At 48.8% G+C, this 279,427-nt stretch overlaps 8 protein-coding genes and 2 non-coding genes across 12 annotated transcripts; 7 read left to right on the plus strand and 3 right to left on the minus strand.

Annotated features, from left to right (window-relative positions):
* Nucleotides 1-421: 421 nt before the first annotated feature.
* Nucleotides 422-176,165, plus strand: MYO9A (myosin IXA). Its single transcript, XM_067305346.1, has 42 exons — nt 422-1,317; nt 37,501-37,595; nt 42,346-42,408; nt 45,635-45,734; nt 48,226-48,282; nt 52,865-52,962; nt 56,186-56,312; nt 64,486-64,575; nt 87,745-87,861; nt 96,940-97,074; nt 112,914-113,035; nt 114,242-114,383; nt 115,243-115,438; nt 119,927-120,046; nt 124,774-124,849; nt 128,738-128,881; nt 129,754-129,793; nt 131,765-131,887; nt 136,275-136,355; nt 137,622-137,732; nt 139,162-139,284; nt 139,815-139,964; nt 140,230-140,540; nt 141,626-143,320; nt 144,567-144,648; nt 145,226-145,438; nt 151,709-151,821; nt 152,265-152,422; nt 153,642-153,871; nt 154,360-154,476; nt 155,165-155,353; nt 157,070-157,117; nt 157,759-157,870; nt 158,743-158,804; nt 161,850-162,042; nt 162,469-162,597; nt 163,228-163,333; nt 163,542-163,673; nt 165,098-165,221; nt 169,881-170,083; nt 170,907-171,049; nt 171,663-176,165. Exons 1-42 carry the CDS (start codon nt 475-477, stop codon nt 172,142-172,144), a joined length of 7,995 nt encoding a protein of 2,664 aa, XP_067161447.1. The 5' UTR covers nt 422-474; the 3' UTR covers nt 172,145-176,165.
* A 2,164-nt stretch (nt 176,166-178,329) lies between these two features.
* On the minus strand, nt 178,330-181,999 carry NR2E3 (nuclear receptor subfamily 2 group E member 3). Its single transcript, XM_067305462.1, has 8 exons — nt 181,942-181,999; nt 180,965-181,115; nt 179,954-180,057; nt 179,608-179,853; nt 179,348-179,529; nt 178,761-179,001; nt 178,578-178,683; nt 178,330-178,462 (listed from the first exon to the last, which is right to left on the minus strand). Exons 1-8 carry the CDS (start codon nt 181,997-181,999, stop codon nt 178,330-178,332), a joined length of 1,221 nt encoding a protein of 406 aa, XP_067161563.1.
* A 7,819-nt stretch (nt 182,000-189,818) lies between these two features.
* On the plus strand, nt 189,819-190,804 carry LOC136993436 (uncharacterized). Its single transcript, XM_067305806.1, has 3 exons — nt 189,819-190,218; nt 190,343-190,551; nt 190,669-190,804. The coding sequence occupies exons 1-3, from the start codon at nt 189,819-189,821 to the stop codon at nt 190,687-190,689; spliced, it is 630 nt and encodes a 209-aa protein (XP_067161907.1). The 3' UTR covers nt 190,690-190,804.
* Nucleotides 190,805-195,589: 4,785 nt separating this feature from the next.
* On the plus strand, nt 195,590-210,583 carry AP3B2 (adaptor related protein complex 3 subunit beta 2). Of its 3 annotated transcripts, none has more exons than XM_067305576.1 (28): nt 195,590-195,745; nt 200,355-200,430; nt 200,529-200,603; nt 200,924-201,019; nt 201,197-201,357; nt 201,635-201,701; nt 201,803-201,985; nt 202,294-202,470; nt 202,810-202,907; nt 203,086-203,140; nt 203,321-203,392; nt 203,581-203,643; nt 203,873-204,005; nt 204,103-204,212; nt 204,337-204,513; nt 204,635-204,821; nt 204,941-205,059; nt 205,412-205,523; nt 205,791-205,971; nt 206,071-206,260; nt 206,346-206,421; nt 206,881-206,987; nt 207,134-207,365; nt 207,560-207,644; nt 208,073-208,170; nt 208,290-208,313; nt 209,515-209,653; nt 210,066-210,583. In XM_067305576.1, exons 1-28 carry the CDS (start codon nt 195,633-195,635, stop codon nt 210,214-210,216), a joined length of 3,357 nt encoding a protein of 1,118 aa, XP_067161677.1. In that variant the 5' UTR covers nt 195,590-195,632; the 3' UTR covers nt 210,217-210,583. The 3 variants fall into 3 exon arrangements, with proteins under 3 accessions (XP_067161677.1, XP_067161678.1, XP_067161679.1); XM_067305577.1 differs by having other exon boundaries at nt 204,941-205,044; XM_067305578.1 differs by lacking the exon at nt 208,290-208,313.
* A 602-nt stretch (nt 210,584-211,185) lies between these two features.
* Nucleotides 211,186-259,546, plus strand: CPEB1 (cytoplasmic polyadenylation element binding protein 1). The gene is made up of 12 exons (XM_067305325.1): nt 211,186-211,259; nt 219,803-219,980; nt 230,273-230,461; nt 247,646-247,872; nt 249,546-249,795; nt 250,095-250,208; nt 250,544-250,633; nt 251,704-251,840; nt 253,500-253,698; nt 256,656-256,750; nt 257,032-257,112; nt 258,161-259,546. The coding sequence occupies exons 1-12, from the start codon at nt 211,200-211,202 to the stop codon at nt 258,269-258,271; spliced, it is 1,731 nt and encodes a 576-aa protein (XP_067161426.1). The 5' UTR covers nt 211,186-211,199; the 3' UTR covers nt 258,272-259,546.
* A 1,091-nt stretch (nt 259,547-260,637) lies between these two features.
* On the plus strand, nt 260,638-266,859 carry RPS17 (ribosomal protein S17). Its single transcript, XM_067305487.1, has 5 exons — nt 260,638-260,727; nt 261,305-261,456; nt 262,573-262,678; nt 265,755-265,820; nt 266,735-266,859. The coding sequence occupies exons 1-5, from the start codon at nt 260,725-260,727 to the stop codon at nt 266,813-266,815; spliced, it is 408 nt and encodes a 135-aa protein (XP_067161588.1). The 5' UTR covers nt 260,638-260,724; the 3' UTR covers nt 266,816-266,859.
* Nucleotides 262,191-262,323, plus strand: LOC136993450 (small nucleolar RNA SNORA71). Its single transcript, XR_010885775.1, has one exon. It is a non-coding gene; the product is annotated as a small nucleolar RNA SNORA71 (small nucleolar RNA).
* Nucleotides 263,315-263,447, plus strand: LOC136993445 (small nucleolar RNA SNORA71). Its single transcript, XR_010885770.1, has one exon. It is a non-coding gene; the product is annotated as a small nucleolar RNA SNORA71 (small nucleolar RNA).
* Nucleotides 266,860-267,787: 928 nt separating the features above from the next.
* On the minus strand, nt 267,788-273,276 carry TERB2 (telomere repeat binding bouquet formation protein 2). The gene is made up of 7 exons (XM_067305807.1): nt 273,213-273,276; nt 272,550-272,790; nt 270,601-270,746; nt 270,170-270,231; nt 269,329-269,414; nt 268,904-268,995; nt 267,788-268,295 (listed from the first exon to the last, which is right to left on the minus strand). The coding sequence occupies exons 1-7, from the start codon at nt 273,274-273,276 to the stop codon at nt 268,153-268,155; spliced, it is 834 nt and encodes a 277-aa protein (XP_067161908.1). The 3' UTR covers nt 267,788-268,152.
* Nucleotides 273,277-274,093: 817 nt separating this feature from the next.
* On the minus strand, nt 274,094-278,860 carry TRIM69 (tripartite motif containing 69). The gene is given in 9 exon segments (XM_067305808.1): nt 274,094-274,505; nt 274,508-274,696; nt 275,360-275,558; nt 275,739-275,751; nt 275,852-275,874; nt 276,634-276,837; nt 276,839-276,871; nt 277,556-277,651; nt 278,384-278,860. Coding segments are annotated over 9 exon segments (1,587 nt in total). The 3' UTR covers nt 274,094-274,152.
* Between the last annotated feature and the right edge of the window lie 567 nt (nt 278,861-279,427).

Raw genomic sequence — 279,427 nt, forward strand, 5'->3', positions numbered from 1 at the left:
GTCCGCAAAATACTGTTTTTTCCTACTGATTTTATTCCCAGTAGGATACATCGATTCAAAACCAGAGGGTCTCTTTGAATTTGCGGTGCCTCACAATCAGGGGAAAAATTAGTAAAAGCTTGAGGTGTCCTAGGTAATTATGTCTGAGAAGAGTTGGGCCTGAAGTGATTAGCGTTTGTGCGTTAAGTATCTTCTGAGTGCGTTTTTCTTTACAGCTTTGGTGTATTAAAACTCTGCTCTCCTGTCAAATGTCGGCTCGGCGTGATGAGTTACTTTCTGCAGGTGATTGGTAGCATTATTTAGGCTGCTCCTCTGTATTGCTCTTCACTGTGCGTGTCAGTCTTCCCGGAGATTCCCGACAAGATAAAATGCCTAACCTATTTTTGTTTTGGCTTTTATTTTTTTAGTGTTGATAGCATGATGACATGACTGTCCTGACTAAGCAGCGCGGGAACTGATGGGAAAGGATCCAATATGAGTGTGAATGATGTTGGAGGCAGACGACGCTTTGAGGATAGCGAGTACACGTTGCACATATACCCCGGGAGCATTGCCGAAGGGACTATCTATTGCCCCATTACTGCCAGGAAGACCTCAACGGCGGCCGAGGTGATCGATTCGCTCATTAATAAACTTCAGCTAGAGAAAACAAAATGTTACGTCCTTGCGGAAGTGAAGGAGTTTGGGGGGGAGGAATGGATCCTCAACCCCACAGACTGTCCGGTCCAGCGCATGATGATGTGGCCTCGCATGGCCCTCGAGAACCGGATAAGTGGAGAGGATTATCGCTTCCTTCTGAGGGAGAAGAATCTCGACGGGTCTATTCACTACGGCAGCCTGCAGTCTTGGCTGCGGGTGACGGAGGAGCGCCGCAGGATGGTGGAGCGTGGCTTCCTTCCCCAGCCGCAGCAGAAGGACTATGACGATTTGTGCAGCCTACCAGACTTAAACGAGAAAACGCTCTTGGAAAACCTCAGAAACCGCTTTAAGCAAGAAAAAATTTACACCTATGTAGGCAGCATCCTAATAGTTATTAACCCGTTCAAGTTTCTACCTATTTATAATCCTAAATATGTTAAAATGTATGATAACCATCAGCTGGGAAAGCTGGAGCCCCATATTTATGCTGTGGCGGACGTGGCCTACCATGCAATGCTTCAGCGGAGGAAGAACCAGTGCATCGTGATTTCAGGAGAAAGTGGGTCAGGAAAAACACAGAGCACAAACTTTCTGATTCATCACCTTACTGCCCTCAGCCAGAAAGGATTTGCTAGCGGAGTAGAACAGATTATTCTTGGAGCTGGACCAGTGCTTGAGGTAAGATGAAAATGATAGTACTGTGGAAACTTCTTATAATGGTGTTTAAAAAAAAAAAAAAAAAATCCCAGTAGTTGTGGTTTTATTATGAGACTAATCTGAGGTTACTTGGTAAATGCTGGTAATAAACAAAGTAACAACAGTGTTAGCGATAAGAGGAAGCTGCTTCTCTGCCTGGGAATACTAACTTTTACAGCAAAAATAAGGTGCAGCAAATGGCTTTTTGGCAGAGTCATTAATGCATTTATTTTCAGTCAAGTGTTCTTTACTACTGGTACATTTCAGTGATTTTCAATTTGAAAAATTCATAAAGGTATGAAAAAAAGCTTTCTTGAATTAACAGAAGCCTGTTGTATAATACATTGAAAGTTGAGTTTATTACATGTAGTACATAGGTGGTGTTATATTTGAAGAGTTTCTTTACACTCAACTTTGCTGAGATGGAGAATAGATCAAAGCTAACTTTAAGTCAAGAGTTTATTTTTCAGCCCTCGGTTTTTATATGCTTGAGGTTTAGCCTGTGTGATTTGTTGCTTTATGAGAACTTTTGCTGGAGAGGAGAGGAGATTAGATGAACTGGACCATTAACTTCCCAGGTATGAAACTCTAAAGAGGGATATAAGTATTTATTATTTATTTTGCTCTCAAGCTGATTGCATAATTTCTTGAAATTGTTTTTCTTAAATTTGTCAGGGTTTTTTTGTTTTGCTCATTAAAACCTTCTGGCACACGGCTTTGCGTGTGTCTTTCTTGGGTGATGGGAGCATCGGATTTGGAAAAATCACTTCAGCTGTGACACATTTCCCCTTTGAAACTGGGATACAAAGGGGTGGCTTTCTAAGAAAGGCCAGCTGCTGCTGGCTGTGGAAACACTCCTCCCTCTTGTCCGAAAAGCTTGCTGTCAGTTCCCTGATTATTTCTAAATGAACTTTCATCTGCGTATGTGAACTGCATTTTGGCTGTGGCTGCGTGACTGGTGTCTCAGTCAAACGGGCAACAAAGCAAAACTCTCGCAATTGGAAACTGTTCATTTCTTATTTCTAGCTGTTGTTTTGGGCTTTGGCCTTATCTTGCAAAACGGTGCAACTGTTTTGACAGCTGTAGACAAACATATCTGTTCTGTGTTTGCGTTTATTCCATTAATGAGTCTGAGGGTTTGGGTCAACTTAAACTACCAGCAGAAGCTTGGGAGCCGAGGAAGGACTAGCGTGTTCAGGCTTTGTGCTCATGGATGTCTCAGCTCGGGATAAGTGAACAGCTTCATCTTGCAAAGCCTACAAGTTTTTTCTGTTTTCACATTAGCAAATTAGCAAATGACTAAGTCATTCTGGATGAATTTTGTCCTGAAAAGAAGCAAAGATCCATAACAAACCAAAGATGGAGAAATGACAAATGCCGCCTTTTGACATTCTTCATGAAGCTCCCTTGTGTTCATTTTTTCAAAGCATGCAGTGAAGTGGGTTCCCAGTTCTTATTTTGTCCAGTGTTTCTTCTGTTGGTGTGGAAAGGATTGTGAAGCTGTTTCTGGCTGGAGTCGATTAGAAAGTATTAGATCAGGCCCTAGTAGTCTCTGGTTAACTCATAGCTGCAGTCAAACAGATCTTGATTCATTTTCAGTTCTTTTCTTTTCAGGAGCAAAGGGGGAGTAACCAGGCTTTGGATTTCTGCAACTGAATGCTACATTTAAAACCATGTTATCATAGAGCAATAAAATCATAGACCGTGAGTCTACAGAAAAAGGCAGATCTCTGTATAAGGCTGAATGAACCGAAGTTCATTATGTCTAGGTAGGCCCAGCATTTTTTGCAAAGCGTTTGGTGCTGTTCGGCCTGTTGCAGAAGGTATTGATGTCTGATGCACTCCATCTCTGAAAAGGTATTTAAACTGCTAATAGGCCTTTAAAAGTATGTATTTTCAGTGTCATAAAAAAGGGATGTCGCTTTGGTCAATGACAGTATGCTACTGCCCTGTAATAGCTGAGAGATGTGTGTTTTGGGGACTAGCTTATCTAAAACTATTGTGTTTCTTGCCTCTTGTCCCTACAGCCCCTTTTCTCACCTTCTTAGCTTTTAAAAATTGATCAGTATATTAGAACTGCTTATGATAAGACTCTAAGAACAGCTACCTGGGTTCAGAGTGAGGATCACCATAGTCCAATATTGTCTTCAGCACTGGCTGTTTGCAGAGGCCTGGAGAAGAGTGGGAATGCAGCATCCATAAAGCAACCTTCCCCTTAATGCTCTCCCAGCTTCCAACTGTTTTCACTGAGGGTTTTTTCCAAGACTGTTGTGGTTGACTTATTCTGTAACCCCTAATAGATCTCTCTTGCAAGGACATGCCTTATTTATCCTTTGAAACCATGGAAATGTCTTGCCTCCAGAACATCGGTTGTGAGGAGGGGCCTACCCATGGCGGGTGGGAGACCTGAAACACCACCTTTTGTTCGTTTTGAGCCTGGTTCCCTGTAGCTTCATTTGATGGCCTTTAACAGATGGGACCTCATTGACCAAGTTAGTTTTCATACCTGTTTTCTTCAATTATTGCATACCAGCTCCAATTCTGTTGTTTTTTGAAAAGTTTGGATGCCTGTTTCTGAAGCTGTTGGTCTAGAATGGCTTATGCTTGCAGTTTACAGTGGAAATAAATCTCATCCAACGTCTGGCGAATAGTGTAAAGTTTGACTTTGGCATGTTTTTTATTGTTCATTGTATCTTGCTGGACAAACGTGTGCTTTATAGTTCTCTTAAGTAGCGCAGGAGAGAGAGTCCCCATCTAGCTTAGATTTCCAGGGGTGATGAAGAGATCCCCAGAAGGCCAGAGGGTAGAAAGAGGTTTGGGAAATTGTTTTTTCTTAAATTCTCTTTCCTTCAGGAATAGGTCCTATAGTCCAGTTGCAAAATGCCTGAGCGTGACAGACTGAAAGTCCATTGGTGCAGCCCCTTAAGCGGACAACTATTCCACCTACGGGAAAGATCTTTAAATGCTTTTTTCAAAAACAAACTGTACTTTTTCTTAACATGTTGGGTTTCAAATTATTTTAAGTCTCAATCGCTTCTTTCAGTGTGTTCAAACACTATACAAAACTCCACGTTCAACGGTCTATGTCCGTACACGTGTGTGCATATACTCAGTGAGGTCTAATTGGAATACGCATAGCCAGCTGCCCCCAATGTGCTCTGTATGTTTGAACACCAAGAACCTTCTCAAGCTCATGCAAAATCTCACTACAGTTTCCAGCTTTCTGCATTGCTTGTAGTCAAACAAGCTTGTGTCCAGAGACCAGAAATAGAGGCTCCCCGTGAGCTGCTGTGTTGCCTGCTCTTGGTTGTCTTCTGCCTGTTATTTCATACTATTGAACAGGGAGATAAAATGCAAGCAATTTTAGCACAGTGCAATTAGAAAGTTACTGCTTATCAGGACTGCAGTTGCTACCCTCATGTTTCAGGATGGGACTCTTTAGATCTACCTGCTTTGCTCTTGGATGGAGGAGAGCTATGCAAATAGCTGCTGGTAAAGCTCTCGTGATGATTGTCATTTCTATTCACGCTGCTTCTTCCTCCAGTCTGTTCTGCGTGTTGGAATTGGGCACAGGGGAAGGATGTAATATGCTTTTCTGCTCTCCTTTCACTAGATCTGCAGCTGTCTTTATTTAAAAAAAAAAAAAAATTACCATCTGACACATCATGAATTCAGGGAATCATGTCTGCTGGTTCTTCGGCTTCTGGAACAGTAGTTTGCATTCTTTTGCTTTGGCAGCTGCACTTCTGTTGTTGCACTTCTGTAGCTGCCTCCAGGTCTCTCCGCAAAAGTTAGGTTACTCCAGAATTTCTTCTGGTCTTCCATTTTGGTTCAAAATATTCACAAACCAGTCAGTCTTAAAGATAAGCTGTGCATACTTCTGCTTTTCCTTTGCTCCCTAAAATTTGTTTTAAGGGATCTTTGGAGAAGATTGACTATAATGAGTGATGTTACCCCAAGACCAGTCTGCCCCTTTGATTTTGCTGTGATTCCTTGCATTTGTACCTGGAACAGACTTTCTCACTCGCTTCTTTAAGTGTGGATGCTCTTCTTAAGTATCTTTTTTTCTCTCTTTCTTCTCCCTTCTTCCAGAAGCTTTCTTGGATCCCCTTGTTCACCCTTCCACATGCTTAAAATTAAATTCAGCTCCAGCTTGTCTTTTAGGAGGCAGTGCACAGGGACGTACCTCTTCATGCTTCCGCTTCTAATTTTGGGAATAGTCTTTCAGCCTGGGTATACTTGAGCCTGTTTACACCTTCCCTTTTCTACTTGCTTGCAAAGCATTTCTAGAGGAATGACTGAGTGAAGCGAACCGTCCATTCCTGGCACTGCGTTTGCAGTTGCGCTAGCGTGGGAGGAGCGCAAGTGTAGCAAGCTAAGAATTTGTGCTGCTTCGCTGCGCTCCGGTTTTACCGTTTTGACTAGCCGAAGGCAGCTGCTCTTTGGGAAACCTCTCTTGCAGATGTCATTACGTGGTTCCTGTGAGCCTCGTCCAAAGGACGCTTTTGGGGAGTGCCGTCAAGGCACACTGTTACGGTCATCTAAATGCAGTGGTATCGTCAAATAGTTGTACATAGCAGTGACTTGAGTTGCAGGTGTGTGCTGAGCCTGAGCGCTTTTGTCTTCTTCCGAAAATGGGATTTAATAGACAGTCAGTGGTGCTTTGGGAATGGTTATTCTCATGCCACAACATACCTTTTTCAGTAATATTCAACAGTGCCGGTTGACTTCAAACAAATCTTTTTTTTAATTATGTGTAATTATGGCATTATAGTAGCAACGTGATTCACTGTTCGTTTTGTGATAAATGGTGTTACTTAAATGCCATACTTTTTAAACAAAGATGGGGTCCAAATGGGTTTTACAAAGGTGATTTTCTTTATATTTTTCTGTATTTTTTTTCCTCCCAATTTCTTATGTAGGATTTTTCCCTATACAAGATTGCCTTTTTTTCATATAGCATAAGCAGAGCTGCGTTTGCCAGTTTTGCTCTTAGGTTTCAAGACTGAGCTTCTCAAATCGAATTATTTTATTTGGATATCGGAGGAAAAATTGCATTGCTTGCATGTGCTAACATGCTATGCTTGCTGTGTAATTCAGTTCTGTTTCTGAGATACTTCATGCAATACTTTGGATGAAAATTTCATTATGATCAACCTGATGCTCCACCTGGGACCTGGAGTGAATGACTTTGCTGCTTAACTACTAATATATAGTTTGCTTTTCATTTAGATTTTCATTTTTTATTTTCCCCTCCCCTTCCACCCTGACAAGTTCACTTTTATTTTTTAAAGGGGAAATAGGAGGAGCTCATTGCAGGCAACCTATGCAGAACAACAAGTGTTTCTACTTTAATTGTGGCTTTTGACGTTATAATTTCATATTTGCTGCCAAAAGTATATTGTTATCACGGGATTTCCAATTATTAGTTGTTGTACCCGGAAAACCGTAGTTTAGACATGAGGCTGTTTTACCATAGATAAACTAGATGGAATAAATGTTGTATACAAAGTGATTGCTTTCCTGTAGTTAACTTGCAGTGAAAAGTAAAGATGCTTTATGTGTATTATATGAACTTTTAAGGACTATTACCAGTTTTATAACCGGTATCTTTAAATTTTAAATCTGTTCAAATCTCAAGAACTGCAGTGCTTAGAATTACATTGCAGTATTTCGTTTGGGGCCAGAAGCAAAGGTCGGTTTCTTGAGGTTTTTCTGTGTGGTATTCCCGGTCCTCGTTCATTGAGTCTTCAGGAAAACATGCTTCAGCAAAGCAGTTCTTCAGCCTGCCTTGGCGGCATAGATGGGATTCACAGGATTAATTCACTTAACTGAAGATTCCCAGGTCACAATCCAATTTAATAGGTCCGAGCTAATGGGCCAGAACAATTCAAGCCTCTTATAATCAAAAAAAAAAAAAAGGGGGGGGGGGTGAAAGTTTGAAGTTGTATAGACCTCCCTCTCCCCACCCCGCCATGATCTAATGCGGTACCAAAACTTGCTGTTCTCGTTGCTGTAATTACTAGACAGCTTTATAGCTTAGAATGGGATTTGAAGCTTATCAGCTTCAACATTCAATGTCAGAATATTTCTGAGGGATGTATATGCTGTGAAACCCGATTTCGGTGGATCCCCTCCTACATGCAGACAGCATCGCCTTAGAATTCCCTAATTGTGAGAAAGCAACGGGGATTAGGATGTGGGATGCCAAACCAGTGCTGGGAAACGAGTCGGTCGGGATTTTCAGCTCTGAATCACCACACCTTAACTCCAGAAGTTGCGAAGAAAACTAGGCCTGTCCAAAGGGATATATTTTTATTTTTATGTTAAGTGTGTTATCTACAGTCCCCCCAGCCAGCAAAGTGGTGGTGTAAGCTGTTGGACCCACAGTTCCTCTTTAAAGCCCCGATAGCTGAGCTGGGATAATTAGCTAGGACTCAAGCATCTGAATGCATGAGGTTGTCCCTACTTAAGACATCCCTTATCTAAATAAAGGAGATGGGAATTGTGTTAGTTTGAGATAAATACTAAACTAAGCGGGCAGAGGCACGCAGGGTGAGAAGGGGAAGTAAAGATTTTGAGTGTGTGCTGGTGGTTCAGGGCTCACTGCTTCTCAAGAACATTAGACACCAAGGCTTTCAAATGGCTATTGCTATGTGGAAACCTCGGTCTCCTGTCCTCCTTCCTCTGCTGATGACTTCTGAGTCGGGACATTGACTGAGGTGTTGTGTGCCCTGTGACCATGGTATGCTTTCGTTTTTCAAGGTCTACTAGAGACAAATCCTGCTCGTGTGAACCCTTGGGAGACTTCTAAAAGGGACGTCTAGTCCAGTGGATTTTAGGGGCCAACCAGCTGGAAGATAACTCTTCTGGCTTGCTCGTTTCTGCTTGTTTTACTGTTGACTCATGTTTTCTGGCAAAAAAAAAAATTTTTGAATTCTACAGGCTTCCTTAATTTTTCGGAAAGGGACGCCTGATGCTGGTGGCTGCCGTCAGCTCTTTTGCAAAGAAAGGCAAGAGGTATTTCTGTCTTTTCTTGCACTGGTCTTTGGCAGAAGATAAGGAATGCCTAACAATTCTCAAATATTTATTTTTGAAGTCTTCCCTGGACTTTGGGAAACCTGTTACCCACTCCTGCAGACCTGGAGGAGGAGGAGGAGGAAGCCTGTTCTGAAGTATCCCCAGCTTTGCCCTTAGCTTCTGGGGGTGCAGCTCTGCAAACTGTTCCACGGTGGCTTTTCAAGCAATAGCTGTGTTTGTAGATGCATTTAGTGGAGAAATTCAAGCTTATAGCTTGCACTGCTTTTTCTCTCAAACTTTGTGACATAGCAATAGCTTCATGTCTCAAGTTTTTTCTCTTTCTAGTTTTTTTCTTCAAACGGTGTCTTTTTTTAAAGTCTTCTACATGGAGTTGTAATGCAGGAACATTTTTCATTAATTGTAATTTTACCTACACTTTTAATCAATGTGAACCTTCACAACTCAATTATTGACATCCTTGCCCTATGTTTTAAGACACCGGTTTCCAAAAATGTCAAAATGAGCTTTATACTTGGCATCCCGACCTGTTTTCATAGGCTTAAACCTTTAGACAGATGAAAAGTCGACATCATGCTCCCCAGCCCTCCCCAGCACCCGAAACGCTCAGACTTCCTCCCCTGTTGCGGAGGAGGCAAGAGGAAGACCATGCTGGGGGGATCTGCATGCAAATTGAGGCATCAGATCTTGTTCGTTGTTAATTCTCGGTGTGAAAGAAAAAGCAGCAAATCTCTGCCTGCCCCAGGTACGCCCAAATGTCCCCCGACAAGTAGTGGATGTGCCTCGACTTAAAGGAGTCGTCAGATCGTTTTCTCATCCATAACTTTCCCAGTCCTGCAATGGCAGCTACAAAAACTAGACACATTTCCTAAGCAGCTGTTTACACGCATCCTAACACGTCCCCGTGGGGATTTCTCAATTGCTTTAAAAATTACCGAGGCGAAGTCTTTCTGGGACAGGCAAACTCATGTTGCTGTTTGCTGGTGGGAGCTGTTGCTGTCATTCACAGCTGACGTGCGTTTGCATCATCTGTGCCAAAAAAATGGGGTGCTTGGCTTGCTTTTGAAAAATAATAGCTTTTTGTAGTAGTTGCAAAGCTATATGTGTTCCCAGTAAGTGATGATTTAATTAGAAATCTTAGGAACAGCATTGGAGCAATTGCTGCTTAATTTCTGAAACAATATTTCAACACCAGCCTGTATTTTAGTTGTAGGTGGAAGTTACAGTTTCAGTCTTAATGTCTAGAAATCCAGTAGCTCTTTTTTTTTTTTTTTTTCCTTGTTTAATCCTGCTTGTTCTGGTTGTTGGATTGTTAAAGAAACACATAAAAAGTTAAAAGGCCTTTAATTTTATCTTGCAGAGCTTTGCACTGGCAGTGAGCAGACCCTTTGCCTCCTTCTTGCTGAACCGAAGCAGGCTGGATTGCTGCTCGCAGCAGCCGAAGCAGCCCCAGACTCTTTTGGGGTTCAGGTGGAATAAAGCGATGCTGTTGTCCTGGAGCAAATTTTAGAGGTTTTTCAAAAATGTCCTTTGCAGAAAGGCTGTTGCAAATCTGGCATGTTCACGCGATCGTATTTTTTCCTACGTCCACATGGAGCGTTATTAATGGGAGTTAAGCTTTGAGGTTGTTGACCCCAATTTCATTAAAATATGCATTTTTTAATTTTATTTTTTTTAATTAGCTTATCTAATGCAGTTCACAAAGCTCAATTTTCAATACACTGATTTTAAGTCATTAGCCTGTGCCCTGTGGTTATAGAGATTTTACACCTGAGGAATGGATTTATATGAAGGGGCGAGAAAAACGATCTCTATTCTGCTCGTTGCCCATTCTTGGTCATTTCTGCCCCAGAATAGGCTCTGTCGGCCTCATCCCCACCCATTTCTCAGACGCGTGGTCCAAGTTAGGGCTAGCTCTTTAGTGGAGCAGGCAAGATTTTAGCGTTACAGTCTTTCCCTCCCGATGCACCGAAGGGTTAGCGAGGGAGCAGCACACAGCGATTAGACGGATTATGTCTAATGGGGGAGGAATTTGTGCAGGCCTCCGACTGCGGAAGCAGCACAAAGGAGCCATACATTAACGCTCGTGCATTAAATGCTTTTTGCCGCTGCCTTCCAAATGCTGCTGCTCTTTAGCTTGTGATATTTTACCTCGTATTGCTGCAGACTGTATCAAATAGCGTGCTGCTCATCTGGTTTTCTGGTGCAAAAACGATTCAATCTTTTTGCTTTAGTGTTGTCTTCCACTGTTCAGGCTCATCCTAGCAGTTGCTGTGTTGACATTTTTTTCGTTATTGGACATCCGCAGCAAGCATGTTATTGCGCTTAATTTTAAAATCCAGTTTATTGTATTTGAATGACAGCGATTGTTGTTTGTGAGCTGAGATGACTGCAGGAAAACTAGTAAGTTATTAAAGTAGCACTGCTTTCCTCCGCTGATGCATATCATCCCAAGTCTGTCCCTAGCAGAGACCATGCGTTCGTGCTTATATGCAACCGTAATGAATCCAGATTATGCTTTCTGAACAGAAGTCTGATTCACTGTCATCCTCAAAGTATTTTGCAGGTTTTTTTAAAACCATGTCAGCTTTTTATGATATTAGAGCACAGCTGATTTCTTTAACCCGCATATAAGGTGCATGTTTTATGAAGCTTGAAGGAGGGACCTCTTTTGGGGAAAGCTTTTGTTTCATCCCCTCTAGATCCGTTCATCAAACAGTATGATGATGATGTAGTATTCCGGCAAGCAATGGCTTCGGCCAAAGGCTGCACTGCTGCCGTCTAGTAAGGCTTCCACGAGGCCTTAATTCCTATAGCCCAAGTGCGACTTTTTAATCCTACTGTGTACAGGTAATACAGATTGGAAAGAGCTGTGCGAATGCAAAATATCCTCCATCAGGCATATATATATATTTTTTTTCCTTTTTTCTCTCCCCCCCCACCCTTCTCACAGTCGAAGTACAGATTTGTTTTTAAGACCGTTTCCTGAGACCTCTTTGGCTTTTCACCATCGGGGACCTCTGCCCAATTTTTGCAGCAGGCTTTGCAGGCGAGGTTATTGAGATGTGTGCCTCATAGCAGCTCTGCCGTAGCCGGTGCCGTTGGCGCGAGACAGAAGAAGCAGGAACTGAGGTGTCTTTGCTGAGTAACAGCGGTGACAGCCGACAAATTTGGGCTTTTTAGCAGCTTCTGCTGCGCGGAGCTGTCACGTTAGCGCCTCGAGTGCCCGGCATCGCTGTGCCTCGTGGTGCGGTGGCCGTCACGGATGCTGGGTATGGGTGTAGGCTTCTCTGGGTACCGCAGGGTTTTGAGTGCAATATTACAGTTGGCTGAGTTTTATCGTAGGCTTGACCTTCCAAACCCTGCATTTTGCCTTTCATTTCGGTGCCCAGGAGCTGATCTCCTCTCTCATCTGCATGGTGGTTTCGAAGGCTTTGAGGTGACAAGCTCCGATCCGATCCTGGGACCGAATGCCCCCGTATTTATGTTGTGTTTATGCCTTGCTCCCTCTTTCCACTTCTTGCGGGAAGCAGGTGGACTCATTGACGACTGCAAGCATCTGTGTGGATGCTGAGCATCGTTTAGGGTTTTAGCAAAGAAAATGCCTGAAACTGAGAGGGCATCTCCTGTACAGCCCTGAAACCGTAGGTCCACTACTGCTCTCATCTCTGTTAGGCTTTGGAGAAGACTGCTGCTTTCCCCATGATATCCATGCCTGCCTAATATAAAGCAGTGTTTAACCAAGTGCCTCGTGCTTTTGCCCAAATAGTTTTGTTGTCAACAGATTTGACAGCAATCAATGGAGTGAAGCAGCAGAGCAAAGCGTAGGCAGTTAGCCGTTTAGCCGCTACAGAGTAGCGATCGATTTATTCCACCTTTAAAGCTAAATATTGTGAAGAGGTTAACCCAAGGTAAAGCCCTGTTGAGTAGGTGACAGAGTGCGATGCAACCGTTGTATCGAGCAACTATGTTGCCCAAGTCGTTTTCAAAATTTGTTGCTGCAGTCTCATGTAGGCAAATAAAAACATTGTTTCCTATGCTTGCAGAAAGGACCTGCCTTAACCGTAGCAGCTTGCTTTTATCCGCTTAATTGCGATTGAGGGATGGACGTAGTGCCAGGCAACTGAGCCTTTGGGTTTGTCACTGTGACTGGAGATTTGGACCCATATGAGGATAGAGAAGGTGAATGAGATGGAAGGACAAGAATTCTGTGAAAGCTGAATTTTAAGACTGTTCTTTTTCTCTGTTGAGCTCAAAGCAGTTGGAGCCATTTTGCAGGTCACTTATTTTAAAGGCTTATGGAGCTTTAAATAAAAAAATAAAAATAGAGAGAAGAATCTTCTCCTAAAAGCGGTATTGCAATTTGTTTGTTTGACGTTAACATCTGGATGACGTCCCTTCTCTGTCAGCGTGAGCAGTAAGCAAGTTAGAGCAGCTCCTCATCGCTGTTGGGGTTGGTGCCCCGTATATGTTGCCGCTTGTTCTCATGAAGCTTCGTGACGCAGAGCCGGCCACAACCATCCCGCCCTGGTCACCCTCCGCCTTGCAGTCCTCCGTGGCTTGGCGAATTCCTGAATCGGAGGTGATGTCTCTGATAGACCCAGATGGGCTCCACCTCTGTTGGTTTGGCTGCGTGAAGCTTGCAACGCCTGCCGTAAACTGCATTTGCTCCAGCCTGCACCTGGAGAGCAGGAGCACGCTTGCAGCGGAATGGCTCCGTATCCTGTTGCTAAGCCAGTAAGGGTTTTCTATTTTAAAACTTGCAGCAATTTAATAAAAATGCATCTCGCAGCTAGATGAAAGCTCAAGTTTTTGGTCTGACTGAACCACGCAGCTGATAAAATGAGCAGTGCCTGCGTTACGTAACGGCAGTCCTCCTCCGCCGCTGCGCTCGTCAACCTCGGAGAAGCCGTCCGGGTGCGAGATGAGTAACTTCATCCGCCTTGGCACGGGGGCTGAGCATTTTCACGAGGAGGTGCTTCGGTTCTCAGCAGTCCTGACCTCGTCACTGACTGTGGGATTGAAGCCAGAAATCAGGGAGAGTTACGATATTGGTTAATCTAAAGCATATTCAGAGTTTAGCACAGTACAAACCAAACCAGGATGGTTAGCAGTTATGGAAAAGGATTTTTGACAGGCATGAAAGCAAACTGGGCTGGTCGCTTCTGATAGCGAAGGTACTGGGAAACCAGATAATCCATTAGGACTACCAGGAGAAATAGAAATCTGAGTTATTGAGATTATTCCCAATTTTAAGCATTATTGGGTATATTTAATATTTTGACAGTTAGGAAAATAGTTAACTTAATGTTGACCAGTATGTTCGGTTATGGGCAAATTGGTTTGCAGAGTATAATGTAAATGTTACCAAACACTTCTGTTTTCAAATACTTAAATTCTAGTGCCACGTGTTTCAGAAGTCTGAGTTTCCAGAAATAATAAAGTAACTTTAAAAATGACTTTTTCTATGCAAGAAAGTATTCATTTTATTTGCTTTCCAAGGAATAAAGAATTATCACATTCAGTTTACACATGCAAAATCTCTAACTTTGTTTAAAAGGCTGTAACTGTGTTTAAAGTGCCATAATAGTTGCATGGAAACCTCAGCTTTGAGGGAAGTGAGATTTTGAAGAAAGAGCACATGTCTCAGAAAAGGGGTATTTGTGCTAATGACTACTGGGGATGAGGCTGGAGATTATATATATATATATATTTTTTTCTTTTTTTCTTTTTTTCTTTTTCTTTGAGTGATAGAAAGCAAGTTCAGCAACTTCCAGCCATAAGGTGATAACAAAACCACATATATATATGTGTGTATAAATAAATAAATATATATATATATATATAAGCACACATATGTATTACCAAGAATTATAGTCTCCTGGTGTTCAGTAGAAGGGAAAAAGAACAAAGAAATGGGATTTCTAAGTGGTGACTTTGTGGTAGGGATCAAAGGCTTAAAGATTCTCCCAAAATAGGCTGATTTACTCGTGCCTTTTAATCAGGAGAATGGTTTTGAACAAGGAGATGTATGAGAAATGTCTAATGAGAACACAAGTATGTTAATAAAAGTGATCGCATCTGGGATAAAGGCGAAACGTGCAAGTTTTAATCCTGCAGAGCATTGGTGACAACTTCTTGACACAGGTGGTGGAGGAGCCAACAAGGAGAGGTGTGCTGCTGGACCTCGTACTAACAAACAAAGAAGGACTGGTGGAAGATGTGAAGGTTGGGGGCTGCCTTGGCTGCAGTGACCATGAGATGGTGGAGTTCAGGATCCTGCGAGGAGGCAGCAGGGCACCAAGTAGGATCGCAACCCTGGACTTCAGGAGAGCAAACTTTGTCCTCTTCAGGGACCTACTTGGAGGAATCCCATGGGTGAGGGCCCTGGAAGGAAGGAGTGTTCAAGAGAGTTGGTTAATATTCAAACATCACTTCCTCCAGGCTCAAGAGCGGTGCATCCCTATGAGTAAGAAGTCAAGCAAAGGAGGCAGGAGACCTGCATGGATGAGCAAGGAGCTCCTGGCAAAACTCAACCAGAAGAAGGAAGTCTACAGAAAGTGGAAAGGGGGACAGGCCACTTGGGAGGAATATAGGAATGTTGTGAGAGTATGCAGGGATGCGACGAGGAAGGCTAAGGCCCGTTTGGAATTAAATCTGGCTAGAGATGTCAAGGACAACAAGAAGGGCTTCTTCAAATACATCAGCAGCAAGAGGAAGACTAGGGAAAACGTGGGCCCTTTGCTGAATGGGGTGGGTGCCCTGGTGACGAAGGATGCAGAGAAGGCAGAGTTACTGAATGCCTTCTTTGCTTCAGTCTTTACTGCTCAGGCCAGCCCTCAGGAGCCCCAGACCCTGGAGGCAAGAGAGAAAGTCTGGAGAGAGGAAGACTTTCCCTTGGTGGAGGAGGAGTGGGTTAGAGATCATTTAAGCAAACTTGACACCCACAAATCCATGGGCCCTGATGGGATGCACCCACGAGTGCTGAGGGAGCTGGCGGATGTTATTGCTAAGCCACTCTCCATCATCTTTGAAAGGTCATGGAGAACAGGAGAGGTGCCTGAGGACTGGAAGAAAGCCAATGTCACCCCAGTCTTCCAAAAGGGCAAGAAGGAGGACCCAGGGAACTACAGGCCAGTCAGCCTCACCTGCATCCCTGGAAAGGTGATGGAGCAGCTCATCCTGGAAGCCATCTCCACGCTTGTGGAGGAAAAGAAGGTGATCAGGAGTAGTCAGCATGGCTTCACCAAGGGGAAATCATGCCTAACCAATCTGATAGCCTTCTATGATGGAATGACTGGCTGGGTAGATGAGGGGAGAGCAGTGGATGTTGTCTACCTAGACTTCAGCAAGGCTTTTGACACTGTCTCCCATAGCATCCTCATAGACAAGCTCAGGAAGTGTGGGTTAGATGAGTGGACAGTGAGGTGGATTGAGAACTGGCTGAATGGCAGAGCTCAGAGAGTTGTGATCAGTGGTACAGAGTCTAGTTGGAGGCCTGTAGCTAGCGGTGTCCCCCAGGGGTCAGTACTGGGTCCAGTCTTGTTCAACTTCTTCATCAATGACCTGGATGAAGGCACAGAGTGCACACTCAGCAAGTTTGCTGATGATACAAAACTGGGAGGAGTGGCCGATACGCCAGAGGGCTGTGCTGCCATTCAAAGAGACTTGGACAGGCTGGAGAGGTGGGCAGAGAGGAACCTCATGAAATTCAACAAAGGGAAGTGCAGGGTCCTGCACCTGGGGAGGAATAACCCCATGCAGCAGTACAGGTTGGGGGCTGACCTGCTGGAAAGCAGCTCTGCCGAGAAGGACCTGGGAGTGCTGGTGGACACCAAGTTAAGTATGAGGCAGCAATGTGCCCTTGTGGCCAAGAAGGCCAATGGTATCCTGGGCTGCATCAGAAAGAGTGTTGCCAGCAGGTCGAGGGAAGTGATTCTCCCCCTCTACTCAGCCCTGGTGAGGCCACATCTGGAGTACTGCGTCCAGTTCTGGGCTCCCCAGTACAAGAGGGATGTGGCACTACTGGAGCAAGTCCAGCGAAGGGCCACAAAGATGATTAGGGGACTGGAGCATCTCTCTTATGAGGAAAGGCTGAGAGAGCTTGGCCTGTTTAGCTTGGAGAAGAGAAGGCTGAGAGGAGATCTTATCAATGTGTACAAGTATCTGAAGGGAGGGTGTCGAGAGGATGGGGCCAGACTCTTTTCAGTGGTGCCGAGCGACAGGACGCGAGGCAATGGGCACAAACTGAAACACAGACGCTTCCATCTTAACATGAGGAAAAACTTTTTCACTGTGAGGGTGACAGAGCACTGGAACAGGTTGCCCAGAGAGGTGGTGGAGTCTCCTTCTCTGGAGATATTCAAAAGCCGCCTGGATGCAATCCTGTGCAATGTGCTCTAGGTGACCCTGGTGGAGCAGGGGGGTTGGACTAGATGATCTCCAGAGGTCCCTTCCAACCTCAGTGATTCTGTGATTCTGTGATTCTGTGATTTAAAAAGCTTTAATCGAGAACTGTCCCAGAAATGCAAAAATTGTTTCAGGAAACTGCAGGTCTGGGAGCAAGGATTTAGACCAGGGTTGGTGCCGTATGGGTGCAGAAGAGCAGCTGCATTGCACGGTGGATCCAGGGCTGGAAAGGGAGAAGCTGTCACATATAGACCAGTTAGTCTGACCTCAGTAGTGTTCAAGGCTAGAGCACTTTTCAAGCAATAACTGAAAATGTGGCAGAAATGGGGAAGGAGGTAAATTGTAGCCTGCATTTACCAAACGTAGGCTGTGCAAGACTAGCTTCACCTCTCTCTTTGTGCAGAGCCGAATTTTTGACGAAGGAAATGCGGCAGATCTAACCTCTCTGGCCTCCAGCGAGGCATCCGATGTGCTCTTGCCTGGAAAATTTGAGTGAGCTGGAAAAAGAGTTCAGGCTGAAAGTTACGGGAAGGCTTTTAAGCATCAGCGCAGTGGCCTCCTGGAGCAGTCTTCCAGGAGGAGTGAAGAAGTCCAGCTACTTCAGAGCAGTTTGTGCAAGAATCCGGTAGTGCCATTACTGGTGATAGCTAGGATGGGATTTGATGATGCACGAGACCTAAGATGATGCACAAGATGCTTTCTTTTTATTCAGAAGAGATTAAGTGCAGGCCGTGAGCGGTGGATATAACGGATGGCTCCGAGTCTCTCCTCCTTGTGTGTGGGGTCCGTTTGGGGGTTTTGTTTTTAGAGCTTACAGATTTCATGATGAAACTCTGAATTGATATGCTGCACTGATATCTCCTTAGTAAGGAGATCTTGCAGCTCCAGAAGGTTGTCTTGGCACGTAGAAAATTCCCTTTTTCTTTTCTTTTTTTTTTTTTTTTTGGCTTCCAAAACATAGACGAAAACATCAGTGGAAATGACCAACATCTGTTGCTGTCACTGCCAGCTATTTAGTGAAAAGCAACAGATAACTTCAGCACTTCTTCCATGGCTGGATTGACTGGGGCAAATGGTGGTGGTTTATTTTTATTTATTTTTTTAATCCTTTTTATATTTTTTTTCCTCTTTAAATCCGAAGAGATGTTCTGGTGTGCGTTCAGCAAGCAGGCGTCGCGTCGGCTTGCTTTTGCCAAGTGTTGGAGCCTGATCGACAGCCTCCCGCCCGGGGCATACGCTGCAAGATTGGCCTTCAACGTTCCCTAGACGGTGCAAACACTTGACTCGAATATAAACGCTTTTTACCCTATGGATAAGAAGTAAAGCTCAAAAACAAGTTCTTATACTCTAAAGTCCTATACAATGACACTTCTTGTAAGCCAGTATTCAAAGGATAGATATAAATCGGTCGCGTAGTGGGTGGAGTAGGTTGCATTTGATGGAGCTTGAGAAGATTTGGGTCGCCTCCTTAAAACAGAGAATTAAACCACCTTCTATACAACTCTTATGCCTATTTTTTTTTTTAACCAAAAATTAAACTTCCTTGGGTAAGCTTTCGAAATGCACTTTCCAGATTAAGGCGCTCAAAAAGCGTATATGTGTTCTAGTAAGTCGCGCTGCTCGTACTTAAAACAACCTGATCATTTACAGAACCAGAAAAAAATATATATTGTAAATGCCTCATCGCAGCTGCGTTTTAACAGTATCCCGGAGCCAGCCCTGTTTTCATTGCAGGTGGTAAATGATGCCTCTTGTTGCCGTTTGGATGGATCGAACTTGTTTCTCCTAGAGTATCTTTTTGCTCCTATTGAATCTGAAGTCTTGTCCGGACTATAACCGCAGTTACGGTGATGCTTAAAGAAGAACGTATTTCAATTATTGGGCTGAACTCTGCTTTTGGGGGCCAGAGTTTTCTCGGTATTTGGAGGCCTCTGGGATAGAGGTAAACTTGCCAGCAGTTCATAAATTTTAGCCGGGCTTTTTACCTTAGTCAGGAAATTCATGTTTGAACTTTATTAAGGGGCTTAAGCTGGGATTCACAGTGATCTAATACCAGGCTGCTGCCAAATGCAACGTGCCATTTTTGTGTTTCGTTGCTCTTTTTCTTTGAGCGGTCTTGCTCGCCTCCCTTTCCCTCGTGCCGTTCCTGGCGTCGTTCATCGGCAGTGGAGAAATAAATGCAAAACGCCTCTTGGCTGTAATGCACTAATTGCAGCAGCAATGTGCAACGGAAAATAGGCTGGCTTTATCCCAGTGCCACGGGCATTGCTGTTCTGCCTGTGCATCGCCTGACTGCTGCGGCGTGCAGAAGAATTCGCTTTCCAGGAGGAACGGGAACGAGCAAATATTTTCAACTTCTCCAAAAAATTGGCAGGCGATAGCGTTTTGCAAGTACTGGGAGACTGTGCAGCTGAGCAAGAAGAGCCGATGCTGCAGGTGTCATGTGGAAGGCCAAAACGATTAATCAAATCGAATCACACTGAGCTGAGTCCTCTGTGTTGCGGTTTGGCATCCAACTAGCAGCCTGCGCATAGAAAGCATTATTTTTAAGTTAATTCTCAAGCTTCAGAAGAATGCATAAGATAGCATGAGCGAACCGGTTTCACTAAGGAAAAGCGTACGCATCTGTGGCAGAAACTTGAACTATTTTGGATAGTTCAGCTTCGTGGGAAGCTGAAAAAGTTGTCGAAACTAGCTTGCCTTTGGGTTAATTTTAAGTCGGTTTTAAAGAAAGCAAGCGAATTGCCTGAACTAACCGCTGGTCACTATTGGGATGATGACTTATGCTTCCCAGTATGTTCCTTTGCCTGGTGGATGCTCTTGCTGTATAAGTTGCCTATATAGGGTCGTGTATCGGGCAGGGATGTTGGCGTCAGAAGTATGGTGTCACAATACTCTTTTCCCCGTTTCTTCTCTTTTTCTGCAAATTCAAGCAAAGAATCACCTGTTTCTGCGCTCTGAATTGCAGCCTCTCTTAATCGCTGCCCTGTTTGATTTAAATCAAACGCTCTCTTGCCAGAAGTTTTAGATGCGTATGAAATGGAGGAAAAGGACATCGTTGTTTCAGAGACAGCAAAGATCTTGCGAGTGTTAGCAGGCGGCTCAGCAAACCATGCTTTTCTGGTTTGTGAACTGTGCTTAAAAATCCGGTGAGGTCAGGTGGGCTGTGAATGACCGTTGCCAGTTCAGCAGCCCCTGCGTATGGCCAGTCAATTCTTAAATAACCCGTGATTTACTCTCAGTCCCTATTTTTGCATCATGTAGCTGCCCACCTCCCATACCGCTTTTCCATTTGTGATGCAAATTGTGTAAATGAAGATATATTTTTAATATTTCCAGTAATATACATGCAGTGATATCTCCTACATTGCTGGTGTGCATGTACACAAGCTCTTACCCTTTTTTAATGTTCTAAGTATAGCAAGTGGGCATCCAAGAGCCAGTAAGCCTGGATTAATACTGGGCTTGGGCTACTTCAAAAGGGATTACAAACCATAATATTGGCATTAATGCTGCAAGATCTAAGGGAAGCTTTCTAAAGTGCTTATGCAGCACAAAGAAACTTTGCTGAAACCTTTTAACTCGCACTGCTGCTTTCTACTTTCCTCGTCCGTGGAGGAGAAAACGGTGGTTTCTAGAATTACATCACAATTATAATATTTGTAATAATAGAGATGCAATATAAATAGCCTTATGGCATAAGTGAAATATATGGGTAATGAGTGGGTGTGACCCAGTTGTTGCTGTCTTGGTTTCTCATTCTGGCTCACATAACTGTTGCCTCCATATGACATCTGGTTTTCATCTGTTACAGGAAAGCCAAATAATTTCAATAAAACTGAGAGAAAAAATAGTCATTTAAAAAAAATTGATGTTTGGTCTGGTTTTCAAGTGGGGTTATTAATTAAATTTATCACCTGGCATTATTGACAGAATGGAGGCTTATTGGGAAGAGTAGAAGTGTCTTCTGCTGTACTGCACAATTCCAGCTTAATGGGGTCCTAACTCCACGCTTTCCCGTACATTGGTGCCCACAAGTGTCTGAGACGATAAATAACTCGAGTTGGGATCCCATTGCGTTTTGGTGAACCACCTATTTGTGGTTTCGGCAAAGCGCTGAAGCACATTCGCAGTGTGACTCCTCGGAACAATCTTATTTCAGTCTTATTTGCAGTCTATTCAAATTTGCGTGGGGGTTGCCTGGAGTAACGAAAATTGCAGTACATGAGCCTGCAATGACAACAAGACAGTGCAAAAGCGATGGAATTGCTTTTTCTTTGCATCTGGTTCGTAAGGGTTTACATCTGCTTTTGCAGGGGATATGTATGTTTGGGGAAGGGGCTCTGCTCAGCAAGGCGAGACGTTGGTGGGAATTGCCATCAAACACAGAGAGTCTCTGTTGCATTGGCAGCCCCCCTCTACTGAGCTTTAAAATTGCATTTTATTGATTGCTGGGGTTGTAGCGAACTCCGTAAGCTATTAGCCGCAAGTGCACTGTGTGCAAACTGAGCGCTTGTCTTGCTACGAGCAATATTGACCTGTTCAGTTGGGCGCTCTAGGAACATCTAGTAATTCCCCCCCCCCCCCCCCATTTAGGCTGCAACACTCTTGCTCATCATTAGATTGGTTGTTTCCACCCTCTCCCTTTTCCTGTGGCTGCGAAAGCTTCATTAGGATATAATTATAAGTAAAAAATTTCTAGTTTTCCTTATTAATTGCATCCATTCAACAGGAAAATTATGTGTAGCTAGTTGAGAGAAGAGGTTGTTGAGAGAAGGAGCCTTTTTTAAATACCAAGGTTGTCTTGGCTACTAGCTTCTTGTTATGGCATAAAGGATCTATGTGAACAAATTGTGAAGTCTCTAGGAATCATAACTTTGCGTTTCGACTTCAACGGTTGTAATTTTTAGCTTGCTTTATGGTTCTAATGTTGAAAGATCTTAAGCACTCATTTTCCCAAGAGTTTAATTAAGTTTCTAGTTTCCAGTTGGAAATCTAAAAAGCAAAATAAGCTTGAACTTGCTATTATGTTTCCTCCTTTGGAAGGAAGTGTGGCGTTTCTACTTATAAATTTGATTTAACATCACCAAAGATAGTCAGATCTGCTGAAAGAGGAGCGTTTGTTTGGAAAAGGAGATGTGGTTTGGGAAAGGCACTTGCAATTGATGAAAGTTTTCTTCAAAAGAAATTAAGGAGCTTTCCATTGACAGAAGTGCTTGATGTTGGGGGTCCGGGTCTGTATCTCAGGGTCAAATTGAACCTCAGCTCCATTTTGTTTGTCTTGTGGTGGACTGGTCCCATTGACTTGATTAAGAGGGTGTTAAAGGTTAATAGTTCAGTGACTCAGTACTTTAATCTGTCAGATAATTCTATGTAGAGATTTTAATACCTGTTTCCACCTAATATATGAGTTATCTTCGATGCATTTTTCTAATACAGCATTTGCAGAATGTCAAATGTAGTAATACTTAGAACTATTTCTAGAGACAGGACCAGTTATAATAGCTTTTTTCTCCCTCTAAATTGACTTTGGGCAGACCTTGCCTGCTGAGAGAAGTTTGTATTTCTCATAATTGTGATTTTATCTGTGTGAACTCACTTGGACATCATCAAGCAGAAGGCCTCCTGACCAACGATGGTGTCTGTGTTTGAATGCAGCAGCATCCGAGACTCACAGGAAGGCATGGAGAAAGGAGGAAAAGACGAAACAAAAACCAAAATGGGCTTGGGGCAGATTAGTTGAGTTTTTTTTCTTCTTTTTTTTTGTTTTGTTTAGCATGTTTGTGCCTGCTTTGTTTTTAAGCTCACTCGGGATCTTGATCCAGTTGTGAGTATAGTCCCATGCGTGTGTGCACCACGCACCCTGGGGAGCAAGGTGCTGCAGCGCATAGCTGGCCATTCCTTAAGCTGATGCTCTTCCTCAGCACTACTTATCTTCAAATCATGGCTTTAGGTATGTGGAAGCTCTTTGGCACTAATTAATATATATTTTTTTCTTCTTCTTTTTGCACATACCTGATAGTATGGGCTTTTTTCCCACTCCTTGCTTCAAGTTCCACCGCAATTTTAATTATTATAGAGACTTTAGACCGGACAGTCGATGAATTTTCTGCTGATTCTTCACGGCTGGGTATCATCCAAAGGGAGAAAAGACGGGGAAGAAACTGCGGCAGGAGAGATCACCAGGGTGATGGCTTTGGCTAGCTGCTGCCCGGGGCAGCCTGGCGGTAGCAATCCCGCTGGAGGCAGCGGGCTGCGCGGTAGGACAATCGCGCTGCTGTTCTCTCGCCTGCTCGCAGCCGAGAGGAGGAAGGCTCAGCAATGCCCACTTCATGCGAAGAAAGGTTTCTTTCTGTAGTTTTCCTTTTTGTCCGTTTTTTAGCTTCCTTTTCCATTCCTCCTCCTCCTCTTGAACTGCAGGCAGAGTTATTTAAGAAGGGCTGTTTTCCCATGAATTTCGTTTTTTCTTTAATGCGGTGTTTTACTTACCAATAAACAAATGCATTTAATTCCCTGTCTTTAAAGTCAAAGATGCAAGCAAAACCCCTTAACCAACCACTTTTTTGTTTTGTTTTGGTTTGGTTTTATAAAGCTGCTGTGAGCGAGCGAGCAGAAAAAGTGCCCCCCATGCTTCCCAGCTGGAATAACTAGACGCTCTCCAGCAATTTCTGCTGCGTGTTGTATGCATCCTCTCTGTGCAAAAGGGAAATAGAACTATGAGAGGTTTCAAAAGAAAAAAATTCTCCATCATATAAATAAACTGTTTGCATTCCTAAATTTCATTTCACTTTCAGCATGGAGTATTCTTTATTTTTTGAGGGGTTTCTTTCAGCTCTACCCCCACCAAATCATCCCAAATCCCTCCAAGCGATGCGTTCTGAGGCACTGTGATTAGATTATGCAGCATGCACTTTTCCTCCCACTTCTTGCTGTAGGTGTTATTTTTAACGTGGCGTTCCTAGAGATTAGTGCGAAGTGCAGATGATAGCTAGCACACTGGCAGGCACTGCAGCAGGTTTGAGCAGTAATCTCTGTGATTTTTCTCGGCATCTTCAGCAGATTTGCATGGTATATAATGCGAGTGAACAGATTGCTGTCGTCGCTAACGTTATAGCTCTACGTTATGGGGTAGAGGTTTTGGAAGTGGATAATTTTTGATGAAGAAATTAAGATCTGGATGTAAGATAGCTTTACCCCTCGTCCCCCCCAAGATTGATACCTCCGCATACACGCGTGCTACGGAGTTTGATTAAAATTATATAAATCACGAACTCTCTATTTCTATCCAAGCTGAAGAGATCCCAGGCAGAATCCTGCTTTCCCGCGGAAGTGATGTTCACCTTCGGGAAACCCTGTAGCACCTAAGCGTGTCAAAAGCTCCTTTTGCATTTTTACAAAGCTGTAATGCATCACGCGTTCTCCTAACTGAGCGCGTTACTGGTTATCTGCAGCTGCAATAACATCTTCCAGGGGCTGCCATGTTACTCTGGGATACTGGGACTCATTCTGTCTGGAAATCGGGCACGTCCGAGGCAGTAATATGAAATGTCTGTGCTAAATATAACTTTCGTTCCCTCCTGTAGAGCCTGGCTTTTCAAACGCACAGCTCAAATGGGTTAAATCTATCAGATTTTAATTTATCAGCATCAGGCCACGCAGCCTGCTTGCCTCCCGGCGGTCTGCTGCTTCCCCGTGTCCCCTGCCTTCTGCGCTGCCTTCTGCGCTGCCTGATTTTTTTCTCTCTCCTGCTTTGGTGCTTTCTATCTCCCTACGCTTTCTTGCTATAGCCCCGCTAGGCAGCGGCCGGTGTAAGGCAAGGCTCAGCGATGATGCTGAGCGCCTTACGATGATGCTGAGCACTTTACGGAGGCAGCTCTTTGCTGCCGCTGCTGCCTCCCCCAGGGCAGCATGGCCGCAGTGGTGGTGCAGGCAGTGCCCCGGGGCTGTCCCGCTGCCTGACGGCACCGAGAAATTACTTTCGACCTCGGGTCGTATTCCTGAAAGCTTGTTTAGTTTTCCAGCTATCCTAGTTTGATAAAAAGAGTTACATCTGTCTATCAGATTTGCCCTGCCTCTGCCTTTATCCCCTTGCAGCTACTGCAATGCAACTGTCAAGCGATATTTTTCATTGCATTGCAAAAGATTTAGTTACTGAAGAATTACAAAAATGCCTAAACACACCGTAGTGGTTCCTCCAAGTTTGAGAGAAGAAATGTTGGTCTAGGTACCAGGGTGGTAGAGCTTGCCGTTTTCTACAAGGTGAGTGAGCTGTGCACCATTCGTCTGTTTAATTAAACAGAGCTGGAGAGGGAGCAGGTCTGTGAAATATCTTCAGAAGGGCGAGCGATCAGAGAGGGTTCATCAAACAGCATGATGGCAATTAAACAGAAAAGGCGTTAAAAAAATCGTACATACAGTACCTGCCTGTTGGAAACCACTTCAGGAAGACAGAGCAAATGAGTCTTTCTATTCCATATCATACAAGCTACACAAGGATATGTAGAAAAGATATATAGAAAAGATGTGACTGGTGTCTCCTTTTGCAAATAATTTGAGACACTTAGCTAACTGAATGCTGCCGTATGTCGTACCGAGTCGAACATGATGCTGCAGATCGCTGTAACTGTTATTACTTCCTAGATGCTTCATTATTTATGCTCTGCAGATAAAATTGGTGCTTCTCTTTTTCCAGGAGAAAGAGCTTATTTCAAGAATGGGTATTCTGATGAAGCTGTCTTTAGAAAGGGTGTTGCATATTTGTATGAAACTATACAGCAAAACAAATGCTGTTACTCTTAGCTCATTGAACCAAGGGGGGGGAAAAAAAGTCCCCGTGTGTTTTCCGAATGTAGCTTCTGTATTTCTCACGCTATTATGCAGCATTGCAGCAAAGCACGGAAACTTCGCTCGTCTGTTCTGAGCGGTGTGTGCGAGCGCCACACACCCGATCTTTTCCTAAAGCTCTTGCAATTTAATTGCAGCGCTGCCCATACACCCTGTTGTACACAGCATCCTAGTACTTCCTGCGTGAAAATTAATACCGGCTGTGTTTTTTAAAAATCCTATCCGTTAATGGAAGGTGCATCCCTGGGCTGCGTTTCTTGATGCATGCATGAAAAAATGAATAGGGTGAAAGTGGAAGATGTAAAAATACCTGTATTGATTTCTTGCCGAGCTGATAGGGTAATTCTTGCAGGATGTGCTTTGAGGTGAAAACTCATTCTCGGTTTAGAGGCCCTTCTGCATCGCCAGCTGAGCCACGGCGCCGGGTCTGCCTCATGCTGCGGGACATCAGCTGCCCTGAACTTCGCGGTGCAGTTCCTTTCCCTTTCAATAGCGATATTTAAGAACGATCGGCATCAGCCATTGGTTTTTCTGGCGCTTATCGAATATTGCGGTCGCAAATGAGGATATTTTTTAACCTCTATGTAAAGAAAAGACTCCAGTCTTCCTCCTGCAGTTTTGGGGGTCCATTGCAAACATTTAGTAACGAACATCTGAAAATTCCCTTTTCTTCCATTTTGCTGTTTGGCTTGTGCCGAAAAGGCCAAGGTAATTTTTGTGTATTGAGCAGCGTAAAGAAGCTGCCTGCAACTCCCAGCGCTTGCAAAATTGCAGCAGGCACCAGCCATGCTGAGCTTGTGTCATGTCAGCAAGTAGTTTTAGCAGTGTACGGCGCGCTGCAATTCGATACTGTTTGTACACAGGGAGCAGCTAGTAGTGCTGGAAATTTTGGAGTCTGACCAAGAGGAGTTGCGGATTATTTACATAATCTGGCCGAAAGAGCAGGGAAAAGCTGGGGACTTGGATGCTCGTGTTTAACCTTGTCTTTTCTTGTGCCATATTATTTTACGTGGCAGAATGCAAATGTGGGTGGTTTTATCGTATTGACTTGATGGCAGTGCTCTGACAGTTGGGTTTTTTTTTAAGGGGGGGGGAGGATGTAATATTTTTGTCTGTAACTAGAAAAAAGTAGCTGCGGTCTAAAAGGAAGGATAACACATGCAGCAGCCAAGCTGGGTTTCGTATTACAGCAGTATGTTTTTGTTGCTGCTAACGTGTTTTTGTTTTTTACCCCCTTACACATATTTCTCTTGGGAAAAATCGCAGAAATATGCGTGCGGAATAGCCCTCGCGACTCCGCGCCCCCCGCGCTCCGCCGCAGCGGTCCCGCGGCACGGCCGGGCGCCGGGAACGCTTCTCCTCCGGCCTCCCAGCTCGGGGCGCTAAGCGCCGTGGCCAACTGCGGGAAACGGGGTGGGCGAGAGGCAAACGCTTGGTAGCTCCGAAACCTCGGATCCTCTTTTGCCCCCAATTTTGGGAAACTCTCGGGGCCGACTGGCGCCTTTCCGCTTTCTTTTCCAACAGGCATTTAAATGAAACCAATTTTGACCAATTTTAGTTTTGTGCATGTGCATGGGGTGTCGTGGTACGACCTGACGTTGAAATATATACTATAACCCGTGAGGTAGTCGCTTTAAATATATATTAAACGTGCTTTTTTGTGTCAGTATCCCATTACGTGCCGTTTTATTTCTTCTGCAGGGCTCATTTAGACCACTGCTCTTGCATACCAGGAGCGTGTCAAGGCTCCCACCTTCAGCTACGACTTGTTTTCACCTGGCTCCCATCATTTTATCCTTCTGTGGTTATTTTATACCTCTGTTAGTATGAAAAAGTCATTTGAAGCTGTGGTTAAGGAGAGTTTTCTCAGTTGCTGGAGTCAATCGGGGACCCATCAGACACTTGCTGTCTGTATCAGCCACCGATTCAGTAAAATTTTACTGCAGCATAAAAACACTAAGGTGGGGGAGCCTGAGCATCCGCTGGGTTGGAGAGACCATTACAGTAACACCGAGCAACCAGATTTCACTTGGAGATAGTTCTCTCTATAGGAAGCTAAACCTGCATCGAAAGTTTTGCACCGAAGCTCGCGCTGGCCAACGCTGTGAGCTTGCTGATGTACGTGTGCTCCATCGGAGGTCGCGTTAGCAGAGGACCGGGGACTCGGGCCGGACGTTGCAAATTCTGCTGGCGCTCTGCATCCGCACCAGTGTTTGCCCGCGACCGTCGGCCAGCTGAACGCTTGGTTGGGTGTCTTTCCCGTTACAGCACTTGTGCGGGAAAACTATCCATGTTTGGGAACAAGGCTTACGTAGGAGGGCTTTAGTTTGGTTTTGGGGTTTTTTTGCTGCATTGTGGTTACATGGTGATTCCTTTTCCTGAGGGTTCCTTAAAAAGAAGCAACTCAAACGGGTCCGTCTTTTGCTTAAGTCCAAAACTGGAAAGAAAAAAAAAAAGAACATTCTGCCAGCGTTAAAACCTTTGCCAGTAACACTGACATAAAATCCTAATTTTTATGTAGCTGACAGAACACCTGCATCAGCAGAGTGGTAAATCTCCAGAGCAGTTGTGTGTTGTAATGACTTTTATAATAATTTATCTGGAATATCTTACTAAGTGTCTTTGATGGTACTCTTGATAGTCCCATGACATCATTATCTCACGCACACCGGAACATCTTTTATTCAATTAATCAGCTTAAAGTTGACACCCAAATCTTCTCCAATTCGGTGCTCGAACATTAAAAGAAATTTTCTCCCATGTTAGAATTAGTGAGTCTGAATTATAAGTGTATAAAGACAAGCAGTCATAACCGACACTGTATTTTAAACCAAACTGCTATAAAAGATGTGTTTGTTAATTGTTCGGTTCCCGGATGGTTACTCGGTTCAGGAAGGGGGAGGAATTGCTGCCCTTGAATAGTCTCTCTTTTGCCGTGGCCAGGTAGATATTTAGTGCAAACGTTTTGCACTTGTTAGGTGTCTTTAGTGGGCATAAACTGCTTGTATCAGTAACAAGAAATGAATGAAAAAGTAATGTTTTATACATAGTTTAAGTTGCAAAAAGTGTGTGTATTAATAGGGTAGAACTCCCTTGGCTGTCGTTCAGTAGCTGTCCTCTGCTGACTCTTACTCTGAAATACTCTCGAAGTATTTGATGTGCTTTAAATTAAGACAATACCGCTGGGGCGGATTCTGAACGGCGCACGCACGCGACAGGCGCGCTGTCAGCAGCGGGCGGATGGAGAGCGTTTCAGCCTTCATAACGCAACAAATGGTACGTTTGCTAGGAGCAAAAGCGGGAGGGGAGAGACCCCCTAAATATTGCTTTGAAGCTTTGAGGAGTTTCTGCAAGATGTGGTTGCCCATCCGTATGGGCCTGTTTTCCCTAAAGCCTGCTGCATTGGAGTACGGGAATTGGGGGAGGAGGGAGAGGAAGGGACTCGAGCAAAATTTCCCAGATATTTTTATTCTGTGAACTCTTTCCATCCGAAGGATTTGCATAGCACCTATTTGTAGGTGCCCTGATGGTAGGGAACGAATAGCCAGGGGTGGAGAGAAAGAGGGAGAGGAGGACACCATCTTTCGGTCACCGTGCCAGCTTCCTCGCTCTTGGCGTTCGTGATGCCGCAGGCTCAGTCTTTAATGAGCTAAACAAAGTTAGCCGCTCCTGGAAAAGAGGAGCTTCTCTTCTCAAGTAATGTTTCGGGCCCTGTTTGCTTTTCAGACTTGGAACGGAAGAGAGATCATACTGGAATGTTTTATCTCTGTAAAGTATTTGAAACAGATTGGTTTGGGGGCTGTGGTTTTCTGTCGAAGCCAGCATGAAGACTAGCATAGATGGGTTTTGTTCTAGGCAGTGTGTTGACATGTGACTCTTATAGCCTTGCTCTCCATATATAAGTAATGGAGTAATATGGCTGGATTCTTGGAACTGTAGAATAATTTAGGTTGGCAGGGACCTCCCAAGGTCATCTAGTCCATCAGTGCTCCAAGCAGGTCCAGTGGGCTCAGGGCCTTGTCCGGCTGAGTTTTGAGCATCTCCAAGGATGGAGACCCCACAGTCTCTTCGGGCCTCGCTCTAGTATCCGACCGCCCTCATGATAAAGATGTTTTTCCCTGTATGTAATCAGGCTCTTCCCGTTGTAACCTGTGCCTGCTGCTGTGCATCTCTGAGAAGAGTCGGGTCCTTTTCGACAGCAACGTGGCCTCCCCTTGGCCGTCTCTTTTTGAGCCTGAACAAAGCCAGCTCTGCCAGCCCCGTGTGCTGATGTCCCATCTCCCCATACGCCATGTGCTCCAACCCCCTTATCCTCGCGGTGGCCCAGCTGGACTTGCTGGGCAGTTTTGTTGCATTGCAAAGAAAGAAACCAGAGATCCAGGCTGATGTTATGCTGTAGTACAGCAGCATCGGGAGCTTTGCAGATATTTCTGTTGAAAACACTTAGTTATTTTATTTCACGCAGCCTTGTGCATGCTGTAGCTTTTGCCAAACAAAAGCTGCCATGAAGCATATTGACCAAATGGAGGGAGAATCCCTTAAATTCGTCTTATTAAATTGTACCTAATTTCTTATAGGTGTATGAGACTTGGATATATATACATATACAAGTATATATTTATATGCAAATATATAAAAAAGTCAGAGAAATTACACACAGCTTCCACAGATATGTAGACGTAGAAGTGCAGGATGCAGTGATACATGCAAGTGAGAGGCTGCCCGGAGGTGGTGATTCCAACCACATTTTGGGCTTTTCAGACTCATGTTTCTCATTCACATTTTTCTGGTCACGTCAACAGCTAGGGGAAATTTTTTTTCTAAAATATTTGAGGAAAAAATATTACCGGTTCACAATATAAAAAATAAAAATACACTTCCTTTTGTCATTATAGACTTCTGGTTTTAAAGTGCTTTGACACCTCTGAGGTTTCAGACAGAAAATTTTGGGGTTTGGTATGTAATACGTTCCAGTGGCCTGTTTAAAAAAATAAATAAATAAATAAATAAATCTAGGGTTGTCTTGAGGGAGGGGAAATATATATATATATATATATATATATTTAAAAGTTACCCTGAAGATGAAACAGATGTGTGATGTTAGGTTAATTCATTAACGTTTGAGCATCGGGACTTACAGCTGCAGTTGCATTCTCCGTGAGAACTCTTTGCTGAAGTATCGCCGCACGGACGCTATAAATACTTAGTGGTTTCTGCTTGTTACCATAAAATCATAAAAGGTTTCGTTAGGCCATGTGAAGTATCTAACCACAACGAAGAGAAGTAGAGAGCGAGGCGTCAGCACTTGAACTTGCATTTAATTGCTCTGAAGTGTTATTCAGTGTTATTCCTTGGCCAGGGAGAAGAGGTTTTTGGCAAGATTAAAATAAATGCCTTTTTACCTTGCACGAATGCAAGCAGTGGCTTGTACTTTCTGGCTCGGGTAGGTATTTAGGTGTAGTGGCGTCTGCTGCATGGATGTGGCTTTTCGGGGTCCTTACTGAACGTTGGCTGTGGTTGCTCAAAGCCGTAATAGTTTAGCAGTGCAGTTCCCCAAATCTGGCGGATACAGTGACGTCCTAGCACTGACTCGGGACTGTAAGTCTGGTTTTAAGGTATGAGCCTGAAGGGGTTTAAGCTCTTTAGCTTAAAAATCAGCGACTAGATGAGGCCCTGCTAAATCCTGCATTTCCTCAGGCCACCCAGCGACTTCTCTGTGCTTAGTTTGATGGACAGGTCTGTTTGTTTATTTTAAATGAAAACTAAATTTAGGCTTGCAAGAAACAAATGTGTATGTTCTCTTAAATGTCCACATGTGGGCTGAGATCATACGATAGGTTTTATCGCTCGGTGAGCTGCTGCTGCTATTGCTTCAAAAGTAGCATTTCCTGAGGCAGCAGCAATAATCCGAGGGTATTTAGGAAGGCTCTGACTTAAATAGTCTAAATGCATTTCACGTTATAAAGTGATCAATGTTTTGGTCATAGTTCAATGTAATTCTGTTAAAAAGATAAGTTCCTAGCAGGACAAGGAGGGTGCTGTAAGAGCAAATTCATTGCAGGTACAACAAAAACCAGCAAGAAAAGTTGTCCTTACCATCCAACTAGTTGTGTTTCAAGATGCGGACAGGAATTCTTAAGCGCACAGAAGAATTTAAAAAGCTGGTGAATGGTCTGAATGACAGGTCACGTTTGAACTGCACGTTCAATACGTAGTCTGCACGGCTGGAAATTTTGTGGGATGTGTTTTCCTAAGCAGAAAACAAGTATTATGTTTGGTTATTGGTTTTGTAAAGGTGTCTGTCTTCTATTGCTTCATTATTTTATATGAAGATGTCCTTGTTTCATTGTGCTTGACAGCTATTGTTACAGATCAGCAAGCTCAGTATTAAAGAATTTTTAATAATAGACTAAGAATGAGTCTAATTAGGTTTTATGGATGTAAATTCAGTATCTCTTTGAAATAAATGTCACCAGCATTACACTGTTTGGGTCCTTGCCATCTAATTCTGGCCCTGGCCTTTTTCTGAGGTTACGTGATGGCAATGGACTTTTCTTATTTTGTCTTCCTCCCTCTTCCCTGCGTTTCCCAGCGTGCTGGGGCTTGGGCTGTTTTGGCATCTGGCTGGATCTATTCCAGGACTTTTTTGTCCTTTAACAGCATCTACACATACGAAGCTTTAAATCCACACCCATAACGGGAAACGTTATGCGCAGTTGTCATGAATTCAGACTAGTGTTTGATTGCACTGGTTGCAGTGCTGCTAGCTGACATTTGGCTTGCCGCATTGCTTGTGCAGTTAAAAGTAAGCCATGCTCCATGAATACCTTTTATTCATGAATTCCCGTGCTAACTTCATAGTCTTCTCTACACTATATGTGTCAAAAAGTCTCAGTAATCCAGAGAAAATAAATCTTCCAGCGTTCTCCTGTCTGAAACTAAGCTATTTCTTGTCTGTAGCATATGTAAGCATGACTAAATCTTTTGTCTTGCTCCCAGGCCCTTCAGTGCCCAATGAAATATCTTGGTGGAATAGTCTATATCGAGGTTTAAACAAAGTCGACTCGCTTTTTTTCCTGACATATTCATCATAAGGCTTTCCAAAACTTTAAATTCACATTTCAAATAGATTACAAACAATTTTGAAACGCTTGTCTATGAATGTTTGTCTTTCTGTGTAATGAGACTAAATCAGTGCAGTGGTTCCCTAGGGCGGTACGTTCACGTGTGCTCCCAGAGCTCAGAGTCAGGACCCAGGACATCTCTCTCAGCTCTGAGTTGCATTTAAAGCCTCTTCAAAGAGGAAAGGGTCAAAAAGTGCCCAGGAACTGAGTGTGGAGGGAGGGAAATCAGGACGTGTTTAGAGTGCGTGAAGGAGGTGCTAACAAGCATCAATAAGCACAAAGATATTAGGGTGAGATAAACTTCAGTATGATGAAGCAAGAGGAGAAAGAAAAACATGAGTGTTGAACTTATCCACTTTCTTGGTGGGTTTGACTATTTGACACCCAGAAAGTACATGATGATAGTCCTGATTGCAGGGCAGAAGCTCGAGAATACGAACTTGGAGGGCTCAAGGTCAGCCCAGAAGTCAATCCGATTTAACCCGATTTTAATTTAATCCAAGAGAGTCTTATGATTTTGGAAATGACCAATTTTTGAGTGTTCATTGCTGATAATATTGACCTCCTTGTGAATTAGCTTGCGGTAAAAACGTTTAGCTCGCGGCCCTATCCACGAGAACCATCTTTGTGTGCAGCAGTGCCGTAGGAGGTAACGGGAATGGGGCTGTTAATATCTCTGCATTTGCTGTGCTCTGAGCTGTTGAATCATCAGCGGTCAACTCAGAAGGCCGCATTGCTCATACAGAGGAGGGTATTGAATTTGTTTCCTTCAAAATGTTGAGCCCCGGCCAGTAAAAGCTTTGGTCTCCCTAAGAATTTTAGGAATGCTGTTATGGAGTTTTTCCGTTGAGCGCTTACAGCTTTGAATCAATGAGCTAGTAAAATGAACTAATATGAACAGAATGTAATTTGTTTTAGTGAAATAGTTATGATTCATTTTGTGTTTTCCTAGGCTGAATCATTTATATTATGCGCTATCGTTATTGGCTTTAGAAGGACATGGTGTACTGCTCGAGTATATGTAGATTAGACAAGCATAAATTGAAGTAATAGAACTTTTTTATAGCCTAATAGTTCTGTTCAAGAAACACAGTGAATAAAACAAACAAAAACGTGTTAAGTTGTCTCAAGTTAAACATCGGATATTTCTTTAGCTACTTATTGGCTCTTTATCAGTATGCCTTTGCCATAGAGTTGGTTTAAATTTTAACAAGGCATGATTCAAAGAGCTTTTGCATTTACATAAGGACTAAAGAAAATGCATGAAAGGCTGATATTATATGTTACAGTTTCCGTAGGCTTTTGGGTTATAAAATATACTGGTCTGACATGTTAATCCAGAAAAAGCCATGAAGCTCATTCCTCAAAAAAAAAAAACAAACGGAGGACTCCTGCAGTTTCCCACTCCCGTCCTCAAAACATGTTATCCTTTATCTGCCTTAGCTGCTCCCTGTTGGAGAGCACAAGAAGCAAGGAAATGTTCTGTAGACCTATTTCCACCTGCAGGGAAAAGATGAGCTGCCTCCTCCTCATTAGCTCAGGGTGGAAGAAAATGGAGATACCTTTTTCTCCACTCTCCCTTCATCTCTGGATGTAAAGAAGGCTGGCGAAGCAGAAAGTTGCTGCTCACCTCTCTCCGAAGAGGGTGTTGCTGGTGAAATTGGAATATAGCCGGCTAATTAAGGTTGTGCCAGGCAGTAGAGAGCTGCTAGAGGATTAAAAAATTTGCTGATTCAACATTTCCGCGATTTCTGATCTGTAACTGTGTTGAGGTTGGGCTGTAACTGTAACAGGCTGCAAGCAGCGCTGTGCCCTTTCGAGGAGGAAGCATCTCTGTTGCGGTGAAGTTTTCCCAGTTCAGGCTCTTCCAAAGAAGTCCTAATAAGTAGACCTTGCTTTCGTCGATGAGCTATTACTCTGTCTCTCCGGTACTGCACGGGGAACTGAACCGTAAAATACTTCTAATATTTTTGTTGGCTTAAATTCTTTATTAAGTCATATGAAAGGGTGATTAAAGTCGGATTGCCTTCCATCTAGTCTGTAGAAGTTCATAGTGTTGCTGGCTCACTTGCACTCAAGTGAACATCATCAGTTAGTTCCATAAAAAGTTTCCGTCGTTGACTTAGCAATGATGCGCTGGGTTGTGTTCAGTCCTGTTGCAAGGAAATGTTCATAATTAATATTATTAAATAAATTAACATATGGTAAGTTGCAAATATAGAATTACTGTTCTGAGTTTATTGGTGTTTGGAAAACCTAAGGCAACGTGCTAGCTTGTGTTGAATATAAACATATTCTGCTTATAAGCTTAGTGCTACGTCTCTGTGTGCTGAGCTGTTAAGTTTAAATACCTGGAAGAGAATAGGTAAATCCTTTACAGGTGTTAAAATAGCACTCATGCATTAAATGTGAAAATATCTATTTGTGGGGAAAGGGTGCCTGGAATATATTTAAGGAGGTCATAGGAAGCCCCGGGAGAATTTCATCCAGCCTCTTTTCATTGCTTACCCGTCTCTTTCTTCTTTGTGTTCCCTTTGGAAGTTCTTGCCGTTCTGGTAGCACCTGAAGGCTGGAGCCTAAGGATGATGCTACGCCTCCTCTTCCACCGGGATCCTAACTTTCCTGGTTAGGGCACTTCAGTCATGGAGCTGAGCTTCAGGAAGAAAAACAATTGCTTTAAAGAGTTTATGTATAAGGAATGTGCATATACAGGGCCCTGGGGATTGGAAGGAGGAGGCTCTGGAGGCACCGACGTGGCTAGTAGGACAGGGAACCAAGCAGGCGGTGTGAGTTACGAGAAGAGGTGCGAGGACTTGATGCAGATGGCTAGTGGGACCATAAAGCATTGCTTCAGGAGAAGTGGATGGGGTGGGTTGTTAGTCAGCAGGCAACTTCGGAGCTTGAATGTCCATCTGTAGGAATAAGCCACAGAAAGGAGTTTAATGTACTTGGAAGGCGAGGATGAGGGATGCTGGGAAGAAAACCATTGGGTGTGGGGATGTCTCTGTGCCCTAGTGATTTTGGGGGGGGATAAGCAGATAACAAGTATGGGCAGCCTAAAAACACTTGGAAATTCTCTATGGAAATACTGCTTAGCTACGTGTACGACATCAGCATCTCTCTGTACGTGCAGGTATAATTTGCTCGTTTGGCAGGTTTCTGTTACTGCAGAGCTTGTTTTAGTCAACTGAAGCAAATTTGTATGCAACACCTCGAGTTTAAACAAATCTGTATTCAAATCGGAGAAAAATCCATCATTATTCTACTAGCAAATCCCCTTCCAGTTAGTGGGCTAACTAGATTTAATGCCCTGTGTGACGGCTGATGCTGGTTCCTCACCTCAGTGATTTGACTACAGTGAAGACGGGTGGGCAAGCGATTGCGATCCGGAGTGGGTTGCAAGGCACGAGGCTGAGCCAACACCCCCAGTCCGCGGTGCTTGGCTGGGCTTCACCCCACCCTCCTCCATGGGAACGTCTGTGATTTACTTCCAGGCTCCGCTTGTCGGAGCAACCCTCCTCCTCCTCCTCCTCCTCCTCGGCTCGCTTGACTGGGGCGACGGCCCGTCCCTACGCATTGCTAAGTAAAGTTTTCTGGGAAGATAAAAGTAGAAGTGAGAGCGAGCATCGCGCGGATGCATAAGCGGAGCGCATGGGCTGCCTTTTCTGGGAGGCTTCGTTTGACTTGGTGTTTCTTCTCCTTTCGGCTGCAAAATAAAAGCTGAAGGGGTCATTTGAAAAGCTTGAGATTGTAAATGTAAAACCCTTCTCATCTTTTCTAATAAATAGCTGAGTAGGAGATAAATCTATTGGGAGCTAGGACCTGAATTCTGATACTAAGCCTCAGTCCAAAACACATTTGTAATTGTAATTCAGTGTACGTACACAAACAACTCTTGGAAATTATCTGGCATATAATTACCTTAAATAAGTTTGGATTAGGAGAAAAGTTAAAAGATTATCAAGATGGATTTAATAAATGAAGCATTAACTGTGCCGGGCAGGCTGACTTTTTCTGTCCCTGTGAGCCAGGTTTTTAAAGCGCCTTGGGCACCATTGGAAATTCCAGTTTTCAGCTGAACGGTTTTGATATGCAGTTCTTACAGGTTTCCAGCAGTTAGTCTGTTTAGAGATTGCTTTTAAACAGCAGTAAGTGACTGTCCTTATTAGGTGCCTCAGCAAGGCAGAGCTTTAATGAAAGCTTTGCTTAGTAAGGACTGAAAAGCATTTCAATTTTGGGAAGATACAGCAAAAAAAATTGAGTGTTTTGAAACAGTGAAAATACCATATGTTAGACAGTGTAGTATATGACGCTTGCCTAACATCTGAGTAGCTTTCAAAGTGTGTTTTCTCTAATTTCATACATAATTAAAAAGCAGCTTCCTGTAGCTCATTAAAAGTTGGGAGTCTTGTTGAAGCAGTGTACTTCTATATTTATTTGCATGAATAAAATATAGGCCTTAATATAGAATATAATAACTTCAAATATTAAATGTCTCTAATATAACTAAAGATTTATTTTTAAACAGTGTTTATCTTCCCTTCAGGAATGTCAACTTGCAAATGAATGTGGTCCCCAGAAGTATATCGTATTATTTTGTAGATCGTTTGACTAACTTTCCCCGCTTTTTTTTTTTATTAATTGTACGATGATAGCAAAATCCCCAAAGTAAGTTGCTTGTGGTGTGCATGCAAATAAGGTACGGTGGTGGCTTCTCAAATATAATGATGGTATCTCTTTATTTTAACAGGCTTTTGGAAACGCAAAAACAGCACATAACAACAACTCAAGCCGCTTTGGCAAATTCATTCAAGTGAACTATCAGGAGACGGGCACTGTGCGCGGGTAAGTGAAATCCCTGCTGGAACATGGTGTCTGTACTAGTATTCTTGCAGGCACAAGAAGTCTAAGCTGTTGGAGGTAATGCATGAAACAGAAGGTTAATTTTTTTGGCCAGTATGTTTCCCAAAACATTATGCAGCAATCTCTTTAAAATTTATTTAAATCCATTGGTATGAAAATGTTGGTGTATCTGTGCTGCAAATGGAAACATGAAGCCACTGGAGCTAGCTTTAAACCAGCCCCTGTAGCGTGCGCTCTGACCGCGGCTGCCTGGACCTTAGGGCAGAAGCAGGGTGAAAAGCATTGGCTCGGGCTCTGCTGTTACAGTTAGGCCAGCCTAGCTCACGCGCTTGTGATTTAACCATCACGCGCTTGTGATTTATCCATCCGTCTCCCATTAATCATGATGTCACCCGCATAATTAAGCGGAAATGTATCTCTTCTTCTGCAAATAGCAGTTAAGGCAGCAGAGGGGATCATTTTAGCTCGGGGGGCCCCCCAGGATGGGTCGGAGGGCTGGAGCGTGTGATGAGCGAGGAGCGGCTGAGAGCTGGCTTTGTGCAGCCTCAAGAAGAGAAAGCTGAGGGGGATTTAATTACCGTCTCCAACTAACTGATGTGCATTAGAGAGAAGAGAGAGCCAGGCTATTCTTGGAGGCGCACAGCAAAAGCCTGGTAGGCGAAGGACGCAAGTTGCAGCAAGTCAAACTCTGATTAGATTAAAAAATTCTGGTGGTCAAACACTGGGACGGGGGTCCAGAGAGACTCTAAAAATCTCCATCCTTGAATGTACTAAAAGCTTGTCAGGCAGCTCAGAACCTTGTGCAGTCCTAACTTTGGTTTTGAGCGTGTTTTGAGCAGGGCCTTGGGCTAGAGGACCTCCAAAGGTCCTTTCCAACACTAATTATTGCATAAATCTGTCTGACAAAGTGGTGGAGGCAGCTGCGTTGCAGGTCATAGGACAGTGCGGTTGCTTTCATCCACTGTAAGAGCAGTTTCAAGGCTGTTGGTGGTGGGTTGGGAGAGTATCAGAGATTTTACCACAACCTGGACTTAGTCCTTGAACAGTCTGCAGCTTCCTTATCCTCCTTCAGCTGACAGAGATGCTATCAGTTTAATCCTTAAATATTTACATTCAGGACCTTGTTCAAGAAAGCACCATAAAGGACAGAAGGTGGAAAAGCAGGAAAACAGTCATGAGGAGTGAGATGTTTTACAGTCTTCTGGGTTGGGGATTTTAAGGGCTGTTAGTGGGTGGAGATGGGCTGGTTGTGCTTCCCCACCTGTGGCCAAGCTGGAGAGCTACGGGGAGCTGCAGTGACCTCCTTGCTTGCTTTGAGCTTGCAGAGAAATCTCCTCTAGCAATGCAGCTTCTCTTCCCTGGGCAAAAGTCTGCTCCAGCTGCTGATGTGCATTAGAGCTGTTCTGGGGAGCTCAACCTGTCATGACTCCTCATGTCTGCTTGCTTGTCTTATACCTAGAATGCCTCTTTCCTTGTCTCTTCTTTTTCTTCCTATCCTTCACCTCATTTCTCAACCTCTCCGTCCATCTTTTCCCCAACCCTCTTACTGTCTTCTGCCACACATTTTCTTTTTTCTTTTTTCCCACTTCTACAAGACCGCGTTGCTCCTGCTACCCCAAACTCATGGGAAATGCAGCTGAAACTCAGATTCTCCCTCCGCTGTGGCAGAAGTGCTGCGTCGTTGGCAGCTGTGGGTGAAACACTGTGGATGGGCTTATCTGAGCCGGGCTTTCCCTGTGGCTCTCTTCGGTGTCAGGACGTTGCAGTGGCTCAAACTAGCTTTAAATGAGCAAGGCTACATTAACTCTGCTTTCTGTCTGGGCTGATTAACTCAGCTGAGAAATAAAGTGTGCAAGTGGCATTCTAGGGGCTGTATTATTTCTGCAGCTAGCTGGGCCTTTGTGGCTATTTTTAGCAAATTGCTTTTTAAATTTTTCTTTCTTATTTTCCAGCAGAACAGTATCACTTGAATAGCTTCCATTCATTTTTTTCTTCTTCCCTTCTGCATGAATTTGAATAGTCTATACACCTTCCAATCCAGCAACTGTTTTTTCATCCGATTTCTAATCTGATTTTTTTTTATTATTATTATTAACTTTGGTCAGCAGTTCAATTATATAAGGATAAGCCTCAGTTTTTAATTTTAAAACTCAGTTTTAAATACTTACTTAAACATGGGGTAACAGGAATCCAACAAATCCTTAATAATGGATTATCTTGTCATGGTATATCGGCTCTACGGTAGTGGCCTCTACTGTTATTTGCAGGTTTCTGCCAATTATCGTTGTATTAGTGTGGTCTAGTCCTAAAACTAAGAGGAAGGCTCTGTCCTTTCTTTAAAAATGCAGTTGTCAGGTCTTTTGTTGCATGGTGTGATGTGACTGTGCTTTGCTGCAAGCTTGAAGTGCTGCCCCACTGACAGCAAAAAGACATTTTTAAAAGCTCTTCCTGGGTGATGAGAATAAAATACTGTGTTTCCCTAGTCTTAAAAAGAAGTTCACAAGTTTGTTTTCATTTTTTTAAGCTTTGCATAGATTTTAAGCTTTGAGTCTGGCTACCTGAGTCAAATATCTCCCTGTGTTGTGCATACTGTTTGCTTTGTTACATGTAACTGTAATTTGTGATCCTGAATCCGAATTTTGCATTGCTCATAGTCTGAAAATAGCAGCTGGATATTTGATTACAAACTGAGTATAATGGCCAGAACTTGAAGAGAATATAGACTTAAGATATGCAATAGCCAAGATACTTAGTAGTAGCCAACCCCACCCCATGAAATTAAGCCTTTGAAGATGTGCTTAAAATGGATGGAGTATGAGCAATGGCTACATTTAAGTGCGTTCCCATAAGGCTTTATGAATTTAATAAGTCCTGTTCAATGATAAGTGCCTTCTGGAGGAAGGTCTTTGCAAAGTCTTTAGTCCCTGTAAGATGATCAAAAGCCTCAATGTCTTAAACACTCCATAAACCTGCAGAAGAGCCGGATAGGAGACATTTAATTAAAAAGCAACAATGCAAAGGTATAATGTTAAATTTGTGCAATGGCATGAGCCTCTATCACAAATACCATGAGTTAGCACTTTCAAGCATATTGTGCTTGGGTACTTTGCATGTTGGTATATGTATATTCAATTCCTCCTCAAATTTCAGGTGACATTACTGGTTTGCTAAATACAGGTTCTGTAGCATGGCTAGGTTAGTATTTTGCACAAACTGCTGGAGTTCCTTTTCTTTGCTATTAAACCCGTGAATAAGGAAGAGACAAGTTTTATGTAATTGGCAACAGTGGAAAGAAAAAACATTTGGGGATGTCTACTTTTTATACTTATTTTGGTTTCCTTTTTCACTATCCTATTACAAGAGTGTCTTTTTTGGGACATATATTTGTTGCGATCTTTGCACCTAGCAAGGATTATCTTACTGGAACAGTGTTTTGGTTGGATCTACCCAAAAAAATTAAAAGGTAGTTGGCCATGCTTTAAATAGGGGGTTTGACCATACGACCTCCAGAGGACCCTTCCAACCTAAATTATTGTATGAATCTTACTTTTTTTTGGGTCTCTTATGAGAACAGAAATCATAGGGGAAAGGATTAAATGTCAAGAGCAGTGGACTTGATCCAGGTGGACTTGATCCAGGCTGAACTGCTCTCTGAGTGGGATTGGGACATTCTAATACCCTTTTCCCTACCCTGATCATTTACCAAGTCTACACTGAATTTTATTTCTTGACTTAAAAAATAAAAATTTGTAAAACATGAACGTCCAAGTGACTTTTATGAGAGAAGGGAAGAATTCCTGAGAACGCAAGCAATGAATAGGTCTGGTTCCCCAACTGGAGATCATAGTGAAGAAGTGAGCGTAGGGGCATCTCATTGTCCTGCCGTATCCAAAGTTAATTGGATTTTCTGACTTGTACACGCTACTTAATACAGCTGTTGAAAACACATGGCTGCTAAAGTCATTGCCACATCGCTGTGCTTCTGTAGCTGCAAAAGCACGGCCTCTGCTCTTGTGTTTCAAGTTGCATCATCAAAGCTGACAACTACAACTCCAGGTTCCAAATCCCTATCATTACTGTTTAGCACTGTGTGTGTGTAGGGGGGAAACCTGTTGAATCTTGTTTTAGCTAGAAAAGCTTTGTATTAATATGTAAATTAAGCATGTTTATTATGAAGGCTATTAGGATAAAGTGTAAGCTCCAGTAAGTAACTTCTGCAATTTTTTTTTAACCATAGCCACAATTTAATAACCCAAGTTTTTACTGAAAAGCGGCTGTTCTGGCAGAGGGAATGATATTTTGAGTACTGATTCTATAGCTAAATCTTCTTTTGCAAACTTTTGTATCCAGCTGTATTTCTTGTTGAAGTAGGATCTGATTGTGCACAACCCTTGGTCTGCAAGCGATTTTATTTTGCTGGCTTTGGATTAAATAGGTATCCTAGATTCTTAGTTTCTGTCAAAATTTCCCCCTGCACTCCCTGCCCATAGGCTAACTCATCTGAGATCATGTTTTTCATATCCAAGTTAGTGTTGGCTTTGTATCAAACCAAAAAACCTCAAAAGCCAAACATAATATTGGGCTTGTTCTGCCTAGGAAGAAATTTATATAACTAAGTGAAACAAGGCTGAAACTTTTATTTTGTATACTAAAACTGAAAAGTCCCAGTAAAGCTGTGTTCATTTAAATTGAATATTTGGTCAATGAATAACATTTTTATTTTTTCTTCCAGAGCTTATGTTGAAAAGTATCTTCTGGAGAAATCCAGACTAGTCTATCAGGAACACAATGAACGGTAGGTGCCTATATTTTGCTTATATGTTTGGTTTTGATTTTTAAATGTCTTGATAGCATGGCAAAGATAGCTCCAAACTCTGTTTTAACTGCAAAAGGGGTTCAGGATTTTCACACTTCTAATGATGTAATGATAGTTGCTTCAAAGATAAATTATGTATATAAATTCTCTACTGCGCTGGCTTGGAGAGAAAAGTCAAAACTCAACAAAAGCTCTAGTAGTTTGGATTTGGAGTAGATGATATTAAGTTGTATCTTCTCACGTCCTGGCCCACTGAGCATGTGTTTAAACTAGCTCTGATCACACATGCTGTAATGACTAAGTGCAACAGTAAATACCTGTGCATCAAGGAGAAGACAGACCATACGCTCCTCCCGCCTGCCAAAAATGTTCTGAAATAACTGAGCAGGATTTGCATTTTTTAAACTGTGGCAGATGGAGGCACCAGCTTTGCTGCATTAGCCTGGTAAAATAGCACTGGTGCTAAAGGCAAGGGAACTGCGTGCAGCTCCCTTTTTCTGGCGGGTTTGCAAAGTTGCATCTCCCATTTCCTAAGCGAGTGCTCTGGTGTCCAGACTGCTTTTTGGTGAACAGCTCTGTGCCATATCTTGACATGGGGTTGTCAGGTAGCCCAGCGTGCAGCAGGATGCCTTGCACCAGGGAGAGTGCAGGTGAGCGGGGACGCGGTTCTGCGGGTTGGTACGCAGGGTGCTCAGCTGATGGACTGGGAAGCTCCGTGTCCTGAACCTCCTTGCTTTCAACATGAGCTGTGTGTTTCATCTGTGCGGCGGGGTGTGGGGGTGTGGGGGTGGATGAAAGAGTAGAAGTAATCCTTGTGATAGGAACTGGAATCAGAAGTCCATCTTGTTTTGATCGTCTCCAAGACCCAAGGATTTTGCTCTCCTCCGTGTGCAGGGAACATGAAGGGATCTCCACCCAGATTGATTTCTAGCTCTCTCTGGCTGGTGGCACAGATGTATTTGAAGCTGCCGGCTAAGCGGAGATCAGAACCCCTTTTTGCTTCTGAGCAAATCCTCTGATTTGCTTCCTATTAAAGCAAATACCATCCTTTCCCTTGGCTATGTTTTTAGAAGGGGGAAGCTCACGTGCATGTTGAGGAAGAAGGCAGTTTTGTTGGCATGCTCTGCCCAAAGCTATGAGATTGGGAGCAGCTGCCAGCTCTCTGGATCCACCACTTGGGTCTTGGAGTCAGGCAGAAGCAGGTGACTGCTAAGGCCACCCTGGCCCTGGGCAGCTGCAGGAGCAGAACTTCAGATGCTGTTTGAACTGCAGAGCTGGTTTAGGTGGCCACTGAACTGCAGGCTTTTTGGTGTATGATTTTGGAGCTGGGCACTGAAGTCCACCTGATCTCAGTTCTCATTTCCTAAGTCTTTTTCTGGCCGTAGAAGCCTCTCTTTGCTATGTGGCTGCCTGTTTTGGGAGCAGCGTACGACTCAGGGGGGAAAATCAAGTTCTTCATTTTATTGACAGTCCTTGACTTATATTTTCCATTGTCTTTATGATTACTGTCATATGGATTATTATATACCATTTGTTTTCTTGTGAACTTGTGAACTATTTAATATCTAATTTTGGGAGGAAGATGGTATTTTAATTCTGTTTTAATTCTATTTTCTTAGCACACTGAAACCATCAGAAGGTCATCTAGAAAAATCTAGAGATAGACAACAAAGTTAGGCAAATTGCTCTTTCCTAACTGCAACTTATTTTTCTGTTAGGTACTCCTTTCTCGGTAATTATTACTCTGATTTTAAACAAATTTGCTGCTTCTAATGCAAAAGATAGTGAACTTTCTGTCTTCTGATGTCTCTCAGCTCTTGGCACCTCTGCCTGTGCTCCCCTTGGAGGTAGTTGTTCTTGCGGAGGTCTATGTTAAATCTTGTGTATGGGTGGGAGATTCTTGTCACTCAGCTGAATGTCGTAACTCATCCTTCACCAACCAAAGGATCTGGTGCGTGAAGTCTCCCCAAATGCTGATGGATTGATCCCAAAGTTAAATGGTGTACAGCCTCAAATTTGACAAATGTACTTTGGAGCGTTGTAAGATAACTAAATATGTTTTCACTTGGAAAATGTCTGACATAAAAGCAATGTTTTAATTTTAGAAATACTGTTGTACTGTTAGCACTAAGGGCTTTATAGCCACTTTGAAGCAAAACAGATGCGTGTCATTTGGTGTGTTTTTAATATTAGTAATATTCAAGTATTTTGAATATTTTAGTAGCCATAAAAACAGATTTTCCGTTCTGACATACAATACTGTGACTGCGAAATTATTGGCTTCTTTGTGGCAATAAAGGTTTTTTTAAAAAAGAAGTAATTTCTGCATTTTAAGGAAGTATGTTGTTTTGATTCTAACAAATATACAGTCATTGCACACGCTTCTGGAGGAAAACACACCTATGTTATCTAGGAATCCTTGAAGTATATTGTTGGGTGGTGGATGTCCTTGCATGGAACAGAGGACCTAATTCTCCATTACCCTGGTCTGATCTTTTGCAGCAGTGCAAACTGGATGTGAGCTGCTCTCTAAACTACTGCCTGCGTTAAATGTTCCAATCTTTGCAACACGGTTTGGACTTTGTACCCACTAAGGCCTTTGTAAATCGGGTTCAGGGCTTTTTCATCCATTTCTGCCTCAGGCCAGGTTAGCAGCCCAGATGAAACGAGGACAGAGGTTGAGCTCTTCTGGGACTCGGAGGGCTCTAGTGGCACAGGGCTTCAGTGACTGCTAGTTGTCACAGCAGCAGGGTGTCTTTCAAGGGACCATGGCTGGATTGTATCATCATATAAACTGTGTTTATGGGAAGTCCACCCACAGAAAAGTGGCATGGACTTCAGATTGCTCCCGGTTTGCTGAAAACTGGGTGGTCGCGTGGTGTATTCGGTTTCAGCAGGTCTCTTAGATGTCCAGGAAACAGATGCATCTCATTCAAGACACATTTGACCATTTCCTCTGTGTCCTTTCCAAATTCATGAATTTTTTAGGGTTTTATCTTCTTGCTGTCCTGTCCACTAAATTGCTGACTTCTATCAAAGTCACACTGCTAACATAAAAAAGTGTCATCTTCCCCTTGCATGCTCAAGTTGTACACGCAAGCCTGAGTTGACAAGTTGGGAAATCAGCTTACGGTGTTTACCTGTGCTTCTCTGCTTAAGGCTGATACTTGCTTTCAAGTTTAACGTCGTTTTTATTTGTTACCAGGAACTACCATGTATTTTATTACCTCCTGGCAGGAGCGAGCGAGGAAGAAAGATCAGCTTTTCATCTTAAGCAGCCTGAGGAGTACCATTACCTCAACCAGGTGGGACTACTGTACGGGCGGCTTTGCAACAGGCGCTCAGCTCTGTTGACCTGCTGCCTTTGCTATTGCCACTACTTAATGCCAATAAAGAAACTGTGTCAGAGGGAGAAGCAGTAATATTTTACCTGTTCTCTGTATGAATGTCGTTTAGGTGTTCACATCTGTCTTCTGAGTAGAAGAAAAGACAAAAACGTGTCCATTTGTTACCAGTTGGTCCTTAGGGTATAATATCTTGCATGAGGGTAGTCCTAATTCTGTAGCTCTGTGGCTGTCTGTTAGCGTGATCCTTGGAATTTAACAATATAATAAGTTTAATATAAGCAAAAAAAGCCCCATAGAAACCGTAGAAAATGTGTGAATTAAAAATGAGTGAGCTGCTACCATTGGACAACTAAATTCATGCTTCAGAAAATCTAATTTGCTTTAGGTATTTAAGATGCTGTTATCAATTGATGCTGCTTTTGGCTCAAAAAAAAATGGAGTAGGAATATGTGGAACTGTAGTTACCTTGTACAATGATTTTTAAAAAGTGTCATTGCAATTTTCTTGGAATGGAAACTTGAGTAGCAGTAAAAAGCAAGTTGACCTAGAAGTGAGAGAGAAGCTTATATGCACAGTACAATACAAATAGCCTTTAGTCTTTCTAGAAATACAGTTTAACTCTGTAAAATGTTTCAATTACTCAGGGCTTTTTTAAGGTCTTTAAAGTGGGCTATCAAAGTCAAAATATACTGTAATATTAATGACTACCACCCACACTTAGCAGGCTCAGGAAACTCGCACAAATGAGTAACATATTAAGAGTTTCAGGCTTTTGCTGTGTCTCTGTGCTTGGGCCTTCTGCATCCGTATGCGCTGCAGAGGTTGGAGAACATGGTGTGTTCTTTACGACCATCTGTGCTGCAGTTTTGAAGTCGGAAAGTGCCAAGATAATTTGGATTGAATGTTTTGGCAGTTTTGCAGATTTTGTTGGGCAATCCGGTAGTTTTATGTTACTCTAAAACATTGCTTTTAATTAATTCTTCTTCTTCTTCTTTTTTTTTTTTTTTTAATAGTAGCAGTTAAAATTTGAAGGTCCATAATGCTTTAAGCAATATAGTAAATCCAATGGCATATAATGTGTTGATCTGATAGGAATGAGATATTTTAGGTTGAAACGTGTTTTAATCTACGTTATGATCCTGTGGACAAGTAGACTGCAGAAAGATGCTAAGCTACGTCCAATGGATCATGAAAGTAGGCTCTGGACTTAAGTAAATGCAATATATGCAGCATAGTTTTGTTTTGGATATTTAGGTTTTTGATCATAATCATTTTATTACACTTATTGTTAGTATTTGAGAGACAAGTTTGCATTGAGAATTATGTGAAAATAGCTCCTTTAAATATGTTCAGTGCACCGGTTCATATTAAGGCTTTCTAACAATGCAATAACATCTTTCCCATGTCCTTTAGTCAAAGGGGAAAAAGCAAAATAAGGAGAAAACAGAAAAAAGAGGAAGCTTAATAGGGATGTAAACTCTGGAAATATAAAAGGGCAATGTAATAACATGAGCCGTGAGCATTCACAGTAACTTCTTAAATGTGTCAGGGAGAAATCCCTACCTATTAAAAAGGAAAAAGAGCCAACTGGAGATGAACGTAAAAGTTTACTGTAAAAGTTTAAAAATTAAAATTATAAAGCTATAAAGCATTGAAACAGATTCCTTTAACTCAAGGACTGACTTAGTCCTTGAGGCAAGAATTATTTTCTTTTTCCCAGGTTCCTCAGTTCACGTTGTGTTATGCAATATAAAATTGTATTTTGCATTGCAGATGAGAAATAATCTATTCAGATATTTCAACATAAAATGTTCTGTCATTTTGTTGATGTAAATATAGAAAGCAAGGTGGAAAAAATATTTTCACTTTTTTATGAACAACTTTGCTTATAATATCTCCTGGGTTTGGATGACTTCTGCCTGTCAGATAAGACTGATAGCAGTCCTACCCTGCAACTTGCTGAACATATTCTGTGCTGCTTATTCGTATTAATCCATACGGAAATTAGTAATTTGCAGGACTGGGTCCTTATTTAGTTTAATTTCAGCTCGGTGCTGGAATCTGAAGCTCTGGTGCCGAATCTTTCTCCCTCTCGGGACTGCTCACCGGTTCCTGAAAGCAGACATGTCCTGCACTGTTGGGATCTTTTTTTTTTTTTTAAACTGCATCACTGTCTGATTGGAAAAAATAAAACTTCCCCCAAAGCTTCCCAGTGTTGCTTGTTAATTTGTCACGGGATGACGGTTTTGCAGCACGGGAACCCGTCTGCAGCAGAGCTTGAGAGCAGGAACGCAAACCCGCTCTTCCGCTTGCCTCTAGGTAAACCCAGCTTTTTCAACTGCGGAAGTTTAATGCTCTTAAAAAAAAACCTATTAGGCTTGCAGCATGAGAAATCATGGTCCGAACGTTCGGTGGGAATGCTGCCTAACTCGGTCTGCCTTGCTTTCAGCTGACGAGGAGACCCCGCAGGCAGAGCTGGGAGGACTATTGCTGCGACGCGGAGCCGGTCAGTACAACACGCGCCCTTCCGCCTCGCTGGCGCCGGGCTGCTGCTTTGCTTGCTCGCTGCGCCCAGACCCGAGGAGGAGGCCAAACTCAGCTTAATTTTAACCTGTCGATAACCCTCTCCGCCCTGCGGCGATGTTGCTCGTGTTTTAGCTCGGGACAATATCGATATTCTTTCCATTGCCCTTTTTTTTTGGTTGCTTGCTTCTGGAAAGCCTCTTTTTTGGGTTAGCTTGGGCATCTAGTCTGAGCGAATAGCTGTGACTTTTTGATATAATGCACATTGGTTGTTTTTTCTTATAAATCGTGTTGCGGAATATTTGTGAGATGGCAATATTGTGAAAATTGAAATTGCTTTCTGATAAAAGAGCAGCTCAGTCTCCAGGAGCGCTGAGAGCTGGCTCGTTTTAACGGCAGTTCTCGCGGTGGCTGCAGCAGTGTATCTGCCTGCCAGCTTCTAGGAAAAAGAAAAAAGAATAAAAATAAAAAGATAAAACCAAACGCAGCCCCCCGGCCTCCCCATCTGTGAGAAAATCGGATCCTGATATTACTGGAAACGCAACCAAGTCTTTGTTTGGAAATAGTTACCGTCCAGCTCAACCCCTGAGCCCTTTCCAAATCGATCTAACCAGAAAAGGGCACGGGGAGCTTCTCCCCCTTCCCCGGCTCCTCCGCCGCGCCGAAGCCCGGGACGGCGGCCTTGGCGGGCGCCCTGCCTCGGCTTTGCATGGCCTGCAGACATGTCCGTGCCGTGGTCCCCGTCGCTTTTGCCTTGCACCGGGAAGCATGCTTTAAATCGACTGCATGTTGCTGCTGCTGCTGTCGCCGCTTGCTTAACGGTTCCCAAATAGGTATCCGACAGAACACGTGGGCAATCTGAGCAGGGCTGTATTTCACCGCGGCTGAACGCGCAGGTTGAGCAGCGAGATTGCAGCTGCAGAGCCTCCTTCCGCGGGAGGGGAAGGGAGCCGAACTCCCTAAAGCTTAAAGAAAATTCGAATATTGGCATCCTTAGGAGGCCCTGCGAGAGAGGGAGGGCAAAGTGGCTGTTCCACCGTATGCCTCGGTATGCTGTAGGCTTCAAAGATTTTAATTGCTTAAGGAATCGGTTCGAACAATTAATTGGAGCTATTGCAAGAAAAGCAAAGCCCAGCGTTGACATGTTCCCCTCGACCGGGGAAGGGCAAATAATACGGTGCCAGCTCAGCAGCGTGGGTGCCACGATTCAGTGGCCGTATTTTGCATAGCAAACCTGTGTGCGATTTGTCTCTTCATATCCTCAGGTACTTTAGGTTGCTCTGTATTGTTTTCTGTGGTTTTCATGGTAAATCACCTCTTTTCTTCAGTGATGATGCACCTTTAAACATACTCTGGGCTTTTCCCTGTCACCATGCTAGGACTACAGGGATTAATGCCAAAGCAGGAGACCTTTAACTGCTTTAGAAATCCCGTTTATAAAGAACCCCCTATTATATCTTCTTTAAACTTTTCATGGAAATACATGGTTGCTTCAATTTAATGACAGTAAGCAAGGGACTTACTTTTGCTTGGAAGAAGCCAGGGAACTAATTGCCCCAGCAGCATATTGATGACTAGTTTAGCATGCAGGCAAAGGCCTTTTAACACTTGTCTGCCATAATATCAAGGAAACTCTTGAAAAATTATCCATTAGGAAAAAACGCATAGTACAAAGGTGAAATACTGCATGTAGCATCTGCTTTTAAAGAGATGGTTTGCAAAAAGCCTTTCCATACGGATGAACGAGTTCTGCAATTATTATGTAAACTGTTAATTAAAGTGCCTTTGGCTTGGGTCATATAACTTCTGAGCCAGCTCTAGTATGTCACTGTTGACTTGTGACTTCAGTTTGGAAGAACGATGCCACCTAAAGAAATGGTTTCCCGGAAAGTAGATTGTCAGCAAAACCGGTGCTTGGTATCTTAAAAGCTTTTTGCAAGTCTTATTTGCAGATATGTTTGCGTCATGCAGATTCCAAGTACCACCTTGAGGGATGTGAAAACCTCTCCAAATTATCCTCAGCATTTTTGTGTTGGCCAAGGAAGCCCGTTGTCCACCGCAGCCTCTTGAGGTAGCAGCTGCAAGGATTCGAAGAGAGTCTTGCAATTTATTACCTATGATCTAGCAGTCTTTGTTCAGTGTCAGCTTGGGCCAAAACAGAGTGAGAAGTGAAAACTCTTTATCCTAATCTTTTATGGTATAGATAGTCCATTGGTGATCCCTGCTGGTCTTGCTGGACTAGAGTGTAGTTACCTGTGCTGCGCTCCTTTGAGTAAGTTATATGCATAGTTAGCTTATGCACCTGTGCTCAGTTAAAACGGGTAAATTGCAATAGTGAAAAATTCACTCTTTTGAGTATTTTCTAAGCAGATGCAAGCCCGTTATGTTCTAATTAAATTTTAGACCTGATATGCATTGATATTGCGCATGGTTTTAAAAATCGTGCAAGATATTCCTACTGTTGGCCACCTTTTCTAAATTCTCTTTGTCAGTGCAATATAAAATTGTCGTGCCTGAAGACCACTGATAACAGTTTTAGACTTTATTTTTCAGTTGAACTAGGTCTATGACAGTGCACTGGACTTCTCTAGCTCTTAGGGATGGGGCAATTGTGTATGAGGAGGTAACTTTTTTGAAATACATACTTTAAATAACAATTGTGCCCCATAATCAGTAACTATCGCTGTAATGAGACTAACTGGTGGGATGAAAAACAAGAATACCAGGGATGTAGTTGCAAGGCTTTAATTGCATACGGGTGCAGCGAGCCACAAAGCTGGTACTATAAAATAACTTTATAAGTGAGCGTGAGTGTCTGTTTTCGTGTAACAGTCAATATCCTGTGATTACTTGGTATCCGTTTAATGAGGTTCGCTGTAGGGCTCATTTAGCTCTGTTTGGTGCAGATTTTCAGAACCATTTGTGCAAAAGTTTGTGCACGCTTGCTCACGTGGCGCATATGTTTTACAGACAAAGGCGCCAAACTGTCGATCCGGCTACTTAATTCATTGTCGCTGTAACTGTAGATAATTTTTTTTAAATTATGTGCCTAGATTAATTTGTAAAAAGTCTCAGTTCAAGTGGCAGTACGCTATTCTGAGGTTTAACATAGCATATATTGGGTCTTACACAATAACCCAATTTTGATTTGGAGACTGGGGGTTTTCTTAGGTAGCAACGTAAAGAAAGGATTAAATATAGGCTATGAAGAGGGATAGAGTAATAGATCACACATGGGCCTAAGGTGAGCCAAATTACACAAAAAGTACTTGGCATTATTAATTTATGTACTCATTAAGAAGAATTAATTTAAATATGCTTCCTAAATATTGAAGCAGGATGATTTTATTTGGGCCCAGAATGTAACCTGAATTCCACTGTTTTCTCTGAAAGTATCGGTGACTGCCATCGGTTTGGGGAGGATTCAGAAAAATAAAGCCTTCAGCCTCGAAACATTGGCCTCCCTGAGATATGAAATTTAGTGGGTTTCAAATTCCCTCATTGCTGCCGTTTTGAAAAAATGGGTGGGTTTTTGGAATCAAGTTAAATATATAAAACTTTTGCTTTCCTGTGCAGCATTTCATTTCACTGATACTTTACATGAAATCACATTTTATTTTTGAAATACTTTAAAAGTGAATTCTTCCTATTTAGCTGTAGGAAGTCCTAATGAACCAGGACAATTAATCTGGAATAAACTGCCTGTAAATGTATAACATACTTCATATTGTTGCTAATTCACATCCTTTTTGGATGCTAATTCTCCCACACTGACACTCTTCCAGTGCTGTTTGTAGTATTGGTGTGACTTACCTCTTTCTTTAGAGGCTAAAACATAGAGTTGAGATAAAGACTTACCTGCACGAGAAAGCAGCCAAACAAGTTGTTGTGGCAAAGCTATTCCAAAGTAGCCCCTGCTACGGTCCAGGTTATTCTAAAATAGGTGTGACAGTGTGATGTGTGGTTTAGGTGCAGAGTCCTTTGAAAGAAAGCAGATTTGAAGGACAGCTTGCTACGCAAGACAAAAACACAATGTGGAGTGAAAACGTCCGCATGGGAAGTTAGTGCCGCATAGTTATAGCATTTACATTTGCTCTCCAGCCAGCTTTCCAATAAAGTCATATAAGCAAATTCTTCCTGACCGCTTGATTAAAATTTTTTTTAAATTTTTTTCATTGTGTGTTCTTTGCAATATTTAAGAAGAGAAATTCTGCGTTGCCACTTGAGCTAATCCTGGCCTTTTGTTGCATTGCATACGTGGTACTTGCTATATCCGCTGTGGCACTGTGGAACAGGCATTCAAAGCAACACTGGAGGAGCGAACAAAGCGTTCGAAGCGTACGTGTGGGGGGAGGAAGCGTCGGAAGGGCTGGGTATTCTTCCCCATAATGTTTATGGGGCCTCCCGTATATCTCATTTCCCAGCGCCAGATTGGAAATGTTCTAGTCGCTGATAAAAGGCATGGAAATTACTAAATGATATTTATGGAGTGCTGAATTGGCCATCTGGACCTGTTCTGATCTTAATTTCTTTAAATGCTTCATCTTTCTCTTTGAACCCAACAGGACTGTTTCTCCGTTGAAGGGGAGGACTTGAAGCATGACTTTGAGCGCTTACAACTAGCCATGGAGATGGTGGGGTTTCTTCCCAAGACTCGCAGACAGTGAGTTTCTTTTCCGCATTAATAGTATCCATAATAAATGAGATAATGCACATGACTTATGCTAACTTGACTCTACTGGGCTCTATATAATGTATCAGAATGCTGATGGGAGGAGGAGTAAAACAGTTGCACCTTCACACAATAGAGGAGTAAACAATATTTAAAGGTATAAGCAAAATACGCCCATTGTCAGTGTAGATAACAATTCTGGTTATGCAAGTTGAGGGGCTGCAGGAGGTTGGCACCTCGAAGTATTTTTGAACTATTTGTGAATATATGTGCCTTACTCCGCGTATCATGAATCCAGATACTGGTGTAATCAGAAACCCTAGTTGTAACCTTTTATTTGCTAGTTGTGTCTAATCCTTTGCGGGGACCTGCCAGTTTTGTAGAAGGGTGTTGCCACCAGGCCTTCATCCACCAAGTTAGTGGAAGTGCTGGTTGAAAACCCAGGCTGTTGGATTGCAATACTGTCTTCCACGGGCTGCAAAGAATTACATGCTTTGCATGAGGATCCTCTTCAACTGAAACCATAAAATAATTCTTGTAGTGTTAATTGTTGGTGTACTTCATTGGTTGACAGTCTTGAGAAGGTTTGAACCAATTTGACCAAGTAGTTAATGCGTAGCAAAAAAATATATAATAAAAAAATGACCTTAAAGTGAATATTGTTTTTGACATTACCAGTGTCACTGAAATGCAAATCAGTAACTGGAACACCACAAGAAAATATTGCACTTTTGCAATGAGTAAAACAGCTTGAACCATAATTTAATGAACACATTTTCCTTTCTGTTTGAAATATGTGGCAACAGGGAATTACTGCTTTGTGCTAATGGCACTTGAAACCCTATTCATCACCTAGGGTAAATGAAGTTTAAGATGCTAACATTTTTTGCAGCTGAGTGGATTACCTCCTTTTGTTTTAAGCATCATTTTTCTTTCTTTTTCATGTGTATGAGCAAGGTGCCTGAGCCATCAGTTAGAAGCCCTTGACTGTGGGACATAATGTCCCACCTTCTACTCCAGTATAAAATTGTTTCACCCATCTGAAAATCTTCTTCATCCTTTATCCTAAGCATAATAAATTCATTATGAATTTAATAACTTCTTTTTCTGTCTACTTTGCACATGCATGCACAAACCCAAATATGCATGCTGTTAGTGCGAATATGTTATATGACTTCTTGGTTCCCCATCTTTCATGTCTATCCACTTTGTATAAAGCCTATTTTATATATAAGGCCTGTTTTAAAGCCTGCTTACTGTGCAAAATTGCTGTACAGTAAGCTAGTTTAATCGATGGGCTAAACCCATCGCAAAATGTCTGTAGAGAATAGAGTAGGACGTCACTGTAACGTCACATTTTGGTTTACTGTGCAATAACTTACTTGGTGGACAAGTTCTTGCACGTGTCCTGCTGTGTCTTGTCAAAAACGCACTTGCCTTTCTTAAGAAAAAATAGCGGGTTCTTCACTATGAGAGTGAATTTATTCTACTTAGCATTGTACACCTGTAAGAAGAAAAAGTTAGCATCTTCAACTGAGTATAAAAAACATGGACACTTTAAGTATTATTTTACTTTATGAAGTGATTATTTATAGCAAAGTGTGGGGCTTCACGTTTGGAAAAATGTTTATAATTACAGCAACGTAGTTCACGGTAAGGAATCAGTATTTTAGAGATAAAGAAGGTCAGGCCTGAAGAGGAGAAACTGTATTGTCCAGACAAGCTGGTGGCGTGGCTAGGACTCAAATCCACATCTCAAAGGTCCTGAGTCTACAGTACCAATCAAACCATGGTGCCTCCAGGTTGAACGCACCAAATGTACAAGCAAAAAAGATTGTTCCTTGGCTGTCAGTCTTACCGACTCAGCCTTAAAGTCATCACCGAGTGATAAGCACCTTGCCGAAAATAACAAATTATGAGTTAAAAAAGGACTAAAAGCAAGTTGAAGTTTCAAGGGAGAAATCACATGTTTGTATTCTTGCTCTAGTCCTATTGCATATCTCATTACCAAATATGTGATATTATCTCTTACAAAATATAATATTGAATAATTTCCAGGAAATATGTTCCCTTTGCCCAAAGAAATACTAGAAGAATGATAAATAACAACAGCACATTATTTAAACAAAGTGATCTGATTTGTTTCCTAGACTCCTGTTTATTACAACATGCTCTGTAGTCCTGTTACAGCAAATAGACGCAAGTGGTAGAAGTCGTGGTAGGAGACCAGGAAGATGATTAAAAGCTAATTTTTCTGAATGAGAATTTATGGATTTGAGGCGAGAGTTGCTAGCTGAAGTTTTATGTTCTTTTTTATTTTTATTTTTTATGCTGGAGATCAGACTAAATTATTGTAATGATCCCTTTTGGGGTTCTTAAAACTGTAGCCAAATGTCACTCTTACTTATTATATCTCTGCAAGATCTTTGCCCTAATCAGTGGATTAGTTTAGATATGACTTATTATGCCATGTATGTTTTTACTTACACGGGTACATGCGCACACACACATATGTATATGTAAAATAGAATTCACTTCTGTTTGTTTTTAGCTTTCCTGAGTGTGCAGAGCTAGGGACACACAGGTTATAGTTGAAGTCAGCTATGGCTGGATAGTCTCAAAGAGCGGACATTGTAGGAGTAAGGATATCACTTAAAAAATTACCAAACTACCAAAAAAAAGAAAAGTTGGTTAGATAAATTTGATGGGAGCAGTAAATTTTTTTGGTCTGTCTTAATTTGCTTATGTATAATAAAAGCATTTAAGCCCTTTTGTGCAGGCTTCCAAGCTGGGACTAGATCCGAGAGGGTGTACCGATGCTGGGCAAGTTCAGTCTTGATTAAGTGAAAATGAAATTTTGCGTGACGCAGATTGGAGGCTTGTTTTGAGCAAGTGTTTGGAGATTATGGGCAGAAACTGCTTCAGATTGGACATAAGATGAGCAAGTTAAATAGGAAGATGCCACTTTGAGGTGTGAGGACGAAAGGTGTTGTAGAAGGGACAAAATATTAAGTAGTGCAAGAAGTGGACTGAGAAATGCTGCATTCTCTTGAACAGTATTTGGAAGTGTTTTTGTAGTTTTGCAGTTTCCATTGTGATGGGATTCGATAAATGCTTGATAAAGTTTTGTAGCAAAGTTTGATATGGAAAACGTGGGGGTGTTTTCATTAGCTTTAAGAAAGACAACAAACTGAGTTCTCCTTTTTCTCTTTAGAATTTTCTCTCTCTTGTCTGCGATACTGCATCTGGGTAACATCCGTTACAAAAAGAAAACGTATCGGGATGACTCGATAGATATTTGTAACCCTGAAGTACTACCTATTGTCTCAGACCTGCTGGAGGTAAGCCTTTGCTTTCCGTCCTGTAATGCTTGCATGTCCCTCTAATGAACTACCTTTATTTTATAATAGAATTTATTGCCATTTTCACTGAAGAATATGTTCTCTTGTGGTAACCAGTAATATTGGCTGTTCTTGTTGTCAGTCAGTGAAAAGTTCTAATGATTTTTGGTGGGGCTTCTGGTGTAGTATTTCTTTTTTTCCCCTGATCTTACTATTATTACTACTTTGGCTTCAGTATACTGTATAATTTACTGAAAATATTGTTTCTGTAATTAAAATTTAGAAGACTGTAAACCAGTGCTAGGAGGAAAGAAAACCTCTATTCAGCGTAGTATTTTCTTAAATTGCCAGCCATCACCTCCCTCACCAAAATTCCTCAATGCTCCTGATGTCTGTTCCAATACTTGCATAAAGAACCAGTCAAGAAGCTAGAGCAATTGGTAGGACTGATGGTCCATGCAGTCCACTCTTCTCTTTCCAGTAGTGACACTAGGAGATGCTAGAGGGAAAACACACAAGCCTGGCTATGTTTTGCTGTCTGTTGTCCTCATTACTCTGCCAGCATCCACAAAGGTTTTATCTGGCCTGCTAGAGGCTGCATCCCAGCCTGTTCTCTTTACTAGCCGTTTATGGACCTCTTATCCATGAATTTATCTAAACTGTTTTCAGCCTGTTGATCCTATCTGCAGTTTTACTGCTTTAGGAGCACTTTGTCCTCTGTGGATTACGGCTGTGCCGGTATCACTGGGAAGGGTTTCAGTTCCTCAGCCTGGAGGGCCCAGGGCCACATTCAGTTTTGTAAATCAGTGCAAAAGTACCAAGCTCCTCCTAAAGCTACTCTGCTAGCCAGTACGGGTTATGAAGCTGTGGCATTATTGGTTCATGAGAAAACATTTCACTTAACAAATGAGCCAACTTGTTTGGCACTTGCCTTCCACACTGAAGAGCAAAGGTCAAACTCTCTTGATTTGGATCCAGAGGGCCAGAAGCTCTCCTTGCCCTCTCACTTTTCTTTAAATGCTCAAAAACACTTGTAACTCCAAAGGCTTCTGAAGTCAGTTATGACAACTATATAATCTTTATTCCTTTGTTATTGTCCTAAACTGCTGTCATCGCCCCAAACTTATCCTTGGCACGTCTCACCTGACTGATTCCCATCATATCCCATCTTGCTGAAACACTGGGGAACACTCAGAGATGCCAGCTGCCATGGATGATGAAAAAAGCTGTGTACCTCTTAGACCTCCTAAGCTCCTTCAAATGCTAGCTGGAAGGTGTGCAAGAGTAATTTCTGCTCATTTTGTGATAGCATCAGGAGATGCCCTGCTGTGCACATTTGGTCCTCTCTCATTCCTTCCCTCAAACTGCTATTGTGCTATAACTGAAGAACTCAGAAATTTGGCTCTTGAAGATTTTCCTAGCATTTCACTGATGTTCTGAATTTAAAGTGGGGAGAAGCTTCTGTAAAATACGGGTATATGCAGCTGCATGTTCTTTACATCTTGGAATTGGAGATTGCAGAAATAAACAGAAGGAAACGATGAATTTGGACTAGAATGTTGTTGATCTTACCCTGCTTAAAATGGCCATATTGAGTCATAGCAGGAAAGCAAATCATTCAAGAAGTAATTTTTTTTAAAAAAAAAGCTTTGAATAAGAGAGTGACTTACAGATCTGAAAAAGTTCCAGGCTTTGGGTCTTTGCCCTGGCTTTCTATTGCAAACAAATTCTTCTGCAACGTCTGTATGCTGTAAGTTATCAGGATGTTTTCTGCACATGTGCATGTGAAATTCTGCATCAGTTGGGCCACATAGATCCAACTGTGGCTTAGTGCCATGCTATGATACAGCACGGAGCGTGGACACCATGCTCGCTTGCAGTTAACATCAACAACACGTACAAAATATATATATATATTTTTAAACTTTACCATTTTGAAAAAAACCCTAAAATTTTAGTTTAGCTGAGCAAAGTGGTGTATTTCTATTGATCTCAGTAATTCTTTTGCAAGCTAAGTGGTCATATACACTATAAAAAGCTTGGAAATTAGAGCAAACCAGGGTGATCCAATCAGGTATGGTCTTGCATTCCTGTTATGTTTGGGATTGAGAAGATCAAGTTGTTGAATGCTCTTTTAGTCTGTTTGTTGAAATATTGGCAGTAGAAAAAAATGATTTCTTTGAAGTTAGAGAAACATTTGTTAAAATACATAACTGCGTTTGGCTGAGTGATGTTGCATTTATTTGGTATTTTTTCCATGGGAGTGCAGATATCGACTGCCTACAAGTGTAAACTTTCCAATAAACTTGCTCCCTGACCAGTTGAAATGAAAAGAGTAAGTGATGATTTTCAGAATAGACTTGCTTTCTCTTTCTGGAATGCTGAACCTTTGCAGACCTGAATAGATCTTCTGCAGGGTTTATTCAGTTTTGACCAAAAGGGAGGACTAAAGGCTTCAAACAGATCAAACATAATTTCAAAGTGCGTCCATTACACTCATTTATTTAGTCAGCTAGTTACAACTCTCTGAATTAAGTGTAGTGAATCTTCTTGGCCAGAGCCAAAAATATTGGTTGGCATATTTGCCACTTCATGGTTTGTCTCATTTGGGTAGATTTTGGGGGTTGTTTTTTTTGTGGTTACTGAAAAGTATACAGTTTTTCCTTTCATGCCATTGTTACTGAAAACTTCAATTGGCTTGAAAAAGTCATTGATTGCCTCTCTAGATCTTGCCATTACTTAGAATGGAAAATCAGTGCAGAATAAAAATAGTATTAGCTGACAAATACTTTAACTTCTTTTCATACAGCTACTGTGTTCTTGGCTGGACGCTCTAGAGTGTAGCAGAATGCTTTCAGAAACCAGCTCACCTGTGATCTGTTACTTAGAGTCCAAAATTTTGTGTGTGTTTTGCTTTGGGTTTTTTCCCTTAACAGACTCACTGGATTCTTTGCTCATTCAAGGGTTTGCCAAGGAAAAGAGGACTTGTAAGACAGCAGCTGGAGAGTCTTTGACTAGCGAGTGTGGTGGGGTGGTGTCAGAGAAGGTGTAAAGCCAGCAAAGAAATTATGGGCTCCCTTGCCCTATCCCTTTGTGTTGGGGAGGAAAAAAGCACATGGAGCTTGTAGGCGGCAGGAGAGGAGAAAAGAGGAAAAAAAGATGTTGGGAGGATTTGAGAGACGGGCCATGAAAAGCAGCTGCTGAACTGGACCTATCTGAGATCCCCCAAAGAAGAGGGGACCCAAATCAAGGGGGCAGTAGCCTTCATGGGAGATGGGGAGAAGCGAGCAGCCTGACTGGAATGAAAAAATTGGGCAAAGCTAACGTATTTCCCCCTCTCAAGGAAAGTCTGGCCCCGACTATCATGAGCTAGCTGCTACGGAGGAAAGAGCGGAGCCCTTGAGCATCTAAGGGCAATTGGGGGAATTTCCCTGCCGTAGCAATTAGTGTAACAACACTGAATAACACTTATGCTTTAACTGTTATACTTATCCTTCTTCTATATAAAGAGCTTTGAGTCCCTGTAAAAGGAAGCTAATACGCAGATTTTTGAGGGAATTTGGAGGGAGATAAACTACTGAGATGGATTTTCTTCTTCTTAGTGACGGCCTCTTCCAATATCTTCTTTTGGTTTATTAAAACATTCAGACTAGCATTTGTTGAAAAAGCAAACTGCAATATAGGATTTTGGCCAGACTCTGTGGATCATTGTTTCATTTACAGTAAGACCCCAATTCCTTTTTTTTTTCTTTTTTTTCCAAGAACAGACATAGCGTGTGGATTATGTGAGGGTTTTGGCAGGTTTTTCTCGGCCTTTGTTTAAGCTTCGCTGAAATGCAGTGCTGCAGCATGATGTCAATGTTGCCTGATGGATTGAGCAGACATGGAGTTTTGTAAAAGTAGGGAAATTATTACAGACAGAGGGAGAACTCCTCTGCAGAAACCTTAGAGGATTTTGTAAAACTTTTCTGAGGAAAAGCCTGGAAGCGCCGATTTGAGGGCTTATTGGTATCCGTCTCTTTCCATCCGTCCAAACAAAAAAAATTCTCCAGATGCTCAACGTGGACTTAAAACAGCAGGGGTTTTGTATTTATACGTGTAACTGATACTTTAGCTATATTTTAGCTTGAGGAGCTGTTTGTTCAGAACTCATAGCTAAGCTAAATCTTTGGGCTGCAGATGAGCAAGGACCTTTATGTTTTGCTACCATTTCCATATACTTTTTTAAGATCTTAGCTGTTTCTGTATAGTACAAGACTGTATAATAGCTAAACTACAGTGATATGTTTTTGATTTGTGAAGTCTTAGGCATATTAACAGAAAAAATCTATTAGAAATGACCTAGTGTCAGTTCACCTAAAGGGAGGCTATTTTTTTCCGTTATAAGAGCAAGAACCTTCTAACCATGTATATTTACTTATACTGGAAATTATTTCAGTAGATGGAGAATTGGGTAAGGAAGGTAAATTGTATCCTCACTCAATAGAGCAGTTTTATACTGTATTGCTAGGCCTAGGTAACCAGACTCAATTTTTTCAATGCAAGTGAAGGTAAATATAAGTTATGGAGCGTCCCAAATTAGCTTTGCCAAATCTCCCTTTTGCATTGACAATGTTAGCTTTTGGAACTGATGTCTACCTGGATAGAAAATTTATGGGCTAAAGTTTTTTTTCTACTACAAAATGCTCTTCAGCTGCCCAGAGGCATTCCATATTCATCATGCTTCTTGTATGATAAATGTCTCAGAAGCCAGTAGAGGAGCGAAAGGAAGGCAAGGATTACAAGGCAGCCAGTGCTTGCACTCAGCAGACTATCAGACCTTCTCTTATGAACCCACCTTCCAGATGAGGTCTGGGGATGTGGAGATTCGAGCTTGAACTTGGGTCAGATAACCTTCTGGTTGGTCTTGCTCTTGTAAGACCCATGGAAGGAAATCAAAGCTTAAAAGAAAGCCTGAATGAAAGATTGCAGTCTTTTTCAAGGACCTTATCAGAACTGATGGAAAATGAAGTCAGTCCCAGCAATGTCTGTGTTCGGTCATCAGTTGACACCATTGTACTCATGACTTTCTCTTATTTCCTATCAGTCAGTTATGGAAGGAGTGCAAAATGTCGTAATCCCCTTCTCAAATACGGAGGCAAGGAGAACAAGAGACAAAAAGATATGTTTTTTCACTCTCGATTTGGAAATGGCTCATTTTTCTTCAGCTGCTATAACATAATACCCTAGTGTTACTGGAGAAGTCATCTCAGCGTGTTTTGGCTTCAACCCAGCCTTTGTGGGAGGCTGCCTGTCCCTCTGGCTGCCTGCACCCTGCCGCCTCCCCCGGCTGCCTCTGCTGACATTTATAGCAGCGAAGGAGTTGCCGGTCGTCCTTCACTGAATTTTAGAGATCTAGTCATCCAGCCATTTCGGTGTTAGTTCAGCTTGCATATGGCAGTGAGCTCTTAAATCTAGATTTATGAAACAGTGACTTGACTTTCTCTGTGAATTTTGTCCCTGTGATTGATATAAACTCCGACAGGCCATGCAGCTCTTTTGAAAGAGCCAGACTTTTCCTTTTAGTGTTCAAAAACCAAAGGTCCGTGAAGCATAGCTTAGAAGTGTAATTTCGGGGGCACAAACTAGAGAAATAAGTTGTGTTTTCCTCTTTGCTAATCTGCTGTGATGGCTTTGTCTCTATTTCAGTATTTCACACTTACTGAATGTCAGATGAAGCATAGGAGGTGCACATTGGAAACAGTAAATATGTATGTGCACCAGGTGTCCTTAGTCATCTTCGTATGCTGAGTTTATCTTTAGAATGGTCCTATCACTCCTCATTGACATCAGGCATTGGATGCCTTAAAATTATGGCCTTAAATTAAAATGCAACCATAAAAAGATAACTTGGCTATGCTCATAGTGAAACGTTCACTCTTGGAGATAATAAAGTAATCGGACCCAACTCATCTGTGCAGCAATCGTGGGTAGAGACCTGGGGATCGGTGCGATTTGCATTCTAGGCTGAATTTCCCGTCCTTGCCAAGTATATTTTTGTATGACAAGATCGTTCAGTGATGTGAGCTGACCTGGAAGGATAGCAGATTTGGACATTAAGGAAGCGCATCTGCAGGTCTCCTACATCAGGGTAGCACAGGGAAGAGGAAACTATAGAGAAATAGACAGATGGGGACAGTGAAGGAGGGTATGGGTAGTTGTTTAAACCACTTAAAATCGCTGTGTTGACTGACAAATCTGGGACTTGGAAGCATTTTGGCTGTTTAGTCTGGGCACCGAGAGTATTACGTTGGATTGTTTTTATTAGTAACCATCTGATACTGCTCTGCCTATTGCCTTTGATAATGAAAAAAACCAGTGTGCTAGCTGCTGGTTGGTAACAGCGTCCTCCGTCGCTCCTGCTTCAGCGTGTTTGCTGTTCACGTGGCATCACGGCCAGTGCAAAACTCGCTTTTGTTCCAAGCTTTGCAGTCGATGTAGGTCAGCTGATTGTTCGGCAGTTGCAAACCGCTGAAAAAGCACCCACATTTTGCTTTTGGCGGTGCACTCGAGTCAGCAAATGCCCAAACTGTATTTGATGAAACTGAAGAGGAGCTGAATGGGAACTTGGAACTGAAAAGATGGATTGTGTTGATTCAGAAGGTTGCGCTTTGGTGGTGCCCACAGAAAACAATAGGTCATACTGCCTGTAGAGCATAGAAAATGGCCCTTTTGCTGAATGTAGGGGAATAGAAGGAAAATGTGAAACATTGCTTCTTGAATAACCAGAATATTTTTTTCATTTGTTCTTGAAAGGCAAAAGATCATAATAATTGGGGCTCTACAGTATTGCTGAGGCCAGATGATTGTAATCTCAGTGTGTGACATTTGATTTCTCATAACCTAGGCCTTGTTGGTAGGCAAAAGTCATGTGCAGGTGCCTCGCTGTTCCTTGCTGTTTGGGTTGAGGCCAAAAGTTTGTGTTACTGGGTGTTGCAGGGGAAGTCAGTTAGGTAAAAATGCAGTGGAGCTTCTTGGGGAGGCTCCCGTGACGGTACTTTTGGTAGAAGGGAGTAGAGCTTTCTATGCAGAATGGCATCATTATTGCAGTGGTTTGCAAGATTTCTTAAGTTCAGGTGGGAAGTGTACAAACTGTGTCTTATTTTCACTGGCTCTCAGTACTAATTCTCTGCTTAAACCAATAAATCAAGACACCCTCTGAACTTAACCATGCCAGTCAAGGCATTTGGATTCAGTAAAGTATATGGTACTCATGTGGCCTTGGTGAACATTGAGTTGCTCAAACTGCAACATATATGCATTAATGTGAAATTTGGTTAAGATGAGAAAATAACAATAAGTAAAATTTATGTTTAAGCCTATAATCCTCTATTAGGGCAAACTGTAAACTTCTGGATTCCTCAAGAGAATATAAAAATAAGAGAGACTTGATTTTGTGGGAGAGGAAGCCTTCTCCTGACAGTTCATGATAACGCAAGTGCAGCAGTCTCGGGTGCGAGACAGGGACCATGGCTCTTGCCATACGAGAGTGGTATCTAACCCCCTTGCACAGCTGGGTCTGCTTAATTTGTGTTTCTACATCTGACATTTCCTCAAACCAGTTTCTGATGTGGCTGATTAGCAAATGATTGTCACCTTGTTGGAGACTGTTTTCTTCAGAGAGTAGTATCAGGTGTGAATACCAGAGTAAATATCAGGTGCTTTTCTTACTATTGAAAAAGTTTCTTCCTCCTTTAATTTCTCCTCTTCTCCCACTCCCAAGACCTTCTTAAGATACTTCTTAAACTGATGACACTATTTTGCTTGTTTATTGACTAATTTTTTATGATGATATCCTGATAGCACTAGGCAGTTGATGTGTTTTGCTAACAAAGGGGGGAAAAAAGAAAATGTGAGAGGGAGGAGTGCTTCCTAGGCTACAACACGAACAAAGGAACCCGATGGTAAACTGCTGGAAATGAGAGGAGTGAATATAGAAAATCAGGCTCCCTTAAATACCACGTTTTCTGATGCTGGATTTATGTGCTGAATTGTCTTCTGTTGATATCTAGCTTGTTTTTATGGGTTGCACTTTAACTTTGCAAGCGCTGGCAAAACTGTGTAGATTTTTTTAAAATCTACTCCTAGAATAATCATTAACATCTTTTTTTTTTTTTTTCCTTTTTTTTTTTAGGTAAAAGAAGAGATGCTGTTTGAGGCCCTGGTTACCAGAAAGACAGTGACAGTAGGAGAGAAGCTCATCTTACCATACAAACTAGCAGAGGTTGGTACATAATGTTTATCTTAAAAAAGGAAAACTCTTGGGATGGTTTTCAGCACTTTGAAATGAGTTTGAAATATATACTTAGCTCTGGCACAGTTTAGGTTTTTATTTATTTATTTAAAAATAAGTAAATGTGGGAGAAGCTGATGTGGGTGTGAATCCAGGGAAACGACGACTTCAACTTCTTACTGCCATTCTTGGAAAGCAGATTTGTGCATTATGACGTGGTGGTGTTTCACTGTTTTAATGATTTACAGTTGAGTAGGTGTCCTCCAAAACAGCAGTTGTGCATTGCTGGGTGTACGTGCTGCAAGTTAAGTAGTAGTTTTCCCATGTCATTCCCAGAACTGTAGCACAGATTCACCTCGCAATAGAATCAGGATGTAAGACCTCCAGGACATTCCTGGTGGGATACATCAGTCAAATCAGTGATTTCTGTATGGGGAAGAGCTGAAGATCCTCTGTATAAAATTCCCATTATCATTTCTCAAGATCTCTTGCTTTCCAAGTCCTTAATTTAGTGCTTTGGAAGGACACAACTCAATTGGTCTCTCTCAAATTGTTTTGAGTATAGTCTATGCCACTGCTAACCTTGGTGAGGACCCTGCATGAAATGTGTAAAATCTGTATTATGGTCCATCTCAGGATTACAATGTCAGTGAACGTGTTTTTCCAAATACGTGGTTTCCAGGAATTTTGAACTATATGCTGTGACTGGTAAACAGAAATGCCTCATCTCTTCTCCAGAGTATATAAGCTCTGTTCTGTTTGCACGCCTTTTGGGTGTTTCTGCGTCTAGTGTCCTTGTGTCCCCTATTTAAGAGCATAAAGAGTGTGACAGCACAATTATCCCTTAGTTCATCTTTATTGCCTCATGATTATGTCGGAATTTGCAACATCTTAATTTCTGTCTCTGAGAGCAGATCCACTACATTGCAAATAGCTGTGAATAGGTAAGCACTTGATCTTTCGTCATCAGGGTCAGCCGTAGATATTTTGAGAATGTTTTCTTTTGGCCAGAAACACATCTTTTCTCCCCTTTTGAGATTGTCTGGGATCAAGTTCAGTAACTGTAACTGAACTTGAATCTTCAGAAATTGTTTCTTTTGTGCAGGGCTTGGATCTCTCCTAGCAATGAACATGCAGATGCTTTTATTGTGTCTTTGTAATGGACGTATAATGGATGTGGTATTTGTACGTTTTACCTGGGGATTGAGCACAGACATAGGAAATTGCTAGAGAACTTTAAAACATAACTGTTACTGCCCTTTTGCTGGAGGTTGCTTCCCAGCAGCTGTGATGATGGAACAAAATGTACTAATGCCCCTCCAACCGCCTCATTGCAGTATTTGGCAGGTTGGATTAAACTGTTTCTTCTAATAGTTTAAGTGGAGCCACCAGACTTTGCAGTGAAACGGCCTGAAGGAGCGCTCCCTTGCCCTATTCTGTAGCTAGTATTGTGAAGGAGGGTCTTGTCTGGCAGAGGGCAGTAGCATTCATACAGCAGCTCTAATGCTTTAATGTGTCTTTGCACTGAGAGGAGACCTGGGTGGTCAAGGAGTCTTATGTAGATGCTCCTACTGTTGAGATCCAGGTGTCCCTGTTGGCACCAAAAATGGCTGAGCATAAAATTCTGAAGTGCTTCTCAAAATATTTTTGGCTCATGAAGCTCAGGTATTCACTGATAACTATTTGTCACCAATATCTGGTAGAATAAATGAAAAATCAGGGTGTGGCAAAGGGACACTGTAGGGGAAGGTGGTGGAGCACAAGACTCTAGTGAAAAAGCTTGATGTTGTCTTCATGACTAAATCATTTTGAAAGTAGCCGTGAATTGCCTCAGAAAAAGATAGGCACTGCCCATGCTTTCTGTCCACTGTTCCTGCAATGTTAGCATCCCAACTACCATGTCTTGTTTGATAATGAGCTCTGGCATCAGGTTCACCACTGCCCTTGACAAAATAGAGCATTAATCTGAGGATATTCTAGCTGGAACTTCACCACTGCAAGAGGTCTACCTGTGGTTGTCTTCCGGCTCAGAGAATAGGAGACGTGATTTAAATTCAGATCTATCTGAATCGAGAAGGAAGTGTAGGATTCATTTGATGTTTTAGGGCTTTATGAAGAATGCTGATATCCAATAATCTCACTCATGACTAATTGGACTGTTGGCCTTAATGGGAAACACTTGGTGATCTCATTCCATGCTCTAGTGCAGGGCTGGTTGCCCTTCTGTTCTGTATTTTATAAAAAGCACTACAGTTGGCTCACATGGAAGGAGTAATTACAGCTTTGAGGATTTTCAGGCAGAGGGCTGTCTCACCAGGACTCCTGCAACTCATAGGTCTTTGCTGATGGAGCAATGACGTATATAACTGCTACCTTATTTTCTGGATGTTAAAATGCTCAGTGGTTTTCTCATAGATTGTTGATATACTGAAAGCTTTAGTGGAATTTGTCTGGAAAAAGCTATCCTGCAGTGTTTCTCAAAAAAGGATCATAAAATGTTACTTTGGCATATATCTGCTCTTTTAAACCATCATTAGAAGCATCTTGCATTTAGCAAGTGCCTTCCAAGCCTTTGAGCAATTTTATACGCACAACCTGCACCCAAATGGCTGGACAATGGAGTGGTTATTAAAATAATTGCAAAAAAGTCAGCAAAGGTTATGATAAAAGAAAGGAGTCTAAGAAGTGAGGTTATCTGGTTGTGAGACCTCTTGTCAAAACTGTGAGTGGAAATAGTAAATTATCAGGCTATAGTGGTGAAGTGTGAGTTACTAGCCTTGGGCTACTACCTCCACTATCACTGTTTAGATTCCTCAAGATAGCTGGAGAGTTTGCCGTAGTTAAAGAGATTGTGTATCTCTCGATGCAGCTGTTGACTCTGCAAGCAAGGAACCTATAGCCCTGGTTTCCTCAGTTCTGTTGTACTACTTTATGAAGTTCAGACTGTTAGAGAGGAGTTATAAGGATGGAGTTTTAATTTGACATAAATGTTCTTCTTGCATAAAAAGCCTTGAGATTTTGCATTCTGAATGGATTCTTGAACTTCAGTGATGTTCCTAGGTGTGTCTGCTCTGTCCCAAAGATCAGTGACGCATTCGGTATGGATGGCTGGGCTGATGTTCTCTGATCACTTTGATCAAACAGTGTTGGAATACACTTGGATCACACCCTGATGTAGAAATACTTTACAATAAATGGTTAATGCTCTTGGTATGCCTTCTGCGATCCACCTCTCTGCCCTGCTGTGTGATAGCCTGTAACATCAGGATCCTAGGATGATGGTGTTGCCCCTCCCTTGATAGTCTTGAATGAGCAGAGGAGATGCAGCTGGCCTGGAGTAATCACGTCTTTTAGAGGTTTGGAAGCTTGAGAGCTGAGAATGGACTTCTTATACCCGGCTAAGTCTTTCCTTTTCAATTTTTCCCGAGCCCTAGCCCCACAAGAACATTAAGAGCATGCCTTTGATTGTAATGATGCTGCATTCCTCCCTGTCCACATGTTCACCCACTGCATTGTTATTGTATCATGATTAGAAACATTGTTGTGTGGGTTGGGGTTTTTTTGAAACTGTGGTTTGAGCACTTGGCAACTCCTCATTCGAAGCAGTTCTCCTTCATAACAGTTCTAAACTTATATCAGATTCTTTTTGTAGATTTGTTCTGCTCATCTTTATAGTAATTTATATAAAACTAGGTATTTTATTCCTACATATCTTGATGCTTGGATGAAAGTATTTCAAAATGTCCTTGTATATTATGTTGGGGAAGGAGGAACAACTTAGAACTGAAGATCCAGGCAACTTGAAGCCAATGGTGCTGAAAGTGACCCCTGCAGTTAGCAACTATTTCTTCAGTATTTATTCATACTGTACTTCTGTACTTATTTCTCTTCTCATTGGCTTTATTCTTACGAGTTGCATGCCGTTTTGAAGCTAGGCATAAGTGTTGTTTTTGTCAACTCGGTGTTCCTTTTAATAAGCCTGCTTCTTGAATGTTACCTGCATTAAACTGTTCTGGTGGGTGACGCTGGAGGATCTAGATGGGATTAACAGGTTAGAATAGTATTAAACTCCAACAAAGTAAGACTCCAGCAGAGTAAAACACCTACCCCTAAGTACCAGCAGTTGCTAGTGCTGTCTTCTCCTGCTGAGCAAGCTTTTTCCAGCACATGTGGAGTTTGTTTAACTGTATTTCATGCAGGAGGGTAAAGGACGTGTGATAAGAGCACCTACTCAAGGAGGGCTGTAGACAGGAGCAGCTAGACTTGTGCACTGAAATCTCATTTCAAGATCTGACCTGTTTTTTCTAGGTTTTTAGTCAGGGCCTGTCTTCCTGATATTACAAAAATTATTGTGAGCGAATGCTGTATTCTTCAGGAAAACCCTGTAAAATGCAATGTGCCATGAGATTTTTTTTTGATCATTCTGTAAATCTTGGTGTACATAAGAGGTGGTATCTGACCTTGGTTTTAACATTTGGGTAATGCCTATTGTCACTGGAGCCACTGGTATTTCTGAAATTAAGGAGAGAATCAAATGAGAGACCTAGTTTTGGAGGTTAAAACCGACCTTGCTTGTCCTAAACGTTATACACACCATTTAGGAACACAGTTACAATCCCTCCTTTCTGTGGAAGTGGTGGCAAATTTGGGCTCGATTGTACGCCGCAGGCAGCTGGAAGCCTGCGGTGAAAGAGAGTTGCCTGGATGGGCTTGGTCTGCATATCTAACCATTGTCGAAATTTAAATGAGTAAGAATACCACATCCATAAATAATGCTTATATTTACCTCTGGCAGCTGCCTCTTATCTTGAGACCCACATTGGGTTGTCTGCCGTAGAGCTGCCTCCTGGAACCATTCATTTTTCCTTTTATAGTAGCTGGATGGTATTTTAATGCAGTGTTTTAAATGACTGCATAATTTGCTTTAGGGCTAAGGTTTCGAAGCTTTACGCTGCAGATACACGTAGAAAAAGCTGCACACGCATGAAAGACTGCAGTTTTGTTCAGAGATCTAGCCTTTTTTTGGTCTGGTACAGCTATTAATGTCTTTATTAGGAGTGAGCCTGTCTATTAACACAGCTAGCAGCAGTTAATGGATTTCCAGAGAAATCATAGTGTATCTGTGCAGGGTGAGCACAGTATTTGGTAACAACAAGCTGTTCATTTCTACTGTATTGGGCAAATAAAATGCAGAATTAAGGACCCCTCTGAAAGAGGCGATTTGGCCATGGGAGCCTGAAAGCAGTCAGTGGTGTCTCAGATGATTAGAATATGTTAATTCAGGTCTGCCTTTAATGCAGGCATTTCTTTCCAGCCACAGCACTCTCCTTCCTAATAAGGTAAAATGTAACAAGCATGCAAATGAAATAGAGAAAAATGGGATTTTAATGGCAGCAGAATAATGGGTTTTGAGGGTTACTTTCTCCCTCCCAAAGTGCTCCTCAACTCCACTCCCTGGATATTGTTTTTCATATAATAAATGCATTTTTGCAGTCCTCCCTACAAGATAGAAAAGGTTTATAACCACAATTTATCCAAAGGAAGGGGGGGGAAAAAAAACAGACACGGTGAATATTAAGTGACTTGACTGACATCTGGTAAGAAACACACAGCAGATCCAGGAGCAGAGCACCTTAATCAAATCTTTGTTGAGAACTTGAAGGTTCTTGAAATCTTTTGCTCTTCTTTATGTTTGTAATCTGAGCATCATCTCAAGCTTAATCTGTGCATGGAACTGCCTTTCTGGGCCACATCTGTCTTCCTGCTTCTATCTAAATAATTCAAAGAATTCAGCTTTTTCCCATCTCGATTTACTGCAGGACTCCAAGGCTCTTGTTTCATGCCTTGACTAGTCTAGTAATTTACCTCTCTTAAATCCATTCAGCATCTTGACTGGTGTTTTTCCACTCCTGTCAACCCTCTTTTGCATTCTTCAGCTCGCTCCCCCTTTCCGTTGCAGCAGAGACAAACTCCATGTCAGAGTGGATCAACCATCCACACCTTGTTTCCATCCCATTTGTTCTGCTTATCAGGCCAGTGTCTGTCACCTGCTGCTCTGTTTTTCACCAAAGAGTCTCCACATTTTTTTTCCATGATCCCCATTAGATGAGGGAAAAACTCTTTATCAAAGTATATACATCTGTTACCAAATCCTCTTTTTACCTCCCTCCAGAAAAAAAGATTTTTCCATGATGCCTTCAATTCATTTAGTTCTGTTGGCATTGCTTAAGCAAATGACTTTGCAAAAAGACTTTGTTTTAGCAGATCTTTATAATTTGCAGCCATTTATAAGCAAGGATGTTTTATACCTGAAGGTTAGTTAATGAATGAATTCCCACTTTCTAAAGAGGCCTCTGGATTTATGTCCTGAGAAAAAGATCAGAAGAGAATAAGATAGTATTTTTGCTAGTTGATCAAGAAGCAGCATGGGCATGTTTGGGAGACTGTCCCAGGCATGTCCAACACAAGTGACTGAAGGATGGACAGTATTGCAGTAGGAGTCCTTCTGGGAGCTTTTCTTCAGTTTTACCTGGCTGCTTTTGCCACAGATGTGAAAACAAGAAACCTTTTAGGGAGACTTGCCCATACTGTTACATTTTGTGTTACATTTTGCTTTTGTAGAGAAACCTAAATGGTTGCTGTGGATACAATAGTTAACCAAAGACTGATCTTCAGAAAGCACCTGTGCCTGGAGAGGTGGCATGAGGTGTGGCTGGGGGTGGTTTGGTCCTGCCCTAACACTCAATTACAAGGAAAAAAAAAAAAGAAAAAAATGTATGTTATTTCCTGCCCCGATGGCGCTCCTCTGTGTTGTGTTATTTAAGATGAAGAGCATTAGGTGGTGTGACAGTAAGACCTGAGATGCAAAGTAGTGGTGGGAGGCTTTTTGTTTTGCTTTTTGTTTTAAATATCCGCAGTTTTGGAGGTCTGCTAGAACTCTGCGTAGCGACAGCCAACTTATCTTGAAAACCTGACTCCTATGCAACCTATATAGAGAATATAATGTGCTACCATATCTTTGCTTAGCTAGCTGTATGGCAGTGACCTGTTCGGCAAATGACGTGTTACATACAGCCGGGTAGGTGGCCGTACGACCGTTCTGAGACGGTGGGCAGAACACCCAAATTGCAAGTGAATTTATTCTGAGTCTGTGCAATGCTTTTTATTCCGTACAAACGCATGCATGCAGGTCCATGCAAAATCGGCTAAGGATTGCTTGCAAAAGTGCTTGTACGATTCAGGTTCGTCAGTGATTTCCCTCCTGGCTTGATTGGTTAACGAAGCTAACCCAGCACACCCCCCAAAGGTTTAAAGAAGTGTAATGAAATGCCACATTTGCTAACAAAAGCATTCAGTCTCTACGCATGGAAAAGGGCAATTATCATTGAACCTATATTTTCAGTGGGATGATAAAGCTGGGAATGATGGTTCAGCGGTCCCTCTGCGTGCGCTGAGGGCCAGGCAGGGAAGGGCTGACGCCGTTCATCCTGCCGCTCATGAAAAGAGGGAATCCAGATCCTCTGTCTACCTTTGCCCTGGGCTGAGCCTCCCCAGTGGGTCGAGCTTAGGGAGAGCACTTATTTTCAGCATGGCAACAGTTAATTGGCAGGGACACAAGCCAGAGAAGCCTTGTGGAGCAGACCTTAATGCAAGGCAAAAAGTATTTCATTACAGCAAAAGGCTGAGTGATGTTTCATTTGCGTATGTACTAGTGTGATACTGTCTAATGCCTTTTTCAGACCATGATAAAGAAAAAAGGAATGGAGTTCCATGGCCAGATTTACCGATGGCATAACATTAGCTAAAATATTAAAAAAACAAAGGAAAAGATCCTAGTTACAACTAGCTATGAACATTTAACAGCCTGAAAATATTACAGGAGAAAAAGTGGGAGGGATGCACAATAATAGCATAAGGAAAGTGGGATGAAAATTCTCAATCCTGAAATATGAGGATGGGGATGCTTAATGGAATAGAAAGTAGCAAAACTGCTGGAAGCACGTACTTAATGCCAGACAGCATTAGCTCGTGAGACTCATTGTCACCATGGGTCATTAAAAGCAGGAGCTTAGCAGGATTCATTTGAAGACTTGGTACGTTGATGAGTATATTCAGAATTACAGAAAAGATATTAATAGACTAGAAATGGAAAGCCCACAAAGCTTTTAGGAGACATGCAAGTGTCTCTGCTTTGGGACACGAAGGCAGCCTATCAGTAGAGAACTTCAAAAGAAACTTTTTCCTGGGATTAGGTTTTTCATAACTTTGTTTTCCCTCGAAACTGCAAGGATCAGCCATGCTTGGTGACAGCATATGGATTAGACAAGGCGAGAGCTGTTTTAGCCTTGGCGTGCTGCGTGTATTTTCTTGTGGGATGCAGCATCCTGCCTCCACCAGGAAGACGGATTCCATCAACACGGTGTCTTTTAAACTCTGTTTTGATGATTCTTCTACATTGAGATGATTTATGCCCGAATGTCTGTTAGCATTAGGCTGCACATGGGAGATGGTGCTGAGATTTGGCTGAACAGGGCTCGTTTCTGTGGAAATCTCCCAAACCTGCAGAACTTTATGCTTAACGATATACATCTGAATATCAGGGGGGAAAAAATCCTGCAAGTTCTTGTGTATGAGCTCCATTTGTACTGTTCATGGGGCAGTACTCTTGGGACAAAAGGAAGCGTCTCAGTTTTTAAAAATTTGGAGTAGCACCCAAAATGAGGACTTTAAGAAGGGAACGCTGACGTCCCATGGGCTGCTCTGCCCTTGGTCAACCTCCCCACTCCAAAGGCTCTTTCTGTCATCAGATGCATTCTAGGCTCTCTTTGAGGGATCTTTTAATTACATTTGATTACTGAAAAGATGCTTTAAATTCAGAAAGTCCCTTTGGTACATGTTTTCAGTAATTCTGCTATTTAAATTTGGGCTAAGCTAAGTGAGAAGATGTATAAGAATGGAAACCATGCCTGAATTAGCAAGTCGGCTCTTCCCACACACAGTGTAATTTTGGTATAGTTGGTTGGAATATGTGATTTTTCTATGTAATCTCACTCAATTAGAGTAAACTTAGATTTCTTGCTTCTCAGAGAGCTGACTAATACTGTTTATCAACACTCAAAGTAGGAGGATGTGTAGAAGCTCGCTGGCTGGACAGGGTCAGTTGTGCAAACTGCCTGTGCAGCTCTATCGGCTGAAGTGCACAGATTTTTTAATTGCAGAAACTTGCCAGAACAGCCTGTAGTGAAGATGATATCTTGGCAAAACAAGTTTTGCTACGATAGTATTTTTTGCTTGGGAAGGGTGAACAGAAAGGCAGGATTTGGCTGTAACAGCTAAAATGCTATTTTTGGCACTATGTACTGTGCTTCATGGTAGGAATGCTAGTATGCTATGCCTGTATACGTATGAGAAAACCCTCCTAAATGTAGCCTACGGCCTCCTTCTTGGGTCAGGTCACACGTTTAGTTCTTCTGTCACTCGGTAACCTATTTATTTACGTGCCCGGTTTCACTGTAAAAATGTGGGCAGAGAGTGGGGTTTCAGTTCATGCTCTTGACATTTGGATGTAGCAGAATCTGGAGAAACACAGCTGGAGAGAAGCAAATTGTTTTTCATCCACCATCATCAAGGTCTTCAAATTTGGCTGCCCGGTGACTGGTTTTGGGCAGCTTCTCACGCTGAGCTCCTGATGGCTGCGTGGGAGCATCTTCCAGGAGTGCCTCAGCTGGTATCACTGGTGTTCTCCATGCCTCTCTTCCCCCATCCTTTGCTCCAGAGGGAGAGGTGGGTACCAAGGGACTTCTTCTGGAAGAGTTTTATTTGAGGAGGTGAGGGGTTTGTTGTTGTTTCTTTGCTTTTATGAAGTGTTACAGCTCACACTCAAACCGTGCTGTCCAAATCAGAAGGCTAAAGTGTCTGACTAGAATCTTTTTAGGAAGAAGGTGCTTTTAACCACATGACTCTGGCGTTGAGACATTAAGAAAATGACTAAAAAGGCTTTTTGTTTGCTTTTGGTTTTGCAGGTAACCTATGTGATTTTTTTTTTTTCCTGATAAGTGTGACCGCGCGATATTACAGACATTCAGCTACAATATGACAATATTATAGAAGGCAGCTTGCAAAAACATCTCTTAAAACAAACAGCAGGCAGGCTCTGGTTTGATATGACTTGTCTCCTGTCTGTCCTCTTCCAAATCCTGCCTGCCACCAGCAGGGGTGCACTAGGTGGGGCCTTGACACCCACCGCACATTGTTCTTCCTTCAGGTTTTCCACTTCGTTTCCCCTATTCATGTTCGTGTAACGGAAGGAGGATGAGTGAGAAAGGGGAAGCAGAAGCTGGTGAAGGCTTCTGAAGGGTTTTAGCACGGACGTCTGACGCTTCCCATGCTTGCCTTGGAGATCATGTTAGGGCAGGAACGGCATGCCGTAACTTCACGGGGGAGGTAGGCGAGAGAGGGAGCTGTGATTTCTTGTTGAGCTGTGGTCCTGGTGTAAGGGCGAACAAATTAAGCTGTGATGAAAGAAGTGGAATAACATTACTTTTTTTTAAAATGATTGCTTAGTAATAAATGTTGGGTTTCCTTATTTGATTTCCTAGAGCAGCAGGTAATTCTGTAGCTCTGAAGGTCTTTCTCTCTTATGTGAACGTGGTGATATATCGACACAGGAAGATTGTCTCACTGGAAAAACCACTGATTTTACTTCTCCTGTTGTGGTGGATTTTCAGGGAAGAGTGTCTGTGTGGTTTGGGAGAGTCCCTACAAATATCACTGAGTAATTTAAACTAGCAGATTGGAGATGGCTCTTTCCCACCATGTGCAAGGAAGAGATCATGGGAGGTGCGGGGAAATTAGCACCAGAGAAGGGAGAGCACGAGAAGAGTGTTTTTTGTTTTTGTTCAAGACACTTGATACGTTGGAAACTAGTACAAAAAAACTCTCTGAATCTGAGAATTTTATTACGGGCTTAGTTTAAAAAAAAAAAAAAAGTTCTGCCATGCCTAAACTGATTGCTTCTTACTTCAGTAGTGGAATGGAGCTGCAGGGACATTTCAGTCTAATAACAAATTTTTTCTCATTGTAAAATCCACCAAGTTATAAATAAGTTCTGGAAAACATAGCTGATGCTTGTGTCTTGTGTAAAATAATCCATTGGCCGGACACCTTGCTGCCTCCTGGCTTAAGGATGAGAGTGAAAAGCTTCTACCCATATGTGGTAGCCTGAAATTGTGTTAGCTCAGGGTTTAGGTGTGGTGTGGGGTTTTTTTTTCTTTTTTTTTCTTTTTTTTTAATACATTCATAGAAGTAAAACATAAAAATGAGCCTTTATTAGGAAAGCTTGTAACATTTCTAAATGAACTTTTCCTTTTTGGCAACTAGACCCCTTTTAATGTTTTTCACTCCTGTTCTTCTAGTGATCCTTCTAGAGATCTTTCTCCTCCTTTATCAATGCAAACATAACAGTCATCTGCAGTGAGAGGCTGCAGTGAGAGCTGCAGAGTAATGGTTGGAGCTCCCTTAGGGAAAGCAAATGTGAGCACGACAAGATTTTTAATACGATGCTAAGATAAAATATGAGTATGGAAAATTACATCATACTTCTTATGCCCCGGTATGATATAATACTTACTGATGCCAAGAGAGGGCTTAAGCTAGAGTCTGATATCCTGCAAGAGTACTTTCCTCTGGGTGTTAAGCCTCTGTTTAAAAAAAGCTAAGCCTGCCTGTCTCAGCCTATGTCCTGTGACCCGAAGGGGAACCACAAAAGCTGCTTAATCTCTCTCTCGCCCCAGGACACGGCTGTGAATGTAAAGCAGACATGCACTGTATTAGGTAATAAATAGAAAGCTAGCAGAACAGCAGGAAACCATAATTCTCGGTGCACACACATATGACTTGGGACCCACTGAATAGGCTGAACCTCATGTCAGATAGGAATAAGACCCTGAAACGTACCTTTTGGCCAAAAGAGGGATTTATACCTCATCTAATTCCGGCAACTCTATGTTTTATAATTGTGCGTGTGTTTTTCAAATCCAGCAATCCGGTGCAATAGTCCCCCGGTTTCCATAAGCCGTGGAAAGGATCCCATGCACCACCAATTTTTCTGTGCTGTGCTACTATGCTTCGTCACCATCCTTCTCGTTTTCTGCTGCTTCCCTAATTTAGCTCGGCTTCACAGCTACGTTTCTCTCGCTTCCTCACATGTTACTCCGTTGCAGAGCAGGAAAGCGGCAGGCCAAACAAGCTCCTCTTTAGCACTTGTTCTCCTGTCCGTACAAGTGCAAAAATAAGTTGAATCAACCTTATGATTTTTTTTCCCCATGGAACAGTAACAGAATCGTAGATAAAAATTTAGTATTTTATTTTAATGCACGTGGTAGCTACTCCATCAACACTAGCCTACGCTCTTCTTGCATGCACAGTAGCACCATGATTATAACTGGCACCTAGGACCTATTTAAATAAAACTATGTTTAGAGTCTGTTTTATTTACCCATGCAATTCGTGGCAGCCGCAGAGGTTGTCATCACCTGGATACCCACATACGCCCTTTTCAGTAGGCTGAATGTCCACGATGGTCAAGAGGAGGATTGGCTTCTCTTCCTGTGAATTAGAGCACTTTGTGAGATGCAAAATGTGTATTATAAGAGCTTGAGTTGCTCTTATTTTTGCTTGTTCAAACTGCAGATATGGAATATCTATAATAGTAGTACGGCTCTTCACACTGGCTAGGCATTGCCATTAAAAAAAAAAAAGATAAATATATGTTTTTTAGGATAGCTGATTTGTTTCATTGTTTTCTTATGCATACAGCATAATTTTGTTGAAGTGGGAACCTTCCCTCAAATAAGAAAACAAATACACTTTCTTCTTGTGTGTGGGTTTTGGGTTTTTTTTTCCTATTTGAAAATTATATAATACCACTCAAACCCATAGAAGCAATCGAAGGAGGCATCACTGGAAATTGTTGGGTAAATACCAAGGGTAAAATTTAGCAGGTGTTAAAATGTGTTTTACCTTATTCCAAGACAGCTCAGAGGAATCTGTGTTACAATAAGTTCAAATTTAATTATGAAGTTGAATTTCACTTTTAGAGAATAAACGGGGGGAAAAATGGGAATGACCAATAAGGATTTTAAAATGGACATAAAATTATAACAAATGAAAGCCTGTGTATAGTCTACGGCTGATAGCTCACCAGATTTTTATTTTTATTATTTATTTTTAGGATGTCATCAGGTGCTTGGGATCTAGTGCCAAATTTCTCTGAGCAGGAACACAAGTTGATTCATTGGCTAATGCACTGAAGAGTTAGTCCACATATTAAAAGAAAAACAAACAAAGCCCCCATAGAGCCATTATAAATGTGTATACAGATTTGATTTTTCAGAGGGATTTCCTGAAGAGGAAGACTGCTAGGCGTTTGGGAGGTGTTTTGTTGTTGTTTTTAGGATTTTTTTTTTTTCCTGAATATTTCTTTGGAAGCACCTTTCATCCTTGTATAGAAATTATAGGAAGTATATCAAAGGCCCTGAGGGAGAACGGGATATTTCCTTTCTTCCTGCATTCATATCTTATTTCCTGAGGAGAACAGGAATCTCCAAGTCTGTTGTACCCAAGCAGAAAACGTGAAGTATTTGATGGTGACCAGACTGACTTAAAGACCATAGCTCATGTAGTTACTGTGTTTTACAGAAACTATTACAAGATCACCAAAAAGACAATTTTTTAGCAATCTTGGGGCTTTCTAATTGTTTTAATGAGCATTTGATATGCCAGTCTGAAAGGAGAGCATGTGTTTCTTGTTTCCTTCCTAGGCAGAAGGAGACACATGCCCATGTCTGCGCACAGTGTTGGGTGTCACTGAAGGGTTATTGGTGTATTAGGAAATCAAAATTCGCAGGTAGTTTCTGTGGCCGAATTCAGATCATTCAAGGTAATTCATATTTTAACAAATTAATCTTTGGGGATTATTGCAAATTCTCCTGGAGGAGATTGCAACAGCAGTAGTTGATTGTAAAGCTGGATTTCTTTGGGATGCGTGGCGAATCACGTTGGTAATGTCTATCATTAGACATGCACGCACACGCGCTCCCTTTAGAAGAAATGCCGAGAAGTTGTGGAGAAAGAGGGACATTAATAATGATGCACATCTTTAACACTTTTTTTTCTCTAGACCCAAAGAACTTTCCAGGGTTGTGCATGAGAAATAACTGGCATTGAAACATCTTGTAGCTTTTAGAAAACTCTGGAGTCGATGCCTTGGCTTCTCTCCTGTGTCTAGTTTGTCCCCTTGTGAAAAACTGGTGGGAAATTTAATAGCGTGATGTTGGCCAAATTTGGCAGAAGATGTAATAATGTGATGTTGATCAACTGATGTCTTCAACGTATCTTTAAAGATGTTTCATAGATTTTCATAACCCTGAAGAAACAGGAGAAGGCTTGAACAAAGTTAATAACCTCTGTAGTGTTTTCATCCTCACCAGTTCAGTTCAGTGCTTACACTTACTTTGCAGTTCTGCTTTTTGAGGTCACTCCTGGTTAACTGAGCCTGGACTTAGTAACTGGGGTCAAAAAGTAACTTAGGTGCAGGCACCGCGCAACCCGTCCTTCATGGGCTGCGTTTTCACAGCAGTGATACAAAAGCGGTGATGGCATGATACCACTTGCAAATATTCAATATTTGCCCTTATTAAAGGTATGGTTCTTCTGTGCAAAATGGTCTCGGAGTTCCTCTGGTTGCCTTTCACAGCGGGGAGCACACAGTGCTCCCCCAACGCGGGAAGTCATAGCGATGCTCTAAGTCGAAGGTTGCAACCTCTCCTAGGCAAACTCTGCAGCTATGAAAATCCAATGTTAATTAATTACTTTGATAAACTGGTTAGACGAGCTGCCCGATCCGCCTGTCTGTCGCCTGGTCTTTCTCTTCTGCTTGTCCCGTTAGCCTCTCTCATACTTCTGCATTAGCGAAGAAGGAAGGCAGGCAGCTCTCGCCGTTGGAGACACCTAAGATGTTTAAGACGTCTTTAGAGGTCTGTCTCTTACATATTACTTGGGTGTCATCTCTTCACAAGTGATCGGCGCAGAGTTGCAATGTTCTTCCTCCGTGAGAACGAAAGGGATCAGCTTGATGAGCTTGGCTTCTACCTTTGAGTCTCAGCGTTGAGCAATGTACCGCATGGGAGGGAGTATTTATTTTGCGCCGGCTTTTTTTAAACAAAATGCTAGTGGAAGTGTTTATATTGGTTAGAAGAGTCCTTTACACTGTGTTTTTGTTTGGATCAAAAATGTTTAAAGTTGGATGTCGAAGGCCGGTTGCTGTTGCAGATATGGCCTCTGGTTTGTTGGTTTTGGACGGAGTAGGTGGGATGAGGATTCAGGTTTTGAGTTTCAATCTCGCTCTGGATCTCAGTGCAGTGAGTGGGGTCTGCACTCCGGAAAATGTTCATCTTAGCTCTCGAAGTGTTTGCTTAAAAACACATAGCTTCCAGCAGTGTCTTAATTGTTTTTTCTTTAGGTGCTTCTGTTTGCCTGCTGATACCTGTGATGCATAGTCCCTGAGATGTTATTGCTGTTATGCGTGATAAATCTGTGCTCTTTAAAATTTCCTCGGGATTTCTTTCCACCCACCCTCTATTCTCCAGGCTTTATTTTTCCCCTTAGTCTGAAAAATTTTTAAATATATATATATATATATTTTTTTTTTTCATTAGAATGGAAATATTGCTTGGTCTCGCTCCTATATTAGGTTAGCAAACCATATAAATGCTGAATCCAATCAGGGCGGTGGACTGCATTCTAGGAAACCTTTTATCCCAGCAGATCATGTGAAAACACCTACAGAAGGTTAGCTGGGCCTGTGCCAGGTGGGCAGGTCACCCAAGCGAAGCCCTGCGAACGGCATTTCGCTACCGCTGGCGGGGTTCGGAGCAGCTTGGCCAAACGGAGAGCAGTGGCTCTATGCATCCCTTGGCCGCGTGTCTCACCAAAGCTTGACGAGAAACAAGGCAGATCTGTCTTCAAGTGCCGGCGGGTCCCTTCCGGCAGCAGCGCGTGCCCCCGCGGTCCTGCGTCCCGTGGTGGTATGAGCTGAGCGGAGACGTTCTCCTGGCTTTGCCTTCAGGACCGAGTCCGGAGTCGAGCAATGCGGCAGCTCGTGACGCTACAATGCCGGCATGAACTTTGCACAAACAGTTCCCACGTATAAGCTTTAAACCGGATTTTTTTTTTTTTTTTTTTAACTATTTCTGGCAATCCCGTAGCTCTAAGAAGGTAGAAGGAGAAGCGCAGGGCAAAGACCTGATGTTTTGAAAGGAATAGGAAATAAAAATAGCTTTTCTAATCAAATTTGAGGAGTCAGTGCATATAGTGCAAAGCTTTTTTGCAAAAGGGGCACGTTTGCTAATTTGTGGCAGTCTGCTCGCTGGGTATTTGAAGCCTTAAAATGCGAGTGGCCAGCCTGCAGTTTGCAGCGCGAGATTGCCTGCCAGGGTAGATTTTTCATAAGAATTGCAGCAAGGCGAGGAAAAAGCTGCTGTTACAATCAGGGTTTTAAGTGCAACTGCAAAGGCTGCTTTAACCTCGGTGATCTGCATGTAAGCTGTTGTAATTTTTGTATATGTAGCAAGGGGGGAAAAAAAAATCGTGATTCTGGCATTTATTAAAATCTTCAGTTCTTTCAATAGAGCTCTGGTCCTGGAGCCGTCCAACCCACTACCCAGGCTTTAACAGCAGCTAACAGAAGCTGTGCAGCAAGAACGTGTATTAAAATACCATTCTTTACATGAGCACATACAACTTTTCTGTTTTCTGCTCTTCGTGAGTCATTGCTTCTGTGGGAGAAGGTGGGATGCGACCGTAGAATCCAAAGATTGTCTTGTTTTGCCTATAGCGGAGAGGCAGAAATGAAAGTTTCATAGGTAACCCTAATTTAAGTCTTTAATTTTTTCATTTTGGGAATTTGATTGCAACCAGCAGAACAACCATTAAACTTATTTGTTTAAAGGAAAGGGAAAATGGTTTGTTTTTGTTTTTTTTTAGCAAGCAAGCAAATTACTTTGTGTTAATACCTACTTCAGATTGGGTACTTTAGATCCTCTGCACATAGTTTCTTACTTAATTTTCTTCTTTTCCATCTTTACGTTTTGGGGATTTTTTTTTTTTTTAATTTTACTTTTTGCATTCAGTCGTTATCTGGGCACCAGCGAGTATTTTGAATAACTCCAGGAGAAAAAGACCTTTACTCACAGGTTCAATCAGTGCAACACAGTAACATGGATAAGCAAGTAGGGATGGCAAATACGGTGCTTGCTGAGCACTGGCAGATGGGGGACATGCGCTTATCCGTTTGAAGAGGCTGTAATCTTCAGAGGTCTAAAAAGTCCACGGAGTGTATGAAAACTGCCTTTTACAGAGGTTTATAATTTGAATAAATTTGTTTTTCTTTCCTTGGTTATATCTTTTGCCATCTCTAAAACACGGGCTTACTGAAACTTTAGGTCCTCGCTCCAAAACATTTTAAAGAGAGTTTTAATGTTTCGGTCTATCTTGCCCTTGCTCTCAAATAGAATCATTTTGGCAGAAGATTTTTCCAAAAGTGTGTGTGTGTGTGTGTGTGTATATATATATATATATATATATATTTAAATTAGCCTGAATTTAATGGCCATCATAAACTTGCAGGCCAATCTTAGGAACAAAAGCAAGGAGCTTAGGATCAGGATCTTGGCAGATGCTGGCCAACCTTAACAAGTGGCCTTTCTAGCATGTAAGTAGGGATGCCGACGATAAAATATTTTTCCTTGTTAGCCTTATGTGCAGGAAACCTATGGATTTAAACATTCGCTTCAGTTTATTTCTTGAATCACCGAGTTGCAGGGTATTTGATCTATTTTGCTTTTTGAATAGGTAAGCAAAATTTGTGTGTGTGCGCAAGATGCTGTGCTGCCTTTGATCCCGGAGAGGTTGTTTTGGCGTTGCATGAGCTATTTTTATTTTGCTTTGCGAGTTAATTTTACGAGCGCCACAGCGTTAGAGAGCTGCTGAAACGGTCACGTAACAAGGTGTGCAAAAGGGATGAGAAGCGGCAGATGGCAAAAGCCACTTCAAAACACGCAGCGGGCTTTGGAGAGCGAACCCTGCCCTGGAAGAACTCAATGGGATCGCTTCTGCTGGCGAACGAATTAACCGCAAACGCAGAGAGCAAAGGAACGGGTGTGATGGCCTGCGGCGAGCCCATTTGTTACTGCGTGGTTAAGAGTTCGCTGCAAGCAGAGGGGTTTTGCTCTTCTATTTCTTGCCTGAGCAAGACAAGAAGGACTTTGACGGTGGTGATGTTGGAGGAGAGCAGAAGACACTTGCTGAGGAGTTAGGTTAAAAATCAGTCAAAGCCAGGGAAAGGAGACTACCCGGAGGCAAGCAGTACATAGTATGTGCCATATATGACATAGAGCATTCACGTTTAACATAGGTATGAGTTAGAGGCTGTGCGTTGCCTTCAGCAGGTCGCGTGTGTTCATCACCTCTTCTTGTAGACGCCCTAATGAGTACAGGTATGAAATAGTTTCGGTATGCCCTTCGGCCGTGTGTGACGAATGCAGCCTCTTTGCACGTCGTTAGCGGGGTGTTATCAATTACAGTGTGAACACTGGAGCTTTGGAAGGAAGAAATTCCATTATGAAATCATGCAGAAAAAGGGAAAGTCCATAAAGCTCTCGGAGAGGCAGGAACGTTTAAGCGCTTATGTTAAATGTTCAGCCGCATAAGAGCGGGGGTAAGCATAGAGTTAAGGTGTTTCTTGAGTAACAGGCTTATAATTACAACAAGAAAATCCTGAATATTGCGCTCCAACTTGTGCTGTTAAGAGCAGAGAGGTTTCGGCGCTCTGAGCTTGCTTCATGCCGCTGCTCCTCAGCTACGTAGCGATACCCTATTGAACAAATAGAAAATAAGCGCGAGACCTGTCTAAGGTAATTGTAGTGCAGGTCGTCTTTTAGCCCTTCTGTGTTCCATAGACCTTATGGACTAACGTTATTTCAAACCGTCTCCCCTGTGGCATATGGCAATGCAAGATGCATGCCTGAATAATTAACAAGTGGTAGAGGGAAAAATGGAAAACTTGTTTTCTGAGTGGGATACTCCAGCAGTTTGGGGAAAAACTTTTTAAGTCGTGCTGTTGAAATCACAGCAGCGCCTTACCTTGAAAAGAAACAATAGCCCCAAACAATCCTCCGATCTTGCACTTTGATACCTGTGTAGGGAAAGGAGGGGCTTTCTCTATTACGTAACGTCATCCAGGACCTGTTCTAAAGAATAAATACTTCATTGACGTCTTTAAAAACAAAACAAACAGTGAGTCGTGAGAAATGGACCGTCTACGATGTTGTTTTATAATGTGATGTTTTATGAAGGCAAAGTGCTGTCTTCACTCTTCAAGCCCGTTGGAAGTCTCTCATTTAGAAAGCTCGTGCAGTTTTACGTACCGTGGACTCCTTTCCCCCAGCTGGTAGACATTGGTCCACTCGCAGGAGTCTTAGCGGAGGCCTCCATCCGGTTGGGGCTCTCCCAGGAGCTTGTGCCCCAGCAGGAGAGGCCGAGGGAGCTGGCCTTGCTGAGCCGGGAGCAGAGAAAGGCGTTGGGGGGACCTATCCACAGCCTGCCCATACCTGCAAGGAAGTTCTCAAGAAGATGGAGCCAGGCTCCTTCCTGACATGCATGGTGGGAGGACAGAATGCAACAGGCTTGAATTGAAGCAGGGAGCTTCTGCCTTGGCATAAGGAAGAAATGTTTTCCCGTGAGGACAACTGCTACGGGGTCCAGAGAGGCTGTGCTGTCTCTGTCCTTGGAGGTTTTCAAGACCCAGCTGGGCAGAGTCCTTTGCAACCTGTCGTGAATTCGGTGTTGACCCTGCTCCGAGCAGGAGCTCACCCTAGAGTCCTCCTGGGGTCTTTTCCAGCCCAAACAAGTCTGAGTCGGTAAACTCTGGAAGTAAAAGTACCCTGCTGCCAGAAGGCTGGTAGGGTCTGCCTATCTGCAGCAGAGTTTCTCTGAGCCGCTCATCGTGGAAGCTCTGCCAGGACGAGTTTAGCTCTGCTTCCCTTGTGCTTTGCAAGCCGTGTGTAAGGTGGCCAAGTTTCTTCAGTTGCCTGAGCCTTCAAGAATCCCTGTCCCAGCCCCTCTGTGTTGCATCATCATCTTCCCTGGGAATGTGCAGGGCAAAATGCTGCTCTCTGTTTACGCTGTTGCAAGCCTGGTGTGACAACATTTGTAGTCAAGGGATTATCTGGATTTGTTGGTAAAACCGAGAGAAGAAATTGGCTTACAAGGAGCCAACAGATTTGCAAATGAGATCCATGTGTAAATGTGCCTCCCCCCCTCATATTCTATATGCGCTTCTTTGCCAGGAGTTTCCTACCAGTTCTTCTAGATGCATAAAGCCATAGCTTCTAAAAACAGTTGTAAAAGAATTCAAGATCTGGGCCATGCATTGCTCTGAGGTGCCTGAATCCGAAGCGTAGCAAAGAGCACAGTTCTCGCGTGGACTTTCCAGTTTGCCCCGTGGCAGAGGACATCTCAGGAAGCCGTAGCAATCAGTTGTAGCCCACCCGGTAGGAGCCTGGGTACGGCGGGGCTTGGGCATGCTTAACGGCACCGTTACCCCTTGCAGAAGAGGGAGGAAAGCTCAGGGGAGGAGTTGTGCGCACCCCCCATAGTCTCTAATGGGACAGAGAAAAACAACTATTGGAGTATAAAACCATATATGACTGTAAAGAGGAAATGATGCCCTTTACTGTGTGCTCCTCTGGCAATATATAGAAGTGTTTTTTTGTATTTTTTTTTAAATTGCATGCCTTTGTAGTGGACCAGTCAATTGGACTGATTTACATTAGGACAAGTCATTACGGCAGTGAGAAATGCTCCTGCATCTTGGCCTTCCTCTTTGCCTAGAGATAGATTTTTCTCGTGTTTGTGTGTGACAGCGGCACCGACTGTTGTCCAATATTGTCAGATTAAAGAGGCTGAGATAGAACAGAGTGTTAGAGAATTGGTCTTGAATAAGTTTTATATAAATCACTGAAATTCTTTCCCCCACACGCACACGCTTTGGGAAATGCAGAAAAAAAGACTAAGAACCCCCCCCCTTGTTTAAAAAAACAAAAACAAAAAAAAACAACAACAAAAACCCCTTTTTCTTCAGTAAAGGGAACAGAAAACAGTTACTGTAAAATATATAGGCCTGCTTGTACTTCTACGTGCCAGCAGGATTTCAACATGCTTGCTGGATAACTCAGACATTTCAACTACTTATGCTGGGTCTTTAAAAGTGCTCCTTAGGTCTGTAATACAACAAATCTTTTCAGTTCTGTTGCTCACATATTTTCGTCGTACACTTGGTTTTGGTTTGTAACAAAGCTTTTTGTTGCGAGCGATAATTGCATATTAATTGTTGCAACGTTTTGTAATTCCCTCTGGCACGTTGCTTATCTGACAGCGTTTTATTGCCCCGAGCGAGAAATAGCTGGGACAATGTCGGTCTCGTTGTTCCTGACGCGTGGAGTCCTGTGTGCGCTGTGGATCCGTGAATGTCCGCAGAGTTTGATGTTCTTGGTATCGTGGCAGGAGCTATAGATGGTGCTACTGTCTTCTCCGATTCCAGCTTCTTGGAAAGAGGGGAAGAGAGCGCATGCTGGATTAATTGCAAATAAGAGCAAAATGTTGATAGAGCGTGTGATCATGTTTAAAGATGTTATCACAAAGCATTCAAGGAAAAAGAGGTAGCTCTCCATGGGGAAAAGGGCAATAGGAAGTAAACGATGCTATGTTGCCTTTATGCTTTTGCTTCAGGTCAGTGAAATAAAGCCGCTCTGGTCGTGTACCTTGATGGGAGCTCAGTTGAGGGAGGATTTAAAAAAATTTATTTATTTATTTTTTTATCTTCTCACCCATTAAATTGAGCTGCAAAATGTTTGCAGCTCAGTTGAGAAGAATAAAAAATGTTTTTTTGGGGGAGGAGGGGGGGGGAAAGCATTTGTTCTTTGGCGGGAAGTTTGCTTGCGCTCGGTGCGATAATTAGAAAATTTGGTGAGAGGTGTTTCAATGCGATCTGTAACAAGCCACCGAATTTCTTGTAGTTCCAGGCTTTATTGAAATAGGTGTGTGAGAACCCGCCACGGATGACAGTTTCCTTATTGCCTATTATACGGTGGCCAAAGCCAACCAAACCTTGGCAGTCACCACTGGCATTGTAACGTTTTACGTGATTAGTGTGTGCACAAGCACTGTGATACAACTCAAGATAATAATTTGGCCCGAAGAATCATAAAATGGGGAGAAAAGAGATAGCCTGTATGTATGAATTACTGCTTTATGGCTCAGTATTTAACCAACCTGTTCCATAATGTGCATGTTCTGGAAAAGTGCAAACTGCTAATCCTCCTTTCTTCTTGTTTTTAATCATTGTCATCAAGCGAAATCTCGTGCGTCAGGGTTGAGAGGACGGCCTGATTTTGATGGGACCTCTGAAGAAGTATTACTCCTCTTTCCAAGACAACTGCTTGAAGAGCAGTAAATCTGTCTAGTATGATTTGTAGCTCCCATTCATAGTACCTGGAAAACTTCAGATGCTCAGTAACGTTTGCAGATTTACTGTATAGCTGTAGAGGCTTTAGCCTCCCCCTTCGTAACCCTTCTGTCGGTACCAGGCCGTACCGACCCCAGTGTGTGTTTTCACGTTGCTTGATACGGTTGCTGTGCGATATTCGGCCTCCTCTTTCCTTCTCCCCGAGTAAACTCTTACGTGATTTCTGTGAAGTTAAATACATGTATCTTTTCTTTCTTTTTTTTTTTTTCTTTCCCCCTTTTGCCATCAGGGATGGGATTTGTAGCGTGATCTCCTGCATCCTCTGCTTGGATGCCCCGAAGTGAAACAAGCCCAATTCAAGGGGCGCATTTCATGGTTTCATTGAATAGAATAGCAACACAATTGTAACAAATGACCGATCGCTTCAGGAGCGGTGGAGGGCACAGCGGAAGCTAAAAAGCAGGCAAAAGCTTTGGCTGGAAAGAAATACGAACGTTGGGCACGTGAACTTAAGAACTGAACCCATTTTAATGCAAACCGTGAATGATTTCCAATCAGCGTTTTCTTTTTTCTTTCAGGCTGTGACTGTGCGAAATTCCATGGCTAAATCGTTGTACAGTGCCCTGTTTGACTGGATAGTTTTTAGAATTAACCATGCACTTCTGAATTCAAAGGATATGGAGGAAAACACCAAGGTAATGTCTCAAGTCTCTTGCCAACTTTTTTTTGCAACATGTTTCTGTTTTAAAATGTGCGGCTATGGGATAAAACCTTGCCCAAATTGCTAACAGCAAATTGCTTAACATAAAGTTCACTTTTCCTCGTGGAACATTGCTGTTAATATTTTAGAATGAGTATATAATTATTTTAAGTGATGCTTTCTGAGCCAGGAACAGTGAACAGCCTCAAATAATATATCCTCCAAGTGGCTAGGGAAAAGGTTTTGTTTTAGTCGCAACGGCCTCTTCCCCCGCCGATTCCAGGACGAGTGCCAAATCAGTTTTTCCTCCTCATGAGTAAGACTATTGGACCGTATGCAATTGAGGATTTTTTTATTATTATTTTTTTTAATCTTGCTAGCACAAGGTGTGTTAATGAGGTAGCTATTCCATAAAAATAAAATGGAAAGCCTGTCGTGCGCAAGCATGTATTGAGATAGAGGATCTCGAACTAGCAGAAGAGTGAAACTAGGGAAAACATCCCAACGGGAAGAGTGAAGTCAGTACGGTGCCTCACTGATTTCCCAAAGAATTTATGGAAGAGATTACATGACATTTCCTGCGATAGCAGGAGCTGGACTTGACGGCCCAGGACATCCTTTCCACTCCTGTGCTCCAAAAACTGTAACGTATTCCTCTGCACTCACAGTGGAGACTGACCCTTGAGTAGCTCTCGAAAGCTTGGGTGTATATATGTGTATGTGCACGCACACGCTTGCAACTAGCCAAATACCCTGGGCTTTTAAATTTTGGGCGCAGGCCAGCAGAATTTCTTGGTTGTGCGTCCAGGCTGCGGCCGCAGCTGCCAAAAGGATGATTGTTTTGCTAAGTGCTAACGTTATGTTTGAATTATGCTGTGGGACTGATTGAAGTTGCAGAGCCTTGCAATGTATCTGATCTTTTGTTTAACTGCATGGAAATGCTTGTAATGATTATAGGACCGTGCTTATAGACTGTGAGGAGAATGTGTTTGTGTAAAAGTCGCATTTAATATGCAATAGTGGCACTACAAATAGAAAAGTTTGTTAAAGTGGGTAACGGGCCGCATATCTTCTGACTGCACATGCTCCCTCTCCCTCTGTTTAATATTTTACTGAGAAATTTGTGTTCTTTCCTAGTTTTTCCAAGTCATGAAAACTTGTTTGGGCCGAAAAAAGCCATTTGTGTATTTGGTGAATTTACAAAAGCTGGATCCCTTTTGTAAAGGAAATGCTTCTTGAATACTAATCTGTTCTCATGATCCAGTTTCAGAGAAATATTAAAAAAAAAAAAATTGTCTCTCTCCCATAGTATTTACACACGTAACAGGGCTTGGGCACTATTTTGTTTGCAAAATCTAGTCAGCATATCGAAAACAGTGGGGCGCAACTTCAGATACATATGGACTGTTAGACTTTAGTTATCAACCTCAAGACTTAGCAGGTAAGAGTTGTAAGAGCCAAAGTCATGCTTCTTACCTGAATCTCTGCCTCCGTGTCCTCCACGTGGGGCTCCAGGCCCGTGTAACTGGCTTCCTCTGCCTCCTGTTGCCCATCTCCCTACGGTATCTCTGGGATTCCTAATTCCAAGTTCTCTGACCCATATCTTTGTCCCCAAATTGCGTGGGAACCCTAAGAGCTATGTAATGGAGCAAGTGCTGGGAGTCTTGTCCTTGCACAAGAGCGGATCTGCGTACGTTGGCAAGCGCACAAAAGCTGGAGTTACGGGAATGCACGGGCTCTTCCCTGTGGCGGGTGCCAAGTGTAGCCCGGCTGACTGACTGTGGGCTGCGTGTAGTCCAGGTTTGCTGAAAAAAGAGCATAGTGCTTGGGTGGGCAAGATATCAAGGTGAAGAATAGAAATATGTACTTCTATATACAGTAGTGTCATTGGTTTCATCTTCAGAACCCTTTTTGAACCTTGATTAAATTTCACAGTTCCCTCAGAAATCAAGAAAATGCATGAATTCTGTCCTTTTTATGAACGCAGAAGTTCAGGTGGAGGGTTTATGTGCATTGCGTAGAGCTGCAGAGAGGAACTTTGTTAAACTCAGATTAGAAAATTTTCGTTCAAGTTGCTTTACAGTGTCACCTTCTTGCCCCTTGTTAGCCCCCGACTTCAATTCCTATAGCACCAAGGAAGGAAAAAAGCTGTCGTGGGTGGCTAGGGATAGGAATAGCTGCATTTGCCGTTCTGTGCCTGCCGTTGACACCCGCAACCAGCAATTACAACTGCTGCTCCCTCCTCCGCCCTGGAGAACCTGAGCTGATTCTAATTAATTGTGTTTTCCCTAACACTTCACAATCTTCTTTAAATCCTTTTGCAGCTTAGGCTTTGAGAAACCCTGGATTAGAGTATAGATCCTTCTTAACTCCCATATGTGCTCTTGGGGTTTGGCAACATGAACGAGGAACTGCAAGGTGAACCAGGCGCGTGGGGGTCTGTGATCTCCAGCGTGGATGTGAATGGCACCAAGCAGGGTGGGAAGTGTGAGGGGACCATCTCTTGCTCTTCTGGCCAAAACTGATAGATCCTGGGATTGGCTCCTTTCCACAAAGGCAACGTGTCAACACTTAGATGATGGTATTTACTACTTTGAGTGACAGTGTCTACCAGCCCCTAAAAAATTTCTCCGGATGCATTTGCTGTCTGATTTATGAAAGAAAGATGTAATCCGCCATCCTCCCATGAAAAGTTGGTGACTCCTGAGTTTGCAGTGGGTTAACAGTATGTGAGCTCCTCTGCAGTAAGTGGCCACGTAAATACTTTAAGTTCAATGTTGGATGCCATGAAAGCCCTCTTTCATTAAGGGGTTTGGGCTTACTTCGAGGTGAGAGCCTGCAGGTGGGCAGTCGCTGAGGAGTACGCCGTCGACACACGCTCTTACTAATCTCATGAGAATTTTTTGGTACTGGCATAATCCTGTGCCATGCTTGTCCCCAGTGTTACTTTCAGGTGTACTTTAAAATAATCCTGCAGATTTTGAAGGTGCAGAAGGTTGTCGGAGGAGAAACTGTTGGCAGCGGTCCATCTTCTATGGCAGTCAGAATCCGTATGAAACATAGGTTAAAAAAACCTCAAATCCACCCAAATTCAGAGCAAGTAGAGGAGGAGAACTGCAGAGTCACCACTTCGTGTCAGCAAGGGAGACAGGCATTAGAAGCTGACTTCAAAAGCTAGTACGAAAGTACGTTTTGTCCCTGAGTGCAAATTTGAATTTCAGTGCTCGTCCTCGGCTGTTCTATCAAAACCCTGTGTTTGAGCTTTTGCAGCCTTTGCGGGAGTTGTCTTGACCAGGGGTGGCCTTTTGCCCAGGGTGTCAACGTGCACGAGTGGAGGTTGTGGAAGGAAGCAAATACTTACAAACACGCAGTTGTACATATGGCGCGCACGCAAAATCCTGCTTTACTCCCTGCTCTGTGCACTGGGGGAACACGTGTAGCCATCTCTGTATTCAGCAGACGGATTTGGCTGAAGCAAAGCAGTGTTGCTCCAACCATCTGAGACAATCTCTGTAGACCAAATCTCTGTAGACCAAAAGATCGACCTCTTTGGTGGTGATAGCATTCCCCAGTGAGACTGCATTTGCCAAAGAGGCTGTTCGTGGCTCATTAAGCCTGTTAAATCTTCAAGGGACTGTGTGTCCTGGCGATAGACAGGAAGAAAACCTAGATTCTAACAAAGTTGGTGGCCCCAAGAAAACTTGGGACAATTAAAACAGAGAAGTTTCATGTCCCAATATGTGTGTGTATCTGATGTCAGCAGTGAGGAGAAGATCAAAAGATGAAGCTAGGGTAAAAAAAATAAAATACTCCATCCTCATTCTTTCAATATTTTTCAAACTAGTATTTGAAAGATTTAAATCAGACCTTTGATATCCAAATTTAGTTAAATGTACAGTGAATTATTTTAGGAAAACACAGTGGGATTTGGCTTATCTTGCTTGCTGACAGAATTTGTAGTGTGTTATTTCTGAACTGAGTTTTGCATAGTTACATGATACGTATTGTTTTACGCTTAAAACAATGCTGCTGTGTTTCAGCTTCACCGTGAATCGCTGGCTGCTAGTGTGTGTTCTTCATTCTCCATGGTCTTTTCTCCATAACTTTGGGGTTCTACTATGCAAATGACTGTTTTTATGTTATTGTGCAAATTGTCCAAAATTTGACCTTTATTAATGAGGTTCGAGACTTTTCCTTCTCATGAGAACTAGAATACTAAACCTCAGAGAGATCTTTTTTCACATTTCATAAATTAGGCTAAGAAGTCTTACAAGTCCTCCTTGTTGCTTAAAATGATGATATAGTGTAGATCATGTTTTAATGAAAGACATTTTTGTCAATTTTTTTTAAACTTTTCCCATTTGGTTCTTGTGAAGTGCCTTCATTTCCTGCTAAATAACGCCGTTATTGTTTGCAGATGAGGTGCTCTGCATGTGTTCATGACACTGAAGGTGAATCCGTGCCTCTAAATCACATAAATTAATCAACTAGTTTATTCTTGGCTGCATGGCCTGAAATAGAGGAAGAATCGCTGAACACTTAATGGGTTTAATGCACATCTCTCCATTATTTTCAAGTCCCAACTTGCAAAATCCTGGTGTGTCATTGCCTCCCGCTTGGCATAATGTGCCAGCGTGGGAATGGCGGTGCTGCAGATTGCAGTCATCCTTTTAGATTTACCGGTGGTGGTGGTGGTTGGGATTTTTACAGTATCGGCTTTGCTTGCAGCATTGTAAAAACAACTTATTTTTTCCTGAGAATTTTAAGCAAAGCTATTTGCAATTACCAAAACGTAACTCTATGGTGGAATGACATCACCAGCGGGCGTTCGGAGGCAGCATCGGCCAGCTCCAGCAGTCTCTGTTTATTGCTGGTTTGGGGATTGCAGAGCAAGTGAACTTAGCTTCGAGGCGGTTGTTTGCTGCATGCCTCCAAGGCCCGTACTTAGTGTTTAACTCTGTGATTCATGTCAGTGACATTTTTAGAAAAGTGTGAGGCTGCTTTTATTATCTCCAATAGAGAGTAATTCCTAACCCAGGAACCTCCCAAATTTAAAAATCCTTGTAGACACACATTTAAGGGCAAGGATTTTGCCATAAACACATCTGCTAGGCAGTGTTGTCTGCTGCTAGGCCTGCTGCATGCTTGTGCAATACCACGGACTTGCAGCCTCGTCCGTACCGTGTACTTGTTCTCTCTAAATATTAGTTGCAATAGAGAAACACTGGTTAGGCATAAGCTAAACTTAGCTACGCGAAGTCTAGTTTATATCTTTGCTGATTTCCATATGGCACTCATCCGAAATGTGAACTGGGAACTGAAGAACTGCAAGATGTCAAATTCCTTTAATTATTCTCGGTACATATTGGACTGCAAACTTAATCCTAAAACCGGTAGGATTGCATGCTTTTGGGAGCTAGGTAGATTTTAGCAAAATAATTTCACAAATGCATACCTTAATGGAAAAATATATATATTTTTAAATCTTGCAATAAGAAACGGCCATACATTGGTAGAAGACTTTTGCTGGTTTATAATGGAAAAGCTGATAGAGTCCTTCAGCGTAGTTGCAATGAGATTTTTGGAGAATGTGTTTCCTTCTGCAGGTCAGTTAGCAGAGAAATAGTCATAAATTCCCTGGGCTTTATTTCAAAAGTTTTATCAGCTTCAATGTGTCGACCTTCTCCATTTGGGAACTCTTTGCACTATTGTCTTCTTTTTGTGACAGAATAAAAACAACCGGATTAACTGAAGAGCTCTGGTCTAGTCTCCTGTACAACTAAAGCTGTACAACTGAAGCCACATTTTAAAAGTTGTGTTCTGGAGGTGCTCAGGAAGTCTTTGTGCAGATGAGGCATGTGGAAGCCAGCCGAGGACTTATTAAAGTACTAAGTGATACGGGAGAACTGCTGTCTTTTCCGGTGTAAACAACCGTGGTAGAACGAAACCATGCTCATCTTGCACGCTCACTTTGATATCTGCAATGATTTTGTTAAATGCAGGATTTTTGGAGTTCTCTGAATTTTGCCTCTCTGAATTTGTTTTATGTGGCATTCTGTGTGATGGCAGAAACTTGTAAGAAGGCAATTTCAAAATATAATAAATAAATATAATAGGTTTCTTCTTTTATAGCTAAAACAGCCACATGCTTTTCTATATGTAATAATTGTGCTGTTCTGACATGGTAGATTAACCAGCCTTAAAAAGAGGGGGCTAGTATTTGTGCATAAGTCATTTCATATTAAATTATGTTTGTGAGAGCTTGAGAAGTCTGGCCCTGTTGAGTTTGACTTGTCCACTCGTGGCAATGGCTTAATGATGTCCCCACAGTGTCAACATGGTGCTTGTGAAAGATGGGGCACCTGGAGTGGGCAATTCAAGGGCGGTTCTGCAAGTTTGCTCGTTTTTCCATGCACAAGCCTTGTGGTTTTCAGGTGGTGCCATAGAGACTTTCACCTAGAGTCATTTTTGTGAAGTCTTTTATTCTGCGCATAAAAGCATGGTCCACAGTGGAGTATTTGTGGTCTCAGTTCACTTGAGCGAGTGTGCTGCAAGTGGCTCATCGGTGTTTTAGATTGGAAACAGTTGCTTCTCGTGGTGTTTCCATTATCGCCTTTTGGTGTGTGTAATGTAATAGAGATAGAACATTTAAAATGCTTATTATACTGAAAGTTAACAAAAAAATCATACTGAAATCTAATTTAAAAAAAAGATTTGCCTGTTACAGCCTGTTGTTTAATGCATGTATCAGTGAGCAAAAGCATTGGTGGGACAACTGCGTATGGATGTGTGAGCCTTCAAAGCAGTCAATGAGAGCAAGTCACTCTGCTGCTCTAATTCCTCGCTCCAGTGGCTTCAAATCTCCATTTTCTGGTTGAATGGCTGTTTCTCATGGGTATTTAGCCAGGTGATTCAAAGCTCTGGGTAGCTGGCCAGATCTGTTCAGGAGTCATCGTTATGATAGGCATGTGTGGAGGTGAGGAAGGATGGTCTATCCGGCCCTGGATTAAGGGGAAAAGCCTAAGCATCAGGCAAGAGAAAGAGAAGGCAGTTGAAGACCTTCTGGAAAAAGGAAGCGTTGGGAGCTTTACTGTTGTCCTTTTTGTTTCTGTGAGTGTTTGGCTAGCCAAAGCCCATATGCATGCAACACTTCACTCGTAGCAGCGCAGCTTCTCTGCTCAGAGCAGCTGCGGGGAAGGAACCTTTTAGCGCTGTGTCACCTGGATTGGAGAAAGATTTGTGCACCATCTGTTTTACGGTTCTGGCAGCGGAGTTCGCCTGGTCTTAGGAAAGCAGCAGCATAGTTGGATCAAATCCTTAGTGCGGAAAAGAGCAGTAACATTAAAAACACCGTGCCTCTGGAGACGCGCAGCTCAGGGCGGTGCTCTCCAGGCACGCTACCGCAACGCTCTGCCCTCTCTGCTCCTCTCCTGATGACAGGAGAGCTGCTGGATGGATCCAGGCTGAACTTTACCTGTAACCAATCGTTAACTAGTAATTTAACATAACATAATATTGGAACTTGCAGAAATTCTCCTTACTTAAGCTTTGTTTTTACCCTAGTGCCCCTTATAAGGGAGGAGAGCCCAAACAGGCTAGGACTGTCCAGTTTGGAGAGGAGCCTGGCGTGGGATGCTGTTGAGCTTCACAATATCATGAAGGTGGTGGGTAAAGTGAACGTAGAACTAATCCACCAAATCCTGTGATACTACGGGGCACTTTATGGAACTAGAAAACACTTTTTTAAAATAGTGAACTTCTGGAAGCTGCTGGTCCAGGTGGGATGCTGGTGGTGGTGGGTCCCAGAAGAGATTAGATGGGTAACAGTTTACAGATCCATTCCCGTGAATTAAAGGGAGCAGGGAGGTACCTTTGAACCCGATTCCTCCTGTAACTGCGGATGCAAGGAAGGGAATGGAACCCAGGAAGGAGCCAGTTTTGGATACATGCCTTCGATAGACTTTCCAGCACCACCGTTGGAGACACGATGCTGGTCTGCTCCTTCCTTCTGTTCCCAGTGCAGGAGCTGGGATGGCTGTGCTAGGAGTGCCGGGCTCGGGGACGCGCGTCCCCGGGAAACGCGGCTTTGTTCGTTCTGCTGCCCGTACCACTTCTTCTGCGGCAAACAATGGTCTAGTCTGCTAAGGACGCGGAAGGCAGGAAAAGCACATTCTCTGCTCAGTAGTTTAAGAAAGGAGCTTTTGTTTGCTTTAACAGCTCCGTTGCCCAAGTTTTGAAATATGAAGGAAACTCTTTCTTAGGGGACTAATTTGAGTCCTCCTTTTCAGCAACATTGCTGCTGTTTGCATCTGTTTGGGTAAGGCGAGAGAGGCCGTCTCCCCATGCCAAGAATCAGCCCATCGGGATTAAGCTCCTCACTATGTGACATTTGTCTTTGCCTTGCGGGAAGTTTTATTTTTGGAACATGTACCTCGGAAGTTACCTTTTCATTGCTAAATGGCTTCTCTGGTTAACTTTGTGTTCTGTATTTTTTGCAAGTTGGATGTTTATATTTGATACTATTTTACTTCCAAATGGACTTATTTGCCTTTACTGCAATGCATTATTTCCGTATAAACCCCTGCAGTGCAGGTGTTTCTTTGGCAGCCTTACAGCTGGAGTGTGTTTACTTAGACACCCTGTATTTACTTTGTAAGCGTGTTTCTATAGACTGTCTTCGTGGTGTGAGTCTTTTTTTCCAACCCTACCCCCACTTTTTTCCTCAAAGGATCAATACTTTCTTAGAGCCAATAGAATAAGTTGGAACTGGGTTCGGGTTTCCTCAAACATGGCAATTTGTTTGGCTATAAATAAATTAAAAAAAAAATACTCAAAAGGACTTTTATTTTAGAAAAAGGCCATCTGTCCAGATATCTAAAATTGCATGTTGTCTCTGATGTAGGTGAAGTCTTCCAGATGGCATAATATTAATAGTTCCAGTAAAAATTAAAAGTCCTTCTGTAAAGTAGATCTAATTCTGTTTGCATGTTTTTGATTATGTACTGCATGCAAATAGCCCATTTATCTTACGTGATTTCTTTCTTCTAATCTGCGTTTTTCCTTTGTCTTGCAGACTTTATCCATTGGAGTACTTGATATTTTTGGCTTTGAAGATTATGAAAATAACAGTTTTGAACAATTCTGCATTAACTTTGCCAATGAGCGCTTACAGCACTACTTTAACCAACACATCTTTAAACTTGAGCAGGTAGGTCTGTAAATATTTGCTCCGTGATGCCAAGGAGTATTGGCATAAATTTGTGGCACTGGTGTTCTGTTAGTGTTTTTATGTTAAAGAGTGTACTGTGAGTTATTCAAATTTACTGTCTACTATATTTTCTGATAAAAAATAGTGAGCACTAAAAAAAAAATGAGCACTGCGTACCAGTATGCATGAAGACTCTGCGTGGGTGTCACTTTGCAGCCTTAAAATCACATGTTGTACCAGAGATGACAAAAACGGAGACTGCGATTTAATAGGTAACATATAATGCAAAAGGGCATAATCTCTTCACTAGGATGGGAAGAGGCATTTCCAAATACTATTTGTTATCTAACAACCCCAAACAAGTGTGTCAAGAGGACTGTTAAAGTACGTGTCATTTCATGAATGAAAAGCACGCGGTTGGGTTATACGGGAGCCAGTCTGTCTTCCACAGTGTCCTGTCTCGGGCAGTGTCTAACAGCAGATGCCCATGGAAGAGTTAAATAAAAAAACTAAAAGTACAGTGAGCATGATACAGACCTTCCAAAAATATATATATATATATATATTTAAAAAAACATGGAGGTCAGCAGAAATCCTCCTTATCATGAGTTTCAGCAGAGCTGGTACTTGATTAGATGCACTCCTCAGCGTGAGTCCAGCCGAGTTGGAGAATTAAGCTGGTCCTTCCCCAAAAGTCTGGTAGTTTCATTTTGTGTCTTTACAGTATTATAAGACCTCAAAAGTCAGATGAGCCCAGTCAGAAAGTGCAGGCTGCTCTTGCTTGACCTTGAGTAAGAGGAGGGAGCAATACAGCCTTGGATCTTCTGGAGCATTTGGGGGATGCTTGCTAGCGAGGGTGACCCTTCTCTGCCAGCGCTCTTTTCCTTTTGCAAGAAGATGGAGCAGAGCTACTCAAAAAACATTTTATTTCGGTTTTGTAACTGACCTTTATATTCCAGTGCCTCCCGCTTCAATAGATGCAGGAAGAAGTCAATGGGAAAACCTGCCTGTACTTACAGGCAAGCAGATCTTAGCATTAGGCACCGTAAAAAGGCAAACTAAAGGACAATATGCAAAGGCAATATAGCTAGTTTTTCTATAACGTTGCTGACATGCTTTCCAGAAGGGACTTGGGACTCTATTTCACGAGAGTAAACTTAGATGCCATCACCCATAAGGGAATTCCAGTGCTTTGACTGGGATTTCTTAGCAGGTCAGTGCTCCTCCCCGGGCCTGGGGTGTGTGCAAAGCTCCTGACTGCAGCAGCCTGACGGAAGGAATGCGTCTGTAATTCTCCTTGGACTGTCCTATAGCCAGTGACCTAATTAGCTTTCTGCTATAAATCTGTCAAGCACATGAAGTCATTAAAGTCCATATTTTCTCTATGGATGGGATGAGCAGTTGCAGCGGCATGCAATTCCAAGCAGTCATTCCAATTCTCAGTACTGGAGCATGTCGTCCAAGAAGAAAATGATCCTGTGCAACCTCTGCTAGGGGAAAATATTCTTATCTCTATTTTGCCTTCTACAAATTGAAATAAAACTGTACGGCTGCAGAAGTGATAATTCTTGGGTGAGGACAGGCATATTTTATATGGCTTTATGATTTACTTTTGCTTTCTTTGGAGTTATGCTCTACATATAGAGGAGTGGAGCTGATGAAAACAAAGCTGGCAATACATATTCAGGTTTTTGGACTTAAGAATATCCTAGCTGGCCCAAAGATTCAACTGCTTTTTAATAACAATTGCCAACCTGCAGATTAAGACTGGGCAGTTAATATTGCATTACAAAACAGCAAAATACTTCATTTCCTGGACCATAAATTTGTCTGGGGTATTTGTAGCTTACAAGGGTTTATTTGATGTCTTTTGTGCTGAAAATCAAGTGACCTTATTGATGAAAATTACCTGAGGGCGCTAGAATCTCAGCAGAGCGTGGGTGTCCTCCTCTGCTTCCAGAGATGGGTTTGTCCTAGCTTTAAAGCTTGCAGGAGGCCAGAGACGGCATTGCTAAAATATTTGGGCATTTCTGCTAAAAGAAAGGACAAATTTCAGTAAATGGCAAGGATTTTTCTCGAAACGATTGCCGAATTTGTGGGCGAGAGTGCTCTATTTAGCAATGACGTAATTGCTGCTGTGACATGCTTTTTATGTTATGGAAACCAGAACGCTCACCACAAAGTGATCCAGCACAGGCGTGGTATTATTTTAACCTTATTTTGTTTTTTCTTACATGATTCCTGGTGAAATATAATAAAATGTGCTTTGTGAATTTTTTCTCCCCCCCCAAAAAACGTTCTGCCTAAAGACAATGCTATTTCCAGCTGTTTGCAAACAAGCGTTAGAGGCATTCAGAGGCATCCTCTGGCAGCCTGTCTTCAGGCTGCAGCCTCCTATAAATACAGCTGCTGTTGTGCTATATACTGAGAATCTGTTTGAGACCGCAGCGGATTCAAAGATCTTTGCAATAGCAAACTTCTGTCTTGGAGCCAACCGTGTGATTAAGGATAACACATCCCTGCATACTGTTTATAGTAAAATAGGAGCAGAAGGCAAAAAGGTAAATGTTAGAGTTCTGCCTTGAACAAAGACGAGTATTAATGTCTCTTTGTTATTTCTTTCTTTTTTTTTTTTTTAAACCAACTGTTCCGCATTACTGCGGAAGACTTAGCTAGTGATGATTCATCATACGTGGGAATATACTTCACTGGGCGCTGGAAACGTACGGGAGGGATGTATGCTGGTCGGACTGCAAAGCCCAGGCTCATAAATTCTTGTGTGCCTGTATTGCCCCACTCTGGGGTTCAGAACGCTCGTGACTTATTTATGGCTCGAAAGCCTGGTATTGCCCGGGAATAACTTCAGTGCAGCCCGCCTCATCATTTGGGAAGGCTTTCTCCTTCCGGCACGGCTCCCTCGAGGCAGGTTTGCTGGGTGGAGGACGGGAGAGGGGCTGCCCCCCGGCGCCGGTGGCCGCTCTTGTAGGTGCTGCCTGGCGCGATGCTTGCTCTGGAGGACAGGAGACCCAAGTGTCCTGCCTTTTAGCAGGTCGCACCCAAAGCACCACATGGTCTCATCCTTCCGTCAGGCTGGCAAGACCCCAAATTAAGGCAAGACCCCAATTTAAGGCAAGACCTGCCCATCGCTCTCTGACTAGTTAGCTGCTATCGAAACGTTCTTCATGCGTCTGGGGCGATTCTCTGGTCCTCAGGCGACTGAGCGTATCCGTCTCCGTAGCTGCGTCCTCTCCATGTGGGCTCCTCCGCAAAGCAGCTAAGCGCAGTGCCGCTGGGCCATGCAGATAACACTCAGGTGCTGCTGCGATAGGAAAATAGCATTTCTGCATTGCAACACGCTTTTTTCATTTTTATTTTTTATTTTTTGCAATTCAGGGCATGGCATAACAACACGAAATAACTGCTGGGTACAAAATTCAACTTTGGAGGCTTCTGATAAGAGGAAAAACCATTATAAGAGTTTCCCCTGGGTCCTGAGTTTCTTTGAGTTAGAGAGACTGTGTGTATTGCCTGCTGTCCTGATAATTCGTGTTATATTGAAACGTTCTCCAAACTCTGTCTTTGATTTCGCTCGTCTCCCACACCTCTCCTCAGACAACTTTCTGATAGTCGTCTTTTTGATTAACCTCCCCCCCTTCTTTTCCTGTTTTCGACCGACACTTTGGAAAGTTTGAAAAGAAGCTCTGTAGCTTTCTCTTTCACCGGCCTTGCTGTTCAAAGTGCTTTTCTGCCTCGCTTTATACATAGCAGTAGCCTCTGTTTGCATGCCAAATTTCCATTTTTGAGGACTTCCTTTTATTGTTTTAAAAATTGATGGATAACTGGGGTTGAGGCTTGGAAAAAAAAAAAAAAAGATCTGGAACCCGATCAGCTGGCATCTGCTCGGGCGTTGAGCAAAGTCCTATTTTATGTCTCGGCCCCAGTGAGCTTGATGCTCTCCGGACCGGCTCCGCTCAGTCCGTTCACGTGTGAAAACTTAATTTCATAAAGATAAGGTGTCCTACAAAGTGTTTGTGCGGTCATCTACGGTTCTGTAAGTATTTACAGAGCTGCACCGGTTTCACTGTTCCTGTGTAATAGGTGGGAAAAATCTCACAATCTGGGCTAGCGCAGAGGTCATATATTTGTTCGCTGGTGCGAGCGAACTGAAAAAACGCAGTGATTTGTGCCAGGGAGCAGCGATATGTGGCTTTGCCTGCGAAATGACTGTATCCTTGGTTATTACCTGCTGTATTTTAAAGGCTGTTGGGTATACAGGGTTTCTAACTCCGTGCTGCTCCATCTTCCGGTAGCCTAGGGTGTAGGTCATTTAGAGAAAATAAAGCTACGTAATGACAAAAGGGTTTTTCTTCTATTGCGTGGAGCATCTTTTCCCTTCTCTATTTTCTTAATCCATTTAGGCCTGGACGTATTTTATCTTTATCAGTGCCGAAGACAAAAGAAGAGCGTTAGAAGTCGGCCATTGAGCACTGTAAGACGTGGTTCAAATTTCTGTTTGAGCTGGAGATGGCCTAGCGGGTGCTTTTTGGAAAATGCTTTAGTCAGCTGTATCCCACATGACATGCAGAGAAATAACAAACTGCAGGAGTTATTGATTTATTATTTGGAAATGCGCCATTGCACATAACTCCCATTTAAAAAATAAAAATGAATGCCTATAGTTACTTAAACATTATCTTTAGAACAGGAAGATTTCAAACTGCACGACTGAAATAAAACATGACTGCTGTCATTATCGGCCCCCAAAACTGTTTGCTTTGGCTCTTCCGCTCTGGGGGGGTTGTTGAGTAAAGGGGAAAGGGAGATTATAGGCTAGGACAGGGTTGCAGAAAGGCTTCGTTCACCCCCATCCTCTTACCAGGTTGCTCAGAGCAATGCATACGTGCCCGAGACGGACTGAAAAAAACCAAAAGTCGTATTAAATCTGCATACTGGCATCTTAAGGAGATGTCTTAGAAAATGCAGCAAACTTATTAGAAAATGGTCTAGAAAGCTCTCCTGATGTGAGGCGCTGGTGTAAAGGATTCAGAGTTTCTCCATTTTTTTTTTGTATGTCAGGTTTAGCTGTCTGTAAAACATACAGATTTAGGCTGGTTTTTGGATATATATATTTTTTTGAATCTCCAGCTTTTACTTCCAGCTCAATTTAGTGAAGTGCTACCTCTGTGAAGCCAGCTAGGACCTTTGCTTTCATGCAGCTCTCCTAATTGTAGCTGACAGCATAAAACTCTTAAGAGAAACGCACCTATTTGCATTTGTGGAACGTGTTGTAGTCCCGTTTTGCATTTGGTCAAGCCCATGGGTTATCCCACGCCTTGTAGCTGCGCGATTTTAAGACGCGAGTCCATCTTTTGAGTCGGAGAGAGAGGTAAAGGTAGAACTGCTTTGGGCGTCAGTCAACAAAGGGGCCACCCTTTTTAGAAAAAACATGGTTGTGCTAAAGAAGAAATATTTGGGCAAAACGCCGGTAAGCCACATGGGTGCTTCTAGCGTGTGGGCGTCACCACTTCATACTGCACGTGGCTTTTGGGCAGCATGTTTTCAAGAGTGCTTTTTCAGATGATTTGAAGAGTGTCTGCTAAATTAAGTCGCTGTACTTATTTGAGACTCTGAGAATTATTTACGGAATGGGGTCATTTGCTTTATTTTGCTGCAGTTCCAAACCTTTGGCATGTTCACTGATGTTACCCGGGGTTGGTAGTCCAGAGCTACAACAAGCGGGACGGAAGCCTTGCACGTTCCTTATACCTTTGAGCTAGATTGGGCAAGGACTTAAGAAATCTTTGGTTATTCCAGCTTGAAAGCGCTAGCAGGTATTTGTGAGCACCAACTTTTCTTAAACAATGCGACATAGGCATGTTGGTGGATTTTCATAGGCAGAAGGACCTATGGAAGGAGCAGAAGGACCAAAAGAGATGCTTGCTTTGGCATGGTAACAAGATTTTATAGGGGTTATTTTGTAGGGGTGGTATCAGACAGCTCTTGTCGTGGGTCATACTGTGAGCCTGCCGCAAGGATGACCGAATGAGAAAGGAAATGGGAGAGTCCATATTTATTGACATGCATATGGAAGGGAAGCCAGGGCTTTAGCTTGGAGAGCGCAGCCTGGGGTTGACTATGACCGCTGAGGAAATTCCCAGTCCGATTTTTTCCAAGCCTGGTACTTTTTGTGAGGACTGTATTTATATTTTTCTTCCTTTCTTCTCTGGTTTAGGTAGCAGGTTACGTACAGATCATTAGCATGCAACGCTGGGCGTTTGCTGCATCGAGGCAGATCTTTAGGCTTGATGATCCCTCAGCCCGTAACGTTGCTATAATAAACGGTGCAATCTGTAAGAGATGCTTAAGTTGTGCGTGGCGAAGAGGAGAATCGGAAAGATGAGGAGAGCTTGAGCTCTACCTTTTAGTCTTGCTCTGCATTGGTTCCTTAGAAAGTTTCTCTGATTTCAAACACTGAAACAGAGCTGAAATTTTCATCTGTGCAAGCTAAAGCCGACGGGAGGCTGGCCACTGCCTCCAGGGACTCTGCCTCAGCGCCTGAGTAAGGTTGAATCCTGCTCCCTGGAGCAGCTGTTGCAAATTGCTCCGACTTGCCGGTTTCTGAATGGCCACCGAAATAGCAACCTCAAAGGCGGAGGAACTGGAACGCAGCACTTCTGTGTCCAAGCCAGCTGCCAGCGTTCAGCAAGCGTTTTGAAAGCCTAATTAGTTGCACACGCTGTATTTGTCACCCAATGGTGATTGCTGCCTGATTTACTCCCGCCGGGAAAAACCAGACACCATCCAGCAGCAGCTAAATATAATGTCTTTCAATTATTTGGTCTCTATTTTCTCATTGTCGTTGAACGGCAGCTGAGCGTTTGCTTCGCGTGCTCCGAGGAGGATCCCAAAACGCGAGTTCACTGATTTTCTAAGCTAGCTAGTTCCCGCACAAAGGTTTCACATCTCCAGTGCAAAAATTGACCTTCTTTTGGGGCTGAGCTTGCTGGCGTATGAGGCCGCGAACGCTGGTGCCCTCAGAGGATGCTCTGAGCGGCTCTGGCGCGGTGAGTTTTCTTTTAACACCATGTTGTCATGTCTGAATAACTTCACGTGCTGGGGTCTTCTCAAGCTCCAGCTGATGCTCTCTCTTCTGGTGGCCCCAGCGGTGTTAGACACCCACTGCACTTGCAATGGCTTTTCCTGTTTTTTTTCACTACGTTACAGGTTTATACAAAGAAATGCAGCCAAAGCCTGAGCACCTGAGAGGGCTTCCTAAAATGTAATTTTTATAAACCCCGCAAACTTCCCCCAAGTCCTGTACCCGGTAGAGATGAGAGATGGTCTTCTCCCTGCGTCCTGCCACCAGTTCCTGTTGCCTTTATCTGTCTCAGAAGCCTGGAAAAGTGGGCAAAAATTGCATTGCAATTTAGGATTTATGCACTCTCTGAATGGAAAGTAGCACTTATCAAACAAGAGGATGCCAGTCACGCTGCACTCGCTACTCAGCAGGCCATTTCCATACCGTAGTGTTGTCTTCCTCGCTCTCTGGATCAAGTACCTTTTTTTTTGCCCTTTTTTTGGCCTTTTTCTTTCCCCTGAATCAGCAGTGTCATTATTCTGCCATCATTATATTGACTTTGTCCTCGATCTAACTTTAAAACAAACAAACAAACAAGCAAACAAAAAAAAAAAGCAACAGCACACCGGTCTGCAGTATAGCAGTACAATTTAATGCAATCTGCTCTGCTACACCAGGCAATTTAAGGTTAAAATTATCCACTTGCCCAGCAGTTCACAACCATCACAATTTTTTCTGCTCTCCGCCTTTTCCCATATCTAAATACCCAGCCACCTGGCTTCACCTGCAGCTTTGGGAAAGCCCAACTGGGCAAAGTTCAGAGCTGTGGGACCTCTTGGAGTTTGGCCGAAGGCCGTGCTAAAGGACTGAGGACTTTATAGCTCAGAACTGGGAGCCTTAAATGTGGTGCAGGGGGCGGCTCAGCCCCACAGCCTGCACTGGCACCGGGACATTGGGGACATTGGCTTGTGATTCTGCCGGTGAAGGGCAACCAGAAACCTGATGAGCTTGGTCTAGGCAGTGTGGTCCCAGGTCGGTCAGGACCTAGTTTAAAGTAATTTTTAGAAAGTTAATACTCCGTGCTTTCCCAGAAGGTTTTCAATATAGTGTATTTTGTCCCAGTTCTTGAATTGAGCTGCTTGAGATGTTGTTCGGATGTTTTGGTCCATCTGAATTTGACAGGTCAGTGGTATGTTGTTGCACAGATGTCGGGTTCCTAGCAGTCCAAAGAGAAACAATTTATAGCCATGGGTTTACTGCCGCTAAGCTTGTATTTGTGAAAGCCGGTATCGAAGGTGCTAAGAATTGACTTGCTTGTAATATTTTTAAGGAAGAGCTGGGGAAATAGGCTAAGAATAAAAAGAGAAATGAAAATAGTTCACTTCCTACTCTCACGCTCTCCTGAATTTTTAGGAAAAATACATTCATGGAGAAAACCGGGAATGTCTGGCTATCTATTGCATCAAAATGTGGCATATATCACCGTAAAATGTAGGTAGCGAACATTAAGTGAAGTATTCTGGAGCAGTTTATAATGCCCACATAACCTTGCATGGCAGTAAGTGTTCCCACCTGGAGCTATGCTAGAAGAACTATTTTCTGCTGATTTCCCGCTTTATTCTGGGAATTTTCATGCGTAAACAAGGCCTTCGTATGCCTCGGTGGGAAACGTTGTGAGCTAACAAGCTCTGGCAGATAAAGTGCTGGAGCTTGTCTGGCTCCATCTGGGAAGGAAGTGAATGAGTTGATGGGATTTTCCTCCACTTCAGCGATTTATTCAAGCGCTTCTGAAGCAGGTATTTTTGTGGGGGGACACAGAAAAGACCGTGTTTAATTTGCACACAGTTCCATGCAAATAATTAATCATTTTTGCTTTATGATTCTTTCTTAATACGCTTTAATTTTATAGCTCCACTGTATAAAAGATGCCATATCACCGCCCGTTAAATAGTAGTGTGTTTGCACTGCCGTGCCTGCCTGTAGCTTTACCACTGGTTTTCCCTTCAGTCTTGCCCCAGCTCAAGGAGAGAGGAAAGAATATGATGCCCAGAGGATCCATGCTGGAGGGAGAGCAAGGCACAGATTTGAGGGCTTTTTCGTATGCAATTTCCTGCACTTTTAACTGACCTATAATCAAAACTTAATTTAAACTCCTATCCAAAAGACTGCTGCAATTATTTATTTATTTATTTATTTATTTATTTGATATAGGGAATACACTACTTAGATTAGATTGGAACAGACACAGATTAGAACAGGCACAGATTAAGCTCCAGTCAAATGAATAAAGTGGGGTGGACTCCGCACGCTGCAAGTTGTTACTAATAATAATATCCACCCTTTCTGGGTGGATATAAGTGTACAGATGGTGTTTTCCAGCACCAGTCCGCTTCCTCGAAGATGCTGTTGGGCTTGGGGCTTTCCATCAGTCAGGATATATCAACTTTCATTTATGTTGCAGATCAAAGAATATTTCTATTTGGTTTAACATCTAAATAAAGGTAACAGTACTTGTTTCTCTGCACGCTGAACTATAAAAGTACAGATGTCTTGCATTCGTGGCAGTTAGGCTTCTCTCTGTTCTTGCATCCCAACTGGGAATATTTTCCTGATACTCAGCACACGTATTTTAATATCACTTCATCACTCTGTTGCATCCCTTTATATTGGCAAAATCAGTTCCTCTCTTCATTTTGTGCTCAGTGGTCAATCGTAGGCAGGCAGTATTTCTCTTTAATAGCGTTTGGCTATCTGTTTACTGTAGTTCTTCTAATTTTCACAGTTTTGGAAATTCTGCTAAGTTTTATTTATTTGGTATGTACTAATTCTATGTGCTGATATGCCTCAGATAATAATATGTGATTATACATCTTTATATATATATATATGATATTAGTAAAGATTTATATGTGCAGGTTCTAAGTACATACATTTCAAAGTTTGGACTCACATTTTATATAAATTTTTTTACGTCTGAATGTCACTAATTGTTTCCTGTCATGGCATTCAGATCAGCGGGAGCATTGCAATTCGTATTAGCTCAAAAAGATGCAGTGCAAGCGAGCAAAACATGAGCTAATATTGTCCTTTCTCATGAAACACCTCCTTGCCTTGCCACATCTTTCCAAATAGTGAAATATATTTTCTTTTTCTTAGCGAGAGGTAAGATGAAGTCACTCACCCCCTTCTCTCCTGAGCTTCAGCTGAGTCAGATGGGCCAAATCGACATTACACACTTTTGCTGCCCTGGCTAGGCTAGCAAACACGCAGAAGCAGCTATGGCAACGAAGCCCTGCTCTTGTCCGTTCAGCTAACGTCACTTGAGAAGTTACTGTCCTTGCGCCGGCAGAGTAACTCCCCTTGTTGACATATGTTGCATGTCCGTAAGGAGGCCCTGCCAACATAATCATGCCGGTGTGGTCAGAGTAGCAGGGACGCTTCTAAGTGCTAAATTGGAAGGCATTAATCTGCTCGTGGCTGCTATGTAGGTCATCTGGAGAACAGTCGGTAGCTCCTCACCCTGTATAGTTAGAGGAAAATACTGAGCTGCTGGACTCTGAGGAACCTAAATGAATTGTTATGGAATATTTTGGTATTATTATGGAATATTTTGGCTCTTCGCTCAGTTTCTTGGGTCCGGTGCTGTGTTTGGGAGCTCAGCGCACAGCTGAAACACAGCTCTTTCCTCCCACGTAATTGCACTGCTCCGCCTTCTCTCTGCAGTAACCCAAGTTTCTTTTTTCCAGGGGTGGGAAGAGTAAGGCAACGTGTTTTTGGAAGTAAGGAGGCCAAAAATAGGAGTTTGTGGACTTTATTGGACTAGAAGCTTTGCAGATACGAGTAATGTCAATGGTATGAATCTTTGTAACATTGATTCACTGTCAGAGGTCCTAGGATAGGCGTGTGTCTCTGTCAAAAAGTTGTTTTTGCCAATAACATTTTGCCTGCGGAACTGATATAATCTATGCCAGCAAAAGCACTCTGCCCTGTATTTTCATATTTCAAGAGTTTGTCAGAAAGACTGCAAGCCCTTTCCAGCACAGACCGTATCTCAGAGTGCTGAGAAACGAGTTCCAGTGAACCCTGCCAAGCTGGCTAAAATTACTGCCTCCCTCCTTCAAAGTTGTTGCCCTCGGTGCATTAGTCTTCACACACACGTTTCTGTCCCAGGTTTCAGAATAACGAGTTTAGATGACATCAGTGTATTTTACTACATCAAGCAGGGTGGTACGAGATTCCCTTAGCTCTGCAGGGAGTCGGCGAGGGCTTGGATTTGGTGCATAGAGTGAGATTTGCCTTTCTCTAGTGCATCTCTGTAGTGACTGAACGGTCACTCCCAGCTGCCGGGGCAGGACTGAAAGCTGCAGATGTTCTCACCTTTGAGGGACTGAGCATACTTTGCAGATCATCTCCTTGCTGCTGGTATTCACAAAAATATGGGAATTTCTGCTCCAGAGTTGATCGCTCCCCAACCGCTGTCAGATTTGTCTACATTTCATGATCAGGAAAGATGATAGGCATTCCCTGCAATTCCTCATTTTCCCCAGACGGTCTTAGCCTCTTCTGACCGGTTCACCTGGGTCTGAGCTCATTGAACTAGGGCTCAGGCTGTGAGATTTGTAAGGTTGCCCCGCGGAGCTCTGTTCATGCTTTTCCAAAGCGCTGTGCCCCTAGGGAAGGTGCAGGGAGTGCTGCTGCCTTGGAAGAGCTTTCCTCCAGTCTTTACCCATGGCTGCTCCTCAACAAGCCCCACGCCGCAGGGCACTGCGCACAGAGGGACCACGTTGGGAAGGGCGACCTCACGGGTCATTGCCTTCTGCTGAGAAACCAGGGCAGGGGCTGTAAGGCCGGGCAGAGAGAGAGAGCGATTTGGCAGCCTCAGCAAGACTCATGAGAACAGGTCCAAGGAATTCCCTTGCGCTAAAGCGCGCTGCTCTGCAGTAGCTGGTTCGAGCTCAATGTTAAGTAGGTCTTAAGACAGGCTTTCAAATTAATTGGGAAGTCATTTCAGAAGGGCTCTGTTTAGAATGGGATGCGGTGATGTACAAGCGGTCTTAAACCACCAAAGAAGGGGAAGGTTTCTTGCCTGTAAAAAATAACTCCATTTTAATTCAATGTATAAATATAAGCTGATTTAATTAAGCGGTATTAACCCTCAGCTTGAGAGTTCCTTCCTGTTTGAATGGCTTATTTCAATTATCTTATACTTGCTACTTACTGTCTTTGTCTCGTCCTTACATTTATTAAACAAAAGCCTTACATTCTTTAGATATAATTCCTTAATATTGAAGTGCTTTGTGAGGACCATGTATCCGTCAAAGGATGCACAGACTTGGGTGTCGGGCTCAGGAATGAAGGAATATTTGGAAGTAACTTTTGAGGCCATCTCCTAAATTCTGCAGAAAGACAGTCATTGCAGTATTGAAGATAAATGACTGAGAACGTACTCAGTGAAGTTTAACACATACGTATGGGCAGCAGTGATTTTACCCTACAGCTGCTGCTTTTGCATGTACAATTCCCACTGTGTTCTGCAGACTGGTAAAGACCAAGCAATTATATTCGTCGATCACAAAGTCGGAGTTATTTCTCCTGGGCTGTGATTCTTTCTAAAGACAAGCAAACTGATAACCTTTTTCCTAGCATTTTTCCAATTAGAAGGAAGGGAAGCTTTTTTCCACTCACTCTTTGGAACAATTATTCTGGAAGAGTTACCGTTGCATACACACCTGCCTTGAAATGAGAGCATACACGAGTTATTGTGGAAAAAGTTACTTTTTGAGGACTTTAGTCCCTATTCGTATTTGGCCAACACATTCAGAAGTTGAATTTGGAGGGGAGAAGGACAGACAGACCTGGGGGGGACCTCCAGCCTCCGAGTGACGGGGTAAGTTTTGTTTCTTACCCAAACCAGAGGAAAAGAAGGAGGAGAAAGCAGTATTTGCTAAAATCCTGCAGTTGAAGAAACTGAGGCCAGGAGATACTTAATGCTTTGCCTCAGATCTTGCACAGCCTGTGGCAGAGCTGGACGTGAACCCAAAGAAGTGGCGTCCTAGCGTAAGCATTAATTACGAGATCATTTTTCCCCAACTGCTGGAAGTATAATTGTAATAAGCACCTAGAAGTGGGAATAAACTAGTAAATTGCCAGCTCAACCCAATGGTCTTTTCAGGTCATTGACAGAGGATTATTTAAGAAAAAAAAGAGCTAGCGTTTCCAGTCGGCTCTTTTGTACCAATCTTTGGATTAGTAGAACTTTATAGTGTGGTCAGACCGTTTTGCAGCAATATTAACCGTGCAAATGCAGAACATCCCTCGCGGGACTATATGTTTGAGGTGAAACGCTTTTCTAGAGAGCTTCTAAAACAGCAATGTGCTGTGTGCCTGGTTCAGATTTATGCAGACCGAAAACTCTAGATGATTGGTTTGGGGGGGAAAAAAAATGTGTAAAGCTCCCAACATGCCGATACAAGTAGGTTCAAAAAGGGTCGCAATAAAAACTAGGTGAGCTGCTTTTAAAAATAATAATAGTAATTTTTTGCCGAAGGGCCTCATAATTGAAGCCGGCTGGCCACAGTAGTGCTTAGTGCTAAGTGCTGCTGCTCTTCTGGTTTTTCTGAGCAGCTTCTTTGGGGACTTTGATGATCAAAAAGCCTCTTTTGTTTCCTTGACTTGTCCCTTGTCCTCTCCTTCCCTTCTTGGAGCACAATAAGCCAATAGGCAGAGGAAAAAGTAGGAATCTGCTGGGACCGCTTGCTCAGATTATCCAGCCCGGGGAATAACTTTGGCGCTGGGGAAGGCCGTTCCAGAGGAGCACACCACAGGCGTTGTAGAGCTGGTGGCTGGGTTGGCTCGCTTCTGGGGCGGCGTTGGCAGGGTCGATAAAGTAACGTGCTCTTGAGTCCCGGGCGTCAAGGGAAATACTTTGTTTTCCTTTCAGACGGCATCATTTATACGTTCACACCTGTGCATACAGTGTGTATTTTTGGTGTATCGGTCTACCGCGTCTTCAATACTGAGTTCGGCATACAGCTTGAGTGCCTTGGAGTGAAACGTTTGAGAACTTCAGCGCTCGAGAAATTTGGAAAAGGTTTCTGTTTCCTTCATGGCAATGGGAAAAATGCGAAAGCTGTCCCTTTCAAGAGCTGCCCACTTGGGCGAGAGCACTTTTGTGGTTATTTTTGCATTTCAGCTAAGTAATAAAACCGAGCTGAGCCTCCCACTTGAGTGTTATTGTGTTGTCATTACCAAAAAGCAGCGATCGTGACAGTAACTTTTTTTTTAAACAAAACTTTAATTGTGGGTTGTCCCCAAGTGCTCACGAGCTCTCTTGTTCTTGGAAATAATACGTGAATAGTCCGTGTTAAATTCTGGGTAAAGATGCAGGCCCTTTGGAGGAACTTTCTGAGGCTTGCGCTCGCACTTTGAACAACAAGAGCAGAAAGAGCAATAGGAGTGAACCGGATTGCTATAACGTGCATATCCTTAGTGCAGCCGAGGAGCTTTTTCTTTTTTTCTTCAACGCTCTCATCAACAAATGTCTTAAAAAAAAAGAGATGTAAAAATACGACTTGGACCGATATTGTTTTTTCAACGCATGGAGTAACGCACACTTACAAGATCGCTATTAAGGGAGAGTAAGCTGCAAGTTGTTGCTCAAAAGCATACGATAAAGATTATGGTTTTTATAAACAGATCAAATATACTTTCTTCCGGGCGCACTAAAGCCAGTTCTGCAGCAGGCATCTCGAAGTGATTCATTTGAAACCCTATCGAAAAAGAAGATAGCGAGGCTCAGAGTGGCTTTGCGGAAAAGGAGTAGCCGGCTCTTTTTTTCCCCAGCAGCAATGCTGGATCACATCCTCGCCTCTGCCCACTTTGGAGCTGGGATGATTCATGCTGCCTGAGGACCCACCAGTAGCCTTTATAGCACCAGCCGTTAATACGGTTGGATATCTAAGCGTAGGGCCCGGCGAAGCAAGAAAGGGAGTTGCATTGGGGTTTGTTTTTCCCCCCCCCCCCCGTAAATAAATGGATATATTCCACCACCGTTTTCTTTTATCGTGCGTCTAACTAAATGCATTAGTTTCCTGAGAATTGTGCAAATATATTGTGATGCTTTAACAGCGAGTCAGGAAAGGGAAAGCAGGAAAGCGCAACACGTGCAGCCTGTCGTACGTATTCAGAGGGTAGGGGCTCCAGTATAGCTTGCCTACACGCAAGGAAAAGCAGGCCAAACTTAGGAGAATCTTTTTTTTATTCGTGTTTAATGGCGTGTGGGGTCAAGCATAGTTATTATTTCCGAAAGTGCCACCACTGTTATCTGTGAAGCAGTTTTAAAGGTTGATATTTTCAAAACTGTAAAACGTGGCGCACTTTTCTGTGGTTTCAGGTGTACAAACCCTTCTGTCTTGTTTTTATTTTATTTTTTTCCCATAAAAAAGTCTATTTGGCGGCATGTTATCAGAAGAACTGTTCGTTTTGGTGAACGGCATAGCAGTTTCTTTGAAACCCTTTGGTCTTTGCCTCCGTTTGCTCTTGCTTTGAAACCCGGCGCTTGAAGCTGCACTACTAGCTCTCACGTGCAACTATCTACGAAAAATTTGGCATGTTCAGGATCCACATTTTCTTCTGCTTCATCTCCTATTACTTCAAATGATTTTTTTTCCTTTCTTTTGCAAAGCTTCTGCATATTGTTATGCTTGCCCCAAATATTATTGTAATATCTGTGGGGGGGTTTTTTCCTTTTTTTTTTCCTTAGGAGGAATATAGAGCAGAAGGAATAAGCTGGCACAACATAGACTACATAGACAACTCCGGCTGCATAAACCTCATCAGCAAGAAGCCAACGGGCCTGCTCCATCTGCTGGATGAGGAAAGCAAGTAAGTGGGTGCCGCGAGCCGCAAGCCTCTGCCCGGCTCGCTGCCCGCCGGGCGCAGGAGGAGAGCTGAGCGCTCTGCTCCGAGGGCCCAGCTGAGCCGCGTTCGAGCGTCCAAAACTGCTTGTCCTACCGGCAGTGGTGGATTTTTTTTTTTTTTTTTGCTTAGAAAGCGTTTATCCTCAAGTCTCCTCTCTTGCCGGTTTTCTCCGGGAGATGCTAACGGGGAGCCATGCCGATTTATCGTGCTGGATCGCTAGGTCGACCTTTTGATTCCAAGCTGGTAGCGTGGACGGCGGGGAATGAAAAAGCTAAGCAGAAAGCCCTGACTAATAATTATTAAAATCCAGTGTCGAGACTTCCTGCCGTGACGGGGAAGGGCAAAGGTTTTCCCTTGCTTTGCTGCTGCCCTTGTTTCTCGCGGCGCAGCAAAATGAAGATGCTTGAAGTTAAACCGAGCTCACTGAAGTGAGCTGTGGTTGTAATATTTGACCAGGCTAAAGCAACCTGAGGTCCGTCTCCATCCTGATGTCTTTTTTTTCCCCCTTTAAAATTGACCCTGGAAGCAGAACGCGGGAGCGAGTGTCCCAAAGAGGGAAAATTCCCTCCACGCAGGAGATGAGAGATCTGCCCGCTGAGGATCCCAGATCAGTACGGAGGGCTGCACAATTCGGGAACATCCCTAAATTGCCGTTGGAGTAGAATTTTATTTCTAAAATCCCATTCTGATTTATTTTAAATAAATATCTAAAATTGGGAAGTATACCCACAAGCCGCAGAAGATTTGCGTGAAGCCTAAGGGTGAAGAATTGGCTTTCTCCTGTCAAACTGCTGTGCTTAAGCTCCCCGTGTCCTTCCCTGTCTCCGTCCTTTTTTTCCTCCTTCCCTTGTATGCTAGGTTCAGTCAGGTAACACCTGAAATTGAAATTACATTTGTAGATAAAATAGGTATTATTTCCTAGATATAAGAATATCCCATAGATGTAGGGCTGAGCATATGAGCATATGTATGTGTGTATATATATTTTTATATATATGAGCATTTAACAGCATAGTTCAGATTAATATTTGTTTAATATTGGCAGGCACAGAAGTGGAAGCTCAGAATATCTCTATTTTCCTATCTGTGGTCATCAATAAATAAGCGTAAAGCTTTTTCTCCTTTGCATTCACAGTTGTCCTCTTTTTTTCCCCCCCTCTTTCTAATCAGTTTTCCCCAAGCCACAAACCAGACGCTGCTGGACAAGTTCAAGCGGCAGCACGAAGGGAATTCCTACATCGAGTTTCCAGCGGTCATGGAACCGGCTTTCATCATCAAACACTACGCGGGCAAAGTGAAATACGGGGTGAAGGTCCGTCGCCGCTTGCCTTTAAACCATCACCCAGTTATGATTAGGAAGCGCAGTACCGCAGGCTCCGCGGAGATGGTTTGATGCCTGGAAGAGGACTTGGCTAGAGGAAACGAAGCAGTGGTTGGGAGAGGAGTGTTTGGTGAAAAGCTTAGCTTTTGTTTATTTTTGGGAGAGGGGGATTATATCTTAACGTTCTCTTCCCTATTGCAAACCCTATACGCTGGCCTGTTGGGAGGAATTAAAGGAATTCAAGACGATGGCGCTGAGGTTGATGCGAAGCCCTTGCGATGCGCTGCAATTTGGTACTGGGTGTTTGGAGTTAACTTGAAACAGCAGATTGTTGCCAGCGTTTCTGGGCTCTGGAGAAACTCGTGGTTTTTGCTGTCCCATCATTAGCCTGTTTTAATATTGAGGTATCCTGGCTGCGTAAGCATAGGTCTCCTTAAGCGGTTGACTGATGTAGGTACTTTTGAAAATCCCATGCACGTTATTTCCAAGCTGACCCCGTTTATGTGCCCGCCGACTGCATTACTAGCAGAAGGATTTGGGGTGTGCAGACGGGCTTGCGTGCGAGCCTGCCTTGGGATTTATGCCTGCAGATTTGCAGTTGCGTTTTCGATGCCGTCATTGCACGTGGCAGACTTGAGCATCGCCTTCTTGACGCCGCTTTCGGAAAACAGCGTGTCGGATTAAAGCCTGTATGTCCTGCACGTAAAAAGGCGCCTAGAAAAGAAGATAGCGTGATTCGATAGCAGGGTTGTTGCAGGGTTCATGTGGCTGATCCACCTCGGTCTGTGTTGCCCATCTTGCTTACGGGTTCCTCTCTTCTCCCCCTTCCCTCCTCTCCCTCTCTCCCTAGGATTTCCGCGAGAAAAACACAGATCACATGCGGCCAGACATCGTCGCTCTCCTGAGAAGCAGCAAGAACGCCTTCATCTGTGGGATGATAGGGATCGATCCAGTGGCCGTCTTCCGCTGGGCGGTCCTCAGGGCGTTTTTCAGGGCAATGGTTGCTTTTAGGGAGGCCGGAAAACGATACGTCGAGAAGAAAACCGGTAAGTGCGCCCATCTCCGAATCTTAATGCAAGTTTTTCACCAGCGGTATTGATCTAACCTATTACTACAGTATTTTAAATAGCCAGTCTGACTTATCGATGTGCTCCTGTTCCTAAGAATCTATTTAAAAAAAAAAGAAAAATCAATTCAAGTGCATAGATTTCCAATATCCAAAAGCACAGCGCACTGTGGTTGCGTTTCCAGCTACATTTGCAGTAGAATTTTAGCACACTGTAACAAATGATTTTCATTTTTCTGCTGCTTTAACTTTTCTGTTGAGCGGGACCCAAGCGGAGGAAATCTTGTGCGATTTAAATAGAAACATAAAAATCTTCCAGCAAAAAAGACGAATTATTTTTAACTAGGAATTCCTGAACTGTTAGCGTTACATCTGGAAAAAATAGAAATTAATTCTTCTCTATAATCTTTCAAGCTGTTCGCCCTCTAAGCTGAAAGAGTGTCTCTCTCGTCTAGCATGATTCATTGCTGCGCAGTCGTGTAGAACCACCTCTCCGTCCTCATGCAGAGCACGGGGGCATTAAATTAAAGCAAAGTAGCGGTGCATCATCATGCTGTGGCAGGCAATGCTTGGCTGTGCTTTTAGACCATTTCTCTGCATAAAAGCAATTTTTGGAAAGACAGGTACAAGCTATTGCTAGTAATTCCTGGGCACGAGAGGGCTTGAAATTCATGATGAAATTAGAGCATCAGCAGGGAGAACGTCGGCTAAGTTAAAATTGAGTGCAGAGCCGCTGCCGCCGCCGTCTTTGATTGGAAACGTTGAGAGCTGGGCATCAGGAGAGCCAAAGAGCTTGGGACAAAGAGCAGAGGTATGGAGACCGTGCGAGCAGAACAAATAATTTTCCCGTCCGGTGAGAATAAACGTCACCAGAAATAGTTGGTTTGGAAAATTCGTATTTGCATTTTCCTCGTGTCTCATAAATCGCAGTGGGAGAGTGGGCTGCACCAAAGCAAGCCGCTCGAGGAAAGAAAAGATGCATTGAGTGTCTGCAAGCAAGAGCCTCCTGCCCTGCCGATTTCAAGCCCTACTTGGCTTGGGCAGCCTTTTGCTGTTGCGCCTGCTGCGTTAGCCCTGGTCGTAGCTAGCTGCCCGCTGCCTCCGTCTTGAGTCGGCGTCCACGACTTGCCTATATCTCCACCAATATATAGATATAAAAGGGAATCCAGAAGGTTTTCCGCCAACTCTGCAAGACTTAGTGCTTGCGCTGCCTTCTCTTTCCATACCAAAGCAAATGCACAGTAGTTGCTGAGACAATTTCTGAACCTTTTCTGGGATGTGGTGCTGCTGCCGTAGCTGCTTTGTATCCTCTGTGCTGCTTCCAGAGGTTTTCGCCCCGCTTTTTGTGCTTCGTGACCCTTGGTTTGCTGAGTTAAAAAGAAAAAAGCACCCCCAGGGTCTGGGTGACCGAGGTTAGTCTTAAACTTCCTGACAACCCTCAATTTGTACCCGGGATTTTTTGTCTACGTGCGTCAAAGTCACCGCGTAACACCCAAAGTGGGAAAAAATCGTGGAAAAAGTCACGATTATATACGCAGAACTAGCAAAGGAGTTTAGCTAAAATTAGGTCCTATATTGATGTAAAGCTTTTCCGTAGGGAAAACATCCCTTGTTTTCCCTGCTAGCTGTGGCTGAACGGGGGCAGCCACACTTTGGCATTTATAGCACATTTTCCACATCTTCATGAATGACAAAGTTCCCTAGTTCGGTGCATTTTTAAAAAATCTGGTGCACCGTCGCTGCCTATAAAATGAGAAAGAAACCCCACGCTGCAGATAGGTTCGTTTTGCCGCTGAGACCTCGTGCCCGTCCCCTGGTCAGGCGTGCAAATCGAGGCAAAACGTGGCTGTGCCCCCGGTCTCCAAAATAGCTCGTAAAACCCCCAAAGCACTCATCTGGACAACGCATCTATGGCAGAAGGTATTTGGGAATTATGGAAGAATCCCTTGGCGTTAGAATTAACCCATTTTGGTAACGGTTCTGGAAAAAAGCAGACAGCTGAAGACAGCATGTGTTTTCAGCTTATTTTGTTTTTTAGTGTTAAACCAAACCTTGCTGGCTTTAATTAGCCTGATTTGAATGCCTCAGTGCACATGGACCTGGAGGTCGTGACAAAATTATGGTAGATTAGCTAAGAATAGCTTCACACGCTTGCATTTATACCCCGCATCCTTTCATGCAAGCATGCATGCGTAAATTTTGTGGTTTTTTAAAAAGACATGCTTTCCGGTTATTGATTCCTGAAGTCCTGCCTGCTTCGGCTATGGTCCATCAGACAGGTGTGACTAAAAAGTGGAAAAATGTCTGAAACGTGCCGCTTTTTTTTTTTTTTTTTTTTTAAAGAAAGTCTCTTTGTATTCTTTTGCATTAGACCCAAATTGATATACATTGCTTTTGCCTGCCTGCGGTTATGCTTGCAATACCAACCTGAGCTTTTCATGAAAAATCTCTAGCCTGTGTCTAACAAGCTCTGCAAAAATTGCTCTGTTTTTCTTTTTCCCCCCTGTACTACTGTCAGTTCTCTCCTTGCCTACGCCAGTAGCGCCGACTGGTGCTACGAGCACGTCTGTCCTCTGCTTTAGCAGTGCCGGCACGGGGATAATCAGTGTTTCTTACTGCTGGCATTTGGCACTCTCCTTTTTCTTTTTTTGTGCTCCAAATACTCCTGTAGTGCAGCTTTTAGCGCTGGCATGCTCATCCTCCGTCGCTTTGAGGCGCATAGAAGCAAAGCGGTGCCACGTTGTGCGTTTTGGTTGGCTCCATGGCTCTTCTGCCCAAGAGATGCCTCTCACAATGCTGCCAGCCCTCCTCGAATCCAAAATGTGAGAGCGATCTGGCTCGATACAGAGAGCTAAAGGACTTTTTTCAATGGTTGAATTTTTTTTTTCATTATTGAGTTTATCTGGGCGGACTGAGATGGTCCAAAAGAGCCGCGCATTTGAATTTGATTGTTTTTTCATGAACTTTGATTAAAGGAACATTGTCAAGGCTTTTTAGCAAATAAATTTGGCCGACTGATGTCTCTGGAGCCTGCTATGTTATCAGGATGAATTTCTTGGGCAAATAGTCCTAGTAACTCCTCAGTGAAAACTTAGAACTGGAACTGTTCGTATAAACCAAGCTCCCGAAACTCGGAGCTTTCTGCCATGTTCTTGGTGTAATTTTGCAACGCGGGACATGAACCTAGGTCCTAGCGCTGATGAAGGGGTCCTGTTCAAAAAATCCTATCGACTTGGGCAGAATTCCCAAAGCTGGGCACCGAAATAACCCTGAAGAATAACATCTAAAACAAAAAACAGTATTTGCCAAATAAAGGTAATAAAAGAAAACTGTTCTTGCACTGAGCAATATAAAGCGATGTTAATGTGAGAAGGACGATACTTGACAGCGTTCCTCTGTGAAGTTCAAACTGGTCCTTTCTGATGATTTAATGCGCTGGTATTAAATGCTTCGATATATGCTGACATAAGGTAACTCCTCAGTGACCTCATCACACCTCGGTGGGAGCGTGACATATCCCACAGTTCTTCCAATTTACTTGAGCATTTCGATGATGATGGAGAGGTGGCCCCTCATCACACCTCAGCAGGAGCATGAACGTATCCCACAGCTTTTCTGATTTACTTGAGCATTTCAATGACGATGGAGAGGTGGCACCTGTGTAATGTCTTGCCCGCTGCAGGCTTGGCGCTGGACTGTGAAAGTCCTCCCGGCCTGGCCGAGGTGGCTTCTCCACCACCTCCTTCCAGCCGTGCCCCCTCCTGTCTCCTGCCCAAACGCAATCCCACCCAGATGCGGTCCTTGTTCTCTCAAGGAATACTGGACCTTTGCTAATATGAGTAATTTCTATTTTTAATGGTCAAATCTCAGCAATATGTGGTTTGGGGATAGGCACCAGAGCAGATTTGGAGGTGGCCGTGCTTGCGAGCACCTGTGCAGGAAACCGAGGCTAAGGGCTGACGGGAGCGAGGAAAGGCTTTTGCCCGGCCTAGTTAAAAAAAGTCAAGATTTGTGCAATCTTTTTTGTTGTTGTTGTTGTTGTTGTTCAAACAATCTTGGAGCGATCATAAAGTTATAGTGCTCTGGCTCGCAAAGATCTTAAGGCAATTAGAGCCACGGAGCTGGTATCTCCTGCAGTTAATGGGAAACAGCCGTACGGTCACGGGGCAAATGGGCTCCTCTGGGGCAGAGGGCCAAAGCGTCCTCAGCAAGACGGCGCCGAGGCCACGCCGGTCCGCACGTCCCGGTGCCTTGTCATGGGGTAACTGAAGTTAAATTGTGTCGTGGCCGTATGCAACGGGAACCGCCGCACTCCGCGCGGCTGCGGTCCGAGCCCAAGCGCGGCGTCGGACCCCGGCGCGCTGGGGCGGTCAGGGCCGTTGGCAGCGTTGCTCTTCACTCTCTGCTGATTTCTGCTCACGTAATCTTTCTCTTCTCTCCGTTTTTTGTTTTTATTTTGCTTCCCAAGGGCATGATGATGCAGTGCCATGTGCGGTTTTGAAAAGTGTGGATAGTTTTAGCTTTCTCCATCACCCAGTCCATCAGAGGAGCTTAGAGATCCTGCAGAGATGCAAGGAGGAGAAGTACAGTAAGGCTCCATATCCCGCCGTCCTCTCTGATCCCACACTCACGTCAGGAAATGGAAACCAGGTGCATTCTGGGTAGCGAGGGTGAAAACGCACAAGGAAACCCCCCCGGGAAAGCCTGCTGCCCTAGGAAGCAGGCTGTCCAAAGCAAGGGGTATTGAGCCCTTGCCTACTGGAAATTAGGCAGAGCTTTAAGAGCAAACTCAGATACGAACCCATGCCTCTTCAGCTATTGGAGCGTTTTGCTAGGCCTTGCCCAGTTTATGGCTGACACAAGTCAGGATGCTGAAATGAGGGTTTTTTTCATTTATCACATGTGTGCCAAGAAGTTCAAAACACTGCAGAGCCACGAGGAGCATTCCTGGCTTAAGGCATGTGGCTGGTACAGCTCGAGCTTGACTTCCAGCTTGCAGCCAGATCTCAGTCTTCCTACTTTTAAATTTTTTTTAATTACAACTTCCTTAATTTCTTCAGACTTTTAAAAGAACAGTAGCTTGAGAACGTACCTACGCTGTTTCCAAGGGCTTTTACTTAAACGAAAGTGTTTGGCAACTTTTTTCCTTTTTATGGAACGGGTGGGTAAAGATGCACTTGGTCTCCGTTTCTCTCTCTCTCCCTCCCCTGTTACATGTTAAACTAGCTCTGCATGACACCACGGACACTCCTGCCTGCGCTACTAATTGCTACGGCCGGGCTCCTCTTGCAGGAGGAGAAGGGAGTCCGGCCGCGCGAGGCCCTGGCGCTAGCCGTCTCGCGAGAGCGGCTCGCCGTGCCGTCGTTTCACTCGGGCGGCCGGCGGAGACCGGGACATACCGTGATTTCAGGAGCTGCCTTACCGCTTGCAGGGAGCGGTGCTAAAACGTAGAGGCGAACTTTGAAAAGGGAGCATATATACATATGTATATACTTATATATGTATGTATATATTTATACATGTATTTGGTGCTTGTATTTTTAGCTCTATCAGTTTTTCTCCTCCATTTTGCATACTAAAGCTTATAGAAATAGAGCGCTGCTACGAGCAGCCTGTAAGGGCAATTTTTCTGCCCAAGTGGCTGCCTTGGAAATCATGCAACTTATGGCTAAATGCAAAATGCAGAGGTTTGCTTCTACAGAAACGAGCGTGGTAAGTACAGTGCTTGCATGTTAACTCTTTGCAAATATGTATTTCCTGCTAGAAATCTTAGATCAGATTTCTCTGCTCTGCTCCCTGCAGTGGGCAGCACTGGGGGAGCAGAGGAAATGTTTTACTTCCTACTTCAGATCTCTACCTTCATTTTCTTTTCCTCCAATTTCCCACTGTTATTACTTACTGCTACGAGGAAATAGAAAGCAGTTAGGCAAACACAGCAATAGAGTTTCCTAATGAAGTGACTTCGTTGCTAATAATAAACTGTTAAAAGGCTGGTGATTATCAATATAGTGATTTCAATTGCAGGTAAGGATTTGTAAGTTAGCAATGGGAGAGGTTCAGGGGTTTTTAGTTTGCAATTTGCCTAAACATGAAGAAGGAAACCCATACAGCCAAAGAGACGCGTTTAAATAGAGCCCTCATTTAATGTGAAGCGGGGAAGTCCTATGTAAATATATTGCTGTTGAGTTCAACGTTGGAAAAATTTGCTTAATACGATGTAGCTTTGTCTACTAGGGTGGCGATACAGTTCTCTCTCACGATAAAAACAGCTTAGGGATCTGGGAGCAAAATTAGGGATTGGCCAAGAGCAGCTGACCTGACGAGCAAGTAATTCACGTTCGGGGTTCAGAAATCACTGACGTCTTCGCCTGGGGTGTGCTCTTACAAGCTGGTTCTCCTGGCTGAATCTCTTCGACAGGCGAAGCCAGGGCTGGAGCGTATGTATTTTTGGATCCTGAGTTTGGGGGACCTGCAGGTGAGAGCGGTCAGGCTGGAGCTGCCCATTGGCACTCAGCTTTTCCTGCAGGTCAGGTGAAGTTACGTCCTTGCCGTCCTTGGCACAGTCTCTATCGGTGGATGTTCCTAAGTAGGGAGTCAACTGGGTGTTAGCCGCAGCTCGTCTCAATGAGGGCAGATAGAGAGATCTGGCAGGCAAATCGGTCCATCTTTCCGAAGCCACTCCAGCTGCAGAAAGGCGAATGTATTTTGGAGATCGGAATAATTTTATTGCTGCAACGTAGAAGAGGTCAACCTTTCAACCTGCACCTGAGCTGGCTGTAGGGAACCAGGGGTTTCTACTCACGCCACTGTTTTCTTTGCTTGCAGAGTATTAATATCTGCAATTTATTAATGCATACTCATTATTCAGGATCCTCAAAGCCATGTGCAAATCATCGGATTAAATCTAAAGCTTTCTCACCTTTCATTTCTAAAACCCCCCCCCTTTTCCCGGAAAAGGGCTACATCACTATGCCTGAAATAGAAATCTTCTTTTCCCCATCAATGCAAAGTCCTATTTTGCTACAGCCTTGTCTTCATAATTTCAGTCTGGCTCGTTTGGGTAGACGGTGGTTTTGGCTTCTTCTTTCGGGGATTTCTTTGGTGGGAAGCGCAGGGGTGAAGGCAAGCGAAGGAGGACAGAGTTTGTTCCAGAAAGGAGGGCATGGACAAAAAAAAAACCAAAAATCTTTGAAATAACAGTGAAAGCCTTTTTTCCATGAATATTATGGTCAAAAACATTCTAAAGAAAATGCAATGCTTTATGTTAAAGGAGCCCTCTGCGTGTTAATGGGAAAGCATCCAGGCGTATATACTATATAAATATACACAGCTAGACATTATGTTCTTGCTTACTGTAGTGAAGAATTTTAAATTTAGCCACATCTCTTCCGCGCTATTAACAGTGATCTATGCCACTGCTACGCTGCAAAACTATTTACAAAACACTGCAAAACTGCCGTATTTTGAGCAGAATTTCACTTTACTGTACAAAATCCATATGATAGCTGTGTATATGTTTCGTTCCTCGAATGTGTTTTGAATCAACAGCCGGAAAGATCAAAGATACCTGAGGGGAAATGTCTGTGCATCAGTTCATACTGGAAGCACGGGGCAGCTGTTTGAATTTGCCCACTTTTTCCCTTCCAGTCTTTCTCCGGAAAAGCAAATAGTTTAAAAAATAAATAAATAAATAAAGAGGAGGAGGAAGATAGATACCTAAAACAGCGCCTAAAAATCCCATGCCTCTAGCAAAATCGGTGCACTTCGTTAGCCTTGCAGTTTTCTGCTCTCGGGCTCTAAAAGCAGAACTCAGTTTTTCCAAGAGGTTTATTGCTGCAAATTCTTATTCTCATTTCTTCTTTCTTCCAAAGCAAGCCTGACGGCAGTTCTCTTTGCCTTATATCGAGGATGGTCGTTCTCTGCGTTATTTCAGACAGTTGAAGCAACTGGCTTTCTGTGCTCTAAGGAAGAAGCTTTAGAGGGGGGAAATGGGAGGCTCAAAACAGATAAAAGGTCCCTCCAAACAGGGGAATGTAACAGAGATGATGGCTTAAGCTGCAGCGAGGGAGATTTAAAAGGAAGTTTTGAACTCTAGGCCATGTTAAATGAAATCAGATTAGCACGGCTGGCTCCAATCTTTGCCTATTTTCTTCTGCGTTCATCTTTAGAGAAGATCCTTACGGCAGCTTTTACCCCAGCAACAGGGGTATTTGAAATATGAAAGTGATAAATGTGAGGAGGGAATACGTTATTGTTTCTTCCCATCCTGTTACAAACTATGGTTTAGACTTCCTTCATTTTGGAGGGGGTTTTTTCCCCCAAAAATTTTGTTCTGCTGCAGAAATATCAGGGTAAAGGCATACACGCTTTTGCAATGTCAAGGGAGCTCTACAATGTTTCCTCTCTCACAGCAGAGATTTCAAGACAGTTAAAAATTGCTTGGCTGTTTTCACGTCAAACTCAAGTTTCTCAGGTCTTTAAATGTACGTATCTTAGTGACTTGAAAGGTATTTTGTTTTCCACAAAAATTGCCTTCTGTCATCTTCTTAAGCGCTTGGTTACAAAACATTTCCACCTCTTGAGAAGATAACAGGGGAAGTATCTGCTTCTGCAGCTTACGAAACTATTGCATTATAGCTTCCTTGGCTATTTTTCATACACGATGCACTAAAGCTAAGCCATCCGAGAAGACCTAGTTTTGCAAGCCCTGAGGCTTCCCCTGGCAGCAGCGTGCCACTTGCTATGCATGTTGGTGTCCGTTTATTTGCAGAAAAAAGCGTGCAAAGAAGAAATGGCCGCTTTTGGCCGCGACCTAAATCTCTGCCTTTTCTCAAAGCACCCGATTTCCGTGCCGTCGCTCGGCCTGCGTGAGCACGGAGGCAGTCGGGCGCGCGGAGGAGCGCCCGCGTTGCTGCTCGGGAGTTGCTTGGGCTGACGGGAGGCGGGTGAGCTGCTGCCCCGCTGCTCCCTGGCAGCGGCGGCAGCCGCTTGCTTCGCCCCTCTTTGGCTCGTCAGCTCTGCGAGCCCCGTCGCCAGCAAAACGCGCCCGCGTGGGAGGGAAAAGTCGTCCGCTTCAGCAAGCAGCGTTACTTGTAAGGTTGAGGACCATGTAGCAAGCGAAGGGGTAGAGCTTAGCTGCCGACGGATGCGGCAGCCACCGCGGCGACTCCTCCTCGGCGCCCGCATCTGCGTGCCCAGCATGTGCCATGACAAGTGCATGCTCCTCCTCGCCCCAGTCGACGCTAAGCTGCGGCCGCGCTCATGGACCCTTAGTGAAGAGCCAGGCGAAACCTTTGTTTTGATGTGCTGCTTTAGGTATTACTCGGAAGAGCCCACGGACACCCCTTTCGGACCTTCAGGGAGTCAATACCATCAACGAGAGAAGCCAGCGGTAAGTCTGCTCCTCTTACCTTAGCACGGCAAGGAGGTCTCGGATGGGAGAACATCGTGTGTTGTTACGAGTGACTGTAGTAATGTTTCTTCCAGCTCTTTTTTTAAATTTTGTCTTCTTTTCATTCTTTCCCTGTCATGTGGTCATATCTAAATGTCTTTACCTGACTTAACAGCAGACATGGAGCCCAACTTTCCCCTGTTGAAAGGCAGTGATTGTAAGTGGTGGTGATGTACGAGGTGGTAAGAAGCATGCAAAAAAATTAATGAATGTGCCAATATCAAGGAAATAAGAATTTGTCGAGGCTTTTTCTCAAGGCAAAAAGATGATGCGTTTGTGTATGGAACTGGTATGCAAGTGGAACTGTGTATGCAAGTGGTCTGAGGCCTCCAGGCTCTGCTTTGTGTGGAGGACCCAGAAAGTTGTGAGGCTTGAAATGGTACATTTTCAAACGTTTGCTTGTTGTGCAGATTTGTTAAGGGAAAATCAAGGGAAACCTGATGACTAGCATGAAGGTAATTCTGATGATTGGCAAGTTTCTTGATGCACAGGAGCTCCTCTACCTCATTGTCACGTTAGAGCATGTGAATTTGAATTTGGTTGTTTTCACAGCTTGTAAGATTATTTTTTTAAGCCTTCCTTGAAAATTCTGGCCACTCAAGCAACTACTGAATGAAGACTTCTGCTTGTGAGTCAGCTCTGCGCTTCAGGAGGCACAGATCTGTGCCCCTTCTGCAAAAAGTTCTCCAAATTCATTTCAGAATTAAGCTTCTTGTGAAGCGAAGTGTCTCCATTTCAAAGGGAAACCTGGACTCCCTTAAATCATTTAAATTCATAAATTTTCGATGCTTTTCCCAAGTCTTGTGCAGAATTCCAGCTCGCGAAAATCATCCTACCCGATTGTGAGTCTTCAGAAGCGACGTTCAGTATTTCTAGCTCCTCTGGTTGCTCAGGTTTCCTTAAAGGTGATGCAATGCGAAATTTTTTCCACGCGGAGATCTTCGCGTAGAGATAAGAGGAGCTCAGCGGTCGGAAATGTCGCTGCTGAGGTGCGAGATGGAGCCTGTGCCGTGTTTCCGGAGCTGTAACATCTCAGTAGGCTGAAGGAGGATGAGGTTGCTTACCAAGAGAGAGCCTTCAGATTGGATGTTGGCGCGCAGCCCCATCCCACTTAACAGATTTGTTCTCTTTTCTGAATGTACATATCAAACCCCAGAGGTGTGTTTTGTGGCGGGTACGTCTGCCGGTGTTTTCTTAGCCCAGAACATTTCCGTTACCTTAGTGAGGGGCCATCACTGGTGCTTTCTGTAAAGGCAGGGAAATTCCTACTGTCACATCAGAGTAGCAGGGAGCAAGAAAAATATATTTGTTTACTCCGTGCTGTGGAGTTCAGTCTATGGTCAGCTGTATTTATTTGGCTTAAAACAAGTCAGCATAGCAAACAAATTCCCTTAAATGTCCAGGAGATCAAGGGTAACAACTATTGTGGTTTTTTTCCTTCATCCTCAGCAGCTGTATCCTAACAACTGGTTCCTCTCAGAGTAAGGACAGACAGTTATTCCTTGGACAGGGCTGACATATTTGCAGTGATTGACAGAGAATGTATTTATGGAGGCACCACAAGGACTATGTTTCTCCTGGTGTGGCTCCTCAGGAACATGTTCCTTAATCTTTGGTTCCCAAATATACAGTAAGTGCCTGGTCCCCAAACATCTGAGCCCCATCCTTCCAAAAGTGCAAACCAGAATGTAATCTCTCATTAAGATCTCTAAAAATCCAGAAAGCACTTTTGGAATAGACACACAATTTTAGCATCATTCGTTGCAGATGAGCTTGATCTGGAGGCGCATGACTTCGTAAAAAGTGGGTATAAGTTGCACTTGTCAGACAGGAAGGGGCAGCGACAGAAATAAAGGTGATGAGCATAGAAAAAAAAATTACTTGAAAACCGATGCTATTTAATTATCCTTCTGTTCAGGATTGCACTGCTATGGCTTCCCAATACTTTCTAACATATAGGCCAGTAAGCAATTTAGAGCGCTAAATTAACCAGAGGAATTTTCCTTCAGAGCGCTCTCGTTATCGTGTGGCTGCCGCTGAGCGGGCGCTGTAGCTCCGACCCACAGGATCGCCCAGGGCATCCTTCTAAAAGCAGATCTGAGGCATGACTTCATGCCGGAAGTAGCCGAGGAGGGCTTACTGAGCAACGCGCGCTCCTCAGATCTCCTCTGAAGAAAGTGCCTGTGTGGTTGACACATGCTGTTAGGGCAGCTGGAGGAAAGCGGGCTTCAGGAAAGCATCAGAAGGACAGCATGCCTTCAAATTGCCTTCAGCAGCCATTGCTTAATTAAAACCATGCCATCGCTAACCAAAAGCTCTTGGGCTGTCTGTTTTCACGCAGCAGAAACCGTTTGCTGTTCATTGATGTCTTAAGAAGTGTGCAAAAAAGCGGGTGATGACCCATCTGGCTTGAAACAGTCCGTTCTGCTTGGTGGGATGATGAACCTCCCAAGTGACCAAACGGCGGACCCTGTATGCGCGTATTCACTCTAGTGTGCCCGTTGGGAATGAGTAGAGTTACCATTTCTATCTCTTAGTCAAACTGCGTGGGACTTTCTAGGGTTTCCTATTCTTTAATCATGTTCAGAATCCGTATAACCACATCCTGTCCCAAGGCAAGAGCGCTCTACTGTCACCCGGGATTAATGACAGGGTTGCAGTTCCTGAAAGTGGCCACTGAGGTTTCGTGGTCCTAGTCAACCTGTGATTTTCCCCAGCAAGTAGGAAGTTTTTGACAGCTAGGACCTTTATTGTAAAGGCAAAGACGGTGGGATGGTGAGATACTAAACTAGATGTTTACAGATAGATGCTAAACTAAATTAGATATTAAACTAAATTTTTTCTTAAAGCTTCCTGGTGGCCTTTCTGGAATCAAAGGGGCGGCTTTAAAAAAAAGAAATAATAATAGTAAGTCCTAGAGCACAGTTTGCTGTGATTCATCCTTTCTTTTGATGGTAGTGTATGTCAAAATACAGATTTAACAGAAACTAGGGAAGAATTTGAGAAGCACCGGGTTGAGACAGTAAGAGAACTTGTATCGACTACTTCAGGGTCATATTGCTCCAAGGCTACAGACTTTCAGAGCTGGCTAAAGTAACAATTTTTCAGTCTGACTTTTTTCTTTCAGTCTGGCCCTTGATGATATTTCCCCTTCCTCCAGATAAGGACTTTCAGGGCCGCTTTAGTGGGCGACCCCAGAAGACAGTGATGCCTGCCTGAGACCCCATTTAAATGACCATGCCCTTCAGAATCTGGCCTGAAGACTGCTTTACTGCTCTCCTCCATGTGTTGAGTCTCTTCCTATTCCTTTTTCTTCTGCCTGAAATAGTTCTGGTGGTTTGGCGGACCCCACATCCCACCTGGATCCGCTGTTATTTCATACGGCCATTTCTGCAGGGCTGGAAAAGCCCCCAGGGTATTGCAGCCAAGGGAGAGGCTTTGCCTAAGCCCCCAAAAAGGTGCCACAGGTATCTGCAGACCTAAGTTGTCTACCGGAGAGAACTGGGTGTTATTATTCTCCTGATGATAGTTGGCTCTTTTTATGCATATTTGATTTTTAAAACGTGATTAACTAGCTGATTGCTTTACATGTTGTGTCTGGCATTGTGAACTTGTCATGTGGGAGTGAATGACTAGTGAAGAGAATGAACTCGTGATTGTCGTTTTCTTTTGAATTATTTTATAATCTGCCAGTTTAGAAGCTTTTGGTGATTTTTAAATAAATGCTCTCTGCTCTTTATTTTGTCAAAAAAAAAAAAAAAAAAAAACCACGATTTTTGTACATCTTCCTGAAAGTGTGTGTTGTGACTGCCCTGCTTTGCATTTCAGTGATGCCTACGGAGTGGGCTGGAATGGCAGGATGGGGATTCGGCACAGCAGACTCTCCAGTCCGAGCTCCTTCCTAGACAAAGATGGGATATTTGTTAATTCAACCAACAGCAAGCTGCTGGAAAGGGCCCACGGCATTCTCATGTTAGTACAAAAGGACTGGATTTTGGCTTTATTCCTGGAGTATAATAAGCAGCATGGGTAATAATAGGGACATAAATAGTCAGAATAAATGAATATGTTTCTAGCTTAAAAAAAAATCAGAGCTCCAAGTGGGCTAGGACGTTGCAAGGTTGGGTCAAAGCAACCTCAGTAGGTTCTGTGTGTCTGATTTATTCGGTCTCTTATCATTCATTTGCAATGACAGGCACAGGGAAGTTAGAGGGAATGAATCTGCCGGTCAAACCAGTCTCAAGATATGACAGTGATGTTATGCAGTAACACTTTTTAACGTGATATTAAAGTTTCCATTACAAATTAGATGTGGAAATGACATTGGTGAGTCATGCTACATGCTCATTGGAAGTTTCGGAAACCCTTGCCAGAGCGCTTGGAGTTAATGTGTGATACGGGAAAGCAGGGTGGTCATTTGTTTTGTGGTGCCGCTCCCCTACTCACCCCATCACTTCTGATGTAACCACTTGGTTGAATTGGATACCTTCCTTTTAAACGTGTACGACTAAATTTGTAAGACTACTCTGCAGAATGCAGAAGAAACGTAGTTGCAGTGCAGATTATGGGAAGCAGTTGCTTAAGGTGATTTTGAAGGGCTTATTTCATAAATTCCTGTTGTGTTCATTTTTCTGGACCTTGTGCTAGGTTTATTGCTTGTACAGTGTCAAAAACCCACTTCTGCCCTTTGACTTGGGTATGTCAGGACTAACGCGAAAGAGATTGATTTCTTAATGGCAAAGTTGAGCTGTTCTATTATACGTGAATATCACAACAGCGAATGCACAAACTCCAGTCTGCGATTGCATGCTTGGATTAATACGGGTTGTTTCTTCTCTCCCCAGGCGAAATAAGAACTTCAAAGCCAAACCCAATCTCCCAAAGGTGAGAGACAAGCAACGTTTTTACCTCTTGTGCTACAGGGTTAAAACTGTAGGTACAACGTTGAAATGCTGATGTGTGTGTAAGGAAAATTGCTCCTTTCTAGTCCAAGACCTTTGGCAAATCAGCTCTGGCCTGCTCCGTTCGGTGCTCTTTTTCTGTAAAACCAAAGGATCACAGAACATAGTAGCAGTGATTTGCCCTGGGAGAGGGCTATGTGAGCACTTGCGTCCTTCGTTCTCTGTTGAACTTTGATAATTAAGTCTCCAAATTGAAGTAAGTGAGTAGGTTATGCAAGATGCCTGGTATTTGACAGACAGGCTGACTTTCGGGATGCCTACCTAGATGATGCAGATTTTATCTGAAGAAAACCTCTGCAATTAGTTAATTCCACCCTGATTACAGTATTGCTGCATACTATATTTGATTTATAGTGCCCGTTACCTTTAAATTGTTTGTCTAATACTGCTTCAGTTTCCCTCCGTCCTGGCTGCATTTATTATGCTCCAAGACACCAGATGCAAAGAGATCTGTTGTGCGTAACTGGAAGAATAATGTTTTCTGCGGCCAATGCTGATACCGCTTTGGCAGTTGGAGAACGTCTGGCTGATGCTGCCTGTCTTCTGATAATAATTTTACTTGCTTAAAACTGAACAGCATGATATAAATATATGGAAGAAATGGTGCTTTCTTGCTGTGTAGCCCCATAACTTTCCACTGGAGAGAGCCGCTGTGTGCCGTGGCCCTTTCTCTGCCCTGGGACCATAGCAGTGGTGCATCTGCATGGTGGTGAAAGAGCAGGGGCCCAGATAATGGCAAAGTGGAGCAGGCACTGGTTTCCACCAGGACGACATACGCACCCAAAACCCATTTCTTGCCCGTAATGAAATGATCTCTGGAAAAAGAGAGCAGCTGGGCGAGCTGCAGTCCATGCAAGCTGCTCTGGCAGGCTTCCTGCAGTCCTGAAGCCAGTATTGGAATGTCCCTGTGCTAGAAGACACGTAACTTCTACGCAGATAACTCCTTTGATTAACACTCCAGACTATGAAGTTACTAAATAGTTTTCAGTCCATCTCAGTTGTATGTTAGCCCAAAGCAGAAGCCTGCAAAGCATTAACACTGACTACCTTTCCTTTGGCTTTGATTTCTTCCTCTCCCGCAGGAACACAAGGAGCAACCTTTAGTTTTACTGTTCTCTGTTGCATACTGATTGTGCCTGGAGAGGCCCAGAAACAGTTAATAAATTTACTGTTAATTAATAGTGAATAAATTGGGTGCAGTGAAGCAACCATTTCATAGCAGTTGTAAGGAAAGGAGATATCTATAGTAGGATAGACTTTGTGGACTAACGTTTCGTTCTCAGCGTTCGCTGTCCAATGGAAATCTCTACTAGCTTTTGTACATGTGTTTTTCAAGCAAACCAAGTTCTCCCCTGGAGTGTCTCATCCCCAGACACTTGAATCAAAGCTGGGATACTTTGGTCTTGCTGGCAAGCATGTGTTTTCCATCTAAAGCTTCCTATTCACACAAGTGCAGCCCCAGGGCCTGCTGCTTATGTCTAATAGCTCATTTTCTGCATGTGTGTGATGAATTATTTGCAGTGGTCATAGTTGGAGGTGGTGTTACCATTCCATCAAAATAATCAACAAGGGGCAACTTTTCTGTGGTGCTCATGTTTGCCTGCAGCTGACCATTAGTGAGTGGCAGAGACAAACTTTACGTGGTCAAGGATCCCTTTGGCAAGTCCTCCGAGGCCAAGGGTAGCTTGGGGGAACACGATCTGGTGGATCTGGCTCTGGCCAAAATGGAGTAGAGCTAACTCATTGTTCCTCGACATTTCCCGTTGAGATTGAGTAGGGTGGTTAGGAAGCCCTGCAGAAGAGGGAATATAAAGAGGGGTGTAAAGGATAGCATGGCAACAAGGTCTGGTTATTGCTGTGTTTACAAAGAACAAAATAAGTCTCTCTTCCACAGCATATGCTGGATGTGAAGTCCCTCAAGCACCTGACTAACCTGACGCTGCACGATCGCATCACAAAATCTCTGCTCCATCTCCACAAGAAGAAAAAACCACCCAGCATCAGTGCCCAGTTCCAGGTAATTGAGTTTCATGTTTGTTCTCAAGACAGAGAGGTGTTAGATCAAGGAGAGATTTTTATCGATTTGAAAGCAAGTACCTGCTCGGGCTCCCAAGGGTACATAGGAGAGCGCTTGCGGGCACAGTGCTGTCCTGTCTTCAGCACCATTTGAGACATGAATTTGACCAAGGACGTGGCTTGGATAAGCTATGAGGGAATGCAGAAACCTGCAGGTATCCAACTGGTGTAAAATAGAGAGAAACAAGAGTTAGACTGGATGTTATGGTGAGTAGGGAGAGGATGTGCCAAAACAGGAGAATGAGGTAGGGTGTGAGGATGAGTTGAAGAACAGTAAGATTTTCAACTAGGGGTGGTCTTCTAAGGACAGTGGTGGGCAAAAAGGCAGTTAACTTGGTTATAAAATCAGGGTGGGCAAAGCAGCAGGCAAAATACTGTGCGGGACCTGGCAGAGGGATGGATTGATTCTGGTCTCTGCCCTGTCTGTGACTTTTTAAATGCCTTTGACGTGGTTACATATCTAATCAAGCGTAGTTATTTATACAGCATATATCTCTCCACGTGTGCGTGTATGCCTTGTTCTTTGGTACCTTGCTTTCAAAGCAATCGTATCATGGTGTTTTCTGTGTAGGGTCCATAAATAGTAAAATTCGGAAATGCCAGCCTTTTAAAGTGTGTTTACTTGCATTCTGTGTCGGTAATTCAATCTGTTTTTGTGTTAGTTAGACTATGCATTTTAATAGGCGCCGAAAGGTCAAAATCTTGCTGCATTATCTCAAGGCCCATACAGGGATTCTGAGAAGAGATCGATACCGTCGTTTGCTGCGTTGTCAGTGCTCTGCGCCACTAACCTTCCCTGTGAATAGCTACAGCTAAAATAATTCTCCAATATGTGCATCAGGCCTTGGAAATTGCCACAAGACTTACGATGCACAAGCATGTGGTAACATTAGAAAGCAGCATTTCAGCTAAAATCAGTTTCGAAGAAAGTCTGTTGTGTTTTTTACTTTGTTTTTTTGGAGAAGTGGTTCATTTTTAGGAAGTCTCCATGCATAAATCTGGATAAGATTAAGTAATTAAATACATATGCGTGCGTGCACACATATGTGTGTATATATATAATTTGCAGAATACGCATCTGCATATATATGGAGCTTAGTCTAGTCTGATGGTATGCTGGTTAAAATATAACTTCTACAGAGTGTCATTAATACAGTACCATGGAGTGGTTGAAATGAGAATGTCTTGGAATGAAATGCATTCCTGAAACCTATTCATCCTGCAAGTGAAATTCTAAAAAGTGTCACTGTACATGGTTCAGATTCCTATATATTTCACAGCATACAAAAATAAGTAGCAAAAAGACCTCGGAGCATTGTAAGGATTCCCTCCCTGCCCCCATGCAGCAAAGCAATTTATTCGAATACCGAGCGGTGCCTTACGGTTTCTGAAGTTCAGCCGCAGCGATTGGGCAAGTCGGGAGCTATGCCTAGTTGCGTACAACGTGTCCTCTTCTAAATGAACAAAAACATGTTCAAGTCAGAGTCGGAACGGCAGCACACTGGCTCCTTGTATTACTGCCTGCTTCTCCTTTCAGAAAAATGCAGGGCACTACCCCCCTAATTTCATTTAACACTCATAAGAGAGAAGCATTTTCTCAGGAGACCAGCCCGGCGCAAGCCTGCAAGATAGCTTTCTATCAAGAGTGCGCTAATAAAATTGTGGCGCATGGAATTGGGTCACAGACAGGAAACACAAATGTTTCCTATCATGCATTTTTGCTGATAAATACTGCCTTGTGGCTAGTGCCTGAACGGGGAGCTTACAGCTGTTCTGTCTCACTGATTTTAAATATGTCGAAGATCGTTGCAACCTATAGGCGAAATATCTCTGAAAGCAGCATATGTACATGCAGTCGGCTGGTGAAGGCAAGGTTAAAAGTGGGAATGCCGTTGCCGTGTGTGGCATTAGTGCTCGTGAGTCATAGCTGTCTTTATTAGGGGATGCTTTAAGAGCAGCAACGGCTTCCTTGGCTGAAAACGAGCCTGCCGGTAACTGGACTGAAGCGCGGAGATTTGTATTCTCCCTTCTTATTCTGCTGGTGATACTCAAATGGAAAGGAGCCTGCCCTTCTTCGCGCGGGATAATGCTGAGATGATTAATCTCGCACTGGAAGGATGAGTAAAAGTGGTGAAAGAGTGTGTGGCTGTGAAGTTTTCCAGGCAGAGGACAAAGAAGAGTTAATCCAGTGACTTCACATGTACTTTACGGATTCCTGATGATAAGGGCCTAACAGATGGTGTGTGTATGTGTGTGTGTGTAGGGGGAACCATCTGCTGTGCGCAGAATATTGATGGTTGTTGATGACGGGGAAAAATCACGCCAGCATCCTCTCCTCTGTAGCTGCGAATCGTGCAACGCTCTCGAAAGCTGCGCCTTGCCCGGGTCTCCTGAAATTCCCCCGTGCCTAAAGCCGTTTGTTTGTCTCGGGCATCTTGGCAGCGCTGCTTGGCAAAACGACCGTGTCATTTTTCCCCCCCTCTGCGCCTCCCACCGGCTGAACGCTGGAAGGTTAACCCCTGGCGACGCCGGACGTGGGAGCACGTTGTCAAACGCGGACACCCAGCTCGGGAGAGGAGAGCACCGCTGAGATTTTTTGTACAGCACTGGCTAGAGCTGATTTACGTAGCAGATCGTTATTTATTAATAAGCTTTTTATTTTATTTATTTATTTTTTTGCAAGTGATTTAAATGAACCTGTCACAGAAGAAGGCCACAGGCAGTAAATCTATGACCGTGCAAGCCAGCTGAGGTTTGCTTCTTGTAGCCTCTTCTCTGCAGCGGCAGCGGCAAGGCCATTTTAATGGTCTGCACCGCCAGGAGCACAGCTGCCCTGCATGTGTATGTGCGCCTTTAATCGATTGCTCTTACCCAGACGCTGTATGTAGAAAATGTCTATAAACATGAAAGGCTTCCCATAAAGATGTCTTTAAAGCGATCAGAGGTAAAATAAAAGGCTTTCTGCGCACAGATTTTTAGATGAAGTGCTTCTTTCTCTTATTAGGCACTTGCGCGCATGGTTTTATGAGTATACGTATTCATAAAATTGTAGCTGTGTGTTTATAGTAAATATACAACAGAATATCTTTTAAACCTCTGAGTTTCAGAAGCTGTTAAAATCCGGTCGGCACCATGAATAATCAACTTGGGAGCATGTTCCTAACACCATGTCAGCAACGTGCTCAGCCCTTAGAGACGTTCAGAGCAGTTGCACAGGGGAGATGCAGTGAAGGAGTCCATCCAGGCGCCGAATGACTCGGTGGCTCTCTATTTGGATCTTAATTCCTCAGGGTGTTATTATTCAGGGAGCTTATGCTTCGCTGCAAGAGAGATTTGTGAGCTGGAGGCGTCCCTTGGAACAACGTTCCACCGGAGCTGTTGTAAATGGAAGTGACACCAATACGAATTCACTTATATGCCCTATGTTTTTAATAATTATGCAGAAATTACGGGAAATATTACCGTTGTTAAATCTCAGTGTTATAAATGACCCATATTTATTGCAGAACATAATAAGAAATGGGAATCTAGAAAACCTTTGGTTCTCAGGAGTCACAGCTGTGCATTTCAGCAGAAGAATATGGCCAAAGTTATACCAACTTTAAAACCATTCTTATCTAAAAACAACCTATGACATGTTTAGGATTCACAAGCTTTAAAAATCATTGTAAATTCAGTTATTTGAAAGAGAGGGAAGTCACTCAGGAAGAAGAAAACAGGCAAACTATGGGAAGTGAATATTAGAGAAAGCTGCCAGATCTTCCCATTGCAAAACTATCATGAAGAGAATTCACTTCTAGGCCAGCAATAATGTTTTTACAATAAAAAAAAGGCTGGAACAAATGCTGCATGGAATTGTTTTTGAAAGAGGAAAATTGTTTCTTTGTATTTAAAGAACATCAGTGACCGTACTGTATCCCACAAATGTTTGGTAGATGGTTATCTTGGAGCTCCCACTCAAATCTATAAATGGATCGTTGGTGTGAAATGGGAAATGACTTTGGGCTCCCATGGCTGATGAGAAGAGGTTGAAGATTGGGGACTATCTTAAAGTACAGTTCTGCATGACGTACTGCTATGAATGTCATTTCAGCAGGAGCCTTAACCAAACAAAATCATATTTATCTCTAGCTAAGTTGTTGGATACAAAGCAATAACAGCCGAGTTGTAGGATGTCTGGAACACTCATTTCAGGGAATGGGTTCCCGTCTGCCTGGTTTGCTCATCATTTGTTCAAAGCTTTGTTTTCTGATTCAAGTGCCTGGATTTTCATTATCCTCCATGCTCTTGTCTCTGTTTCCCAATTTAAGATGTACTCTTTCTTGCAGGCATCGCTCAACAAGCTGATGGAGACCCTTGGCCAGGCAGAACCTTATTTTGTCAAGTGCATTCGCTCTAACGCTGAAAAGGTAAATGCTGACCTCCGAAATGGCGCTGCTGAAGGCTCGGGTACAAAACCGCTTCCCAGCCCTGGCTCGCGCATAGACTTGTTCCCTCTCTGACTGTCTGGAGATCAAACAGCCCTCTGGAAACCCATAATGTGTTGAGGTTTTGGAAATGGAAAGCTTGCCAGTTCCAGCGGCGGCATAGAGCTGGCTCAACCGCTGTTGATTCAGAAGCACAAAGCAATGTGCCCTGCAATTTTATCCAACACGCAGATGTTGTGCTGTCTTACCGTAGACTAGTTAAATTCCTAGGGCTTTGCGAAAGCTCCTTCTGCAGCGCAGCCACTGCATTGGCAAGAAAATAATGAAGTGACTTGCTAGGATTGGAGGTTGTCTTTCGTTCGCAAAGTCCTGCTTGAAATCTGCAGCATCTTGGAAGTGTTTTATAAATATGTAAATTTTTATGCTGAGTTAAAAAGAAAAGAAAGCCCGCACCACTGAATTGGATTTAAAAGGTGCTTGTTAAAGCATATGCCGTATCATTTGGGCATAGAATTGTTCTTGATGAAGTACATTGGCTTTTCCTGTAGCTATAGAAATAAGTATATGAAAACTCTTCAATAAACCAAATTGACTCCTTCAAAGTTTCTGCCACCTGTAGTAGAGATTTACAGGCCTGTGAATCCATTTTTGCCATTCCTGAGCCCTAAAGTGTCTTCCTTTAGGTAGAATAATTTTTTCTGTTTATAAAAGCAGGTTCTTTCAGAATAAACCACATTACTCCAACTGACTCAGCGATGCATAGTATTTCATTAATATGACTTAAAAGGGGTGGTTTGTCTCGTGGCCTGGGGACCCTTAGTTTAAAAAGAAGGTTGTTGTGATGCTTTGTTACGGGTTAATCCTTTGTAGTTTTACCCAGACATCTAAAACCAAAAGATGAAGCTTTATGCCTAGTAGATATTTCGTTGCTCACTCTCTTACCCACTGGCTGTGCTGTTGAGGGGAATGCAAAAAAGCATTCTCTTCTAGATCATAGCTTCATATCTAGCTAGATATTTTGGAAAATCACTTCCATCTGATGGCTGCTGAGGAAAAACAGGATTCCACCCTGGTGGTGGTAGTACGGTTCCTGGGAAACCGCAGTGCCTCTTTCTCTTAGCATCGTTGCCAATGTGGATGTCACGCCAGATGTGTTACATGTGCTGAATCAGTTTACCCGTCCGTGCACTTAAGTGGTTGGAATTAAAGGAAATATTTGCTCATCGTTGGCCTGTTTTTCCATTTCAGCTCCCACTGCGGTTCAGTGATAGCCTGGTGCTTAGGCAGCTGCGGTACACAGGAATGCTGGAGACGGTTCGGATTCGCCAATCAGGATACAGCTGCAAATACTCCTTCCAGGTTGGAGAAAACGTTTTCAGTCCTTAGCCACCTTTATCATCATTATCATAGTTGTCTGAACAGTGCTAGCTTGTAAGTGCCTTCTTGGGTTTTTTTACGAGGGAATGAATTTATAGCTTGTGCAAGACAGTGTAATTGGCTACGGTCAGGCATGGAGTAATCATGCGCTGTGCTGCTACACCTAATTTCTGGCATGCTATTCTAGACCTAAGCAAAGGCGAGGAGCCGCTCTGCAGAAAACATGACGTTTTTCTGAATGCAGACGTACTTTTTCACAACCTCTACTTCCTTCTTTTTGCACTAAACTGCATCCGATTTGCATGCACGCTCACGGACATGATTTGAAATCTACTGCCCTGCGTGCTAGGGGTCAGTGAATTCACTCAAACTCTTTTGGCGAAATGAGGTGCTGCAGCTTGTCTTTCAAGAACCAAATTTTCCAGTTCACCTCCCCAAATCATTTAGCATTATCTCTCCATAGTGAAAACTGGAGATTCTTTTTAGTGACACTGGATTCCTGTCTAAGCTGGTCCAAGTCAACAAAATGAACCAGTGAAGTTAGGGGATTCTTTAGTGCAATATCAAAAGCTTTATGAATGCTTTGGGAAAATCCTCCTCAGGGTCAACCAGACAGGTGACAAGATACCATCTCTTCAGCTTAAGCCTCCCGTTAGTCACTGAGATTTTTTTTCGGTACTCATTTATTTTGTTTCCTTCGGGATGGCGTTCGTCCCATTGTGTCAGTGCTGACTACACCTCCTCAGGAGGTTGGTCGGGATCCTGTAGAGTTGCTTGTTCGGGAGAAAACCAACTTTCTGTATTTTCTACTCTTCCGTGTTTTTGCCGGGTTTTGTGCGTATGTCAGTTTGTTCATGATTTGCTGTTCCCCATTGGTTTCCTGCTGGCAGCTGCTTTTGGCCAGATGTCATGTCCTGCACAGCAGCTGTTTAGAAGGAAAGACTGCTCAATTTTTTTGCGGCGAGCATGAATCCCGTTTCTACCTGGGAGGATCTCTCCTCCCGTAGCTCCGCTCTTTCAGGTATCGCAGCAGTAACTGATGAAGCAGTCTCTTGCCTGACATGCTTTGCAGAAGCTGGTAACTCCCTTCTGTAGTTGGTTTGAGGGGTTTTTAGCTCAGAATTACCTCGCAGACAGATTGGGCAGGCTCTCTCCTCCCACGCCGAAAGACATTCGATCATTCCTGGGCCTCTGCTTTGATGGGCTTCCTGTGCGATGTTGAACCACAGATGGCTCAAATGGAGGAAACTTTGTGTGTTCTCCAGTATGGAAAATGCTCTCTCTCCTCCTGCTGACCTGACGGATCCTGTTTCATGTGGCCGGTGGAGCAAGTCACAGAGTTATTTATGTAAGAAAGTGACACAGCAGTGCCCATTTAACCAAATTTTGGTGGTTTGTTTTTTTTTCTCAGGATTTTGTCAACCATTTCCATGTCCTTCTGCCACAAGGAATCAGCCCATCCAAGCACAATATCCATGATTTCTTCAGGAAAATAAAACTCAATCCGGACAATTATCAAGTTGGAAGAACAATGGTAAATGTTTATCCTCAGCTCATGCGTACACTTAAGATAGAGATATAACACTTGCCTGCACTTCTATACTGATATATCAACATCCTCATCTATGTGTTTAATTAACAAAACTCTTTTTCTTCTGTTTGCCAGCAGCAAATGGCTCAAATGATGGTTTGAATGTTGCTAACACAAAATAGTAAGGAACAGTTTTGTTTTGACCAAGTCGCAGTGTTCTGGTTTTAACAAGCCGGCCTTCAAAACTTGTCTGTGTATAGACATAGCTTGTTGTTATGACAGCTATCGTCTTGTCTTCCCAGAAGGGAAAAGTAGAGGCTGCTGTGATTTATGACTGATGTTCAACATTGACAGTCCCAGGCTACAGATGAAATTCCAGAGACCTGTCACAGGTAGTCTAAAAGCAGCCGCTAAACTTCCTTCTGGGTGTTCAGGGTGCAGCAGCCAGTGGAGTTAAATTGTTTGTCTTGTGGTTGTAGAAGAACAATGTTGGTTTTCCAAGCTCATTGTTTTTTGGGGGTTTTTTTGGTCAGGTTTTTGTGAAAGAGCGGGAGCGCCAGCTCTTGCAGGACTTGCTTCACCAAGAGGTGCTCCGAAGGATCACCCTGCTGCAGCGCTGGTTCCGCAGTATGCTCTACCGACGGCAGTTCCTGAGTTTACGGCAAGCAGCAATAATCATACAGGTAGGTGGTGACGAATAGTTTCACTGAGATTGCTAGTTACAACCCGTAACTCCCAGAGCTTACGGCTCTATCCGTAGTTAGACTATCTGACGTGTGAATTGAGTTCTCCTCTCCAAGGAGCTTACAACCGGAGTTCAACTTCTAGTGCAGTAATAAGTGACTATGCGCGCTTGGGAGAGACAAAGTCAGAAGGGTCATGTGAAGGCAGATGCCCTCTGATTCTGTCACCATTCACGCTCCGAGGACCTGCCTGTTGTATTTGCAGCAATACTGGCGTAGCTATCGGAGTCGAAAGCAAGGCGAACCAGCGCCGGAGCCTCTCGTTCTCAGCAAAGCGGCGGTCGTTCTCCAGAGTCACTGGCGGGGCTTTGTACAGAGACGGAGGTTTCTGCAGATGCAGTTTGCAGCCCATCTCATCCAGAACTGCTGGCGGGAGTACGCGAAGCGGCGTCACGAGGCGGCCACTAGCATCCAGGCAGCCTGGCGAGGGCACTGCGCAAAGCGCTTTTACCGCGTCAGCCGGAACAGTGTCATCTGTTTGCAAGCAGCCTGCAGAGGATATTTAGCGCGACAAAGGTAACGTGACTTACTGAAGGTATTGGGGTTTATTTAAGGTAATGTGACAATTAGTTTAATTCTGTGAATTAAAAAAGAAAATGCTTTCTGATGATGCCCGTCGCGGGGGAAGATGCAGTCGGTATGAATTCTGGCAGGGCTCAGGCTACCGTGACTTGCAGATCATGGTGTCCCTTCTTAGGATCCCTGAGGCTGTCATGACCTGCCCTGATCCTTCACTGGGCCACGCTCCCTACCAGAGGAGTTCAGTTAGCTGCACATCCTACTCTTAGAATAAGCAGAGCCTATTTCAGGTTAGAGCACGTAGGCAGTGGCGAGTTGAGGACATAAATACTTGCGAGTTTTTTTTTTTTTCTTGGCAGCAGTGCTGGTTTAAGTAGCTTATTTTTAGCTCAGATTGGCTCGCTGATCTGGTCGCTGCACTGTCTCCCAGACAGTCAGACAGCAAGTGGTGCTTGGACAGAAGCAGCGACAAGAGTTGCCTAAGCCAGCTGCTGCTGAGAGAAAAACATTTGCGAGCATTCCCTGTACGGTCTTGGCTCGCTTACTGCAGGGCAGGTCTTCATTCATTCCAGGGAAGCACTGCCTACCAGGTGTTGAGTGATTGACTTAGGGTGAAAGAATTGGGAGCCAGGAAGAGCTGGTAGTGCAGTGTGGGAGTAGCTACTGGCTGTACCCAAGTCAGCCCAGGCAGCGTGATGGTGAAGATCAGACTCGGAAAGCCAAGGCGTGACATGTTACGCTTTCCTGGCTATGTCTACTTACAAACCAGCTAAACTGGGGATGAAGTCTGGAGCCGCTGTCATCGGCACAAGAGAAGCTTTTGGGGGTGCTGGTGCAATTCTTGATTAGGAGAGATGGCAGAAGAGGAGAAGATTGAAAATTCACTTTGGATACATAATGTGTGCACACGTCATCTTGCTCTTGACTTCCAACAAGAAGGGCTGCCTGAAATGCCTGTGGTGATGAGATGGTGAGATCCATGCTGATGAGATGCCACTGGTGCAGTGCCTTGAAGCAGTGTGATAGGGCACAAGGATACAGTGAATTTTTTTTTTGTTGTTCTTTGTTTTTTTTTCTTGCAGGTTCAGAGCTTTGAAAGAGCAGAGATTAAAAGACAGACAGCTGGAGAATGGCCTGTCAATTAGAGAAGAGGATGGACTGGAGGCAAATGATGCTTTGGAAATTAAGGGCTCAGACCCCTCTAAGTGGGAGGATGGCTCATTTGAAGAGAGAGTGAGAGCTATAGAGGAACATAAATCGCTGATAGAGAATAATCGGCTGAATCACATGGACCCATTGGATAGTACAGGAAATTTATTACACAAAAGACATGAGAGAGCCAGTAGCCAAAGTGGTATGGACACTGAAGAGGAAGTAGTTGTGAGAGAGAGACCCAAGTCATTGGAGGATCTCAACCAGAAAAAAGTGTTTCGTGCAAAAAGAGAAAGCCGGAGAATGCGTGAATTGGAACAGGCAAAATTTAGCTTGGAATTGCTTAAGGTCCGGTCCACTGGAGGGCTGTCACCTTCAGAAGAGCGTCGGTGGTCCACAGAGCTTGTATCTGAGGCACTTCATTCCCCTCAGGGAACCCCAGAGAGTGAAAGCTCTCAAGGGAGCTTAGAGATGTTAAGCTGTGAAGATACCCCAAGTAAACTTGTTTCCGTAGTTTTAGATGAGCAAGATGTGCAGTCGTTTTCCACGGAGACCCAGGACTCTTTACCTAGCACTCCTCAGCCTCATTTGCAGGATAAGTCTTTCTGTGCAGCAGATGTGAACAGCAATTTATCCAGTTGCAAAAGGAGGCCTTCAGACTCTGAGTTAACAGATAACCGCACTACTAAGGAGCGTGAAGTCTGTGATCCCCAGAATGTTATATACAAGATGCATCCAAGAGAAACCTTCCTTTCTAGTAATCTACCAACCTTCTACGTTCCACCCCAGGACAACTCAAAAGTAAAGCAGTCATTGCTGGAGAATAACCTGAGGAACAAACCAGCTGAAAGAGAAGAGAAAACAGTTACGTCCCCTGAGATCAGGAAGGACTCTGAGTCCGACAAGCAAGACCAGGGCAAAACCTTGAGAGGGGAGGTAGGGGAAAAGGCTCTTACCAAGAGAGAGGAACATGGGACAGCTGTTGGAACACAGACCCATTCTCCAGACTCAGTAATCAAGAGACTGGAAAAACTCAATGTGGAGAAGGAAGAACGGCAAAAGCAGCTTCAGCTGCAAAATGAGAGGGAGATGATGGAGCAGATCCGCCAGCAGAAGGAAATTCTAGAGAGACAACGCAAAGCCTTTGAGCAGCTTGAGAAACAAGGGAGGATGGAGGCTTTGCAGAGGGTTGAGCCAAGCAGAATCAAGGACCCTTCTCTCAAACCATCAAAAAGACCAGACAGCCGGCCTCAGTCTGTCCTCATCCTGCATCCCCAGAGCAGAGGGGAGCACGGCTTCGTCCCAGGTATAACTCCAGCCTTGTCAGTAGATATTAAAGGTCTCACTGTTGGGAACAGAGGAAACTCTCCAGCCCACAGCGCCCCAAAGGACAGACCTGTCAGCATGTTCATAGAGCGAAAGGAAGGTCAATCTGGAATGGTGCTTGAACCGACCCGGACAGAGCGGACCAACTCCAAACTGTCTCTGGACTCCAGGGATTTCCCGGGCAGCCACCTTTCTCGGACAGAGCGCCTGAGGCAGCCCCGGATGCCAAACCAGGTGGCCGATGAGACAAGGGCGAGCGCTATCTTCTTCACGCCGAAAGACAGTCCCTTCGGCCTCCAGTGAGTAAAAAAGATAGCGTGCTTTCTTTATAGCGTTAGTCACGTAAACCCATCTCTAACCATGTTACTTCTGGGGGCTGTACAAAATACCTCTTGAAACAAAGCCCGGTGTCGGGTTTGCTGACCTTCAGACAGTGAATGGGCACAGAGCAGGGGAAGGTGATGATGTTTGGGAGCTGGAAATATTCTTTCTAATTCTCTTATGCGATGGGTGTTATGTAAACCGGGGGAGATAATCATAGATATTAGCAGGTGAAGGGTGTTGATAGCAAGAGAGATGATTCTGTTTCCATTTATCCTAAGTGAACAGTGGGAAGAATTTGTTTCTCAAGGTAAAAGATGAAGAAAAACATTGTTAGGATTTTTGGGTGGTCAGTATAGACATCACTAGAGAACAGGAAAAAAATCTAAAAATCCCTGTTCTTATCGTTAGAATGAGCATAGCCAGGATGAACATTCAGATGATCTTAACTGTTGCTGGGGAAAAAACAATTATCTTGAGGGGGTTTAGGATAAGAGCATGCTTTTGACAGTGTATCGCTTGCGTGTAGAGTTACACACATGATGGTCTTAGTGGTCGTTCCAGTCTGTTGCATTTGCACCGTGCACTGCTTAAATGATGGGCTCCTTCCAGTCTCGCTGCAAGGTCTAGACACTGCAGCAAGACTGGTCAATGGTGAACTGAGCAAAGGGGAAGTTAAATGGGAGCGGTAATGAGTGCTCCCTCGATGCTATGTTAGAGGCAAAGTGGCGGTGCTCTCCTTCCAAAAGAGTTTATGTGAAAACCTGCAGGAGGCTCAGGAAAATCGATTTGGAGGTGGTTATTTGAAAATAGTCTCTTTTTTTGTCCCCCTCCTCTCCCCTTCTTTCCATGGTTAGTGCGCAAAACAAGAAACAGGAAAATGAAAACTATATTAAAAATTACTCTCTTTTCCTCCATTTGTCACTCCAAACTTTTCATGCTACGAGAAAACAGCCAAATTTCAGAATGCAGAACTTAAAAGATACCACACATAGGCATTGTAAAGGGAAAGGTGCAATTTGCCAGGCAGAAGTTCAGACCTTCATGTCCCGTGGCATTAAGCGGAAGCCCGAAGATTTCTAAGCGACTGAAAACTCTTAACGTTGCGTTGCAATTCGTTCTTGATTCCGTGCGCTCCATCCTTGCGTGCTCCCGAGGTCTGGGCTGGCGCTGCAGGAAAGCGTTTCCGAGAAACTTCAATGCCTTTGTTTTGCTGCATTTCAGCAGGGAAGCGAGTCCGCAGTGCCTTCCCAAAGGTGAACTAGCTAGGAAGCCCTTTAAGATTCCTGGGTCTGGCAGAGGAGAGGTAAGTTGCAGCTTTCTCATTTTCTCTTTTGATTGAACGGGGTGGGGAAAAAGAAAAAAAATAAAAAAACAACCCAAACCCTTATTCTGCCAGTTTGCCCTCAAATGCTTCAGAGACGAGAATTGTGAAGCACACGTGCTGCTAAATGCAGGATGTTTGGGGAAGGGGGATATTGAGGGTATGGCGATTTTCACGCCTTCGCTTGAAAAAAGCCCAGGTAGCATTAATTCACAGCAGTGCAGAGTTGCTCTTGGTTTAAAAAAGAAAAAAAAAAAAAAAGATCTTGCAATCCTGATGGCAAACACTGTAGACCACAGTCTTGTCTCGTTTGGTTTTACCGTATGTCCTGGTAACATCCATTATTGTCCATTTTCTCAGTGCTGTCTCGGCTTTTGTTTTTCCTGGTCCTTTCCACACTACATGTAATAGAGTGTGTTCTCTGTGGGATGCAATGTTACTCAGAGATGTCTTAAGGCCATATTTGACCTACTCTGTGATGCCAAACATCCGTAGAATCTCCTTTTATTTTTAAAACTTTTTTTTTTTTTGTTATCTGTTTTATCATTTGGTCAAGCAGGTTGCCAGACCGACCCATAAAAAGAAAGCCCGCATGGCGCGGACGCGCTCCGATTTCTTGACTAGAGGTACTTTTGCTGATGGGGAGGGGGATACGGAGGAAGATGATTACGATGACAATTTTGAGTTCCTTCTCTCCTCTGACCAACCTCCTCATCCTGAGACAGGGCCTGCAGCCAGGCTCGGGCAGGCCTGTTACAGTGACTCCGAAATGGTAATTTTCCAATGTGTTGGGGGTGGAAAAAAAAAAAAAAAGGGAGCAAGCGGATAGGCGGGAGCGTTTCTTTGCTAACCTAAGCTGCACTGATCCCTACACCGCTTCTTCTCCCACTTACAAGGATGTTGTAGACGGGTAAACTCGGAGAACACAGCAGAAGCAAATACCGAATGGAAGGAGAAGTCGTTTGTATTTCTCTGAGCCGAGGGGCTGCTTTCCCCATTGATTCAAGAGCAGCTTCCATGCTTTACGAAGGTTTTCTGTAGCGCTGCAGTGCGTGTTGCACAGCTGCCTACTTTTTTTAAACCATGTTCCCTTCAATAGCAAAGTCCCACTAGTATCTTCTGACACGATCGTCTATGCAAAGAGAAAGATCAAGGCAAACGTTATTGACCAAAAAGCAACAAAGAAAACGAGATAAATCTCACGCCTCCCATTACTTTTGATTCTGTATCCTCAGCCACAGTATCTGATGGTTATTCAGGCCTCAGTTGTTTGGAATGACACTGGTAGACAATATCTTAGAGAACGCAAAACTGGGTAAATTGGGCAATAAAACATAGTGGGAATGAAATAGTGAGTTAAAAAAAATGGGGAAAAAAACAACCTAGTGGCTCTGTCAAGCACAGATCGCAGTAACTGATCTCCCTTGGCAAGTCCACGCACTATATAGCACAGTGTTACATGAACGTGTGCCGCTGTGTAACGCGGAGCGTTTGCATCTCATGCTTCATCTACAGCCTGGATAAGGTGCTTTCGGAAAACCGAGAACAGACAGTGCTTACTTTTGAAAAGGGGGTTTTCTGAAGTGTAGGAGGACAGCAAATTCAAACCCTTACGCTTTTTCTGTTGCCCTGAGGTGGCATAGATGTTCACGTAGAAGGGTGACTATCCAAAAAAGAGGCATCTCATGTCCTCAGCACGCAGACTGAGCGTGACATAATGCTGTTTTACTCATATACTGAGATTATGATGATAAACGCTACAGAAAACTGACTGATGGCACAAAAACCAAAGTTCAGTTTGACATTTTAGTCGGGACCTTTGCTGTTCTGCCCATCCCACAGCATTGCCATGGAGCCAGCAAATATGTCACGCGATCCTAAAATCTGCCTTTGCAAGAAATTTGCCAAAGGCCGACAACTAAACAGGGCTTTTCATGCCTTTTATTTTGTTAATAGCCTTTGTTATAACTAAACAATAATTTTTTTCCCAGAATAATTTTGTCGTTGGAAGGGGGGCAGAGATTGGATTATAAATTCTATGAATTTTTATGGTTACTCTTAATAAACATCCGAGGCTTTTGAGGCAGGAATGCTTGAAGTGCTGCCTGTCAGGAACGTGGTTGAAAGGCACCGCTCTTTGAACTGAGCTCGTTTGGCCGTGTTTCAGTTCTTTTTCTCCCTGCTTTTGTCGCAGCAAAGGGAGAGTTTTACGTAGAAGTAACGCTGTGACAGGCCTTTTTTTCCCCCACCTGTTTGGTGAGAAGCGAGCTTAAATACACACGTGTGCGTGCAAACGCAGTGCCTGCCGTTCTGCACCTTTGGTTTCACTTGAACCGCACGTTCGAAAGCACTAGGAGAAAAATAAAAATCGGGCTGGCCCACTCCAACAGAATCAAAGACCCTATGAGAAAATGGAAAAAACCATCAGCGAGGGAGGAACGAGAAGCAAAATTTGCAGGGGTAGCGCTAAAAGCGCCCGCGCGTCTTTGGGAGGCAACTCCCAGCGGCGAAGGCGCGCTTGCCCGGAGGTTGTCCCTCCGTAAGTGCCCGCAGCGCTGAGGGAGCCTTGGTGGGCAGAGGGGCCATGAGCTCTCCTCAGCTGATGTTCAATGCCGGCTTTTTCGTCTGGAGCTCCCCTTGCTGCAGTCTCGCTGGCTGGCAAGGTCGGATGCAGACCGGCTCCCCGGAAATGCTCGAAGAAACCCCTCCGAGCGTGGGGAAAGCTCGGGGAGAGGCGCTGTGCCGTGCTGTGTTCCTGGAGGCTTACCCTGTTACAAAGCAGTAGCTCTTTAGCCGTAGAAATCTTTCCCCCTGGAAATCTCTGCCGAGATGCCAAAGGTGGTGGGCTCACTGCTTGGCAAGCTCCGGCCTCGGGAGGGCTCAAGGTCATACCGCTCATCCGAACTGCTCCTGCGCCTCTGCTCACCGGGTTTAACAGCTGTCACTGCATGCAAGTAGTAGTAGGTGCCGACTGTGTCTCCGCTCTCCTCCTGCCTCCCCGTTTCCCGCTGCGCTCCATCACGAGCTCTAACCGGTGGTCGGGCTTTCACCGCGGGCCAGCCCTGCTTCCTCGCCAGCGCTACTCGTGACGTTGCGCGTGCAGCGACGTTGTACGTCCGTGTGTCTGGAAAACCGTGTACAGTGTTTCCATCTGTATTCTGTATTGCACGTTTGGGACCAGCTCTTTGGCTTGGGGCTCCTCTGCGTGAGGACCGGCACACCTTTAAGGCAGAGCTGCTTTTAGCAGCGAGATGGAGGGGCTGTTCGTTCCCAAGGAACAGTGGAGCCTGGTCGGGTGTTGCAAGTCGTGAAGCAGCCTGCAATACAGCAGTACTGATGTGTGTTGGACAAGCCAGAATACGTGCGTAGGCGTATTTGTGATGTCTTGTGATGTCCATCTGAAGGCCAGTCAGGCAGCCTCCGTGTGCAGGGTGCCTGTCGTTTTAGTGACTAGCTTATTCATATTGCTCCTGCCCCCGGCTGCTACTGCCCCAAAGGCCTCTTTTGCTGGTTTCGATGTGCAGCTCAGTGGCCAAAAGGCTGCTGGATACAGGAAAGAAAGACCACATGTGACCTTGCAAAGTTAAGCATGTGAGGACTCACCAGCTGTGCTGGCGTGAGCCTGCCCGTCTTGCCCGGGGGTTTCTTGAGCCTCGAGTCAGTGAGTTTGTATCGCCAGCTGGGGAAGTAGAGGCCCACCAGAGCACGATGGTCCAGGGTAGCCCAGAGCAGCAAGAGCTGGGAGCATTTTTGGCCAGAACCAAAATCCAAGGTGCAACAGTTTGAGGTGGGAGAAATCCCTCCCTGGCTATGTTCAGCACATATTAATACTGCTCCTGTTTTGCACCTAAGCCTGGAGAGCTTTCCTCGAAGAGAGAAATAGGTGACCTAGGTGAGAGAAACCACACTTGCAGTATCTTCTGAAGCATTTAGTTCTCCTTCAGCAGAGGCTCTTGCAGAGACTGCTTGGAGAGGGGGACGTGGGTAATGACGCTGTGATGTATTTTGCTCCAGCCTCTGCACCAAAGCCATGAATTCACAAGCACTAGTCTGAGTATCTCTGTAATTTGTCACCAGCTGATCCCAAGCATGCCTGAAGAGCCAGCAATGAAAGAAGAGCTCTCGCCCTAAGCTGCTGTTCAGAGTGAGCGTTGCACTTTAGGAAGTCCTTCAAGGCAGCGTGCAGAAGGATTTCACCCCCAAAATGGCTTTACTACTTAGTCTCAAAACCTAGAGAGGTTGCTGTGGTAGCAGAGGAAACATTGGACTATAATAGATCAAAAATGGGGACAGAGCAGAGAGACTCACAATAGTAATGGTTAGGAGATGCAGGGAGGCAAGATCTTTCGGTGGAGGTTGAATCCTTTGATTAGGCCAACTGAGAGCAAGTTTCGTCTCCCTACAAATAGCAGAGAGAGGCAAACTGTCCCAGAGGGGCCTGCAGGCAGCAAAAATAAATTTAAAAAGTCATCTTGATGATGAGGCTGTGTGCCGCGTCCAGCCATCTCATCGTGCGCCGTGATGGCAGAAAGCCCTCCTTCTCCTATTGCACACCTGTAAACGAGCGGCCCCGTTTCAGTCCTTTTAACATCCAAGCAATATCTTCTCTGCTGTGTTTTGCCTTGTAAAAAGGCCTTTTTAACGGAACTAGTTTTTCCCCTCTGTCAAGAACTGTGTTCCCATGTCTCACGGTTAAGGAAAGGTACCTCCAGGAAAATGTGCCTCCTTGCTCTCACAGATTATCAAGGTCCATATACCGCTGTGTTCAAGCACTTTGTTGCTTGCATTATTTGTTGTCTAATTATCCCGATTTTTTAATTATCTCAAGTTACATCAGCTTTGGGTCTTGGCTCACAGATGCATTCCTTCGATGAAGAACAGGATTTATACATGTTTTGATTTAAAACAAAACAAAACAACTTCCTCTGAGCTATGTCTAAAAACTACATTACCGACTTGTTTGAATGAAAGTCTCCTGCTTGTGTCGGAGATTTCACTTGCTTTGCTGTACTCCAAAATCAAATGCCAGCTCTGCTTGTGGACTAGCTGCGATGTATAAAACAGTGCAGATGTCCTATAGAGCAACCTTTATGGTGCTCTTAGAGCTCCCTTTCCCAGCCTACCAGAATCGGTGCATACCAGTACGCTTTAAATGGCTCTGAAGAGGAAAAGGGAATTAAATTCCCCCATGAAATCTGGTATTATTACACAGCAGAGCACTGGAAGCGATTGAAATGTTGAAGTTGCTTCGGAACAAAATGTTATCCATGGAGGTAAATGGGTCACTTTTAAAAGAAAGTAGTGCGCATGGACTGAATGCAATCCACTTTCCTTTTTTTTTTTGATATTTTGCTTTTTCCCCCTATGTCCATATGCAATTTATATGTGACCATCACCTAATTGCAAGAACTACAGGGACGACAAATCCTTTCATGTTTCCTTTGCAGCAGCAGTTTTGCCTTATGTGCTGCCATCTCCCGGCTGGTTGGAAAGTTAGTACGTGGGTGAAAAATGTTAAAAACGAGGGAGAGCATTACGTGGTAAATGCGACTACCCTAGAGCCCGTATTTTGTAGAATTTTGTTTGGAACACTTTTCATGCTTAAAAACAGAGCCCGTTCAGTTGAGACATTTAGATAAGTGGGTCGAATAGACAAGGAAAGAAAGACACTCCTTGGAAAATACTGTGTTGCCTTTTAGCGCTCATCATCTTTGGGAACAACACTTGCTTTTTTTTTTTGCCTTTTTTTTTTTTTTAATAGAGTGAGAACATTTTTATGCTGCCCACTGACACAAATGTCCACAGCTCTTTGGCGGTCTCCAAGTCCATCGGGGCCGGTAGGAACAGGACAGCTGAGCTCACCACCTTCAGCTCATCCTCCTGCTCCAGGGAGGATAAGATCTCCTCTCCACTGACGTGGTGGCAATCCTTTTCCAAATATCAACAGGCCTTTTCAGAGTAAAAAAAGACAAAATCCGTGGCTTTCAGATAGTTTTTTCCTACACTCTAGCCAAACTAGAGCAATTTAGTAGTATTTCCCAAGATAAACACCATTGTTCACATAATGCAGTGGTGGAGGCTTTGCGAGTATGTGAGGAGATTAGGACTAAGGTAACATCTTCATTTTAAGTGCCTCTCAGGACGTTTTTTTTTTTTTGATAGCGGCTGTTAGTCCTTAAAACATAATGTCATGAAAGCAGCCCGTCTCTCCTAATGCTCTAGAGAGGGAAGAAAATGCCATCTCTTGCATTGTCTCCTACAGCAGGCAGCATTATAGAAGCAGTGCAAAATCTACCATCAAACAGAGTGAAATAATTTAAAAATGCATTTTCAAAAAGGCATATGTAATATCGCTCATGGAATGCTATTACATTTAATTGATTGTGAATTCATCTCACTCTTAAAAATTATCCCAGGGCGTTTTAAATGGTGATGGAAAGCTGAGATCCTTTGTACTAAAGCTGCTTCATACCTTATTTCTGAAGGCATCCTTTTAGCTTGCCCTTAGCACAAACGCTTTGGGCTTTTATTCTTTTTTTTTTTTCCCCTGCAAAGTCCACAAAAAGAGCTTAAGGAGGAGAGGCAGATTCTGCAAGGATGTACTGATATGGTTGAAGGTGCCGCGTACTGACAGCTCCTTTGTTGCTGGAAACACCACAAATCGCTTTATCGTGGGTAACATCGCTCTTCTAAAATGGAGAGCTGGGCTGCTCACTCCACTGGAGTGATCCAGTTGGCTGAGCAGTTTGGCATGCTTGGTGATGTGGACCTGTGGCTTGGTGCACACTAATTTTGATCTTCTGTTGCTAGAGGAGTAAGAAGGTTGGACCTTGAGGTAGAAGTTCAGTAAGGTGTGTTAAAGTATTTCTCTGGCTGAAAAAGCTGCACAGGACCTTAGGTGTTTTCATCGGTAGGCAGATAGAAATCAGGACATGTTTTTCAGTCGTAACAGATGATATGTCAAATTTTTGCTAAGAATGTCACCTGACATCTGAAGAACTGTCTCGTTTTTAAAATGGTTTCATGCTTGGAATTGTTGCAGACTGTACAGCGATTTGCATCTGGTGAAGGCCAAACTAAACTTCATAAAACCATGTCTCAGGGTGAGATTGGGAAGTTGGCAGCTGCGCAGAAGAACCTGGCTCCGGATGGGAGGTAAGGAGTATGGCTGGAGCTGGGGAACTGGGAGACAAGTCCATCCTGTGCTGTTCTGGATTTCCTTCGCATTGATGGAGCTGCTCCAGTCCCCAATTCAGTGTGTTTTCAAAAGCTGCTTTGCTAGCTAAACCAGCCATCAGCAGCAGAGGAGCTATCAGTGACACGTTTCATACGCGACTGTGAACATGCCCAATTAGAAGAGGTTCATATTGCAATAAAGTTTTGAAGCAATGTGACACATCTCCCATCCCAAACCACCTCTTGTAGGTATGGCTTGCAGTTTCTTGCATTTTATGAGGATGAGTATCCTGGTTTCCTTGTTAGCAGCTGTGTGAATTTAACTCTTTTTTTTTTTTTAAAGGCCAGAAGGTCGGGGAGATTTTGTGTAGAAGGATGTTTTCCTAATTAAGGCGGTTTTTCTTTCCATGGATTATTTCCAGGCCTCAACGAGCCAAGATGAGATTCTGGGTGAAGGGGAAGCAGGGGGAAAAGAAGATGCCGAGGGAGAAGCTTGCTACCCAGTCTGAGCTGCTTGAGCTTTATGCAGAGCAAGAAGCGCCGAGCAGAGAGGTGATTCCTGGCTTGCAGCTCGGGGAAGGTAAGTTTAGGTTGAGCACCGGGCAGGCTTGCGTGCTGCTTGCAGGGCATCGGAAGGAGCAGAAAAGTTGCATTCACCATCTCAGCAGGGATGAAAGGTGTAGCTACTTTAAAGCTGGCTTTACACTACTTTTAACAGTGTAGCCCAATATGTAATGACTTGGGTAAAGGTATAGAATTTAGGAAAATTAGGTTATCTTGTAGGGTCATGGTATCTGTAAACTAGAGTATTGTGTATGAATGCATGGTCTAGATGAGACTGCTGGATAAAAGCAAGTTAGAAAACCATACTCAAAGTAGAGTTTGCACAAATCGAAAGGATGTACTGGTTGGACTTTTCTGGGCTGGGCATAGTGCTGGCCAATGTATTTTTCAGTGCTTTGCTTGATGGAGTGGAGACTATTTTCCTTGAGTTCACAGATAACACCAACCTGAAAGGATGGCAAGGAAGTTAGAAGAGAGGATCTAAAACTGGTCTTGAAGAAGTCAAAAAAAATTCAGAAAAAACAGTGTGCAGTATAACGAAAACAAATAGCATTTCTTTTCAAATTTCCTTATAGTTTTATGAATAGAGATTACCACTTTATTCATTAGGATACGGGCCAGACTCTCTCTCTCCCTGTGAGGAGATGCTGTGTGCTGCTCGGAAGTGGATTCTGTGCCTTTTGAGTAGCACGTTCCATTTTCCAGGAGCGACACAATCCCCATGTCACTAATCCTCGCTGCAGCCATCTGGCCGTTGACAGATGTTTCCCCTCTCGGCAGAGGGAAAAACCAGTGGAGAAAATAAAATTTAATCTCGCTCTAAGTACCATATAAATATAGCCCTTTTCTCCTCCACAGGTTTATTCTGAATCCTATCTCCTTATTTTAGTGGTGGAACTATTTTTCCTACGTGTTACCTTGCCATGTTTCTGTCAATATAGCTCTGAGAGATTAAGCTTGATTCTTCACTCATTCAGACTTCATCAAGAAACAGATTTTGCTTGCTGCCAGAGAAAGGACTCTACTTCTCTTTTAGACCTTAGGTGGTTGAGAAAAAACATTTTCGTTGCTTACAGCTTGATCTCACATAATGCAGGAGATGCTGAGAAACAAAATACACTGCAGAGCTTCAGTGAAGTTGGTTACAAACAAATGTTGCTACAGCATTTCTGGGCAGCCAGAGAAAAAGATAACTAACCTCCACTTCGTTCTCTCTTCCCCTTCTTAATTATCAGCCGTAGAGTTGGGTCCTCACCATCTGACACCCCCACGGAGTCCAGAGCTGTCAGGACTCTACCGCAAAGAATTTAAGGAGAACAAAGAGCCGTCTCCCAAAGTGAAGCGCAAGCGCAGCGTCAAGATCAGCAACGTAGCTCTGGAGCCCGTGCAATGGCAGAACGACTCGCTGCAGATCATAACCAGTGCTAGTGACTTGAAAAGCATGGATGAATTTCTCCTAAAAAAGGTAAAGCCTGTCATTACCACTCCAGTTGAATCATGAGAGAGCACAAAGAGCAGACAGAGGGAGCAAAACCGTATTTTTTTTTTTGTGGGGAGCAGTAGCAATATCAATAATCCAGCTAGGGGAAAGCTTCAGTTGCATTTGCAAAACTGCCAAACGTGCACAGCGTGGCAATGTGCACCAGGGCAGGAGTGGGAGGAAAGGTGGGCACGCCATGCACACGTAACACAGTCGTTTTGCACAGACACAGCACCTTTGCTACTTCCGTTGCTCTGAGCTGACCCCGATCACAACTGAGTGACCCAGGAGGCTAGGAGAGGAAGACTGCAAGGAAGTCCTCAAGTTTCTAAGTGCTAAGTTTGCAGGCGGTAGAAACTGCCTTGTAATAACACAGTGGAGACTATTCTTGAGTTCACAGATGACACCAACCTTACATAGTGCTCTGTCTCAGCACAAGTTGTATTAGTGCATAAAATGCTTTGGTTTCTCAGATGAATGAATTGGATAATGAGGACAGTAAGAAGGACACTTTGGTGGATGTCGTGTTCAAAAAAGCACTGAAGGAGTTCCGACAAAACATCTTCAGCTTTTACTCCTCGGCGTTAGCGGTAAGTGACAGCGCGACAAGTGGGACCTTCACCGTTCAGAAGAAATGAGGTGCGCTGAGTTCTCTTAGTGGTATGAAGGTGCCAATGCTTTCATTCCTCGTCTGCTTAGCCCAAATGAAAGGTGCTCCTGCTCTGTATTTGGTCCCATAACATTGTAAATTCAGACTAATGCTTCCTCATTAGCCAGCCCTCAGCAGCATACTTTGAGTGGAGGTTTCTAGTCTCCTACTCACAGCTTGCTCCCAGTCAAATGGGAGATGGCAGTAAGTCAGTAAACTCCTATTTGCCACCCAAAGTGTCTGGAAGCCTTTGTGCTAGATTTGTGGGTTGTGGACCTCTGAGAAACATGGAGCTCTGCTCTTCTGCTGCTTCTGAATCTTCACAGCAATCACTGAGCCAGGCCATGTTAGTGCCAAGACTGTAGGAAAAGTTCCCTCTATGATATTACGCAAACAGGCGTTTAATGTAGCTCGTGGCAGCTCCCCAGGTATTCCATACACTAAGAAGCTCCCTGACTACGGTCATGAAACAATTCTGTATTAGATGATTCCTTTTTCCTTCTTTTAGTCATACTTGTACTTTTCCAAAGCAGTTGGATGCCAGTCATGCTAAAACAATTGTTCGGAGCAGAAAAGGCAGTCTGGTGAATATAAAAATCTCTTTTCTTTTTGCTTCTGTTTATTTAAAGATGGATGATGGGAAAAGCATCCGGTATAAGGACCTGTACGCCTTGTTTGAGCAGATTTTGGAGAAGACCATGAGGCTCGAACAGAGGGACTGGAGTGAGTCTCCAGTTAAAGTCTGGGTCAATACCTTCAAAGTCTTTCTGGATGAATATATGATAGAGTACAAGCCCCTGGACTACACCGCAGTGAAGGTAGTTGTCACTTTTTTCTTAGCCCACTGAAGATTTATAAACTGTCTTTCTGTGGGGTGGTGCTCTGCATAGGCATGTGGGAACCTTGGAGACTGTTATCTTCTCTTCTGCTTAGTCCTTGACCACCAAAAAGGGGTTACATCATCTCACTTAGCGGGGCCACTGGTCCAGGCAACTCTTTTTGCTGCCTCACTCATTTAGTGAGGGGGTCAGTGATGGGAGATGGCCCTGGGCAGCCTTGCCCAGGACCTCTGTGGGATTTCCTGAGGGATCCCCTTGCTGGAGCTGCACTGGCAGCACGTCTTCAGTGACCTTGATGGAGAGGAGAGTTCATCCGCAGACTGTAGTGACTCTTGGGTGGGAGCCCTTGGAAGCAGGAGGGGAGACTTCAGGGATGAGGTTCAAGTGAGACTTTCAAATGCCTTTGGGTGATTCTCTGTACTGAGCATTCTGCGCGGATACGGCTTGTGGCTTTCTGAGAGACTTTGGATGGAAAAAACTGAGCACTGAGCCATAGAGAGAGAGAGTCACCCATGCTCAGCATGTCCTAAGGGCCGAGGTGGACAGCATATGCCGGCACACAAGGCATGATTCCCTGGTTGTGGTGCACTGTGGGCTTAGCAAACCTGAGTTCATTTCTGGGTTGAGCAGGGCCCTAGGCCACTGCCAGTGTGTGGAGTGTGTCTCCAGGGCAAAACTGCAACACTGGACAGTTGGAAAGGCACTTCCTGGTGATCTTTTTTCTTCGCATATTTGAGAGATGAGAAAAAACAGGTGAAAGTTCTGCACAATTGTTTAGGGCTCTGAGAGCATGTTCAGATGCCCTGTCCAGTCAGCATATTGCTTTTATAAGAGATTTTTTTTTTCCCTAGTCTCTCAGCCTCTTCCTTAAGGAGGATGTCCTTCAGCATCAGGTCTGGTTGCAGGAGAAGGGGACAGAGCTGGGCAGTGACTGTCCTCAGGGTCTAGGTAGTCATTAGAGCAGTCAGATCTTGCAGTGTGTCTATACTGCCTTTCACAAACGCGAGCTCCTCACTTTCTTCTCCATATTTTCCTGCAAGAACAACCACTGGATCCTAAGCTAGGCTTGGAAGACGGTGTTTATTGTACCATGCACGGGGGAGAGCAAATACTCTCTCCTCTGGCTCTCTAGGCAGGTGTTCTTGGGATCAGCTGAGGATCAGCTCCAGCTGCAGTGCTGTGCCAGGTACTTCTTTGGCATCTTGCCTGAGATCGGAGAGCTTTAGGCCACTGATGCTGGGCTTGGAGCCAGACCAACAGCTAATGCCAGCTCTGAGATGAAAACTGTGACTGTTGCCCAAGGGATTTGTGAAAATGGGGTGTTTCATAGGCATAGAAGCCAAGTTTGTGCTATTTTAGCCCTGACACCTACTGCTGCTAGTCAAAAGAGGCAGATATCCTTGAGGGCTAGACAGGTTCGAGGTGAAGCGACCAAGCTGTGGCAGGTAGGACCTGGGCTGCCCAATGCTGAAGTTGCAGAGCTTGCTGAGATCAGGGCCAGCACCTCTAGCAGAGGAGGCTGGTCCCCACCAGGCTCTGGACAGCTTCTTTCCATCCTTAGTGCTCTCTGGAGCGACTGTCCTGGGGCTGCAGGTGGGGATGCAAGGAGACAAAAAGGGTTAGAGATGAGACCTCTGTGGACCTTGCCTGTTGAAATTGTCCATAAATACACTTTAAATCTCTTTTTAATACTAGGTGCCAAAAACGGAGAGAAAAAAGAGAAGAAAAAAAGAAGCAGATGTGGTGAGTTGAGCACTTCAGGCCTGTACGTTAAAGAATTAATGCCCTCGTGGCCAGAATTACAACCGATAAGAGACCTGCTAACAACCTGTCCTATGGCGAGATCCAAACGCTGCACCCTGAACATGCAGCCATGAAAGGATGTGCTACAAACATTGGCAAGATGGTTTGCTTTGCTTGTGAACAGCCGTATCCAAAATGACGGGCTCGAAGTTAGCATTTACATTCAGGGCAAAGACCAGTAGAGGTCGTTCTCTAAAAACATGCTCCATATGCTGATGCCTTCATAGCTTTGAATGTGATGGTCTGGCTGCACGTGTTTGCTTTCAACAGTCTTTAAATCAGTTTGCCAGATACTGGGAGTGCAAATGAGGGGAAGGAGCACTTTGCTTCTTATACTTTCTCTCTAAGCCTCCACTACTGGCTGCTGTCAGTGAGGAAAATTTGGACTAAACACACCTCTGGGCTGGTAATCGGTCCAAAAAGGAAATGCAAATGGCAAACTTGCTCTAAATAAAAGCCCCCACTGCCAAGGAAGGAGGGTGTCAGAAAGCTGACCTTGTTCATCAACCTATTTTGCAGCAGGCTGTGCGTCCAGCTCTTTTTACTCACCACTGACTCCCACCCCCTGCGTTTTGTCCTAGGTGGAAGAGCACAACGGGCACATTTTTAAGGCCACCCAGTACAGCATCCCCACCTACTGTGAATATTGTTCCTCCTTGATCTGGATAATGGACAGGGCTTCTGTTTGTAAATGTAAGCATGGTCTGTTTGACTTTCCGCATGCTCGTTTTCCCCAGCGATGGCTTTTAGGCTCTGACAGATGTTCGCTACTGTTTCCTGCAACGCCAGACTCGCAAATACCTTGCATTTTTCATAAGAGGTTAGCTTTTGGGCCATCTTAAGGGCTTCTGAAGCCAACTAGTAAGTTCATCACACAGCAGTCCCTGCAGTAGGTTTACTTCTGTGCTTGGGAGCTTTGCATTACAAGTCTTGTCCCGTGGCTGGATGCTGGTCAAGCAACACTTAAGTTGCGCTTTAAGATAGATGGTAAGGAGAGTTGGTGAGGCAGGAATGGCAAACGTGTCCTACAGCTCCAGGCTGCACAGTTTTTGTGGGTCTTGTGCCCGTGACATGTTGCTTTGGTTTAGACCATTTGATTTCAAAGCATCTGAACGTTTGAGGAGATCAGGAAAATGGAAGAGGAACCGGGAGATGTTGATCTATTTTTTTCATTTTTTCCAATGTTTCTTTGATTAAGTTGAAAGTGCCAACCTTATGGTATTTAAGGCTCGTATCCGATGCAGGAAGTGTAAAAATTAGGTGCTATTTCCAACCTCTTTAAGCGTATCCATGTCTGATAGCTCCAAGTGACTCATGGATTATTTTCTGAGTTGATGTGTCAGATTTTTTTTTTTAATGTTACAGAGACTTAAATACGGTGCCTTTAAAATTAAAGGGTTCATTCTTTTGTTGTTGTTTGGGCGGATCTAATATAGGCTTGCCCCCTGACAAATGCAAATTCTATGTGCTTTTGACCTTCTCATCCTGAGAGGAGCTAATCAATTTGCATTCGTGCAGAGGCCTGAAGTTTTGAATTGCTAAATATTTTTTTTCCATTGTTACAGTGTGTAAATATGCTTGTCACAAGAAGTGCTGTCTTAAAACCACGACCAAGTGCTCCAAAAAGGTAAGTTTCTCTCATTCCTTTTATCATCTTTCAGACCGTGATCCTGGTCTTATATAGCCCTTTAAAGAAAATATTTGCAGGTACACAAATTCATACAATGCTGGCAATAATCCTTCAGGCGGGGGATTGGAGTAGAGACCTCCAGAAGTCTCTTCCTACTAATGCTTCTGTGATTATATGTATTTTGGTAGTAATACAAGACACACGGAGGTCCATCTGCCCTGTCATGCGGTCCCTATTGCACCGATGTTCCCTGCCTTGCAACTACATTGAATGGAGCTATAACCTCGTTTTATAGTTTCCAAGGACTTCAAAGTTGAATACAGCTGCCGTCAGAAGATAACGTTTTTGATCAAAATCTGGGCTGTATGGAGAGCTTACAGTACCCAGAGCATGGCATGTCGTGCAGTTCCTTGATTTGCGTTACTGCAGCTTTTTCGGCTGCTACGGTTTTTTATGTTTATTTTTAGAAGCGAAGGAATCCACATGCTTGCATGGTGTTCTTGCAGCCCGCTGCCAGGAGCAGGGCCTGCTGTGACATGTTCAACCCCAGGGTTTTGCAAGCCCGGAGCTTTTGTTCCCACCCCCGCGTGCAAAAATAACGGTTCCTCTTAACCCTGCTGGTCCCCGATCGTCCCAAACAGAGGTGGCAGCACGGCTGAGGGGGCGGCAGGAGGCTGGGAACCGGCAGCAGAGTGAGGGTGGGCGGAAGGTGTGAGAGCACTCACCGGTGCTCATTAGAGGTGAATTAAATATTGTTTGCCAGGTTTAAGTGTATGGAGGACAGTGAATGAATGCAGCAGGTCCTTCTAGATAACAATGAATCATCAAGCTGTTTTGTGGGGGTTTTTTGCAGTCATTTATTTTATGCTGCTTTTGCTCAAAAAAGCATTCTACAGCCGGGATAATAATGTGCGTAAAGCTTTATCAGCTCCCTAGGAGGTATCTCGGGTGTACAGCTCCCATAAAGCCATATGATTATATTCTTCCCAAGAAATAATCTGACCTCCCTTTTGGATATTTGAACGTATTTGCTCTGATGTAGTATTTCTACTGCACTTTTCCCCTTCCTGACAGTCCATCTATTGCATCTTTGCAAAATAGCCGGGAAGGGGTTCTCTGAGTTTTTGCTCTACAAACGTAAGTTTCATGAGCTCTCTGATTTTTTATTTTCAAAGAATATGGTCTTGCCTCGCATACTTTTAGACATTTTGCATCTGTGATTTGAGACCTGAGCAGCTGTGTCTCCTGCTGAGGAGACCTTAGGGCTTTGCTGTATGCTGCTATTTAGGTAGGAAAACAAGAAGTTTGTCCTAATGCTCTTGGGTCTGCAGTCTAAGCCTGTCACCTTGGCCACTGTTCAATGACGCACACCCAGCATTATAACAAACAGGAAGGGAATTCAGGCCAGGGAAAATTTTGCTGGAGTAGAATAACCACCTGATGCAGATTAATTAGTTAAATGTCAAGAAAGAGATATTAGTGTATTTCTTTGTTGATCTTTTGGTCCTTTTTTTGTTACCTTCCATGAGAAATGAAACCTAAAAACAAATACAGCTCTAAATAGTTGCTTGGAGATGTTCAGAGCGTTCTTATTCCTTGGGGTTTTTCTACACAAGAAAGTTGTTGTGCTGTAAACAAGGAAATGAATTTATGGTTTCTCCCCATGAGCTTTCCGCATAGGCGTTTGAGGTCCTTCCATAGGAAGGCTTTGGCTCGTCTGTGCTTGATGGATTAACGTTTTTAGGGTTGTTCTGAGAGAGAGAGTGCCGCAGACTGTGTATTATGCTTTAAGAAAATCTTTATTTTCAGGCAACAGTCAATTTTGTAACTGCTTTTTAACCTTGTCCCCAAACGGATCTGTTTCTTCGGACTTCTGGTGGACTTGAGAGAATGCCAAGCTCATCTTGGTGGCTGCAGAATTGCCTTCACCCTCGCATTTCTGAGTCCCTTGATACCAGTATTTGTGGCCCTCTGTTTGAGTGAAACAACACGCAATTTTTGTGGCATCACATTTGATGATAGTTTTTGCAGCCAAACAGGTCCTGCGCTAAAAGGTTAAGAGATGGTTGAACAGTAGATCATGAACTTGAACTAGAAGCTGAAACCAGATGTTCCCAAGGCTGCTTCCTGGTGTGTTTTTTGCATAGAGCACTAAACGGTACAGAAATCTTCCCAGATCTCTCATGGTGATACGGTTTTCATTGGTGAAAGGATGACCTTGAATGTGAAAAACAAGATGGAAGAGTGCTTGTAAGGAGAACTTTGACCTGTCACCTGTCCACCACCACCTTGCTCGTTACTGGAACACAACAAGAGCTGCTCCAGAATTCCTTGGCTGGGGCTGGGCAGCACATTTCAAATTTGCTGAATATCAAATCTCCAGTGAGCATTTACGGTCAGCCAAAGGGCTTTCCTGATGGATACGGATTTTTTTTTTTCCTCGCTCTTATTTTGACGTTGTATTTTTTCACAGATCTTTTGTAGTTGCCAATGCTGTGAGTTGATGTAGGTATCCGAGACTCAGGTTTACCCATTCTGTTTCATGCATCGTCTTCAGGCGCTGAAATCGTTCCTGGTGACTGTGGCAGAGCGGTGGGAGGTAGAGTAGCACCCTGGGCCTTGTTGCCCGGCCACGTTGGCTCTGCTGGTCTGAGAATACTATAAACACGGTGCTTTGGTTCAACAAAGAAAACCTGAACTTTCACGGCTTGACGCATGCCTGGAGACTGATTTAAAGAGCTGCTTTTCTGACGCAGCTCAGTAGCAAGCCTGGGCTGCACGCGTTTGGGTTGCCGCTGGCATGGGGTGGACGTGGTGACAGCCCTGCAAAACGTCGGGCTGAGGTTAAGCCTTCAGGGCTGTCTTGGCCTCCTTTGCAAACGGTTTTATTAGCTTGACTTGCAGATAACCTGGGTCAGCTGAAACGCGCTGCAGTTTGAATGGCAGTCTGCCCCGAGCACGGCGCAGGGCTGGGCCAGCGTTGCTTTCGGGCCGTTTTAAAGGAATTTCAAGCAATCTTGTCCTTTTTCGCTTCCCCACCAGTACGATCCCGAGCTTTCGTCTCGGCAGTTCGGCGTGGAGCTCTCGCGGCTGACCAGCGAGGAGCGAGCGGTGCCGGTGCTGGTGGAGAAGCTTATCAACTACATTGAAATGCATGGGCTGTACACAGAGGGCATCTACAGAAAATCGGGGTCCACCAACAAGATCAAGGAGCTGCGGCAAGGGCTCGATACAGGTAAAAAAAGAAAAAAACAGAAAACAAAAAACCCCAAACCAAAGCAAATAGAGACAAAAACTCCACAGCAGCCAGGTTTGATGTAAGGAGCTCAGAAGAGTTCAATGGGGCCAAAGAAATGAGCTTTTGGGAAATTGCTCCTCAGAAACTGATACCAGCAAAAAAAAATCTCAATTCCCACACAAAGCCACTTGCCCTGGGAAACGCGCTTCTTGTAGTGACCAGGATTTTAATGTGTGAAGCTGAAATCAGATGCCAGGTTTCCCGTGACTGAATGTGGTGTGGTTTTGGGGCGTCGCTTTAACGTTTTCTGTCTTAGAGGAGTATTTTGTACATGCAGTGGCTTCATTTATGGCCTCGTGTTGATCACTTTGGGGTTTTTTTGCTTTCTTTCTCTTCAACCCGTTGCCAAACCCTGGTGAGCAGACATCGACAACGTGAATTTAGATGACTACAATATTCACGTCATTGCCAGTGTGTTCAAGCAGTGGCTCAGAGATTTACCCAACCCTCTCATGACCTTCGAACTGTACGAGGAGTTTCTGCGAGCTATGGGTAAGGAACATCCTTCAGCATTGAACGCCTTGGCAGAGGGAAGTTACGGCTACTCTGAGCGCCTTAACTCCTTATTTAACAGTTGGAGCCAGCTCAGCTGGTTTTGCCCAATCTCATTTGCCTGGTTCCCAGGAGAGACATCAAATTTTTGGCCCCTGTTATTATGCAAAGCAACATGCAGACCGTGTTATGCAGAGCAACGTGCGTTTGGTGGCATGTGTTTCCATCACAGTCCAGTGGAGATTTCAGCCCTAGCAGGTAGCCAGATGATCTCTCTTCTAAGCAGAAGTATTAAGAACGTAGTCCTTGCTTTAAATATGAGGAACAGGTATAAATGTGGTTTTTTTAATTGTGTCCATGAGGATATTTTTCCGCTGCCAGCTATAGCAGACGAGCTTTTAAATAAAAAATCACTGAGTTTAGTAGTGTCCATGAGTATGTGAAGTGCAAGGAGGGCAATTGGAGCCTGTTCACGGTGGTGTGCGAGGGAGGAGAGCTGTTATCTTAGTCTGTATGGGTTAGCCCTATGCCTGGCTGCTCTTTACTGGTCACGGAGAGCTGCCTCCGCAAAGCTGGGGTGGCAGCGGGGGCTCAGCTGAAACCCTAACGGGGATGGTGTGTCTTCTCCAGGCCTGCAGGAGAGAAAAGAGACGGTCCGGGGAGTGTATTCGGTCATCGACCAGCTGTCCCGCACCCATCTCAGCACCCTGGAGCGCCTCATCTTCCATCTCGTGAGGTACGGCCGGCCGGCGCCAGCCTTCCTGGGAGCACCAGCACTCTTCCTCGCCAAGGGCCAGCTGCAGGGGCTCGGGCTTGCCAAGGACAGCCCCTTCCTTGCTGGAGTCCTGCGAGGTTTCCGGAGCTTTTGTCTCCCAGAGGGAAGTGAATTGGAACTGCCTTCTTCATGAATCTATTTTTTTTTTCCTTTTTTTCTTTTCTTTTAGGATTGCCCTCCAGGAAGAGACCAATCGAATGTCAGCTAATGCCTTGGCGATTGTATTTGCTCCTTGTATCCTCCGCTGTCCTGATACGACAGACCCGCTGCAGAGCGTTCAGGACATCAGTAAAACAACCACGTAAGAACATGGTGTTGTCATGGAATCATCTAGTTCCTGCTTTCTCAAAATGTTGCTAACCGTTAGTATGGGCAAACGGCTCCAGCATAGGGAGCTTTGATATCCTCTAGCGTGGAAACTTAAAACACTGTCCTGTTTTGCATATTAAGTGGGTCTTAATGAACTATTTCATATTCCCTCAGTACTTGAGAGGTTGTTAAGCAAGGATTGCTAAGTGACTGAGAATCCACAAGAGCAGATCAGCTTGCACTCCAGATTTTGATTATAAGGTCTCTGCACCCCTCATGTCCAACAGATCTTAGCAGGAGGTTGTGGAGCTTGTGCTGACGTAGTTTTATAATTAGTCACATTTATGGAAACCAGATCTTTATTGTTACTTATTTGGGGGTTTTGAGGAGGTGATGTGCTTGATTGCTGGACAGCAACATTAATATTGCATACTTAGATTTCTTTAAGGTATTTGACATAATCCCAAACATTTTACAAAGAAAGAGGAAAGCACTTAACACAGATTCAGTCTAGCGCATACTAAATAGATTAAAAAGTGGATAATTGGGACATCTGAGATGAATTGTGGTGGGAAATCATCCAGTGAAGGATGTTTTACTGGGGCTTTATAAGAGATTGCTTTGCCTCCAAGAGATGTATTAAAGTTGTTGAAGACCCAAAAGGGCTTGGAGACCCCCGCGGTAGGAGCCATACTAGTACCGTACATTCGTATGTGAGAATCGCATGGAGCCCTTCTGTGCTCGCTGTGATGCAGGAGATGAGACGTGCTCACAGGGGTCCTTTCTGGCCTTAAATGCCGAAAATATTCCCACTGGAATCAATTCCTCTGCCTCCCTTTGTTGAGTTAGCATGACTCAGTCTTCTAAACTAGTCATTGTGAGGGATTTCTTTGTAACCTCTCTTAGACTTCAGCTACAGCACAACCTCTAATTTTATTACCCTGAAAGGATTTTTTTTTCCTCAAAACACAATCCTGATAGTATTAAAAAGCCAACGGAGACACCTAAATGAGGTTGTTGCTGTGTTACTGTCTCAGCTGAGTGCAAACAAGTCAGGGGATGTGTACTTGTGCCTCAGAAGCAACCTGCCTTTGACGGGTTTGTGCTTCCCACTCCTTGTCCATGTCTCTCTTTTCAGGGGAGGAGTTTCTCTGCTGTAATCCTTGGGGGTCTTCACCTTCAGTTCTCCAGTCTGAGTTCCTCTATCCATCCTAAGTCCATTACCACTCCTTTTAGGGAATTTCCACTACCTTTTAGTTTCCAGCCTACAGAGCAGGACTTTCCAAGTTGGAGAAGTTCTCTCCCTCCCTGTCTTTCAGACGAGGCAGATCTCTGGCACAGATGGGGACAGCTCAGATAAAAACCAAATTGTTTTCAACTCCAATTTTGTTTTTTTCTTTGTTTTTCCCCCCTCAGTTGCGTAGAATTAATTGTCATAGAGCAGATGAACAAATACAAGGCTCGTCTCAAGGACATCAACAGCCTGGAGTTTGCTGAGAACAAAGCAAAGAGCCGGCTGTCTTTGATCCGCAGATCAATGGTAAGATGTGGGACGGCGTCGTGCACGCAACGTGGTTGTGTTGTGCTGCCCCTGTCAAGACAGCGTGGATCAGATCTTCCTGCTGTTCTGGGAGGGTTTTCTTCATCCTCATAGATTAGTGTCATGTTCCCTTTTACAAGAGGATTTGCAGCAGAGGGAAATCAAGTATTCCCATGGTGTTTTTGTAGAATGGCTACATGCGTTCAGCACATCTGTTGTGACCGAGGAGGACGTGTGTCTTCCTGCAGGGAAAGTCAGACCACTCTTTGGCTCTGACCAGCCACCTCTGTTCTCTCCTGTCCTCTCCTTTCACTCAGAGTAATCCTGCCTTATCTTCTCCTGCTTATTTCAGCCTCCCTAACCCTTTGCACCTCCCAAACCACCTTATCCAGGACACCACAGAGCCCGATCCTCAGCCCTGTGACGGCTCCCTGCATTTTCAGAGAATTACGCAAAAGCAGAGTCCAGCAAAGGAGGTGGCAATGGTCTGTCAGAGGAGGCGCCATAGAAACGTAGTCACTGGAGCTTAGAGGCTCGTGGTTACGTTTCGGGCTTTATTTTGCAAATCTGAGCAAATTGGCCCCGGGTTGAATCAACCCTTTTCTGCCCCGCTTACGAGCAGCTCCATCCGTAACCCCGCAGTGCTCTGCCCTCTGGCATGGCCCCACCACGCTCCAGCCCTCCATGCGGTTTCCCCCTTCGCGCGCAAGCGCAAGGGGGTCCCGGGACCAAGCAGCCCGTACTCGAGGCCTTGCTTCGGCTCCCTCTTTGTGCAGATGAGCTCGTGAACATTCTCCCCAGCAGACGGGAAACGGAGCCGAGCTCCCGAGAGGGGTCACCCCCCCGCCGCGCTGCCTTTGGGGCAGCCCCGAACCATCTCACTGAGCTGCTGCCGTGCTTCCCGGGGGGTTGGTGAACGAGAGGCAGCGTTCGGGCTGCGCGCTCCCCTGCCGCGAGCCCAGCACGCAAACGGGCCGCGGGCGTACGCTGCGTTTGGCTTGCCGGCTGCGGAAGAGGGCTCGGCCGCTCGGCGCCGTGGTCGGCCCCAGCCTGTTCCGCTAAGGAGCAGGGTGGCCTCTTCGTTCGGAAAGGCCCGCTGTTGCCCGCGTGGCATGTTGGACCAGGGGGCCTGCTTTGGGGATTGCAGGCAGCGCTAAATCCAAGCTTCTGGAGTTACTTTGCCAAGCTTGGGGCTCGGCCGTGCCTTGGCGCTGGTGCAGCAGAGAGCGGTCACGGCAAGAGGCGACGGCAAACGGGAACGGTTCTTTGGAAGGGGCAATGGCATGTGCACTCTAACCTTCTGCTTTCCTTTTCATGTCCTCTCTAATCCAGAAACCTGTACTAATTGCAGTTAGATTTATGAGCATAACCCGCAATTCAATCCCGGTATGTATTAACTGCATCGCGCTCTGTGCCAGCCGCATCCCTCCATTGTGTGTGACCTCCGCTCATTCCAGCCCCGCGCCACCGGCCATTGTCCGTGACGTTGCCCGTCTTGTCCCCGTGCAGGTGCCTCTCCTCCGACTGACCGTTTCTCCCTCAGGTCCCCCCTCTCCACCAGGGAGTAGGAATTTGTGCCGGACAGCACAGTCGCCGCGGGGCCGCCCCTGCATGCAGCTCCTTCTCGCAGCGGGGCAACAGCACCGGCGCGGGATGTCCCAGCTTTTGGCCGGCGAGGCTGCCCGATTGCAGCAGAGCTCTTGCCTTAGCCTCTAATCTTCCTTCGGTTGACTCTGCCCTTCCTCTCCTGTCTTTTTGCATTCCCCCTCTCTCCCTCGTAGCTTTGGTGTTTCTTTTTCTTCCCCCATTCTGCGCTTCCCTCCTTTTTGCTTTCCTTGACTCGTCCCTTCCCGTTTCTCCCCGATTTCTGCTCTCTTTTACTGCTGGTGCTGCTGCCCGGGATGTATTTAGACGCAGTGTCGCGATGCTGTGCAGACCGCTCTTGCGGTGCCGTTGTTTCTGAGGATGGTGGTTAAACCCCCGAGCCCGCGCTGGCGGGGAACGCGGCGCAGCTGCTGCAGCGCTCGGGGGCTGCAGCAGAGCTGAGAGCAGCCCAACCTAAACTCAGACCCTCCCAGCATCGAATGCACCCCAAAGGTTAGGACTTTGCTGCCTCCCGCACCCAGGGGTGAATCTGTGGATCCGGCACCCCCCGCTTTGCCCCCCGCGCCTCCCCGCAGGGCTCTGCAAGCAGCTCGAGCCCCCTGCGGCAGCGCCTGCCCTTCGCTGGGGCAGCAGCGCAGGCACCGCGGATGCGCTGGGCAAGGAAAAACCGTCTTTGACGCGAGTAGGTTAACGGGCAGCACCAGTTTCAGCCCACAACACTTCTCCCCTCCCGTTTATGCTCTGCAGTGCCGAGGATTTGGAGGCGGATAAGATCAGAATTTGAGCTATGCTGCCGTTACCGCACACAGCAATCCCCGACGCTGTTTTGCAAGCATGCTGGCTCAGGGGCTTTTGGAACGAGCCCTAGTCTTGTCAGGCAGGGTAAAATAGGCTGAAAAGGTGCTGTCTTATTTGCCTTTCTCGTCTGGGGCCGGACAAGCGCTAGGTTGATGCAGGTGAACAAACAGCAGAGGCATGAAGGCAAGCTCTTCTCTGCTGTGAGCAAAAGCCAGCTGGTTCAGTCTGGAAGTTTTCCACTAATAGCAGTAAGGAAAGGAGAGGGCTGATTTGCTTAAATCCCCATGCACGGTGTCACCCAGGTGCCTGTTCACCACCAACCCCTACAGCAGGGCAGGAGGCAGAGCTGCGGCGAGGGAGAAACACAAGTCAATCTTGCGTCTCCCTGGTCAGCGTTGAGCAGCAGCCTTCGTCCCAGGGTGGAGGACGAATAGGGTGCAGTAGTGTTGAGAAGGCAACAGGTCCTGCAGATTCAAGAAATGCTGAGCATTGCCTCGCGCTTGAGTTGTATCTCGTTGACATCTGGGTAGGGATGTCAAAACGCGCGTTCCCATTTGAAGAAAGATCCCCACCCATGTTTCTGACAGCTTTTTTGCTTTCAAAGCAGGACGGGGAGGCTCCTTTCCCATGACGAGCTGTGCTGCAGGCATGTGGATTATCAGAAAGACCATGGGGTGCCCTGATTGCAAGGTTTAAATAGCTCTATATGGAGAAAAGTTGGAGGTCCAAAGAGCTCTTTAACGTGGGCATGAGATAGTAACTGAAAGTGAGATCCAGGGACATTGCATTAGGAACAAAATCGATGTTTTAACAAAGAAGACAGCTTTGTGACAGGAGGAAGATGAGCGATAGTTTTTCCATGTTGCTACATTAAATCTCCCCATTTGATGAAAGGCGCAAAAAGTAACATTTAGACTTCTTGCGTTATACCTGACCGCTGCAGATGATCTTAGTTTACAGCTCTCTTGTACAAAAGATGAGATCAGTGTAGGTAATGGAATTATATACAAGTTACTGTTCACCGAGTGAAGCCACAGAGGCCCTTGCAGTGGTTTGGAAATACTAAACTCAGTCAAGGGGTGGGCTTTTTAAAGGGCAGCTGAAAGATCAGATGGTGTATCCACCACCCAAATATTTAAGTATGAGCCACCATCCCAAGCAAAATCAAATTCCTTCATATCTGCAGCAGTCCAAGAGCACGTGTGCGGTTACTGCAGCTCAGCGCCTGGGTGGTAGCTAACTCCTCTCCTGGGGATTCAAGCCCCAGTGGCAGTCGCTAGTGCTTGTGCTGTGAAGTCACTTGAGCTTTCGAAAGCTCCTTCCAGATTCCATAGGAAGAGAGTAAATCCTCCTGCATGCTCTGTACTTGTCTAACTCTGTCTTGCATCCAAACGTTAGATGCCGTGGACTGTTTTCTCTGCTTGCATCCCAGCAGGGTGGTGACACAGTCTGCTGGAATTCAGGCGTTTGATTCGGGTCTTGTGGGAGCTTGTATTTCTGAAGGATGCTTAAAGCTGTTTCCCTTGAATGTTTGTTTCTGCTTCCCTCCAACTGTTCCTTGCTGGGTTTTCTCGAGCGGCGCTCCGGCCTGCTGTGTCCCATTTTCCACGCTGTTAGGCATGTGCTTGAACAGCCCCTCGCGTGTCTTTGGACTCTGGGCCCAGAAGTGCAGCCCTCACGTTGTACCTGGCTTTCCTATTTGCCTGCGTGCCGAATCTCCTGATACCCCCTGGCTAGGGCAGGAGCGGCGCTGGCCTCCCGTGGGTGCTCGTGTGCAGGCAGGGCCTCCCGCGAGCGCGGTGTGCATGCAGAGGGCTGCTCCTTGCGGAGAGCGGGGCGGGTTAGCACCGCGCATGCCAGCGTTTTGTCTGTGCTCTCCCCATCCAGAGCCAGCGCTGCCGCCGGGCGGGCTGAGCTTCCCGTCTTGCGGGCTGGGCTTGCGAAACACATCCTGTCGTGTCCTTGATTTTTGAAGTCCCAGTTGCATGTAGCTGTCCGGGTACATTGGCTTCACCTTCATCTTCTGGAGTGTACTGAGACGGTTTCTAGTATGTCCCCCAACCTGGTGTGACATTTGGAGTGTCCGGGGTGCAAACGCACATAGCGTCCTAAGGAATGACGGCAGACGTTTTCTTCACCGCTCCTTGGGAGTGGAGTATGCGGGGGAGAGCAGCACCGTCATCACCTGAGATGGATGGTGCGGTACCTGGCAGGCTTGCAAAATAGCAGTTCCTTGACACCGATGTTTATCTTCAGGGCAAAGGACGCATACGGCGCGGCACCTACCCCAGCCCGACGTCTCCGGTCGCGGTACGCTTACCCTCGGTGTCAGACGTCCCTGAGGAAACCATGAGCAGCGAAGAGGCCATGGAGATGGATGTCACGGAGCAGCAGCAAGCGGCCATGCAGCAGGAGGAGAGGGTGCTGACCGAACAGATCGAAAGCTTGCAGAAGGAGAAGTGAGTCGCAAAGAGCAGAGGGCAGAAGGACTCGGTGCAACCGTGCGAGACGGGGCTGCGCCTCTGAGCTCAAATTCAAATCCTCCCCGAGCTGTGTTTGATACCAGAATTGCTCCTGCATTACCGTCTGCCGGGGACATGCTGTCTGCTTGACAGGACTCCACCGAGCTAACGATAAATACTGCATCCATCCCTCCTGCAGTCGCGACGGATGCTGCCGCGTGTGTGGTGCAAAGGGCTTTCAGCAGCGTTAGGGGGGAATGCAAATGAAATAGCTGGTGGGGAGCAGGCCAAGGCTGAACTCCTCCTTTGCTCCTACCCCCCGCACCAGCCGTGGGGCAGCTCGAGGGGCCGATGTCACTGTGCCTTTTTCACTGTGAGGGTGACAGAGCACTGGAACAGGTTGCCCAGAGAGGTTGTGGAGTCTCCTTCTCTGGAGATATTCAAAACCCGCCTGGATGCAATCCTGTGCAATATGCTCTAGGTGACCCTGCTTGAGCAGGGGGGTTGGACTAGATGATCTCCAGAGGTCCCTTCCAACCTCAGCGATTCTGTGATGTCGAGTGCTAGGGCCAGTCTGGGGTGGGTTTGTTCAACTGTGAAGCTCCCTGGCCCTGGACACAAGCCGTTTAAGAGAGCTCTTTGCTTTGGTGCCCAATATCTGTGTTTAAGCTTGGGTATTACTTGAGCGTGGTTGTGCTCGGGTGCTCACACGAATAGAGGACTCTACCCTGCATGATGTCTTCACAAACATGCATCCATTTTTTTCCTTTTTTTCCCTCCCTTTGGGTCCTGCTTGATCACCCAGGGTTTATTTTTGCAGGGAGGAGCTGACGTTCGAGATGCTAACGTTGGAGCCGCGGGCCTCCGACGACGAAACTCTGGAGTCCGAAGCCTCTATTGGCACCGCTGACAGCTCCGAAAATTTGAACTTTGACTCCGAAGGAGCCATCTCAGACCGTTCAGGTAAATCTGAGCGTCGCTATAACCAGACGTGTTTGGGTTAGATTATTCCGTCGTGAAGCTGCCCGTTCTTTACGTGTAGCCACTGAGATGGCGGCGGGCTTTTAGCGCGAGACGCTAGGCTTCCTCTCCCTCCTGTCGGGCTGAAACGCGTGTGCCGCGCTGCTGATTGCCGGCAGCTCGCGCGCAGACCGTCCCGTGGCGCGGCCGAGACGCCTCGCGCCTCGAATCGGTGCTGCGGCGCGGATCCCCGCGGGAGGCGAAGCGCTCCGGGAAGGCGGCGTCCGGTGGCAGGTACAGCAGGGCCCTCGGCAGACCTTATCCCGAAGCAACATCGCGGTTCGAACGCCGCGGGCGGCGGGACCTGCCTCCGCTCCCGGCGTTGCAAACCGTGCAGCCGCTTTCGGCTGGCGGGGAGGGGAGCGTTGCTGCGGGTACGTCGCGTCCTGAGCGCTCGCTGGGTGGCGTTTCCGTAAACAAGGCGGCCGCCGGGATGCAAACGATACCCCGCGGAGACGGAGGTGGGAACGTTTCGCCTCTTCTGCGCTCTGAAACGCGCCGCGGCGTGGGCAGGTGCGGGCAGCTAATTCTCCTGCCTGTTGTCCCTTCCCCTCAGAGAGAAGTTTCGCCCTCGGCTCCCTGCGGCCCGTCAAGCCGGAGGCGACGAGCCGCCTGCGGAGGCACCCGAGGAAGCAGCAGGACTCGGCGGACTCGGCGGACTCGGCCCTCTCCTCCTCGTCGCAGTCGTCCACCTCCTGCTTGCCCCACCTGCCCCGCAAGCGCTTCCAGATGTACTCCAAGTCGCCCTTCTACCGGGCGGCCGCTTCGGGCGAGCCGGCCGAGCCCAAGGGCGGCCTCGACGGGCCGCCGGCGCCGCTCAGGGCGCCGGACGAGCGGCCCCAGTTCACCACCCGCGGCACCTTCAACCCCGAGAAGGGCAAGCAGAAGCTGAAGAACGTGAAGAACTCGCCGCAGAGGGCCAAGGAGGCGCCCGAAGGGGCGGTGGCGGCGGCGGCGGGCCGCCAGCGCGGCGCCGAGGCCGACTGTGCCGCCGCCCAGCAGCTGGTCCTTTTCGGGAGCAACGAGTTCATGGTGTGAGCCGGGGCGGCCCGTCCGTGAAAAGCGAGAGCGTCTCGCCCCGGGGGAACCTGCCGCCGGCTGCCCCGCGCAACGCTTTTACTCACTAACGCCTCGGGCCGCCAGCGCTCAAGGGAGGCGCTAACTCGTATTCGCAGTCTGTCGGGGACCGTTTCAGCAGTGGCCTTAACTGGTTTTAACGTTCGGGCAAGCGAGGCCCTGCCAGGGTTCAGGGGCGGAGGCGCGGCGAGCGGCGGCCCGCTCCCGGGCAGCTCCGTTTGGCGTCCCGGCTGCCTCGAGACGCCGCGGCGCCGGGAGCTGCTCCCGCCGCCGGCAGGACTCCCCCGTTTGTGGTTTTGTTTTGTTTCTGTTCTTTTTTTTTTTTGTGCTGGCTTGAAGCCTAAACTCTTCACGAGGAAGCACGGTGGACGGAGCCCTTTCCCCCGAGCTATTTATCACGCGCTCCACGTTGTCGTCCGGCAAAAATAAAAAGCTGCCGTTCCCATTCGAGCAACCGGAGCGTGTCTCAAAGCAGCACCGCCCGAGCCCGCAGCGGAAAGAGCGGATCAAGATTCGTTTGGGGGATTTTTGTCGGTAGCGACGATCCGTCAGGGCAGGAGGAAAAAAAGAAACAAATCAAATCGACGCCACCGGTTAGCGCCAAGCCAAACGTTTGTGCCGAATTGCCGATAGCCATAGCTAGTCCCGCCGCCGAGGCGCAGAGCAGCGCTGCGGATAGGCGGAAGCTTTAGGAAGCCAAGCCTGAAAACCTGTACGTGCATCGCGAGTCCGCCGCGCTGACCGTGGGAACGGGGCCACTTGCGATGGCCCTGGACAGGAGCGGCTCCGCCATGCAGCCCGGCTCGTGCGGAGAAAACGTCTCTGCTTGACACGCGCCGTTAAAGCAAAAAGCATGGAAAAGCGTTAAGGGAACCTGCCAAAAGTAATCTTTCCCAATGTGACCTAACCAACTTTTTCTCTCTTTTGAGACCATCAGTATTAAAAAATGATGATGATAATAATAATAATAATAATAATCAAGGACTACTTGAAGCTATATTTGTTTATATTCTGGTTACTGAAGTTTGTTGTAAATATATTTTTTTATACATCTTTTTTTTTTTTTTTTTTCTTTAAACTCATTTTTCCCCCCATCCCCAGACAGAACGTTCTTGCCGGGGCAGAAGGCCGCGAGAGGGAAAGCGGGGGAGAGCGCAGGGAAAAGCCGCGAGGCCGTTGCTCGCGGGTGCACCGAGCTTTGGGCGTCGGAGGGGTTAGTGACTCCTTTCCGGCGCCCCGCTGCGAGCAGTCCCTTGTGGGACGCTCGTGCCATGGTGGCCCCGTGCTCCTGGTGGTCCATCACTTGCCACTTGCACGCCCGGCACTGCATCACTTTTATTTTTTAAGAGAAATCTGTCAAAATATGATTAGCACAGCTTAGAAGCAGCGTCCGTGGCATGACTAATTATCAGTACTAGCTAACGACCTGGCTCTTAATCCCCCCCGACCCGCTGTCTTTCTCCATCAGCCCACGTGCTCCTTTGCGCCCGTAGCCGTTATCCCAAAGCCCGGCAATCCCGCGGCATCCGTCAGAGGAGTGCAGGCCAACGCCACGTCCGCTCTTGTGGAAAGGAAGGAGGGATTAGGAGCCCCGCGGTGGCACTTGGATGGAGACGTGCTGGCCGGGACCTTCCTGTTCAGCTGCTTGGTTGGGCTTTCGCACCCGAGCGCCAAGAAACGGGGCGAAACCCCGGCACTTCGGTCTTCCTGGATATCTCTTAGTGATTTTGCCTCCCGCACCTTGGGACTGGGGTTATCCCACGACTCTTCCGTGGCGCAGCGCGGCGCCGAATCTGAGTGCTGCCCGCTCGACTCGGGAAGGCGCCAACGGGGTTATCCGGCTTCCCGGTTAGCAGGGAGCAGGTCCATGTGCACCTTCCCAGATTTAGCGGTGGCTTTAGCTACTCTTTCCCCGCAGTTCGGCCCCCAGCTCTTCCTGCCTGATCTGCCTTTTTTTTCCCCCCCTCTATTTTTTGCAATGATAAAAGGTGCTTTAAGCCACGTTAAGAGCGGTGCCGGCGTGGGAACAGCTATTACAGTCTCGGCGCTGACGCCCGTGGGTCTGAGCAGTAAGTCCAGCTCAACCGATGGAAAGGTCTGTAGGCATTTTAGGACCGGATCGAGAACCGTCGGGAAGGTGGGTGGTGGTTACAAAGGTGGAAAGTTCCTGGGGAAACCCTCCCAGGCCCCCAAATCCTCCAGGAGGTGGCCGGGAAAGAGCTGGGAAGCGCAGGCGAGCAGAGCTGGTGGCAGCGTGCGGCCGTCTCGGCCCACGCCGCTGCTGCCGGCGAGGCTAGAAGAGGGGCTGGATTCGGGCACCGCCTGCCCGAGCCACGCGCCTGACTTGCTCTGCACTGAAAATGTACGTTTAGAGCCTCGGTTTTGCCCTCTAAAACTGCCGACCCCTCCGCCAGGGTGCTCGGTTTGCTCCGAGCTCGCATCGGCATGGCCTAAGTGCCGCCTCCGAGTCGGGATCTTGCAAGCGGAGCTAAGCCAGCGCTACGTGAGCCGGAAGAAAGATCGGCTCAGGCCCCTTGCGCTCTGCGGGGCTAAAGGGCGAGGGAGAAAAGGGGGAAAAACCGGGAAGGCCGGCCGCTCTCCACTGCCGGACTCGCAGATCAGGATGTGCCGCGTGCCATGGGGCACTGCTCTTTCCAGCCACGGCTGCACTTTAAAAGCTGGGTCCGTCGGCGAAATCGCTCTGGGAAAAACTCTCTTTGGATGCACGGCGTCCGCTTGCAGGGAGCCCGGCGAGAGGGGCCGCGCCGCGGCTGCGCGGCATCGCTCAGAGCGGAATAAGGGACGGGTTTTTCCCCTTTTCGGTTGTACGGATGGCGATGAGTTTGTCTTGAGACAAAGGTTGGTCGTTTTTTTTAAAAAAAAAAAAATATATATATATATATAATCATTATTTTTGAAGGCTCTTTTTGCACCATCAGCTCGTTGCATGTTGCTCCGAATTCCTGCGAAAGCAGCTGCTCCAGGTGGGCAGCGGAGCTCACGGCCCCTTTGCAGCGTCGCCTCCACGGCCGGGCGCCGGAAAGGGGGCGAGCGGCGGCGCGCCGGCTCCTTGCTCCTCGGCCGGGGAAGCAGGCTGAGCTTCAGCGCGAGCGCGGATTTACGGAAAGCCAAAAGGGAATGAGAATTAGCCGCCCGCCGCGTCCGATCCTCCCCGGGGCTGGGAGCAAGAGGGCAGCGCTGAGTGCTCGCGGGAATAGCCACAGCCTCCCAGATTTCGCCTTCCTTTCCCATTTTCCAACCCAAGAGCTTTCAGCCAGAACCTTTCCCACCCATTTTCCTTCGCCCTTATGGATTATTTTCTTTTTTCCTTTTTTTTCTTTATTTTTTGGAGGGAATTGCGGGGGGGAATCGATGGTTTTAGCAGGGCAACCTTGAGTTTCGTTCCCGTCCACGGCGAGCCGGGTGCCTGGCTGCTCCCCTCGGGCAGTTGGTGAACGGTAGGTTTTTCGGAGATGATCCGCTCCTTGTACCAAGTGAATGTACTTACTACTGGAAAGGACATGGGCTGCGTATGGTTAATTATTATTTTTAACGGAAATTTTTTTAAGTAATTTATAAGTATGCTGAGTGTAAATTAAAAACAAAGTATGTATTGTAAGAGGATATATTATCCTGTGTCATACTCTCTATAAATTTTACCTGTTAAAAAAAAAGAAAAAGGAAAAAAAAAAGAATAAAAGCATAATTATATAAAGGAGAATGATTTATCTTGCCCCCCCCCCCCCCCAGGGCCACGTGGGGGTGCAGTCACACAGCCAGCTGGCAAGCTGTAATGTCATGTCCGCAGGTTCTCTTTAATTTTTTAATTAACGTTATTTTCTTTCCTTCTGGAATAAGGCCGTCATATGTATAAAGTGCAATTTGTGTAATATTTCTGAAGCATATGCTGTATGGCTGTACAAAGCGACTTTATGAACTAATTAACCCCTCGCATATTAAAGAACAAAGCTCTCACGAGGAAGCGCGTGGCGCCGAGTGCTGTGTTTCGCGGAGGCGCTCGCGGTTCGGGGACGCGGGGCTTCGCCTTTGGGGGGGGAAAAAATCCGGTGGATTTTTCTTCTTTGGGGTTGTATTACCGCTTTTGAAACTGCATCAGCTCGTCTCTTTTTTTCTTTTATTTTTTTATGGGTGTTTTTCTTCTGTGGTTTTCGGGTTTGTCACGTGCCAGCCTCATTTGACGTCCCCTGTTTCCTCTGCTGGGAAACAGCAGGCGGGTCTTTGCCGTTCAGCTCCCCGGGCCCCTCCTCGCCCTGCGGCTCTCGCTCGTCCTTCCTCCCTCGTCCTTCCTCCCTCGTCCTTCCTCCCTCGTCCTTCCTCCCTTGTTCTTCCTCCCTCGTTCTTCCTCCCTCGCCACGGCGCCAGGCCCCGGGTCCCCGCTTAGCGCCTTTGCGTCGCCCGTGGGGCATCGCCTGCTCGGGCGCTCTCCTGCCTTGCTCCCCAGCCCTTGCCCAAGGCAGTTGCTGTTTTTAGCTCCTACTGAGCCCTAAAATGATGTTTTTCAGCTCGCTTCCTCTAACGGCCGAAGATTTTCTTCAAGGCAGATATGCACTAATGGGCCCTAATTTAGCTGTGCCTAATTGGCAGAGGGGGGAATGACTGGGTAAAAGTGGGTGCTGAGCCACGGTGGCTTCGAGCCCCTTCCTGCCCCAGGGTGCTGGATGGGCAGCTGGACCTTTGCCAGCGAGGGGTTGTGGAGCATCTCCACTCCCTTGACCGTGCATGGGCTGGTGGCCACCAGGAGGTACGTGGGTTTGCCCTGGGCTGGTGACAGCTGGGGGTGCAGCTCCATCATCCCAGGGCACCTCAGGGACGGGATGTCCATGGCCAGGACAACCTGGGCTGAGCAGCAATGGGCTGCGGTCAATGTTGGGATGCTGCGAGCGTGACTTCTGCCCGGCCCTGGCAGTGCTGAGAGTCATGGTGGAGGACCGGGACCCATGTGCAAGCCTGTGCCTGCCTCTGCCCTGCTCGCCGCAGGGTGCCAGGGCTCCCCTGGGTGCCGCTCCAGCCCCTCTTCCCCCACAGCCGAAGGCGAAGACCAAATCAACCACAAGCAGCAGTACCTCCAAAAGCCCCCTTTATACCGAGTATGAAACCGGGTGAGAGCGGCGGCCGCCGGGAGGTGGGGGGCCAGGGCCCCTCCCTGCCTGCCCCACGGCTCGCAGCGTGGGAATCGCCGCCGCGCTGCCCCAGGGCTCCCTGCCCCGGCAGTGGGGTGCAGTGATTGCGGCCGCGTGGGGCCCCCGTCCTGGGCTTGGTGGCAGCGGGGCCCCGTGGGTGCGCTGGGTGCTGCCAAACTGCCAAGGCGAAGGCAGTTTGGACGGGTGCGAGGGTTGGGCTGGGCTGCGCTCGGACAGCGGTGCCCATCGAGGCACCGACCCTGCTGTGGTGCTCCGATGTCCCCCGCTGCCAGCAGCTGTCATCGGCCCCTGCCCTGCTCCAGCTGCACACGGCATCAGGAAACGCCACGGCTGATGAGTGGTTTTGGGGGGGGGGGGGGTCTGAGCACCCCCACGTGCCCTTACCCAGAGCTGCCACCATGGTGCAGCCGTGGGCAACATCCCCAGGACCCCAGCCACCACCTCGGGGACAGGGACTGGGCCGCGGGGCACGTTCCAACAGCCCAGAAACCACTTGTGATGGGCTTCACCCACCGCGGCGAGGGGACCTGCGGGAGGACGGGGAGGCAGGGCCGGCACGGGGTCTTGCTGAGGTCCCACGTGGAGGCGGCATGGGGTCGGGACCTGGAGAAAAGGCCTCTTGGAGCAAGCATGGAGCAGCTCTGCCGGACCCTTCCCGGGCCTGTGAGGTGCCGTTTTCCCGCGCCACTCCAAGTGCTCCCCCCCATGCCACCTCCGTCAGTGTGCCGGCACGTTTCCCATGGGATCCCCCCCTCCCGCGAGGAGCAGCGGATGCAGGGTTCAATAATGCCTACGGCCCCAGTGAAAGCAGCAGTAGGACCAAATCGCCTAGGGGGCCGGTCCTGAAAGCCAAAAACGCTATTGCCGGGTCATCGCGGCCATCAGTCAATCCGGCTTGGCCCCACGTGCCGTAGCGTGGGAATAACTCGCTACGGGACTGGAGGGAGCATCCCGCGGTGCTGGCGGCTCGAGCAGCGGCGCGGGTCAGTTCTTGAACATGTCGCAGAGCAGCTTCTCCATGGGGGTGTTGCCAATGGTCCGGCGGAAGAAGAGGAGCTCGATGCGCTCGGAGGAGATGAAGCGCAGGGCCGGCAGGAGCAGGAGCAGTTTCCCGAACCTGGGGAGGGCGAGTGGGACCGGTGGGTTCCCCACATGCCAACAGGCCCCAGGGTGCTGTGGGAGGGTGCTGGGTGGGGATGCTCGGCACGGTGTCGGGGGGCCGGCAGTGGTACCTGACAGGCTGCCCAGGGTAGTGCGTCCGGTTGTGCTGGCCCAGCATCACTTGGGACTGGTCCTGCAGGTTCTCCACCTGCTCAGGGTCCTTCAGGCCACGGGTCTCTGCAGGGAGAGGAAAGGCGCTGGGGGCAGTCGGGAGCTGGTGCTGAGCTGACCCTGGCCAAGGCTGCCCAGCTCACCTGGCTTGAAGAGCACCACAGCCTTCATGCAGGCAAACTCGGTGGGGTCGACAGCCAGTGCCTTGAAGCGGGTGAGGGTCTCCTGCAGGAGACGGACGTCCACGGTGGTGGGTGCCAGCTTGCCAGGGGCGCCAGGGGCCAGCTCGGGCACGGCCAGCAGCGGGCAGCTCTCCAGGGGCATGGACCACTGGATGGCACAGAGCAGGAACAGCTCACTCCAGGCTTCCTCCAGCAGGATCACCTGCAGGGACCACGTCAGCCCTGGTGCAAGGGGCTCCAGCACCCCCTTGCCACCTGCCGACCCCCCTCTTCTTGCTCCCCAGCTGTTCGGAGCACATCTGGCAGAGGCTGTCCCCCACCTACAGCATCCCCACATACCCAGAGGGACACTTCCCAGGGGGCAGTGTCACCCGATGCTGCCCCAGGGCTGTCCTTATCTGGTGAGCTGTGGTGGCCAACACCATGAGGTACTCTGACCCCCCCCCCTTGCCTGTTTTTCCCAAATCCCCTGGGAAAATGCCCCTCCCCTGTTATCCTGGGGCCCCCCATGGGTACCCATCACCCTGTGTCGATGGCCCTGGTCCCACCTGGTCGCGGAAGGGCAGGTTGGAGAAGACCGGGAGGTTCTTGGCCCACTTGACAGCCATGAAGAGGAGACGGGCCGAGGTCTCGTAGACATTTTCGGGGCTGCCCACTGGGTAGGGCGCTAGTTGGTACTCGCCAGTGGCCCTCTCGGGCTCGCTGCCTGTCACATCAACGGTCTCATCAGCTGCACAAAAGCCAACAGCTGGTCACCAGCAGCGCCACGGTGTCGTCATCCCCACCACCACCAGAAGCAGCCACCCACCATCCTCAGGCTCCAGCTTGGCGCAGGTCTCTGCCGTCATGAGGCTGGCCATGAAGCGGTGGTTGGTGGGCGGCGTGGGTGGCCGGGACCCTGGGACACCGGTGGTGGGGCCCCGGGGGGGCGGGCAGGGGGCCGGTGGGCCCTCGCGCGTGGTGGTCAGGTGCTCAGGCGGCAGCTCGGCGTCCAGCTCGATGCTGTCCAGGCGGACCTGGGCTGTGCTGCGGGGCTGCCGCTCGTTCTGCACGGCTGCAGGGGACGCCGGGGACACCGTCAGCCATGGCAGCAGTGCCAGGCACCCTCGGCGTCCCCCTCCCACACCCGCCCTCGCTCCCCATCCCGTGCTTACCGTCCTTGTTCATGCCGGCTTGCAGGCACTTCTTCAGCCTGCAGGCCTGGCACTGGTTGCGGTGCGCCTTGTCCACCGGGCACAGCCCCGTCCCCGCCTGGCACCTGCGGCGGAGGAGAGGTGGCATCCGACCGGGCCGCGGGCTCAGCCCCAGGCTGGGTGCGCTGCCCCACTGGGTGCCCTGTCGCCCCTGGGCACCCTGTCTCCCATGGGTGCCCTGCCACGATGGGTGTCCTCTCTCCCCATGGGTGCCCTGTCCCAACAACTGCCCTGCCTTGCCCCCTGCCCCCCCCACATGTGCCCTGCCCTGTCCCCCTTGGGTGTCCTGCCCCAATGAATGCCCTGTCCCCAAGGTGTCCTGCTCTGATGGGTGCCGTGTCCCACCATGGGAGCCCTGTCCCACTGGGTGCCCTGCCCCGATGGGTATCCTCTCCCCCCATAGGTGTCCTGCCTGCCCTGCTGGGCACCCCGTCCCTCCACTGGGTGTCATGTCCCCTTTGGGTGCCGTGCTCTGATGGATGCCCTGACCCCCATGCGTGTCCTCTCCCCCATGGGTGTCCTCTCCCCCCCCATAGGTGCCCTGCCCCAACAACTGCCCCGCTGGGTGCCTTATCCCCCTTGAGTGTCCTGGCCCAATGAATGCCCCGTCCCTAGGGGTGCCCTGCTCCAGTGGGTCCCGTGTCCCCCCATGGGTGCCCTGTCCCCCAGCAGTGCCCTGCCCCAAGAAATGCCCAGCCCCACTGGGTGCCCTGCCCCCCAAGGGTGTCCTGCCCCCCATGGGTGCCCTGTCCCAATGAATGCCCTGTCCCCAGGGGTACCCTGCCCCAGTGGGTGCTGTGTCCCCCCATGGGTGCCCCGTCCCCAAAGGAACGCTCTGCCCCATTGCGTCTCCTACTCTACTGGGTGTCCTCTCCCCTCCATAGCTTCCCTGCCCCCCTGGGCACCCTGCCCCCCCCCGGGGTTCCCTGTCCCCAGGAGTGCTCTGCCCCACGGGGTGCCCGCCGGCCCCACCTGTAGATGAGTTTCCTCCGCACGCTCCGCTTGAAGAAGCCGCTGCAGCCGTTGCAGGCGTAGATGCCGTAGTGCTTCCCGCTGCTCGTGTCCCCGCACACCTTGCACAGCAGCACGGGGCTCAGCGCCTTGCCGGGGGCCGGGCTCAGCCCTGCGGGAGCGGAGCAACGATGCTCGGGGTCACTCAGCCCCCAGGACCCCCTCCCCAGCCCTGGACCCAGGCATGCCCACTGTCCCCTCAGCATCCTGCTCACAGCCACGAGGAGATGGGGTCACCGCTGTCACCCAGCTGCCTGTGTTTCCCTGCGCCCCAGGGTGACCGGCAGAGCCCAGGGCTGGCTCTGCGGGTGCCCTGGGGCTGAGGAGCATCCCTGCAGCTGCCCAGCCTTGGAGCCTGTGGGCACCCGGGGCATCCTGAAAGGTGCCGCAGCTGGGGACCTGGGTGTCCTGGAGAAGGACCAGGGACTGTGGGCATCCCAGAGAAGGGCTGCAGCTGGAGACTGCAAGTGTCCATGGATGGGTAACGCAGGTATCCCAGTGAAGAGCCATGGCCAGGCACCCTGGTGTCCTGGTGAGGGACTGTGGTTGGGGACCACAGTCATCCTGGCAAGGATCTGCATGCAGGGAGTATGGGTGTCCTTGAGCAGGGCTGTGGCCACAGACCATGAGCATCCCAGAGACGGGCTGCAGCTGGAGCCCACCGGCATCCCAAAGAAGTGCTGTGCCCAGGGACTGTGGGCAGCCTGGTGAGGTGCCATGGCCAGGGACTATGGGCATCCTGGAGAAGTGCCATGGCTGGGGACCATGGGCATCCTGGAGAAGTGCAGGCATCCTGGAGAAGGACCACAGCCAGGGACCGTGGGCATCCTGACGAGGGGTGCCAGCTGGGGACCACAGGCATCCCGTCGAGGGCCGGTGGCCAGGGACCCTGGCATGCCGGCGGGGAGCCACGGCAGCCACAGGCACCCAGTTCTTACCCGAGGGGCTGTCCTCCAGCCCGGCGCTCACCACGGAGCCCTCTGGGGACGCAGCCATGCCGGGCGCAGCAGGCGCCGCGGTGCCGAGCCCCGGCGCTCTCCCGACTTCTCCGCCACCCCCGGCGCTCCTCAGTCCACGAGCCGCTGGGGCTCGGCGCGGTGCCTGGAGCTGCGAGGCCGTGGGCGCGCCGGCGGACTCTGCGGCGACGTGCTCGCTCGCCTTGCTCTCTTCAAGGCAGAGCCGGGCAGATTAGCGCCGAGCGCTGTGTAAGCAGATGCCCATTTGTCATCGTCTTAATCTTTAGTGTCGCCGCGAGGTGCATCAATCAGCCACGCGATGAAGAATTAAAAAGGTGCTGAGCCCCAGCCGCGAGCCCTGCCCGCGCCCGGCTCCCTGTAACCCTAAACCCCGCGACACCGAAGCCGCCGGCCGCCACCCGGCGCAGCCCCCCCCTCGCCCTGCGCCGCCTCCCGGCATCGCCCCGGGGAGCCCGGCCTGGATGCGGCCCGGCGTGTTTGGAGGGAGCAGCCGGCGGGTCCCCAAACAGGGGACCCAGCGCCCCGTCCCGGCTCCTTCCGGCCTGTGCAGCGCTGAGATTGTGGCGATGGGGCGGGAGCCGCGGTGACGGGGTGCAATGGGGTGGGGGGGGTCATGGGGCCAGGCCGGGAGTGCTAATGGGACAGGGAGGCTGGAGGGCCACCCGGCTGGTCCCCATGGCCCCCAGGCAGGGAAGGCCACATCCCTGCACCCCGCGGCCCGGGGAGCCAGTGCCCGGAGGGCCCTGTAAGCACATAAGCCCCTTTGCTAAGGAGTTTAGAGCAGAATCGCGAAAAGTGGTAATTAAAGAGCAAGACCTCCCCCCCCCAGCCCTTCGTTGCCCCCAAAGCAATTAATTAGAAGCCCTGACGGGGGTGGGAGCTAGTGACGGCAGCACAGGGCGCCACTTGGGCCCCTCCCGGCTTTGGCCCCAGCTGCCAGGGGGTGCCACAGGGGCAGAGCCGTGTCCTGGGGACGCTCGCTCCACGCCAGCCAGGCCGGCTGGGCCCCGGCCCCACAGGGGGGCTGAGGCCGGATGGGGCCTGCTCTCGTCACACCTGTGGCCGCGGCTCTCTACGTGCTCACTGAGCCCGGTGGGCCGCAAATCAGCTTAGCCCTGGTGCGGTGGGAGCATGGCGCCAGCCCCCGGAGGCCCAGGTGACCGCGGCGGGGACTCAGGGGCCGCCCGTGCCCGGCCCCGTGCCTGCGGCACCGGCCCGCGCCCCGCGGGACAGCCGGCACGGCAGCGGCGAGCGCGGCACCAGGGCGGCTGCCCGCTCGCACCGACCACCCCCCCCCGTGCCTCAGTTTCCCCTTCCGGCCCCGGTGAAGGCTGCGGCGGGTCCAATCCCCCCCCCGGTGGGGAGCCGGGCCTGGAGGCGCTGGGCGCTGATGCCGCGGAGCGCTGACGCTGCAGGCGGCCCCGGCCAGGTGGCCTGGTGGTTATGTAACCGCCGCTAAACCCTCGGGGTGCCAGGGCAGCACAATTTGGGATTTGAGAGCTTTAGCCTTTAAACCGGGGCTCGGCGAGGCCCCACGCGCCGCCCGGCGTGAGGCTGCTGCAGCACCCAGGCCCCACGGCGGCAGTGGCGGCGGCGGTGGTGGCGGCGGCGGTGGCGGGGGAAACCGAGGCAGGGACGGCCACCCTGTGCCTGGCTCCCCGCCGCCAGGCCGGGCACTCGCTGGAGCCACCCGAGGAGTCGCCCGCCAGCGTTTGGCCCCAACGAGATTAACGCATGAAGGAGGCATTTCGGCAGCGCCACCTCCTCCCGGTTTTACTTGGAGAGTGCAGCCGGGCCTGGGGATGCTCCTGCATCCAGCCGGCTCGAGGACGGGGACCGCTGCGCCCCTTCGTTCCCCCGGGGATGCGTTGGGTTCTTTCTGACTCCGGGTGTGGGACTTTTCAAGCATCCTTCTTTCTTTTGGGGGGGGTTTTGAGTGTCCCTCTTGGGCCACCCTTGCTTTTTCTCCCCTGCTGCTGTGCACTTCAGCCCTGTCCTCCCTGGCAGCATTACGGGGTAATCCTTCATTCAGGCCATGGCTGGTGCCCCTTCCCTGCTGAGGACTTGCAGCCGTGACATGAGTGGACTGGGAAGGGCCGGCTGGGCACGGGGCCCCTGCGGCCTCGGCCACAGGATTGCCCCACCATGGACTGTGCCGCGCTGCCCCCAGCTCGGGGAAAGTCGCTGGGCCATTCGGTCGGGCTCAGGTCCTGGCTCCCAAACTCACCCTGGGCTGAGCTGAATGAGTGCCACAGCCTGCAGCATCCCTCTATCGCCCCACAGCCTCCCTCCATCACCTCTATCGCCCTGGACTGCAGGATCCCTCCATCACCCTGGACTGCAAGATCCCTCCATCACCCTGGACTGCAGGATCCCTCCATCACCCTGGGCTGCAGCATCCCTCCATCACCCCATGGACTGCAACAATTCTCCATCACCCTGGGCTGCAGGATCCCTCCATCACCCCAAGCTCTTGGCACACCGGGAGGCCCTGTCCCCTCCGGTAGCGCCTCGACCCCCTGCCTCGAGTGCTGCGATCTCAAATCCTGACCTAGATCTCTGACAGCCGCCATCTGTAGCAGCGGCCATCCTCCTCCCTCAGCAGAATTATGACGCTGGGTTAATGCGGAGAGGAGCAAGCTGTCAGATTGCTCTGCCCCGATCCCTTTGACGGGGCTTAGGTGCTTCGAGATCATTTAGAACATCCTCAGTCCTGCCCGCGCCTGCAAAATAACCCCGTGCACCCAGCCCGGGCCCACAGGTGACAGGGCGCCCTGGGAAAGTGTGGTGCTGGGGCACCCAACCCAGGGACAGCGGTGGTGCTAGCGGGGCCACAGCAGGTTTTGGCTGGCAGGCACCCATGCTGCACATCCCCGGGGTGCGGGATGGACCAGCAGCGTGCATGTCCATGGGTGCACACCGGTGCGGGGTGGGCAGCACCATCGGTGTTTGATGCCAGGCCCTCGTTCGCTACCTGCTGGGTTTCAGCCCCAAAACGTGGCATCGCCGTCCCTCCCAGCGCAATACCCTGCTCCAGCCCTGGTACCCCGGCGTGTCGCCCGCTGCTCCCTTCTTGTCCAGCCACGGGGGGCCCCTGCTCTGCCCCAGTGCCCTAGCTGCGGGGCACAGTCCCAGCCGTCCGCAGCAGGGCCACGGCTTGCTGACATGCTGCCCCAGCCCCTGGGCAGGATCCAGCCCCTGGGATGCCCAGCCGGGGCTGGGGACCGCTGGGCATGGTGATACATGCTGACTTGGCTAATTTATCATCTGGCCATGCTCCCCTCCTCTTAGTCAGTAAAAAGCCAGCTCTGGCACAGGGATTTGGGAGGGGGATTAGCTGAGCCAACCATCTGCTGCCAGGCCAATAATCATCGCCGTGAGGAAATCCAATAATTAAAAAAATATTGCTCCCACCCACCGGTCCTCCAGCTAACTCCGTTGCGGCACCGGGCCGTGTGAACCCCCAACGCTGGGGGTCACGGCGGAGCGGCTCCCCGATCGCCCTGCCCCATCCCTGGGGACGGTTGGCACCCGTGGGCACCCCGCTGGCCCCAGAGCAGCCGGCGGCTCGACCTGGCAGTTTTGGGGGAGAGCCCTGGGCAGCCGAGCTGGGTCCTGGCTGGCGGTGCACGCGGCATCATCGCCAGGCCTGACGCCACCGTTGCAGGGCCGATGCTGGGGTCGCCGTGGTCCTCGGGGCGCCCCGGTGGGCAGAGCCACCCCGGCGGCAAGGGCGAAGTGATGTGAAGGAGCAAACATTAAACCCCGTGGCAGGGTCGTAACTCAGCTCCATGACAGATGCTGGGGCAGATGCCACAGGATTACTCCGCCTAAAACCTTGGAATCTGCTCCCCCCTCTCCCCTGCAGGCAGAGAGCATTTAATTACTAATTTACTAATTACCCAAGGATGCTGCTGACAGTCTCAAAAACTCCTGCCGGGGAGGCAGCCCCAGGGCCGGCTGGCCTCTGCCGGCCGTAATCCGGCGAGCAGCAGGCAGCGGGGCTGGATGCGCCGGCCACCCCAGCCCATGGAGCTGCCTCGTTTGAGGACATCTCCAAGTAATCCAGCGACAGTGCCAGCTCCCGGCAAGGCACACCTTTCCGGAGGACCCAGGTCTGCTGGGGATGGAAATTTCTGCAGGGGGTCAGGGCTGGCAGCTGCCCTGTTGCGCCCGGGTGCCTGCACGCTCGTGCCGAATCCTCTGGCTCCGCCACATTTCGGCCAAGCCAGTCTCCTTCTCCTTGCTGTCTGGCAGCTTTGCTGACAGATTTACCCCAGACAGTGCTTTCTGGCAGGGAGAAAAGGGATAATTTTGATGGAAGAGGCCAGTTCTCTGGTAGGAAGTGCAGGCAGGGAGTTTTCTGGGATCACGCACTGTTCTGAAGCAGATCTCCCTTTTAAATTGCAATGTCACTGCTGTGGGGGTGAGAAACTCCAAGCACGGAGGAAACCATCTCATTTTAAGGAATAACTTTGCCCTTCCCACCGTGATGTGTTAGGGTCACAGTCGCTCATGTTTCACCCCAGAAATGTTTCTTTCCCTTTCAGTCTAGGGCTCGTGTTCAGCTCACCGGCATTTTCAAATTATTGCTCTGGGACGATGCATTTCTTACTCCAGCTGGGGACAACTCAATCTTTGGGAAACCCAGGTGGGTTTTGGGCTGACCAAGGAACATGAAGGTGGGTTTGAGTGTTCCAGCCCCACAGCACCATGCCAAGCAGGCAGTTGGGGGGGCAATGGGGTCTGGCAGGGGATAGTGGGGAACAGGAGAAGATGAGGAGTCCTGGGAGGGGTGGTGGGGACCAGAAGGGGATGAAAGGGACCAGAAGGGGACAGTGTGGATGAGGTGGGGATGATGGTGATCAGGATGGAATGATGGGAATGAGGATGGGATGATGGAGACCAGGAAGGGTTGGTGGGGATCAGGAGAAGATGGTGGGGACCAGGAAGGGATAATGGCAATCAGGATGGCATGATGGGGATCAGGAGGGGTTGATGGAGCCTGGTAGGGAATGGTGGGGAGCAGGAGGGCATGGTGGGGACCAGGGCAGGACAACTGAGATCAGGAGGGGATGATGGAGACCAGGAGGGGACAGTGGGGACCAGGAGGGTTTGATGGGGACCAGGAAGGCTCAAGGGGATCTGGAGGGGATGATGGGGACCAGGAGGAGATGAGAAGGTCTAAGAGGGGACAGGAGGGATGTGGGACTCTGCCAGCCCCATGCAGCCTCCAGAGACACCAGGAGGTGGCTGTGAAGGGTTAACGTGGCTGCCGGGTGCTGAGCCATGTCCGGGACCCAGGGGAGCGTGGCTGCCAGGCCTCGGCTCTGGTTTCATGGGTAATTAGCTCTCGTTTATTGGCAGGCTCTTTTTCCCTTTGTGCACCCAGAGGGAGGGTAGCAGCCCGCAGCCCTGCCGTGATAAATGATGCCATGGGCTCCGAGGTTGCTGGATGACAGAGGGCTGCGGACGCGCGGTGACAGCTCCCACATCACCTGCTCCAAGATCTGCCAAAGCCTTCGCTGACCCCCGGCACAAGGATTAAAGTTTAATGTGGCTCCGTGGCTGACCTGGCCCACGAAACCCGGCGCTAAGGCAGGTGCCTGCAGCACAATTCTGCTCCGCGAGTGGCCCCAGTGCTTGATCCGACGGGCACCAGGGCCAGTGTTTACAATGCCCTTTGCCAGCGTTGCCCATGCAGCCGTGCACCCAGGGTGGACACAGCCATGAGCCGCGTCTCCATCCCTGCCCCGATGCCACTGCCAGTGGGTTGCAAGCAAAGGCAAGTGGCGAGTCGGGTTTGTTCCTCCTGGGATGGGCCCCACCGCACCATGGTCTTTGATGAGCGAGGATGGGCTCCACGCCATGGGCTTGCGGCAGTTGGGCCGGTTGGGAGAGTCTGGGCACATTCCCACAGACCCTTCACGTTTCCGGACACGTGAAAACGGGGATGGCCTTGCCTCACCCTGGCACTGAGCGCAGCAGAAAGCACCGTGCTCGCTCGCAGACACTTCCCGCGCTGCAAATCCCAGCAGCCACGGGCACCCGGTGCCCCGGACCCATCGTGTGCCGCTGGGCGCAGAGAGGAGAGTGCTGGCCGGACACCTCCGCTGCAGACCGACGCCGGGAGCGTGTGAGTGCACAGTGCCTGCAGGAACATGGGCAAAACGCCGAGGCGAAGGGTTTGTTTGCTCTCCCTGATGCTTTGCTCTCCTGCCCCCTGGCCTGGGGGGGTGTCAGGGCTCTGAACCGGGTGCAAGGAGCCACGGTGGTGCTCGGTGCTGCGCAGTGTCTGCCCCGTGTGGGCCAACTGGCCTCGCTGGCCAACCCTCATGCTGTTGGCTCGATTGCTCACATCAAACCCCAGGCAGTGCGGCGGTGGCCCCGTGGGCTCCCAGATCATGTCAGACACCTCCTGGGAGACTAGAAATAGAGTAACAGGAGGGAATTGTTCTGTTTTCCCCCCAAAGCTGGAATTGGGACTTTAACACCCTCCCTCAGGGCTGCAAGTCTCCAAGGGTTTTGCTGAGCTGCTGCGAAGGACCCAGCAGGGCAGGTTGGCGTGCTGCCTTGTGGCCAGATTCAGAGGAACATCGCAGAGTGAGGGGACTGCGGACGTGGCCCCAAAGGCCAGGGTAAGGCAGCGCCTGGGAGCCGGCCGCGGCTGCGGCCACGCAAACACTGGGCGCAAGCAAACCTGGGGCTGGCACGGTGCCCAAGGGCTGGGCAGGGCTGAGTGCCACGGCTTGGCTTTCTGCCATGGTACGTGGCACCTGGCAGCCTTTGTGCTGACCAGCCCCGTTTGGGGCCAGGGATGTCCCCAAGCCCAGGCTGAGCATAACATCTGTGTCCCCAGCTGACCAGACATCCCTTCTTCTCTTTGCAGATGAACTTCCTCTCCCAGGTAATTCAGGGAGGACCAGCTGCCCCACTGCCCTTGCTGATGCCCTGGCTCACAGCCTTGCACCCTGACTGCTTGTGACACTGGCATGCACTGGGATGAGTCCCCCACAACCTGAGACCAGTCGCCTCTCAGAGCCAACCTCTCGTCTTGACCCCACGCTCTTGTATTTTGGGGCAGCAGGATGCTCGGTGCCCTCAGAAGTCCCCTCGGATAAGGACTGCCTGCAGGGTCTGCCCCCTTGGCCACAGCACCCAGCACTGTCAGCCCCCATGGCTGGGGCTGTGGTGGTGGGGTGGTCCTGGTGGTGGGGCGGTTCTGGGGGTGGGGTGGGTGCCCTGGGCGGCTGTCAGGCACCAGCAGGGGATGGGTGCGATGCCAAGCATCCCAGGAGAGCCTGTATTTTAGCTGGCAGTGCAGAACGGTACACGCGGATGGGCCCCTGTGCTGCCCTGCATCTCTTCCCAGGTGAGCACCGCGGTGAAGACTGTGGCCGGCACAGATGGGCCGTTCCTCCAGCCCTGGAGCTGGCTGTGTGCCTGGGTACGGCAGAGGTTTGGGGGCACCAATGGAGGCGGTGCTGGCACAGGATGGTGGGTCAGGGCAGGAGGAGGGCAGCGGTCTTTGCTGTGTCTTGTAGTTGCAGTCCCAAATTTGCCCCTAGCTGTGCCCGCAGAGGGGGATGGGGCAGGCTGCATCCCGGCAGGGCAGATCGAGCTCTCAGGCTCGGTCCCAGCATCCCCGCGGATGCGCCGGCACTGACTCTTGGTGTTTGTCCCTCCAGGTGAGCAGCTCCAGACAGGTAAGCATCAGCGCCCGCCCCGCACAGTCTCACCGCCAGCACCACCTGTAACAGGGCAAAATTCTGTACGGCCTGGGATTTATTCAGCTCCCATGGGTGCCTGTGGGCCTAGCCCACTTGGGCTGAATGGGGATGGCCTCCCAAGCCCCTTCATGGAGAGTTGCCCAGTCCATGGAGACTCTGAGTGAGCCCAAGGAAAGGGTTCCCACCAGGAACAGGGAAAGAGGGGCCAAAGCGGTGGGTCAGCCCCATTCCCAAGACGCAAACCTGCACCGGGCTGCCGACATCCCTGGAGCTCCGGGCGGCCCTGACACGTGGGCCCATCCCCAGGTAGCGGCTGGGGCAGCAAGCACGGCAGCGTTCTTCCTCTGCGAGGGCCTGCTGGGCCAGCACTTCGAGGTGGTGCCCAATGGGGTGGCCGAGCCCCAGCCCGGCGACCTCTTCCTCTTCCCGCTGGCCTCCGCGGGCCCCGGCTGGTGGGGCGCCCACGCTGGCGTGTACTGTGGCGACGGGGAGATCATCCACCTGGAAGGTGAGCTGAGGGCTGGGGGACAGCGCCGAGGTGGGTGCCCCCGAGCCACAGAGCCATGGCATTGCATCTCTGACCACAGGCGCCGCTGGCCCCGGCTCGGGGCCCTTCCCAGAGAGCGGGGCAGGGATCGTGGCCAAGCATGGCAAGAGCCATCTCCTGAGGACGCGGGGCCCAGCCAAGGTGCTGAGGAAGAAGGGAGGGCTGGACCGGGCTGTGCTGCAGCAGCGGGTCCGCGCAGCCATGGACGAGGTGGTGGAGTACAACGCCGTCACCTGCAACTGTGTGCACTTTGCGCTCGCCCTGCTGGACCTGGGCCAGCTCGCCACGGGCACGGTGCGTGCCCCTCACCGCCAAGGCCGGGCCTCTGGCGTTGTCCACAAGCACCCCACCGCTGCTCCACACCACGGGTGAGTGCTGACAGGGCATCACCAGAGCCGTCTTCTCTCCTAGATCTCCCCGACGCTTCAGTGAAGGAGGCTGCGATCCAGCCCAGGGCCTCTCCAGTACCGGAGTGTCCTTCCCCAGGCTGGCAGCGGGATTTGGGAAGGAGCTGCATTGCTGGAGCTGCATCTTCAGCTTCAATATATCTCCCATCTTTTTTTCTGTGATAATAAAAGATTGCACATAAGTGAGCCTGTGCCATGTTACAGAGGGAGGAGATGGGCAGCAGTGTATATATTTGGCGACAACGGCACCTTTTAAGCAGGAGACCTCCTGTGTGCCCCTGGAGAAGAGTGGGTGAGAGATGGGAGAGGGGCTGCCATGGCTGGGGATGGTGAGAGGACTTGCATGGTGGGTGCCACCACCGCCGGGGCCACGGGACGGCCACCAGGACTGGGCAGGGGTGTCCCACAATGACAGCTAGGTGCCTGCCATAGTCTCAGGGTTTGCAAAGTGGTGGGTGCTGTCACCCACTCCGCGCTTGTCCTTCCCAAGGTGCAGGGCCGAGGCAGCCCTGCAGACAGGCTGGAGGAAGGGGCTCCCACCGATGTGGCTGCTGGGTCCCCAATGGGCACTTGCCTGCATCGCAGGGATGCCCGGGGGAGCAGAGCAGGGCCATGGTGGGAATGCCTGGAGGTGGCTGATGTTGCACTAAAATGGTTTCAGGGCATGAACCAAGTGAGCATTTTCACTGGTGCCTTTTCACATTTGCTTTCCTCTTTTGGGAAAATTGTTGGGTGGAGAGGAACCTCATGAAGTTCAACAAAGGCAAGTGCAGGGTCCCGCACCTAGGGAGGAATAACCCCATGCACCAGTACAGGTTGGGGGTTGACCTGCTGGAAAGCAGCTCTGCCGAGAAGGACCTGGGAGTGCTGGTGGACACCAAGTTAAGCATGAGGCAGCAATGTGCCCGTGTGGCCAAGAAGGCCAATGGTGTCCTGGGGTGCCTCAGGAAGAGTGTTGCCAGCAGGTCGAGGGAGGTGATCCTCTCCCTCTACTCAGCCCTGGTGAGGCCACATCTGGAGTACTGCGTCCAGTTCTGGGCTCCCCAGTACAAGAGGGATGTGGCACTACTGGAGCGAGTCCAGCATAGGGCTACAAAGATGATTAGGGGACTGGAGCATCTCTCTTATGAGGAAAGGCTGAGAGAGCTGGGCCTGTTCAGCCTGGAGAAGAGAAGGCTGAGAGGAGATCTTATTAATGTGTACAAATATCTTAAGGGAAGGTGTCAAGAGGATGAAGCCAGACTCTTTTCAGTGGTGCCCAGCAACAGGACGCAAGGCAACAGGCACAAACTGAACCACGGGAAGTTCCATCTGAATATGAGGAAAAACTTCTTTACTGTGAGGGTGACAGAGCACTGGAACAGGTTGCCCAGAGAGACTGTGGAGACTCCTTCTCTGGAGATATTCAAAACCTGCCTGGATGCAATCCTGTGCAATGTGCTGTAGGTGACCCTGCTTGAGCGGGGGGGGTTGGACTAGATGATCTCCAGAGGTCCCTTCCAACCTCAACCATTCTGTGATTCTATGATTCTGTGATCCCAGCAGCCACTGGCTGATGCTGTCCCGCCTCTTCTGTGGCAAAGTTTATCTGCCCCAAGGTACCCTCGAGGTGGCACATGTTTTTGAAGGAAGGACCCACCACTCTCAGCTCTCTTATGTCATTCAAAGATAAACTGAGGCTTCCTTGGCTGCTGGCACTAAACTGTGTTATCAAAATATTCCCCTGCCTGTTTTCTTGGCACTGCCTTAGGTCTCGGTCACTCCAGGACTTCTCTGTAGCAAGAATGAAGAAGCAGCAAAGGGAAAAGCATGCAGAGGGAGATGGTTAGCAGTGGGGAGGGTTTTTGTGTCGGCGAAGTTTCACTCCTACAAAACAGGATGTTTTAATCAGGGGATTTGAACCAGAAGGAAGTGGTTTTTAAAGGGAGAGAAATTAAAAATGAGAGCCCCTGTGCTAGTTTTGAGATGTCTTTTGGCTCTTCTGCATGACGCACATCTCCAGGACTGGCCATGTCACCTGCGGCTACTCTTGAAATTAATGTTTAGATCTAGACATTAAAAATTAAACTGGTAACTTTGGCTGGTTGTTTTTTAAAGGGTGAAAAAACTTCTTAGGCGTTCCCTGGGGTTCATTCCAGTTTTTGTACTTTCTGTTTCATTTCTGGGAACGTTCAGCCTTGGCTGTGTCTCAGGCTTATCGGAGAGGATGTGAGCTAGGCTGAAGAGGATTTCTGTTTTCCCTCCACCCAGGGTCGTGACCTGCCAGTGCATTTCCTGCAGCCCAGCACTGTGCTGAGCAGAGCTCTCCTTGCTGCTCCACTCTCACACGCTGCTCTGGCCCCCCCAGAGCAAGGGATACAAACGCCAGCGGACACCTGACGGGACGCTGAGGCAACAAGGTAAGGGAGCTCCCAGGCCCACACAGGGGCTGCTTTGCACCAGGCTGCTCGCATCTGTACTGCTGCTGCTCCGCCTAAGAACAAGGATCCTTTGGCTGCTGCAGAGCATTTCTAGCCTGAATATCGCAAGCGCCAAGGAGCGCTCAAGGAATTTGCACAGGACTGATGACTTTTTACTTGAGTCAACAGTCCTTACGGCTAGTAGGAGCAGGTACGCTCAAGGTATAATGTGTATAGAAAGGGACCCACTGCTTTGCATGAGAAGAAAAGAGGAAGGACCATGCAGGTGGAGGCTTCCTGCAGACTGAAATGCTTTTTCTCTTCTGTTTTTACAGATGAAATGCTCTTCGGTAAGCAAAAAGGGCTTTGCTGGGCTCCCTCGTTTCCCACGTCTCTCCACAAGGCACCATGAGCGGTGTTTGCCAGGGACTGGTTTACAGCAGCGGTAGCTAGATGAAAGGGAGACCAGAGGTGCATGGAGGAACTTTCGTCGCCAGAGGATGGGCCGGTGGCAGGGCCGGTGCTTGGGATGGCTGGGCACGGGCTGCGGGCTTTGTGGAAAGGGGGCCGTTTCAGGCAGGGACGATGGGACGATGAGAGCACAGCAAACAGAGACAGCAAACAGAGGCAGCAGTTCATGCAGCAGTGTCTAGGCTCTGCTTAGAACTTTTGAGGACCTTGTTGAAAGTTGTGGGGGCTTTCTGGGACCCCCGAGGAACCAAAAGGTGATTGCTGCTAACAGGAAAGTGGAGCTAGGCAAAGACAACTACAGGAGGCCTTAACTTCTCCTGGAAGAAGCTCTGGCTAGATGATCTCCAGAGGTCCCTTCCAACCTCAACCATTCTGTGACTCTGACTGTGACAGTTTTTAGCTCTTTTTAAAAAGGAAACTCCGGCCATCCTGGCTCCACGGTGCATTTATTCATCTCCTTTTTCCATATGTTTTACAGAGACTGTGTGAGACAGTACAGTTTCTGTTCAACGAGAGCGTTCCTGGTTATGGGAAGATCTTTGAGCTTGTAAAAGATGGCGAGCCGGAAATTGGAGACATCATATTATTTCCAATGCAGAGTAGTAAAAACTGTCTTGGAGCCATCTTTAAACACGCCACTGTTTATTGTGGAGAGGGAGAGGTCGTGCACTTTCAAAGTAAGTTTGTGGCCTCCTCTTGATTATTTCTCAGCCCCCAACATGTGCGACAAGCCCCAGGCAAAGCAGTAGGGGCAGTCCCTGCCGTCGCCCAAAAGCACCGGCGCAAACATGGCACAACAGCTCCAAAAAACGGAGAGCAAAGCCACCAGTTTGGCGCTGGCGGTCACCAAGAAGGGAAGGCTGGGTGGTCCAGCTCCGGGCAGCAAGGCCCTCATCTTCCTCCCAGGAGGCCCTTGGAGCCCTGATTCCTGCGGGGTTGGGGGGAGGCAGCCTTTGCCGGGCCCTGCCTGCACAACAGCGGCTCTGCACCCTGCCGGCAAAGGAGGTGGTGCACGGCTGTTGCTGGGTTTTTCTTTTCCAGACACCAGCAGTCTGAAGTGCAGAGGACGAGTCAGCAAGGAAGGTTATTATGCTATGAGAAAAGATGCGGGGAAAGGCAAAATCTACAGAAAAAAGGGTGGTGTTGATCCCTACACTTTCCAGTGTAAAGTGCGGGAAGTGATGAATGCAGAAGAGCAGTACTCCTTCACCAACAACAACTGCATTCACTTTGCGCTCTACCTCCTGGACTTGGTGCGTTTCGACCACAAGCTGGTGAGTAGTGAGCTCTGGGGGCAAGTCCCCGCTGCAGCTCGCGGAGCCGCCGGGGTAGAAACCGCCCCACCGGGAGGCCCCACGCGTGGTCTGGCGCCCGTGAAGCGCAGGCGTCCTGCCCGCCAGGCTTACGGCGCCTTTTCCCGGCAGGTCACGATGGAGGAGCCCGGCTGCGGACCCAACAGCATGCTGCTCCCCATGTCTACCAGGAGAGCAGCCAACGAACGGGTCGAACGGGTGCCCGAAAACATCTGAGGAAACCACATCCCTCCTGAGCCGTGCAGCAAAATAAACAGCCTGCCGCTGTTGCTTTTCAGGCCCTGTCCTGCTCTGGACTTTCCTGCTCCTTCATCCGCACTGCTGGGCGATTCCCGTGGGAGAGGAAACCCGAGCCACACTCTCGGTTAGGATTTTCCTTCCCGGCAGGGCAGGCGTGTCCCCCCCCCCGTGCTGGGGTGAAATGCCTGCTCCGTTCGCGGGCGCCCCTTTAGGTCCGGCATCAGCTAAGGTAGCTTTGTACCTGGCTGAGATCATCTTAAGCGGTCGATGGAAACCGCTGGCGCACGCAGGGGTCACACAGGGCCAGGGGCCGGCGGCGGCACACGGGGCAGCGCAGCCCCCGCCGCGTCCCTCGGGGTCCCGGGGCGCTGCCGGGGGGGACGCGGGGACGCCTGTCCCCCGGGGCCCCCTGCGCCTTTAAGAGGCGGCGTGGCGGCGGCGGCGGCGTTGTCCCCCCGGCTCCACATGATCCTGACATCAGCTGCATCCCGGCATCCCAGCCCGCCGCGCATCCCCTCCGCCGCCGCGCATCCCGCTCCGCCGCCATGGCCGCCGGCCAGGCCTACAGCGAGGAGAAGGGCGGCTCCTCCAGCCTGGGCGAGCCCGAGTACGGCCACGACCCGGCCAGCGGCGGCATCTTCTCCTCCGACTACAAGAGGTAGGCCGCAGCGAGGCCGAGGCCGCCGGGGGCCGCGGGCCCCGCGTGGGAGGGGGCGACGGGCCTGCCGCCTCGCCGCGGCCCCCCCCCTCGCCGCGGCCCCCCTCAGCGCTGCCCCCGGCCCGGCCGCACCCGGCGGTGGTGGCAGCGGCGGCACGGCCAACGCGCGGCGGCATGGCCGGGCCGGGGGGCCGGGGGGTGGGGGGAGGCCGAGGCGGCGCTGGGGCGCGGGGGTGCGGGGGGAAAGGCCAGCGGGGGGGCGGGGGTGTTTGGGGAAAGGCTGCTGTGTTTTGGGGCAGGTTACGGGAAACGCCTGCTCACGGGATCGCACACGAGCAGGACCGTGAGGTTTCGGGGTGACCAGGGCGTGGGAACCCACCATCAGCGCCCCCAGCCCGGCACCCTGGGGCGGTGTCCCCCCAGCCTGGCTCCCGCTGGCCATGTCCCCCAGCCCTGCACCCGCTGGCGATGACCCCCCCCCCCCCCAGTCATGCACCCACTGGTGATGTTTACCCAGCCCTGCACCCGCTGGCGGTGTCCCCCAAACCCTGCACCCACTGACGATGTCCCCCCAGCCCGGCACCCGCTGGTGATGTCCCCCCAGCCCTACACCTCCTGGTGGTGTCCCCCAGCCCTGCACCCGCTGGAGATGTCCTCCCAGTCGTGCACCTGCTGGTGATGTCCCCCCAGCCTGACACCCACTGGGGATGATTCCCCCACCCAGCACCTGCCAGCAGTGTCCCCCTAACCCAGCACCCAGTGGTGATGTCCCCCAGCCTGGCACCTGCTGGCAGTGTCCCCCAGCCTGGCACCTGCTGGCAGTGTCCCCCTAGCCCGGCACCTGCTGGTGATGACTCCCCGTCCTGGCACCCACTGGCGGTGTCCCCCCAACCCGGCACCTTCTGGCAATGTCCCCCAGTCGTGCACCCGCTGGTGGTGTCCCCCAGTCGTGCACCCGCTGGCGATGTCCCCCCAGCCTGACACCCGCTGGGGATGATCCCCCAACCCAGCACCCACTGGCAGTGTCCCCCTAACCCAGCACCCAGTGGTGATGTCCCCCAGCCTGGCACCTGCTGATAATGTTCCCCAGCCCAGCACCGGCTGGTGGTGTCCCCCAGCTCGGCACCCGCTGGCAGTGTCCCTCCAGCCCTGCACCTGCTGGCGATGTCCCCTAGCCCGGCACCCGCTGGCAATGACTCCCGGTCCTGACACCCACTGGCAATGTCCCCCCAACCTGGCACATTCTGGCGATGTCCCCCAGTCCTGCACCCACTGGCGATGTCCCCCAGTCCTGCACCCACTGGCAGTGTCCCCCAGTCCTGCACCCGCTGGCAATGTCCCCCCAGCCTGACACCCGCTGGGGATGACCCCCCCACCCAGCACCCGCTGGCAGTGTGCCCCTAACTCAGCACCCAGTGGCAATGTCCCCCAGCCCGGCACCCGCTGGCAGTGTCCCCCCAGCCTTGCACCCGCTGGCAGTGTCCCCCCAGCCCTGCACCTGCTGGCGTTGTCCCTTAGCCCGGCACCCACTGGTGCTGACTCCCTGTCCTGACATCCGCTGGCGGTGTCCCCCCAACCCAGCACCTTCTGGCAATGTCCCCCAGTTGTGCACCCACTGGTGGTGTCCCCCGGTCATGCACCCACTGGCAATGTCCCCCCAGCCTGACACCCGCTGGGGATGATCCCCCAACCCAGCACCCGCTGGCAGTGTCCCCCTAACCCAGCACCCAGTGGTGATGTCCCCCAGCCTGGCACCTGCTGAGAATGTTCCCCAGCCCAGCACCCGCTGGTGATGACCCCCCCCAACCCAGCTCCTGCTGGTGGTGTTCCCCAGTTCTGCACCTGCTGGCAGTGTCCCCCCAGCCTGGCACCTGCTAGCAATGACCCCCCAGTCCCGGCACCAGCTGGCGGTGTCCCCCCAACCCGGCACCTTCTGGCAATGTTCCCCCAGCCCTGCACCTGCTGGCGATGTCCCCCCAACCCAGCACCCGCTGGCAGTGTCCCCCAGCCCGGCACCCGCTGCTGTTGTCCCGGTCCCCTGGGTGCTGCTCTCCCAGGAGCCCTCCCAAGCAGTGCAGAGAGCCTGGCAGCATCCCTGCGAGCCCTGCCTGCACCCAAGGTGGCAGCCTCGGAGCCCAAGGTGCTGCTGGACCTGCCGTGGACTGGTCCTTTGGGTCCTGCCCACATGCGCTGGCACCCGGTCTACGTCCTGGTGCCCTTCAGGGGCTGAATCCCCACAGGGAAGGCAGTGCCCAGCCTGGCCCCGCGATGAGCCCTCGAGCAGGACACCCTGCCGGGTTCGCGGGTGACACCGGAGCCCGGTGGGCTGAGGCCCAGGGCAGGCAGCAGGGACGCGTGGCCCGAGCACCACCCTGGCCCTGGGGAGCGATGGTGGGGGTGCTGCTCAGGACCCTGCAGCCAGCACCGTGGTGCAGCTCTGGCTGGACTAATTAGCGCTCACGGATGTGGCCATAACGGGGCACGCAGTCACTAGATGGTGCTGTGCTTTCTGTCCAGGGACAGTGTGTCCATCTGCATGGCCTGTGTCCTCCTGTCCCTTCACTGCTGGATCCCACCAGTCCCGTCTCTGAGAAGTGGGGGCTGAGGGCTGCTGGCGGGGACCTGGCCAGTTGCCCTGGTTGGTGCGTGGGCAAGGTCTCGGGCTTCCCCGTGGGGTCCTCGCCAGTCCTGGCATCCCCTCGGGGATGGCAGGGCCTCGGTGTTGCCCCCCCATCCTCCACATCCCGCTCGTCCCCTTCTGTGGGCTGGTGATTGAGGTCCCCAGATAGGGCTGGCAGTGGCCAGTGGTGACCACGGCTGCGGGCTGGGGGCTTGGCATCCCCTGCGAAGCTGCTCAAGGTGCCCAAGGAAGCGATTCCCTGCTCTCCCACCTGATGAGGAAGCAGCCTCGTTCCTGGATGCAGGATGGGTCCCCAGGTGCCACTCGGGCTCAGAGTGACAGAGGGATGCCAGGGTTGGGGACCTTCACACAGCGTCAGGCCTCGGCAATGGCTTGGGATCAGTGCAGACCCCAGGTCTGACCCCCTCTGGCCTCGCCACTCAGCGCCTTCCCCCGCCACAGCACCAGACCGGCTGAAACCGCAAGCCCCAGGCCCTGCCAGGGGACGCGCTGTTCCCGTGCCACCGCCACTGCCGCTGCGGCCCTCGTGGCTGGGACACGAGGGGCCGCCCGGCGCCGCAGCATCAGGTTTCAGGCGGTGGAGCCAGGAGGAGGAGCGGGGCCCGCGGCCGGCCAGAGAGCCCGCTGGAACCCGGCGGGCCGGCAGCGGGGCCACGCCGCCGTCGGTGCGGGGCAAACGGGTGGTTCGGGAGGCCACCGGTGAGCCAGCTGCGCCTGCCGGTGAGCCGACCGAAGGGATGCTGTCGATGCCACCGCTGCAGAAGCTGCTGCAGCAGCTGCCGGCCAGCGCGGGCGGCCTGGGGAAAGCGCCGGCGGGCGCCGCGGCCGAGGAGGCGAGGAGCCCGGTGCTGCCCGCCGACGGAGGGCAGCAGGTCTGCTACAGCGCCCTGCGAGCCGACGAGCTCCGACTGCTCAAGTGCCCCAAGGCGGAGGCCGCGGCAGAGAGCGGCACCGGCGCTGGGCAGCCGCAGCCGCTGCGGTAAGGGCCCCTGCGAGCGCCCGCCGGGGGAGCGGGCGAGGGACGAGCCCTGGGAAGGGGGCATGCAGGAGCGTGGACCATGCGCCGTGCCCTTGAGGCTCCGCGGAACGGCAGCAGTGGGGGCTCGTGCCGAGCGTCGTCCTGCCGGGAAGCCCCAGCACAGCCGGCTCTGTGTGGGTACAACCGTGGGCAGACGGGGTTTCAGGGACATTTTAGGACGTGACGCTTTGTTTAGCGACTGGCGTGTGCTTGTGGATGGCAAGCACATCGTTTCTCCAAATGCTGAGGTGCTTTTGGTGCAAGTCAGTGCTGTTTTGGGAAAGCTCCCATCCCCACCGGACAATCTGGGAATGGGCCATTGCAGGTGGATGAAGCCTTGCAGGTCTAGCGGTGTCATGCCGCCAGGTCAGCTCAGGGACCGCAGGGACAGCAGTGCCAACCAGCCTTATAAAGGGGGACATTGGTGACAAGGAGCTGACAGTGCCCGGGGCGACAACCTCAGCCCATGCAAGTCGCCCCAGCAACGCTTCCAAGGCCGCGGGGTTCTTTTTCACGCACCTGTAACTGAATTCCTGCCCAGATAAATATTTCATGAGCAGCTGTGGGTTGGGTTCCCAGCCTGGCGCAGGCATCTCTCCTGCCCCAGCACAGGGTAAAGCCAAGCTAGTGCCCTCTGCCTCCAGGGAAACCCTGAGCCAGGCTGGGAGCGGGTGGGAAAAGTGAATAAAACAGAAAACAGGACTCTCCTTCCTCTGTTTTTGCATCCTGAGGAGGGAAATGTCCTGAAGCTGAGGTTCTCCTGATCTCAGCACCCGAGGGCCATATTTGGTGGCCTGGGACGAGCAAAGCCCTGGGAGCTGGCAGTGGGCACCAGAGGCTGTGGCATGCCCAGAACACACATGCGGACCCTCCACAGTGGGTGCTGGGTGATGGCCAGGAGCTGCCAGGGATGAGGGCCAGTTCCTCACAGCACCTGGTCTGCTCCATAGGCACGATGACCTCAAGGAGATGCTGGATAGCAACAAGGACTCGCTCAAGCTGGAGGCCATGAAGAGGATCGTGGCGGTGAGTGTTGCCATGGCACGGGCTCGGTGACCGGCAATGCCGTGCCATGGGCTTGCCGAGGCTGCATGCCTGGTGTCATGCTGTTCCTTCCCTTCTAGATGATCGCCCGTGGGAAGAACGCCTCCGATCTCTTTCCAGCTGTCGTCAAAAATGTGGCCTGCAAGAATATCGAGGTGAGGCAGGTCTCAGCTGCTGTGCGTGTGACCAGGGTGAGCGGCAGCCCTTGCATGGCCTGTGGCAAGAAGCTGCTGGGTGTCCCTGCTGCAGGGCGAGGAAGGGACTGACACCCAAGGGTGTCCACAGGTCTGGAGCAGTCCCTGGAGGGATGCTATTTGGCATTAGGAAGGCTTTGGGGAGGGCTGGTGTGGGCTGAATTTTGGGGGGATGGAGGTACTGGGTGATGGCAGCTGTCTCAGTATGAGGATAATCCTGGGGGACTCTCATGCTGTGGAGTCCCCACCACCTTGGCCACCCTCTGCTGTGTGGCCCGCAGGTGAAGAAGCTGGTGTATGTGTACCTGGTGCGCTACGCCGAGGAGCAACAGGACCTGGCCCTGCTCTCCATCTCCACCTTCCAGCGAGGACTCAAGGTAGGCGGCCCGGCTTTTTGGGGGGAGCAAAATTGGGGCTGGGAGGCTGCGGTAGGATTGGGCAGCCCCAGGAGACCTCCAGCTGCATCCTCTCACTGGCGAAATCCCCATCCCGGAGGGTCCTGGTGGGGCCCAAGAGCCCATCTCGACTCACAGCGCTGGGCATGCCCACTGCAGGACCCCAACCAGCTGATTCGTGCCAGCGCCCTGCGGGTCCTCTCCAGCATCCGCGTGCCCATCATCGTGCCCATAATGATGCTGGCCATCAAAGAGGCAGCGTCGGACATGTCCCCGTACGTGCGCAAGACGGCCGCCCACGCCATCCCCAAACTGTACAGGTAACGGGGGGCTGTGGGCCAGGTGGGGCCCCATGGGGTGACTGGGGCCCCATGGGGTGGCATGGCAATGTGGAGGACAAGGAGAACTCATTTCAAGATTTGTACCGCTTACTGTGGTTAAATTGCAATTTTGGGGGTACGGTGCTGGGGTCCTACCTGCTTGGCATTGGCGGGCAGACAGCTGAGGAACGGGGTAGTTTGGGGCAGTGACAGCCCCATGGGACTGGCCCAGCTGTGACATGCTCCTGTCCATGCCGACCCCGCTCTCCCCTCGCAGCCTGGACTCAGACCAGAAGGACCAGCTCATTGAAGTGATTGAGAAGCTGCTAGCGGACAAGACCACGGTGAGCTGGGTGCCCCATCTCCCCTGTCCCAAAATGTGGGGATGCCACCCTCTCCAGCAAGCGCCCAGTGCTCCGGCTAAACTCAGGTCTTACATCCCCAGCTGGTGGCCGGCAGCGTGGTAATGGCGTTTGAGGAGGTCTGTCCTGAGCGCATCGACCTCATCCACAAGAACTACCGCAAGCTCTGCAACCTGCTCATCGACGTGGAGGAGTGGGGTCAAGTGGTGATCATCAACATGCTGACACGCTACGCGCGCACCCAGTTCCTCAGTCCCAACCAGAACGTGAGTATGGCCACACGGCGCCACAGCCCTGCCAGAGCTGCTCTGGCACCTGGGGTCCGGTGCCTGCCACTGGAGGAGCCTTGGGGGTCCCCAGGCAGCCCTCACAGCAGGCAATGCTCCAGCATCTCATGTCTGGGTCCGGGCACATACCAGTGATCCACTGATGTGGTCGGAGATGAGGATGATGGGGAGGTGGGATGAAGGGCTGGGGCAGCATGGCGGCACCAGCCCAGGCACCACCACAGGCAGCTGGGCCGGCACTCGCCCTCCCTACCAGCGGGGCTGCCAGGTGTCCCATGTGCCAGCAGGAGTCCCTGCTGGAAGACAGCGCTGAGAAGGCCTTCTATGGCTCCGATGAGGAGGACACCAAGGACGACAAGGCGGAGGCCACCTCACTGGTGAAGCGCAAGCCCTATGTCATGGACCCTGACCACCGCCTGCTGCTGCGCAACACCAAGCCCCTGCTGCAGAGCCGCAACGCTGCGGTGAGCCCCACGGCACGGCCACCCCCTCAGAGAGCCCTGTCCCATCTCCTCCAGCCCCCGCTTGGCTCTCAGCCCAGCCCCCAGTGGTCACCAGCTAGTGTCCTAGCACCTTTTCTCAGGACCTCTCTGATGGCCATGGTGCCACCAGGGTGCTGATGAGGCATCAAGGGACTCCCTGGGAGGAGAAACGTGGTGGGCATCCACATGGGTGGACCTTGCTTTGCTTCCTTGGGGTGCTATCGGGCTGGTGCAGGGACATGACTGTTGCACAGGAGCTGTGGGGATGTCCCCCACGGTGTCCGTGTGCCCACAGAGTGACACACAGGTGTCTTCCCACAGGTGGTGATGGCTGTGGCTCAGCTCTACTTCCACTTGGCACCTAAGGCTGAGGTTGGCGTCATAGCCAAGGCACTGGTGCGCCTCCTGCGGAGTCACAGGTCTGCAGCACTGAGGCTTTGCTGGTCTCCCACAGAGCCAATCAGGCTGCTTGCCGGGATACCCTGGCCTGTGGGAAATGCGGGGCTGTGGTGGGTCCTGCCCCACTGCATGGGGATGTGCTGGGAGCGCAGCCGGTCCTGGTCCCACTGACCCCGCTCTCCGTCTCCATCCCCACAGCGAGGTGCAGTACGTCGTGCTGCAGAATGTGGCCACCATGTCCATCAAACGGAGGGTGAGTTTCAGCTCCCAGTGCGGGAGGGGTCAGCCCCATTGCTGCTGGAGCAGACTGAAGGTTTGGGAGGCAGCATGCATCCTGCCCGGGGCCTCAGAATCACCTGCCCGTGGGTAGCTTTGGCATGGGCTGGGCAGCCGGTACCAGGGATGTCCCTAAAGCTGCTGGCTCTCCACACAGGGGATGTTTGAGCCCTACCTGAAGAGCTTCTACATCCGCTCCACGGACCCCACACAGATCAAGATCCTCAAGGTAAGCCAGAAAAACCTAGCTGGACCCTTTGCTGGCAGCCCCACAGGCTGCCCAAACCCCTGCCAGGCCTTCAGGGCTCCTAGGATGCGACCCAGCGCTCCTTCTCCAAGGGGGAATGGGAGGATGCCAGGGATCCAGTTCCCCGGCACTGTGTTCCCATGCTGCCCCTCTCTCCCTCCTTCCCACAGCTGGAGGTCCTCACCAACCTGGCCAATGAGACCAACATCTCCACCATCCTGCGGGAGTTTCAGGTATGCTGGGGCCACGGGCACACCAAGACCACCTGGGTGTCACTCTGGCATGGCTCCGGATGCCAGCACCGTGGGTGGATAGAGGGAGCTCCCCGCCAGGAGAACAGGGCTTTGGGCATGCCAGTTTCAAGTATGGCATCATCTCCAAAACTCCCGGCATGCAGCTGCCGTGCAGGGGGGATTCCCAGCGCTGGTGCATGGGTAATGTGCCTTCCGCATGCCCGTGCAGACCTACATCCGCAGCATGGACAAAGATTTTGTGGCAGCCACCATCCAAGCCATCGGGCGCTGTGCCACCAACATCGGGAAGGTGCGGGACACCTGCCTCAATGGCCTGGTCCAGCTCCTCTCCAACCGGGATGGTGAGCAAGCGTGGCCAGGGTGAAACAGGGGATCCTCCGCTCTTGGAGCAGGAGATCTCAGGGCAGGACCCTGCTAACACAGGCTCTCTGCCTGCAGAGCTGGTCGTGGCTGAATCCGTGGTGGTCATCAAAAAGCTGCTGCAGATGCAGCCGGCCCAGCACAGTGAGATCATCAAGCACATGGCCAAGCTCACTGACAACATCCAGGTGAGTTGGGGTGCTGCGCAGCTCCCGGGGCCAGGGTCCACCCCAGCGGAGGGCCAGTGGGTGCACAGGTTTGGCACCATGGGCTGGGAGGCAGCTGTGCCATGTGCCCATGGCCATCCTTTAGGTGCCCATGGCACGGGCCAGCATCCTGTGGCTCATCGGTGAGTACTGTGAGCACGTGCCCAAGATTGCACCTGATGTGCTGCGCAAGATGGCCAAGTCCTTCACCAATGAGGAGGACATCGTGAAGCTGCAGGTCATCAACCTGGCGGCTAAGCTCTACCTGACCAACTCCAAGCAGGTACCAGGGAACGGGCTCCCTGTGAGTGTGGTGTGGGATGCAGGGCTGAGATGGCCCTCACCCTGTCTCAGTTTCCTGTTGGGGAGGGAGAGACTGGCCCTGAGCATGCCTGTTGGTGCAGAGCAAGCTGCTGACCCAGTACGTACTCAACTTGGCCAAGTATGACCAGAACTATGACATCCGGGACCGGGCCCGCTTCATCCGCCAGCTTATCGTGCCCACTGAGAAGAGTGGGGCCCTCAACAAGTACGCCAAGAAGCTTTTCCTGGCCCAAAAACCTGCTCCCATCCTGGAATCCTCCTTCAAAGGTATCAGCCCTGGCTGTAGGGTATGGGGATATGGGAACTGGGGGTGTGGATGGGGAGAGCTGTCACCCCAGCAGCACATGGCTGCATTGGAGCTGCCCCAACTCTTCATCCTGCCGTAGATCGGGACCATTTCCAGCTGGGCTCCCTGTCCCACCTGCTCAACGCCAAGGCAGTTGGCTACCAGGAGCTGCCCGACTGGCCAGATGAGGCCCCCGACCCTTCTGTGAGGAACGTGGAGGTAGTGTGGGGCAGTGCGGGGCTCCCCAGAGCCCACCAGGGTGGTGGGGGACATTGGGAGCCAAGATGGAGGAGCTCCAGAACCTTGAGAGTGTCGCCCTCCTCCGCAGGGAGGAAGCACCTCCCCACTGGGGAGCTGCAGCAGGCTTTGGGACAGCTCCAACAGGGGCTGCTCAGGTGCCTTGCCATCTTCTCATGTGCACCGTGTGTGCGCAGGTGTCCATACACTGGTTTGCTGTGCTTGGGGACACACGTGGCCAGCCCAGTGTGGGGGCAGGAGGGGGGCAAGGGTAGCACTTTGGGCTCTGTGCCCATGGGCACCAGCCCTGCTCCATCACCCCTGTCCCTGGTAGGTTCCCGAGTGGACCAAGTGCACCAGCCGCGAGAAGAGGAAGGAGAAGGTGGAGAAACCTTTCTACTCCGACTCAGAGGGCGAGTCGGGGCCCACGGAGTCAGCGGACAGCGGTGAGGGCCTGGGCAGCATGGTGGGGTGTCAGGCTGCGGTGCTGCAAGCTGGGCATGGGTTGCCATAGCGGGGAGATGTGGGACATGGCAGGGGGGTGCCGGACGTGGTGGGATGCAGTGCACGGACATGCGATGTGGTGGGACATAGCAGGTGGATGTGGGATGCAGCAGGGAGATGCAGGACATGGTGGGACACGGTGAGCGGATGCAAGACATGACAGGACACAGCAGGACATGGCAGCAGGGGTGAGACGTGCCTACTTGCAGAGCCTGAGTCCGTCAGCGAGGAGAGCGAGACCAGCAGCAGCGAAGGCAGCTCCAGCTCCGGCAGCGAGGAGGAAGAGGAGGGCAGTGGAGACCAATCAGAGGACAAGGAGGAGGAGGAGAAGAGGAAGAAGAAGAAGGAGAAGGAAGCCCCTCGGAAAGCATCCCTGGAGAGTGCTGGCAGGTACCTTGCACACCATGTCCCATGGGGCTGAGGACACAGACAGGGTCTCCCTGGTTGAAATCTGCATTCTCGAGATGTCTGACTGGCCTCTCCCTGCAGCCCCAGCGAGGAGGAGGAGGAGGAAGGGGTGAAGAAGGGCAAGAAGAAGAAGCAGCAGCAGGAGAGGAAGGGCTGTGGCGAGACCTCGTCCGAGGAGGCCAGCGCCTCTGAGAGCAGCTCATCCGAGTCAGACTCGGGCTCTGAGGCGCAGGAGTCACCGGCGGAGGTGGAGACCAAGCGGAGGAAGGCGGTGAGGGCCAGGATGGGAGCAGCATGGTGGTGTGGGGCTGGCCTGAGCCCCTGTGTTCACCCCATGGCCCTCTGCCTCCTTCTAGCCCGCCAGCACCAAACCCAGTCCCAGGGCCACCACCGCAGGCCCCAAGGAAATCTCCCTGCTCGACCTGGATGACTGTGAGTAGCTGCCGCAGGGCCAGGGCTCAGCTCTGCCCTGGCTGTGGGGCATGCAGGGGTCCTGCCACCCCATCTGCCCCGCTGCAGCCACCCCAGCGGGTGCATGGCCAGGCTGGGAGTGCCCCCCAGACAGGCTGTTACTGCATCCTTGGGGAAACTGAGGCACAGGCCTCCTGTGCCAGCGGAGCTCAGAGCTGCACAAGTTCTTGGGGCGCTGATGAGCTGGAAAAGGGGACTGGGACTGGTGGGGTCAATGGCCTCTGTCCCCAAGGATGGCTGCAGGGCACATGGCTCTGCCCATGGGACTGTGCCCATGTTCTTGTCCCCATGTGGTTGTCACCATGGGGCTGTGCCTATGGGGTTGTTCCCATGTGGCTGTCCCCTTGCGCTGTCCCCATGGGACCGTGGCCTGTCAGGGCTCTGCTAACTGTTTCTCCTCACCCCCACTATGCCCTGCAGTCACCCCGCCTCCTCCCCAGCCCGTCCCTTCCAGCAACATCGTCTCCAGCAGCCTGGTGACCGATCTGGAAGGTCTCACGCTCACCGACACCTCCCTGGCACCTGCTGTAAGTGACCCCCACATGTCCCCGCGTCCCCCCAGCGACATCCTGCATCCTTCCTGGGGACCATCCAAATCCACCAGCGGTGGGCACCCCGTGCTGCAGTGCCCAGGGTGGCCTGCTCACCCATGGTGGTCCTCGCTCCCTCGCAGCTGCTGAGCCCGGTGTTCGGCTCAGTGAGGACCTACGAGCTGCTGCACCGCATGACGGGTGAGGGGCTCTCTGTCGAGTACTGCTTCAGCCGCCGGCCCTTCCCACACGACCCCCACATGGTGGCTGTCCAGATCCAGATCTCCAACAACACCGACGCCGAGGTGAAGAGCCTGCGCATCAGTGAGCCCAAGCCGCTCTCGGGCATGCGGATCCAGGAGTTCCCCGAGATTGGTATGGCCCAGCCTGGCTCCGAGGGGTCCTGGCATTTGGGGGGGGGGGTGGGTCATCCCCCAGAGTGCCACAAGGCACCCACTGGGTGCTGCAGCTGGGCCAGAGGAGGTTGCCTCCCAGGCTGGGCTGGGTGCTGCCCGCCGGCAAGGTGCCTGCTGGGTGCTGGGGACACAGTGCCAGCCCTGTGCTTTCAGAGAGCCTGGCGCCTGGGGACACTGCCAGCGTGGTCATGGGCATCGACTTCTGTGACTCCACCCAGGCAGCCAACTTCCAGCTCTGGTGAGCGCCTGGCAGCGGGGCAAGAGGGGCATGGGGCGCTCCAGGGGATGGGGGACAGCGGGACAGGGACGAGCATCGCTCCAGGGGACGGGATGGCCGGACATGGCATGGGGTATTCCAGGGAATGGGGGACAGCAGGACCAGCACTGAGGTCCCCCCAGGGTTTGGAAGACAGTGGGACAAGCATGGGGTGCTCCAGGGGACAGGAGACAGCAGGACAGGCACAAGGGTCCCTCCAGGGGACACAGAGGAGGCAGCAGTCCCAGGTCCAGCCTGCCGGGTGCCCCCTATTCCCAAGGCCTTTTGTGCCTCAGTTTCCCTCTGGCTACTCCCATGCCTGAGGCAGGCAAAGGGAGCGCAGCACGGGGTGGGGGCTCTGCCTGTGGACCCCAGACTGGCCAGACCCTCTCACCCGCCTGTCTCTGCAGCACCCACACGCGCCACTTCTACGTCTCCATCCAGCCGCCCGTGGGGGAGCTCATGGCTCCCGTCTTCATGAGCGAGAACGAGTTCAAGAAGGAGCAGGGTGAGTGCGGGATGGAGGCGGGCTGCCTTTGGGGGGACCCACCGCCCGGAGCCCGGTGCGCCCGGCGCTGACGTTAACCACCCGTTTTGTTCCCTCTGCCGCCCTCGCCATGTCCTTAGAGCACCTCTCGCGGCTGGGCGAGGGTAAGTCGCAGCTCAGCTGGCCCTTGCGGGCAGGGGCGCGCTGCTGACCCCATCCCGCTCCCCTAGACTAGCTCTGCTCCCCTTGCCCCGTGCGAGCCGCGCTCCGGCCCCCCTCCTGCACTCCCAGCTTGGATAGATGCCGTGCTGGGTGCCCCCACTGGCGCCATGGAGGGCTCTGGGGCACGATGGGGTGGATCCCTGGCCCTTGAGGCCCCATCCTGCCTGGCTGCTGCAGGGCCCCAGGCATTCATGGGGTCCCTGGATCCCTGCTCTCGCGTGCCCGTCCCCAGCACAGGAACCTTGTGCCACCCCAAGGGGCCCTACGGCCATCCCGTTACCAGCACCATGCCTCTTGCCGGCTGTGGGGACGGGTGGCCCCCCAGCACGTGGCCCCCGGGAGCCACTGTGCAGCCTGGCAGTGCCAGCAGCTCCCTCCCAGCCGCTCACCAAGCCGCGGCCGGTGGCCAGAGTGTGGGTGCTTGGCGCTCCCAGCACCATGGCCTGGGGCCAGCGAGCAGTGGGGACCACCCAGCTGCATGTCCCCATGCTTCCGGAGCCAGCGCGCTCCGTGGCATCCCCACAGCATGGCCCCCCCGGGGGGGTCTGTGGCTGCGGCACGGTGAGCGGTAGATGCTGGTCTGGCCGGAGCACCCGTAGCCGGGCGGGTGTGCAATGGGTGCTCGATGCCCACAATACCTGGGCTCCATTGCCCTGCACTGCCCGGAGGGGCCATTCCCCAGGGACACGGCTGCAGACTGCTGCCACCAGGCAGGGCGGCAGGACACAGCGATGAGCCCAGGAAGGCTGCTGGAGGAAGGGTTTTCCCAAATCCATCCGTGCCGGGGGCTGGAGAGGAGTGAATGGTCCGGGAAGAGTGGGGCAGCCGGGACAGGACCTTGTGGAAAGCCTGGGCTGCGAGGCCACAGGCACAACACGGGATTGATGTGCCCCAGGATGGGGCTGAGCCCTCTCCCAGCGTGCGGCTGGCACCTTGGGACAAGGACCCCCAGCAGGATGAGATGGGACAGGCAGAGGCTGGAGGGGGCAGGAAACAGGGACAACAAAGTGGGGCCAGAGGGGACATGGCCACTCTTCAGAGGGGTGCACGGGGCAGAGGGGCTCTTGGAGCCGCTGCCGGGCGCAGATGGAGGGCCGGGATGCAAGGCTGGAGATGGGCAGGTGCCTCTGCTGCCCACCCCAGGGAAGCTGACGGGCATGAGCGAGATCACGGAGAAGCTGACGCTGCCGGAGAAATGCCGGAGCGACCATGCCATCGTCCAGCAAGTGACCTCGGCCGCCAACGTGGGCCGCGTGCCCTGCGGAGCAGACAACGAGTACAGGTAGCCAGATCCCCCACTGCGGAGAGGTCGCCTCGCACAGCACTACTGGGACCCCCGGCTCCTCGCATGGCTCGAGCGGGCTGTGCCGAGCCAGCGACCTGCTGTGGGGACCAAAGTGGGGAGGGGATGCTGAGGGAGAACCGGGATGTTACCTCTCTGGTCTTACCCAAATCAAAGCAGCTCCCAGTGGGGATTCTCGGGTCTTACTTTAGGACAAGGAGCCCCTGTGCCACCCGCACCCAAACCCCCTGTGACAGTGGCTGTGGGTGGCAGAGGCCTCCCTGGTCCCGGCTGGAGCATCCCAGGAATGGCCATGCCAGCTCGGTGCGGGATGCTGGGAGGGCAGGGAGGGGATGGTGACTGCGGGGATGGCCACAGCTCACCCTGAAGCCCTGTGTCTGCCGGCGGGCAGGTTTGCGGCCAAGACGGTGACCAGCGGGAGCCTGGTGCTCATCACCCTGGAGAAGCGGGAGGGAGCCGCGGCCCAGCTGACGGTCAACAGCGAAAAGATGGTTATTGGCACCATGCTGGTGAAGGACATTGTCCAGGCCCTGGTGCAGTGACTGCCAGGCCCCACCACATCCACAACCCCTGCAGCCGGAGGGCTCTGCCCTCCCATCTCCTCTGGTCCACGCCGCTCCCCAAAACCCTCTGCATCCACGTAACCTGTTTCTGCCATTTTTTTTCTCGCCCTGATCTCCAGCGTGGTGGGGCAGCAGCTGGTGGTGAGATGCAGGGATCTCCGGAGCTGGCTGGGAGGAAGGAACAGGACAGGGGAGACGGGAAAAAGGGCGATGCCCCGCTTGGAGGAGATGCAGCCAGCTCCAGTGGCACGCGCCTCCTGCCCCCGGCCCCTCGCCGTGCGGCGGTCTCATAGTGTAACCCTATTTATTATGGCCAGGATCTCCGAATAAAGCTCTCCTTGAACCCGCTCTCTTCCCCACCTCCGCTTTGTGTGCACGGCGGCCGCGGCAGCCCCGAATCACCACACGCCAGGCTGCTCCGGCCTCCCCGGGAGGCTGCTCGTGTCTCCAACGGGCGGCCACCGGCTCTGGGAGGAAACCCGGCTGCTGACACGCAGGTAGCTCCAGTTTGGGCTCAGCTGCTTGAAGCAGCAAGACGCTGGGCTAAACCCTTTCGGGGCTCCTGCCGGCTGTGCCGTGCCGGGCTCGGCAGAGGGACGGGGTGGGAACCGAGGGAACCAGGGAAGCAAGCAGTCCTGGGGGCTTTCCAGCCATTTATTCAAAGCAGAATTGCTCGTGCTTTGACCGCAGAAATACCTGCTACGTCAGGGCCGGGTTGCTTCTGCGGAGGCGCTGGAAGGATTCCTGGGGCCGTCTCCAGGAAGCTTTTCATCCTCAAACTGGAAAAAAGGAAATTTGACTCTTTATCAGGCTCTCTCCTCCCAGCACGGGCTGGGTGGGATTTAAGAGAGTCCTGGCTTTCCCTTTACCCTTTCCGAAGCTACGTCCCAGCTGGGAGCCAGTCACGGCGCCCGTGTCCAGCACAGATGTTGGAGGGAGGGGAAAGGATGCGCAAAGGACGTATGGGAAGGCCTGAACCCAAATTCGCTTCGAGTCTGAGCCCTTCCGCTGCTGCAAAAAGGGTGAGGACTTTCTGCTTTTTCCATGCTGCCTTTTGCGTACGTAGGAGAAAGGATAAGATCGCCTTTATTTTTATGGGTAATGAAACACTGGCTGATAATCTGGCCAGAAGAGCACGAGCTGCTGGGTGTAAAGTGTTTATTTCTAAAGGGAAAGTCAATTTAAATAATTAAGTTAAAAGAGCTTTGCACTTCCCTCTCCCTTCCCCAGCCCGGGCCAGGCTTCCCTCCCCTCCCACCCAAAGGGATGCAAAGCCGGGGAGCACAGTTGCAGTGGTGGGGGGGGTGGGGGGGGAGGGACATTTCGCAGCAGCCCTGGGATGTTCCCATCGGATCACCGTGCACCAGCACTCAGACACGGGGAATTCACGCCCAGGCAGCGCTGCCTTGCGTTACGGAGCGCGAACGGAGAGCCAGCATTTCTGCCACGAAGCGCCTTTCCCCTTCGGGTCCTGCCTCGGCGCAGTTTCCCCCTCCCCGAAGCGCAGCGAGAATCACAGCACCCAGCAGCGCGCAGCAAAGACGCGACGTTCACCAGGCAAAGCGCCGGGCTGAGCAGCCACCCACGAGCAGCCTAGGGACCGCGCGCGAGTCAAGGCGGCTTTGTGCGCCCACAGGGTCCCACGTCCGCAGGGGACCGCCCGCCCAGAGGCCGTGCCGATGGGCAGCGTGGGGACACACAGGATCTCTTTGTCTCAGGGCAGCACTTGGCTTCACACTGCAGCCCAGCGGCCGAGAAGGGGAGAAGGACGCTGGGAGGAAACCAGCACGGGAAGGGCACTGCCTTGCTGGACAGCGTCCAGGACGCGCAGCCGCCTCCTGAAAGCGCTTGCTGTGAGCAGCCGGCCCCTGGGCTTTACCCCAAGGGGTCTCCGGAGGACCTGCCGAGAGCGTGACTCGGTGCCGAAGCTGCGAGATGCACCTCCGCAGGCAGCGCAAGGCTTCCAGATGCCCCGGGAGCCTGCGTCTTGCGTGGGCCTAGCCGCGTGTGACTTAACACAGGAAGAAACAGAGCGAGCCCATCTGCTTCTCGTGGTGCACCGAGCGGGGCCCTCGTTCCTGAGGGACGCCGCAAGAGTCCTCTCGCAAACAACATCGCGCGTTGCACCGTGCAGCCGCCCGAGCCCGGAGCACTGCCCTTCGCGCAGCTCTCTCCTCCGGGCGGATGCTGACATAGCAGCAGCCTTGCCAGCCCCTGCCAGCGCACCTCCCTGAAGCCTGGGAGGTGGTGCCAGCTGCCTGGCGTCCCTGCAACGAGGCCTCCAGGCAAAAAGCGGGCAGCCCCGCACCCGCCAGCCTCGAGAAAACAAACCTGGCGCTCGAGCCCGGGGCGGCCGCCCCCCTCGGCCTGCACGCAGCCATGTGTGCAGCTGAAAAGCATCTCAGCCCAAGCCGGTTTCGCCTGCCTCTCTGCTCGCGCGGGCCGCGGATCCTGCTTTCGGAGCGTGATGTGTTTGCAGCTGCAGAAGTAATCAGGCGACTGTCCTGCCTCGAAGCTGGGGGGTCCCACGGGCAGCACGGAGGGGAAGGCAGGGAGGCCCCCCGCCCAGATGAGCCCAGATGAGGGTGCAGCAGGCACGCGGGGAGCTACCGGAGGCGCAGGCCGCGCCCATGGCAGCGAGGCCGCGTCCTCTCCCCTCCGCCTCCTGCAGACCCAGCCGCTGAGGCCCCTCCTCGAGCCGCCGGGGCCACCCCAGGCGGGAGCGAAGGCGCCTCAGCCCCCGGGTGAAGGCGGCCACAGGGCGGCGCCGGGGGGGCGCGGCGCGGCGCGGCGGGGAGGCGCCGCCGGCTCCGTGCGCTGAACCGGCCGCCGCGGGGCACGCCGGGACCGGGGCGGGGGCGGGGCGCGCAGTGCGCGTGCGCGGCCGCCCCCGCCCCTCCCCCCCGCGGCGCCCCCCCGCCCCCCGCGGCGGCGGCCCGGGGAAGCGGGCGGCCCATAAAAGCCGGCGGGGCCGGTGCGGCTCCTGCTGCTGCTGCCGTCGCCAGACCCAGCGGCCAGGTTCCGTTCGGTTCGGCTCGGCCCGGCTGCAGCGCCGCCTCACCCACCCCCCCGGCCCCCCCATGGCTTTCCCGCCGGTAAGGGCGGCGCGGCCTCGCGGGGGGAGGGGGGGGGCGGCACGTGCCGGCGGCCGCCGCGCCGCGTGACGGGGACGCGCGCGCTTCAAAGGGGCGAGGCGGTGGCGGCGGGCGGGGGGGGGCGGCGCGTGGCGGCGGCGGGCGCGGCCCCTTTAAGGCCGCCCCCTCACGTGGTTTCACACGTTCGCGGGCTGAGCGCGGGCGGCGGCGGCGGCGGCAGGTGAGCGGGGGGGGGCGGGTCCCGAGGCGGTGCCTCCCTCCCCCCCCCCCCCGGTCGGGCTCGGCGGCCTCTCGGCGGCGCGGCCCGGGAGCCGGCGGGGGGGGGGGCCGCGCCGCCCTGCCCGTGCTTGGCTCCGGGCTCCCTCCCTCCCTGCGCGGCGGCGGGGGCCGCTCCGGGGCCGGGCCGGCGTGCGGGGGGGAGGCCGCGGGGGAGCGGATCGAGGAGCAGGTGCCCGCCGCGGCCTCCCCGCGCGGAGGGGGGCGGCCGCGGGGAGCGTTAGCGCCGGGCTCGGGGGCGTCCCGGGGCGCTTCGCGGCTCCCGCGGCGCGGGCAGGAGGAGGCGGGAGGCCGCGGTGGCGCCGCTGCGCGCCGGCGGCCGGGTCAGCGGGGCTGCGGGCTGCCCGCGTCGCCGTGCGGTTCGCGCCCCGACTCCGGCAGGCGGAAACCCGCTCCGAGAGCGGCCGGAGCCGGCGCGGCTCTTCCTCGGGGCAGCGCCGGGGCTGTCGGCGGCGTTGGCCGCCCGCGAGGGTGTGGCGTCGGCTTGCTGAGGCCGGGCCGGGGCCGCGCGGAGCAGCGTCCGCGTCCGCGGGCTCCGGAGGGCGGGCGGCGTCGCCGAGGTTCCCGACGCCCGGCTCGGATGTCCGAGAAGGTAGCGTGCTGCTTGTTTGTCCTTGCCCGTTCCTGCCTCTCGTTCGCGTAACGGCAGCGCTTGGTTTTGCTGCCGAGGATTCATCCCGACAGCCCCGCTGGGTGCGCTGGGATCCGAGCTGTGATGTGTTACCTTCAGGAATGCTGCGCTTCTGCCCAGAGCAGCGTGTGCATCCAGCGCTCCCAGTCTGGGCAGCCAGTTGCAGCTGAGGCTGCCTTCTTCCCGGGTTACTGGGGCCACAGCTCTTCTCACTTGAAGATACTCTGCTCTGATGTGTGATTGCAGGGTATGTTTCTTCAGTTAAGTGGAAACCCGTAATCTCGCTTGCTGTCTTGAAGTTGCCTTTCTAGGGAGGGGTAGTTCTGAGTGCTTTTAAAGTCTGTCCTTTTTAGAGTGGAAAATTCATGGAACAGTTATTTACTCTTAAACCAGGAGACTGAAAGCTTCGTGTAGCAAGACTTCTGTTGGTGACCCAGGAGACTTAGTCCCCAATGTCTGTGCTATATCAGCTACACAGAGGCAAGGAAGAGTCTTCTGGAAAAACAAGCTCTTAGCTTTGCTGTTACCCTTTGGTATTCCCCAGCTAAAGTCAATTAACTTTCACTGTGGCTGTTCTTGTGATAGACTGACCACGTGCACTGGCAATTGGTCTGTTTGTAAGTGGTTCCAGCTAGAGTTGTGGATGGAAACTGCGTTTTGCATAGAATTTCAGGGTCTGGGTGCTTTGCTACAGTTTATCTCAGTGGGAACAAGCTCCTGAAACCAATTAAAACACTTCTTTTGCTTTGATAGTGTGTCGAAACAAACACTTGTGATTTCGCTTGTTTCAGAAGCTGTTTGGGTAATAGTTTCAGAACATTTTGTTCCAAAAATATCAAAAAGAAGGTGCTTCAACAGAGAAACTTCTTTCAAAACAGGAGTTTTGGCAAAACCAGCATAGTTCTGAAGTCAACACTCCCATGTAAAATGATTCCATCGAAATCACTTCCAAACGGTCCTGGTTCCAGCCAGATGTGGTCAAGGCCCTCCATACACAAAGCAAACCTTGGAAAAACTTCTCAAGTTCAGCCCTGCTGATGCTGAGAACGCTGGCAGGTCAGACAGTGCAGACCTTATTTAAGATGAATTGAGCCTATGAACTTTGTCACTTTGTTAATATAGCTAAAATAGCAGTACTGCTTGAAGGAACAGTTGTATCGGTATCATGCTTTGTATTGGTATAGCTGACTTGACCTTGGGAAGCAAACCACACCAGTAAAAAGGGATTTTCACAGCTGATTTGATAAAAGTATTAAGCCACCTTGACTTAATTATGTTGAGACTGACACCATTTTAATAGCATCTCAAATCTTGTCTTGGGATTCAAGGCTGAAGCACACTATGCCTCTGCCTCAAGTGAGGTTTCTATGAAAGATGTAAAAACCTAAAGGCTGAATAATGGCCAGGCTGGAGAACCTTGTCTGCTCCAAAGCATCCGGAGGAGCTGAGGTACATCTTGATACTACCAGCAGCCAAGCTGTGTTTAATGGCTTCCCTATGGATTAGGCCATACTAATCCTCCTTGCATAGTGCTGCTATGATGCCACAGGCTTGCTGCGATGGCCCTAGGATTTCCTTAGCTGCCACGCTAAAAGCTAGCTCTCCTACGGATGTGTGTAGCTCACTCTTCGGGGCTGTGAAGGTGCCTGCATTTCTCCTTGTGCTCAGATATCCTCCGTGGCTTTTGCTACACAGGCATATTTTGTTCCAAACACTGAACTGCTACAGGTTCATTTCCCATGGGTCTCTCCAGTGGGAGCTACTGAAAGTAAACTGCAGGCTGCAGTCCTGGGATTCATTTGGGGTTGGCAAGATGTGAACCCCCGAGAGACCTGACAGCTGCTGGGGTAATGCTTTAGCTGCCAGCCTCCTGATGCAGAGCCAGCAAGCAAGAGCTCCGTAGCATGGTGATATGGCCCATCAGTTGTCTTCTGCTTTGTCCTCCTGTTACTGAGAGGGAGCAGAAACTCCTCTCCCTATTTCAAATCAAGCCAGGCATTTCCCCTCTCAAGTGGGTTTTGTTTGGAGCGTGCTAGAGGTGACTGGACCCTGATATTGCCATCCTTGGGGGCTCAGAGCCTGTAGCAACCTAGAGATGCATCTTCGTGCTTGGACATGGGTTCTTGGCTAATGATTAAGCTGAGCCAAGATGATGGACAGTGTTCCTGTTTGAGCTTCTCCTTGCTGTGTGTCATCGTTCTGCACAACGCTTCTTGGGTTCGTGTTCCAGATCCACCGTGATGATTAACTTTAAGCCTGTAAGTTGTTTGCTTCATGCCACTGTGCACTTATTGCACTGAACTGAACAGTCTTTCTCATTTTTCTCTGAGCTAGGAAGACGTCTAGAAACTCTCCGTTTTCCAGCTGAGAGGCTGGGTGCCTTACCATGCTTTAGGAAGCAATATTTGCCTTCTGAGGACTTTAAGTAGACTACCAGCTAGATCACAATTCTGTTTTGGCTATTGCCCATCTCTTGGCCACGCCAGTAAAATGGTGCCTCCTGTTCTGAGTTGTGATTGTACGCTTTAGTGGACAGGACTGTCTGGGAAAAGTGGTTGTTGGGTCACCAATTACAGCCTAGTGTTTCACAAAATGTGCCAGGTTACTGCTGGTGCCTCCAGGCGAGAGGGGACCTACCACTGCTCTTGCACTGATGCCACAATGAAGGCAGAGGTGGTCACCTGCTCTGAATGCCAGCTGTAGCTATCATTACCCCAGGCAGTATATGTGCAGCTATCAATGCATTGCTCAGGTCAGCAAAATCCTTCAAGACAGCATTGAAAGCTGATCGGAGCTGAGCTCAAGAATGCATTTTTTTTTGCTTGGCTTGAGGATCTGAGAGTTGAGTAGGTTCTGGAAGATGCAGCTTCAGACATGATACTTCTCTATGCTTTGGTGTTAACTGGTTTTTGAGACTAAGTCATGGCCATGTTCTCCAGCTCTATGTTTGCAAGCCTTTTCCACTTGAATGTACAGGCTGAGGGGTTTTGGCCCTGTGCACTTTAAAGACCTGCAGAGCTCTTCTCAAAGGAGGATCTCTGTTTTGGAGGGATCTGGGGAGAGGGGTGAGCTTTACCAGGACCAAGTCTAGAGATGTGAGCCACTTTCTACAAGGTGTTGGATGCCAACTCCTGGGTCCAGGGTGTCTGCAGTATCTCTGGAGTGTCCTTCATAATCTTAAGGTTAAAACTCTTAAGTAAAAGGAGATTCTGTAGAAAAGATTAGCCATAGTCTTGCTGTTTTCTGTTCTTATTTGTGGCAGGGCTGGTGCTGCCAGTTGTGGGAAGCATCAAATGCTAAATGAGCAGGAATGGGTCAGGCATTTGATTTGCCACTCGAGTTTATTTTTGTCTTGCTAGCACAAACTCCTAGGAAAAAGCTTTGCCTCCTTCTGTAAGAGGTTCTTTAGCAGTAAGATGAGTAGAATATGGAGTTTCACGCTTGTGCCAAATCAGCCTGATGCGGCACTTATTTTTATTAAAGATGACTGGCAATACTTTCTTAAATTGAGCTTCTGTACTCCTCAGCTGCTTTTTATAAAGATGACCTAAAGCCTGCTCTGCCTGTTTACTCTTGCCTGAAGCATGCTTTGAGCCCTACCTGTTTACTCTTGGCTTGTGAATGTTCCTATATTGTGTTGACTGAGTTCCAGGACCTTATCTGAGGGTGGGCTGAGCTTTTCAATAGACAAGTATCCCAGGCACCAGTGCTGAGTAGATGTTAATGGTCTTAAACAGTCAGGCTGAAATCCCTTCCATCAGTTGCTCAAGTCCTGCCTGGAAGCATCACATGAGTTGTATATCCAGTAGTTTGTTTGCTGCACCCTTCTAGGACAGGGGTACCTTTGTTTTTACCTGACTGTGGTGGGAGCTTGCATGCCTGGAAAAAACTCTCACATCATGCCTGTTGAGGACTTGCTTGAAAGGAGAGTTTTATGTTATGGAGTAATGCTGCTCACGAAGATGGGGATATGGGGGAAATGCAAGTCCCATACTTGGGCTGGGATGAAGTTCCACCTGCTGTGTGAAATTTGGTGTAGCCTTGCCTTCTGCATCCAGTTACAGGCCACATACTAGAAAGACTCAAGGGATCACTATAAAATAAAGCCAGCTCTGTGTGTTGGGCTTGCTACTGGTCTTAAGCTTATGTCAATAGTTTTGAGCTGCAAGACATTTTGCTCCTTGCTCTGCAGTCAAGATGTGGATGGATGAAGCAGGAAGAGAAATATGGAGGAGTCAGGCCCTAAACTCTTGCAGGAATACATCCAGAGGGTAGATGTATTAAACGGCTCTGTGACAAATACAAATGTTCCAATCTAAAGCTATAGGCTTATGTGTGTCTTGGAGTAGCAGTGGCCTTGTTTGCCAGCTTAGCTGCAGTTCCGTTCTTTGGGTTTGGCTCTAACTAGATTGGCTTAATGGCAGGGATTTTGGTCCAGAGGCCAAGACTGGGGAGGCTGTGCCTTCCTGCTCTTTTTTAATATGAATCTTAATTGAGAGTGGTACCATTTGCTCAGCATGTCCAGGAGCAGAATTCTGCTGCAGTGCCTTTTGGGTGGTGGGAAGACCTGCCTGTGGTCTGAAGATGCTGGTTAGAGATTAAGTTTAGCATCTGGATTGGCAGAGGCTTGAATGTTGTACAGCTGCACTGAAAGAAGCTGAGATGCGAAAGCGGCTTGCAAGCAGAGCTGGGGGAAGCAGCTGGAGTGCCAGTTCTCTGAGCTGGCACCAGGAAGCGGGAGTGCTTTGCTCTTCTTGTGCAGAAGGAGCTTTACTGAGAGCTCTGACCCATCTAGGACGGCCAGCCTCAAAGCCTGTGAAGCTGGTAGATCAGTGCCTGTGGAGGACTGTGATAAAGCAAAGCTGTTTCTGGGTAATGTCTCCTTTCTGTAAGGAGCTGCTAACTAAATGGAAGGTCAGGATTTAGTTCTCTGCCTTGCCAAGTGAAACCTCAGGACTTCTGGGCTATGTTTGAGTAGCTGGGAAGTCACTTTTTCCATAAGCCTGCTTTCTAAAGTGATTGCATGGCAGCTGACTTGAGCTGTTCCAAGATGTTGTTCAGAGCTCCCACACATGGGTGGTTGCTCTCTGCCACTGTGCACAGGAGAAAACTGGTATCTTGTGGTGGCTGTCTTGACCTCCCCCCCCCCCCCCCCCCGCAGTGTTGGGACACTGATTTTTTGGAGAAGAGGAGCATCTGTGTTACTCGGATCTCTGTCTGTTTCCTAGTAATGAGATGTACCATGCTGGAGGAAAGCAGCAATCTCATGTTAGCTACCAAACCAGTTTGGGAGGTATGGCTTTTAGTCTCGGTTCATTCTAGCCATGGTGAGCTTGCACCTATTTGTAACCTGGATGGTCCTGGTCTGATGTGTTGCGCTGACAAATTGCTGACCCGTTTGCTGAAGTGTTTCTTTAGCGCAAAGATGCATACTTGGGTGTTGCTAGGACCTGGAGCTAAAGCTAGTGTGAATATTGGAGGCAATCCAGAATTTTCCTACAATGTGCTGAAAGCAGGGTGGTGTGTACTAGTTTGCTTGACTCTAATCTCTTCTCTTTACCAGAAAGAAGATACTGGGAGGAGCATAAAAGACTGCTGGGATAGCCCTGATGCCCCTGCACTTTCCACTTGCAGCAATGCAGATATATTCCGCAGAATAAATGCCATGTTGGACAACTCTTTGGATTTCAGTGGCGTCTGCACCACACCGATCACAAAAGGCAAACGTGACATCTTGCCAGGTGATGCGTTTGGCTGGGTTCGATGCGAGCTTGGGGTTTGAGGGTTGGTGTAATGGAGGAGTTGCTTTGGACCTAGTGAGCATGTCTTGGTACTTGCCGGTGCTGTGGTCATTGCATGTCCTTGTGAGCAGAGCTGCCTGAAGTCAGGGTTTGTGCTGTTTTGGTGCTGGGGGCTTCATCTGTGTGCCCCAAGTGAATAACCAAACTACTCCCCGGCAATGCAGAGGTGCGTGGCAATGCTTGCTTGCACTCCCGCGGTTGCTGCTGATGCTGTAGGCTGGTGTGTGGGCAGGATATGAGCTCTTGTTGCCTGACCTGTGTAATGCATAATCTGCCAACTTCTCCTGGTATAGATAGTTCCAGCAGATTCCTTTATAGCCTGCCTCTCCTGGAGGCAGGATTAATCTGTTAGTGGTTAGGATGGCTGATCTGCTGCATATATTAGAAATGCAAAAGACTCTTCAATAACCATGTTTGCTAGAGGTCGGTTAAAATCTTGTATTTAAGAGTATACCAAAGCAGTGCATGTAGATAAGGACTGTCTTGCAAAGATGAGCTTGACTCTGAGATCAGTGCTGCAAGTACTCACTTCCCACAGGCTCTGAGGGAACTGGGCATGTTCTGCTGTCTTTGCTTTGGCACAAAGCCTCTTGTTTTGATGCAAATCAAGCACAAGCGTATTGGGTCAGTCTTATTTTTGTGTCACTGAAGGACATGCTTTTGTGCCTTTACAGTAGGAAAGATCTGATGAATGTACCTGCTCAGAGCCTGATGTTCCTTTTGCTGGTGTGCTTCTGTGTGGCCATGCTTGCCCTTGCTCCCCCACTTCTCTGAATTATAGGGTCGATAAACATTGTTGCTGTTATTGGAAACAAACTGGCCTTCTGGACTTGTGCCAAAACCAATGGGAAATGAAATGAAAAGCTCACCACCTGGTAACCTTGCAGGCCTCTGTAGGCAGATGAGCTTTCCTTGCAGTCCCTAGGAGACAGTTGTCTTGTGCACCTGAATCAAATGGGTGTAAAAGCTGCAAACCAGTGTCTGGGCAGCTGTAGTGGTTTCCTGCCTGGCCTGATGCTACTAGCTTTCTAGTTTGCCTGTTTCAGTCATACATTTGTGCTCAAGGGTAGCAGGACCTCTGAAAACTGAAGGCTTCGCTTGTCTTGCTGTTTGCTTTGGTTTCTTCTGAACACTGCTGTAACAATTGTCTTGAACTCTTCATGCTAGATCTACTCTGAGACTGATGCGGTGTAACTTTGTTCTGGACTAGTGAAATGACTGCTACCAGATGACTTCCAGTGCAGCTTAATCTCCTGGGTATTTGAGGGGCTTAGCGCTGTGGACTAGGGACTGACCTGGCCATGTGATCCTGTGCTGGCACTGCAGCAATTCCAGAAGTGGATCGTTTGCTTCTAGGAACAGATCTAAATACAACATTGCTTGAAACATGGCTAGTGAAACAGGAGGATATGCTGTCCACTCCTGGGCAGTTGAACAGGGAAAACTACTGAATTTAGGTCAGTATTGTGGTTAGTAATGCATTTGTACTGAGCTGTTTAGATATTTCTGTCCCTTAAAACAATGGTACTCGATGTTACATTAACCTTGATGCACTGGAAGCATAAGGGAACAATAAGCCTATCAAAATATTTCCCTGTATCTCCCCATTGAACTAATTTGAGTTAATGAAGGAGTTGTTTCTGGCTGCCATGTAGAAATCCTAACTATAGTTCTCTTATTCCATTTATAATTTGGAATGGAAACATTTCCTAAGCTTCATCTTACTCATCAGAGTTAACCTGGTTGAAGGAAATAATCTGCACTAGCAGGAGGGTTTCATTACATGAAGATGTGGGTTAGATCTGGTATTAGATCTGGTCTTAGAGTTAGCATACCTGTTTTAACCTGCAGTACTCCTAAGGTCAGAACTTGAGCTTGATATCATTGATGTAAACAGTCTTTTAGACTTGCTTCTAAAATGCTTCTCTTGAGAGACTAAGGCATTCACCTGGCAATGAATGAACCTACTGACTAACCCTCTGCAAGTAACTCAGTACTGTTATTTCTCTTATGGATGTCTGGAACAAGAGGATCTTGCTTGGTGCACAGCTGCTGTGAGATGGTATCTTGCTTGGAGACCAGGCAAATTCCACTTCTGAGGTGTTAAATTGTAGTTGAGCTTCAGATTATCATCGAGTAACTTGTGTGAAAGAGTGCTTCCCACAAGACAAATGATGGACTTGCATAGGAAGAAGAAACAGTTCCTGTAGGAAACATTGTTTCTGCTGCAGAGGAACAAGGCTGTGCTGTCTGGGGTGTGTTACAGTGCCATCAAATGCAGCTTCTCTTGTTCCTGATGGAGCAAGACACTGAGGCTGGTTTCACAAGTAGGTGCTGACTGCTGGCACAACCACTTGTGCAGCTTGGGGACCATGGCTGGGACCTGGTCAGAGTTAACCTGGCAGAAGGTTTTTAACTTGTATTTGTGCAACTGCCCAGGAAACCCATACTTGTGGTAGCACAAGGAAAGATGCAGCTTGCTCACTTCCCCAGTGATACTGTGCAGCACTAAGCCAAGACTAGAAAGTGGCTGCCTTTGCCCTCACTGTGTAGTCTAATGGAAACGTGACCTTTTCAGAAGGTGCTTCTGGGCTGTACAAGAGATCGATAATAAAGTATAACCAGAGCTAACCAGGCTGGTCCAACAGTTATCAGTGGTAAGTATGTGGGTGAGTTAGCATCTGTCCAGTGCATTGGCAGTTCAGAATCATTAGTCAGCCAGAGTCCTGGCCTTGTTTTGTAAGCATCTGAGTCAGGATCTCAGTAGGTAACTGGGGCCTGAATGCAACAATTACACAAGCTTCCTTCTGTCTCTGGAGCAGTAAAGTGCGTGGACTGCTTCAGTTGTTCGACATGTTGCTAATGAGCATCTTCTCCATTTTAAAAAAGCTGGCACTATCAGCAAGAACATGAATCCTAGGACAGCCATGATCTGCAAATGGAGAGTAGTTTTGCACTGGCACCTGAGCTTAGGTACTCCTGCCTAATGACTATAAGTCTGAGCAGCTGACTGCTGGAGTAATGCACTAAAATTCAAAATGCAATGCAGCTAATCCTGCCCTCTGCACATGCAGCAGGGTGGGTGGTGTTGAGAAACTGAAGCAGATTGAAGCTGTTTTCCATGTCTTAGGGTGAACCAGATGAGGCTATGCAGGAGAAGTCTTGCTTTCGGTGACCCTTGGTTCTGGGTAGCTGACCCCAGAGCAGAATGAGAGGGGGGGAAAAAAACCTTATTCTGGGCTGGGGGCATCTCGTGTGTCTTGCTACTGCTCAAAGTTAAATTGCATGCGAAGAATTCATGAGCCCCGGTGTTCTTATTCAGTGCAAGAACAACTTGTGTATTGTGGTTAGGCTATATTGTACACGAGACTCATAGTGTGTGCAGTCTTCCCTACTGCCTTTTTTAACTTGAAGCTCCACCTATAATGTAGTAGTTATGCAGAACTTTCATCTGTTGCAACTTAAACTCTTGGTGGGGAGGACTTGGGGAAGAGGCTTAACCCTGTAGGGGAAATACTTGTGCTTTAATCTATTCATGGTCCCTCAAGCTTTTCAGTTGTCTTCCTCAGGTCAAACTAAATACCAGTCCAATCCAGGATAAATTTAAGAAGCCCCTTTCAGCCTTAAGAGGATTACACATGGTAGAGAAGGGACTGCAGAAGTTCATGACCTTTCACTAATGCTATTGGGGAAACACAAACACGTGTGAAGATGCCTCACTTGGTGTGGTGAAGTGTGCAGCAGGACGGTGCTGAGATCAGTACAGCATCAGTCTGAGCAATGTGAGAAAGCATAAGCTTATTCAGCAGTCCTGTATCTGACACAGTTGGAGAGTTATCCAGACCTGGGCAGACCTGTGTGGCAGAACGGACTAATGCTGGAGACTGAACTTGGCATACCTGATCTTAAATCTCTATCAAGATCAGTTTGCAGCTAATGGTAGTCCTTGGTGAACTTAGTTGCCTTGTCAAAACGATCCAGGTTGTGTGAGGCCCTGTCTGATCACTGCAGTGGATCGTAGGTGGTTGCTCCAGGAGTTTCCTAAATGCTTGGTTTAGGTCACTGACCCAAACCAAAGGGTACAGTTCAGCAGAGTGGTGGCTGCTGGCAATGAAAGCTGTAACTGTAGAACCTGTCTGGTAGCTTCTGAGACAGGACTCACATGGTGCTTCAAAACATTTGCCTTTCAGGCTGAGTTGATGAAAGGCAAAACTTCCTTAGCAAAATTACATGTAGTGCAGACACTAGCTTTTAGTGGCTGTGCATGCTACTGCTTTTGGTGTTGGAGGTCTAGCTTGGTGCCACACCTGTCTTTGAGCAACTATTTCGTAGCAGATGTTTCTCCTCCCCCAAATTTAAAGCTGCATGTTTGTCTCAGGTTTGAATAAGAATGTGAGCGAAGCTGTGCTCTTTAAGGTAGCTTTTGTTGCACAGCTGTTCAGGTTGTATGTTTTCCAAGCTTTAAAGCTGGGCTGCAGTGCGTGGTAGATGGTGCTACCAGATTTTCTGGGAAAAGTTAAACCAGCTTCTGAAGTCACCAGCCCTTTTGTAGGTGCAACTTTCAGTTCTACTCCAAGATTAAACTGAGAGTAAAGCTCCCTCTTCTCTTTAGTCTTTGTATGTCCATCTTACTCATGATCTGGTTAAGATGACTAGTTTCAACTACATGCAATGTATCAACAAGTGAACTTAAAGTGGTTGTAGATACTTCAAATACACCAGCAGCATTGATTCCCCTTTCATTAAGCTCTGCTCATTTAAATGAGACAAAGTATCCATTATCTTGATACAAGTTGCCAGCCCATCATCTAAAGAATGGGAAGATGCTTAGATGACTTTCCAGTTGACAGGAGTTGCTTAAGGTGCCAAGTTCAGTGTAAAGGCTGCTAGTTGTGGATCATCGTGTCTTAACGATTCTCAGTGACTGCTTTATTTGAGGAAAAACTAAAGGGTGAATGCAGACCAAGACTAGCTGCTAATTAAATCGGCTTCCTGCTTGCTCTCAGTTGCAGTCAATGACACATCACTTGTTTAGCCAACCTAAAGGTCCTCTCTGGTACTGTAATGTAAATGCTTCTGTTTCACTGTCCTGCAACCACCAAGAAACATGCTAAGTAACACTGGATGCAGCTGACTTGATGTGTGTGATCTTGGAAGGTGGGACAAAGCAGTGACCCAAAATGTAGCACTACTTACCTGGACTGTGTGGGTTTAACAGGGTGCCTGGGTGTGGGCAAGGTGGATATTGGGAGCTCACCTAGGGTTTGCAGCTGAGAACCATTCTGCTTGCCCAAGATAAATGCTGTGTGTTCAGTATACAGATCTGGAATAGTGAAATTGAGCACCTACATGCCCAAAGAGCTACATACCTAATGCCTTTGGCTTTGATATTTCAAATGAGATGTTAATATGTGTCTGACCATATGGACTCAACACAATTCTGTGCTGGAAAGTAGCTCTAGTACACAGAAAATAATTTCTAGTAAATAGAAGTAAAAACTTATCACATCAGCAACTGGGAGCAGATCAGAGTCATGTTCTTCTACAGCGTGGACTTGGCCTAGGACTGTTGCACTCTGCAGCAGATGCAAATTGGATGCATGTTGCTGTAGATCATGCAGGTTTCTGGTGGGTTTTCTGACTTGCTGTGTTGGCCTGGCACTCTGGTTCAGGTTTTGATGCAATACTCTTGTAGCAGTATCTCTTACGCTTCCTTTTTGGAAGAAGCAGGCAGAGCAGCAAGGCTAAGTCACAGTACCTCTTCCTTAGTTTCTTAAATAGTTGATGGCTAGCTCTTCAAGTGTCTGGTTACTGAAACAAGGCAAACTCCTTCAGCTGGCTGTGAAGCAGTTCACATGGCAACAAATGTCTCCAGGAATTTTTCAGATGGGGGTAAGATGCTTAGTCAGGTATTAGACAGACCTCTTGTAATTGGTAGGGCTCTGCCTAACACAAGAGCTCTCTTGAGCCCCCGATGATTCCCAGTGCACCCTAGGTATCCAGTTGGCTCTTCCTCTAAAAGCTTTCGTTCAAGATTTTAGTCAGATTGTCTTGTGTGCAAAACATGCTTGGGAAGCTTTGTTTTCATGGATGCAATTCCTAGGCTTTGAAAGTGGAGGTGTAAAAAGGTATGAAAGGCATCACTACTGCTGTGAGCTGCCTTCGGGTCACAAAAGGGAAGTGCTTGGACACTTGCCTCGCTGCCTTCTCCAGACTTGACTTGAAAGTTCAGCCTTGCGTAGACCTAGAGTCCATGAGGTTGCTGCTCATGAAGATGTCTTGGAGCTTCATCTAGTTTAGCCAGTGAACAGAGCTCCTTCCTATCTGCTCTACAGTTGAGCTGTGCTTATCTTTTCCCTGTTCTGTGCACTCATTCATGGAGGCATTTCCTCCTTATTCAGGCTTTGCTAGAGGTTGGCATGTAGGAGTGAAGGGAGACCTCTGCAGTGTTTGCAGAGGCAGTAGGAGGGGGAGCTAGCTTGTTTGGTTCGTGGTCACTTAACTGTTCTGCTTCCTTCTTGGAGCTCTTGGTTTTCTCAGATTTCAAGACATAAAATGCATTTGCTGGATTTTAGCTTGCTTTGCAAGTGACCTAGGTCTGAAAGGCTTGAACATTTGCATGTCTTTGCACTTGAATGAAGAGTGTCATGTTTCTTAGATTGCTGGATCAAGTATGATGGAGCAGAGGGATGCTGCTGCTATGGGGTAGGGATTGAACCAGGCTCAACTCCTCATGCTACCTTAACACGTCTGCCACAAACTGCTTGTGGGTGACAGCTCTTGGTGCTTGTCCCTGCTTGTCCTCTCCACACAGGCTAAGCTGTAATTTTCCAAATATTTTTCTGGTTTCAAAAGCCTGGTTGGTGGAACCACACTGCATACCAGATCAGGGAAATGAGCCAGGCTAAAACTAACTCCTAGTGGCTTGGTTTTAACCAGATCAGTTCCCCGACCCAGTTTCCTGTGTGACAACTCATCTGCCTGAACTGGCTAAGTAGAGGGGAGCGCTGGGGTGGGGACAAGTGGTTGGGGCTGTAGCTTGAATAAACTGGCTGTGCTGAGCTGGTAGGGTTTAACTGTAGGCTGAACTGTGCAGAGATGCTTCTGTTTAAGAAGCCTTTGAAATGTTTTGAATGTTTTGAAGCCTGAAAAATGCAGCTTTCTGTCAGGGCAGTGGTGTGGGAAGCTCTCCAGCCTACGTTGCAGTGTGCCGTGGGCACCCTGGCTCCCGGGGTCTCCTGGACTTGATGGGAGGACGTCATCCAGGAAGACTGCCTGCTTTGAGACTTGCACAGGAGCTTTTCGCTAAGGACCTGCTTCTCATGATGCTGTTGCAAGGAAACCTAACTGGCTCACAGGGCAGGAGTTCGGTCTCTTCCAGACTCTTGGGCACAAGCCCAGTGCAGCGCAGCTCCCTTTGCCAGGACGGTTGGGTTCCAGTGGCAACTCCAGGGAAAAATTCAGGTTGGAAAGACTCGTGCTGGTTCCTGGGGCTTGGAAAAGGCTGTGACAAAGCATTTGGTTTAGGTTTGACTGTGCCAGATGGCAAAGTGAAACTATTTAATATTTGGTAAACATGTACTTGCAACTAACTCGAAGTTGTGACTCTATACTGAATTTCTGTAGGAAATTAATTCTGCCTGCCCCAGTATCTTATTAGTTTTGTCTGCCATCAACAATTGACTGCTTTGTAGCAGATTTCCAGACTCTGAATTTGAAAACAAGTATTCCAGAAATCTATTTAAATTCCTTTTCTTAAGTTGGTATTTTCCTTTATGGCCCATATCCATCTTTCAGCATGGCTGTTAGCTGTTTAAAGGGGAAGCAGGCTTGTGCTGGCTGTTTGCTTAGGATGGAAAAAGGTCTCATTAAAAAATGCTGGCTGTCTAAAACTTCTACTTTGTTCTTCAGAACAGTTGTGCATGTAACAGAATTGCAGGGAGCTTGTTTTTAAATGCAGATTGAAGCCATCAGAAGGAAACGTAGATCTTGAACTTGAATCTGATTGGTTTCAGTTAAACAAAACAGCTGGAAAAAAAAGATACCTAAGGAAAACCTGCATGTCTAGATTAGAATGCTATGCTGAGTGTTTTGTGTCTCTAATGAATTTGTTCCCTGTTTTCCTAATTTTTTTTTCAGTGGTGGGTTTCATTCAGGATGTTGGATGAGGGACTCTAGGTGGGATCAGAGTTCTGCAGTCTGCATCTTCTCTGTTCTGGTCCATGCTTCCCAGCTTGATGGGAGTTAATCTTGGGAAGGTGGTATAAAACCTAGTGAGATGCTGGTCAACGAATGGAAGGTAGTCAGCGGCTGTCAGGGGTCTGGACTGCAGCAGAGCACTTGTATTTCCATAAACATGGTAGTGCTGCATGTTCATATGGGCAAGTTATGGTTGCTGTGGGAACTGAGTTGTCTGAGCAATATGCTTTTATCTTCTCCTCCCTACAGCTGCATTATAAATGGTTTTTAGGACCTGTCCAAAATAAGCAATCTGAAAACTGACTGGGAGAATTAATGCAGTAAAATACCCCGCTGAAGATACGGCGTGATGCTTTCGGAAGAAAATTTGGTGCTGCTTCAGGTGCTTGGTAGTAATGTGACTGAATTGCTACTACAGCTTGTAGTAGCATGACTAGAGGAGTAGAAAAAACCTGGGGGATGATATTCCAGTTAAGTACTGTGGAGGAGGCTGCCGCTGGGAAGGGGGAAGACTGCAGTTCGCCCACCGGTACAGCTTTACCTGGTCACGTCCTGACTGCAGCACTTGGGCCTCCTCGGCGTGAGCGGGGAACACTGGTGGTCCCCAGCCCTCCGTGGGGTGACAGCGAGCACTGCACCACCGGTGAAGCAGCCGGCTTCCTGCCTAGGGGACCCGACTGCTGGGGTCTTGTCCGGGCTTTGCTAGGCTATGGGCGATCGGATGGCTCGAGTGTGACGGAAGAGGCCACGGACACTGTCGGAGCATCTGGGATGGCCGGGATTGCATGCGAGGGATAACGTGACAGGCTGGAGTCACTGCAGCACCCTGCCGGAGAGCCGCGAGTGGTGTGTGCGAGGTGTACATCTGATGGCACAGTGGGAGGGTGTGGGGGCAGGGGGAGGAGGAGGAGACAGCTGCCACTGCTTGGGAGCTGCCTTATAAATGCCCTCTGACTCAGATTTTGGGTAACACAGCTGAGCATCTTGTGGTTTCGCCAGCCCCCAGATCCCGCAGTAAACTGGAATTCTCAGACTATGAACCTGCTGCGTTTCCCTAGGCTATTGGCACAGGCATAAACCGAGGCAAGAATCCAGCATCTCCGGTACCGTAGGCTCATGAACCTCCCGCAGGGAAGGGGAGGGCTCGGTGGGACCAGGCGGGTGGAAGGGAAATAGGCCATGAAAATTCCTGATGTGAAATGGGTCCTGCGCTCCGGCTGGTCCTGTTTTTTTGCTAAAGCAGGGTGATGTGCCCACTCGGACTGGTCCAGGAGAATGCGCTTCTCTCCGTATGGCGGGGGGGTTTGAAGGTTATCGTTGTTACTCAATGGTAAACAATGCAGAGTCAGTGAGGCACAGTGGCCAAGTTGAACCAAATAGATTATGCTAGCAGAATTGTGAAGCTTTGCATTGGGCTCTGAATTGGAGCCAGCAGCTGGAGCTTGTCCAGGACTAAAGTGTTTTTGGGTTTTGTGGGTGGAGGGAGGCGGGGACAGGAGAGCTGGGTAGCACTAAAACTAACTGTCTGATCCTGTCGCTGCTGCTGCTACTGTCGTTGCTGGGGGGAATTGCTGTGTTGAGCCTGTCTGCTGCGCTGTATCGTGGAGCTCTGCTTTTGTGCTGGCTGCCTCCCTTGATTTACTGTAGCTGCACCTCTTTCCTCCTGCGTGCCGCCTTGTCTTCCGGGGGGAATCTAGCCTTTCTTCTTGCCTTTATTTTGTAAGAGCTGATGCAGTTCTGTTGCATGGCTGAGTGACGTCACTGTCAGCACAGTAAGCATCAGCAGCCTGGTCACATGCTGACCCAGTCAGTAATGCAGACGGGATAGGAAGGTGGAGGGGCTGAGGGGGGTGGGGGGCTGGTTTCTGGACATATGGTAGCCCTCCCTTTTGGGGTGCAACTGCTAGTTGCAGAAGCAGTGGCTTCCGAGCAGTACAAGACGCGGCTGGGGGCTTAACGCTTTGGAAAACTCCTTCTTTAAAAGAAAAACAGCCCTGAACTCTCAAGCTTCTGTTTGTTCTCAATCTGAGCAGACTTCCAGGACTCTGAAGAAGCAGTGGCAAGCAGGATGCTTTTCCCTACATCCACGCAAGAGTCTTCCCGTGGCCTCCCAGACACCAACGATCTGTGCCTTGGCCTGCAGTCGCTCAACCTGACAGGGTGGGACAGACCCTGGAGCACCCAGGACTCTGACGCTGCAGCACAAACCAGCACACAGTCCGGTGAGTCTCTCTGCTGACACATGCAGCAACAGTTGTTGGATTCCTTGTTTGCTGTTTTCGAGCTAAAGCGGAGCTATTGCTTTTATAACCAGAGCGCTGGCTGTTAGTGATGGGGGCTTCCCGACCCTTAATGCTTGTGTAACGTGGTGGCAAGCGTGAGGGCAGGCTCGAGTTGGGGAGGCTGTGGCTAGCTGTTCCACAGCCCCCTCTGGTCTGCTGTCAGTTCACTGCAGACAAAAGTGCCCGGGCTTGTCTTGTGCTCGGTGCTGTAATGCTGGCAGGGGAATAACGTAGCTGAGAGGAGAGAGCAGAACAGAAATCCTTTCCCTGCCTTTGCCTGGAGTGGGTGGGGGGTGTGGTGTTAGGACACTAAACATGCCGGGTGGGAGTGAGGCTGAACTTTGCTTTGGCAGGCTGAGAAAATCCCTGGTGGCAGGTAGCGCTGCTCTGCAGGCAGGGGTGCGCGTGCCTGCAAAGGGACCCCCTGCCTGACTGCGAAAGTCCAGGCAGCAGCGCTCGCCGCTACGCTACGGCAGCGCTGGCTGCCGAACTCTGCCTGTGGGGTGTGGTAGGCGCAGCCGGCACCCAACTAACAACTTCAGCCCGCAGCTTGCAGGCTGTGCGGAAGACTTGGAGGGATCCTTCTCCACTCCCCCGTTCAACTAGAAATATCAGCCTGTTCCTTGCAGTGGGCTGGAGGAGATGCGGTGGAATGGCTTCTTGCTTTAACTCTTTTGGTCCGGCACAAGCCTATGTGAGCAGCAGGGTGTGGGCTTGCAGCCATGCGCTGCTGCCTGGCTTGCCCTTCCCCCAGTGCTGTTCACTGCTTTTGCTGCTGGGCTTGGATGCGGAGTTCTTCGGGGTGCTGGGTGCTCCTCCAGCATGATGCAGGCAGTGTTCGGTTAACTCTTCCGGAGACGCTAGGCTTCTCTGTAAAATTGCACGCGTGCAGGGGGAGAAAGGGGTGCTGGATGCAGTAACTTAGTGCACCCCTGTGGCCTGGTCGCAGTGGGTATAATAGACAGGGAAGAGTTCATTTCCAGGCCTTTGAGGGCTGTAAAGAGCAGCTTCACAAATGGTGGTGTGTTCATTCAAGTATCAGTCCATGGAAAGATCTAGTGCTTTGGCAGAGTTTGTACAAGTTCAGCCTGGTTGCTACAGAAACTCATCCCTTTATAGCAGCATGCTGCTGCTTTGTTAAAAGGGTAGCGCATCTCTGTGCAGACTTGGGTGACACAGGAGGCCCCAGGCGCAAAGTTGGTGCTGACAGGAATGTCGATAGCTTCTGGTGCCCTCCACCGAGGGCTGTCTGGGCAGTGTGGTGCAGGCATGTAGATGTTTGGGTGGGGGGTGTTGTAGGCCACTTCTGTGCAGCTGTGTACCCCATGCATGCCCTGAGGGGATGCTGTCCTCCGGAGAAGAGCTAGGTTTCCAGGAAGCAGCACTGAATGTCACCACAGGGGTTGTAAAAATAGCTTAGGGGGCTCTGGAGTTCGAAGCATTGGCTTCACCAGCACAGCTCAGTCTCTACATCTAGTTTCTGCAAGATGTAGTAAGCAGGCTTATGCGTGGGCCCTAGCACATGTACTTAGGGTCTACTTAAAGAGAGGCTGCAGCAGCTTTATCCAGTCTTGCTCTCCTCCAGCACATGGTCCTATGGGTTTCCCTTAATGAACCATAAATGTGCCAGGCAATATCACACACTCAGCAGCTGCACCGGCTCTGTCCTGCTTTTGTTGCCTGCTAAACCCCAGCTGGAACCATCCCTTTCAAGGATGGTGGAGAAATGAAGTTGTTGAGCTGCTGTCCAGCCCATTGCACTCTTGGAACAACAGCCAGTGCCCAGATCCCCGTAGGGTAGCTGACAGACTGTGGGGTGCTGAATGTATTTTATAGGATCCTAACTTAAGGAGCAGACTTAAAGCAAGCCGTGTTCGTGTTGAATAGCTCTGCTAGCACTGTGACAGCCGCAACGTGCAGGGCTAAATGCACAACGGTGTTGCAGCATAAGGGCCGTTGCCCACCAAGGTGGCTGTTCTGTGCAGATGTCCTGGCCCCACCTGATCAGCTATAGCAGTTTCCAGTGCTCTCTTGGCCAGTTTCCTGCCAGGCTGCGTTGGCAGAGGTGAGGATGTCTCTGCAGCTCTCTGCCAGTCGGTAAGAGCAGCGCTTGCACAAGTACGTGGCAGGCTCCCGCATGTTGCGGCCCGAGCAGCAGAGCTGTGCACGGACTGTGGTGCCTTGCAGGGGGTTCTGCTGTCAAAAGTGGAAGGGTTTCTGTTTTCAAAAGGGAGATGCACTTGGAGATGAGTTGAAGGTGCTCTGGTGACCTCCGTGCTCACGCAGGCTGTATCTAGTGTCAGATGCCCCCCCGACTGCAGTGCATAGTGCTGGAGCTTCTGCCGCAGAGGCCTGGGAAGAGCCGGGGAAAGGATCTGAGCTGTGGGCTCCCAGCGTGTTTGTGTGACAACTCGTGGCCACAGCTGCTGGAGAGTGGCACCAAATATGTCTGGAAAGGACTGTTTCTCACTTCTCACACCTGGTGTTCCTGTCAGTATTGGTGGAGGGAGATTACTGGGGCATAAAGCAGCCCAAAGCAGCTGTGCTCCTTCCACAGAGGAACCTCTGGCCTTCAGAGGTTGCATGGAGGATCGAGTGCTGTCTGGCCGGGGGTGTTGTGGTCCTGCTCTCCCTGCTGAGACCACACTCTCCCTCTCCATCCCACCCTCTGTTACAGGGTGTACAGCAGCCAGGCAAGAAGTGCTCCTTGGCCTGGGCTGCTGTCTTCTCTGCTGCTCCAAGAGCTGTGGGGATGGCATATGCTAGCTAGAGAAGTGAAGCACTGATATCTGTGCGCAGCTGTTGTATTGCTTCAGTCTGCCTTCACCTCCCACGTCTGCAGAGCCTCATCCTTCTCTCCTTCGTTAGGGCCCAGGAGTTGCAATGCAGAGCTCCTTGGGATGGGACATAGGGGAGAGCTCGTAGTTCAGGAATATCTTCTGAAAGGCTAATGAAATGCTTCCTCTTGCCGGGTGGCGGGGGAGCACTCCTGTGTCTGAAAGCTGTGCAGATCTGAGGAGCTGGCAGACACAAACATATCCAGGTGGCCTAGCCTTGCTGTGACTGTGAAAGAGGGATGTGGATAGGATGCTACTGTGTCCAGCCACTCCTGATCCCCCAGCGCTGAGGTGTGGGAGGCTGCAGCAGGCCTAGACCCAAGGACTGGGGTCTCCAAGACATCCTGAGAGCAGGTGAGGCTGTGTCAGCACTGGGTTGTCTCTAGAGGCTGGGGAGGGACAGTGCTGCCAAACAGAGCTGTTGTGCTGCTGGCACCCAACCGCTTGGAAGGTTCCAGCAGTGACTCAGCTGCACAGACCCATGGGGAGGTGGCTGGAAGGGTGGAAGTGCAAAAAAATTAACAGTCAAGCTAAAAATATTGCTGATGTGGTCCCCTGCAGTGCCTGTGCTTGAGTACTGATTTGCTGGGACCTCCTCTTCCGTCTGCATAGTCTCTGCCAGCTTGGAGCTGTAAGTCTAGAAAGGACCCTCTGGCCACAAACCCTACTGGTGTCACCTTGTGCACCCAGGGTTGTGTTGTGGTGCGGCTTGGCGCATTGGGATCAGGTACCAAAGGAGGCCAGAATGCAGCTGGGCTTGTTTGTAAGCTCTGGTCCTGTCTCTGTCCCCCTTCAAAAAGGGATGCTGAACTGCTTGGACCCAGACATGGTTATTTGTGATGGATCTTCCTTCTGGATCCGGCACTGTAATGCACTAAGGATGTGCACTTAGCCCTTGAGAGCATGCCAGATGCACTGCCAGTCCCTGAAGCTGGTGTGTCTGGAGAAAGCCTGTCCGGGAGGCAGCAGCTGCTGCAGACTAGAGCCGGCTGCATTTATTGGCTGTAGGATTGAACTGCTGTCTCATAGCAGGAAAGGCACATCAAACCCACGGCTGCCACTAGATCTGTCAGACTGGAAACACTTCATCAAGTCCCAGGAACCTGTTCTGTGGCACAGGGAGGGGCTTCTGCAGGAAACTGGCCTTGAACACTTCCAGTCCTGGCATTGCTAGCTGTGTTTGAGGCAGCGTTTCTCCTTGTTTAAAGTAGCCTCATAGTATGCAGTCACTTGCATCACGACCTACCAGTTCATCCCTCCGCAGAGGTAAGCAGGGGTTAAGAGGCAGTGCGATAGGACTGCCCTTGGGTGGTATCTGTTGTCTTCGCTGCCCTGTTCTCAAAGAAGCACAAGAAAATGGTGTCTTGTTCCAGTTTTTGCCTGGATAATTGGTGACAGCAGTATGCAGGCAGATCTGTGTGCAGATTTTGCATCTCTCCCTGGCTGGCGTTTAGCCTGTGTGCCAGCTGCTAGGTCTGGCTGGTCTGTCCTGCCCTACATTGGGAGACTGCAGCTAACCTGATGTGGGACAGACGGACTTGCCCACTGGGAAATCCTCCTAGAACCAGTCTATTAACGCTAGGCTTGCTAGGTTAGTAATGCACTGGAGGAAGCTTCTGTCAATATATTGAATCCTGCTCATCTGATCTGAGTGTGGGCCTCTGTCCTCTTGCAGTGAGTCCTGTAGGTCAGTTGTGTTGCATCAGGTTATCAACCAACTGGCTGTGGCCCAGGTACGAGCAATTTCCGGGTTGGTTTATGCTTTCTGGCACATGTCCTTGTGAACAGAAGGGGCTTGTTTCTTCAGTCCTTCCTCAGAGAAGCTTCTCTCCCATATCTGCAGACTGAGGCTCACTGCCCCCTTCATGGTGTTTTGGCTTTGTGGACTGCAAAGCCTCCTTCAGGAGGATCAGCTCTGCAGTTTCATGCTTATGGATGTCTGCATCTTGCTGAGGGCAGCCTGGAGCAGATTAGCTCTTGCTGCCTGGGTCGGGGTGGACCACCTTGCTGCAGCTGTATCTGCCTCTGCCTAGTGTGTGATCCAAAAAGCTGCTGGTACAGCAACAGACTTGAGCTTTGTCTTGGATATGCTGTTGAGGCTCCAGTCTCATCTGTGCCCTTTCCAGGGTGGCTGCTGCCATCTCACTTCCTAGCTAGCAAGGCTACAGATGTACAGGCAGTTGTTCCAGTGCTAGGGAAATGGTCTGTGGTGGGGAAATGCTGCTGAATGCTTCTAGCCTTTGACTCTCCTGTTCCCCAGTACTCAGCAACTTCTCCTTTCTGCAGTAAACCTGAACATGCTGATTATCCTTAGTTGCTTAAAATCTGCTAGGCTGGAACTGCAGGCAATCAGCTCTGTGTTGCCCAGCAGATAGCTGAAACCTCCATTCTTATAAGTAAGAATCACTCTGAAGTCTGCAAGGCAACCCCCTGTCTCCTGAAGGATAAAAGTAAAGGCCTGTTGCACAGAAGCATGGCTGTCTGCAGCCAGGGCAGGCTGTTTGCAGACTGTCCTCAGAAATACTGTGTGGTGGCGGGTGGCAGGTACTTGAGAAACCCTCTCCTTCAGGGCTGGTTCCTCTTGGCAGAAGGAAGCACCATGTTTTCTGTGGGGTTATCCAGGCGTAGTCATGATCTGTGCCATAGCTAAAAGGAGGTCAGTGAGTGGTGCTGATCAGTCTGGGGGAGGTTGTTGCAAATAAGCACAACACAACAGTTGTTTGCCTTCCTACAGGGCTCAAGCTGCTTGCTTTGAGCATTCAGCTGCTGAGCTTGAGGAAGACCCTAGAGGGACGGAGGGTTGGGGTAAGGGAGGTCCCCAGAGTACTTGTCGGCTTGGGCTGTTTAATTTGGTGCGAGGCTAACCTGTGCTGTGATATGGTGCCAAATGCCCATTCCTGAGGGGTGTACCAGTGTAGTGCTTTCCCTTGTGCTTCCCTGCATGTCCGCGTCTTGCCCTACTCTTTTGCCTGCTGCATTTTGGATGAGTGGCTTCAGTGGCCAGTTGCTGCCTAAGTCTGCCTAGCAGGTGCCTGAACCCAAACAGTGGTGTACAGTAATCCTGAACTGCATATTCCTGCCTGGCTGCGTGAGACTTCATTTCTCCTTGTGCTAGAGGGAGCTTTCAGAGGCTCATGCTGATGGAGAAGAGCTCAGGGTCTAGATAACTCTAGATTATTGGGGTATGTCACTAAAGCATCCTAGCTGACTTTCTTCTCTCCCTAGTGAAGGGGAAGCTTCAGGTCTGGGGAGGGATCACTTACCATGTTCACCCTGGCAATAGGAAGACTCATTTCATGAGAGTTCATCTGCAGCCTCACTCAAGTTGAAGCCCGTGGCTAGGCAGCCTCTGAAGCTTGACATAAATCAGGCTGCTGCTAGGATTCTGCCCGCAGTGACAGCGCTATGTGGCAATGCGATGAGCTGGAGGAAGGAACCGGGCTGTCTGGGAAACTCCATGTGCCTTTGTCCTGCTCACGATACAGCCCTTGGTGCTGGCACAAAGAGGCAAGGCCACCTCTTGCTGGCCTTTTCAGATTTGTGTGGGATTGGGGCAATCTGGTAGCCAAAGACTTGCTGGTGGAGTGGGGTCCTGAACCCCCTGTCTTCAGTGTCCTTCACTGCATTTAAGAAGGGCTTGTGAGGCAGCTGTGCTTGCATAAGCCCTGGTCCTTCAGGGGCAGCCTGCCCACTGCTCAAGGCTTAGTAGTGGAAGCACAATGTATGCAGTGGTTAATTATAACACTGTAGGGGAAGTCTAGTTTTCAGAGCTGGGATCGGGCTTGCACACATGGTCTCCTGCATGATATGCGCTTCAGGAGTACCCATGAGATGGCCTTACTAAAAGCTTTCCCCATGCCATCTTAGTTCCTGTAGAGCTTTTCTGAGGACACACTTGGTCTGAATGCTTAATGGGCACTTGTTTCTTGAGCCCATTTGAGTAAGGGCTGCTCAGAGTCCACAGGCTGATTTCTCAACTGCTGACCAGAACCAGCTGTGCTGTGGAGCAGAAAGCGCAGAGCACTTAGTAGCTGCAGACTGCTCATGTGGCAGCACTGTTTGATCCTTAACAGAATAAAACATATCAAATGTAAACATCAAAACTCTGGGCTTGCTGTTGGCTTCTAATGGAAGTTGCTCTTAATCCTGCTCTAAAAGCTTCAATTGGAGCAGCTTCTCTTAGCCAAACAGATTTGCATGGATGATGCAAAGTATAAGATGCAAATAGATGAGTAACTTAAGAACCCAACCAGCAGTCTGTGCTAGAGCTGCACTGGGCCAGGGCAGCTTTGTGCTGGGGACAGCATGCACGCCCTACTGAAAACCCTTTCCCTTGCCTCCCTCTGAAGGGTATTGCATTGTGGTCTCCAGAGCAGCCCCGAGGGGATGTCATTGCCACTTGGCCAGCGGTAGCCTGTGTGCTCTGTGGAGGCAACTGCTGATGAGTGTGGGTGCAGAGAAGGCGCAGGCTTCTCAAGCATCTGACCTTGCTCAAAGCAGCTGGTGGAAGTGCCATGAAAAAATGCTCTAGCATTGGCGGATTTCCACTCTTCACAGCCATGCTACTGCTACTTCACTGCCTGTGAGACCAGTGTGTACAAACAGAGTGGGCTTGTGGATCGTGCTGTAAGCTTTTGACACAAGTTGTAGTCTGGAGTGCGTGCATGCCTCTCAGCTACTTCCTGAAATGAGCCTTAACAAGCATGTTACCTTTAGAGGAGAGCATCAGAGCTGCTGTTTAGTGGCTCTGAGCAGCCCCAGGCAACTAGTAGCTTAGTCTTTTTCCATTGTAACTGATATTGGAGGTAGTGGCAGGGTGTTTTAGATGTGTACAAGCTTTGGCCTGGGCTTTTAGGGATTTATCCATAAAATATGCTGATTGAATGAGAGACGGGGAGGAGGGCAGGCTTTCCTCCAACCCTTGCACTGCTAGATATCTAAGCAGAGGACGGGATGTAGCTGGGCAGAGCAGACGTGAAAGCCTTTATCTGCTGCAGCTTGATCTGTGGTAATATGGTAGCTTTCTAGAAGAGGCCCTGAATGCATTTTGGCACAATGCCTTCATTTTAAACCCCACAGTGTGTGCAGGTCTGAGTGCTTCCATTTGGAGCTTGTCTGGACTTCCATGTAGCTTTTGGACCTAGTCTCCCAGTGGACTGGGACTGCAGCAGAAGGTAGGAGTGGTGCCTGTTCCTTTCCTTCCCTGCTTCAGTGGGACAAGTTCAGTGTCTGCTGCCACCGTAGACCTGAGTTTGTCTCTGGTGCTCCGTTGTGCCTGGGTACAGCCTGCTGCTCTGTGACAAGCAGGTTGTGTAGCACAGCGCTGCAGGATAACCTGTCCTTGCTATGACACTAGAGTCAAGGCCTATGACCAGCAGGGCAGTCCTTGGTCTCCTACACAGCTGAAATCCCTCTAGCAGGCTTCCCTTGCTGACTGCATGTGGGATGGCTATGAGTAAGAGGGCCCCTAAGTGCATAACCCCTCTGCAGTGCTCCTTTTTAGGGTTGTAGGATAATTCAGGTTGGAAGAGACCTCTGGAGGTCATCTAGTCCAACCTCCTGCTCAAAGCAGGAGAAGAAAGCTGCTAGAAGATGGCTCATGTGAAGCTATCTGACCATGGGGTTGGGACAAGTCACCTTCTCCAAGACCCTGCAATGAACAAGGGACAGAATGGGAAAAGGAGCGTGGCCCGAGGGGCCTGGAGAAACTAATTTATGGCCTGCATCAGTGTTCCCAGGACAAGGTGCTCTTAAATGGGCCAGCTGGGAATGCTCTTGGGGCTCTGCTAAATTGATACAAGAGACAGCAAGCAGTGCCTGCTGCTGTCACTGGTGGTTGGGGCCTGTAAGCGGGTTCTGGCCCGGACAAAGGTAGCTAGTTAGCGTGTATAAAACTAGTTGTGCGATTCCCACCCCTCACAGCTCTACTTACTTGCGTCTCTGCTGAGTTGGCTCTGTGAAACGATCCTGTTCCAAAAGGTACTGTGGTCCTTGAACTGTCACTGCGCAGGCTCTGCTCGGTGCCACTGCGCGGCTGAATAAACGGCCTTGCAGAGGATGCCGGCCGGGAAGCAGGGGCACGGACGCCGGGAAGCCGGGGCACGCGCCCTGGCGCTGTGCCACCGCCGGGTGGGTGGAGCTCCAGCCGATGCTGCATCTCGGCACCTCGTATCCCCATCGCCAGGCTCGCTCGCGTTCCTGTTGCGCGTGGTCCCTTAGGCGCTGGCAAAACAGCTGAATCACAGGTGATGTCTGTATTACTGCCAGCTCGGAGGCCGCGCTGAGACGCAGCAGCAGCCGCCATCCGTTTGAGACAACCACGGAGGAATGCCTGGCTTTCCTGCTCGCCCTTCTGGCCTATTTTTAGTTCGAGAGTATCAGAGGGAAGGAAGGGTGAAGCAAGCCAACCCCTAAAGCTGCGGTTCTGAGGCATGCAGACCTCTAAGAGATCGGAGGCAAGGTAACTGGGAACCTGCAGGCATCACTGGTGGTGCTGGGCATGCTCATGTAGCGATGAGGTATGTGGCTTTATGCCAGCTGAATGCCTTACTGAGGCCTGCGAGCCACTTTGCGAATAAGATTGCATTTGGGATTAAAGCCCGGCTTTTAATTGTTCTCCCTTTACTGCAGCCTACTGCCTTGCCTAAAGGGGTATGGCCTAGCAGACTGCTCCCCCAGGTCACCCCCTGTAAAGAATTTACCTTTTTTCTCAAAGTGCTATCCTAATTGAGTTGGCACCCCCCAAAAAAAAACTGATGCAGCTGAGCAGTGAAAATGAGTCAGTCTCTGCCTTGTTATCACATAAACTAACACATGCTGCAGAGTTTGCACCCTGGATGTTGCAGCAGATAATTGAGAGGAGTTTGGCACTTAAATATAGAAATGTTTGTTCTTGAGGCTTGCAAAACTGAAGCTGTTGCGCTGAATTTGACCTGAATATGTTGGCTTTTAAATCTCTCTGGGATTTATACAAGTTAAACCTTGCTGTATTTCAATGTTTTGATCTTTTAAAGATGCATGCTGTTGTGGCAGTCTGCTTATTGAGTGCAAATACTTGTGCGCTCTTAAAACTCTGAATTGCATTTTTAGCTGTCCTTTCTGATTTTTAGTATTTACCTTTCCCCCTCCCAGAAACACCATAGTAAATTCCCTGCCTCCAAGTTCCCACTGCCTCGGAGCGGCAGGACCTGTGTGCTCAAGCATTAATGAAACGAGCCTCTGGGCTGCTGGCTCCGTTTTTCAGGGCGCACTGAGGAAGTGACTTGCCATGTTGGTGGCAGAACCAAGAATAGCCCTCAGGTGCCCTGAGTCTAATTCTGTAGTTCAGCTGTGGGATCATGCTTCCTTTTTTATTCCCCCACCCCCTTCTTAGCAAACCAGAAATAGCTGCCTGAATATCCTCAGTTCTTCTTCGTCCCAAATGAAAAATCCATCAGGGCAGAGGTTCCTCTTTTGTAGTTCGGAAAGTAACTCACTGGTGCGAGGAGCTGCGCATTCATTCCTGCTGAGATGGTGGTTACTACTTGGCAAAGCAGATGTTTGATCGCATCTGCTGTTTTGGGGTGCTTTTTCTTGAATATTGGCAGCCTGGTGAGGTGATGAGTAAGACTTCTGCTGCAGTGTGCAGCTCTGGAGAGGGTGCAGATCTCTGACTTCAGGTGGCTTTTCCTGATAACAGCAGAGATTTTTTTTTTTCTCCAGTTGGAGTAATGGGTGTATAAGCATCAGGTCAGGAAGATTTGGGCCAGAAGAGACTTCTGGAGATGCTCAGCCTCCTGCTTAGAGCAGAGCTAACAGCAAAGCAGATCGGTTGGCTCAGGGCCTTGTTCAGATGAGCTTTGGAAGTCTGTAAGGATGGAGAGCCCCCTCCACCTCTCTGGGCTTTGTCCCATGGCTGCTCTACTGGAGAGGAGGAATTTTGTGGGTTTTTCCCCTCGAATCAGCATTTCTCTTGCTGCGGCTTGGGCCTGTCTGTTCTTTGTGCACCTTTAGGAGTCTGGCTCTCTTTTTCTGTAACTCCCTGTTAGGGAGTAGAGGGGGGAATCCGACTGCCCTCCCCACGCTGAGCAAAGCCAGCTCTCGGCCCCTTGCTGCACCTCGTGCTCCACCCCGTGACTATCGCAGCAGCTCTCTGCTGGGCTTGTTTCGGTTGGTGTCGCTTGTGCTCTCCGTGCTGGCTGCAGGCTTCCTGGCTCCTAGCAGGCAGCGTGAGGTCCCGCGGCTGCGGGCATGAGCTGCTAAAACTTCGCTTAAGATGAGCCTGGAGTTCTGGTCGCCCCTTCCCATATGGTGAGCAGGTCATGTTTTAAGTGGCTCAGCGCTTGTGCCATGGAGGGGGGAACACGCTTTGGCAGCCTGTCTGGCTGCGTCTCGCTGACTGCGGAGATGTTAACTGTAGCTGTAGGAGGTGGTTAAGGTGCCCGTTTGCCTTTCAGATGTGCAAATGCTTCTCTTGCCACGAAGCTGCTTAGTGTCTGTAGGAGGTGCTGCTTTTTGGCTGACTAAAACATTCAGCCTGCTCCCACCCCACCAGTGCAGAGTCTGGCCCGGTGGTGGAAATTGCAGACGAGCTGTTTTTCTGGAACCGCAGCAGGCTATTGTTTGGGACATCAGCCTTTTTTCTTTACGAGCTTATTTGACAAACAACAAACTGCCCTGTGCTCGGTCCCCAGGGCCTTAGTCACGCTGCTTCCCGCTGCTGCCGCCGCCGTGCCCCAAATGTGCATGCGGCTCTGCAGCCTTTGGGCACAGCAGGTGTCACCAAGTGGATGCAGAAGTGCTGTGGCTCTCTAAAAGCTATTTCTTCTGCCCCACTTGTCCTGGTAGCAGTTTCCCTGCTGATCTCTCTCTCTCTCTCCTGTGCCTGCGCAGGGAGATCGGGGTGGAACAGTAGACTTTGAAGGGGAGGTTTTGACAGTCTGCCATTCCTCCTGTGCTGAGTAATCTCCCAGCAGACAAACTTCTGGTGTCTCTTCTCAGGAGACTGAAATGTCCGTTTGCCTAACCTTGCTGCTGGTGTCAGCCTGCAAATAGTCACTCTCTGAACGGCTCGGCATTGCTGACCTGCTTATGCAAGCTCCAGTCTCCCTTAAATAGGCTTTCTTCAGCCCTGCAGCGAGCTTTCAAAGGCTCAAATACATATTCAGAGCATGACTTTAAAAAAGTGCGTGCATGTGCTCATCTAGCACTTGGTACCACTGCCAAACACACAGTGTCTTAACTGCACACACGCATTAAGCATGCAGGTGCCAGACGTTGCTTGTAATGTAAGAGTCTGGGGCCTGGCACTCTGCTTAGCTCCATGGGAGCTTGCTGGGTGCATGCACAGTTTGACATGCGCCTCTCGGCTTGTGAAGAGGCGCAGAGCGAAGTGTGCCACCCTATGGCAAATACTATTTTCCTGCTGTGGGGAAGGTTTCACTAATGTTCTTGCAGTGTGGGGAAAGGTCTTGAGCAGAAGGATCTGGACAACTGTAACATGAGTCTTAACTTGTAGCAGACCCAGTTCCCAGATAACTGGGCTAGACTGGTACACAAAGGAGCAAAGAGCATGGGAAGGGCGCTCGGTTAGCAGCTGTGAATGTGCTGTTGGCTTGTTTTGATGGATGGTCTTTTGCAGATGGAGAAGCTAAAACAATGCTTGTAAGAGGACAACTTAATGGTGACGGAGCTTCTTGAGTCTTCTCTAGCTGTCACTAATAACTTAGTGGATGTTCTGTGTGTCCAGTGTTCTGCTTATCTTAAGGTCTTGTGGCAGTAAAGCATCATCTGTGATTGCATAGTCGTAAAGTGATTTATTTACCCAGAGCCCCCCTCTAAGCTCTCAGCTGAGGTGAGATGGGCTGCCGAGGGCCCATCTTCAGGCCCATTTTTTGTAAAATATGTTTGGTCAAAACTACCAAAACTGGGAAGATATTCTTTCAAGGCTGCGAATTCTAGTACTTGAGCAAGGCAGAAACCTTTGCTCTTCAAAGTGTCAAGCAGGTGCTGAAAATCTTAAGTTGCAGGTCTAAATGATGTGTGGAGAAATAAAACCTGTTCTAAGGCTGGTTGTGCTGGGAGTTGGGTGTCCGGTGGTTGGCGCCCCTTTCCCAGGGTGTGCGCTATGAACAGCTTGTCCTCATGGGGTGGGTCTGTTTGAGACTAGGTATGTACATGTTAAACCTGATAGCTTGCAGTGGCTGATAACCAGTGTTAAAAGTTGAGTTTGAGTCTACAGAACAGTACAGAAACTAGCCACCCTGTCAAGCCATGGTTCTGGGTGCTCCCCAGGTGTACTTGTGTGCTTCTGCTGTGAAGCGTGGCCTGGATGTGATGGATCCCAATGCTTGCATGTGCTCTTGGTATCTCTAGAGGCCTCAGGATGGTGCAGGAATTAAGGGGGTGTATTTCAGCAGTGTTGTCCTGAGAGCCTGTACTAGGACAGGCTCAAATAAGGAGCAGGACTGGTTCTTAAGATGTTCATTCGCTCCAGAGTGTGACCTGAGCACCCGCTATCTGGAGGAGTGCCACGCTGGTATCAAGACTGCTCCGTAGAGCTCTTAAATCTGTCAGCGTTTGGCTGACATGCTTGAAGATGGAGCACGCTGGCTCCGAATTCAGTCATTAAAGTTGCAGCAATGAGTCAAAAGTCAAAGCTGCGTTTCTATTAAAAGCTACCTTTTTTGCTGTCCCCTGCAAAGGAGAGTTGGCGTGTGCCTCTCTTGCGGCTCTGAGTGGAGGCCTGAAAAGTTCCAGAAGCTTTCTGCAAGCTACCATGCTCTGGACACCAGCTGCTGGAGTACTAATGAATGGGAGTCGCGTTTGACTCTTAACTTAAAACTGCTCCCTTAGACATGAAAAAACATTTAGATGCTTGCACTTAGCTTTTTTTCTTTTAATCTGGATAGTTGCTTGATATCTGCTGTTCTAGCTCGACTTCTGCATCTTTAGGGATGCTCTTGACGCTGGAAATTGCTGATGCATCTTGCATGCGTGCTGCAAGTTGAAACTTTGTCTTCTGCAGGCAGCCTGTTTGGGAGGGGAGACAAACTTCCCTGTAATAACAATGTTTATAGTAGATATCCCAAATGAAGGGGGCTTTTTTAGTGGGCAGCCTTTTTGGAAGGCATCTTGTGTGCCAAGGTTGTACCCCAAGGGGGTTCAGTGTGCAAATCAGCAGGCAGAGCTAGAGCAGATGGCATGTGGGTGCTCTGCTGCCAGGGCAGTGGCGGGGGGGGGGTTTGAGAAACAAGCTCTGGTCTCTTCAATGCTTAGTGTTTCCTAGGCTACCTGCTAAGGCTGGCTTCAAGGGATGCAACCTGATCACTAAGCATGAAGGAAATGCTGAGGATGGCCTGCAGCTTCTCCTTCCACTGTCCCTGTGAGTGGGTCTAGGTACCAGACTAGGCTGAGTCCAGCTCTAGGACCTGCTGGGATGATGTGGGGTCTGTCACAAGCCTAGCGTAGCCTGCAGAGCCCGTAGCTGCACGCTGTCTGGGCATACCTGTCAAAAAGGGCTTGAGGGGATAAAATCCATCTGCATTAACAGCAGGATGTCAACACTTCTAGGACTGGGTCCAAGAGGGGAAGTTAAGAGCGGGTCAGTTGCAGCCAGAAGGTTTATGCTTGGTAGTAGGTGCTGGAACTCAGATGCCCCAGGCTTTTAGATCCCCTGGCAGTGGATCCCCTGAAAGGACAGTAATCCTGCTGCTTGAAAGAGCTCATACTGTCCTATAGGTCATCTAGCTGCAGTGACAGCTAAGCAATCCTGGGGGTAAATGTAAGTGAAGGGCAGTAGCAAGTCAGTGTGGTGGCAGAGATGCAGATAAAACAGGGCAGAGCAGTTGGGTGCCCGGAAGATCCTTGAGGGGCTCCTGTTGAGCCCTGACCCCCTGCTAATACAACATGAATCAGATCCGGGTTTTGCACCTCCAAAGAGAGCCCTTTAACCAGGAGACGAGGTTTAAGGCAGCGTTGCCAGTAGCAATCGGTATCGTATTTGCTGCTCTGGGTCTCCAGGAATGCCACTGCGCGCAGGTTCAGTGCAGTGCTCCTCGCTGGCCGGCATTACGAGCCTGCTGTGCTCGCTGGTGGAGAAGAGGGGGCCAGCACTGGAGCGTTCCTCAGCTGTGAGGCCTGGGCTGTGGATCAGCTGCTTTGCTTGGACTCTTGTACTGTTTAGTGACTAATCAGATTTTTGAGGCTGTTTAACAAATTCAGCTGTCTCCCTTGAACAATACGCTGGCTGTATTTTTAAACGTACCACGTGGCTTCAGCGAAGTCGGCAAACCAGCGTAGCGCAGCTTGCATAGGCTGGGAGACGGTCTGTCCTGCTCTGTGCCGTGACTAGAGGGAACAGTCTCCTCCCTGCCTGGAGCTGTCTGCGGCAGCTTTCCCTCGGCCCCCCGCCGCCGCTAGCGAGGCTGCTGCTGGTCGAGCTCTGCCGACAGTAAGTACTACTGGGCCGCAAGGCTTCCTGCGACTGTGGGGTTTGTCCGCTCTGGCGGCTGCTGCTGCTTTGGGTGTAAGCATAAGCGCTGCTGCCGGGGGGGCTGAACTGATGTTCAGAAGGCAGGAGCGATCCCTGCGACCTTACCTGCAGATGGTCCCTTTCCAAGGGACCCTTTTGAGCAGACGGGTAAGCTGAGTTCCTAGTCCTGTGCCACAGCTGAGATGTGGAAATCCAGGGGTCTGCAGCTCTGCTGGGGAAACTTTCAGGGATGAGGGTCTACAGATGGGGGAAAAAGCCAGTGCTCTGGGATGATGATGTGAACGTAGCTAACAGTGCTCCTCAGGTGAGCTCTGCCTCGGGTTCAGAGGGAGATGCTTCACATAAAGGACCCCACCTGTGCCTGTGTGTGGGTTTTTTGGTGGTGGTTTGGGATTGCTTACTCTAGCATGAGCCTGGAGATGCCAGCTCCCCAGCAGGCATGCTGCTGGGTAATGCTGGCTTGGGACACATCCTGGCATCTCACTTCAGGCGTGCTCTACAGCTCTCCCTGGAGTTGGCACTGGGTTGGTGCTGGTGTGTATCAATCATAGTGCACTTCAGCATTTGTTACCCATCCATTTTGGGCAATGTTTTGGACTGTCAAAATAGCCTCTTCTGTATAAGAGCTATTGAAATCCTGAGCTTAAAGCCTTTCGGTTCTAGCTGATCAGGATCAGGTGTGGCTCAGGATATCAAGTGGATCCCAAACTTGCTTTGCTGAAAACTGAAAGCTTCAGAGCAAGCTGCTTTGTTTTGCAGCTTCTGAATAATTAAAACCGTTTCTGAACGCTCTGCTCTTCTCAGTTGGTTTGGGGACACATTCAGCTTGCTGAGCCTTGCTCTTCTTGCGTAGAGCTGGCTGGTGTCGTGCCCCCATGGGATCCTGTATGGCTGAGCGTGCCTTGTTTGCTCTTCTGGGTGGGTAGCTGGCCCGAGACCGCTGACCCACGCGGTGGGACAAGTGCTTCACGGCCCCCGGATACCTGGTGCTGTGCTAGGGGCTCTGTGGGCAGAGAGTGATTTGCATGCCTTGATACTCTTCAGTGGGAGGAAAACCTGCTGCTATGTGAGAGCAGCAGTCTGGCGCATACCCGTCTGTCAGCTCTTGGTCACAAGCCTGTCTGGTCAGGTCTTTGCCCGTGTATCAGGGATGGCGCACGCTGGCTGTGAAGTCTCCTTTTGTCAGCAGGCTAGACTGGCACATCGCTGGCAGCCCGTAGCCAGCTCATGTCAAGGTTGACGTGTGCGCCATCCCACCTCTGAGTCTGCGAATGCCTGTTTCGGGTCAGGCCTTGCTCTTAGGTGGGCTATAGGCATGTGCAGCCAGCGTTGGCTGTGGGTACAGTCGGCGTGCGCCACCCTTGCTGCGGCTGTGGGGCTGGTTGCCCCATGGATCCCAGCTTGCTCTGGCACCAGCAGCAAGAAATGCAAGTGTAATGGCACGGACCGGGTGGAGGGGCCTGTTTTGAAGCTGCTGTATGGACAGCCTGAGGTCTGTATCCAGGACGTGGGGTCCCTGGTTCTGCTCCCCATGTGAAATGAGCTCTCCTCTTTGGTTACTGCCTTGGGAGAATAACCAGCCCTTGCATTTGTATGCCACACCGGGCTGCTGCCGTTGGCTCAGAGGAGGCTGGCTGCGTGGTGCACTGCTGCAAGCAATGGCGAGAACACGCAGCCTTTCTAGAGCAGTCCGGGGGGTTGGTACCTGCTAGATGTGCCATCCCTGGCCTAGCCATATGTGGGCTACTGTAAGATGGGAGGGATGGAAGGAGATGTGGCATGCTGTAGCACTGATGGGCTGTTTCTGTGTTCCAGTTCTCAGCATGTTGAGTAACCCTCTCGGGAATGTCCTGGGAAAGCCCCCTCTGGGTTTCCTGCCTCTAGACCCTATTGGTTCAGACCTGTCAGAAAAGTTTCCCACGCCGACGCTGAGGAACTCGCGCCTGGACTCCCGCTCCCTCCTGGACTCCCGCTCCAGCAGCCCCTCCGACTCAGACACCAGTGGGTTCAGCTCGGGCTCTGACCACCTCTCAGACTTGATTGTAAGTTTGGGTCTTGTATCTGCTCTCTGAGCCTGGGAACGTGTGGTTCCTGGCACCTTGCTGCGTTTCTGGAGAGTGCGGGATAGTTGTGCCAAGCTGCATCCCTGCCGGCTCAGGAAGGGAGTGCTGAAGTGAGGGAACTGTCATGTCTAGACTGACACAGTGAGGATCTCTCCTGGAGCCCAGGGTTTGGAAGAAGGGGCTACTTATGCAGTCCTTCAGCACAGACTAGTGATACGCTTATTTTTTTCTTAAACAATTTTTTGGCCTTTTGGCTTTGTGCTTGCAGCCCTAGTAGGTTAAAGTAGGGTCGGAGCGCTTGAGCTGGTATATGGTGGGGTGACTGGGTCCCGCTTCCAACAGCGAGGTGGCTGATCAGCACGGCTGCCTCCAGACTGCAGCGTGGGCTTCTCAAGAGCTCCAGTCTTTGTCTTTCATTGCCCTTCCCACTTGCTGACTGCACTTCTCCATCTCAAGGCTGTTTCTTCTGGAGCAAACTGGGTCTAGCCTGCTTGCGTTCCCTAAAGCATAGCTAAATTTGGAAGCAAGCACGTGAGGAGTGTGTCTGTCTTGCTGACCTGGTCTGTGCAGCTGGGTCTATACTGCAGTGTGAGCTGCAGCTCTGGGTGTGCCAGCAGGGCAGCCTGGCTCTGGCCAGTTCTGCTCCCAGCCGTGCAGCAGCACAGGCCTCAGTGCCCTGCACGGCTTCCCTCCTGATCCTCAGGACCTGAAGTTAAAACCAGGCTTTGCTGCCTCTTGTGCTGCACCTTGCTCTGCTGCAGTGTGGTTCCGGCCTTATCCTGTTGTTTGGGATGGGTGTGAAGGACATGGCCAGCTTGATTCTTGCTTATAAGATCTGCCCTGGAGACCTGGGATTGCAACTGTGCAGCATCCAGGGCTTGGGCAGGTGGTGCAGGGCAGCAGTGCTTTATGCTGGCCTTGCTTGGTGAAGGTCTTCCCCAGCATGGCCTCAGTGTGGGTGGCTGGGCTGCAGCAGCATCCAGCTGGATCTGCAGGGTGATTAGCACTTTAAGCTGTGCAGTGTGTCTTGCATCCCTGCTGTTTTATTAATTCATGCTTTGAATCCTTCTGCCCAAGAAGGAGAGCAGTGTTAAACCTGAGAGCAGGCAGGTTAGTGCAGCCAGCTGAGCCCACATCCTAGGTGGGCAGGCCATGGAGCTGGCATGCCGAGCGGTGAGAACCAGCCAATTGCTGCAGAGCTCTGTGGGTGCTGCTGGGGAAGCCCAGGCTGCTTCAGAGTGGGGCCTGAAGCAAAACGTGGGGCTCCTGCTGGTGGAGTTGATGCTCCCTGGGGGTGGAAGTTGTCCTTGAGGCTGTGCAGGTGTAAGGCAGCTGTTGGCTCTGCCCTGTTGTGTGAGGTGCCTCTGATCTCCATGGCTGATTACTCGGCAGAGGTTCAATGGGAAACGGCTGCAGGGCAGGCCTTTCCCAGGGAGCTGTGTGGTCCCATCAGCACCTGCTCCAGGCTGCTGGGACAGTTGAGGCAGCTGCTTTCCTGCCTGTGATGGACGTCGGGGTCTCAGCGGAATAGGACCTCCCTGAGAGCCTCCTCTCCTGGCCTGGTTGTGGGTAAGGCCGAGGAGTGGTACGTGAGTGCCAGTGTTGCATCTCCCATCTGGAGACCAGGTTTTAATGTGGACTTTCTCTTGCAGTCGAGCCTTCGCATCTCCCCACCTCTGCCCTTCCTGCCCCTCAGCGGGGTGTCAAGGGACCCCCTAAAGATGGGAGTGGGGTCACGACTGGATCAAGATCAATCTGCTTTGGCTGCAGTAACTTCCTCCCCAGCCAGTACGTCTAAAAGATGGCCTGGAGCATCTGCGTGGCCTTCCTGGGATCTCCTGGACTCTCCAGAGGACCCTTTCAGTATCGAAAGAGAAGCCAGGCTTCATAGGCAAGCAGCAGGTAAGTTGGATGGTGGGTCTCGGCAGACTGCAGTGTGTGGTGACGGCTGCCCTGTGCTTGCGGGAGGGGAGCAAGTGGCCTCTGCAGATGTGGCTGGACCTGAACTTGCAGTTCTCCCCTGGCCAGCCTGGTTCTGGGTCTACCTGCTGGCAGAAGAAAGGGCTGTCAGGAAAGGTGCCTATTACTGCTGTAGCTCTGCTGGACCTGTAGCTGTGCAATATGGGGATTTGTGTGGAGAACATAGTGGGAGCATGGGAAAGAAGTCAATGGTCCTATATAAGTGTTTGCATCTGTCCAAGCTGTGAATGAAGCAACCTGCACCTGGAGTGGGCAGCTGCCTCCCCGGAACTACAAGAACCCTGTCTACTCCTGCAAGGTGTTCCTAGGAGGCGTCCCCTGGGACATTACGGAAGGTGAGCGGCCCTGACCTTGCAGCCTGTGCTGAGTGTGGGCCTTGGGTTTTGACACCAGAAGGGCTTTCAACCCCCCTGAGGCATTGCTGCCAGCTCAACAGCAGTGTGGAGGGTAGGCAGGGAATGAAAGGCTCTGCAAAAAGAGCTGTCTGTTCATCCCACTGGAGTTGCCAACATGTGGAGTTGCCTGTTTCAGCAGTGAACTCCTGGGCCCTGCCATGGTGTCCAGCCTGCTTTCTGCTTGGGCCTTCCACAGAGCCCTGTGCAGAGGTGGCTGCAGGGACTTTGGGATGAAGCATTTTGTGGATCACTGACTTCTTTCCCTCTGTGTATAGCTGGACTGATCAACACCTTCCGTGTGTTTGGCTCACTGAGTGTGGAGTGGCCTGGTAAGGATGGCAAACACCCACGCTGCCCTCCCAAAGGTAATATGCCTAAAGGTAATAGCGACACGGTAGGGTTACTTTTTTCCCATGCTATGTTACAGCACGGATGCTGGGATGGTACGGCTGCATGCTGGTGACTGGATGGTACAGAGCACTCTAGGGTAAATGTCCAACTTGCACTTGGGTCAGCACCAGGGTTGCACTGCACTGTCACCTCTAACCTGGCATCCCTACCTGCCTAGCGTGGTGCTGGGCAGAAGCACAGGAGAAAAAACCCTGGTTGCTTCTGCAGGCCATCGCAGGGCTGGCTTGTTCTGGTCAAGAGCTGCTAGTCACCACTGCTAGTGTAAGCATCCAGGGCGCGTGCGCCCTTGGCGTAAAGCACAAGCGGTGAATACAAATGTGTGTTCACAGCAAGCTGGCAGGCTCTGAGCACCGGTGAGTTGAACAGCCCCTGTGGCATAATCCTGTCTGTGAAATGGCTGGGTGATGTGTTGTATAAGCAGTAATGAGTTCTGGCATAATGAACTTGGTAACTAGTTTGTAGGCTTGGTGGGTGCCTAATGGCCTAGTTCAGTCACCAAAGTAATGTCAGGTACAGAGTGCTGGCACTGACGGAGGTGACTTTAGGGCCTGAGTTATAGTTGTGGGCCAAGATCCTACATCTGAAGCAAAGTCTATTCTGCAGACCATGCTGTGGCCAAGCTGGTTGTGTTCACTTTTCCCATCCAGATGTGGCTGTTTTACTGTCCTCCTGCATATAGGAGACAGTGGCCCAAATAGCACTGAACGTGGGTAACCTGCCCCTGATGGCTGAGTGGACAGAGGGGCAATCTTGTGCTGTGCTGAAAAGCTGGGCTCTTTTGCAGTTCGGCCAGACTTGGTGCGTCGTAGGTGGATATTTTATGCAGAGTCCGCTCTGATGGGGCAGTATTGCATGAAAAAAATCATGCCTTTCACTAGACAGAAGATGTTGGGGAAGAGCAAGGGAGATGTAGAGCAGATACTTTGGTATCTGAGAGTGATTTTTGAGGGCGTTTGCAAACGGGGGGTGGTCTTTCTCCTCAGCTGCTGCTCTAACAACTGTTTCTTTCCCCTCGCCTCCAAAGGATATGTTTACCTGGTGTTTGAGTCAGAGAAATCTGTGCGTGCTCTGCTCCAGGCATGCTCCCAGGACCTGCTGAGTCCTGATGGCCTCAGTGAATACTACTTCAAGATGTCCAGCCGCAGGATGCGCTGCAAAGAGGTGAGCAGACCCATCAGGTCCCCTCAGCCCTCCTGGCTTGGAGCAGACTGTCAAGTTTGCCTTTGACACCTTTGGAGCCAGGCCCAGGGACAGTCTGTGGTCAATAAAATTGTCATCTGGGGAAGACGTGCCTGGAATGTGTCTCCTTCCTGCAGTAGGGCTTGTGTGAGAGCTGGTATGGCTGCTACTGATGTGTTCAGGCAAGGCTCTGCAGCAGGGATCCTTTGGTGCTAGATGGAGAGTGCTGTGATTAACCTTAGGACTGAGGCTGGTTCTGTAGATGACAGCAAGGGGTTCTGGCGAGATCCTTGGAGGCGGAGGGGGCACACAGTGTTACTCTGCTCCAGGAAAGTAGTGCTAAAGCAGAGCAGCAGAAGTCAAAACTGGCTCTTGGCCATCTTTAATTGATATGTTCCTACAGCAGGGCCTGACACAGGCAAGGAGGGAAGCAGCAGATTTGTGGGTGTTTTTCCTTGCTGTTACTTGCTGTCTTGCACTTTGCAAGAGCTTGTATGAGGAATTGTGACCTGGCTTGGGAGCTCCTGGATTTGTGATAGACACTGCCCTTTCAGTGCTCCCTGCACCTGAGCTGCTTCATTTACTTGAAAACGAGCACAGGAATAGGGATTTTACTGCTTCATGCTTAGTTCTGTGTACCTTTGCTTGTGGGGGAAGATTTGGATCCTACTTGGTTCTTTATTAGACCTTGTCTGCTTGCAGAATAAATGGCTTTCATGCCTACTGCAGGCAGATATTTTGGATCCACAGCTGTAACTGCAGCTGCTCCCCAGGACAGCTTTGGCCAGCTGAACTGTGCTCTGGAGGTAGAGGTGCTGAGGCTGCCAAAGGATCAAATTGGCATTCCAGTAAACAGGGGCCTTAGCTATAGATCAGGTACGGCCGCACAAGTTTGTAGAGTTAAAGAATTGAAATTCAGCTCTTATCTAGACAGGCACAAACTAATTGCACTCCAGACGGCTCTCTTGGTGTCTGGCTATTGGCAGCACTTTCACGCTTGGTGATTTAGCTCTGGCAGAAGTTTCTACTCTTCAGGGCCCTATATCAGCTGTCTAGCAGATGGAAGCTCCTGTTGAAATTGGCAGTGGTGGGTTGTTTCATTGATCTCTTCCAACAATAGACTTCTGTGCAGGGAGACATCTGACTGGGCAGTAAACATAGGTGCAGGCTGTAGGTAAAATCCAGTCTTGCATGGATTGTTTCCTGGCTGCCAGCCCCAAGGGACCAGTGTTTTGGATTCCAGTTTGGCTGAGAGCAGAACAGTGAGGTGTTTATGTTCTCCTGAGCAGGCGCTGGCTCTCCTGAGGAGTCTGGGGCAAGGCTGGGCCCCAGAGCCTTATTGCCCTGGACATGGAGCCCAACCAGCAAGAACTGAGGGGATATTTGCAAGGTGGGGGTCAAGTCTTGAGGGCTTGGAAGGGTTTCTGCTGTCAGCCAAGGCCTGCTTCAGAGCAGGAATAATGTAGCCTGGGTCCCCTTAACTTGAGCCATAAATGAGGGCTCAGCAGGCCTTCTGGAGAACCCTGTGTGTCTGTCTGGAGCTGAGTCCTGGGGCAGCATCTCCCTTGCTGAGGTGGAGCAGCACAGCGGGTGCCTTTGCAGGCTGTTGGCTGGCTGACCTGGTTGTGTGTGGTGTTCCAGGTGCAGGTGATCCCTTGGGTGCTGGCAGACAGCAACTTTGTGCGCAGTCCGTCACAGCGGCTTGATCCCAGCAAGACTGTCTTCGTGGGGGCTCTGCACGGGATGCTGAATGCAGAGGCCCTGGCAGCTGTCATGTATGACCTGTTCGGAGGAGTGGTCTATGCTGGCATTGACACAGACAAGCACAAGTATCCGATTGGTAAGTGTTGATCCTGCCAAGTGCAGTAGTCGCCCCAGGGGTGCTCTGCGGAGATGAGCAGGCTGCAGCAGTGCTCTTTGCTTGGTCCTTGTCAATGGGCAAGACTTTCTGGTGCCCTGAAGCTCTGCTGGACAAGTGGCCCACAGGAAGGAACAGCAGTCTACCTCTGCCTGCTCTGGGAGCAGATGTCCAGCTGCAGGCAATGTTCCTCACCTCCTGGCTGCAAGGAGGGAAAACCAGCCTAGGGGAGGGCAGCCAGAGCTGACGTGCTTGGGAACTGGAAGGTCCTAGAGCATTCCACAGCAGCTCAAGTGCTTAATGTCTCTAAGCATTGCTGGAGGGTCTTCTGCTGTTGTTCAGTGCTGTGTGCAGAGCCAGCTGTTAATGGTCCTGAGATGCTGCTTTGGCTGCTCTTCCATCCCCAGGGCAGAGACAGAGCTGTGGATCTGTTGCACTGGCTACTGCTGCCTGTTGAGGTACACTCAAACCCACTGGCTGCTGGCCCTTCTTGCTGGGCCGGTGCCAATTATTGGGCAGAAGGGACCACAGGGCAGGGCTGCGAGCAGCTTATTTGAACCAGTACTTGTGGGCAGTGTCCTGTCCCCGCTGCTCCCTTTGGTTTCCCTTCAGGGTATTGTTGCTTTGGGCCTTCAAGGCGGCTGGAGGCAAAAGCAGCAAGGTTTTCTCGAGTTTCCTGACTGGGTCTGCTGGGAGAATGCCACTTCCACCTCAGCTCAGGGCGTAGGTCTTCCTGGGGGCAGGAGAGAGCCTGGGAAAGAGTGTGACTCTTGGAAAACACTTCCCCCCACCCCCCTTTCTGATGGGACTGAAACCACAGAATGCAGCAGGTAGCAAGTCTGCTGCTCAGCTGTTTCCTCTGCTCCCAAGGAGTATTGCTGCCCTGGCCCCTGCTACCTCCAGGCCAAGCAGACCAACCATGTTGCAGATCATGGAAAGGATGGAGCCTCTGTGAGCCCATCTCCCAGGCAAGGCTGCATGTCTAAGAAGAGCAGGTCACGAGCACAGCCTCCTCTAATAACCAAGGCAGCAGCCCTTTCCCTCCTGTCCTCTGCTAAGACAGACTTCCAACAGGGAATTGAGCGGCACCTCGCTGCTTGTGTCACAGAGCTTGATTCCCTGTGCTTCCCCAGCAGCCTGGTGGCCAAGGGGATGCCACTGAGGTCACTGGGACTGTATGGAGAAACCTCACAGAGCTGAGACCAGATATACAGGCTTGGACTGTGGGAAGACTGCAGCAAGCTCTTCACTTCAGAAGGGACCATGTGTCTCCTGTGTGTTGCCAGGCAGGAGAAATGTCAGAGTTTCCTAATGCAGAGCTGTCTGTTGCTCTTGACTGTTCTTGAACAGCTCTTGGGCTTTTCTGGTCAGGGTTTGTGCAAAGCAGCATGCAAGTGGCCTGGGTTCAGGATGTGCTGGTGGTACTGCAACACTTAACCTGCAAAGTGGCTTTTGGGTGGCAGTCCCAAGAGGTGGAGAATGGAGGTATGAGACTTTCAGGAAACAGGTGCAGTCCTAGCTCCTATGTGACCACAGATGAAGCATGCCAAGCTACTCCATGAGGTAGCTGCTCCATGTTGGCTCTCTGAGGTCTGAGAGCATGACCTTAAAACCTCCAGTGGCTTCCTGCACAGCCCAAATTGCTCCCTCCAGTGGGAGAGATCTCTGGCTCTGAGCAGCTGCTTGGCACACCCAGCCTTGAAGTTGTCTTAAAAGAGATGCAATAATGTGAACTCAGTGGGAAACTGAACTGTACCTTAATTACCTTCAGTGTTGAAGACACCGTGCTGAGATACTATCCTGGGCTTGCTTGTTGACTGCTGCCCCTGATTCGGCAGAAAGCTTTTTGAGGGAAGACCACATACGCATAACCTGCCTTGCTCTGGATCCTCATGTAGAGGACAGTCCTGCTGGAGGCATGTTGTATGACTAATTGCAGTGTCTGACCTGTAGCCCGTAGATGCAGGAAGCCATCAGAACTGCCCTTGAGACTGGCAGACCCAGCTCAGCAGAGGAAAACCATTGCCCAGGCTGCTTTTGGAGGGTCAGGCTAGGAGGTGGAGTGAGTTGACCCTTTTGGAAGAGGAAGGACCTCCCCAAGCACGGTTAGTCTGTGCTGTGTAACAGCTGAAGCAGATCTGACCAAGGGCTCCCAGCCCCTTGTCCTGTGTGACTGAGCAGAGGCAGATGCTAAGGGAAAGGTGTAAAACAGGTTCTAGGTTTAGGCCTTGCACTATGGCTGTCAGTGATGGATTTGGCTGTAGCCTTGTCTGCCAGCATGCCAGACTGTCTTGTAGCAGCCAAAGCTCTTATTACGCTAAGAAAGGCAGCTTGTAGGTAAGCAAAGATACATTTTCCCGTAGCTTAACAAGATTTGGCTGGAAATGAGTGGTGCAGGAGCACTGCTGACTGGCAGGGAAGATGCAAAATGCAAGAATTCAGGATGAGTGGGAGGCTTAAAATAAAAGCTGCTGAGCTGTCTCGGTACCAGCTTGTTTCAGGTGCAGACGTAGCGCTCGCTGCTGTGCTGCCCTCGGCAGCGCCCTGGCAGTCCACCCCTCTGCCCGGCCACGGCTGGCGCTCCTGGAAGTGCTGCCTCCCCTAAGTGCACACTCTGACCTGCCTGACAGCAGTGTCCTGGCTGCCCAGCGGTACCCAGGGCCTGTCCTGGCTGCAGAGCTAGTGCAGGCAGTGGAAAAGCCTTTCTACTCTTCGCTGCCTCCTGTGCTTTTGTTCCTGCGTAGGGGAGGAGGCAGGCGAAGCCGCAAGACCTTGGATACTGTCTCCCAGCAAACGCTTGCTGGCTGCTTCCATGCTGGCGGCTCAACTGTGCAAGGGGGAAGGGGTGGTGGTGCTCGTGGCAGCTTGCTCTTGGCCTCCCCCGGTTCCTGTCATAGCGTGCCAGGTCAGCGTAACTGTTTTTGTCTGCCTTGTTCCAGGGTCTGGCCGCGTTACCTTTAACAACCAGCGCAGTTATCTGAAGGCGGTGACGGCTGCGTTTGTGGAAATCAAAACCACCAAGTTTACTAAAAAGGTGAGCGGAGCTGATGGGAGAGGCTTTGCAAGGGCGCCCCGGGGAGTTGAAGCTGCACGTACGGATGGGTGGTCCTGCTGTGGGTGCCATGACCAGTGTAATCTGTCCCAATATCCCTTCCAAAAGCAGAGGGTGGTGATGAGTTGCTGGCTGTGATGGGTGCTGGTGACTGCCGTGGCACCCCTGTGCTGTGGGGGCAGTGGGCTGGTGCTGCTGGGGCTGCTCAGAGCAGCTGGGAGTTGCCCTCAGCCCAGGTCTCTGACTCCCTGGTTCTTGCGCAGGTTCAGATAGATCCATATCTAGAAGACTCCATGTGTCAAGTCTGCAGTGCTCAGCCAGGCCCTTTCTTCTGCAGAGACCAGGTAATGCTTTCTCCTTCCAGATGAGCTTAGCTCCTCGCTGTCTGTGCTTGGTTGGAGGTGGAGGTCTCGGTTTGCTCAAGGAAGAGCAGGCGCTGCTGTTCTCGGCAGCACTTGCTGTAGTGCTTGGGGATGCCTGTTTGTCCTTGCTGGGGAAGATGATGTGCCAGTGGGTTGCTTAAGTGAGAGCCTCAGGTGTGTCCTTGTTCCCTGTGGATGTGCTGCCCTCCTGGGAAACACCTCTGCAGGGAAGTCCTGGCACTTGCCATGATGTGGGAGGCAGCTTTCTGCTCCACCTTGAGCAGGGCTGCAGGGACCTGCCATGGGCAACAGGCAGCAGCGTGCCATGGGCTGCCCCGGGGGGAGGTTGCTGCTAAGAACATGGTGACAATGAAGCTGAGAGTGGTGGCACTAAAGCTGGAAGTTGGAGTGCTGCTGCTCTGCAGTTGGTCCTGGGGCTGCCTGCAATGTAGGGGACTCTGGCTGACCTCCACTTGCTGTGGGCAAAGGAGCTTGGCCAGAGTCCAGCGGCTTCCCATGGAGAGGAGATCATTGAGCTGCAGCATGCTCCACTCGCTCTCACTGGGAGATGGAAATGGGAGTATGGCAAGCATTGATGGAGCTGTGCCATGGCTCCTGTGGCCTGTGTGCCCTGTGCAGGTGGTGGGTTAGATGTGTGGTAGCCCCAGACCCCAGCTAGAAGTGGCCTTGGGAGGCTTCTGACCAGTGCTGAGTTTCTAGGTTTCAAATCCCCTTTTTAAAAAGGGCCATGCTGCAAAATCGCCACCACCCACCTGCAACACGCCCTCCTGCAGCATGGCTGAAATTCCCTCCCTGCTGCTCAAGCAGCATTCAAAGTCCTGCCTTGCTGGCACGGGTTTGTCACAGGGGCTGTGAAACCGGGGAGAGGGGTGCCACTTCCCTGACATGCTGGGAGCCTTCCAGGTCCGGCATTGCCAAGCCAGGAAAGCAGCTGGTGCTTCCTCCCACCTCAAATGGGTCAGGAGCCACCCATCCTGACCTACCGCATACCCCTGTGCTCTCCCCCCAGATCTGCTTCAAGTACTTCTGTCGCTCCTGCTGGCACTGGCAGCACTCCATGGAGGTCCTGCGTCACCACCGCCCGCTGATGCGCAACCAGAAGAACAGAGACTCCAGCTAAAGAGGCCGCCGAGGCTCGGGGGCCGCCGCAGGCGCAGGAGAAAGTCCTTTTGTTAACCTGCCAAGTGGAGAGCGCACGAGCGTGCCTGCTGGTGCCAGACCCAGGCTGGGAACGCGCTTCCTGAGGACTAATGGGGAAATCTTACATTCACGTTTGCACTTGCTGGTCTTTTTGTTTCTGCACTAATGCACAGTGAATTTTGTCGGGTTTTGTTTGGGGTTTTTGAGGGGGGGAGCGCCCCTCAAGCGATTCTGCAGTTCCCAGACTTTGGTTCCTAGTTTGCTGACGAGAAGCAAAAAGGGCCACGTGTTGAGAAGGTGTTTATGCAGATGCCTTCACCTAGGTTTTTTATTTATTAAAGGCGCTTTTTTACATTCCTTGCAATACTGATGGTAATAATGCAGGTCTCATTGGCTCCATTTTTTTGCAGTTGCCATACAGTGCCTTTCCATTCATTTAACCCCCATCTGAACGGCATAAACTGAATGTTCAGCTGGCGTTTTTTACTGTAACAACAAGGAGACTTTGCTCTTCATTTAAACCAAATCATATTTCATATTTTACGCTCGAGGGTTTTTACCAGTTCCTTTTTACACTCTTAAACAGTTTTTAAGTCGTTTGAAACGAGAGATTTTTCTTTCCTGGCAGCTTTTAACATTATTGCAATTTGTGTCTGGGGGCTGCTGGTGGGAAGTTGTAAATCGAGGGGTTTGCAACGGAAAAGGACAGGATTTTTGGATTTGAAACTGGACCGGATAAACGATCTCTGAGCTGCTGTATATAGTTTTAAATAGTTTGTTGCACTTTTTTAAGTTGCACTTAAGGGGGGTTGATAGAGGTTTTTAATCACAAAGTCACAGGACTTACTTTTCTTTTGTAACTAGCTAAAAAAGGGCTGCGTTTCGGTGGACAGATGAAGGTTCATAGGAGCCCTTTCTCTTAGAGGGGACAAGTACTTTTCCTTTTGTTTAAGAAATGTATGAAGTAACAGTGCAGTCGACTGAAATGCTGCTGGGATTTGAGAACTTTATAATTTTTCTTTTTTTTACTTTCCCCTCTATCGGAAGCTGTGTGCCAAAGAACCAGTGTCATAATTTCTCCCTTTTTCCTGCTGAGCTGATGTTGCATTGTTGCATATCCCAGCTGCTCTTTGTGGGTTTTTGTGAAGCTGTGTGTGAAGTCTCTACCTCATTGTAGTATATGCAGGCAAGACTGCACTCTCCTACAGATGCGTGGAGTAAGCTGTGGTGTAGTTTTTGGCACATAATAAACACGTTGCAGCAAACCTGGTTGTGCTCTTTGACCCCAGGGGCGTGTGGCGGGGGGAAAGGATGCCCCTTAACTTGGGGGGAGGCGGGAGGGCTGCGTTGTCTCTTACCCTCCCCTCTCCCTGCTTCAGCTGCTGTTAAAAATAGCAGTGTGCATCCAGCCTTGACACTGCAGGGAGGTGACAGTGCTCTGACACCAGGCTTGTGCCTCTCCCAGCTCCAGAGGGAGCTCGGGGCTGGCGTAGGTGACTCAGGCGTGTGTGAACAGAGGCAGCCTCTGCCCTGGGAAATGCGTTTTTAGATACCATTTACGAAAGGCTCCTTCGGCTGGTGCCCTGGGGACCCCCCAGCAGAAGCTGCCAGGCTCCAGATGGAGCTCCCCTATTTACAGCAGCAAGCTAACGAGGTTAATTGGAAAAGAGGGAATGGTCTAACCCCCCTTCCCCCATGCATGCCCATCCTCCTGGGAGGGGGGTGGCAGAGTCTAAGGCCCCCCAGACTCATCCCCCTGGTGTGTATGTGACACTCGAGGCAGGCTGGGGGGTAAGGCTGAGCTGGGTGGGATGGCACAGGGAGTCCCAGGCTCTTGGTTCCCTTCGGCACAGGGCTTCAGGCTCCAGGCTACCCGGATGGGGGCTGAACAGGATGTGGGGCACTGGGTGTAGAGGCCCCTGGGTGCCCCATGCTCCTGGAGGGGGTTGTGGGGGGTGCTGGAGCACAGCCCCTGGCAGTGCAGCTGCCAGCATCCCTGTGGGGTGCAGGCTGCGGCCTGCGGCCCTGCACGGGGCTCCCGGCTGCGGCCGAGCTGCGCGGCTGCTCTGCTCGCGGCCCAGCCGCCGCCAGCGCTTGGGGGCCAGGGCCGCCCGCCCGGCCAGGCGCGGTGCGGGCAGGGGCGACCCCGCGGGGGCCTGGGCCGAGGCCGCCGCCGCCGCTATCGCCGCGCTCCGCTGCCGGGGGGCGCTGGGGCGCCGCCGCCGCCGCCCGCCGGCCCTTTCAGCCACGCCCCCCGTCCCTGGCCACGCCCCCTGGTCCCCGCCACGCCCCCAGGTGTCCTGCCCCGCCCCCGAGCCCCGCACCGCTGCAGGCGCCCTCCGGGCCGCGAGGCGGCGCTGTGGCGGCAGGGCGCCGCGCCCGGCACCTCCCGCCTTCCCCCCCCTTCGCTCTCTTTCCGTGGCCGCTGCCAACATGGTGGGTCCCGGCCCGCGCCCGGCGCCGCCGCTGCCATCCGCCGCCATCCGCCGCCGCCGCCGCTCCGCCCGGGGGGCCGCGCCGCCCTGCCGGCCCCGGGGCAGTGCGGGGGAGCGCGGCGGGGCGAGGGGCCGCGGGCTGCGGCCGGGCGGGGAGCGGCGGCCGGCGGGACCTGCGGGCCACCAACGGGGGAACCGGGCCGGGCCGGGCCGGGCCGGGCCGGGGGGGCCTGTGAGCCCGGGGTGGGGGCAACCGGGCCGGGCCCGCGGCCTGGGGAGGGAGGGGAACCGGGCCGGGCCCTCCGAGGCGGACACCGGCGGGGTGCGAGGGGCCGTGCCGAGCCTGCGGGCCCGGGCCGGGGCGCCGGGCCCTGCCGTGGGGCTGGGGGGAGGCGGCTTAGAGGCCGGTTCCCCCGGCTGCTTCCTCGGCCGCAGCGCGGCGGCGGTGGCCGGGCAGCGCAGAGCCCGGGGGCTGCGGGCCGGGCGCGGGCAGGTCTGCCTTGCCCCGGGGCAGCTGCCCGAAGACGGGGCAGCGCTTTACCGAGCTTCGGTGTGACCCGTTTTCCCCACCTGCGTAGGGACGCGTGCGAACGAAGACGGTGAAAAAGGCCGCCCGGGTTATCATCGAGAAGTACTACACCCGCCTGGGGAACGACTTCCACACGAACAAGCGGGTGTGCGAGGAAATCGCCATCATCCCCAGCAAGAAACTGCGCAACAAGATTGCGGGGTAAGGCGGCCCCGGGGTTAGCCGGGGCCTCCCCGGCGAGGGCGAGGCGGGGTCTGGCCTGCGGGGCGCAGTCAGGCCCCGTGCGGTGGGTGCGAGGAATTCACTGTTGCAAGTTACTCCTGTGCAGACACGCGTGTGCGTTATACGAGTCGCTGCATCCTGCTCCCCAGACGCTGGAGCTGTGTTAGGATCTCTGGAGTGCTGCTGTCTTGGAGGAGATGCTTCAGCTTAAACTTTTAACTGTCCTCTTCCTATGCCGTTGTGCTGCTTGAATACCGGAAATGTCTTCCCGTTGGCGTTCAGGCCTTCCTTGCTAGATTGAGATGGATTTACAAGATGTTTCCACCACTTCTCAAATGTCTGTTAGCTGCAGGATATCAGGTGAAACTGATATTTAGCTGTGCTTAGTAACAAAACTCTGAATCTTTATGGTCTCCCATACATAAGGACAGTGACAACTTCTTCTGTATAGTTCTGGAGCTGATGTGGAAACTTTTTTTTTCCCCAAGGGCAACAGCACCTAGGTTAGTGTTTGTTTGCTAAGAAGGCTGTAAGGATTGTCTTAAGCTCGAGATCAAAATAGGCACAGAGCATTTGGAAGGGAATCTCTCTTAGGAGAGCCTGGGAAAAAACAGGGCAGTGTCCTGTTAGCCAACTGGACATCACTGTGCAGAGGGTTTTTCTGTCCAGTTTCTTCACAGGACTGTGAACAGCACTGAAAATGTTGTGCTGGAACCTGCATTCGAAAGTGATTCTGGTCTTGTCTGTGACCTGGTCATTGATAGTGCAGGGAGAAGAATTTTGAAAATTTTTCCCGTGTTTGGTGGGCTCATTCCCATCCCTACCAGACCCTGTTACTTTCGTACACTTTTCTGGTGCTAATCTGAGGCGGTGAAATAACACCTAGGTCAGGAGGATTCTGGCAGTGGAGCTGATCTCCCTGGCATACCATAGGGGGGTTGACGTGAGCCGTTCTGGCTGCCTGAATCCAGTATGAAATCTGCCACAATTTTGAGAAAGCAGGGGTGGAAAACGGAGGCTTTGACTCCGTGTGTTGAAACTGGTGTGTCAGAAAAGCGGGCCCTGGATGGATGGTCTTCTGCTTGTTTCCTGCAGGTATGTCACCCATCTGATGAAGCGCATTCAGAGGGGGCCTGTCAGAGGCATCTCCATCAAACTGCAGGAAGAGGAAAGAGAGAGGAGGGATAACTACGTCCCAGAGGTGAGTTTCTGGCTGCGCTTGAGAGCTTACTTAGGTGTCTGTCTCCACACAGAGAGGCTGTAGGGTCTGTCCATCCTGCTTGCCTTGAGATATCTTTTTTCCTTATCGCTCTAATGAGGAATGCATCCTTAAAGAACACCCACATGTAATGGTTTTTCGCTAGTGGCCTCTTAACTCCTTTAAAACAAAACCTCAGCTACAACTGGGAGGATTTAGGTCGAAGAGGGAAGGATGGAGGTGGATTTTGGCCTTGTATCTGAGGCACTCCTGGCTTTTCCTCAAAACTTTTGCTGCATGGGTTGGCAAGAGCGGCTGACTTCTTGTGTGTTAACTCCACCACCAGTTTGCTGGGTGGAGGGGGGGGATAATATCTGTCCTCAATTTTTCTAATTTAAACTGAGGCAAAAATAACTTGATGTTATGCAGAATAACATTTCAGAGTGGCTTAAAAACTAGTGTACACTATATGTCACTAAAGAGAGGTGGTGGTTAAAAATCTGTGAGCTGCTCCAGGTTTGTAGAACAGCACCGGAATGCCAAGCTCTTGGAAAAGGATGCCAGGAGAGCAGAGCGTTGCCCGCTTGGGTGCTCTGCTTGTTGTTGTGCAGAAATGCCTGCTCGAGTCTTTCATCTTGAACCTGCATTCGAAAGTGATTTAGGTCTGGTGCGTGACCTGATCATTGATAGTGCAGGAAGAGGAATTTTGAAAGCATTTCCCGTGTTTGGTGGGTTAAATACCATCCCTCCCAAACCCTGTAGCTTTCAGACACCCTGCTTCTTGCCCGTCTTCCATGTCTCCTTAGTCAGCTTCTGATAAAGCTGTTATTTTCTGTGCAGCACAAAAAGAAATGGTCAGTTCCAAGCCTCACCTCTGCTCTTCAGCTCTTGTAAATCGTTGGTGCTAGGGCTTGGCATAGGGTTTGGTTAGATGGAAGATTATTTTAGCGACAATCAAATTCTGGATCTAGGAAGAATAGGTATGATGCTAGGACTGTCGCAGGAGCCTTGTCAGTGTAGTAAGACAGGCTGGTGCTGTCCTCCCCGTTTCTAGAACTTCCTCACGGATGCCCTCACCACTTTATCGTCTTGGCTGTGCTAACCCAAGATGGAGTAACACTGCCCTCCACAGAAAGCAGGCTTTGCTCTAGGCTAAAGCCAGGGCTTGGTTTGACTCTCTTGCTCCTAACATCTAGAAATGACTCATGGAATATTGGCAGCTCCGTGCAGATACTCTTCTACGTATCCCTAAAACTTGGGGTGTTGGGGCATAAGAAAAGTTGTGGTGACCTGTGAGGCTGTCTTGGAGTAAGCTGCAGATGTTTCCCAAGCGGGTATAAGAGGCCTAGAGGAAACCATTCAAGTAGTTCATGTAGTGACCTAGCTGCATTTCAAAGGCAGGACGAGGTGGTGCTGGTGGAAGAAGTTGCTCCTGATGCTTATAGTTCTTATTCCTCCCTTCCCTGAGCAGGGAAGGAATGTTTGTGTTGTAGCTGTCAATGCAATGTTAGCTGAACCTCGGTAATTCATTGTTTCTTGTAAAAAATACTGTTTCAATAAATGGGCGTGGTGGCGGTCCCGATGACCGTCACCGACTTGGCTCTGACCTGCCTGGGGAACAGGTCAACCAACATTAACCGGATGTGACACGGCATGCCGTCTATGGGGCGGGTACGGCTTTGCTTGTCAGCCCTGTCGGCTGGTCGAGCGATGTGGTCAGGGGAGACCTATCCAGTGGTCCCCCTGAGCCAATGCCTGTGCATTCCGGGTGTTGTAGCAGGGCGCGGGCCCTGTGAGGTCCTCTGGCCTCTAGCGAGACAGCAAGGACCAAGTGGTTGACAGCCTACCGCCTGCCTCTAACCCTATAGAGCAGGCATGCCGCCAGCCTTTGGCTCAAAGCAGAGTAAAATTCTTCACATAGACGGTGAGTCTGCTCAGTCTTCCGGAACCGTTGGTACCCCGTCTATGCTTTGCCCTGGTTGTGAGCTGGAGGGACGTTGGAGCGGTTAGCACATCTGTGGGGCGTAAGATCGGGTAGCCCAAATAACATCGGCTGCACCAACCCCTAATTTCGGCACTTCCATCTGACGCAGATGTTGCTTCCATTCTCCTATGACGCGCACTACTGGACGTGACTCGGGCGGACGGGCCGCCTATCAAATTCAACCCGGAAAAGGTGCCCTGCGTACTGCAGGGTTCATAAATAGCCTGTTGGGGAAGAAGTGCACAGAGGTCAAGACGTGAGGTCTTGAGAGAAGAAGGGGAGATTGCACTGAAATTGCAGAGCAGGAGACCTTGGGTTCCTAGCTCTGAAGAGTTGTGGGATGCAGGACTGCCGAGAGGTGCAGCCCAGGCAGTTGCTGAGCATTGCTGTTTGTGGCCCAGCGGCGGTCAGACTGCTAATAACGCGTCCTTGCTTTAGGACCCAAGTGGCAGAACTCTGAGATAAATGTGAATTTTAGTGGTAATCACAGAGATTTGGTACAGCTGTGGGCCTGCTAGCCAGCAGGACATGGCAACAGAAACAGGACAGCCGGGGTTGTCAGCTGACACCGCAACTGAGCTAAAGCAGTGGAGCGCGCTGCCGTCCCAACCTGCCTAAGCCAGCGCGGAGAACCTGACCCGGCTCCTCTTGGGAGTGTTGGTTGTTGCTGTCCTGTGAGTGCGGAGTGGATGGAGGTGCTGGCCAGGCTTGCAAAGCTGGTGGGGACTCGCATTAAAATAGGCACCCCTCCCCGCGTAGCACCCGTCTGCGGTAAGGTAGTCTCTCGCGGTGTTTCGGCAGGAGAGCTGGAATGTGTAGGTGTCCATAGCATTTGCTGGCAGATGAAGCTTGTGATGCGAGGAACAGTGAAAACCTCAGTGCCAGGCTTGGCCCTTCACAGGTAGCAGCCAGCGCCCAAACTCCTGAGGAAGAAGCATTTCATCTGATGTTCCTGTGGCCCGAGCTACATTTGCATGTGTCTTCCAGGCTCATACGGTTGCTGGCACTGGAGCTGTTCCCCGTGGTGGCCAGTGAGATCTTGTTCACATGGAATAAATTGCTGGGCAGTTCTGAACATCTCTCTTCCATCCTCAGGTCTCTGCTCTCGACCAGGAGATCATTGAAGTTGACCCTGACACCAAGGAAATGCTGAAGCTTCTGGTGAGTAGTCTGAGCCATCCTTCTGCTAGCGAGGAAGGCTTTTGCCTTTTGTAGCCATGCCGAGACTGCCGGTGATGTCCCTGGCAGTGCTGTAGGTGCAATGAGGGGCTTGATAATGTTGGCTGAAGATGTGAATGTTCTGGGCAAGTGAGCAGGGGGTAGTTGGTCCCTGTGCTCAAAGGCAACAAGGAGGCCAAGCCCTGTTGGCTTCAGGGAGCCAGTGAACCTTTGATCTGGGACTCGCAGGTGGGTTAATCCCCACATAAGCTGTTCTTCCTCAAATGGGACCCTAACACTGGGAAGTGGAGCGCTTGTGTCCCCTTTCATCAGAAACCTGAGGGGGTTTCTACACAGTGCCGTGTAAGAGGTCTGTCTGTCACGTGCTCCCTCTCCTAGAATTCCTGGCACCTGTGGAATGGAAGGGGAAAGGCGGAATTGTTTTGCCCTGGACCGTGCTAGCAGGGGTGGATGTGCCTTCCGCCCTCCCCGCTTCCCCCACCACCCCGACTTCCAACCCCATCAGCTCTTGCTAGCTGGGGCTTGGTGCACAGCTCTCCTTCCTGTCAGGTGGCAGCAGGGACCATCTTTACCCCAAGCTGAGACAGTTCAACCACAAAAGAGCAGTTTCCCCAGCTGCCCGCAGAAGTGGTCTCCGGAACAGGGTGGCCTTCTCACCTTCTCACCGACAGTGACATAAGCTGGTCCCAGGTGTCCCCAAGATGTGGGTCCACCTTTCCTCCTACCGCAGCGTGTTCAGTGCTTCCCTTTCTGCTCCTCTTGGGAGAGGCTGGGGGGAATCTGCCTTCCCCCTTGGCGGGGTTGAGCACTGACAGGCAGCCAGGGCAGGAGCAGGCCAGGGGGGCCAGGGCTGGCAGCGTGCAGTGTTGAGTGACTCTTCCTGTGCTGTCTTCCAGGACTTCGGCAGCCTCTCCAACCTGCAGGTCACACAGCCCACGGTGGGGATGAACTTCAAAACACCCCGAGGAGCTCTCTGAGCCTGTCGCTGTATGTCACTTTTCCAATAAACATGGGAAACCAATTTGGCCTACTTCTTCTTTCAAAGCCTGTTTCCACGTGGATGAATAGGGGTGGGCTGATTCTTCTGGGATGCTGAGTCCCAAGGACGACTCTCCAAGGCTTTGAGGTGTGAGGAAAATTAATACCTCCACGTTTATGGACAGATTTTAGGGGTCTTTCCTGGCTATTTGAGACTGAGGTGTGACGTTTTTACAGGCTTTCCTGCAGGCCTGTGTGCTGCCCTCCTGGTGGTGGCGTGCAGCCACGAGAGGGCGAGCGTGGTGTCTTCCTGGGGCCTGCTGGAGCTCCTCGCTCTCTGTGCGTCCTGCTTTTGCCCGGTGTGTGTTCTGACTGTGATCTTTCCAAAAGCTCCTGGCAGCTGCCTGTAGTGCAGGTCTGGGAAAAAAACTCAGGGCTGTTGTTAGGGCTGTTGTTCTGCTGGGGTGGCTATCGAGGGGGCATGCTGTGCCGAAATAAAAGCTGCCTTTTGTAGTTGTGTTTGTCATCTAAGGTACTTGAACTAAAGAGGGAAAAGTCTTGCCTTGACTCATCTTTCTAGGAGGGGAGTGAACTGGGCTGCAGAGCACGCTGTATTCGGGGATGGAAGCTCCCCTGTGGAGCTGGCCCTGGGGCAGCCTGGCTGGATGAGGAGCCTCGATCCACGTGTTTTGCTTCCTGGTCTTTGTGTGACCGACTTTGGCACTTGCACTCAGGCCTTTGCGTGGCCTGTGAGGGACATGGGCTCTGCTTAGAGGAAGTTTGGGGCCCAGCACACAAAGCCTCCCATGCAAACCCAGGGTGTTCACCTTTGCTCTGGGAGAGCCTGGGCCAGCCTCTGCCTTTCACAACCACAGGATGACCATCTTAAATCCCCTGATACAAATAAAAAGGCAAAGGATTCGCTCTTCTCTGAGATATCGGTCTATATTTAAGTTCACCGTGGAATATGTTTCAAATACTTACTAAAGAAGAGAATGTTTACAGCAAACAGAGCCGGATATTTAAATATAAATTGAACATGCTGAGCTGTAGTCAGGATAAGCCAAGCAGGGATAATTTATAAATCCCCAAGTACTACAGAGATTTAACTGAGAATTTCCAGTTCAATACCTCCAATCTCTTCACTATCTAACCAAAACACAGTAAGTACACAGACTGACAGTTAAAATAACCATCAAGCTGCAGAGCAGAGAGAACAAGTAAGCATCTAAAAGTCTAACTGTGGGATGTTATTAAGCAGAATGGATCTATACATCCCTGATAGTATTCTGGCAGAGCTTAATCAAGTTTTTGCTGGGAACAAGCCACCTGTTACTTATTTTCTTTTCAATTTATTTTTCACATCAGAGTAACTGTTAATTTCATTTTGAATCCAATATGCTGTGTAACCTGAGGTGCCAGGAATGAAATCGCGTAGCTCTCCAACGTATTTCTTCATGTCACGAGCAGAGACGTAGCCTGCAAACAGAAAGTGCAAGTCTCATCAGGGGAAGTCTGGGCTACTCTCGTTAGACAAAGCAAGAACTGCAGAAAAAGTGCTGTGGAGAAGGGAGCAATTGCAGTCGCACCATCAGAATTAATAGCCATGGCCGGTTTTTCTCTTGGAAGTCTCTAAGGGTTGGAAATAGATTTCAGATAATGTCTGGGGAAAATAAGGTTCTAAGATTTACTAGCCAGGAAGTTTAATTACAGCAATCTCTTATACCTAGAGCAATTACTGCAGCACCACCTTTTAAATTTACCTACACCACAGGAAGTAAGGTGACAAGTAATAAGCAATACAGATGTATCAAAACCAAGCAGTATCAATAAAAAGACGGTTACAGTTGTTAAATGAAACCTATAACAATTTTTGAGTCTGGCAGTTGGGTAAAGAGCAAATCCAAATAAAACTGTATGAACATTAACTGTACACAGCCAGAACTGGAAACAGGTCTGCACATGTAAGTAACAGAAAGAACTAAGGAACCCAGGACACAATATGGGCCCTGCTTCTTCGTCATCATCCTCCGTCGTTTTTAGGCATATTTTCCACTTCTTGAATGTCTACCTGTGCTAAGCTTTACCTGTCACCATGTTATTCACTGGGTATTCCTGAAGTGCATGGTATGCAAATTCCCCTTGGGTTGTTGTTCTTGAATCTGTTTTTTCTTCACTGCTATTTTGGGGAGAAAAGATGGCTGTGTTATTTCCTGGTTTGTGTGTTTTCTGAAAGCTGATGGTTTGGGCTGACTCAGCAGGCTTGGGTGCTTAAGGAAAGTTCAGCTTTCCTTTCCTTGTGCAGCCATGCCCAAATCCAGGCTGTGGGCCTCAACGTCACGGTATGATCACGCAGCTTCCAAGGCCATCCCTTCAGTGGCACCTGACGTGTGCCAAACCAGAGGTCCTGCTGCAGCTTCTGTTTTTGCAGGGAGCAAAGGATGGGGGAGTGGAGGACCCTGGACACACATCTTGCATATCCAAATCCTACCACTGAGGGTGAGGAACATACCTTTCACACAGATCTAGTGCATCTTCCACTTCCTGCTCCCTGTCTTTTCTCACCATCTCTGGTTCATCAAGTAGACTTTCACTGCGCTGCAATTATCAACACAGAATTAAATTAAAATTGTGCACTTGATCCCTTCAACTTAATGCAATTTGCCAAGACAGTAAATCCATGCTTGTGGCACAGTAGGGATATTGTCTTTAAGCCACCTCGCCTACTCACCTGCGATGGGAGAAAAGGCACAAAGCTTTGGAGTGTGCACTTCTCTTTTTTGAGTGCTTCCTTACCATTGCTGCTGGCTCTATATGTAGTCTGTGAACAGTATGAATTTGCTATTTCTGAACTTGAAAAAAAAAAACCACACTAGAGACTTGATCCAGAAGAGTGGTATTTTCAGGGCTTCTTTTTTCAAGCACAATTTACAATAAAATTGGAAATCCAAACATGGTTTTCCTTCAAAAGGACTTAGAAATTACTTCAAGAAGACAGCGTGCAGTGTCTTGGAGCTACACAGGGTCATGCAGAAAGAAAATGCCATACGGCATGGCTGAACTCAGATCTCAGCAACTCCAGAGGCAGCCTGGTTATTGGAGCCGCCAGAAGGATGTATGGGGAGACAGGATGGCTATGAGGTGTAAGGGAGAAAATCCCTTCTGCACATCCCATACTTAATCCAGTGTTGTGCCCCTGGGATGTCACGCTGGGGGACACACAGCACAGCAAGCACAGGAACGTTTGATCCCATATTTGGTTTGAGGGATGAAAACCAGGGGTTCCTGAAGTTGATACAACCAATTTTTTTATAGGACAGGTCAACACCACCTGTATATACTTCTCATCTTACCTGTTCCAAGAGGGAATCATCCATCTGCTCCCAAATAAAACTACCAATTTTTCTTCTGATTTCTGCCATGAACAAAAATAAATGAACGTAAAAGCATTAAACAATGACACTGGCTAGCAGTCTCTGTCCAAGCAAGCCCCTACTTGCATAGGTTATCACTAATGCACTCAGGAACATGGGCAGAAGCTCGCCGAATGGCATTGCTTGCTAATGCAATATTTTAGGTTGGGCACTAATTTCTTCAAAGGCAAAACCTCGTTCACTCTGCCTTTCCATCTGCCCGCCAGGGAGGAAGACTCACACCCAGCAGAAGGAAATTCCCCACCCACAGAGCAGAGGTAACTGGAGTCCGATGTTGGTTTGGCATCCCCCCAAATGTCTATGCTTATGGGGAATACAGCATGGAGTAAAAGCCGGCTGTTTTCCCTAACCTTCTTGCAAGCAGGCAGGAGGCAGAATGAAGTGTCCCAGAACTACTGACTGTTTCATTTCTGAGCTGGTATTTGCCCATGCGGAGAGATAACACGAATGAAAAACTGTAGCTCTACCGTCTAAGTAATCCAGGCTCTCATGTATTCTGGAAGAGAAAAAAAGACATCTGGTTTCTAAAGGTAAGCCTGAAAAAGAAACCAAAACATAATTATCTTTGGCAGTGATTAAACTGGAAGTACAAGGCTAGCTGTCAGCTTCAGCTAATGCAAGTCTAAAGGGATATTATTGTTAAAACCGATCTGCTCTAATATTACTGCCTTAATGCAGGTTAAAAAAAAGCATGACGTCTGGCCTTTAGAACATTAAGAAACACTGTTATTTTCTAGCTATGAGACTCATCACAAATACCAGGTTCAGCTCCCAGCTGCCTGGCACTTTCTTAGAACAGCCTGGAGGAAGAACCCAGGGGAACAGGTAAGTGTTTATTTTTAGGGATTAAATGGCACTGTTCTGCAATCCACTATTGGAGATGTTTGAGTTCTTGGGGGAAGGTGGGGGAATATTTAAATACTTAAAATTTTGCATAGCCATAGAAAAGTCTTCTACCCCTCAACTAGTAGACTATGACCTACAGTCTAGCAGGATGCACAAGGGATTTTGTGGCTGAAGGAAAGTCATTATTCAAGGATTCTTTGGATTCCCCTACCAAGGCCAGTGTCAGTGACTGAAGGATTATAAAATCTAAGCCAGTTTTAAGCAACAACATGTTAAGCAACCTGCTTATTCTAGCCATTAGGGGACCTGGTGCAGAGTAGCAGGAGGAAGTAGAAAACTGTCATTCCCGCTCACATATGTATTTACATGATATTTAATATACACAAATACTCAGTGGGGGAAGATCTCATATCATCTTTTCCTATGTTTGTAGGTCTCATGCAAAAACATTGTTGAGCTCTCTTATTTTTTATCAAATAAGCAGAATGAAAACAGCAATTTAGCCCTTTTCTGGGTGTTATACAGTCTTTTTTTATCTGCGGTCTTAGCTTTAAAGAGTTAACGCACTGTGGCTTGCTTTGTGTGTGGTTACTTCCTTATTTACGCTGTAGCCCTGGGGATGATGTCAGCTCAATTTTTTTAGATCTGGAGTTTTTCAGTAGGTCAATTCAAAGTTAACAAGAAGCAGAAAACAGCGCGATTAATTTAATTCACAGAAACGCCATCTGGGTTGGAAGTCAAAGGTGTGTTTAACCGGTCGGTTCCGCGCAGGGGTTTGGTGCCAAGGTTAAGGGCAGGCGGTGCGGTGGCGGCAGTGGTGGCGCTGGTCCTCGTGCGAATGCCGTTTTATCAGCTCGCCGTCCCGTCGTGCTCAGCTTCCCACACGAACAGCTATGCCGGTATCAGCACCTTCCTTTTAACCCCCACCACCGGAGTTAGGTCAGCCTCATGCGTGCACAAGCTAAATTATTTTTACAGCCATTTTATGTTTTGTCTGGGCCGGCTCTAAGTATAGCTTATCGTGAGGTGAGCGCTCAGCAGCGTTCGGTATTAGCGCCGGTTCAGGCTGAACTAAGCGGTGAAACCCCCCCAGGCTTCAGTGGGAACGCTGCTAGGAGCTTGGAAAATGCCACCGCAGTTTGTAACGGACGTTTGCTTCCATTAAACACGGGCTTAACCCCGCCGTGAACGTTATCTACGCTTCCATTAATTTTTGTTATCTTTCATTCCCTTTTGTTCTTTATATACATGCTTTATAACGGACACCTTCAAGCAGGCTATGCTTATACGAGATAAACTACGGCGAGAGGGCTAACACGGGCAGAGCGCACAGCGTCTCCAAACCTGTCGTTGAAAAAAGACCCTTTTAAGCGGGAAAAAGCGAGAAATTTAACTGCGGACGTGTTCCGAAATGGCAACGAGGAGGGGAAGAGCGGCAGCGGCGGTGGCCTACCTCCGCGTGTCCGGGTGGGCGGCATCGCTGCTGAAGAGGTAGTCGGCGTCCCGGCGCCGGGCGAGCAACCCCCCCTCGGCCTCTGCGGCAAGGAGGAGGGTGAGGCCGAAGGCGGGTGCGGGAGGCCCCCCGCGCCCCTGCTCCGGCGGCTCGGCCGGGGGCTGGTTTCGGGGGCCGAGGCCACACTGCCCCCCCCCCCCCGTTGTGTCCTCCCGCTGGGGCCCGGCCTGTGTGACCCGGCCTGGGAGGCGGCTGAGGGTCTCCCCCCATCCGTCCCCTCCGCAGGGGCTGTGCCCTGCCCCAGCACCAGGGGACGGGTGCTGCCCCCACCGTGGACCCCCACGCTCTTCCCCCTGTGCAGGGGGCTCAGCCTGCTCGCCCCCCCCCCCCCAGGTGACAGGGCTCTGCCCCATTGCTCTGCCCCTCTGAGGGGTGAACAGGGCCTTCCCCCCCCCCACAGGGTGACAGGGCTCTGCCCCATTGCTCTGCCCCTCTGAGGGGTGACAGGGCTGCGCCCCACTGCCCCTCTTGTGGTGACTGGGCTCTGCCCCACACGCTTTGCCCCCATTGCTCTGCCCCCTGAGGGATAACAGAGCTGTGGCCCCCTGTCCTGCCCCATCCCGCCATGTCCGGACCGGGGACGGGTGCCGGGGCGCCCCTCACCCCACAGCTCCCGCAGGCCTGGGCTGACGCTCCGGGAGAACCAGGCCCGGTGGCCCCGGAACATCACGACGTGGCGCGGGGCAGCAGCGGCGGCACTGAGGGGCAGCGGCAGATGGCGGCGGCCCCTGAGGGGCGGCGGGTGCTGAGGGGCAGCGAGGCGCCCCCGCGGGGCCCCCCCCAGGCGGCGTTGCCCCCCTTGTCCCGACCCCCTTCCCACACCACCCCCAACCTTTCCTCCCACTCTGGGGCCTGGCAGCGGCTCCTCGGGGTGCCGGGCACCTCGGCCGCCCCCGCCGCCCTGCCTGGGGGGCCACTTTGGCCCCCGCCGCCCCGCGAAGCCCCGCGTCTCGTGCTCCGAGGAACAGAGCTCCTCACGCGCTGTGCGACCCGCTGCGCCGAGCACCACGCCACTAGCACGGGGCAGCGCCTGTGGGAGCCTTCACACCCCCAGCCCTGGGAGCTGGGCCGGTGTTGCCCCCCCCCCCCCCCCCCCCCCGCTTGGCCCAGGGGCTCCCCCACGCACATTTGCGCTGCCGATCACCCCCGTTCCCTGCTCCGAGGCACTTTCCTAACAGTTTCCCAGCCCGGCTGCGTGAGAGGGGACCCCATCAGCTCCCAGGCTGACCCTCCGGAGCGCGTCTCTGCCAGCCCAGAGGCGGGAAAGGCGCTCGGGATCCTGCCAAGCACAAATCCCACCTTGCCCACCGAGCCTGCCACGAAAAACCTCCCCGACGTCTTGACTCTCCCCTCGGTATCTGAAAAGCCCTGTCAAATTAACAGTGAGAGCTGTAAATCAAACACTAGAGATGCCGGGTGTTCAAGTGGGGCTGCAAAGCCGCGTCAGACTGTCTCAGAAACGGTGTGTCACTAAGCCACCGTGTTTTGTTATCTCAGACCCCAAGGAACATACTCTGGAAGTGAAATGCCGGTAAAGCTGAGCCTATATTTTGGAGGAAAACATTTTCAGTGGGTGGCTGTTCTCCCCTGCCTCATTCAAGCACGGGCAGAAATATGGGTGAAGTTTTTCCGTAAAAGTGTCCATGAATGTGTAGATGTGGGACATCTTGTTAGCCTCATAAAAGGATACTTGCCCCTCCTCATAGTCCAGGTATACCCCGATCTTAGAGATGCCCGTCCTCAGGATCAGCCCTTTCGTGGCTATGTCCAGAGCTTTAAGTTCATTCCTGTTTCTCAACATTAGGAGCCAGTAGCCCTCTCTGGGTGAGAGCGGGTGCTTCTTTTTGTGGTTGATGGACCCTTTCACCACTCCCAAAGTCCATTCGGTCTTCTTCTCAACTCTACTTCCCAGTAATGTTTCCCTGAGGTAAAGCCTTCAGCTCCCAGGACTGCGACGCTGGAGTCAAACCTCTCTGGGGTATTGGGGAGCATCTGTTTTACATCGGCATGTCTCACACTGGTTAGATCTGCAGACAGCACGAGGTTTGGATGTGCTGTTTTAGGGCCTAGCGTTATCAAAGACAGGCCTAGGGAGAAAATGAAAAAAAAAGAAAAGCTAACAGCAAAGGAAATGTTTAGCATGCTACTTTGTATGAAGGACTAGATGCCATAGTACTGAGACTAATGAGGCTCTTCAAGGTGGCCAGAGCAAGCAGAGGTCCTGTCCAGAATTGCTGTAAAAGAGCCACTGCTAAAGTTGGCCCAGCCTGGCCAGGAGGAAGGAAGCCACTGCCACCAACTAGCACTAAAGCCGTATGCTTCTCAAACCGTACTGCTGAGGGTTCTCAACTCCCACTACAACTTCTCAGAGTTTATCTGCAGTTTATCTATCTCCGGAAATGAGACAGGCTGAGTTATGGGCCAAACACCAATTTTTTTGTGGCTGACGATCTGTGGTGCAGAGGAAGGCGGTGGCAGAAGCATAGCTACAACCCAGTTCCCCAGAGCAGCATCCAGCTGCGGTGGTCGTAAGATCAGCCTTTCCGTTCCTGCCATCACCCTGTCCCATTTTCTGAATCTCTTCCAGCTTCTGCAGAAAAATGAGGCCAAGACTGTGGTCTCCTTCCCTGCCTGGTGCTGATTCATTCCCGGAGCAGCTCCGAACGAGCTGCTGTTGAGATGCTCTGTATGCCTTTTCCTTGAGGGCGGTGACAAAACATGGTGGTGATAAGAAAGCAGTGTCTTTTTACCTGGACTAAGTACGGATTTCATTTCCTTCCATGCAGTATACTGGATTGGACCCTTGAATTGCCCCGGGCTGAGTTCACGGCAGACTAGCTGACCTTCAGACAGGGTGTGTGCTTTTTCCTGCAAGCTGGGCAGGCAGCAAATCACCTTGTCAGTTAGGTTGTGATCACAGAGCCCAGTAAATATGGGGTAAATCCAGCACTGCAGCTGGATTTACCTGGATTCGGCTGGACTGCACGTGGCTGCGACACAGCCACATTATGACGCTCAGCCAACTCTCCTCCACGCTCGTATTTTGTGCACATTCCAGAAAATTCTTCCTAGTGGATTTTACTACTTAAGCAAAGCTGAATAGGTCCAAAACAGTCATTTTCAAGTTACATGATTATTCAGCCTTATTGAAATGTGATACGGAAAGCCAGAGTCTTTGATTCTTGCTCATTTTTCAGCAAGTTTTTAAACAACCCAAAGAATTTTTTTTTGCTTGCACTTACCTGTTCATGAAGGACTTGATACCCTGTTAAATGAAAGGCAAGAAGAAGTGTTGAGTAATGGTGTATTTGCCATGCAGGTAAGCCCTGGTTAGCTGAGCTGAAACAGGCAGCTGGTGCTGCTTTGGGGACTGTGCACCTTTCCTCTTGCAAGTATAGCACGAGTGTTTCAACAAACACTTTGTGGCGATTTGCCAGGACCCAGCTCGATGGGTTTTGCAGATCCCAAACTCATTTCCACTGAAGTATCAGAAATGTCTGAGTTGGAAGCCATGCAAGCCTGCAGCATTTCCTTTCTCCTTCCTGGGGAGAAGCTGGGCTGCAGGGAGCTACATGCACACTTGGCATGGAATTGGGCACCCAGGCTTTAGCTAAGGAGATTTTGGTGCATCCTGAATCCTTTCTCCCCCCTGCTTATTTCCTACCCAGACCACATGCATTGCTTGTTGCTGTGCAATTTCTTGCTGTGAAAAAAAATAAAATTAAAAAAAAACCCTCTCAAGCTACAACAGGAGCAGGCACAAGCAACACAAGAGTTTATTTCCATACAGATGTCCTTGGTGATAACCCACAAGATTTATCTGAAGCTGGTTTATATTTCAAAGCTTGCTGTTCAGAGCTCATCCATATGGAAATGTAAAGTTACAAATAATTACTAAACATGCCGTGGATTCTCCTTTCTTGTCCCCCCTCACTCCTTTCCAAGAAGGTCTCGCATTCCCCAGGTTATCTCTTTGCTAAACCACCCTCTCTTTTAGCTTTTTATTTAAACCTCAATTTCTCACTGTTAGGAAGCTGATGGAGTTGTGGTGGTAGAGCCGGGACTGAATGTGTATCAGTATCTCTTTTGCTTGGTTACACTTTTCTTGAAGGACACCCGTATTCAGCTGCATGTCTTGAAGAAAGATTTTCCCCTCCTCTTGCAGCTCATTCACTAGTCTTTTCTCTCTGCCATGAAGGAACTGGTGAAGCTTTAAAAACGCCAAAGAAAGAGATGTGATGTTGAAGAAGTAACCTGTTCTCCTAAAAACACAGATTCTTTGTTAACCTGGGAAATATTTTGCTGTCAACAAAATTGCTTGTAGTTCATAAACCACAACTGAGACTTGTTTCATGCTTCATACTTACCCAGACATCCTACAACAACCCTATCCCCTGGAAAGACTGGAGAACCTTTTTACAAAATTGGACCGCTGGTCCAGTCAGCCAGATATTCATCTCCAGCCTTGGCCAATGCCTGATATTTCTGAGGAAGAAGGAAAATCACCCCAGGCTGATACAGTGCTCCAAATTCCATCCTGGCCCTTGACAGGACTGCTTGGGCAGGTAGGCACAGGGTGCCACGCAAAACACAAATATGACCGGTGCCTGATAAAATAGAGAAGGTTGTGCTAGATGTGGTCCCGAAATTGTGATGTTAATCAAAACTGGACGGCCCCCCAGGATTTACATGCATGGCACTCCCCCAAATGGGGGCTTTTTGAGTAAGTTGTCGAAATACTTCCTAAGCAATACCACAACGAGTGCAATAAGGACAAAGCCTTCCCTCGTGCGGGAAGATGGTGATGTACGTTACGATGGCTGATCTATGCCGCAGCTGTGGTCGGACATCTGTAGGGCCTCCTCTGCAGAGTAGACCCATCACTCTGGAGGAAAACCAGCGGTTTCTGTCGGAGCGCAGCTGTCTGCTGAATAAATGCTACTCACCTGGTGGGACGCGATTTGCTCTTTTTGCCTGTGCCAGAGGATCTTCAGCTTCTGCAGAGCGGACTCCACTCGGGTCCTAATTAAGATCAGGTTTTCCTGTTGGTGTGATACACACAGCCATTACCCTGTGATCCTCTTCAGTCCCCCCAGAGAATTCAGGACAAATCCTTTCTCTTGACTTACCATATGTAAGAAAAGAAATAACTGGAGGGGGATGAGCTTACGTGATGGATGTGCACGTATTCCCCTTTCCCACTCCTTCAACAGCCCTGCTGTCACTAATGTCTGGGAGAAGGCTGCAAGCGATCTGCCTGGTTTGAGCAGTTAGCCGCACTGCAGGGCATGTGAAGGAGCCTGAAGAGAGAGGGTGAGGATATTCCTTCAGCATCGGCCTTCACGGCAGCTTATCCTTTCAGCATAAAGTAATACTTCATCAAAAGATCTCAGCTTGGACAAGCCCTAATAAGCAAACAAACAGACCCATCTGCCCAGCCACAGACCTACTGCTTCTACTTGAAATCTCTTAGAAAAGAACTTTTCTTCCCTCCCAGACCATCTTCTCCTGCAGAAATCCTGCAGGACCGTTACTCAGGGCTGGGGTGGGCCTGGGCTGGGCTCTGAAGCATGGCTGGCATTGCAGGCCAAGTTTTGCAGTGCCTTGGTAGGATAAATTCGAGGAGCCATCGGCTTTTTCAGCACAGAGGATTGACTGCATCCAAAGTCATTTGTCAGCAAAACCATGGTTCCTTGTTGGTCTCGTTAGCAGCGAGGTCTCTGACACATGATCAAATAGTTGACAGAGTCTTACTGTGTTCGCACGATAACTACCACATAGTGCTGCGTGTCATCGGGTACGAGCAGAAACTGGCCGATCTGGTCCTCGGACGCCTGCGACTCTCGGCAGAGGAAGCAGGCCAGTTTCCCATCCGGTTTCCGGAAGAACACGAGGGGTTTGCCGTGTTCGCTGCACTTCTGCTTGCCCTGCTCCACCTGGAAGCCCTTCAGGCTCTCCAGCGCCTTTCCCACTACTGTGTTTTCTATGTATTGCCCATCTGGGACCTCAGCCTGACACTCTGGGCAAGCGCAAAGCACCATCTTCACCCAGATATTTTTAATACACAGCTTGCAGAAGTTGTGGCTGCAGGGCAAAATCACCGGCTCTTTAAACCACTTCATGCAGATGGTACAGGACAAGTGTTTGCCGAAAAGACTGCCCGGTAACTCTGGAGTTAGGTTAGACAAGCTTTCAGTCTCACATATGGATGTCGGCAAGAAAAAGGCAACAGCTGTGCTGGGTGACATCATGTTGGGAGAAACCAGCTTAGATCGAACTGAAAAACAAGTCCTACCAGAAAAAGGTGATCAGAGTGAGATCCTGGCGCAGTTCTGGCAAAACTAGGTGAAACGAGGGGCAACGCTGCTTCAGGTTTGGGTCCCTGAGGAGAGGCAGCTCCCAGCCCACCACCCAGGGCAACCCCAGGACCCCCAGAAACCCCCATCCCATGGCCAAGGTGGGCTCGCATGACCCCTCTGCCCGGGGCTGACCTTGGCTGTCTGTCCATACGTCTGCCCGGGCAGCTGTTGGGCTGAAGGAAGGTTCTGGAAGGGGGTGGTGGCCAGAAGGAGCCAGCCCTGGGTGGGAGCCCCAGAGCCTGGTGAGGAATGACGTCCCGTTGACCCTTGTGGGTCCCCACGGAGTGACCAGCTCGTTTTCTACCCCTCACCCCAGGAGAGGCATCGCAGACATGTTTGCTTTGACATTCAGCAGAAAACAGGGCATGAAGACACAGCCGTCTCCCATGGCACCTGCATCCCACCCATCACCCTTGAGATAATGCCGATGGGAGACCAACATAAATCACTGCACTCAAT

The sequence above is a fragment of the Apteryx mantelli genome, chromosome 15, assembly GCF_036417845.1.
Source record: "Apteryx mantelli isolate bAptMan1 chromosome 15, bAptMan1.hap1, whole genome shotgun sequence".
NCBI lineage: Eukaryota > Metazoa > Chordata > Aves > Apterygiformes > Apterygidae > Apteryx > Apteryx mantelli.

Bases quoted from the DNA above. Each gene is read 5' to 3' on its own strand.
- MYO9A (XM_067305346.1), top strand. From the start codon at position 475: ATGAGTGTGAATGATGTTGGAGGCAGACGACGCTTTGAGGATAGCGAG. The intron at 131,888-136,274 runs GTAATTGAGTTT...TCTTTCTTGCAG, and splicing joins GCATCAGTGCCCAGTTCCAG to GCATCGCTCAACAAGCTGAT. The intron at 139,285-139,814 runs GTAAATGTTTAT...TTTTTTGGTCAG, and splicing joins ATCAAGTTGGAAGAACAATG to GTTTTTGTGAAAGAGCGGGA.
- NR2E3 (XM_067305462.1), bottom strand. From the start codon at position 181,999: ATGGCTGCGTCCCCAGAGGGCTCCGTGGTGAGCGCCGGGCTGGAGGAC. The intron at 178,684-178,760 runs GTGAGCTGGGCA...CTCTCCCTGCAG, and splicing joins TGTGGTGCTCTTCAAGCCAG to AGACCCGTGGCCTGAAGGAC. The intron at 178,463-178,577 runs GTACCACTGCCG...CGCCCTCCCCAG, and splicing joins TACCCTGGGCAGCCTGTCAG to GTTCGGGAAACTGCTCCTGC.
- LOC136993436 (XM_067305806.1), top strand. From the start codon at position 189,819: ATGGCCTCCCAAGCCCCTTCATGGAGAGTTGCCCAGTCCATGGAGACT. The intron at 190,219-190,342 runs GTGAGCTGAGGG...AGAGCGGGGCAG, and splicing joins GGAGATCATCCACCTGGAAG to GGATCGTGGCCAAGCATGGC. The intron at 190,552-190,668 runs GTGCGTGCCCCT...CTTCTCTCCTAG, and splicing joins GCCAGCTCGCCACGGGCACG to ATCTCCCCGACGCTTCAGTG.
- AP3B2 (XM_067305576.1), top strand. From the start codon at position 195,633: ATGGCCGCCGGCCAGGCCTACAGCGAGGAGAAGGGCGGCTCCTCCAGC. The intron at 201,358-201,634 runs GTAACGGGGGGC...CTCCCCTCGCAG, and splicing joins GCCATCCCCAAACTGTACAG to CCTGGACTCAGACCAGAAGG. The intron at 205,524-205,790 runs GTGAGGGCCTGG...GCCTACTTGCAG, and splicing joins CACGGAGTCAGCGGACAGCG to AGCCTGAGTCCGTCAGCGAG.
- CPEB1 (XM_067305325.1), top strand. From the start codon at position 211,200: ATGGGAAGGCCTGAACCCAAATTCGCTTCGAGTCTGAGCCCTTCCGCT. The intron at 211,260-219,802 runs GTGAGGACTTTC...TCTCTTTACCAG, and splicing joins CTTCCGCTGCTGCAAAAAGG to AAAGAAGATACTGGGAGGAG. The intron at 250,209-250,543 runs GTGAGCGGCCCT...CTCTGTGTATAG, and splicing joins CCCCTGGGACATTACGGAAG to CTGGACTGATCAACACCTTC.
- RPS17 (XM_067305487.1), top strand. The intron at 262,679-265,754 runs GTGAGTTTCTGG...TTCCATCCTCAG, and splicing joins GGGATAACTACGTCCCAGAG to GTCTCTGCTCTCGACCAGGA. The intron at 265,821-266,734 runs GTGAGTAGTCTG...GCTGTCTTCCAG, and splicing joins AGGAAATGCTGAAGCTTCTG to GACTTCGGCAGCCTCTCCAA.
- TERB2 (XM_067305807.1), bottom strand. From the start codon at position 273,276: ATGTTCCGGGGCCACCGGGCCTGGTTCTCCCGGAGCGTCAGCCCAGGC. The intron at 270,747-272,549 runs GTAGGCCACCGC...TTTCTCTTCCAG, and splicing joins GCCCACCCGGACACGCGGAG to AATACATGAGAGCCTGGATT. The intron at 270,232-270,600 runs GTTAGGGAAAAC...TGTTCATGGCAG, and splicing joins TCCTGCCTGCTTGCAAGAAG to AAATCAGAAGAAAAATTGGT.